This window comes from Eschrichtius robustus, chromosome 3, assembly GCF_028021215.1.
Source record: "Eschrichtius robustus isolate mEscRob2 chromosome 3, mEscRob2.pri, whole genome shotgun sequence".
Classification (NCBI taxonomy): Eukaryota; Metazoa; Chordata; class Mammalia; order Artiodactyla; family Eschrichtiidae; genus Eschrichtius; species Eschrichtius robustus.
In genome coordinates this window covers 104,513,637-104,801,994 of record NC_090826.1, presented here as the reverse complement: position 1 = coordinate 104,801,994, position 288,358 = coordinate 104,513,637, and the positions used below count along the sequence as shown (strand labels likewise).

Sequence of the window (288,358 nt, the reverse complement as noted above, 5' to 3'; positions counted from 1 at the left end):
GTGCTGGTTTCCCCCATACCCTGCCCTGCCAATGGCACTTTTAAATTCTCTGAGCCTGTTTCTTCATCCATAAAATGGGGGTATTGGATAATATTATTTTAATAATATCATCCAACTACAAGATGTTAAAATCCACAAGAACTGAGCAACTGTTAGATAAAGAAGCAGCATTTAGAATTTTTAACTGCATTTGCGAAGTGATGTTTCTGACTAACAGGCAAAGGCAGCCTTGGATCTGAGTGCCAGAACAGGCATTTGGCTGTGAGGTAATATAGGTAAAAGACATGGGAGAAAGTATTACACCCAGTGTTTTTTAAAAAAGATTAATAGAACATGCAGATGGTACCAGACTAGAAGAAGGAGACCCCAGTGTGGGCAGGCACTGAACACATGAATGATATTAAGATAGTATCGAAATATGGGTAGAAAAAAGTAAAATGGGATTCAACTTTGAAAAATGCAAAGTAATGCATTTGGGAGTAAGTAACCAGAAACACATGAGTCTGCAATGTTTTGTGGCAACCAAATTAACTCGAGACAGAATCATCATGCTGGTGAATAGAAGATGGGTGAGGGGGCTTCCGTGGTGGTGCAGTGGTTGAGAGTCTGCCTGCCAATGCAGGGGACACGGGTTCGAGCCCTGGTCTGGGAGGAACCCACATGCCACGGAGCAGCTGGGCCCGTGAGCCACAACTACTGAGCCTGTGCATCTGGAGCCTGTGCTCCGCAACGGGAGAGGCCGCGATGGTGAGGGGCCCGTGCATCGCGATGAAGAGTGGCCCCTGCTTGCCACAGCTGGAGAGGGCCCTCGCACAGAAACAAAGACCCAACACAGCCATAAATAAATAAATAAAAATTAAAAATTAAAAATTTAAAAAAAAAAAAAAAAAAGAAGATGGGTGATCTCTCTACCCCAAGAGGAGGCCACGCTTGGAATTCTGAGTTCAGGTCTCTCTCTTTGAAAGTAAAGGATGAGAAAGAAAAATGAAGAGGTCAGGAAAGTGCAAAACTAATAATTAGGTAATTAAAGGTGGTTGATTTAAGATGAAGATTTTAAAATTTCACAGAATGGGCTGGCTGGTATCAAGCTCTGATAGGAAAATAAAGCCTGGTGGATCCCAGTTTATAAACTTTCATGGAATCAGGGAATATTAGAGAAGGAGGGGGTCTTAGAAACCTACTGCATCCCTCCCACGTTTTACAAATGAAGCCAACTCAAATAGTTCAAAAAAGGGTGTAGTTGATTAAAGTGATTTCTCAAGCAATAGAAGTAAATTTGAAAACTCAGGAGCTCTTGGTTATTAAGCCCTTAACCTGGCCATTTCTGAATGTGGCGTCACTTTTGATATCTTCTTATCTTTGAGCATAAATTCATGCTTTGTTCTGGTGCCTTTCCCCCAGGTCCCTCTCCCTGGTCTTCCTTTCTCTAATGAGTACCCTCCCCTGGCCCATGTCTCTACCTATAGTATGTACCTCTTCTTCCCTCACAGAGGAGATCTGGAGTCACCCCCACCTCCAGAAACCTCTCTCCTTCAAACAGAGTTAGTTTTCCCTCCTGTCTGTTCTCTTGGGCCTTTTATTTCTAAATTTCCACTAAGGCAATGATCATACCGTATTGCAGGCCCCTGTGCTCAGCTCCTGTGGTCATATCCCTACATTGGACGGAAGGGATGGTGTCTTAGTCATCTTGGTGTCTCCGTTGCTTATCGCAAGGCCTGAGATAAGCAAACATCTTTTCCATGAATGTTAAATGAAAAAGTGGTTTGTTTCCTCTCCACCTCTCATTTCCTAAGTTTCTTTCTGTTTCAAGGCAGAGCGATTTGGGGAGGTGATGCATGTGGTCTTTCCACACTGTTAGTATTGATGTTAAAATGCCTCACTTGCTCCCCTCAGAAACCTGATGCTTTATCAGCAGACGTCCTTTCCAGAAATCAGATCTACCCAGCCCATCAAAACGTAACCACTCTCCCACAGGCACAATTGATTGGCCAATTCTGTCATTTAGTCTTCACTCAAATGTGTTTTGTGTAACACTGTATTTCACCATATCTCTCCACTAAAGGAGGGTTCCATGGTGAAATAAATGGGAAATACTTAGTTAAACAAAAGTAACTTGCATTCTCTTACTGTCCTTTGTCTCATGAATCTCAAGGCTGGGGATTGAGCAGTTTGATTTCAGAACTCTTTTCTCATGAGGCATCTTCAGGGAGTCATGTTTTGTGGAAAATTCTTTGAGATATGTTGAGCTTCTAGACCAGGCGATCATGCCACACCTTCTTGTAGTGATGTAAATAGCCAGTGCTTACTGTGTGTCAGACACTGTTGCAATGCTTTATATGTATTAACTCACTTAATTCTCACAACCCCATAAGGTACAATTATTATTCCCATTTTACAGATGAGAAAAAATTTGAGGCGTAGAGGTTAAGAAATTTGCCCACCATCAAACAGCTTATAAGTGGCAGAAGCAGAATTCAATCCCAGACCTGACTCCAGTGTCCTGTACATGCAGCTAAAACCCCACTGCCTGTAATTGTAGTCCCATGTTGACTTCTGGGTGCTACAGAATGAGTCCAAGTTCTTACAACATGCAAACCATTTAACTATTTGAAAACAACTAACATTCTTTCTGAGGCCTCTCTTCTCTGAATCTTCCAATTCTTCAACCATTCTTCAAATGATGAGGTCTAAAAGTCTTTTACCTTCTTGATGATTGGCCTCTGAGCCACCTCTGTGATTCTGTGTCATCATTCAGTTTATGCCTCAGAACAGCCAGCCGGATGTGGTTCCACCACCACCAAGAACAGCAAACTATCGTCTCTCTCAGGAAACACATTTGATTTGGGGAGTTTTATTTGTGTGTTTATTTGGGGTATCCATACTGTGCCAGTGGCCCATGTTTAGCTAAATAATAACTAAACCTCTGCAAAGCATGGGTTTGGGGAATATTTCATGAGATCCTTTTATAAGTGACAGAAACAATTAATAAGGAAAGACTACCCTCAACTAAAACTGTCTCCACTTAGGCAAATCTGCAAGTATCACATCGGCCTCACACAGGGCTTTTCCTAAACCTCACATTTTCACAGTTAGGACCCTTCATTGACCAACTGGAAGCTGCAGCCAGCTTTTCAGGAGGGAATCATGAGGAGGTTCCAGTGACAGCATAGGAAATGTGCCTTAGTAAGAGGAACTTCTTTTAATAATGTTTCCATTGACTTAATATTAAACGCAGTGTGGGAAAGAAGAGGAGAGAAGGGAAGAAGGGATTTTTTTTAAGTTATGAATTAAATTATACAGATACAGAGAGATTTGTGCACAGCCAAATGGACACTTGGAAATGTAGCTCTCTCATTCCCTTAGAATTGCTTAGTTCAGAAGAGCAGACCATGAGGGGTCCATCACCTGGATGGAGTGGTCAGGCCTCACTTGAATGGGAATTTCCTCACTTGACAGATGGGGATTGAGTGTCTGTTAGCTAACATTTTTCCTCTAATTACTAATTATACCAGAGAAAGGGGCTTTATGACCAGAGTCCTGGAAATGTGAAATTTGATCAGTAGAGATTTGCACTAAAGATGGAAGATTGACATGTGACGTCAGACAGCTGGCAAGGAGGCCCATCAGGCCAGGAGGTCAGCAGCTGCTCACAGCGGATTTGACAGGGTTGGGGGAGAACCCAGGAAGGGGGGATCAGAGAAAGAGCTGGGAGAGGAGAGATAAGGAGAACCATGTTAACAATTTTGCTTCCCTCTCCTCCTCTTTCTGTCATTTCAGATAAGAACATATTAATCCTCTGAGAGCAAGGCTGTAGCCAACAGGTGGCACGGCCCATTCCTGCACAGAAGGCAGCTGCTGGGAGTGAGGAAGGATGCCAGGAAAAGGGAGCTCCAGGTGGGAATCGCACAGAGCAATTAACCTTCACCCTGAAACACGCCCCACTCCACTCGCACCACTCACAAAGGAGACCACAACCCTGAAGGTCATGCACTCAGAACATTCCCTAGAGCAGTGATGCTAAAAGGGTCATCCAGGGACCAACTTCAGTGGAATCCCCTGACCTTCTGGTTAACAATGCAGATGCCTGGACCCCATTCAGATACAGAGAATCTGAATCTCCGTAGGTGGGATAGTCTACCTCCCCAGTCACTTTCTCTCACATCATCCCATGTATTGTCTTCTTTGCACATAAATGATGATCTGAAGTGGTATCATCCATTTGTTTGTTTCCTGTCTTCCCCATGATAGGAGATGTTCCAAAGGAGCAGGGGCTCCCTGCTCAGAACAGTAGCCTAGCACATAGCAGGGGCTTCATAAATATTTGTTGGGTGAGTGAATAGGTGAATTGAAGGGAGATGGGGAGAAAGAAAGGAGGTTTAGGATGCCTGCCCTGGTGAAGAAGCCAAACTGAGCCTAGTTCCTATGCTCTGAGATCCTCAGGCAGTATGAGTGAGGGTGGCAGCCAAGGGACAGGGAGGTTGCTCCCCACTGGGGTTAAAGCAACAATGGAATAATGACTGAGGCTCCTACATGAGCAATGAGCCCTACTGAGCTTTACACACGACAGCCTCATGCAGGGAAACATCTCCCCACAGCTAAACATATGTTCCCCACCAGCCCCAAGACAGAGTGTGGACCACCCCTTTGCACCTTTATTTCAGAAGAGCCCTTAATGCACACCTGTCATTATTCTTAAATTGTCCCTACAACATCCATAGGAGGACAGCATTGCCACCCTTAATTTGTGAGGCGTAGAAATAAATGCCCTAAAAGTAATGACAAGGTGCTGTAGGTCACAAAACAGTCAGAAAGGGGAAAAAGAAACTGAAAACCTGATTTCCCTGCCTCATAAACCAACGGTATCTCTCAATCCAGCTGCTTCCTACATTTTCTTTGATGCTTATTCTTGAAGCCATTGTGGTTTTTGCAGTAGGTAGGAAGGGGAGACATTAGCACTACACCATTTTGAGTAATGCACATTGTACTTAATCTACTTGTGACCCTTTTATTCCCACTTTTATACAATAAAGTTAATATTGATAATACTGTCTATGAAGATGACTAGAGTACTCACCAATATAGCATATTAAATGTAACACCCTTTTTATATATGCTTTCTTAGAACCATGTTCTATTACATCAGTCTTTAAAATCCCCACTCGCATACAATAACCATAGTCTTCTCCTGGTTTGAGAATCTTACATATATTGTGAAGTTAGAGAATCACAGCTCCGAAAAATCATGTAATCTAAGTCCTCTCCTCCTTATCACGTCTTAAATAAGGACGCAGAAGCCCAGGGATTTCACATGGCATGGGGTGCAATATGGGCAGCATTCCCATTTCTTGCTTGCTAGACTTTTCGTGGGAACCCCAGTGCTTAGCATAGCTTTGAGTACCATGGCAGGGCCCAGCTGGCATTACCTGATATTTGCTCTTTTCACTATTGACTGATTAGACACAAAATCCCTATGACACAGGCTTTGGATGGCCTTAATAATGTCTGCATGTTCTTTTGCCACTACACCGATGTGCCTTTGATCCTCAGGGAAACTATGCACACACAGAGGCAATGAGTGTCATGGCAGCTATAAGCTCATGAGGGCTATATGGGGACTCTTACTGGGTAGAGTGTTTCGAGCTAACTGAACAGCTAAGAGTGCTTCTAGAAAACTGTGTAAGAAAGGCCTCCCACTGTAATGGTGGGAGAAGGAGGTCCCAGCCTCGCCCCTGGGAGGGAGGTGCTCACCCCTTCGGCGCTACACTGGGTCTCCCACAGCAGCTCTGAGAGCCATCATTGCCGCAAGCTGTGTCAGTCCCAGCGTCGGCGTGAGCCAGGAGAGGATGAAGGAGCCGGCTGTGAGCAGGTCTTCACTCACTCGCCAAGGGAAAAAAGATTAACAAGCATTTCCTGACACGGGGCAGAGAAGCCTTCCGAAGTTCCAAAGACTCACGTGGCATCATTTTTCTGGTGGGGCTTGAGTGCTTTGGCATTCATGGAGGAGTTGGACTCCCAAGTCTTCTGTGTTTTATGTATATGTTGTCAATATATTTCTGAGAGGTAAGCAGAATCAAAGACTATCATCCCTTTTCAGGGATAGAGCAGGAGTGTCTTTCCCCCTTCTCCATGCAGGGAATTCCTCATCCCTCAAAATTCAGCTAACTGGTGATACCTCTTGGACATCCTGTCAGACTCCCCTGCTTAGTCTCCCGGAAGCAGTGAGTCTCCTTCCTTTGTGCTCCTGCAGTACCCTGCATACACCTCAGTGACAGTCCTGGACCGTGGGGCTCTAATTATTGACGTTGAAGTCAATTTCCACAGTAGACTGCACTCCTCTCCAGAGCAGGGGGCAGGTTTTCTTTATCTTTGTAGACCCTTCCCCTCCCCACCTACCTACACTCTAACCCACCCCAAGTCCAGTTTTAAAGATTGGCACGTCAAAGATACTAAAAGAACAGAAAAGAGAAAACACAAGGAGGAAAGTTAAGTGGCTTACCCAAAGTCACACAGCAATTCAGCATCAGAGTTACGACATTTAGCACAGTACTCAGTTCTAAACTAGGCTGTCATCATGCTTATTTGATTGTCCACAAAGAGTGATGCATATTTTTAAGAATAATTTTACTGCTAGAGAAATGAAGAACATGCAACCCAGGCCAGTTAATTCTTAAGTATGATTAGACAGTGGCTTACGGGCTCCATCTATGTCTTAAATCAGGATCATTTTCAGGTCTAATGGAAATTACATGGTGGCTTTAGCTTCACAGGGAAGGAACTCCAAGCTAATCAGCCTTGGGAATGCCACCATCTGAGATGCCAAGGCAAAAACAAAGGAATGCAATCGATTAAGAGTCTCCCTTCAAGAACGTTCCAAGGCTACAGGCTGCTGACATGAGATTGAACTGGAATGCTAGCCACAGGCTTAGTTGCTTTGCAAAAGGCCACAGCTGTTGCTGTGGGGAAAAGCTGGGTAAAATCCTGTTTTCTTACTTTCAACTTTCTGCTGACCTTGTTAGAGATTGTTTCTGAGCTGCCTGGTGCCCATGCCTGTCCCAAATGGTCCCTTCTCTAGTGTCCTGTCTCTTGTCTTTGCTTTTCATTATATTCCCAGCACTTAACAAAGTGCCTGGAATATGGTAATTGCTCAAGAAATATCTGTTTGACTAATTAATTAAAGCACCAAAAATAGAGCATTAATAGGCAATGGTAGTTCTCTGGGACACAAGAGAGATGCCCCTTCACTTTTTCAACCAAGCTTTCCTTTGGCCCTTTCACTAGAATATAGGAACATGAAGAAAAGAGAAATAGTATGAAAAACATTTTAATTTTGTCCAGCCTATGACTATGTCTACTCAAATTTTCCCATTCATATTCTATGACCAAATCAGCTGTTTGGGGCCTGTTTCCGTGTTGCTGTTTTTTCTTCTATGATGACAACCAATTTCTGAGTAATTAATGACTCGCCATACATCTGCAACCTCTTCTGGCCTTTGAAATGGCTAAAATGACCTAACGCCTAGCAGAAGAGTGGCACGAATAGGCTTTGCGAGAAGTTGGGCCCATGGGGTAAGATCTAGAGAGTTATTGGCTTAAGTGGTGTTAGGCAGTGCCTGTGATTGGAAAATGAAAGGAAATAGAATCCCCTCAGAATCAAGAATAGCTAGGCCTCGCCCTAAAATAAATAGACTAAGGAAGCATGGGAGGCAATGGCTTAATCCGCAAACCTGTTCTCCTCTTTTATTTCACTTATGTTTCCAAACATTTGTCTCTGCCTCCCCTCTGTAGCCTTAGACCCTAACATGTTTTTAAGACTTTAAGCAATGTAGATTTGTCCACTTTTTTATCTTTAGAGAAGAAATGTGCTTTTTGTATGTATTTCATAAATTTTGTCAATGGAAAAGCCCAGGGAGTTAACCCCCTGACTGACCACTGTCAGTCTTTCTTATTAGTGTCTACAAATTAAACCCTCTCCTAGTGACCACTTACTTTCCAAAGTCAAAGCCTTAGGGTTGCCCATGCTTTTTTGTGAACACTTTACTGACTACAGCCAAGGGGTTACTTTATTCCTAGGAATATGTTTAGGTTCTTTCCAGGTTCTATAGATTGTTTTCTCTTGGTTTGTGAACTTTGGATCATTTGAAACTTATATGCTTCAGACCATTTACACTCAACTCGTAGGTCACTCCATAAGGTCCAGTTGATGTCCACCAAGCATTTTAGGGAGAGTGATTTGCCTTTTTGCCAAGGGTATGCCAACCAGAATACCGGAAGGTTTGAAACACAAAGCACAAACAAAACTTTTGCAGGAGAGAGCAAAATTTCTCTCCTGCTTTGCCTACTCTCTTCCCCTCCTCCACACTTGCAGCAGTAACTTAGAGTCATGAGTTATTTTGTGCCATCTACTTCCAAGCTAAAATATGGGTGTGATATTTTAGCCTTGAAGCCACCGTTCAGAACCCAGAGCGGAAGACTCAGCTATAGGTGGTGTGTATCTACCAGGTGTTCTGAAACATGCATCTGATCCTTGCCTAGGGCCAGTGTCTTTCAGAGTGAGGAGAAAAACAGCCCAGGGAAGTGAAGTTGAAATTGATTGAAGTAAATTACTCCAAAAGCCTTGATTCTCCCCTCCTTTGAAGGCAGTGGTAAATTTGGTTTCCTTAATCCAGGTGGTCCTCATATGTCCTAAATTAAACAGAGTGAGAATGGGTTTTTCACAACAACTCTACCCTGACTAAGCTACCTGGGTTGCAGTTCCTGTGTTGTGCTTCACCCAGTGGAATCGACAGGGGCAAGCAAGCCTGCAATGTTGAAGTACAATTTCTTTCTCCTTGTTGGAAATAGGCCAAGATTGTGAATGTTAATCACCCAATTCTTGTAAAAGGTACCAGGGAGCCTTTATTAAGCACAAATGGCCAGAGCCTCAGTTTTACACTTCATCTGTGAGGCTTTGTCAGAGGGAGGTGGAAGTTGGAAACTAATATTTATACAGTACCCCAAGCTAGAAGTAGAAAGTCAGAGCCCTGAAATTGTTGATCTCAGAGACTTGAAACTTGATGAAAGACAGGATTTGAGTAATGGTTTTCCATTGCTTTTGAGCTCAAGTCTAAAAATCAAACATTTCAGAGAGCAAATGCCTGTCTTTAAATGTCTTCCCTGTCTAACTCCATCGTCTTTGCTCTCATGCTGCTGCTACCCCAGGATTTGGAGTTCCCATCTGGGCTTCTGTCTTGGGAGTACAGTCTTTCTTGTCCTTCCACTTCCTGCCTACTTTGAACACATTGATGGCAACATGAGCCTAGGACTTATAACTTCTTAGGTTACTTTATAGTAGGTGGGAAAATTATAGGGGTACAACCTCTACAGATAAACAGAATAAGTATAGATTGTGACTTTGTTCTGCTTAGTTGTGTTTCTCTAACAAGTAGCTTAAGCCTGCGAACTTATATTTCATTGTCTACAAAATGTATCTAAGCCATACATCATATAATTATTATGAGGATCCATTGACAAAAAATTAATGATGGACTTTGTAAATTATAAAGTATTGTATGAATGTAAGCTATGTATTATTATTGTAGCAATTTATTACTATTATTTATTATGCAGAGGGATTCTTGGAGGGTATATTTTTAAGGAGTATGTTCCTTTTCTCCAAGTTTCTATTGTTATTATGTCCAAGAAAGGATTAGGAACCATTGCAGTTCCTGCAGCATTCAGAAGAACCAGGTGAATGTAAAATATTCTTGTATTGTTGGTGAAGTTATGGTGAAAACATTATTTATGCATTATGATAAAAATATTAAATATACTTTATTTACAAGGAAAAGATGACCCCAAATTACAAATTTTTTAAGTGGCAGAAATCTTTTAACAACAAAGAATAATCAAAGTCATCAAATATATTCTTTATGCACCAGAGTGTTATCCTACTCTATAGAGTTTTAAATAGGAATTCAGAAGATTAGTTACTATTAATGTTTAAAAAAGAAGTGTATTACACCCTAAGGATTTTTTCCTTTTTAACTGAAGCTTTATTGAGGTATAATTGATGTACAAAAAAACCCTGTACATATTTAATATATACAATTTGATGAGTTTGGACATAAGCATACAGCTTTGGAAAGTAAATGGTCACTAGATGAGATTTAAATTTGTTTTTTCAATAAAAAGACAATAACAATCACTAGTGGTGATTAGTCATAAGGTTATTCCTGGGGTCCTTGTCGCTAATATTTATGACATACGTACAGAAGGTTCATTTCTTCTCTAAAGATAAAGTGGGCAAGTCCATAGTGATTTTTATCTCCGTCAACAGTAGTTTTTCAGAAATCCCTTAGAAAATATCTACTTTCCTCTGTAAGTATTTTGCTCCCTTACTTAGTAATTTCTTCATTTTTTTATGAACCCCCTAACTTGAAATGTTCTTGCAAGTCACTTTGCAGTGTGTTTTCACCAAGCCTACAAAAATGACATTCGCTAATTTTGTTTTGGCCTTGCCTACATTCACCTGTGCCACACCCTTCTGCTGCTGCTACTACTACTACTACTAGGAATTTCTACTTCTCTGTCCATTTTATTTTTAATTGCAAATCTAATAAAAGTGAGCATCTATTTACAAAACATTCCCTATAATTATAGATTCATAGTAAAGCAAATCCAGGAAGAGCTAGAAAGTAGTGTAGAAAGCTTTGAGCATTGAGATGAAGCATAGGAGACATTACTGTTACATTTCCTCTTCACTATAGACTGAATAAAGGTCTAAAGATTTCAGCTGTTCCCTGAATATCATTAGACTTGGTCTGATTTCTGCGTCAACATGAGCCTTTAGCTTTAGATTCCTTGTCATTTAAGTCAGTGTTAAATGTATAGGAGTTTGGCCATAAAGAAGGACCTGTGTCCCCTTTATATTTCAAAATAATTTTTCTACAAAGTTGGGGAGTGCATCAGGGCCTATTTTCTCAAGCACAAAATTCTCAGCAATCATTAACTAAGGGAAATGAGCATTCAGGAAATGTTTCTTCTTTTTATAAAACTATCTGAAATAAAGATACCAAAATTATTTTCAAAAATATCTCTATTCTTTTAATTCAGTCAACAAATACGTACATTAAAAGTTAGATGATGATGGGTCCTATGAAGACAGAGCAGAGTAGAGAGGGAGAGATAGAGAGAGAGAGAGAGGGAGAGAAGAGAGAGAGAGGAACAATTTTAGACACAGAGTACAGGCAAGGTCTCTCTTCTAAGGAGACAATTGAAAAATAAAGACCTGAAAGACATGAGAGAAAGAGTTATGAAGATAATCAGCAAAAGAGCATTAGAGGGAGAGGAAATGGCTCCTGCAAAGGCCCTGCAGCAAGAGGGTTTGTGGCATGTTGTAGGAACAGAGAGAGCCCATGCGAAGGGAACAGAACAGGCAAGGGGAGCCTGGGAGACAGGGCGTCAGAGAGGTGTCAAGGAGCCAGATCACATCACACCTTTAGGTTGCGGTAAAGATTTTGGATCCTCTCTGAGTGAGATGAGATGCTAGTTAAGGATTTGCCAGGCCATGGGGGGAGATGGACTGACAAGTTTTAAAAGTACCACTTTGGTTATAGAACTGATCATTAGGGACAAGGATGGAAGCAAGGTAAGCTGCAGAAGACAACCTCACTAGTCCAAGGGATAGAAGATGATGGCTTGGACCAGAGGAGATGCTGTGGAGGTGCTGAGGTGTTGTTGGATTCCAGGTATATTTGAAGGAAGAACCTTCAGGAAATTGCTTTGAATTGGATGTGATATGATTGAAAGAGAGGAGATAAGCATGACTCCATGGTTTTTCCCTGAGAAACAGGAACAACATTTATGAGATGAGGAAGAATATAGAAGGAGCAAGGTTGGAAGGCAGTTTAAGAGTTCTGTTTTGAGCCAGTCAAGTTCAAAACGTTATGGACATCCAAATAGAGAAGTCTATAGTTCAGGGAAGAGTCTGAGTTAAAGTGACAAGTTTGGGAGTCATCAGCATAGAAATGACTTTTGAGGCTAAGACACTTGAAGCTAAGACAGGATGATATTTTACTTGAGTTGAGTGTAGTCAGAAAAGACATCTAAGAGAATTCCCTGGCAGTCCAGTGGTTAGGACTTGGTGCTTTCACTTCCTTGGACCCGGGTTTGATCCCTGGATGGGGAACTAAGATCCCACAAGCCGTGTAGCACACCAAAAAAAAAAAAAAAAGATATTAGAAAAAGAAAAGACATCTAAGGACTGAGCCCTGGAAACCATAACATAAAAAGAGGTAGCAAAAATCAGGAGAAACAAGCACAAATACAGAAAAGAAGTACTAGACAGCGAACAGAATAACCAGACCAGAAAAAAATTGTACCAGAAGCCAAGAGAATTCTTTCAAAAGTAATCATGTCAGATATACTGATAAGTGAGAAAGATGAGGATTGAGAAGAGCCCACTTGTTTTGGCAAGGTGAGGTCATAGCTGAACTTGGAAGAGGCTGTTTTGGTAGAGTGATGGGGCTGAAAGCCCAACTAGAGTTGGTTGAGAGGAGTCCAAGAGGATAATATGTATTTATTTATTTTTTTTTTTAAAGAGCTCCTGACTTATTTATTTATTTATTTATTTATTTATTTTATTATTTTGGCTGTGTTGGGTCTTTGTTTCTATATGAGGGCTTTCTCTAGTTGTGGCAAGTGAGGGCCACTCTTCATTACGGTGCACGGGCTTTTCACTGTCGCGGCCTCTCTTGTTGCGGGGCACAGGCTCCAGACGTGCAGGCTCAGTAGTTGTGGCTCACGGGCCCAGTTGCTCCATGGCATGTGGGATCTTCCCAGACCAGGGCTCGAACCCGTGTCCCCTGCATTGGCAGGCAGATTCTCAACCACTGCGCCACCAGGGAAGCCCCCAAGAGGATAATAAATGGAGGCAGTGAATAAGGACAACTTTTTTGAGGAGTTTTCCTGTAAAGGAGCAGAGCTGGAAGGCAGTGTGAGGCCAAGGCAGGGTTTTGTTTTGTTTTCGACAATGGAGTACAGTATTTAGCTTGTTTGTGATGTGAATAGCTTAGTAGAAAGGAAAAAGTAGATGATATAGAAACATACAAAGGATTTCAGGAGAGGTGCTATATTAGTTTGCCAGGGCTGCCATAACAAAGTATCACAGACTGGGTGGTTGACAACAGAAATTTATTGTCTCAGTTCTGGAGGCTAGAAGTCTGCAACCAAGGTGTTGGTAAGATTGGTTTCTGCTGAAGACCTCTCTTCTTGGCTTGTAGATGGCTGTTTTCTATTGTCTTCACATGATCTTCCCTCTGTTCCTGTCTGTGTCCTAATCTTCTCTTATAAGGACACCAGCCTTATTGGATTAGGTTCCACCCATATGACATCACTTAACCTTAATTACCTCTTTAAAGACCTTATGTCCAAATACAGTCACATTCTGTGGTACTCGGGGTTAGGACTTCAACATCTGAACTTTGGAGGGACACAGTTCAGCCCATAACAGATGCCCTTGGGTAGGTGAGAGGGGATGGGCTGAAGTGCATATATAGAAGCTTTTAGCATATCCATAAAAAGAGGCTGGAAGGAAGAAAACATGGGAACAGATATACAGAGTTTCCTTGGTTTAGTGTTTTCTTCATGAAATAAGAAGCCAGGTAATGGCCAAGGGAGAAGTTGGAGGAGATGTTGCAGGTTTAAGAAGAATGGAAAAGAGGTAAAGCAGTCATCTAGGAGAGCGGTGGAGTGCCTGGTAAAGGGAAATAGAGTAGACTTGCGGGGCAGCACCAGGACCCACCTGAACTAAGTTGCTATGGCTTAAATGTGAGCTCCTTCCATGAGATTGAGAGCTTTTTTTCTCCTGTTATGTTCAGCTTCCTGGGAATGATATGGAGTAGAGATTTTAGTTTAACTAAAGTTGCGGTTTTGCTAGATGAGTATGGTGATGGGAGAGAGGAATGAAAGAGCTGAGTTTGTGTACAAGGTCGTGATTATGATGATGAACCATGGAATCAAAGGTGGGAGGAAACAGAGGAGATAAGGAAGGATGACTGATAGTGCAAGTGGAGGAGGATCCATAGGTTTGTAGCTTTCTGTGGAGTTGGGGAACTATTGGAGACAGGAGACTAGATAGAGTGAGTTTAAAAGATAGGAAATGCTAGTCATGGAGGGGAACGCTTGGAATGAGATCTAGAGTAGCTGCAGTTCTTGGTCATGACGAAACTGGGGTAGAACTCCAGAATGAGAGTAGAACTAAGAATGAGTGGTTTAGTAAGAGTAGGAGGAGCCAAAGAACAGATCCTTCAGGGCATTCATTGCCCCTAGGGATCTGAAAACATCATGAATATATTACAGGAATTGTTTTATAGAGTGGGGTATTAGCAAGGTGCTGAAATATTCAAGGGATAAAGGGGAGAGCCCTAGAGGTCTGTAGCTGACTGCAGCAAGAAAGAGTAGTAGACAGTAGAGCCTGAGAGCATGACAATAAGCTGGGCAGGGAAGAGGGTAGAGAGGGGGCAGGAGAATGGTCTGGAGGAGACGATGAAGGCCAATGAATGAAGGGTAAGGGGAACACCTCAAGCACTCCAGGTATAGGAAAGAAACAGGCACTGCCTGAGAGGGCTATAGAGAGAGTACCCTCAGGGAAGAGCCAGGTTTGGATTAAGATAAAAGCAGGAAAGAGTTGAGGATTGGAGGTTTTTGCTGAAGACAGACAGTGAGTTCCGGGTGAATGTGTCGGGGGTTGAAGACATCTGTGCCAATGGGTCAGTTTAGGGGAAGAGAGTCTGGTGACAAGGAATGACCTGGGAGTCTTGGACACGCCATCTGACTGAGATACAGGGGTATGGGGAGGGAAGAGAGAAATCCTGACAGTCTCTAGTACCAAGGTCGGGGATGCTGTGTTTGGGGTGGAATGTGGGTCCAGCTGTTCAGGGCCTAGAGAACCATGGTGGAGGAGGTGGGCGGGGACAGGGAATGTTTATCCGAATTCTTAGGGAATCACATAAACACACTAACAGTGAGCGTAGGTAACAGCTCCAAAGAGTGTCGGCTAAGTATGTGTATAGGTGTGACCATATGGTGGTGAGGATAATTTTTAATGCGCCTGTTTGATTAATCATATTTCATGGCCATTCTTTGTCTGAGGGTTCATGTACACATTATGATAACCTACGAAGAAATTATATCCAGAACAGGCCTATGGGCATTTAGGATGATGCAGGGGAAAGAACATTGGATTTATAGTGAAAGGTACCCGAGCTCAAGGTCAGGTTTTGCCTCTTTCCACCTGTGGGGCATAGGACAGGAAATGTAAACACTCTGAGCTCCAGCCTACTCTTCTGGAAAATGGAGTTAATAATACCGTAACAGGGTAGTTGTGAGGGTTAAATTACATAATGAGTTCAAAATGCTGAGCATTAAGTAGTATTACTAAATGATGTTATGAAACAAAATCATAGATGGATGAACTTTCAACTTAGAGATGGATAATACTAGTTGAGAGGTTAAATCTCACTTTGCCCAGCCTAGGGACCCATTGCTAAGCTGTCACTCTGTCCCTCAGCTGGGAGACCTCCAAGACTAGCTGGATCGGCTTCCATCCAGTAGAGGGCAGTCATGAGGGGCACATGTTAGGTACCATGGGATTTATGAAGAGGAGAATTTAAGCTGCTCTTCTGCAGCATCTTCCAAGAGAGGTCCCCTCTAAGAACTGACTTTTCTCTAGACTTCTTGTTATGTGCAGTAATGAACATTCGAATTGGTTTTTTTAAAGATAGCATCAATCAGGTGCTTCCCCGCAGTTGAATTCCTCAAGTGGGACCACCTTAGCATGCTGTTGTGCACATGCGTGCATGTGTGTGCTTGTGCGTGTCCGTGTGAAACACACAACTACTACTCAAGCAGCTCTGACAGTCCTTGGAACTCATAAATGAGCGCGTCCCTCTAGGAAATATTTCTCGGGGAAATGGGCGTGAGGAATGCTGAAAATTTAACCTTTGCCTCACCTTAAATGATCAGCAAAGCACAGAGTGTTACTTCTGTGTAGAATTGGTTTGGGAACAATTGTGATCCACCTTTTTGATACTCTGCTTGATGTTTTTCTCCTGCAGCTGAGAACCAGGGATTCCAAGCACCAGGGGGAGAGGGGAAACTTCGATTCACCTCCAACATTGTTCTCTAGAACAGGCCTCTCTTAGTGTAGCTACATCCTGCAAACCTCCCCAGAATCCAACACCTCTCCCCCAAAAAGGCAAAAAATGCAGTGATTTAGATGCTTATTTTGTGTTCTTGGATATCCTGCTGAAATAAATTCATTGAAAGCAGAAGAGACTCATTAGTGTTTTTGAAACCCCTCCATGAAACGCTTAACAAGTATTTCTACAGTGTGATCCACTGTAAAATGTTGGTCTATCAACAGAGAATCCATTCTGGTCTTATCTCCCTAAAGAAAGCAATGGAAATCTATTGAGCCAAAAATGAACCAAGCCAAGTGTTAATTCCTCACAAACCCCTGGCTCCTGTAGATTCCAGAACCTGCCATTGACCAACTTTGACAATTAAGCTTTCCCAGTAGAGGCTTCAAAAACACTAGTGAGTCTCTTTTGCTTTCAGTGAGTTTATATTTCAGCAGAAAATCCAAGAGCACAAAATAAGCATCTAAATCACTGCATTTTTTTCTTATTTTTTGGTGGGGAGGGCAACGTCAGATGCGGGGAAATTTTGGTGGATGTATAGCCTTGATTGGCCTTGAGCCATGGACAGTTAAGAGAACTTCAGGTATGTATTCAAACAGATATTTGATTAATGTTTATTAATTTCCCAAGTTTAATAACACACACTCACACATACAAATTTACAGTGAATACACATGCTTTTTATGTCCTCAAACCCTGGGAAACAGATTGCTGTAATGTGATCAGTCACCCGTAGTTGCTTTGTGAACACAAACTACCACACTTCACAAGAACTCACTGAACATATCTAAAAGTGTCAGAACTGAGACTCACAGCTAGGAGCCTTGACTGTTTAGCCACCAGTAAAGACAACTCACCTCTGCCCCACACTCACCCTACCCCATGCCATGTCACTGGAAGGTGCTGTGAATCTCAGGCAAATGTCCATGTCAGCAGCTCTCTGTGCAGCCTGCTGTCTGTCTGAACAAAGGGTAGACATTCTAACCTCTTCTTCCCGACAGTCCAACCCTATCCGTCATCACAACTGGTATGGGGCTGCCCCCTGGAGGTTTAAGAAAGCCTGTTCCCTTAAAGGCAGGCCAGAGAGGCATTTCAGATATTGAATCTGGAAGAGATCATCTGACCCCTCACATAGGATAGAGCAGCTTCAACATTGGGAATCAAGTAGCACAGATGCAATCATTTTCGGAGATCCCTCCCAGCAATGCAAGACAGTGGGATTCATAGTAAATTTCTCATCAGGGAACTTACTGCAGCTTTTGAAACTGGGAAAAAGGGCTTTAAGTTTATCTATTAGTATCCAGATTGTTCAGGAAGATAATTCATGTCTTGATGGCACTTACTGTATATCTACTGCAGACAAGACAATGAGTTTGGCATTATCCATTAGTCGCTTGCTGCCTGATCACTATAACTAACCTGTTAATCCCAATATACCTAAATTCAGGAAATAAATTATCCAAAGTAGCTGCTCAACTTTCTGGTGCTATGAAAATGATCATGTTTAAAAGCAGTAATCCTCTGACCTCTTTATTTTCTGGCAAATGCAAGTAAACAGGCCATGCTTTTTGTATCTCTGCATAATCAGTTTCAGCCAACTGGTTCCCCCAAACTCTACCCAGTGGAGTCAAACAGCTCATGCTGAATATGGGCACTTGCTGAATATGCAGGAATGAGTGTGTGAGGCTGAGAGAGTAAATAGTGATGAGCATGGACCACCCTGAGTTATCTCACTGCATGTGAAAATCTGTGCAATTTGGGGGGAGCATGTGGAAACTCTCCTCATTACAGCTCCCTGCTATTGATAGAGATAGGAGTCAATTAAATGTGACACAAAGAGATGATCACATTATATTATTAATTAGGAGAAAAGCAGGTCACAAAGCCATCTGATAATATTTGAGAAAGTAAAAATATGTGTCTAAGCCTAGAAAAGCTGTTTTGTTGGGATATTAGTGATTGTCTCTGGCTGGTAGGATAATGATAGATTTTTGTTTTCTCTGAGAAAACCAATTAAAGAAAAAGAAAAGGAAAAGAAAGTACAACACTACTGGAATCCTAGGAGGCAGATTCCAGTTCTTCTCAATTGGTGAGTTTGAAATCAAAACAAGCATTAAAGCAAGGGGTGAAAAAGGAAGTGCTGGCCTGTAACTGGTGCATGTAAGATTTTTTGCTCCCCTACAGAGAAAAAAAATGATTAAAGATTTGTTATCATTTCTTTTCTAAGCAACAAGCATACTCTTGAAGCAGTTTTGAAATAGCTGAAATGCTTTCTTAAGATGTAAGTTGCTGGACTCTATTTCATATTGACTAAGCTGAAAATTGTCCAAACTCCTTTGAATAAGAGATTTAAGGATGAGGGCCATACCACTTTCAGAGGGAGATTTCCCTTCTCAGTGGAGCTAAGCGGTGTTTCTAAAATATCTGGCTGGATCTTAAAAGTCATTCATGACAGGTGATAATTGATTACATATTGAGTTTTGCCAGAAACTCTAATGTCATTGGCATATAGAGACACAGCATTACCACAGTGTGTATGTGCAGAGAACTGGAACACAAATAGAGGGCTTCATAAATTAAATTTAATGTTTCGTAGCTCTTCTTTAACTAAACAAAGTAGGTGTGGAAATTATTTTAAGTTAAAATTTATTTCTGTGCAAAATAAAAACCAGCCTCTGGGTGTATATATGGGACAAGAAAGCAGAATTTAAGATCATATGTAGCCCTAATTGAACATTTAAAAAAAAAGATATTTTCATATCATAAGGACAAACTCAGATTTCGAAATTTCAAATATTTTCAAACATGAGCTGTAGACAAAATAATAATAATGATAATGACAACGACAGTTACATACACACAGCACTGAATGGGAAAGTTGTCAGTGAGTAGCTTTTAATTGGATAAGTTGATCTGGGCATCTCTTCAAAACTTAATAGTCATTTCTATTTTATTAAAAGGTCCTATTCCTTTGATCACTGCTAATGTGCCTGAAGAGAAAAGAAATTGAAGGTAGATGAGGAAACTCAATGACTAAGAGTGAAATTAAACCCTCACATTTAAGACATTTGTGATTTGTTTAAAATTTCTGAAATTGCATTCTACCCCCTAGAGCAAAAAGTGACAAACCAAGTGACCATGTGTCAAATTAGGCCCAGACTAGCTTTATTTGGCTTACACAGTACATTTTGTTTTATTTTGCACTTGTTTTGCTGTGATTATAGTTGTTCCTATTTTAAAGACATTTTAAATGTCCTTACAAGGGTCATACATTATATCAGTTTATCCACAGGCTAGCTTTTGTCATACCCAGGCAAACTAACAAATTTATAGTAACTGGTTTATATGTACATTTTTATTTGTTTTGTTTTATTTTGGTTTTGCTTTGATGTCTATTCCAGAGCAGTTTATTTTTTAAAATGCCAGTCTCCAGTCATTAGAGGCTGTGAAATCTGTTCAGTGGGTCTGGGATCAGCACAGTTTTCCACAAACTAGAATAGGTAGAAATCAGCAGTGCATCACAAGATAAAGGTAAGCGTATTTTATAAAACTTCCACCTTGTGTGCATACCTGTGTGTGCACATGTATATGAGTGTGCATGCATGCACATGCATAGACTATATGTACAAACTTAAAATGCATTTCTTGTGGTGGTAGTCCAAAAAGTGTGGAAAGCACTGCTCTACAGAGTATCTCAGAAGGCTTAAGGTCTTCCTTAAGTTTATATTGAAATTACACATTCCATAAACATATACATATAATTTATTTCACATACTATATCCGTTCCACAAATGCAGATTATATTTGTTTGACAAATATTTATTTTCTGCTACTGTATGTGTCAAGAATTTTTCAAATTCCTCTGCCTTCAAGGAGCTTACATGCGTAATGTTGAGTATACATGCTTAAAATATTTGATTACCTGAAGAATCCTTTAGGTCTTTTCTCTTTCCCAGTCCAAGCTCAACCCACTTCCTGTTCACCTTGCCCATCAATTCTTTCTTGATCACCCTGGATGAAAATGAAGAATTAAATCTCTTGCTGCCTGCCTAGGCCACCCATTTGGCACTTATTATATAGGATCTTGTGGCATTTCTTCTGTTGTTTCATTAAGTGACATTTTAATGTTGTAGATGAACACAAAAAACCCTCGGTATGGACACTATTTTCCTTCCCTTCCCTTCCCTTCCCTTCCCTTCCCGGGAAGATCCTTAACTGCATTGCTTGACTGTTGAGCCCTAACTGTGCTGAGCACAGTCGCAACGGAACTTGAAAAGCAGAGAGATGCTATAGGTCACACTACATAAATAAGAAAAACATTATTATACCCTGAGAACAGAAGGAAAGATCCAGAAAGTGGGAAAAAGAGGGTGAGAAAGAGGGGCTGGTGATGAATTAAATAGGAGAGCCAGCTGGTCTAGAGTTTGATAGAGAGAAGTAAAGGAGATTTTAGGAAGTTTTCTGAATTTAAAAAACTCTCCTTTGCTACCTGTTCAAGAAATCTTCAGTAGAAGCCTCCTGCTATATTTCAATGTTGTTTTTTTTTTTATAATAAGAGTAACCACCTCTTTTTTTTAAAAATAAATTTGTTTATTTTATTTATTTAGTTTTGCCTATGTTGGGTCTTCTTTGCTGCGCGCGGGCTTTCTCTAGTTGCGGTGAGCGGGGGCTACTCTTTGTTGCTGTGCACGGGCTTCTCATTGTAGTGGCTTCTCTTGTCGCTGAGCACAGGCTCTAGGCGCGTGGGCTTCAGTAGTTGCAGCACGCAGGCTCAGTAGTTGTGGCACACGGGCTTAATTGTTCCACGGCCTGTGGGATCTTCCCCGACCAGGGACTGAACCCATGTCCCCTGCATTGGCAGGCGGATTCTCAACCACTGGACCACAAGGGAAGCCCTATTTCAATGTTTTACGGAGTCTTTGTGGCACTTAGGGATATTGCACTGTGCCTCTGGATACCCAAGTTTATTTGGATTACAACTATTTTATCTAGTACTTCCTGGGACTGTGCTTAGCCTTCACAGTCAGATTGTGACATTTGAAGAAGGAGTTTTAGACTCTACTGCTAACTCCATGACACTGACCTTGCAAGATTCACGTTTGAAGGGCTGGCTTTTATCTTTCCTCTGCAGTGAAGACTCAGTGCATTTGAAGGTAATTTTCCACCTATCCAAAGTTCAGGGTTTGGACCTTTTGTCACCTTTAAAATCATCAGAAGAAAGACATCACACCTTGTACTTGGTGCATAACTTGCTTATGAGGATTTCAGAAAGAATCTATAAAAGTCAATACGATATTAGAGAAACTACTCACAACAGTGGGCACACTACCCTTTCCTCTCTGCAGTATGTCAAAGAAAACTAATATATTTGGATCTTCTATCAATAAATCTGAAGTCCTGTTATTATTCTGTCCAATTTTCTGACCTCAGACTTGAAGGTCTTTAACTCTGTCTTACATGACATCAGACAGAATCACTCTGGGAATAAGGCCATTCCACTGCTTCCTGAATTAAAAAGTGGCATGTTGCATGATCATTCTCACTCTGCCATCCCACGGATACATAGTTGTGTGTACAGAATAGCATTAAATGTGTCAGTTAATCACCACGTGTAACCTATCAATTCAGGAACAGTAATCTATCCAGCATGTGCAGTGCTGTGTGAGAAAATCTCAGAGAGATGCTCTTATCTCCACATTTAAGGAAACCATTTTCCTGTACACAGAACCAGACATTTGGTATTTCTTTGTCTTAAATGCATTTTCTATTGATGCCCTTTATCAATCTGAGCACTAACTACATACACTGTAATCATTTATTGTTTAAATAAGATTTCTTGCTTTGAGGATATATTTTATATGAGCTGACACCTCTGGACCATTAATTTCCATTTCTGTAAGTTGTTTATATTATGCAGGACTAGTCAGTCACTAAGATAATAACGAGCTTTTCTTTGATGTACCTCAATCTTCACATCTGCTTCAGTTCCTCTACCAGATGTTCTTATTTATTTATATTCTTTGCTTAAGTTTTTGAGATATTTCTGCTCTGGGGAAAGACATATTAGTACAATAAACTATATTACACAGAATGTCAAAATAGTGTGCTCACCAGAATTGAACATAACAAAAAAAGTGATATGTTCTATAATTTCTTAAAAACATACTTATAACGAGATCGTAAATCCTTTCTTATTTCATATTCTAAGTCTTAGTAGTCTTGAAGTATCCACTGGCACAATGCAAAGTAGCCTTTTTAAAATTGTTTCATTCCTGCAAATTGTCTAATATAGTCAAACCAGTTGTATCTCTCTGTGATCATTTAGTGCCTGTAACTACATTCCTCCCTCTGTATCCAGAGAGATTCGTTCCAAGACCCCCCACGGATACCAAAACTCTCAGATGCTGAAGTCCATGTTATAAAATGTTGTGTTTGTATATAACCTACCCACACCCTCCCGTATACTTTAAATCCTCCCTCGATTACTTACGATACCTAATACAGTGTAAATGTTAGGTAAATAGAGCTGATGTGGAGTAAATCCAAGTTTTGTTTTTTGGGAACTTTCTGGACTTTTCCAAATGTTTTTGATCCAAAGTTGGTTGAATCCGTGGATATGATACCTTAAGATATGGAGAGCAGACTGTGTATCTGAATTACCTCTAAAATTATTTCCATGGCAAAATTGTTTATATGTATTGAACTCGTACTCTGTGACAGGTGTCAACTGCAAATTGGCATTTTCCATTGGCACTTGCCATCTACCTCTACAAGGATTAAATCATCTGCTGCTGCAGCTGCTGACTTTCAACACCCCCTGAAAGGAGTTCAGGGTGGAGGACAGAAATGAGGCATCCTGTGCTCTGAGAAAAACTGGCAGAACAGGTCTTCAGATAGTTAGATATTTTCAGGAGCCCATTTTATGAACCAAATTCTTGTATCTTCTCATATCTAGAAAAGCACTAAAATCCTTCATGGTGATGCCCGCTCCTCGTGACTAGCAGTCACCTGCACGAGACTAGCAGAAAACTTCTGTAAAAAATAAGTGCTGATTGCATATATTCCCCCTTCACATATATACTGACCTTCCCCCCTGCCTCTTTGGAGCAGTTTCTCAGAGCTATCTGGGATGCTGTCTCCCGGGCTGCAGTCCTCATTTTGCACCGGATAAAACTTAACTCGCAACTCTCACAGTGTGCATTCTTTTTAAGTCAACACAGGCATATGCACAATACTTTACAGACCTCCCGTTGAATCCTCACAGCAACCTCGGGAGTTAATTTTCACTATGATGCCCATCTTACAGATGAGGAAACTGAGGCTCCATGAAGTTGTATACTTGGTAAATGACAGAGCAAGGGATCAAGGTTAGAACTGCTTAGCTCTCTCCTAACGTCTGTGCTACACCACATTAATATCAAGCAGAACGATTTCATCTATAAATCAGATATATGTTAATAGACACAATTGATCAGAAAATAAATACCTCGCCACACGTCCATTTAGGAACTTGCTTTAGGTTAATTTGTAGAATTTCAAGTAGAGGGAGGCCAGTTGAAGGAGCCCTGGATAGGAGCTGAGACTGGTTCCCCCAGGGCCGTGTTTCTTTAGGGACAAAGTGGTGTATCTTCCTGGGGAGCATTATTTTTTCCTCAATGATAAGTAGTTTAAAGCAATACTTTTTATTAAAACAAACATGAGTATATTATGGAATGAATCAAAAAAGTTCCATTGAAGTTTTAAAGTAAAAGTGAGATTTACCCTTTCTGGGAGAATTGCCCCAAGTCTCCTGAGAGTCAGGCATGTCCTCTCTTCTGCATTCAGGGTATATATACTCACAGTGGCAGGAGCAGGGGAGCCCTGGCAAAGTCTGCAGCAGGTTCTGGGGGGCATTTCATTCTGGCAACAGCTTGGAAGATGGATGTGAAAGAAGCAAGGCGAGAGGGAGGGGAAAATTTAGAAAGCCTGATAATAAGGGCAAAACACAGGTAAAGGATAAGAAGTAACACACTCAGGTGTTTCACACACACACAGCCTGCAAAATGAAGATGTATAAATGGTTTAAAGGGCACATGTCCAAATATCTCCCTCCACTTCCCCTCCCCAACCACTCTGTCTTCACATTAAATGTTGGCCGCATCTGCGTACGCTTGGCCTGGTTTGCTCATTCAACCTGCCTTACCCAGCAGAGCCCCTCCAGCCATGACCCTGACTAAACGTTTTCACACTCTGGGCAGTTTGCCATGGTCATTTGGTCACAGCCAATTATGTTTCTGGGCAAGTCCTGAAGAAGTCTGAGATGCCTGCATAATGGTGCTCTATATAGTCCGATGGACACATGTTTGGAGAAAGAGGGTTTCGTGGTGGGAAGGAATGTTTTATTTTTTTCTCCTTTTCAGCTGAAGAGTGTTGTTTCAGGATGTAGCGACTTCCATTGGTGAGAGAGATTTATTACTTACTTCCTGGAGAGAGCAATTTTCTCTCAAGTGTGAACATTTCGACGGGGACATCCAAAAAAGTCACTAATTTTGTGCTTTTGCAACTTAGAGGGAAAGAGAAATTTAAGTCTTCCCAATTTCCCCCCTCTCCTCAGGAGTGAGCAGCGCTGTGCTCTCCAGAACCACAAGGCAGAGGGGGACCCCGTGCTCCTTCTTTGCAGCGAGAGCACAGAATCACCAGCTGCAGCTAACAGTCTCTGTATCCACAAACTAACACAAATTTCTTAGTGGCTGTGGAAATCCATTGCAGCAAGGGCACAGCAATGCAGATGCTTACGTATCCTTTCCTCTCTCACATCCCAATGATGACTCTGAAGATGTGCTTTTATCGATATTTTGTAATTTTACTGAAGGGTGGCAAGGAGGTCTCAATACCCGCAAGGCCTTATTTTCTCACTGCCTTCCCTCCCTGGGCAATTTCATCCATTCCCATTGCTCTCCTTATCACTTATGAGCAAATGACTGACCAATCCATATTCACATCCATGTCTCTCTGCTGAGTGCCAACCCATGCAGCAACCACCTAACCTCCTAATCTCCCCTCAGACGTCAAACCCCACAAGTCAAAGCCTGAGTTCATCACCTTCCCTCTCAACCCAGTTTATTCTGGTTTGCTCCATATTTCAGTGGCCAGCACCATTTTCCACTCCCTTTCTCAAACCAGGAACTCTGAGCATCCTATTTCTCTCCCTCTCTCGACACACAACTTGTTCAATCAGTCATCAGTTCCAGGTGGTTCTTACTTGTAAGCACCTCTAGAAGCTGCTTGGTTTACTTCTCTCCATCCCCACCTCCACCACCGTCCAGTTGGTCTGTCTGCCCCCCAGTCTTTTTCCCTATCTAATTCTCCATCCTTGTTTCCACACTGCTGCCAAAGAGAATATTCTCAAAAGCATGTCTAGTCATATTAACCCTTTTCAAAAAATTCCCTGATGGATATCTATTAACCTAAGAAGAAAGTTCAAATACCTTAACATATTCTATCAATACAAGATACTTCATGGGCTGGCCCTGTTTACCTCTCATCTTTCACGGCTATAACTCTTACATCTATGACTCTACTCCCAAATCCAGACATACTAAGGCATTTGCGGTTTCCTCGATTTCTGTCTCTTGCCCCTAAGCCTTTGCACACGCTGTTCTCTTTGCCTGGAACAGCTTCTAATGGCTGAACTCAAGCATACTGTCACATTACATACTCAGGGCGTGGGACTAAGAGTACACGTGCATGACCCCAAGAGTGGGCACCTGCTTCAATTTTACACCATAGGTGACTTTCTTGCCTCACCCTGGTTCCAGCCCTACGTACACTTAATGTCACTTTCTTCCTGATCCATATTATCTTCTTTCCTCAAAATGGATTAGGTGCCTCTCCTGCTTTGTCCATTTGCATCCACTATTCCCCCGTACTGTAACATTTATTCTGCTGTACTGTAATTGCTTTTTGCTTGTTTTTCTTCCGCATTAAGCTGTGAGTGCTTTGAGAGCAGGGACCTTGTATAACTTTCCTTGTCATAGCGCTTGACAATAGTAGGCAATTAATGTGCTTTGCATAAATGAATATACTTTCAGCCCTGTGTGTCTTTGATATGACAGCATACCTATAGAATCAAAGAAAATTTGACTTGAGAGGGACCCCATAAATCATCAGCTTGAACCCCTCATTTTACAAATGAAGAAGTTGAGGTCAAGAAACTTAGGGCAAGACTGTTTCTCAGAATGACATAAGCTGGAAAAGTATTCTACTATTTTATTTTTAGCAGATATGAGTTGTCAGTAGAGTGAAGCATAAGCTATTCACCAATGACATTTAATATTCAAGCCAAATAATGTAATATGGCGCTCAAAATGATCTTATAACTCCTTATAAAATAAAATAAATCAAGTTTTCATGAGATATTTTTCTTAAGTCAGTAAGTTAGCCTCCCCCCTCCAAACCACCCACATTTCACAGTTGAACGACTGGGAAAATGCTAGAAAGAATAAGTAGAAATGCAACTAGAAAGAAGAGTGTTTACTAATTTGTGATACTATGTAACTTACGAAGCAAGACCTTTCCCTCAACTTCTGAAGAGGAGAGGACGGATGGCACTGCCAATCTCTTGAACATCTCCTCTATAAAGTTCTTAGAGCCATGAACTTGTAAGCAGTGGGGATTGTCATGATTGGGCAGTCAAGGCAAGGAGTTTCTTTAGGTGGTACTTATTTCTGTACATGAAATTTTAGATAATATATTAAGGAATTAAATTCTTCATACTTGGAGCGCTCAAGCAGTTATGCTAAATATCATTTAACAAAATGATAATTCATTAGGCTTTGAAATTTAATATCAAACTCCAAACAAATCAAACTTGAATCTGTTTGTTTTATATTCATGAAGAAGGATAGTGGTGAGAAAGGGGAAAGAAATATTCAATACATGGAAAGTATATTTTAAAAAAAAGAAAAACAGAATGCTGGAGAAATAATAATGCTAAATTGAGAACCTTCTCCAGTGTACATGCCAGCAATTAGCAAAGCCATAATAAAAGCTTCTTTATCAGCTGCCTCACTTGAAAATCTGAAAGGCACAGGATCCTGCTATTTGTTGTCAATTAACGGTAAAAGATGATTTTGGCGTTTCTACCCTGTGCCAAGATAACTGTTGAAATAAAATGAGCTTAGAATTTTGATGCTGACATAAACTTTATTTTACCACTTATTATATGATGTGGAGAAAACCATATCTAGCAGGCCATCTCTGTACCAAATTTTCCCTTTACAGAAAATGTGAAACAATTAAGTACCTGAGGGGGTTCTTATTTACTGAAGATCTCCCTGTCCCATTTCCTACTCCCCCCTTGAATCTCTCTGTAGAGACTTGAAACCACTGGTGTGCTGGTAAATGTTTAACAGCCAGCTTGTCAGGGGAAAACAATGCCATGATTTGTAGCATTTGCCAATTTCTGTGTTGTAAATACTCCCACCACGGCCCATTACAAGTCACCAAGGTCACAGATTGCAGAGTTGGGAAAAGATGTGTGCACAGTCAGCTTTTCAAAGCCAGTGCGAGGCAGCTCCAGTGCACCACTGCTTGAAACCCTGGGGCTGCCTGATCTGAAGAGAAGTCTTCTGTGTCGCTCCTGCCAGAGCAGATCTTCAGGCCCTCCTTGCTTCCAACCCAAATTCCTCTATATTAGCCATGATTAGCGAGGTTATGCTGCACAACAAATTAGCCCTGAACTCTCAGTGGCTCAAAACAGCAAAGGTTTATGTTTCATTCATGATGCCTGTCCAGCATGGGTCCACTGCAGGAGGGTACTCTGCTTATCAAAATTACTCAGGTTCCAGACTGATAGGGCTTCATCTGGACAATGCTGGTGTCAGTGAAGGAGTGTCTGGAGATTTGTACTTGGGCCTTCATCATCTCAGCTCACGTTTCATTAGTCAGAACTAGTCTCACAGCTCCACCTATCTGCAAGGGTTTTGGCAAGTGTGAGGAAGCGGATGGAGTGTTGGTGAGTACCCCAGTCTCATCGCAACCATGATGGTTTCGGTAGGCATCAGTGTTTCTTGATGTTTCAGGGCATACCAGAGTCAGGGGACCCAGCAGGGTTAAGGAGAAATAAAGGACCCGATCCTTTATTGCCTTGGGGAAATCAGAAGCTCAACAAGAATCTTCAAACAGCTTTTTTTTTTTTTTTACTGTTAATAAATACTAATGTGCCAAACCAATAGTTCTGTGACCAGGAAGGAGACTTATAACTCAACAAAATCCCCAGGTAGGTTTTGCTCGGTCCTCTTTGCCACACGTGAGAGATGCGGCAAGTTGTTATGACTTTGCTTGTCTAAACAATAAACTAGCAATTTGAGGTTTTTCTGCAGAGTCTAAAGCCCATATCCAGGAGCACAGAGCATTCCTGGGAGGAGGCGGGTCTTCAGAGTCCAAGTCCCCTGGAGACAGGGAACGTCTAAGACTGTGGGGACTCCCAGGGACTCTTGCCTAAGACCGCAGCATTTCATTTTGCTTCAACAGATGTGGATTTTGTGCCCAGGGAGAACCAGGTGTGGAGGCTTCCCCCAGGGCTTCTGCAGAGGGGAGGGCATCAGGTTCCTCGAATCTCCCACTCCTTCCTGGATCTGTACTAGCTGATTAGATGCAAGATCACTTTAACCACCTGTCTTCTGAAAGCAAATAGCTATGCATCTGGGGCTGGGAAAATGCACTGAAATGGGTACCAGAGGAATGTGATTTCAACCCTAACTCAGCCCCTAGTTAATTACCAACCTGAACAAGTTTCTTGATCTCCAGCGTCTCCATTTCCTCATCCACACACTGGAGGAGTAGGACGGGAACTACAGTGCTCACACTTTCTTTGTGAAGCCTTCCGGGCTGATCTGCACAGGGGAGGGAAGCTCGTGGGCAAGGCCCCAGGACCCCATTCTAACTTCCAACCAGAGCAGATATGTATATATTTTTAATGTATTAGATTTAAGAGCAGATGTTTGGTTTGTTTGGTTTTCTTCCAAAGGGGTGCAACCACTTCATAAGAGTTCTTAAACACATTTCTAATACTTTTTTTTTTTTTTTTTTAACGTTTCAAAGCCACTGGACTCATCTGACTACCTGAACGAGCTGGAGAAAGTGACATAGACAGATGACACTTCTGTCCCCAGAGGTAAGGCTGCCTGATGGCCCGCATGGCACTCTGCTAGGACCCTTCCCTCCCTCACACAGATTGTTGGCCAGACTTCTCTAACTGCCGCCTCTCCCTCTAACTTGCCAGCACGTTTCAAAAAGCTCAGACTAAGTAAGCAATATGCAGAGTAGTCGGGAGTAGGACTTCCCTGAAATGAGGTAAAAGACGCAACCTGCTCAGAGAGCATGTGGTTTGGTGTATTTCCAGAGAGTATTAAATTATACAAGAATTTTCACTCATCTTCATCTTGGAGGTCACAACATGACTCTCCTCTAATGAATTCTTTATATTGGCAGCTCTTCTGTTTTTCTCCCTTCCTCCCCTGGTTACTCACTCCCACCTCTACCCTCCTCCCCACCTTGCCATGAGCAGCCCTCTCTCCTTTAGTCTCCATGCGGGAACATGTGGTAATACTTTTCCTTGATGTAGGCCTTGACTTTGGTCTACACCCGTGTAGGCCTTCAAGGAATGGCTCAGTGGCCCGCTAGGTGAGATTGAGCTCTGTGCACACACTTGCTCACCTCCCTGGCAGGCCAGCCACTGCCTCTCCTCCTTCCCCTGGCTGCAGGAACCTCCAGATGGTGCTCCCAGTATGCTGGTTTACGAGTCAAGGTACCGGTGATGTGAGATCCCACCTGAGGGTGTCCTTCCTCATGAAGCAGAGGGTTAATTTACAAAAGCCTGCAGCCTCAAAAGAAAGAGAACAAAGAGAGACAGTGAGAGAGAGAGAAAAAAAAAAAAGAGAAAGGAGAGAAATCATTTGTACTGGGAACTTTTTAATGGCAAGAACTATCCTACTTTAATATGAGGGAGATTTTGTTTCCAGTTCATAAGTGAGAACACTGAGGCTCAGAGAAGTCAAGTGAGGTACTCAAGGTCACAGAACCAGGAAGTAGTAGAACCAAGATTTAAAGACAGATTCTTATTTCAAGTCCAGCATTCTCTCTGATTTATCAAGCCCTCATTTTTTGTTTTTGAAGCTATCCACCATATTGTAAGTATAAACCCAGGTACTATACTATGTGCCCTATGGACATTCTCTGATTTTTACAGTCGTCCAACAAGGTAGGTTTTAATATTGTTAGCTTGAATATTTACAAGCCTCATTACCGAAATGAGGCTCATAAAGGTTACATTACCCAAGATCACATAGCCAAACACAGAAATGATTCTGATGCTTTCTGCCCAAAATCTATCAGTTACTCTCCATGACTTCCCAGGATAAAGAGCTCCTCAGAACTTCCTGTGCTTTCAGAATAAAAGTGAATCCTCATCTTAACACACCAGGCCCATCATGGTCTGGCTCCTGCCCACCTTTCTTACTGCTCCTCCATTGACGCCAATCTCCCCTACCATATGGAGCTCTTTTCAGTTCCTCAAGCCAGTGTCTCAACCCTGTGTGCATCATATGTGCTGTTCACTCTTCCCATCTTCATCTACTTTTACCTTCCTACAGCTCAGTTTGTGGCCCCTTTTCTGGGAAGCACCCTGCCCCCACATGTCCCACCACCAACCCCCTCATCACAAAATCAGGTTTAATTACCAGTCCTCTTGCTCTTGCAATACCTGATGAATATCTAAACCAAAGCACTGAGCACACCATCATGTAATTGTCTGTTGAGGTAACCATCACCACCATCAGACCCTATCCCCCTTGAAGATACACAACGTATTTTACATAACTTTGTATTCCCAAAGTTTACCATAATACCTAAAACAAAGCAGAGCTCAGAAAGTTTGTTGAATAAGTGAAAGAATGAGAAAAGTAGAAGGGAAAGGGAGGGGAGGGGAGAGGAGAGAAGGACTGAAGGTAATAAAGGGAGAGGGTAATAAGGACTGAGCTCAGATCTTTCTGATTCCAAAGCAGACAAGACTTCTACCATCCCATACTCAACCCAAGATGCTCCCCAGTCTATCAAAGATGTGACTGTGCTCTCATTCTCCCTTTTTTAAAAAAAAAAAAATTGAAGTATAGTTGATTTACAATATTATGTGGGTCCTTTCTCTTTTTCACTCAGGCACTGAGAGCCTCATTCTTCAGAGTTCTCCATAAGACTTCTCTCCTCTGGGTATATTTGTCTATTTCAATAGCTAATATCTACTGCATAAATGCTGTGAGCAGGCAGTGGTCTAAGCACTTTATGTGGATTAATTTTAACCCTCAGAACAATCTCATGAGATTGGCATAATTATTACCTCTGCTTAACATATGGGGAAACTGAGGCAGGAGAGGCTGACTTGCCCAAGGCCATACATATATTAAGTGGTAGAGCTGGGATTTGAACCAAAGCAGCGTAACTCTTAAGAATGTGCTTTATTTTAAGATCTACTGCTTCACACACACATAAACTTGAGATCAGATTGTACAAACTATGTTAGTAACTTGCTTTTTTGTAGTTAATAATATACCTAGAAAAGTTTTCATGTAACTTAATACTCTTCTGAAACATCATTTTAATAGGTGCATAAAATTTCATCATATTTATGAGCCATTATTAATGAATTAATCAATTTCCTATTGGCAGAAATTTAGATTATTTTCCAACCTACTATAAGCACACTGTGATGAACATCATAACTGAATTTTTGTTTACAACTTAGAATTGAAATCACTTGGCCGAAAGGTAAGAAATTTACACATATCCACCATCCACACCCTCCAGTGTAGCTCAAACATAAATGGACTGTACAGTAGATTCCCCCTCATCCATGGTTTTGATTTCCATGCTTTCAGTTACCTGCAGTCAACCGAGGTCCGAAAATAGTAAATGGAAAGTTCCAGAAATAAATAATTGATAAATTTTAAATTGTGTGCTGTTCTGAGTAGCGCGATGAAATCTCACACGCTTCTTGCTGGGGTGTGAACCATCCTTCTGTCTCGTGTATCCCACCCGTTAGTCACTTAGTAACCATCTTGGTTATCAGATCGACTATCCTGTATCACAGTGTTTGTGTTCCAGTCACCCGTATTTTATTTAATGAAAACCCCAAAGCACTAGAGTTGTGATGCCAGCAACTTGGATTTGCCAAAGAGAAGCTGTAAAGTGCTTCCTTTAAGTGAAAAGGTAAAAAAGTTCTTGACTTTAAAAGGGAGAGAAACAAAAATCACATGCTGTGGTTGCTTAAGGTTAGTTAAGCTTGAGGTTAGTTAAGATGGAAAAGGCATTAAATTTGTACAAAAAGGTATTTTGAGAGAGAGACCATATTCACATAACTTTTATTTCAGTATATCGATATAATTGTTCTATTTTATTATTAGTTACTGTCGTTAATCTCTTACTGTGCCTAATTTATAAATTAAACATCATAGGTGTGGATGTCTAGGAAAAAACATAGTATATATAGGGTTTGGTACTATTCGTGGTTTCTCAGGCATCCACTTGGGGTCTTTGAACGTATCCCCCCATGGATAACAGAGGACTGCTGTATCTCAGTTGTTGATCATTAGAGATATTAAGTAGAACAGCTTGCCCTCTAGGGCTTTTCTGCCAAGTTCTTCCCTATTCTTAGACCTGATCATAATAAATGGAGGAAAAAAAAAAAAACCATCCTAAGCCAGGCATGTGCTGTTGTCAAAGATTGTCCAGATACTTCTCCTTGGACCAGTGCCACCGCCTACTGCTCAGGTGCATGCCTCCCTCAGCCTTTCTCCTCTATCAATGCCACATCAGAATGAGTTATCATTTGCAGTTCAGCAGTTGGTCTCATCAACATGGGGCCCCTTCCCATTTGGAATTCCTACCAAAGGAATGACAGCAGGAAGTGGGAGGTGCAGAAAGGTCCTGGAGGGAGAGGTATAAGGGGGATCCCTATAAGCTAACCTGCCCATTAACCTACATAGCATCTCCTTGGAGAATTCAGGGGAGGGGATAAGCAAAGCCACTCCTTAGAAGGTGGTGAACCTCACTTAGGATAAGGAGACCGTGTAAAATAATCCAAGTGAGAAAAACATAGAGATAAACAGAAAAGTATGTCTTAAGTATTTATTAAAATGGTGAAGATAGCTGGAGAATCCTCTGTATGCTAATTAAAGTGAAGAAGAAAGAAATTTAGAAAATAACGCATTAAGAAGGACCTTGAGAAATAACACAGCAAATACAGATGAGGTGGCTGGTATCCTGTGAGTTTTCTGTCAAACCGTTTTGTCATGAACCTCCCCATCTGGGCACCACACGAGGAATGATGAGTAACTCTCTGACACATTCATTCAAGGATGTTTTATTGAGCCCCTAAAACTAACTGATGTTTACCAACCACTTTATAGTTTATAAAACTCTGTTTGTACACATTTATCACATCTTATCCTCAAACAATCATGTGGAGCAATTATTACTATTACTTAATATTTGTGAGTAAACTGAAGCTAACAGACTGAAGTAGCTTATCCAGAAGCATACACTGTGATGGTTAATTTTATGTGTCAACCTGACTGGGTCATGGAATGCCCAGATATTTGGTTAAACGTTATTTCTAGATCTGTCTGTGCCTGCGTTTCTGGAAGAGACTAGCATTTAAATCAGTGGACGATATAAAGCAGATTGCAAAGCAGATTGCCCTCCCCAATGTGGGGTGGGGCGGCATTATCCAACCTGTTGAGGGCTTGAACAGAACAAGGAGACAGAGGAAGGGAGAATTTGTGCTCTTGGCTCCACTGTGTGAGTGGGGACATCAGTCCTCTCCTGCCCTCAGGCTCGGACTTACACCTTACGTTTGAACAAATGTAAAGGCCTCATTCTCAGGCCTTTGGGTTAGACTGGAGCTACACGTGGCAGACTGGGGGATTTCTCAGCCTCCAGAATTGTGAGAGCCAATTCCTTAGAATAAATCTCTTTAAAATATATATATAATATATGTATACATATATATTCATCAAATATATATATATTATATATATATATATATAAATCTGTATTTGTTGTGCGCTTTTTAAAGTCCTTAATGTGATATATATATATATATATATATATATATATATATATATATATATATATATATCTCCCATTGGTTCTGTTTCTCTGGAGAACCCTGACCAATACACATAGCTAGAGCTGGAATTTGAATACAGGCCTCTTGACTCCAAATCCTCTGGTACCTACTCAGTTCAAGACCCTGCCAGCAAGGCAGACATGAAAGTGCAAAGCTCGTAGAGAGAGTGCCTGACAGTCCAGTGGGGAGGAAACTATCTTTTCTGTGCTTGAGACAAAGGCCTCCAGTAGTCAATAACGGACAGTAAGTCCCGAATTCCATTGTGTGTCTAACACTGACCTAGGCACAGTGGAAACTAAAAGAGAAATAGAATATGTCTGGGGGATCCTTTGCCTAAGCATGAACCCTATTAAGAGACATAAAACAGTTATTGAAATGAAGTTGTTAGAGTTGGCTAGAAGAATAATGACACTTTCCTAAAGGAGGCAAGGCTTGATCTAAGAAAAACTTACAGAGGAGAAGGGATCATTTCAGTGGTGGGTCATAATGAGTTAAGACATGGAAATAATGACTAGCCGTGATTTTGTGGGTAGATGAGGAGGAGGGTGGGGAAAGCTAGTCAGAGATAAGTTTAATTAGAATATAGTGTTTGTATTAAAAAGAAGAAGAAAAAGTGGGTGAGTAGAATGAGACCAGGTTATAGAGGAAGACTTAGAAAGCAAACAAAATCCATCCCTTTAACAAAGGTTTACTGAGTGCCTTCTATGTGCTAAACAACAGGGATAAATAAAAATGAATAAATCATGGTGTCTTTTCATCAAAAGTTATCTGCTCCCAGTCTTGGGAACTTGGATTCCACACTGTAGGCAAGAGAGAGTTATTAAAGGTCCTTGAGTGGAGAGGAACCAAGATGGCGGAGTAGAAGGACGTGGTCTCACTCCCTCTTGTGAGAACACCAGAATCACAACTGGCTGCTGGACAATCATCGACAGGAAGACACTGCAACTCACCAAAAAAGATACCCCACATCAAAAGACAAAGGAGAAGCCACAATGAGATGGTAGGAGGGGCGCAATAACAGTAAAATCAAATCCCATAACTGGTGGGTGGGTGACTCACAGACTGGCGAACACTTATACCACAGAAGTCCACCCACTGGAGTGAAGGTTCTGAGCCCCACGTCAGGCTTCCGAACCTGGGGGTCCGGCAACAGGAGGAGGAATTCCTAGAGAATCAGACTTTGAAGCCTAGTGGGAATTGATTGCAGGACTTCGACAGGACTGGGGGAAACAGAGACTCCACTCTTGGAGGACACACACAAAGTAGTGTGCACATCAGGACCCAGGGAAAGGAGCAATGACCCTGGGGGAGACTGAACCAGACCTACCTGCTAGTGCTGGAGGGTCTCCTGCAGAGGTGGGGGTGGCTCTATTTCACCGTGAGGACAAGGACACTGGCAGCAGAAGTTGTGGGAAGTACTCCTTGGCGTGAGCCCTCCCAGAGTCTGTCATTAGCCCCACCAAAGAGCCCAGGTAGGCTCCAGTGTTGGGTTGCTTCAGGCCAAACAACCAACAGGGAGGGAACCCAGCCCCACCCATCAGCAGTCAAGTGCATTAAAGTTTTACTGAGCTCTGTCCACCAGAGCAACAGTCAGCTCTACCCACCACCAGTCCCTCCCATCAAGCCTCTTAGATAGCCTCATCCACCAGAGGGCAGAAAGCAGAAGCAAGAAGAACTACAGTCCTGCAGCCCGTGGAACAAAAACCACATTCACAGAAAGACAGACAAGATGAAAAGGCAGAGGGCTATATACCAGACGAAGGAACAAGATAAAACCCCAGAAAAACAACTAAATGAAGTGGAGATAGGCAACCTTCCAGAAAAAGAATTCAAAATAATGATAGTGAAGATGATCCAGGACCTCAGAATAAGAATGGAGGCAAAGATCGAGAAGATGCAAGAAATGATTAACAAAGACCTAGAAGAATTAAAGAACAAACAAACAGAGATGAACAATACAATAACTGAAATGAAAACTGCACTAGAAGGAATCAATAGCAGAATAACTGAGGCAGAAGAACGGATAAGTGACCTGGAAGACAGAATGGTGGAATTCACTGCTGCAGAACAGACTAAAGAAAAAAGAATGAAAAGAAATGAAGACAGCCTAAGAGACCTCTGGGACAACATTAAACGCAACAACATTCACATTATTAGGGGTCCCAGAAGGAGAAGAGAGAGAGAAAGGACCAGAGAAAATATTTGAAGAGATTATAGTCGAAAACTTCCCTAACATGGGAAAGGAAATAGACACCCAAGTCCAGGAAGAGCAGCGAGTCCCATACAGGAGAAAGCCAAGGAGAAACACACTGAGACACATAGTAATCAAAGTGGCAAAAATTAAAGACTAAGAAAAATTATTGAAAGCAGCAAGGGCAAAACGACAAATAACATACAAGGGAACTCCCATAAAGTTAACAGCTGATTTCTCAGCAGAAACTCTACAAGCCAGAAAGGAGTGGCATGATATACTTAAAGTGATGAAAGGGAAGAACCTACAACCAAGATTACTCTACCCGGCAAGAATCTCATTCAGATTTGATGGAGAAATCAAAAACTTTACAGACAACCAAAAGCTAAGAGAATTCAGCACCACCAAACCAGCTCTACAACAAATGCTAAAAGAACTTCTCTAAGTGGGAAACACAAGAGAAGAAAAGGATCTACAAAAACAAACCCAAAACAATTAAGAAAATGGTCATAGGAACACACATATCGATAATTACCTTAAACGTGAATGGATTAAATACTCCAACCAAAAGACACAGGCTTGCTGAATGGATACAAAAACAAGACCCATATATATGCTGTCTACAAGAGACCCACTTCAGACCTAGGGACACATACAGACTGAAAGTGAGGGGATGGAAAAAGATATTCCATGCAAATGGGAATCAAAAGAAAGCTAGAGTAGCTATACTCATATCAGATAAAATAGACTTTAAAATAAGAATGTTGCAAGAGACAAGGAAGGACACTACATAATGATCAAGGGATCAATCCAAGAAGAAGATATAACAGTTATAAATATATATGCACCCAACATAGGAGCACCTCAATACATAAGGCAACTGCTAACAGCTATAAAAGAGGAAATTGACAGTAACACAATAATAGTGGGGGACTTTTAACACCTCACTTACACCAATGGACAGATCATCCAAAATGAAAATAAATAAGGAAACAGAAGCTTTAAATGACACACCAGACCAGATAGATTTCATTGCTATTTATAGGACATCCCATCCAAAAACAGCAGATTACACTTTCTTCTCAACTGCGCACGGAACATTCTCCAGGATAGATCACATCTTGGGTCCCAAATCAAGCCTCAGTAAATTTCAGAAAATTGAAATCATATCAAGCATCTTTTCTGACCACAACGCTATGAGATTAGAAATGAATAACAGGGAAAAAAACGTAAAAAACACAAACACATGGAGGCTAAACAATACGTTACTAAATAACCAAGAGATCACTGAGGAAATCAAAGAGCAAATCAAAAAATACCTAGAGATAAGTGACAATGAAAACACAACGACCCAAAACCTATGGGATGCGGCAAAAGCAGTTCTAAGAGGGAAGCTTATAGCTATACAAGCCTACCTCTAGAAACAAGAAAAATCTCAAGTAAACAATCTAACCTTACACCTAAAGGAACTGGAGAAAGAAGAACAAACAAAACCCAAAGTTAGCAGAAGGAACGAAATCATAAAGATCAGAGCAGAAATAAATGAAATAGAAACAAAGAAAACAATAGCAAAGATCAATAAAACTAAAAGCTGGTTCTTTGAGAAGATAAACAAAATTGATAAACCATTAGCCAGACTCATCAAGAAAAAGAGGGAGAGGACTCAAAACAATAAAATTAGAAATGAAAACGGAGAAGTTACAACAGACACCACAGAAATACAAAGCATCCTAAGAGACTACTACAAGCAACTCTATGTCAATAAAATGGGCAACCTGGAAGAAATGGACAAATTCTTAGAAAGGTATAACCTTCCAAGACTGAACCAGGAGGAAACAGAAAATATGAACAGACTAATCACAAGTAATGAAATTGAAACTGTGATTAAAAATCTTCCAACAAACAAAAGTCCAGGACCAGATGGCTTCACAGGGGAATTCTGTCAAACATTTAGAGAAGAGCTCACACCCATCCTTCTCAAAGTCTTCCAAAAACTTGCAGAGGAAGGAACACTCCCAAACTCATTCTATAAGGCCACCATCACCCTGATACCAAAAGCAGACAAAGATACGACAAAAAAAGAAAATTACAGACCAATATCACTGATGAATATAGATGCAAAAATCCTCAACAAAATACTAGCAAACAGAATCCAACAACACATTAAAAGGATCATACACCACAATCAAGTGGGATTTATCCCAGGGATGCAAGGATTCTTCAATATACGCAAATGAATCAATGTGAAACACCATATTAACAAATTGAAGAATAACAACCATATGATCATCTCAATAGATGCAGAAAAAGCTTTTGACAAAATTCAACACCCATTTATGATAAAAACTCTCCAGAAAGTGGGCATAGAGGGAACCTACCTCAACATAATAAAGGCCACATACGACAAACCCACAGCAAACGTCATTCTCAATGGTGAAAAACTGAAAGCATTTCCTCTAAGATCAAGAACAAGACAAGGATGTCCACTCTCACTGCTATTATTCAACATAGTTTTGGAAGTCCTAGCCACGGCAATCAGAGAAGAAAAAGAAATAAAAGGAATACAAATTGGAAAAGAAGAAGTAAAACTGTCACTGTTTGCAGATGACATGATACTATACATAGAGAATCCTAAAGATGCCACCAGAAAACTACTAGAGCTAATCAATGAATTTGGTAAAGTTGCAGGATACAAAATTAATGCACAGAAATAGCTTGCATTCCTATAGACTAATGATGAAAAATCTGAAAGAGAAATTAAGGAAACACTCCCATTTACCATTGCAACAAAAAGAATAAAATACCTAGGAATAAACCTACCTAGGTAGACAAAAGACCTGTATGCAGAAAACTATAAGACACTGATGAAAGAAATTAAAGATGATACCAACAGATGGAGAGATATACCATGTTCTTGGATTGGAAGAGTCAATATTGTGAAAATGACTATAGTACCCAAAGCAATCTACAGATTCAATGCAATCCCTATCAAATTACCAATGGCATTTTTCACGGAACTAGAACAAATCATCTTAAAACTTGTATGGAGACACAAAAGACCCCGAGTAGCCAAAGCAGTCTTGAGGGAAAAAAACGGAGCTGGAGGAATCAGACTCCCTGACTTCAGACTATACTACAAAGCTACAGTAATCAAGACAATATGGTACTGGCACAAAAACAGAAACATAGATCAATGGAACAAGATAGAAAGCCCAGAGATAAACCCACGCACCTATGGTCAACTAATCTATGACAAAGGAGGCAAAGATATACAATGGAGAAAAGACAGTCTCTTCAATAAGTGGTGCTGGCAAAACTGGACAGCTACATGGAAAAGAATGAAATTAGAACACTCCCTAACACCATACACAAAAATAAACTCAAAATGGATTCGAGACCTAAATGTAAGACTGGACACTATAAAACTCTTAGAGGAAAACATAGGGAGAACACTCTTTGACATAAATTACAGCAAGATCTTTTTTGATCCACATCCTAGAGTAATGGAAATAAAAACAAAAATAAGCAAATGGGACCTAATGTAACTTCAAAGCTTTTGCACAGCAAAGGAAACCATAAACAAGATGAAAAGACAACCCTCAGAATGGGAGAAAATATTTTCAAATGAATCAACGGGCAAAGGATTAATCTCCAAAATATATAAACAGCTCATTCAGCTCAATATTAAAGAAACAAACAACCCAATCCAAAAATGGGCAGAAGACCTAAATAGACATTTCTCTGAAGAAGACATTCAGATGGCCAAGAAGCACATGAAAAGCTGCTCAACATCACTAATTATTAGAGAAATGCAAGTCAAAACTACAATGAGGTATCACCTCACACCAGGTAGAATGGGCATCATCAGAAAATCTACAAACAACAAATGCTGGAGAGGGTTTGGAGAAAAGGGAACCCTGTTGCACTGTTGGTGGGAATGTAAATTGATACAGCCACTATGGAGAACAGTATGGAGGTTTCTTAAAAAACTAAAAATTGAATTATCGTATGACCCAGCAATCCCACTACTGGGCATATACCCAGCGAAAACCATAATTCAAAAAGACATATGCACCCCAATGTTCATTGCAGCACTATTTACAATAGCCAGGTCATGGAAGCAACCTAAATGCCCATCGACAGACGAATGGATAAAGAAGTTGTGGTACATATATACAGTGGAATGTTACTCCGCCATAAAAAGGAATGAAATTGAATCATTTGTTGAGACGTGGATGGAGTTAGAGTCTGTCATACAGAGTGAAGTAAGTCAGAAAGAGAAAAACAAATATCGTATATTAACGCATGTATGAGGAACCTAGAAAAATGGTACAGATGAGCCGGTTTGCAGGGCAGAAGTTGAGACACAGATGTAGAGAACAAACGTATGGACACCAAGGGGGGAAAACCGCGGTGGGGTGGGGATTGTGGTGTGCTGAATTGGGTGATTGGGATTGACATGTATACACTGATGTGTATAAAATTGATGACTAATAATAACCTGCAATATAAACAAACAAACAAACAAAAAACAACTAATACTAATCTTTCTTTGGGTTATTTGTGTGGAAATATGTTAATATAATTGCTTCAGATATTACATGAAGTTTCTAAAAATCTTAAAAAAAAGGTTCTTGAGTGAAGTAGTGACAAAATAAAAAATTATGTCCACATAGCTATAATCTCTTAAGCAGCAGACCGAGAAGAAATGAGAGGACAAGAGAATTGTTACAGACCCACTTACGGTGGCAGTGTGGTTATTAGGATAGTACATAGGGCAGGTTACAGGTAGTATTTTCAAAGAAATCTATATAAAAGGGTTCTAGTGTGAGTGACAGGAACTAGCTTTCATGGAAAGAATCCAATGTGTTGGGAGATAAAGAGGGCCAGAATAAGGGGCAGAGATGCCAAAGGGGGAGGAAGGATGCCAACGTGAGAGAAAAGCATCATCACCTAGAATCTGGACAAGGTGAGAACCCAGGAATGGGAAACAGGGTAGAAACCCAAATAACAGGATCAGGGCACAGTGGCAGAGTTCAGAACTAGAAACAAGGCAAAAGCTTGATGATTGAATCAGAGTACAAAATCAGTTTGGCCCCGAAGCATGACTGCCTGTCCCTTGACATGGGTCAGGACTGAGCCTATGGATGGAGATGAGACTGATTTATTGGAAAACCTAATGAGGTTCAAGACCCAAGAGTCAAACCGATCATGATTCACATCTCTGAAATTTTCTAAGGAGAGCCTCTGTAATCTGGCTTAATACTGGCTACCAACCTTATATCCTGCACATCTTTATTTTAACACACTCTTGACTCCAATCTTGTTGGTCTTGTTGCTATAGCCCCCCAAACCACCCCAACTGACCAACATAACACATACACACACATGCACACAGACAGCACAGAGTTTTCCTTTTTGATGTTTTGCCTTTGCCCACTCTCTCACCTATAATGTTCTCTCTCTTCATCCAGGTGCTTTCCAACTCTTGTCTGAAATGGCCAGGTTTAAGGGTTCCTTGCTGTGAATCAGTGGACAGCTTCACCTGCTCCTTTCATTGACTAGCTTCTTTATTGTCATAGCATGGAAAACATTTCACAGGCCTGAAAGTCGCTGACTCATTTGGTTACTTCCACTTGGATTTTGTTTCTAAGGGAAGTTCATTCTGAATTTCAACTTGGGAGATTTGGAAAATATCCATTCCTTCTCCTTTCCTGGGCTGAAGAAAGGAGAGGACCCTTTCTGTTTCCTAACATTAAGACAACATCAGCAGCAGAAAAATAAGTTAAAAGATTCCAGTGGGTGAGAGGTCAAGAAAGGAGATATAATTAATATGCAAGGTTTCTAATATTACAGATGAACCAGAGGCATTAGTGGCCAGAATAAAATAATAGGGAAAACAGCCATGGGTGTTTTATATGAGTGAGTTGGTTTTTGTTTATCAGAGACCATCAGCACAAAGATGTTATAAGTTACTGGTAACATCTATTCTATAAGGCCAATAATCATAATAATGAAAATGAAATCCATAATGGCTACCATTTATTGATGTTTATATGTGCCAATCATTGTGCTAGCGTTGATTTTACAGGGACTTCTTATGCTCTGTTGTTGGAACCATCGAGTGCATGACATGAGTCTTTGTGGGAACAATTACAAGAGCAAGAATCAGTAATTTTGTCTCATTTTCGGTGATTGTATCTCTCTGCCAACACAAAAAAGTCTTCTCGTTGTAACTATCAACTATGATCAGAATTATGATTTTAATCAGAATCATGGTGACAATATGTAATGCATGGGGAGGGGATAATTAACTCTTGATTTCAGAGGCACAACATTCTAGATCGGATATTTGAGCTGAATGTTAAGTGTTTGGAATTTCTGCAAAGTTTCAGCACGTGTATTTATTTCAGCTTGAATTCCAATCAGCAAGGATTAAGTTGTGTAAAGTACATGTCATCTTTTCAGACAAATGCCTATCTTAATATTCCAATGAGAATGAAAAAGATAAGTAAAATAGAAACAAAATTCTACTTCATGTAAATCTGATAACATTCTGAATTTTAACTTAGGAGGTTTGGAAAATATCTACCCCTTCTCCTTTCCTGGGCTGCTGAATAGAATTTAATTAGTATAAAACTATTCTTATTATACTTGTGATTTTCAAGTTAATTATTTTCAGAACAGATCCTTTTGCATCAGCATTTCCGTGGGCATTGGAAATGTAACTCATTGAGAAAAGTCATATTTTTTCTTTAAAGCAGTTTGACAGGAAGTTACATATAAAGTTCTTCCATTATTCCATATTGTCCCTGGATAAAAATGTGAGGGGAGTTACAATTATAAAGAGGCTCTGAATCTCAGAGCCAAAATTGCTTTCCCTTTAAAGAACCAAAGAAAATCCAAACAAGCTCCCCAGACGTCTCTCCATCTGGCTGCCACAACTAGTCTTTCTGTTGAAAACCTAAGCCCCGTACCTTTTTCCTCTTGTTCTTTGTGCTTTCCTCTTCTGCCCCATCCCACTTCAAAATGCTCAAGAAATGCAATTCACAGAGCCGTTATACTGCCAGCAGCCCACTCCATCTGTTTCCATCCATAAAGCCCCTCCTTAATATTTCTTAGTGCATTGTTCATTTCCCAAGGGCAATATAGGGCCTTGTACACCAGGAAAAAGGAGTAAATGTAGGGTGTGGTTCCACTCAAATCTGCATTTTATATCTATGCTGTTCCCCCAGTAAGTGATTTTGTACAGTTTGTTGCCTATTAATGTGTGACCTTTGACTAGAGGATTTCCTATGCTCTGCATATGTGCTCAGTATTCCTCTCATGTGGTAGACAATGCCTTTGATTGCAATGACATTTATTCCATGCTTGGAAGATTTATTCCGTCTCACTCTCAGAAGATCCTTCTGTTGCATTTTTGGCTTACACTAGTTTTCAAAGTCTTTGTGGGGGGATTAGGGTAAAGGACATTACCTTTGGCTCTTCCTGAGAATATTTCAATGGTCCTATTTTTTAGAGATTTTACCACCTCACATAGGTTCTCTCCTTTATATTCAAGTGTTTCTATCACTGAATAGGTTATGTTCATTTTTGGTACATATAAGCAAAAAATAAATATCAATTTCAGGAAAATAAATTCTTAAAACTTGTTCACATAAAGAATGTTCTTCCTAAAAGATACAAATACTAATGAGGCTGCATGTGTTGAAGCAGAATTGCCAGACGTCCACCAACTGATCAGACAGGAGTTCTTGACTGTGGGGATAATTTAAGAGGAAAGAGGTTACCTGTTGCACTTTCATTTTGAAAGCTGCCTTGTCTAGAATAGACCTTATTTAAAAATGGATTATAATACTTCTGACAGTATGCTACACTAAGTACAGTGAACAACCTTCTCCTTACGAAAAACTTTAAAATTCTGACTAAAGTTGTATTTTAAAATATATTAAAGTATACTATTGAGCTGATAAGAATGTAAGAGAAATCCTCAGAGGCCAAAAACAAAGTATCTGTAAAAGCAGGGAACCGGGAAGGTAAGGAAGCACCAAAGTGACATGCGCTTCCATTCTGACAATCCCGTGAGGAGTGGAAGGACGAGGGAGAATGCCTTAGGGCTTACTCGAGGTGGGTCATTGAATAGTAGGCCCCCACATAAAGCTGAAACTGCAAGGGAGTACAGCTTTGCTGAAATAGTCCAAATGTGTGCGTATATAAAGTCCACTCCGGAGAGGGTGACAGCAAAGAAACTTGCTTGTCCTAGCCTTGGCAGAGGGTGAAAACTAAATCTCTCTGAGACTTTAAAACTGCAAGCCCACCCTCAAAGGTTTGTAATCCGCAAAATTTCAAAAAAGTTCCGCAAAATTTCGAAAGTTTTGTAATCCGCAAAATTTCAAATCTAGAAATAGCATACACATGCTTATGAGAGAAAGATACCTCCAATCCAGGCCTTAAATATTTCAGTAATATGTACTCAAAGAAAGTAATAATAATAAAATGCCCAAAGCAACAATGCTCCATGAGTGACAGAAGGTGTATTCAGAGACACTTACTACTTCAAATGGTAGAATTATCAGGTAAGAATACAAAATAAGCATGCTTACTATGTTAAAAGAAATAAAAGAGTATTGAATAGATCAAGGAATAAATAAGACACTCAAATAAATTACCAGGCACATTTTTAAAAAAATTCACATAGATTTTTTTTACGAAAGAAATTGCATAGTGTTTTTTATTTTCAGAAAAATGAAATATTAAGCAGCAAGTTAGACATGGATGAAGAGAAAATTAGTGTAATACAAGATAAATCTGAATGAATTACAGAAAATTTAGTACAGGCATACCTTGTTTTATTGCACTTTGCTTAATTATGCTTCTCAGATACTATGTATTTTACAAATTGAAGGTTTGTGTCAACCCTGTGTTGAGCAAGGCTATCGGCACCATTTTTCCAACAGCATTTTTTCACTTCCTGTCTCTGTGTCACATTTTGGCAATTCTCACAATATTTCAAAACTTTTTTATTGTCATAATTTTTTGGTGATCTGTGATCAATGATCTTTGATGCTACTACTGCAAAAAATTACAAATCGCTGAAGATTCAGATGATGGTTAGCATTTTTTAGCAATGAAGTATTTTTTTTTTAATTTTTATTGGAGTATAGTTGATTTACAATGTTGTGTTAGTTTCAGGTGTACAGCAAAGTGAACCAGTTATACATATACATATATATCCACTCTTCTTTAGATGCTTTTTCCACATAGGCCATTACAGAGTATTGAGTAGAGTTCCCTGTGCTATACAGTAGGTCCTTATCAGTCATCTATTTTATATATAGTAGTGTGTATATGTCAATCCCAGTCTCCCAATTTATCCTTTCCCCCCCTTTCCCCCCAGCAACCAGAAGTTTGTTTCCTACATCTGTGATTCTATTTCTGTTCCTTAAATAAGTTTATTTGTACCATTTTTTAAGATTCCACATATAAGTGATATCATATGATATTTGTTTTTCTCTGACTTACTTCACTCAGTATGACAATCTCTAGGTCCATCCATGTTGCTGCAAATGGCATTATTTCATTCTTTTTATGGCTGAGTAATATTCCATTGTATATGGAATATACACATCTTCTTTATCCATTCCTCTGTCAATGGACATTTAGGTAACTTCCATGTCCTGGCTATTGTGAATAGTGCTGCAATGAACACTGGGGTGCATGTATCTCTTCGAATTATGGTTTCCTCTGGATATATGCCCAGGAGTGGGATTGCTGGATCATATGGTAGCTCTATTTTTAATTAAGGTATGTACATTGTTTTTTAGACATAATGCTACTGCACACTTACTAGATTACAGTATAGTGTGAACACAACTTTTATATGCACTGGGAAGTTTTAAAATTCATATGACCTGCTTATTGCAATATTTGCTTTATTGCAGTAGTATGGAACTGAACCCCCAATACCTCTGAGGTATGCCTACAAAGAAAAACAAAGATATGGAAAATATAAGACAAGTAATAAATGTAAGGATAGAGTAAGAAGATCAAACATACATCTTGGAATTTCAAATGAAAACAATAGAAAAAATGGATGAGAGGAAATATGTGAAGACATACTTGCTGAGAAAATTTCCATAATTTATTAAAGATATTAATTGACAGATTCAGGAAGCAGAATGAATCCCAGGCAGGATAAATAGAAAGCAGTCGTTACTAGATATATCATAATGACCCTGTAGAAAATCAAATATGAGGAGAAGATTCTGATAAAACCAGAGAGGGCATAACAGCTACATACAAAGAAACAAAAAATAATCTTATTGCTGACTTGTCAGTAACCATGGAAATCAGAAAACTGAAGAATAATTACTTCAACATTCTGAAAGGAAGTTATCATCAGCTTAGAATCATATGCCAAATGAAATTATCTTCTAAGAATTTAGTAACATAAATACTTTTTCATACAAATAAAATCTATTTTATCTCCAACAGATTATCATTAAAATAAATTATAAGGGTTGAACTGCACAAAGAAGGGAAAATAGAAGAGGAAAGATCTTAATTAAAAGAAGAAATGATGGTCAAAGAATAACCCAAATAGTGCATAAATCTAAGTATCTAAGCAAACAAACATTGACCATCTTGTTGGGGGAGGACAAAATGGAATGAAATACTGCCCAACAGCAGTGTACAAATGACAAAGGGTTGATGAAATTTAAAGTGGTCTAAAGTCCTTGTTTTGTTTGGGAGGAGACATTGATAATTCAAGTATGCATGTTAAAATGTCTGAGGTGACCTTTAAAAGAATAAAAATGGAGTGTATAACTTGCATACTAGTAGAGGGTAAAAATGAAGCAATCAAGAAAAGCCTCAGCAAATAAACATAATAAAAATAAAATGCCAAGAAAGGAGGAAAAAAACTACAGATAGCTAGAAAAGCAGAACAAAGAGAAGTACAAAATAATATGGTAGAAATAAACCTGAATAAATTGTTGATAATAATCAGTGTATATGCTCTAAAATTAGACAAAGACTTCTGGACTGAATTTCTTAAATGACTATTTGCTATTAAACAAAAAGAATACAAAAAGCTTGAAAAGGATGAAAATAGGTGAAACAGGCAAAAACTATACAAATGAAAGTTTCATTAGCCTTACTAACATAAAAAGTAATAGACTTTAAGGCAAAAATCATTCTGCAAAAGCAACAGAATCACTACATAATGATAGAAAGTTTTATATCACTACTAACTAGTGATATGACAATATCACTAATATGAAAATAATAATAAGGCATAATAATTCTAAACTTGTATGAGTCAAATGATATAACATATATAAAGCAAAATATGATCAAACTTCAAGGATGAATTTAAGGAGAGAGATTTTACCTTTTAAGGAGAGATTTTACCTTTAAGGAGAGAGATTTTACCACCTTTCTAAATAATTGATAGATTAACCAGGCAAAAATATCAGCAGGAATTTTGAAAAAAATGAAAATACAAGCTCAGTCTTACCTTTACACAGGACATTGCTTCCACCAATTGAGGAATACTCAATTTTAAGTACACATAAAACATTGACAAAAATAAAACACAGATTTGGCCATTAAGTGTATGTCAATAATTTCAAAGAATAAATATCATTTAGAACAAATTAATCTTTATACAATTAAGTTAAAAATAAATATTAAAAAGTTCATACATTTGGAAACATAAAATCACATTTCTAATAACTTACAGGTCAAAAAGAAATTACAATGACAATTAGAAAATATAACAGTAGTAAAATACTAATCAAAACTTGTGATATAAAGCTAAAATAGCACTTGGATAGAAATATGAGGGCTTAAATTATTAGTAAATAGAAAAGGTTAAATTAATGTACAACACACTCAACTTTATAAATTTGATAACACAAATACAACATAGAAAATAGAGGAAATAACGAAGAGCAAAAAATAATAAAAAAGAAAATACAATAGAAAATAAAAAATCTCAGAGTTGTTCTTAGAAAAGACTAATAAAATTGGCAAACCTCTGGAAAGATTACTCAAGACAAAAGAGAGCAAGCATACATATACAACCTTCAGAATGAAGGAAGAGATATAATTACATTCTTCCAGTGATAAAAATAATGGAGAATATTATAACAACTTTATATCATTAATTTTATTTATATTCAGTTTTTTTTATGTTAGAGGGGAAAATGATTTTTTTCATTTTTTAAACATTTTTTAATGCAGACAACATAATCTTAACTGATAGATAACACTAGAATGTAAGTTCCTTTAAAGCAGAGGTCTTTTACATTTTGTTTAAAGCCTAAGATATAGGCAGGCCCATAATAGAGGCTAAAGATTATTTGTTAAATCTGAACCCCTAAATCTAACTCTTTTCTTTGTATATTGTTTGAATAACTCTCCTGTCTACCTCTTCTCTTTTCTTCTTTTCCTACATAATTTCCCAAATTATTTAGTGTATTGTCTCTTTGTTTACTCTTCCACCAATCTTTGTTCCTAAAATTGACCACTGTAGTTATCTTGTCCCTTCTTATTTAGATAATAGTCTTCCCCAATGAGAAATGAGCAAAATATAAATCCAAAGGACATGAAAATTCTTCTTTGTTATTTTCTTTCAGATTTGTTTTAGAGACCCGGCTGATGGGCCACTGTATCATTCTTTTTTTTAAATTTTAATTTTATTGGAGTATAGTTGATTTTGATTTTGTTAGCTTCAGGTGTACAGCAAAGTGCTTCAGTTATACATATACGTATATTCATTCTTTTTTTATATTCTTTTCTCATGTATAAGTTATCACAGAATAATGAATAGAGTTCCCCGTGCTATACAGTAGGCCCTTGTTTGTTATCTATCTTATATATAGTAGTGTGTATATGTTCATCCCAAACTCCTAATTTTTCTCTCTCCTCCACGTTTCCGCTTTGGTAACCATAAGTTTGTTTTTGATATATGTAAATCTGTTTCTGTTTTGTAAATAAGTTCATTTGTATCTTTTTAAATTAGATTCCACATATGAGTGATATCATATATTTGTCTTTGTCTGATTTATGTCACTTACTATAATAATCTCTAGGTCCATCCAAGTTGCTGCAAATGTCATTATTTCATTCTTTTTAATGGCTGAGTGATAGTCCATTGTATATATGTACCACATCTTCTTTATCCATTCCTCTGACGATGGACATTTAGGTTGCTTCTATGTCTTGGTTATCGTAAATAGTGCTGCAATGAACACTGGGGTGCATGTATACTTTCGGATTATGGCTTTCTCTGGATATATACCCAGGAGTGGGATTGCTGGATCACATGGTAGCTCTATATTCATTTTTTTTTAAACATCTTTATTGGAGTATAATTGCTTTACAATGCTGTGTTAGTTTCTGCTCTATAACAAAGTGAATCAGTCATACATATACATATGTTCCCACATCTCCTCCCTCCTGCATCTCCCTCCCTCCCACCCTCCCCATATATTCATTTTTTGAAGGAACCTCCATACTGTTCTCCATAGTGGTTGTACCAGTTTGCACTCCCACCAACAATGTAGGAGGGTTCCCTTTTCTCCACACCCTCTCCAGCATTTATTGTTTGTAGACTTTTGATGATGGCTATTCTGACCAGTGTGAGGTGACACCTCATTGTAGTTCTGACTTGCATTTCTCTCATAATCAGTGATGTTGAGCATCTTTTCATGTGCTTTTTGGCCGTCTGTATGTTTTCTTTAGAGAAATGTCTATTTAGATTTTCTGCCCATTTTTTGATTGGGTTGTTTATTTTTTTGACACAGAGCTGCATGAGTTGTTCATATATTTTGGAGATTAATCCCTTGTTGGTTGCTTCATTTGCAAATATTTTTTTCCCATTCTGTGGGTGGTCTTTTCATTTTGTTTATGGTTTCCTATGCTGTGCAGAAGCTTTTAAGTTTAAGTAGATCCCATTTGTTTATTTTTGTTTTTGTTTTCATTACTCTAGGAGGTGGATCAAAAAAGATCTTACTGCGATTTATGTCAAAGAGTGTTCTGCCTATGTTTTCCTCTAAGAGTTTTATGGTGTCTGGCCTTACATTTAGGTCTTTGATCCATTTCGAGTTAATTTTTGTGTATGGTGTTAGAGAATGTTATAATTTCTTTCTTTTACATTTAGCTATCCTGTTTTCCCAGCACCACTTATTGAAGAGACTGTCTTTACTCCATTGTATATTCTTGCCTCCTTTGTCATAGATTAATTGTCTGTAGGTGTGTGAGTTTATTTCTGGGCTTTCTATCCTGTTCCATTGATCTATATTTCTGTTTTTGCACCAGCACCATACTATTTTGATTACTGTAGTTTTATAGTATAGTCTGAAGTCAGGGACCCTGATTCCTCCAGCTCCTGTTTTTTTTTTTTTTTCCTCAGGATTCCTTTGGCTATTCAGGGTCTTTTGTGTTTCCATATAAATTGTGAAATTTTTTGTTCTAGTTCTGTGAAAACTGCCATTGGTAATTTGATAGGGATTGCATTGAATCTGTAGACCGCCTTGGGTATTATAGTCACTTTGACAATATTGATTCTTCCAATCCAAGAACATGGTATATCTTTCCATCTGATTTTGCCATCTTTGATTTCTTTCATCAGTGTTTTACAGTTTTCAGAGTAGAGGTCTTTTGTCTCCTTAGGTAAGTTTATTCCTAGGTATTTTATTCTTTTTGATGCAATGGTAAATGGAATTGTTTCATTAATTTCTCTTTCTTTTTTTTCATTTTTAAAAAGTTTTTATTGGGGTATAATTCATTTATAATGTTGTGTTAGTTTCAGGTGTACAGCAAAGTGAATCTGTTATACAAATACATATATCCACTCTTTTTAGATTCTTTTCCCATACAGGCCTTACAGAGTATTGAGTAGAGGTCCCTGTGCTATACAGTAGGTCCTTATTAGTTATCTATTTTATATATAATAGTGTGTATGTATCAATCCCAATCTTCCAATTTATCCTTTCCCCCGTCTTTACTCCCTGGTAAACATAAGTTTATTTTCTACATCTGTAACTCTATTTCAGTTCTGTAGATAAGTTCATTTGTAGCCTTTTCTTAGATTCCACATATAAGTGATATCACATGATATTTGTCTTTTTCTGACTTACTTCACTTGGTATGACAATCTCTAGGTCCATCCATGTTGCTGCAAATGGCATTACTTCATTCTTTTTTATGGCTGAGTGATAGTCCATTGTATATATATACCACATTTTCTTTATCCATTCCTCTGATGATGGACATTTAGGTTGCTTCCATGTCCTGTCTATTGTGAATAGTGCTGCAGTGAACATTGGGGTGCATGTATCTTTTTGAATTATGGTTTTCTCCAGATATATGCCCAGGAGTGGGATTGCTGGATCATATGGTAGCTCTATTTTCATTTTTTGAAGGAACTTGCATACTGTTCTCCATAGTGGTTGTACCAGTTTGCATTCCCACCAACAATGTAGGAGGGTTCCCTTTTCTCCACACCCTCTCCAGCATTTATTTTTTGTAGATTTTTTGATGATGGCCATTCTGACTGATATGAGGTGATATCTCAGTGTAGTTTTGATTTGCATTTCTCTAATAATTAGTGATGTTGAGTATCTTTTCATGTGCTTTTTAGCCATCTGTATATTTTCTTTGGAAAACTGTCTATTTAGATTTTCTGCCCATTTTTTGATTGGGTTGTTTGTTTTTTTGACATAGAGCTGCATGAGCTGTTTGTATATTTGGAGATTAATCCCTTGTCAGTTGATTCATTTGCAAATATTTTCTCCCATTCTGAGGGTTTCCTTTTCATTTGTTTATGGTTTCCTTTGCTGTGCAAAAGCTTTGAAGTTTAATTAGGTCCCATTTGTCTATTTTTGTTTTTATTTTCGTTACTCTAAGAGGTAGATCCAAAAAGATCTTGCTGCGATTTATGTCAGAGAGTGTCCTCACTATGTTTTCCTCTAAAAGTTTTCTAGTATCTGACCTTACGTTTAGGTCTTTAATCCATTTTTTTTTAAAGTTATGTCTTTATTTTTTTTTTCTTTTTGGCTGTGTTGGGTCTTCGTTGCTGCACACAGGCTTTCTCTAATTGTGGTGAGCAGGGGCTACTCTTTGTTGTGGTGCACAGGCTTCTCATTGTGGTGGCTTCTCTTGTTTTGAAGCCTAGGCGCTAGGCACACGGGCTTCAGTAGTTGTGGCTTGCGAGCTCTAGAGTGCAGGCTCAGTAGTTGTGGTGCACAGGCTTAGTTGCTCCGCAGCATATGGAATCTTCCCGGACCAGGGATCGAACCTGTGTCCCCTGCATTGGCAGGTAGATTCTTATCCACTATACCACCAGGGAAGCCCTTTAATCCATTTTGAGTTTATTTTTGTGTATGGTGTTAGAGAATGTTCTAATTTCATTCTTTTACATGTAGCTGTCCAGTTTTCCCAGCACCACTTATTGAAGAGGCTGTCTTTTCTCCATTGTAATTCTTGCCTCCTTTGCCATAGATTAGGTGACCATAAGTGTGTGGGTTTATCTCTGGACTTACTGTTCTATTCCATTGATCTATATTTCTGTTTTTGTGCCAGTACCATACTATTTTGATTGCTGTAGCTTTGTAGTATAGTCTGAAGTCAGGGAGCCTGATTCCTCCAGCTCCATTTTTCTTTCTCAAGGTTGCTTTGGCTATTCTTGGTCTTTTGTGTTTCCATACAAATTGTAAAATTTTTGTTCTAATTCTGTGAAAAATGCTATTGGTAATTTGATAGCGATTGCATTGAATCTGTAGATTGCTTTGGGTAGTATATTCATTTTCACAATATTGAGTCTTCCAATCCAAGAACATGGTATATCTTTCCAACTGTTTGTGTCATGTTTGATTTTTTTCATCAGTAATTTAGTTTTCTGAGTACAGGTCTTTTGCCTCCTTAGGCAGGTTTATTCCTAGGTATTTTATTCTTTCTGATGCAATGGGAAATGGGATTGTTTCTTTAATCTCTCTTTCTGATCTTTCATTGTCAGTGTATAGGAATGCAAGAGATTTCTATGTATTAATTTTGTATCCTGCAACTTTACCAGATTCACTGATGAGCTCTTGTAGTTTTCTGGTAGCATCTTCAGGATTTTCTATGTATATTATCATGTCATCTGCAAACAGTGACAGTTTTACTTCTTTTCCAATTTGTATTCCTTTTATTTCTTTTTCTTCTCTGATTGCTGTGGCTAGGACTTCCAAAACTATGTTGAATAAAAGTGGTGACAATGGACATCCTTATATCATTAATTTTAAAACAAAAGAAATGAAAACATTTTTAGAGAAGTGTAACTGGCTAAAACTATCTCAAGAATAACTAGAAAACCTAAATAATGTTAAAACCATTAAGGAAAGCAAATCAGTAGTTGAATAATTTTTAACAACAAAAAAATTTAAATCACTGGGCCCATACAGTTTTGTAGGTGATCTCTTCTAAATAATCTAGGAATTGTTCATTCCAGGCTTACATAAATTCCATCAGCAAATGGAAAAAAGAATATATGGCATGGTCCATTTTACAGGCTAGTATAAATTTGTTATCCAAATGAAACTAGGACAGTATGAGAAGGAAAATTACAAGTGAGTTTCCTTCATGGACAGAGATAATCTTAGTTTCCCTCAAGTGGTGAGAAGGATCGGGTTGAATTTAACATAAAAGAAAATATCTACTAAGTATAAGAATCTATAAAAATGTCATTGAACTTTTTTCAGTAAGCAGCAAAGAAAGGCACTAAAATCAGTGACCCTATAGTGTCTTGCATGAATAGAGATCATCTATCTGCCCAGTAGAATAGCTTGTGCCCTGCAGTTTCTCACAGAAATACATGACCATTTGGGGCCTCCTCTGTGCAGCACCCCATACAAGTTCATACATGTCAGTAGCAATCATAAGATACCACTATAGACAAAACAACTTAGCAATAAACTTATCTTCTTCAAGGAATTCTGTAGTCAAAAATGAGATGTGAAAGAGCTTTGGAATGGAAGTAGTAACATGCTTATCATATTATAGTCTCTTTTCTGCTGGAGTGTGTTTTATGAGAGATGAAAAATTGCAGAGGACAAGGAGTTGGAAGAGAAATGAGGGTAGAGAGGGAAATAGGTGAATAGAAAGTAGTACAGTCCTGGAAGTGGGGGAATGAAGTATGGTGGGAAAAACAGAGAGATGTGAAAATAGACTATTATGAGTGATGTCAATCCTTGGTAGTACCAAAGAACTAAAGTAAAAATTTAAGCTGTCACCTGAATTCTAAGCCACATGAGAGTAGGGATAGTATCTACCATACTTTCTATTCCTCAGTCCTGAGCATAAGGCCTGGCATCTAATAGGCCTCAACAAAATCTGTTGAATGAATGAATAGCTAATAAAATATTAGCAGGCTAGAAGGAACTGTGTGGTATTGGATTAGAGTGGTAAGCATCAGTATGAACTCATATTTACCTTAATAGAGACACAGATGTATATATAGAAATAATTGTGTGTATGTGTATATACATGTGCTATTTCTTAATTCTTTCTACTGAGAGAGCCTAGAAACAAAACACACTCCAGTAGCAAAGAGCATGACCAGTGCCCAGATCTGGGTTTTTAATGCAATTCTCCAATATAAGGAACTAGGGCTCTTTGGAGAAATGGCTGATTCTAGGGCTGGGGCAGGAATATGCAACATGAGCCTGGAGCATTTGTAATGCCAGGAAGTAAGGAAGTGCTCAAAGGAAAAAGGAAAACAATGAGGGGGTATATCAAGGAGACCCAGGAGCCAAATGAAAGTACTCCCAACAGCCAAAGCTGGAACAACTGAGTTAAGTGCCAAAATAAATAATGTAGTATTGGTTTGTAACCCAAAGGATAAAATAAATATTTATGATCCTTACTGATGTAAATAAATGATTGATTGATTGAATAAAATAAATGAGAGTAGAAATTTTCTGATACAGAAGAATTTCAAATATTTATGTAGATACTGCCCCCCTCAAGGAGGTAGAACATAACTCCCCAGATTTTAAATGTGGGCTGGGACTGCACATAGTGACTTCCTTGCAAAGAATATAGTGTGGAAAGTTGGGGGAGGCGACACTTTATAGTGGAGAAGCCTAAGCCAAGTGATCTAGATTAACATCCTCAATGATAAGGCATGTTGAGAGCAGGTACTCTTGATGTGATGTGATTCTCATGAATGGTACCTTATGTCTTCAGTCTTTCTCCCAAATCCCATGACTCCTGCCTAAGTATCAATATAAGAAAAACATCAGACAAACCAAAATCCAGGGACATTCTGCAAAATATTTTACAACCCCAAATTGTCAAATCATCAAAAACAAGGAAAGTTTGAGAAATTGTCACAGTTTAGAGGAGCCTAAGGAAACATGATATCTCAATGGACTGCAGCCTCCTGGATGGGATCCTGCAACAGAAAAAGGACATTAGGTTAAAAGTCATTAGTTAATAATAGCATATCAACATTGATTTATTAGTTGTGACAAATTTAACATGCTAATTTAAGATGTAGGGAAAACTGGGTGTGAGGTATATGGGTACAATGTGCACTAGCTTTGCAACTTTTCTGTGAATCTAAAACTACTGTAAAATAAAAAGTTTATTTGAAAAATATTAGCTAGCATATATTGAGGGCACAGTATATGCCATGAACTGTACTAAGCAGTTATATCTACTAACTATTTTAATCTTCACAACAAGCCTGTAGTGCAAACATGATTATCCCCATTTCAAAAAGAAACTGAAGCAAAGAAGGGTTAAGTGATTTGGTCAAGGTTGTCACACAGCCAGCAGAGAGTGAACCAGGAGAAAGAATTTTGTCCTGTCAGTACAAGATGATCTCTGGAAGTGCCTCTTGGCACACGATTTGATTCTCTGATTTTTAATAAGCCTCTGTTGTATTGAGGAAGGAGAGTATGGCAAGTCAGAAAGCTAATATGGAGGAGTTTGGGAAACTATGATAATAAATAGATTAATAGGGTTTCAGACTTCTACCAGAGTGAAGTGGGAGGGAGAAGAGATTCTGGGCGTACATGTGAGTAACTTAAGCTTTATATAGGGACTTCCCTGGTGGCACAGTGGTTAAGAATCCGCCTGCCAATGCAGCGGACACGGGTTCAAGCCCTGGTCCAGGAAGATCCCACATGCCATGGAGCAGCTAAGCCCGTGTGTCACAACTACTGGGCTTGCGCTCTAGAGCCCACGAGCCACAACTACTGAGCCCTCGTGCCTCAACGAAGAGTAGCCCCCACTCGCCGCAACTAGAGAAAGCCCATGCAGCAACAAAGACCCAATGCAGCCAAAAATAAATAAAATTTTTTTTAAAAAAGCTTTATATAAACAATTTCAATAAAATGAGGAATTTACTTAGCAGGATAAATTGGCAATGGTTATTACCCAAAAGTATAGTAGAGAAAAATGGCCACACTCTAAAGGATTAAGACAGCTGGCTCAGATGGCGTACATACTGTTAGGCAAAAATAATCATAAAAGTTTTAAAATGTGGATGATTGACAAACTGTATAACTTGATTGTGAACAAAAATAGAAGCTTAGAGATTAATAGCCAGCCTAAGGGGGGGGTGGGGTGGGGAAACTATGGGAGCATAAAGAAGGCACTGCTATGCACAAAAGAAAAAGTGTAACAATCAAAGCATAACAAAGAATGAGGTTTTGTTTAATATAGCAAAGAGTTGAAATATAAGAGTCAATGAAACCATTATTTTGGTAGGTGACGTTAGAAATGGTTGGCTCCCGTAAAGGAAATAGTGGAAGAACTGAATAGATTCATTCAGAAATGGAGTGAGGCAGAGAAAGCAACCCCTAATATGACCTTTAAAAGCAATATTTGTTCTGCTGATTGACTTGTGCATCGGCTGAAATTATTTTATTTTTGAATGAGTATTTTCTTATAGTCTTCCTTTTCTTCCTAATATCTGACTTCAAATGTTTTCTTTTTCCTCATATTCTTTCCTTATATCCACTTACATCAGCCATAAGATGGAGCTTTCATTGGAAGTTTTCTGAGAATATGTATTTGGAAGGGGACAGAAATTGAGTGTAGGACCTTTTCCTAACATCAGGGAATCCTTCTTCCTTTTTTAGACTGACATTTTCACAAAACACAGTTAAAGTAGATTTCAGTAAGATGGTGTTTTTTCTATTAAATTCTTACTAGAAAGAATCTTTAGGTTTCAATGAAATCCCCTCTTAAATTTCTTAAAAACATAAAAGATACCAGTGTTGTAAATATTTCTTTATATTTCACATAGAAGCCAATACTAATCGATATCAAAAAAGGTCAAAAAAATGCACACAATAAAAACTGCGTATTGATATGATTTTTAAAGAACTCTCTGCATATAAAACCATAGGAAATGTAACTTTTAAAAAATGCACTCTTAAAGATTAATGTATTAGGGTTCTTCAGAGAAACAACCAATAGGAGATCTATATCTATATCTATAGATAAAGAGATAGATAGATATTAAAAAATGAGAGTTTGGCTCATGAGATTTTAGAGGCTGAGTAGTCCCATGATCTGCTCTCTGAAATCTGGAAGCCCAGGAAAGCCAGTGGTGTGCAGTTTCATTCCAAAACCAAAGGACTGAGAACCAGGAGCACTGATGTTTGAGGGCAGAAGATGGATGTCCCAGCTCAGGCAGAGAGCAAATTTGTCTTTCATCTGCTTTTTGTTCTATTCAGGCCCTCAGTCAACTGGGTGATGCTCACAGAATTGGTGAGGGCAATCTTTACTCAGTCTACCGATTCAAATGCTAATCTCTTCCAGAAATAGTCTGACAGACACAGCCAGAAATAGTATTTTACCAGCTATCTGGGCATCCCTTAGCCCAGTCAAGTTGACATATGAACAACCACCACAATTAGTTTGATCCAAGAACAGTAAGAAAAATTACCTGTATAGGAATTACATTCAAATGAACACTGCTGCTATTTTCTTTTTTTTTATTGAAGTATAATTGACATACAATTTCAGGTGTACTACATAGTGATTTAGCATTTGCATACGTTATAAAACGATCACCATGATAAGTCTAGTAACCATCTGTCCCCAGACAAAATTATTACAATTTTATTGACCATATTCCTTATGCTGTATATTACATCCCTGTGGCTTATTTTATAACTGGAGGTTTCTACCTCTTAATCACTCCTTCACCTGTTTCACTCCCCTCTCCTTCCTCCTCTCTGGCAACCACCTGTTTGTTCTCTGTATCCATGAGTGTGTTTTTGTTTTGTTTTGTTTTTTTAGACTCCATACATAAGTGATATCATAAGGTATTTGTCTTTCTCTGACTTATTTCACTTAGCATAATACCCTCTAGATCCATCCATGTTGTTGCAAATAGCAAGATCTTACTTTTTATGTCTGAGTAATAGTCCACTGTATCTACCACATCTCCTTTATCCATTCATCTATCAGTGGACTTTTCCAAAGACTTCGAAGTACAGCAGCCAACCACCACTGACCTCTTTGTTCCTACATCCAGCAGGCATTTTTCAGACTCTCTTACCTGGCTTCTCAGTAGCAGTCAGGACTACTGGGCACTCCCTCATTCTGGAAATACCTGCAGCCTGGCTCCAGTGGCTCCAGTGACTCGAGCCCCACTGGGATTCCTTCCTTCCTCTCTGGCCACACCTCCACTGCCAGGCCCATCCTCTTCCTCACAGCCACTGACCACTGGACGCCTAAAGCTCAGCCTTAGGCCTTGCTCCCCTGCTCACTGGGTGGTCTCTCCAGGCAAACTCATCCACTCAGGCTCGATTGCTACATATAAGTAAATGACTCACCCATGTCTACCCCTGCTCTGAGTACCAGGCCCCCATATCCAGTTACCTACTTTACATGTTTGGATGTCTCAGGTGTATATAAACTGAACTTCTCTAAAAACCAAAGTCCTAATTTCCTCACCAGCCCACTCCCAGACCCGTCTTCTTCTGGTATTCCCTATCCCTATAAATAAAAACACCAATCAACCAGTGAAATAAAATGATATTTAATCAGAGAAATTCATATTATTCTTTCATAGAGATGGATATGTTATAAAATACCACATTTGGAGGGCAGAAGAAACCTAAGCAAGCACACTAGAAGTCATTGAATAAACAAATGATCTATGAGTTTGAAATATAAGAGGAAATGAAGCAGTTTCGTCCCACTGAACAGGACCCCTTTTCTCAGTAAGTGGAGCAGTATGGTGCCTACAGATCGTCTTAATTTGGGTGCATTTGACAGCAGAATGTTACACAAAAGTTGGAAGCCAGCAAAAGCAAGATTTTAATTCGTGGAAACAAGGAGTGGCATGTATAAGACAGAAGAAAGCAACTCTGCATAGTTGCATTTAAGATGTACAAGATCATAGTCAGAGACAAACTTCCTTGGAAATCATTCAGACATCTCCCTAGTGGTACCCTGCATTTTTTAGGAAGGTTGAAAGAGAGTGTCAAGCTGGAAAAGAGAAAGATAGAAGTTGAGGAAGGAGGGGCAGCAGATACCACTGTTTGTCTAAACCACCATATATAATTCTCCCAGCTCCTCAAAACCCCATGACAAATCATCTTTTCTCCCTAAAAGATTGCTCCATGGTCTGGCATAATACACTTTGGTATAGGTTCCCCTCAACCATAGATTTTGAACTTTGTCCACAATTTTCAAAAGTTATTATTTAATATAGTGCAAATATATAAGTAACAGACATCTGATAAAACATTAAGAAATCAAACATTTAGCTAAGCATTTAGAGAAATGACTTACCATGAGTTATGGATTTTGAAATAGTCCCCAAAGGATTTTTAGCAAATCCCTTCACTGAAGACATTTAAAATTAGATTCAAAGAAAAACTTGAATGAGAGAATACTCGAGTAAAAACTCCCACACTAACAAATATGAAACAGATGAATTGTAGCTTTTCCTATTTTTTCATATATACAACTGTTATTTATCTGATTCATTAAAACGTAGATTGATATTCTAAATGCTTGGCCACAAATTACATAAAATAACATAAAAATTAAATCAGCAGCACTTAATTATGGTTCCAGAGATGTATAGTTATATGACAAGACATTCAAGGCCAAAACGGTAAACTTTGAATATTGCTTTTATCACTGACAGAAACAGGGTTCCTAGGAAGTTCCTCTTTATAAAGTGATCTACTCCCAGGCTCCCCACAATTCACTGGGGATTATGAACTGCAAGCACTGCAACTGATTTTAATTGCCACAGTGATGCATAAGGAGAGACGTGATATCTGGAGTAACTGGCTTCTAAACAATGAGGAGCTTTAAAGATTAAAGTCAGCACTTTAAATTGCACTCAGGACGGAATAGGAAGCTAATGCTGACCATTGAAAGCAGGTGTAATATTCTCCATATGTTTTGGACCTTGTAGCTGAAAGAGATCAAGCCCTCTGCATCACACACAATAAAAACTCCAGGACAATGCATTATAACATTCTATTTGGAACGTTAGAAACACAGTAATCATGATGGTAAATAGCACAACCAGATAGTGAAAGGTGTTCTTAGATGTAGGATGCCAATCTGAGAAACCAGAGGACATCTGTGAAGCCTTCTGAGCTGAGGGCAAGCCGGTTGCTGCAGCTAAATGTCCTTTGAATGCCTTCAATCTTGGCCTAGAAGCAAATTGGTCCATAGCTCCTGATGTTACCTGGTAACAGTGGAAACACTGGACACATCAATAGCTGCCTAGAACCTTTCATGTATGAGAGTCATGCCTCAGACTTTACACCTGAATAAGAGTTCACTGAACTTACTATAAGATCAAAGTGTAAAACTTGAAAAAAATAATTCCGTAATCACTGTTTCCTAAAGAAACAGTGCATCCCTAAAAGTAGACGATCCTTGGTGAGCCAAATAATGTTAAATGCAAAATCTTACTGGAAAAACTGAAACAAACCAGGAGTGACTCTGCCAATGTGAAAGAAAATTCTCCAAATAGCTTTGTTTCAGCCACAGACATATGGGAAATTTTATGTAGTAAAGTATATGCTTATAAAGTTTCAACTTATATTTAGTGGGGGAAACAATTTATTATACCAAAAGAGCATAAATGTATGACAGATGGTGATGATTTTTTTTCTATTCTTGCCAGGGTCCCCTTTTAGCTGAATGGCTTTTGCTTCTTAAAACTATGAACATTGTCATTCACACCTATTTTCTGAAATTAAACAGACCAATTCTAAGATGAAACTCCCTATAAATTTGGTTACTGATAATGTCTTCCCCTTTTGTATCATAAATTATCTAGAGTACCACTTACCCTGGAATAATGAAACAGGCCAAAACTGGCAAAAAGCATTCTGTAATAAAACCTTTATTTTCAATTCTCTAAATCAATTTTGGAAAACCTATATTTAAATTTATCCTGGTGGGACTTTACAAAGGGATCCATAAAAGATTATACTGGAAGTGCATTCTTCCATCCTGAAATCTTCATTTTTTGAATTTTAAAATGTTTAATTCTTTAAAATCATTTGCTAAATTACAATTTAGACTCAGATAATCCTGGATTCTAAATCTGGTGCCATCAGTGATACACTATGGGACTTGGAACAAGGTTGTTTTAAGAATTAAATAATATAACTGTGTACAGCATATAACCAGTGCTCAAAAAACAAGAGTTGTTATTACCGTTATTATTATTACTATCATTACTTTGGGAACTCTGTCTGATCAGGGTATTTTAGATATTGGTGCTGCAGGTGGGGAAAGGGGAAAAAGACTCTAGTTAGCAGTGGAGGACAGTGTAAAATAACTGGGGCTACTCAGGCAGAGAAAAAGGTTTATAAAGACAGTAATCCCAACTCTAATTATATAAAGGGTCCTGTGGAAGAGTGATTGGACTTGTTTAGTAAGGCCCTGGGAGGCAGAACCGAGACCAAAGCAGAGGATGGAGGTCGGGAGACAAATTTGGCTCACATAGTGAAGCCTCTTGGGCAGATTAGAGTGGAAGAGAAAACTGGCATGGGCTGTCTTCTGAGGAGAGTCAGTTCTTCATTCTAGGTTACCCAGGGTGAAAGAAATCTTGGTGAAGAAGTCCTGGACGGGATTCCAGGGTTTGTTTGTTTATTTATTGGTTTGTTTATTTATTGGTTTGTTTATTTATTGGTTTATTTATTTATTTATGGATGGCTGTGTTGGGTCTTCGTTTCTGTGCGAGGGCTTTCTCTAGTTGTGGCAAGTGGGGGCCACTCTTCATCGCGGTGCGCGGGCCTCTCACTATCGCAGCCTCTCTTGTTGCGGAGCACAGGCTCGGCAATTGTGGCTCACGGGCCTAGTCGCTCCGCGGCATGTGGGATCTTCCCAGACCTGGGCTCGAACCCGCGTCTCCTGCATTGGCAGGCAGATTCTCAACCACTGCGCCGCCAGGGAAGCCCCTGCTCCACCAGGGAAGCCCTTGGATTTCAAGACAATGCCTCGGGCCAGAGAAGGCTCTAAGAAGAAGCAGAGTGTAGAAGTGAGTAAAAGAAAGCTTGACCAGCTCGAGGCCAGCCTCGTCCTTTCCCTCTCCACTTGCACATTCCTTCTGCTAGGAAATCCTAAGATTTCACCAAGGGGACTGGAGTCCCGCCCACAAGTTGCAGCGGGCTCCAGGAAACTCGGTTGCCATGGCGACAGAAGCGGTTGACCTGAGGATTCAGAACAGGTTTGGCAGAGGGGAGACAATTCCTTCAGGAACTGGGCGTGGCTTCGGTTACTATGGCAGCGGGGACGCTTAGTCCAGGCCTAAGGCCTGTTTAGAGGCCAATGCTCCTCCCGTTCTCGGCATGGCACCCAAAAAAGAGAAAGGCGGGACGGCGACCACAGGTTCTAAGATATGGGAACCCTCGCTCATCGCCTCACCCTTCAACCAGGTATGCCCAGAACCCCATAAATCCTCTCTGCGCCCCCGCAATGCTAAAGCCCGACCAGACCCTGCAGGCAACTCTGCCAGGCTAGCCTTCCCTTCCAGACGCCACCGCTGTCCCCTCCGAAAATTGTACTTGGTACTGCTCTCCCAGGCCTGATGGTTTCACACAAAACGACCCAGGGTCCCATCCGCAGGGAGTGCTTGACCAAATGAGCGTTAAGGGAAGAAGGAAGGGGAAGCGGATTTCAAAAGGTGGTGAAAGGTGCGTGGTGGTGAAGAGACGAGGTGTCCTTCTGACACCTCAGCATCCTTTTCAGTGAAGTCATCCAGATGGCACTCCACAATTGTACTGGAGTTGTCTTCATGAACTGCTCGCTTCCTCCTGACTTCTCCTGAAGAAAGAAATCCTGTTGGATCATCTGTAGCCTGGTGCATAGTACAGCTTTAATAAATGCTGTATGAAAACAGACATGCAGTACCTAAGGTATCAACATATTTAATACAAGTGAGCCTGCTACAGATAGGAAAGGATGACTTTCTTATGTAATGCCCTGATACCACAATATCAAAAGTTTTGATGTATTTTGAAGATACTGTAGGAGATCAGAGTAATGAGGGGTTGGCTGCTAGACTCATCTGTAGGATGACACAAAGGCAATCTATAACCCACCTGCCACATGACTTCAAATTGCCGTCCCAGAACTGACTAGCTCCCCCCCTCACTCACACCCACCCACCTCCAGTGAGCTGGTCAGCCCAATAGTTCCTGTCGTCCGCTGCCAGAAATTCACTTCAACACTAAGTTGTTTTTAAGATGACATTTGGAAGGAGGAAGCTAGATTCTGGGAATTCCAGCCTGCCATTGCAAAACACTTTAAAAACTAGAATTTTTTTTTTCATTTTCTATGTGTGTGTATGTTTCACTAGAGAGTTAGTACTTAAAGGAAAAATACATGTAAAGTCTTATGATGCCCTCACGAGAAATGTCTACCTATTTGTCCTATTTTCCACTAAAATTGTTTTTTCCCTATGAACAGTAATTCTGTCTGATATGAAATTCTACCAGATGAAGAACTTCATGAAAATAGTTAAGATACTGCCGACGCTGACATGATGTCATGGAATTTGGGGTTATTTCTATAACCTTAGGAATGAAGGATGTCAACTCAGTAATTCTCAGTTACGTTCTCAAATTCTTAGATGTTTTTTGAAATACTCTATAAAAGCACCCTCTCTTTTGCTTTTATAAGTTAGCACTAGCCAAAATAATTTTTTCTTCATTTTCTTTGAAATTGTGTAGGCCAAGTTTGGGCTTGGAGTGAACATTTCTGCTTGAATTATAAACTGCTGAACAACAGAGTTTGATGGAGCTGCTGACATTGCATTAGCTTTAGTGCTGCAAATATGAAGCTATAATTTTCCTAGTTGAGTGGAAAACCTAAAGGCACTATTTTTCCTTATGGCTTGAAAACCTGAAATAATTTTCAGCTTTCTTGTTCCTGTTTAAACAATATAATTTCAATAAATCTTATATATTAATAGAAAGAATTTGAACTCAAAGCAATATGTAGTTTTAACTACAACAAGTAAACTTCTTCAGTTTGTTGAAATATGGGTTCTTTATTGCAGGGGGAAGACAACTACCCTCCACCTCCTCTCATATTTTTTTCTCAGCTTGGTTTCATGTCTGATCCAAGAGGAAAATTCCCAGATTAAGCCAATGCCCAGAAGCATGCCCTAACCACCAATGTAATAGACTCTGAATTTTGGTTAAAGATGACTATAGATGTGTGAATTCCTTATTCAGAGGGCTCAGCAAAGTGCTTTGCACATATTGGGTGCTCAAAAAATGTTACTGCTTTAGTTTCCAGAGTTTCTTTCCATAAAGTTGCTACTTCTGTGCAAACTGTGCTCCAGTGTACGTGGTTGAGTATGTGTGTGCTACTGTGTGTGTGTGTTGCGTGTGTATTGGGGGTCGCAGAGAGGGAATTTTTCCTCCCAGTCTTCCATAAGCCAGTTTAGTAATCCTAATCAATAGTGATTTTGAACTCATATTCGTATTGAGCTGCACTAGAGTTGACAGAGAATAAGCAAGTTCACAATTTGCTTTTAGTGAATGTACCTTGTATCACTGTTTTGGGCTGTCCTTTCAGGCTAGAATAATCATCAATTTCTCAGTACATTTTAGTTGGTTCTAAAACATAAAATGATAGCAAATAATACAAGGCAGTCTATTACTAAGTACTAAATGATTATATAGAGTCTAGACGTTAGGAGGATGAAAGTGGGCTGGGATAGCCAGGAAATGCTTTATAAAACACTTTCCTTTGGCTGAGCTCTAAAAAATAGGTAGAATTTGAGTGGGTAGAAGGAAGGAGGACAATTATTTTAGGAAAGGAGACCAGCATGTGCCTTAAATAAATCTAGGACACTTAAATTGAGAGAGAGGAAAATGTAGGTTAGACGGCTCCTGGGGGTACATTGCTCATAAATTAATTGTGTCAATCAAATGGTCATTTACTAACTTTGCTATCCATGTGCCAAATATTTAGCTTATTATTGTATATGTGAATAAATAATATTATTTGTGAGTATATTGTATTATTAACATATGCCAAATATCACACCTCAAATTAGATATACAGGAAATATTTAGGTACAAGATTATAAAAATGCATCTTAGTGTGGGCTTTATATGACATAGACATATTTATGATATCTAGCAGCATTAAGAAGTTAAAGATACTGTGGTGTCATAGAAATTAAAATCTTTTCATGAAACTCTCAAGGCAGCCTCTGTTGGCCACAGTGAGAGGAGGATATGTTAACCCAGGTGCTCAGTGACAGAAAGTGCTATCTGGAAACATTTTGGTCTAAGATATTCTTATTTGTATTTTTTATTGTGGTAAAATATACAGAACATGAAATTTACCATTTTAAACATTTTAAAATATACCATTCAGTGGCATTAAGTATCTTCACATTGTTGTGCAACCACCACCACCTTTCATCTTCAAAACTCTTTCATCTTCCCCAGCTGAAAATACATCCATTAACTAGTTCCCCCACCTCCCTCCCCCCAGCACCTGGCAACCCCCATTCTACTTTCTGTGTCTACAAATTTGACTACTCTAGGTGCCTCATGTAAATGTAATCATACAGTGTTTGTCTTCTTATGACTGGCTTATTTCACTTAGCATAATGTCCTCAAGCTTCATTCAGGTTGTAGCATGTATTGGAATTTCCTTGTTTTTAAGGCTGAATAATATTTCATTGTATGTATAGACCACATTTTATTTATCCATTCATTCGTTGATGGCCATTTGGGTTGCTTCCAACTCTTGGCTATTGTGAATAATGCTGCTATTAATATGAGTGTGCAAAAATCTGTTTGAGTCCCTGCTTTCAATTTTTTGAGTGTACATCCACAAGTAGAATTGCCAAATCATATGGTAATTTTATGTTTAATTTTTTGAGAAACAGCCATACCATTTGCCATAGCAGCTATAACATTTTTATATTCCCACCAGTTTCTCCACATCCTCACCAAATGCTTTTAACAATCTGTGTTTTTTATTTATATACTTCTATATAACAGCCATCCTAATGGGTGTGAAGTAGTATTTCACTGTGGTTTTGATTTGCATTTCCCTGATTATTTTTGATGTTGAACATCTTCTTATGTACTTTTAGGCCATTTGTGTATCTTCTTTTGCCAATTTTTAGTCAAGTTGCTTGGTTTTTTATTGTTAAATTGTTGAGTTGTTTTTTTAATATATTCCGGATATTAATCCCTTATCAGATACATGGTTTGCAAATATTTTATCCTATTTCATGGGTTGCTGTTTTACTCTTTGTGCACTGTGATGTACAAAGTTTTTAATTTTGATGAAGTTCAGTTTAAGTTTTCTTTTGTTTACTATGCATTTGGTGTCATATCAAAGAAATCATTGCCAAACCCAGAGTCATGAAGATTTTACTCTATGTTTTCTACTAAGAGTTTTCTGCCTTCCATTTAGGTCTTTGGTCCATTTTTAGTTATTTTTTATTTGTGGTATGAGGTAAGAGTCCAACTTCATTCTTTTGCATGTAAATATCCAGTTTTCCCAGCACGAATTATTGAAAAGATTGTCCTTTCTCCAGAGAAAGGGTGGGGCAAGGGAGAGTAGAAGTGCCACAAAATTTCCTACCATATTGAATGTGGCTTTTTATTGATTGGGCATTCATTCGGTTGCTTTAGATCTTTGACTAGTTTCAGAGCTCCTATAAAGTTATTTTAGTCAATCTCTGGTTGTTTTTCGAATGTTTCTGTGAAGGACAGAGGGCCTAGAGCTTTCTAGTTGGCCATCTTGCTGATCTTACTGTGGTCTGAGAGATTTTGTAATCAACTCTGATTTTTTCCTTCTCTTACAAACCTACATAGCAGGTGATGCTGGGGAAGGGGAGATTAGTAGAAGCTTTGCTCACGAAAATTTAGGAACATTTACCAAAATTGTTCAAACAGCATAGCCATTCCTTTTAGAAGCCTACAGATCATCACGTGGCTTCAAAATGAGTGAGCTACATGTTTCAAATGGAATCTTGTGTTATGATCAAGACTTTTGTGTTAACACAGTGGGGAAAATCCTCACAATGTTATCTGTGTTAAGTGACAGCATGATACCAGTATAGTGAATATTCAGAAGCCAGATACAAATCCTTTTCTTTTTCTCTTTAAGGTATTATAGACTTTTGTCCCAAATATGCTCTTCAGAATTTGAGGGTTTTCCAAAGTTTGTTTGAGTTGATTTGGTTTGGGATTTTGTTAGTTTTAATTCTTAAGTACTTCCATATTTTCAGATTATCCAAGATGGTTATTTCTTTTCATTTGTTCCAAGTTTAAGTTCTCCTTTTTAGGTGTAGCAAGAAGGCAGCCATAACTTGTGAGACCAACTATTGGCACAGCAATTATTTCATTCACTTACTGCGACCCACCATAGAAAATGTTAAAAAAAAAAAAAAAACAGAAAAAAACTATGGCAATCTACACATTCCCTAACCCAGCCAGCCTCACTATTCCAATTCACTGATTTCATTTTGTAATGATGATTTTAGGTCCCTAATACCCAGCTTAAGGGAATGGCTACTCATTGTCATTTGCCTTATATTTATCATTAAGATTTTGCTTCTTGATTAAGCCTTCGACTCTTCTTTAATATAAATATCCACATATTTTTAAATAATGATTCTTTTTTTTTTTTTTTTTTTTGCCATGTTGGGTCTTTGTTGCTGCATGGGCTTTCTCTAGTTGCGGCAAGCGGGGGCTCCCCCTCATTGCGGTGTGCGGGCTTCTCACTGTGGTGGCTTCTCTTGTTGCGGAGCACGGGCTCTAGGTGTGTGGGCTTCAGTAGTTGTGGCGTGTGGGCTCAGTAGTTGTGGCTGTACTCAGTACTATATTACTGTATAGTAATAGTTTCCCCTCTCTCTCCTAAATTTGTTTCAGTCAGTCCTCCCAGTGAAGTCCCTCCTTTCCTATGACCAGTTTATTTGCCATTTTGTGACTCTTTCCAGCTATTCAATCTCTTTTTAGGTTTTATGCCTAAAACTCAACACAACTTTCCAAGTACTTAGACCCTCTGGTTTTGTACAGTTGTAGGGTAATGTTTTCTATTTTGTTCCCACTTTTTTTCTAGATCTGGTGAGCCAAGGCATTTCAATGGAACTGCAGCACATTAAGCTGATGGTTATGGGGAAGGATTACATATAGGCACCTTTCCTGTAACTGATCATCAAAGCTTCTAAACTTCTTTCTTTTTAATTGAAGCATAGTTGATTTACAATGTTGTGTTAGTTTCTGGTGTACAACAAAGTGGTTCAGGTATATATCTATATTCTTTTTCATATTCTTTTCCATTATGGTTCACTACAGGATATTGAATATAGTTCCCTATGCTGTGTAGTAGGACCTTGTTGTTTATTTTATATATAGTAGTGCGTGTCTGCTAACCCCAAACTCCTAATGTATCCCTCCTCCACCCCTTTTCCCCTTTGGTAACCACAAGTTTGTTTTCTATGTCTGTGAGTCTGTTTCTGTTTTGTAAATAAGTTCATTTGCATCATATTTTAGATTCTACATATAAGTAATATCATACGGTATTTGTCTTTCTCTGACTTACTTCACTTAATATGATAATCTCTAGGTCCATCCATGTTGCTGCAAATGGCATTATTTCATTCTTTTTATGGCTGAGTAGTATTCTACTAATATAGTCGTATTCTCTCTCTCTCTCTATATATGCCACATCTTCTTTATCCATTATTCTGTCGATGGACATTTAGATTGCTTCCATGTCTTGGCTATTGTAAATAGTGTTGCAATGAACATTGGGGTGCACGTGTCTTTTCAAATTAGAGTTTTCTCTGGATATATGCCTAGAAGTGGGATTGCTGGGTCATATAAAGCCTCTAAACTTCTGACTGGAGTTTAGATTATGTTTTCTTCAATACATTTACTTATATTTTCCACACTGAATCTCATCTGACACACATGCTTGCTCAACTCAGAAGGCTTTGTGAAATCTCCCTGCAGTGTTTAATTATCCCCTTGGCACAATGTCATTGTCACAACATCTGCCAGTGAAGCCAAGGCAGGGTGGCAGAGGAAGGCCCATTGTCTAGGAATCAGGACATGCTTCTTGCTAGCTGTGTCACCTTGACCAAGTCTCCATGTCATAGATTCTTTACCCTCATCTGCAAAATGAAGGAATTGGACTAAATGGCAATGAAAGAAATCGCCTAGCATTAAATTCTGAAAGTTTGTGTTTCACTGTAACTATTTATGTATTTTGTATAAAGGCAGTTAAATAAGACATATACAAGGAAGGTTCCCAGGGCTCCCTGCTGTTAACACTTCTCCATCCAGAGAGATGTCTGCTTAACTTCGCCTTTGTTTTTTAGCCAGTTCTCTGTGGCAAAACATTTCCTCTCCTTCCATGGTAACTCAATGTTTTTGGTATGTAAACTTGTGAAATGCTTTCTAAAATTAAATAAATTGTTTCCTGGCTTCCCCTTGTCCTCACCCCTCACAATCATGATTCTTTGTGTTGTTCTTATTGTGTTTTCTGCTAAATATGACTATAGTGTGTGGCCTTGGGTGGTACAGACAGCATAACAGTTACTCAGGCAGGATATATTGAATAGAAATGGAGAGGAAATCCACCAAATTATATAAGCACCAATGAAAAATCAAGTGATCTCTAAAACTGTCTATGACTCCATATATGTATTTAATAATTGAGTTTTGGTTAAACTAGTTTAAGGTTAGGAATATTGACTTCAACTGCCTGTCTTTTTTTTGAATTTTTTATTGAAGTATAGTTGATTTACAATGTTGTGTTAATTACTGCTATACAGCAAAGTGACTCAGTTTTATACACACACACACACACACACACACACACACACACATTCTTTCTCATATTCTTTTCCATTATGTCAGCTACCTCTGTCTTCACATCAAGTATTTAGATGGCTGAGCAAGGATAGAAAACGTTTCATTATTCACACTTGTTATTGTAATCGTAAAGGTGAAGCATTAGAGAATGTTTATAGTTTAACTTGTCATGCATATCTTATAGATTTAGCACCAACCTAGGAAAATGTTTGTGGAAAAATGATTTATTAGGACCATATTTTCAACCTTTGAGATGGAAATAACTGTGAATGTGTTATTTTATTCTTTGTGATGAAGATGTCACTTTTGCTCAGAAGGGTATACACTTTAAAACATATTTAAAGCAATGATGATCTGTTTTTCTGAAGAAAGTTTTTTGCTTAGTCCCTCTTGTGTTTAGTAATTAAGAGCAATCATGTCTAGAGACCAAAGATTTTGGTCGTGTGGAGCAGAATTTGGGGTCACGTGAAGTCCATATGGGAACTGGACCTCTGGCTATACCCTCATCAGTACTGTCTTCAAAGCAGCTGAAGAAATTCTCTCATTTTACACAGAGTATACCACACAGAGGGTCTATTGGTGGCTTCACTGGAAGTTTGTTCTCAGCCTCCTTGGCAGCATTTTTTCTTTAGCTTTATGTCCATGTTGACCTCATCAGCATCTCTAATTAGTCTTATTTTATAGAAGCCAGTGTTCCTCCAAAATCAAGGAGGTTGAAAGTTTCCTCTCTACTTTGAATTTTAGCTGCTAGAAAAAGTCTTTAAAATTATCCAACTTAATTTGGTCAATGAAAATTTTCAGTCAAACGAACAAGCATCTTGAAACAAAAGAACTGTATTTAAATGTTTTAAATGAATTCAGTAGGAAAGATTGTTCATCTTGAATTGTTCAGTTTGAGCTGGAAAAAGTGGGATTAAAATAAAATCAAGCTAGGAAAGATGGATGCCTTCCTAGATCTTCCTTATGTAAGTCTATAGTAGACGTACCCCACTGGTCAATTCCAAGCCCTAAACATTGTCAGCTGTGGAGCTGGAGCTTCTTTCTGTAATGTTTCTTTAGCCCAGTAGCAGTTGAGTCATGGGTGAGCCAGGGGGAGAATAGCAATTACTAAGTTGCCAACCATTATCTTCCCCAGATTTGGGGACAAAATTACCCTTTTAATGTCTTCTGAAAGTTCTCCCTCTTTTTCTTCCTCTGTCCTATTTTGGTGTGGACACCTTCCTTCTAATCCCCCTCACCGCCAGTCCAGCTCTAGGCTTCAGAGGAAGCAGAGAGTGGTCCTTGACACAGAAACATACTTTCAAAGGGGAATTATTTAAAGCATTATGAATTTCTAGAATGTAAGATGGGCCCATCCCAAAATATAACTTTAAAAATGCATTCCAAAGGAAAATAGAAATAATTTCCTTTATTAAATTCCTAGAGTCCATATACCTCTCTACTAACATGAAGAATCGAAGCTTGAGGCTCTATCTATATCTAATGTGGTTTTTATATACAAATAATATGTCGTTTACCTGCCATCACTAAGACATTCTCCTTTAGTAGATTTTTAAATATTGGAAATGGTTTAAGACTGAGTACAACCAGCTAGTGAATATGGAGTTTGACCATAGCTTCAGTAAGTGATTAAATTCAGTCGAAAAACATTTGTTCCTTTTGTATTAAACTACTGCCCTATGTACTACCTGGGATGTATAGAAAGGGGAGGATGGGTCAATGGAAAAAGGAACAATACAGCATTCCTGCCACCTAGAGCTAATCTGAGAAAACATAGACACCAGTGATTCTAAAAGTGTAATCCCTAGACCAGAAGCAACAGCATTGCCTGGGAACTTATAAGAAATGCAAATTCCCAGGCCCCACCGTAGACTTACTGAATCAGAAACTCGGGGTGGAGCCTAGTTTGTACTTAGATTTGTACTTTAACAAACATGATTCTGATGCACACTAAAGCTGAAGACCCACACTAATATCATGACCTCAGTGTAAGTACTATGTTACTAGTATTGTACTGATAATGAGTTTTCACAGGCAAGCAGAGGACACAGCGGTCACTGTTGGGCTGAGATGTTTAGGGAAAGAGCCACAGATGAAGCAGGAACTTCACCTGGAAGCAAGGAATTCTGTATAAAAGGACCATGCCATGCCGAGCAAACAGAGAGCTGAGAAAACACATGACATGTTTGTGATACATAATTAACCACTCACTAGGCACTGGATTAGGTGCTTTACACACACTATCATGGTTCATCCTCACAACAGCTCTAAAAATATTATTCCTATTTACGTGGGAAAATTAAGGCTCAAGAACTTACATAGAACAATTTGAGAGCTGTGAGAGTTTAGAAATAATGGGCGATACGGTGTTTAAAATATGTGGGGAAGAGAATGTAAAGGATTTTGAATTCTAGTAAGATAGAGTTTGGACTTATCCCATTAGAGTCTAAGAGTTAGACAATTAAAACACTTTCTGTGAGGGAAGCATGAAATGATTAAATTGATGTCCTAGAAAAAATTAATAGGTTAGAGATAGAAGAAGCTGGAGGCTCGAATAGACCCTGTGGAAGGTATTTTCAGTGGTCTAGGTTTGAGGTAGTTATAGGTTGAACTAGCAGAATCACCATGAGAATAAAAAGGAAGTGACAGATCCAAGAAATTCTAGAAGGAAAGTAACTGTGATTGCATATACAAAAGGAGAATGAGGGAGGATTTGAAATATGATGACTGGGAAAAATGGAAAGTCTCAGAAACTGACAAATTCAGTTAAATGAACTTGGATGCCTTTTATTGTTTGTGATGGGGGGATTTTGTTTGTTTTGCTTTTAGGGTATACAGAGAGGTAAAGGACTCAGCTTTCAGACATTCTGAGTTTGAGATGATGGTAGAACATCAAAGTAGAAATTCATCAGGAAGTCCACGGACCATAACGCACAGCCCATGGTTGGAGACATCGACTTAGGGATTGTCAGCAGAGAAGCGGAGTGGATGCTGTGGGAGGACCTAGAATATCCAATAGACAGAATGTGCCAGGAGGAGAACAGAAGGTTGAGCACAGAATTCTATGGAATATCTAAAGGTCCTCATTTATGAGGTAGAAAGAAAGGAAAGAGCCTGATGGTCAGAGAAGAAACAGCCAAAGGAATAAAGACAGAATGAGAACAGTGCTGTGTCATGGAAATCAGGCCAGGGAGAAGGGCACGAAGTGGCATTTGAAGTCCCCACCTATGGAGATCTAGGGAGAACAGGGCAAGGCAACCATATTTGGTGATGAGGACACAATTAGTGATCTTAAAGGATGCAGTTTCAATAGAGTGAATGGTGGTGGAGGTGAGGGAGGGAGGTGGGAGCAATACTGTGGCTTATCAGGATCCAGGGCCTCAAGTGCTAGGTCCCATGTTTGGGGAGTTTGACTATGAAGAAAAGAAGATCCTATGGAAAATGGTTAGCGGGGAGACTGGGATTAGGTGAAGATAGCTGCGCATTTGTGAAATGGGATAGAGAGGAGAGGGGAGGAAGGGATTGAAAACTGGAGGGGGAGAGATAGGATTGACGGAACAATCTGGAAAAGCAGGTCAAAAGAAAGTGGGTCATTTGCTCTAGTACAAAAGAGAAAGGATCAGAATCTTTCCCTCAGCCCGAGAAAAAGGAGCAAGTTCTTGAGACTGGTGAAGGACATACTGAGATGAAAATGTGAAAAGGGGAAGAAACCTAAGCAAGAGAGCCTTGCTCTTCTGAGGAGGTGGAGGTGTGGCCACTGTGTAGATAGAAGGTTGACAAGCAAGAGACATAGGCAAAGAATTCCTTCGACTCTTTCTTCAAGCGGCATCTGCCCATGAGGCAGGGACATAAGACGCAGGGAGAGATGCGGTCTACAGTAAAACCCGTATCATTTTACGTTATGACTGTGCACATATCTGCCTCCCTTACTAGAATGTAGGTCTTTTGAGAGCAGAGACTTCCTTCGTTTTTAATGCAGGAAAGCACAAAGGGTAATATAACAGGGACATTTGTACCATCATGACAATTGCTAGTTTCTCTTTCTTTTTTTTAAAATAAACACTGGGGAAAAAATGGAAGAACACTTTGTCCTTACCCCCAGCCCCTGTTCCATTCCTTTCTCTCCCTTCCTAGGAGCACACATTGTCATGAATGCATGTCCTCTGAGCCTATCTATGTATCTATTTATCTATATCCATGAATATTATGTAATATTGTTTATGATTTTTTTAATTTATACAAATGGTTCCATATTGTACTTACCAGTTCTGCAATTTATCTTTTTTTAAATTCATCATTATGTTTTCAAGTCTAACCATGCTGAGAAATACAGATTTATTTCATTTCCTTTAATTTCCCTTGTCTTATTAATCTTTGCATCCTTCATTTCCAGCGTAGCATAGGTACCCACATAGCAAAAGTTATTAGTGAATAAATTAGGATAAACAATATAATAAAAGAAATGGATACTTTATACAGCACTTTCTTATGAAATACTTTTAACTATAATCTCTTTTCTCTGTTATTTGTGGATTTTTCTTCCCCAGGCTGATGCTATTTAAGGGTAGTGATTATGCCTTATGCCTATGCATTCTATTCCTAATGCCCATTTCAATGTTTGACACATAGTAACTCCTCAGTAAATATTTATTGAATGAATGAATGACTCCCTACTGTAAGTATTATTTTGTTAAGGTCCAGGTTCTGAGTACATGAGTGTTTTTCCAAGACCACGTGGTTGGAATCAGGACTAATGATCAGGTTTTCTGATACTAAATCCAGTGGTCTTTTCATTATAACATTGAAAGAGCTATTGTAAGGACTATATTAGGGAATCAATAGGAAAGGGATAATTATAATGAATTACTGCCCTGATGTAACCAATAAATAGACTCCATGTACCTGTGTAGTTAGGGAACATTAATAACCATAACCAGGTCTAGGGCTTGAAATTTATCATAATCATTAACTTAGAATATATTGTCATGTGGTCCTTAAACCGTGTGAGGTTCATATTATAAAGGAGATATGTGAATTATGAGGGCGTATACGCAGAATTGCAGGAGTGAAGCAACGAGCAGGAAGCAGTTTCACTCAAGTACAACTGCTTTTGCTAAGGTCAATGGTAACCTTCTAATTGCCTTTGACGCCATACACCACTGTTCTTCTGGCTTCAGTGACACCTCCCCTCCCGGCTGTCCTTCACCTCACCTTGTCCACCTCCTAGAAACCCTCCCCTACAACAGGGACAGTTGAGTGGAGATCTGAAGGAAATTACAAACAGTCTAGGAAAAAGATCTCAGGAACTGCCTCAGATACCCACCCACACTCCAACCTGCCCTCCCACTAGGATTGATTGGTACCAATCAATACATTTAACCCTTCACTTGACGGTTTGGAGGTTTTACCCCAGTTTCCTCACTCAGAGGCAGATCTCCATCACCTCTTGCGTCCCTGGAACAAACAACTCTTGGGTCCTGGGCAGCTGGAAAAGTCAGGATTGCCGCACAGAACGAGCTCTGGGGAGCAACGCACCCTAAATCCTTTGACAGGCCAGTCAAAGCAACTGGGTGGCCAAGTAGCTTGCACAAGGAAAAGACCTTTTAAGGAACTTATTTTCATGTATAAGCACTGTTTGCTCACTTTCAAACTCCTATCTTAGTCATTTTTGGGTATCCTTTACAGTTTGTTACATCTCGGACATTTAACCAGAGTAATGTAATAAATGCTGGTTGAGTTGAACTCCGCCTCTTTTTTTGTTGAATTGAGGCAGAACACAGATTCTCTACCACACTTCTTGCTCAAGGTACACGCTCATAGTTTTTCTGACACCCTCAGGGAGTGTTTGGATAGTCTCATCGTTCCCTACTAACGTGACACAAACTCAGGTACCTAGAAGATCTGATACTGCCTGGGATCATCCTTGGATGTCCCTTCTTTCCCACATCATAATTTGAAGACCATAGCTTTAGACCTAAAAATCAGAGCAGGTTGTCAGACAAAGAATTTTTGTTCTGCTTCCAGGTATTAGAGACCGTATGGGGAATGAAATTTGGTTACCAAAATATTGGCATTTCTTAGACATTTTATTGAATGTGGGGCAAATAGGATAGAGTGCTTGTAATCAGGACAGTCTTATATCCTTGTGATAGTCAGAAGTATCCTTGGGTGTTCCGCACTCACCCAAGATGAATGTAGAAATTAAACTGTATCGGTGGCTTTGTAGTGAACAAATGACAAGTGAGATGTAACAAACCAAGCAGCAGCTATGGAGCATGGATGGCTCATTAGAAAGAGCATTGGTTGGTTATTTTGTTTCCTTTGTGTAGCTGTAGTGCCAAAGCCATACGAGTTCATGGACTATGTCACAATGCTTAGCGAAAAAATGACATTTAATTAGACAAAGGAAGGTGGGGGGAAAAAAAGAGGAAAGGGCTAAATTAGGATAACTAATGAGCTCATATTGAGTCTTGAAAATATATCTTAATTTTTAATGTGGAAGATAGTAATTCAACACTGAAGGGACTCGAGGAAGGCACAAAGAGGTCTCATGTCTGAGGAGGGAGTTGATGAAAGGTTGTAGCCTTTAATATCTGATGATGAAAAGAGATCTCCTTTCTTTGGGGTGAGTCCCTGATTCCAACTTTACATTCGTGGAGCAATTAGCAGGACTCCTCTTGGCTTTGCTTGGTCTCCTCCGTTAGAAGAATGCCTCTGATATGTAATATTTGTTTGAAAACCCAAAGAAGCTTGTTTCCTTTTGAGGTTTGCCTTACTTTTTTATGTTCTGAAGTTCATTTTGGACCTCAGATTTTGCTCCAAGCAATAAAATTGGTTGGATTGTACTAACATAATGGAGCTGTAATTTTAGCCAACTCTGGGGGTGGGGAGATAGTTAAGGTGTGTAGTGGTTTCTGTGGTTTCTCTGTGGAGTAGAATTCCCTGCAAAGCTTTTCCATGTGGTGTTTTAATAGCTGTCTTAAAACTCTCTGATGCATGGAGCAAAACCGAATTAGACTCATGTACTAGATTGCTGGGATGAGCCAAGAACCCTGAAAAACAAAAGACAAACAATCAAGCAGCCTAAGCTCAGAGGCTAAACTGTCCAAAGAAGATCCTCAGGACATATCCAGATTCAAAATTACAGAAATAATCACCTGTTTTAACCCATTTTTTGCAAAATTTTCTAAGGAGAATCGTAATCTTTTCTTTGCATGCATTAATATTTTACCTTTGCGTGTAGCTTTACAATTTACAAAATGCTTCAATATATATATTTTATCTTTAGAGACTTCCCACAACCTTTGGAAGTTTCTATTATTAGCCCCATTTTTATAAATGAGAAAACTGAGTCACAAAGATAGATCCAAGGTCATTTAGCAGAGAAACTACAGAGGCAGAATTCGATACCACTTCAGAGCTCTGCATCTTTACACTAGAACTTCGGTAATTTTAGTTAGTGATCACGTTTAAGATTCATGAAGACAAGGAACACCAGACAGGTAGTATGTGCATACACAGTAAAGATGCTTCTAGGCTTCTGAGTTCTCATCAGTGAACATAAGACATTACAGTGTTGTCTGAACGTCCAGAGAATATGCTCTTCCTTTCATTCAAATGCTCAGTGATTCAGAGACATGGTTCCTTCCAAAGTGCTGAGTGTAGCCGATAAAATGCCACATACTTAGTTGGCATTCTCATACTAAGCATGTGTAAAACTTCTCTTTAGTGTGTGGTTTTGGCTGCTAAGTTCCAGAAACATTTATTGAATGCTACTATATGCCAGGCACATGGGCAAAGTAGGAAGTTATCCAGGTGGTATGATTCTAGGGGAACCTTTTACACTGGCCCAGCCCACTGCCTAAAATACTCTCCTTAGCAGGGCATCCCTTTGAGTTAGTCCAGGAGTCACTGGGATTCCTTTTTGAAAATGAAGATAGTCTGGAAAGAAAAAGATACCTTTTAAAGTATTTTTTTAAATACTAAATTTCACTAAAGCCTTGAGGTATATTTATTCATCCAGTTGCCAAAATCAACTATTAAGGCCCTGAGCTGAATAGGAGGTGATGTGGATAAATTTTATTCCACCCAGGAGAAGGGGATGGTGAATTCTAGAAATTCACCTGTAAGGGCCCAGGGAAGCCAGGATATAGCAGCAGGTCAGGGAGCCCATCTTATCTGGAGAGAGGGATGCACTAAGTCTCTCTATCAAGAATAAACTTCAGTCACTTTGCTTTTGTTTTTAAGAACTAGCCCTACCTGATATATTTCAAAGCCAAGTTCTTATTTGTTTAAAACCAAGTAAGCAGGTCCCCATCTCTAATGAAAATCAGCCTGGTAGATGGTCCTCTGTGTGGCTACCTCAGAACTCATCGTCTCCATAGTCAGCCTCTGTACTCCTTACTTAACTCTAATCGATGTCTTTTCACAGTCGATGATGGGTTGACATTGCTGACAAACCTGCACCAGGTGCAAAAGGATTTAAAGTTCCCTCCTGCCTCGCCCTCACATCCTCTCCCACAGCTCTGAGAATTCTTTACCTGTAGCATTTTAAATATCCTGTGTTCATGATTTTTGGCCTCTCTTACAAAGACCTAAAATATTTTAAAACTATATTAGTTAACAAGTTTATTGTTATCAAAGAGAAAATTATTTTACAAGTTGACTGTCACTCATGAGGCAGCTGTTGATACTCTGTTTGAATTTTTTTTTTCTTCATTCACCCCTAAACTTTCCACACTTGAAACAGCATGTATGGAACAACCATGTTTGTTCTAATGACTAACCCAAGGAGAAGCCCCCAAAATAATATCCATCATGATGGCTATGATTGTTGCTAAGTGCTGTGCTCAGAAAGATTCTCTGTAGATTGTCTCATTCAATCTTCACAACAATCCCAAAAGGTAGGTACTGTAGTTACCCTCATTTATACATGAGGCACAGAGAAGTTAAGTAACTTGCCCAAGGACACACAGCTGGTTTGCTGAGATTCAAAAACAGGCATTCTGTCTCCTGAGTCCAGGCTCTTAATTACTATGCCACAATGACCTGTGCTTCTCCAAGGGGCCACCAAAATATGAGGGAGCCCCGTCACCTATGGGCAAGGGGTGCTGGGGCCCTCCCATGACAATGACCCCAGTGCTCAGATCCTGTGTGTGGAAGTAGACCCCTGAGATGGCCAAGAGGAAAGGAGAACCTTGGGGTAGGTTGGCCCTGCTCTTCCCACAGTGACCTCTCTGTCCTTACCTTGTCACCTGTTTTTATAGAGCCCATTTTGAAGGATAGTGCTTAAGGCTGGGCCACACCTGAAACAACATCAGCAGACACTTAATTATGAATTCACATAGCACACTGCTGCACAATGTGTATTGGGGTTGGGAGGGGCAATAGATGGAGCGAATCTGCTTTGCCCTCAGTATTTTCGCAGAGACAGCCTTGGCCTTTTAAATCAAATTCATCTCTAAGCCAGCCTTAGACCAACAGGCCTTCCTGGGATGGGGGCCCTCAGTGTGCTGGTAAATGTTTAATCACCTGCTCTCCAGGAGGAAAGCTCTTATTGGTAGCATTTGCCATTGCCTTAGTTTATATGCTCCCACCACAGCAAGTTTCAGGTTACCAACACAGCCCCACCGAACAGAGTCAGGAAGAGCTGTGGGCAATCAGATCCAGCACACTCTTGGGCGAGGTCAGATTAGGGTAGACAGACCCGGTGGTAGTGTTGCTGCAGGGGGCAAGGGTCAGGTTCAGATTCTGGACCTAGAGGGCTCATTTTATATGTGGCTCCTTCTCTCCCCACCCTACCCTGATACCTTCCACCGTAGAATCAAGCTCTAAGAATATCAAAGGGGTCTTGAAAGAGAAAGGAATCATAGAATTTGCAGCCGGTAGGCAGTAGGTAGAAGGGAAGAGGGAGCAGGACATCATCTCTTGATGGGAGATGGGAGAAAGAAGGAAGAAGGAAAGAGATGGGAGGAATGGTTTTATAATCAACACATGTGTGTATGTGAGTCCTTGGCTTTTCCCTACTGTCAGGAAGAGATGCCTCATTCCCCTGGTTGCCAGTCTGGTTGCTAGTCTGAGTCACTCCCAGGAAACATGTTTTAGCAGAGGAATGGCTTAGCAGGGTCCAACTCTTCACACCCTTGTTAATGACCCTGGTATGAACCATGTTAGATCAGATACAGTCTGTTTTCCTCCCAAAGGACTTCAAGGCTATGTATGCCCTGCTCAGTTACCTGACATTCTAGTGCTTTATGATTCCCAGGGTCAAAATTGTCATTCTAAGCATCTTCTCTGTTGAACAACAGATATTTACATAGAGAGCCTTGCTCTGTTTTCCGTTCACTATTGGACACTATGAGCTGCAAAAGCACATAAAACAATTTTTCCAACCTAAAGAGCTTACAATCTCGTTGAGAAAATGTGACAGCCACGTGAACTAATTCCTAAATAAGGAGCACTTCTAACAGCATGATGACGATACATCAAAGAATAGTCTTTATAATAAATTGTGAGGAACCTATAATTAAAGGAGAGTCTATAACGAGAACTTATTTAGTAAAGACAGTCAAACTGCATATCCTGGTCCTTTATATTGTTCTTGTTTGTTAACGTAATGTGTACCCATTTTTAAAACATATTTCCGACTCATTTTACAGTTAGAATCCCTTTTTAACAAATACGATTAGAGCAGCCAGTTCAATGTAATAAAAATATTTCTTCTGCTGGCCAACAGCCCATACTAACACTCCTTTGCTGATGGAGATCCAAGACTCCTTTTGAAGGAAAAACCCGGTATGAGAAAGACATTCACAAATCCCTGTCCATTTGGCAGTAAATCTACTTAACAAAAAGGTTATCCTTTCAGCAGAATATTGACAAAGTACAGCTTTGCATATCTGCACGGTATTAAATAACTCTTGACAGAACCTGACTTCTTCAATGTTGCATTGATTTTATTTGGGGCTTTTGTAGGGGCTTTTGCTTCATAGACCTCCGTAGGCTCTGATCAGTTCAGGGTAGATGACTGTGGGAATCTCACCTCTGATCATCCAGGGCAACAGACCCCCTGACACGCTAGCAAAGGCAGCAGAAGAGAGCAGACATACGTGTCTGCCCTTGTCTTCCCCTGTATCAGCTGATTATTTGTGCTAATAGAAGGAAGCAGTCTCACTCTCATCATCCAAAAGCTACTTTTCACTTGCTTTTTTGTCAATTTATTTTACTGAAGTATTTTTGATTTACAATGTTGTGTTATTATAATTTCTGCTGTACAGCAAAGTGATTCAGTTATACATATATATACGTTCTTTTTCATGTTCTTTTCCATTATGGTTTAATCACAGGATATTGAATAAAGTTCCCTGTGCAATGTTTCACTTATTTTTGAGAGGGTTTTGGTACTTCTATTAGAATATAGGAACGCCTAAGTAAAATTTGGAGAATTTGCAGTATATGAAAGAAAAATAGTTATGGGTCTACCCTGTGTCTCTGGGACAGTGGGCTCGCGTGAGCCAGCCAGATTCTCTGCATTTACGTGAGTACTTTCTTGCCATAGAAGTCTAGGGTGTAAGTGTTTAGGTTAGGACGCCCTCCTGCCAGGCTTCAAATTAGGTGAGGCTGATAAAGTAAATAAAAGGTAATGGATTGTGTCCATACACGACTTCATTCCATCCTTTGAGTGATTTTATCAATAACTGCTAGAGGGCAAGACTCAGCAATAACCATGTACAGTAGATGTCTCCAGGCAATAGAAAGCTGATTTTATTTCCTAAGGTGTTTGAGGTATGCCAGACTAAAACCCTCTTCCTTCACTGATACATCTAGTGTGTAGTTTTCCTGAAATGATTAATGTTTTCTTTCTCTAGGCTTATGCTACTAATTACACCCAAGCTTCTTGAACTGTCTTAAACAAATTCACACACAGGTAGGAGCCCTGCAGGACTCACGAGTGTGATGAATCAGGTTCTGTGCCATATGCTTTCATTTCTCCCCTCTGGTCAACATTTGTTTTCTCTGTACTCATTTCTCTTGCTGCCCTGTGAACTGAAATTTAAAGGCTGTGTTTAGCTGCATGTTGGGGTGCGATATGGGTGGAAGGGTGTATTTTAATAGTATTTTGCCAAATTTAAATTGGATTGAATGTTTTCCAAAATAATTTCCTATTTCTAAAACTGCTGCCGGTTAGGAGAGATTTGGCTTCTACCCTTACCCTGAAATACTAAGAAAAAAGCTCAAAAGTTGTATTTGCAGAGTGTCATTTACTTAACGAGTCTCCCTAGTTAGACACAGAGACGTGACTTTGCTCTCCGTTATGAGAATATTGTGCATTTCCTGGCATCTCGCTGCCCCCTAGTGCAACATGCCAGTGAGCGCATCCTTCCCTGCAAGCAATCTTTGCGTTATTACTGTCTGATCAGTCCATTTCATGCTTCCCTGGGTTCTGGCAATGTGATTAAACACTAATCCATGGCTCCAACAGAGTCCTCCGTGGGTCCTATTTTGTCAAATAGATCTAACTTTTGGAGCAGGAGCTTGGTGGGCTAGAGAGTACAGATGGGAAAGTGGGCTGGACTCTTGAGACCCCTTCCAATGGGGAGACGTGGCCCAGCTCCCAATGGGCCTTGTAGAGAGCTCTGAACATGAACAAATCTGGACCTGCTCTAATGCAGGCAGACTGTCTCAGGGTGATCTCAGGGAGCCCATAAGTTTCAGTACAGTGCCAAGAATCAGAGGAACTGATCTTATGTTAAGATACACTCCTAGAGTGCAAAGTAGCAAGAGCAACGGGCTTGAAGAGAGAGACAACCTTGGGATATTCCCTCAAACTCTTTTAGCCTTTGTAAAACGACTATTGATAAAAAGTAATCTTCGACGTTTTAAGGTTTTAATACATTCATCTGTTTTTGAAGGTTCTATACACTTTAACATGTGATCTAAATCTTCTTCTATTAGGTTTACTGTGGCCAAAGTAGCCATTAGGTGCAATTTAAGGATTATGGAAAGGCATTCTGACCCTAAAGGCTTGCTCTCAAAACTATTCTGAAATGATCACCAAATTGTGAGCCATGTATGTGGTCTCCATGAAGTTCTGCCAAAATGACCTTGAACAAGGTGTTTAACTTCATTGGGCCTCTGTTTTTCCATCTATAAAGTATTAGTGCCCCTATTTAAATGGATTACTTAGGGATTCAATGAGATACCATATGCCTGGCACATGGCAGATTTCAATAATTGTTAGTTCCTACCTCCTCCTCCCCCCACCCCTTTTTTCTGGACTGAAATAGTCAACACCCATTTTGGATACCAGATACTAATGGGTAGATGGTGGATTACGATGCCCTCTTTCTGAATTGTCCCCCAAAGAGCTGAGAGGCAGCCATTGCTTGTCACTATTAGCTTTTTTTTTTTAATATAAATTTATTTATTTATTTTTGGCTACGTTGGGTCTTTGTTGTTGTGCGGCTTTCTCTAGTTGCGTCGAGGCGGGGGCTACTCTTTGTCGCGGTGCGCAGGCTTCTCGATGCGGTAACTTCTCTTGTTGCGGAGCATGGGCTCTAGGCACACGGGCTTCAATAGTTGTGACACGTGGGCTCAGTAGTTGTGGCTCGCAGGCTCTAGAGCACAGGCTCAGTAGTTGTGGCACACGGGCTTAGTTGCTCCGCGGCATGTGGGATCTTCCCGGACCAGGGCTTGAACCCGTGTCCCCTGCGTTGGCAGGCGGATTCTTAACCACTGCGCCACCAGGGAAGTCCCACTATTAGCTTTTGAATATTGGCAAGGAAATTTGCAAGAGGGAGTGGGATAAGGGGGTAGAGGTGGTCATTAAAATCTTCAGTGCTGAAAACTGTAACTGACAGGAACGTCAAGGTATTGCCTGTTAAGGAACCACGTCTACTTTACTATGGAATGAAAGATTTTTGTTCTTTAATGATGATTGTAATTGCAGTTTTGACTGAGGGAGCAGACAAGAGAAAAGAAAGGCATCCAGTATGGGGAAAGGTCATTTTGTGATCATGGAATTTTTTTTCAGAAGACTGGGTTACAAATATCATACTTGCTTTTCAGAATCAGGCTATTTGAAAAACAGATGCTCAGTCTTCCTATGGTGAATTAGTAAACAAACAAAAAAAGATTTTAAACTCAGTGTAACAGAGGGAAACACAGAGCCACGCCTACATGCATGCGTGTACACGTGTGCAAACACAAATACATACTTTGTAGATTAAATAGACGTTTTTATGCTTTTATGTGTGTTTTTTGTTTTGGTGATAGCATTGAAAATTGTGTGGGTTTTGTTAGGTAGTTAGGGTTAGTGAGTTTCCTTCCATGGAGAGAAGTAAGAGAAGTTTAAGAACAAATTCTTAAGTTTAAGGACAAATTCCTCCTTACCTTTGATGGTAAGGAAGAATTTGTACTGAGGTCTTTCCTCCCATCTATACTCTAGTTCTGTCATTACCCTGACTATGAATTGGACAGAAACCAGAGAGAACCACGTAAAATTATGCATTTAATTAAATTTGTGTAAAGTCTTTCCAAATCTTCTTAGACATTGTTTTGGAATTGACCAAGGGGGAGTTTTACTCTATTTGTATCAGATCTCTGGAGTGGAACTAGAGGGAAGGTTACATACTGCCCTGTCCAACCCCTTTATTTTATAAATGGAGAAACTAAGGTCTAAAGAGGTCACAGGGCCAGAGTGCCCTCCCTTATTATTATCTCTGTTTCCTGTTGTCTGTATCATGTTTGCTTGGTCCATCTTCCCATAAGGTGGTGAGTGTTCAAAAGCACTAGACCTGATTTGCATGAGTTTGGCCTTCCTCAGCACCACACAATGGGAAAGTTGGTAAATTCCATTCTTAATCTCCTCCAGAGAATTGCCTCTTCCCAACAGAAATTATAATAGAGGGAAAGGGATTACTGAATAAGAATATTGTTTTTTAGTAACTTATTTCTTTACACTATTCGACAAAGAATTTCATGTCCAAGTTTAATATTGCGGCCTATTTCTTGACAGTGGAAAGAACCCATATGGGAATTAGCAATGAGAATTTTGTGTTACATTAGGAGGAAAAGATGTGTTCTAGTTCTGTGCTTTACGAAAACTCTGGGATTGAATTTTACCTCCTATAAAAAAGCCCATTTTGCAACTCGTTCAGTATCACCCAACAATCAACAAATATTTATCAAGCCTCTACTATGTTCCTAGCAGTATTTAGAGTCTTAAGATGTATCAGGAAACAAAACAAAGATTTCTGCCTTGGAGATTGTATCTTCATGTACATTTGTAACATATGAATGAACTATTACTTTCCAACACCCAATTATTCTTGCACAGCATTCTAATGAAAGCGTGTCTTTTTTTTTTTAATTGTCTTCCTTAAAATAAAAGGCCTCGTTTCTCAAGAAAATTGCTTTTTGGGCAAGTTGCATGAAATTTGTCACAATACTGCCGCCTTGCGGCTGCTTGAATCAGAAACCCACATACACTCTAAGGTCCACTCTGTCTTTAAAGGTAAGGTTTATAGGACAATTATCCTGCTCTTCAATGGAAGCCTTTGATACAAAATTACCTAGCCAGGAGTACTTAGAATCTAATTCCTTCTGATTTTGTCACAGAATGACTGGAAGAGCTCCATCGCTTTTGTCGTTGGAAACCGAGTTGAGGATGAACTTCTCATTCGAGCCCTCACCCTCGCTGTCCAAGTTCCTCAGCGCAGACCCTTCAGTCTGGTCTCCTGGCAAGACATTCTCCAGCAGGTACCTGTCTCTTCCCACCCCTAAGCCCCTTGGAGACTTTCTTCTTAAAATAATAGAATAAAATAATGAAATAAATAAAACTATCATATTCTTGGGCTGTTTGGCAAGTTTTGGTGCATTACTTTGCACAAGCACTTAGCTAGAATAAATTTGAATCATCTAACCTGGAAGGATTATTTTTTTGTCGGTGAATGTTGCCCTTTCAACATTCATTCATTCAACAAAAATGTCTGAGGTCATACTAGGCTCCATGCTAGGTTCTGTGAGGAATTATTTAATAAAAGACTCAATAACAATAAAAGAAAAAAACTATTTAATATTCCAAGGAAGCCCATAACTAACTGGAAAAATGAAGCCTCCAGAGAATCCTAGCTGTCAGAGTTTAGAGGGGAATGATAACACAGAAATTTTCTGTCAGATGGCACATCCTCATATAATTACTAACAGCTTGCCAAAGTGACTGTAAATATTTGAACTAATTGATGACTATCTCTTCCTTGCTAGGTTCCCCAACCCCTCAAGTCACCGAGGTATTTGAAAGTTACATATATCTAAGGATTCTTTAAGAAAGCCTTTCTTTTTCATTATAGATGAATTTTCTTACAGATCAATGGAACAAGTGCACTTTTTGGAAGTACATCTAAAAAGGCAAAGAAACCTGTAGGCGGTAGTGCACCCTTATATTATGAGGTAGGTGAACGTATTGATTGAAGAGATTTTTGTAATTTTTAGAAAACAAGACTTGAAGTAATAATTTTATAGTCACTTTTTAAAAAATTTAATTCATTCTTTGAATGCAAATCCCCACTCATTGTTGGAGCTGTTTGTTCCTGATGGTGAGTGTGTAAAAAATCTGCTTCCCTTTTAACAAAATCCCCCTTTAGGACCAAAATTGCCCCAGATTGTCTACACTGTCACTGTATCCAGTTGAAGAATATAAATCAGAAATGTGTGTATACGAAAGTGTTGGATCATACTTTTTCATGGTAATTACTGAGTATGTGATGGTATTAAAGGGGGTTGTGTTATTAGTGTATTACAAAGTGTTAGTTTTACCAAAGAAACAATGTAAAAATGCCCCAGAAGGTGCTTCCTGCACATGACAGAGAAACAACTGGAATAATTTTCCATCCGTTTGTGAACTTTGTGTCCATTTTACATTCTACTTTAATCAGTGTGAAAGTAAGGATAATCTTCAGATTAATGGTCCATTCCGTTTCTAGCAGATGCAAAAGTCTGGCCTGGCTGACCAGTGGGTTCGTGCAAAGGACTTAGAACTCAGGCTCAGTACAGGGGCTTTCCTCTTACCCTGTCTTGTTCATATCCAATTTACAGCTTACAAGAAACTATAAAAATCCAGTGATTAATTAGAATATCACTTAAAATTTGTCAGGCACTATTTTATGGCTCTGCAGACCGAAAGCATAAAGATTTTGGGATCTTTCAAGACGAACTTGTTTGTACTTTATTTCAGTGATAACTAATAAAGTTTTTATGTGTCTCGGTTCTTGGGTGATTTCATAATGGACTCTGTAGTGTTGCCTGAGTACTATCTGAACAAGTTCCATTGGACTTACTTACAATTGCCAATACTGTGGATTTTATAGCATTAACTCTTGCTACACTACCCTCGCTATCATGGCAAACTCATTCTGCACTGATGAAGTCAAATAATGAGCCTTCTAGCTTTTGTTATGATGTCCTGCATGTGCATGCCCCAGTTGAAACATTATGTGGTACCTGGATTTAAAATATTGGAAGTGTTCTTCTGAAGTAGCCATAGAAATCCATGTCCAATTCTCAGGCCTGGGATCAATTAGCCCCCGCCTCCAAAGGACTCTTTCTTCTTCAGAGTTGCTCAGTGAAAATCAGAGATGATAACGGGCCAGTTTTGACGTCTGATGTGGACAGGCATTTTGACTTGGATGTGGGATAGCCCGATGTTACAAATCCAGAGTTCGGTTAGAAAGCCATTCCTCTCCAATATGTGCTGTGACTCCTCGTAGCCTTCACTCAGGGGAGGTCCATTTCACATCTGGCTCCCCTGCATTCTTCCAGTGGAGCATTTGGGCAATAAGCCTCCCACACCCGCTCACATACCCTTTCCTGAATGGTTCCAGAAGAAAAGGGAAGGCAGCAGGAGCACCACAGAGATGGACCTGGGGTGCACCAGACGTGCATTAATGTCAATCACTGTAGCAAAAATGGATCAAAAACATAAAACAAATTTGGGTTCCTGGGCAGCATCAGCCAAGGCCAGAATGCACATCTGGAGAAGAAGGGCACGTATCCAACCTCAGTCCCTGCACACTTAGGACCCGTTTTGGTCCCTCTTCCCAAGAGAAGTGAAAAGCTACAAGCAGTGCCTACTGAGAGCCCCAAGGCAGTTAGGAGCGTGGCCATGAAAGAGACCCACAAGCCAAACTCTTTGGGGACCTCTGGACTTTCCAGGCATGCAGACAGCTGGCTCTTGACTCTATTTCTGCTTAAAATCTTGCATGGTCTGTAGCAACTAGGACAGTGGCCATAGGTGAATTCCTCAGGAGCCTGTTTAGGAAGTCTTATATTTTCCTTCTCAAAGGAAACTCTGCGATGGGGGAAGAAGAGAGAATCCAACAAAATTACTTATGTTACATGGGAAATTCATAGAGTTCTCTTTCCTTTTAGATCTCCATTTTGGAGGAAGGAGAACTCAAAATAGATATTATAAAGGCCGCGCACTTACATTGACTTCTATTTGTAGGATACTCTCATTGGCCTTAGATCAGAGCCTCGTCGTTCTTACTTTAAACACAGTTCTAACCAATTTGGCTTTCTGGTTTCCCAGCCTGCGGTCGATTAGGAGCAGAGAATTCGAGTGAAACTTCATTCTAGCGCAGTTGATCCATGAGTAGTAAAAGAGTGTCAGAACCGCATTACATATTTCCAATAACGACTTGAAATGTCTGGGCTAGCAAAGACCACATTCCACAATGATTTGCTCAAGCTTTCATTTGGATGGCTTGGTCCTGTGTACACACAGCCTCGTTTTGAAATTGTGTAATTTCCCCTGAAACTTTAGAATTTCATCTAGCCATGGTATTGTATATATGAGAGAATATTTATTTATAAACCACAGTTCTTTGAAAACCTGCTTAGATTTGTGCTAATGTGATTCCACAGAGACATAGCTACCCATGTGTTCCTTCACCTTCTTTTTTTGGAAACAAGTTTTGCTCTAGCAGGAACTACTCCAAGGACCTATGTGGGAATGGGAAGAGAAGTTTCCCCTTTGCCTATAGTCTCAGGAATATTAGCTATCACTTTATTTTTCTTGTAGTAGTAGTAGTAGTGTAGTAGTAGGTATAGTAGTAGCATTTAATGAGGATGAATATGATTATGATCCCATACACTGGCATTACTTATAAGCATAATTTTCACCATGCAATCCTATTTGAAGAAGTGTACACATATGAGAATGGATATACAGATGTTGCCTGAATTGTTAGTGACCAGTTTTACCAGATACCAAACAATTAACCAGTACATTCTTGTTCAAGCACTAGGTGTCAAACACTATCTAGACAATGGAGGGAGGGGAATATGAATATTATAAAGACTTTAACCTCAAGAAGCTTAAGGACTAGTTAGGAGAAAAAAGAAAAAGAGATATATATATATGCCTGACACATAGTAGGTGTTCAATAAATGTTTGTTAAATTGAGTAACAATGCAGAAAATAGTCAGGGAAGTCTATGAGGGAGAGATGGAGTGTTCTGGACATTTAAAGGAAGGTGAGGTTACTGTTAGCCTGGGTGGGTTGGGGAAGGGTGAGATCTAGAGGAGCTTTGCGGAGAAAGTGGCATTGGAAAATAAGGGAAGCTGACAAGTTTGATCTTTTAAACATGTTATCCCAATTGACCCATATCACAGTTCTAAAAGGAAATGTATATGTCCCCATCTTACATAGGGGAAGATGGAGGCATAGAGAAGGTAGGAAGCTTGCTAATTAGAAAACTGAAGAACTCAGATTTAACCATAGTTAAATACATAGCCTCAGATTTTTCCGCTTTACCACAAACCCAGTACTCTTTCACTGGGCTCAAAGCTGTCCCCCCTTTGGATGGATAGGTCTTGACTTTCAAATGTGGGAGAAGGCACATCCTCTGAGAAGGGAACAGCTCAAGCAAAGGCATAGGAGTGGGAGAGAAGACTGAACGCATATGTACGAAATTTGTAGTTACATGGTACAATATATACGAAATAGGAAAGGTAAACCCTGTACATATCTTAATTACGACTTTAAGATCCTAAAGGTGGAAATCTATGAGAAAACATTTCAAACAGTGGAAAAAAAATCCATGCTTTAAGAGTCATGGCTGCACTTTAATTAATTAACTAAATATGCACAAATATTTTTGTGTGTGCTTTATGGTCCACATAGAGAATCTGACCTGTTCATTTGCAGGTATACTCAGTCCTGACCAAAACCAAAAAGGAAAATATTAATGGTCATTCAAAGCCAACTGAACTGTTACCTACGAGAGAGGTCTAAGTATATCATACGTGCAAAGATTATCCCTCTTATGGTTAAATCTGATACATGGTATGTGAGCACTATGAGAGATGTAAAATTTTCAGACTTTGACATTGTAGTTTTGATAAATTAGAAAGAAAAAACTACCAACTGGGCAAGGGAGTTGTTTAGCCAACTTATCTGAAATCAGAGTCTACAATCTTAAAAGTTGTATATTCCACTGCGTAGTTCTCATTCCATAAGGGTGATCGTCATGCCTCCCTATCGGGAAATGGGCCTCTATCTGCACATAGGCTGTGGTTTATGTGCCTGTCTGTGACTTATTCAGAAAAGACAAATTGGGTCACTATACAAACAAAACCCAATAGTCTGCTGAAACAAAAATCATCTTTAAAGAAGAAAGTTTTTTATGTCCTCTTTTATGTCTCACTTACTTCAAAGAATAGTCAATTCTATCCAATAAAGAACTTGGACAATCCTAAAGATTATGTGATACATTGCAATTTTACAAATACAAATAATTATTAATTTTCCTCTTTGCTCCTCTCAGTAAAAAATAAAACTTTTTATTTAAATATTAAAATATTGTATTAAAATGGGCTTTTCCATTGGGAGATAATTCTGGGAGATTATTAAATGTGGAAAGACTTTTATGGTATTAGATATGAGAGTAATAAACCAAATGCAGTTAAAACAGATATAAGATGCAAATTTTATATCTTCTGATCAAATTAGTTTCACCACATTTTTAAAACACTTTGCTAGTACTTTGGGTTAGAATTCCCAGATATAATAGTTCCATTTTTGGTTCCTATTCCTGGGTGTGTAGACATATTTCTCAGCTCTTTCCCCAAAATGTGTTTATAATAACTCACAAGTAAGAACACAGACTTAATTATTATCTAGTTGCCTCCCATTTCCAGATTCCTAATATGAAACATTTCTTAAACAGTGCCTCAAATTAATAATCTATTCAGTAGAATTGTAAACCCTTATTTTTGGGGGTGGCCCTTGTCAAAATGAAGAATGGAAAGCTCATGCTTCAGAGATAGGAACGAATAATAAGTGAACACATTTAAGAGGTTTGAAGTTATTAAAATGGCAGATCTACTGGGAACAGAAAGAGCAGTATGTCATGGAAGGAACGAAGGGAAAGCGAGACAGGAAGCATTCTCTGGCCTTTTCAGTCCTGCGTTTTAAAACAAAACAAAAAAAGTCAGGAAGAATTGGAAGGTAGCCAACCTAATGCCGTTATTTCATAGAGCTTAGGGACACACCAGGAAATTACAGACCAGTTAGTTTAACTTCACTTGTAGGGAAAGTATTAAAAACTGCTGCAGGAGATCAAGTAAAAGGATGCTTAGAAAAGCACAGCTTGATTAAGACAAGCCTGGCCAACGTGGTTTTCGGAAAGGGAAGGTCATGTCTTAGGAACTTGTTGAAATTCTTTGAAGCTATTATGGCCAGTACAGTCTTCAAAGAACGCAGCGAGGCCCAGGGTCTGAGTATCTTTTCTGTTCCACATCAGTCCTTCAGGGATGCTTGCAGAACATGGCCCACATCAGGGCCTTGGCGCTCCAGGTTTAGAAACCACTATCAAAATAGAAGAAAATAACCTCTGATGGAACATTTTTAAAGCTGGAACCAATTAATACAACCTGATATTTATAAATGTAAAATAATGACTTGGAACAAAATTTAGGAATATTGAGCTGTAACAAAGAAGTACTACATTGGGACTATAAAAACAATCTGGGAGTTGTTGTGTCAAAAGCTGGGCTTTGGAGGCATTTCTCGCCCAAAGAAGGAAAAATGAGGAGAAATCACCGTGCTAGAAATGTTTATAAAGGGTTATGAAGAGTTGCAAGCGAATGAATTTTGTCGAAATGGGAAAAAGAGCAGTCAGATGGGTTATCAACCCTGAGCCTCCTCTTTCTGGAGGAGGCCTGAGCAGCCCAGCAGAGAAAGTAAGGCCAAGCTAGTCACTGAGAAGCAGAAGGTCAGGGCTCCTGGGCTGCAGTATGTTTGCTTCTCATGTCAGAAACCTGGAGTGCTGTTTTCAGAGAAAAGCACAACTCAAGCAAAGGCATTCAGAGACATCCAAATCGTGCCCCCAGCTCTTTTCCACCCTGAGGCACAGGCGGCTGGCCAAGCCCACGTGGCAAATAGTCAACAGTCCAGGGGGAGGCCAGTAGTCACTGGGGAAGAATGGCACCTGAAGCTGAGGACCCTGGGATTCATCAGCACGAAATGCACACCGTGCAAGGATTGGGGTGCTGGCTAGGACCTTTGACCAGTGGGAGAACTGCTGGGCAAGGCAGGAATCTAGTCAAGAATTCCAGGACACACAGATATCAGTGGAGGAGCAGCCACAAGAATAAAGCAAGGTTCAGCTAGTGAAGAGTGGCCAGCACTGTCTTAACTGGGTCGGGTTTGGAGCCTCTCCAACATGTTACACTACACTCCCACCATGATTGGAAGGATACTGGAGAAAGAATCATGAAGACGATCTCATCCTATTCCTGTATCTAAGACTGTGACTAACCCCCCTTTATATATGGTAATAATAGTTACCATTCATTGAACACTTAGTTTATTCCAAGTTTTGTGTGCTGGGTGCCTCGTATATATTAGCTAACCTAATCTTCTCAACAACTTGCCAGGAGATAATTAACAAATGATGAAAGTGAAGCTCAGGAAGTTTAAGTAACTGGTTGATTTGGAAGCCTTTGTTCCTTCTCCTTGTCTTTACACAAAAATTAAGAATAGTTTAGTGGTGGTTGTGGTTTCACATTTCTTGAATACAAGCTACTGTTAGTAATTAGAATTAAGCTGGGAATCTCTCAGTAGTTCTGTGATATGGTTATTACTTTTCCTACTACTCAGGCGAAAATAGTGAAGGTATATCAGCAGATAATGAAGGTGTCAAACAATTTTAGTTATTTTTGAGCCATGTTCATGAGTGGCTTCTGCTCAAATGTTTGGATCAACAGGAATTTTTAATTCTTAGAGTTAAGATTTATATGGTTAAGGTGACCGAGTCTGTCAGAGTGCCTTCTGCTAGTTTGATGAGACCTAGACCCAGGAGTTAGATGCACTGATCCAAACCAGACTGCCTGGGCTATATGCTGATTCTACTACTTACTAGCTATGTAATCTTGGACAAGTTACATAACTCTGCTGTACTTCAGTTCTTTGTAAACTCAGCGTTGATAATACTATCTACTTCATAAAGCTGTAATGATGATTAAATGAAACAGTAAATATAAAATACTTAGCATAGTTCTTGACCTAGAGTAAGTGTCCAATAAGGTTTAGCTATTATAATTAATGTTATTTTTAAAATTTCTGTTCTCAGTCTCAGTGATTGTTACAGTTTTGTATTTTAAAAAGCAGGAAAGAAAAGAAACATCTATGAGCAGGGTTTTTTATTTTTAATTTTTTATTGTGGTAAAAAAAATACATAAAATGTACAGTCTTAACTATTTCTAAGTGTACTGTTCCATAGTGTTAAATATATTCACATTGTTGTGCAGCAAACCTTCCCAACTTTTTTTATCTTACAAAACTAAAACTCTGTATTCGGTAAACAACTCCTCATTCCCTGCCCCCAGCCCTGACAATCATTCTACCTTCTGTTTCTAACAATTAAACAACTCTAGGTACCTCATATAGGTAGAATCGTACAGTATTTGTCCTCTAATGACTAGCTTATTTCACTAAGCATAATGTCTTCAAGGTTTATCCACATTGTAGCATATGTCAGAATTTCCTTCTTTTTCAAGGCTGAGTAATATTCCATTGTATGTGTCTATGACATTTTGTTTATCTATTCAGTCATCGATGCACAGATACACGGCTTTGGCCAAATGATCAAGTGACAATAACTAAAGTTTAAGAAATGCTTCACTTTCATGCATTGCACAAATATTTGAATGTCTATCATGTACCAAATCTATGGTTGAGTTTATCTTAGTGTATAAAACAGATATAATTTCCTGCCCTCACAGAGCTTATATTTGAATGGGGAAGGCAGACAGACATTAAGCAAAAATCAGAGACACAAACAAATATATACACAGTTAAAATTGTGATGATTGCTTTAAATCAGAAGGAATTACATGGGAAAATACTTTAAACTGAGTGTTTGGAGATAAACTGAAAGATGAAAAAAAGGCCAAGTGAGAAGAGTGGGGAAAATATTCAGGCAGAGGGAACAGCACGTGCAAAGAGTCTGAGGCGAGAGGGAAAGATGTCAGCCTCTCCGAGGAATGAAAAAGGCCAGTGTGCCTAGAATTTAATTAGAGAGAGAGTGTGAGACAGAGGACAGAGGCCAGATCTGCAGTAACTAGTATGTCCTTGTTAAGAAAGAGTTTGCATTTTTACTTCCTAGGAAATAGGAAGCCATCAAGGCTTTTAAAGGGGAAAGTGACACAATCCGAGTTCTTTTTCAGAATATTTTCCTACTTCAGAGTGAAATATAAATTGGGATGGGGTCATGAGATAAACATGGAAGTGAGGAGACCGGTTAGGAGGTCATTGGGGTACCCAGGTGGAGATGGAGAGAGCAGGCAGATTCAGAGTATATTAAGGAGGAAGAATCAGCATAATGATGCCACAGTGAGATGTGAGGGGTGAGGGAGTAGAAGTGAGTTTCAGGAATGATTCCAAAGTTCTGACTTGAGAAACTGAGTAAAAATATCTTCCAATAGAAAAAACTGAAGAAGATTAAATTTAGGGGAAATGTGGAAGTACAGTTTGGCCTGGGTTAAATTTGATATGTCTGAGAGATATTCTAAGAGGAGAGATGTCAAAAAAGGAAGTCAGATTTTTTTTTTTTTAATTTTATTTATTTATTTATTTAGTTATGGCTGTGCTGGGTCTTCGTTTCTGTGCGAGGGCTTTCTCTAGTTGTGGCGAGCGAGGGCCACTCTTCATCGCGGTGCGCGGGCCTCTCACTATCGCGGCCTCTCTTGTTGCGGAGCACAGGCTCCAGACGCACAGGCTCAGTAATTGTGGTTCACGGGCCTAGTTGCTCCGCGGCACGTGGGATCTTCCCAAACCAGGGCTCGAACCCGTGTCCCCTGCATTGGCAGGCAGATTGTCAACCACTGCGCCACCAGGGAAGCCCGGAAGTCAGATTTTTTAGTCTTTTTCATTTTTTGTATCTTTACGTGCCTGGTGTGGTGCTGGTACATAATAAGTATTGAAGAGGTGTTTGCTGTCTGAAAAAACTAATTTATTAATGAAGGACTAGTGAGAGTTACTGGTAAAGACCACAAGCAGGACACATTGGACCATTTCAACAATGATAGTTCAGTAATATTTCCTGGGTACTAGCAGTTTTGGTCCCTTCTTTTTTCTCTTTTTTTGGTTCCATATCCCATATGGTGGTTTTCTAATTGTGGGTTACAACCCAGTGGTTTACACAGATATTTAGTTGGTGGCAACTGTGTGTGTATGTGTGTGGTTTGTGATGTAAACAGTTTTTGCTGTAAATATAGGTCCGAAAAAGTTTGAAAAACCAATACCTTAGAGTCCTCTGAACCTATTTTGTGTTATCTTCCTTTTGCATCTCCCTGGAGTAAAGGGTATTGTAGACACTCATCCTAGTTCAGTCCTCACTCAGCAGACGTTTACAGAGTTTCTATTACAGGCTGGAGAGCGGGCACAAGATTCAGTTAGACCTGGTCTCTGCCCTCAAGAGCTGGTAGTCCATCATGTTGTAAATAATATGTTTGTTTCCTGCTATTTCATGACATTTTAATACTTTGTAGCAAGTCTGATGTAAAAGTTATAGATTTAATCCTTGGTTATAATTGAGTCTGTTCTTCATTGAGCCCTGTGGCTGACCTCACTTATTGTTCACAACTTTCAGCCAAAAGGGTAATGGTCCCCAGACAGGGTATGTTGGAAAGAGGAGAGAGGGCGGGGCAGAGCCGTCACCAAAACAGTCAGAGATGCAACAAAGATATAGATGGCCTTGCTTCCTGCGAGGGAGAGAATGTGTAGCTGGCATTGAAGTATGGTAACAATTTTCATGCTTCTACATATTTTTAGTGTGACCTCTATTTCTGAAATTCTAACTCATTCCTCCACCTTTGGTAGCAAGGAAAGGAAGAAGAAATACCAAACTAAAGGTGAGAGAATTGACTATTAGATAGAAATTCATTTATATTTATTGAAAAGCTACTGTGCATATTAATTCACAGAATATTAATTTGAATAAGTGAATTTCAGATAGATATTTATGTATTTAAGTCCATCCATTTTTCTATTTCACAAACTTGACTGGCTGAAAAACCCCTCAAACCCAATTAAGTAGCCTGATAATGTAAGTTAACTGAGATATGATCTCTATATTGCTTCCAAAATATATTAAAATATATCATTGCAAGTTTAGAGGTTTGAAAAATAGAAAACCGGTCCTACAAAAATTCTTACCCAGAAAAAGTGAAATTGTTCAATAAGCCCCTTTAAAATTGCATCTTTCGGCTTCATACTTATTTGGATTATAGTGCTCATAAGCATTTGAAATCTGTGGAGTGCTGATAGTGAGCAAGGCCAACAGGATGCCCTGCAGATTACCCTGTACTACGTCAAACATTCCCAAACAGACAAGTTTATGATTATCCATGTTAGCCTTGATCAAGAATTGATATGAAAAAGATAAACTCACCCGGGGCTCACTGACTCATGGGGAAGTATTTAATTAGATTATCCTCTTCATCGGAAACAACATGTAATTAGTTCAGTTATTCTCAAGTCTTATGATATTATCCTTTATCGCTGGAGCTGCAGAGAAGCAGAGGAGAAGCTAATAACATGTAACACAGTCACAGGCCACCACTGCTGAGGCCTACGAATTTATGAGGAGCTAGTCTTGTAGTACATTCTCCAAGATTCATTTTAGGAATATCATTGAGAGGGGGGAAAAAAAAAAGGTAGATCCTATCTGGATTTAATGCAAGGGGCTAATATATTACTTTTTGTAACTAATAAAATTTCAAGGACTGACAGCAAATTTCTGATTTGCTTTTCCCCTAGTAAAATGTCTGCTTTGAATTATGCAGAAAGAATTCTTCTTCCTGCCAACTTGTTTCAATTCCATGTGCAAAACCATCCACAGAACATTGTCAGGGGTTTCTTATAGAGGTTCATTTCAGGATTCCTCAGTCATTGGAGGAACACACACACACACACACACACACACACACACACATACATACTCTTTCTCCTCTTTTTGGAGCAAGCAAAGGAAAATGTATTGGATTGGTCAAGTCTACGTATGGTGCTTTCCCTTTCCGAAAGCAGAGACGAAGATTAGTCATCAGATGGGAGAAAGAGGTTTTAGTGTCCTGTTTTATGTATGCAGGCCCACCCTGTGTGTAGGTGGAGAGGGCAGTTGCCGTGAGATATGATTTAAGAGGTGCTGGAAGTTCTGCCTGTCCAAAAATAGCCCCCGCAAGGCCTGGGTTCAGGCGCAGGGTCAGTAAAACCCTGGTTCAGATGAAATGAAACAGCATTTTCAGAATGCTAACCCATTATACCGTTATCAGCATGCGTTTATTTATCAGAAATAAAAGCTGGACCTTGGAGGGAATGTTCATTTGGACAGGGAGAGTAGGGGAAGGAGTTAGCAAGATCCAAGGCGTGGGGTAACAATGCGAGTCCCCAGAAGCACTTTCTGCATCACCATTGAGTGAGTTTGTTAAAACTAAACCTCTTCCACATTCGTTCACTCAGTCAGTCTTTTTTGAATCAGTATTTTATGGAATGTGACATTTTCTCAAACAGGCAATGCTTTTTGCTGGGACTTTATTAACAAGAATAATAACAACAACTCACATTTGGAAGATGCCTTTTAGAGTATAAAATACTTTTCACACACAATGTAGATTTGATCCCAACAACCTTGTGAAGCTGACTTACATCTTATTATTCTCATGTAGCAAACGAGCAAAGAGTCTCAAAGAGGTTAAGTGACTTGCCTTGCGCCCGCAGCTGATAATGTCAGAGCCCCATGTTGGAACGTAGGCTCCAAATTCAGGCTTCACCCTGTTACTTCAGGCTCTTTGAGACACAGTCCCTACAGTCAAGGAGCTGACAGTTAAGTTTAACCTGCTTAGTAATTCACCTAAACAAAGGAGCAAACTCTCTGGGAGTTTTCTCTAGTGCTGTTACCGAGGAAGTGTTTCCCCTGGTCTTAAAGTTTCTAAAAGAACTGTGCCAAACACAGGCTTCTGCAGGCACACATTTGGCCTCAGACTTTGGATTAGACTTTATCAGTCATTCACATCATTCCCAGGGCTAAAGACATTCCCCACTTAGAACACCTGAGCCCTCTGCACAAAGTTGTAAAATAAATAAACCAAATTAGATAGGGAAAATACAAATACGAATTGGCAGATATTAACTTAGGCTTTTCTCTAGAGCCCTTGAGACCTGGGGGTTTTTTGAGGAGATAGAAGGTTGGGGTAGAACTTGGTCAAGAATGATGAAGTGACTGTAAATCTGGCATTTCTGTATCAAATCACGTCTACCTTGCACCGTAAGCAAACACCCACACATCTCCATCCCTTTAGGGGATGAAGCCACAGTTTTGTAGCGGCTCTAGCTCATCCCTTTTTAGCCATTTTGCACTTCATTCACTTTATACTCCTTCCTCAGTAAGTGCAAAGTGCACCGAGTTAAATAGAATTATGTAAAATTTAGACTTATATGCTCCCATTTAGCAGCCAAATAACCCTGTTCAAATGCCATCTCTTTTGTGAAATCTTCTTGGATTCCCGCAGGCAAAGTTCATCTTGCTGTGTTATATTGTGGTTATTTGTTTGTATCTGCCTCCCCCTACTTTGTAGTGAACGGCATGAGCATTAGAGGACATGTGTTATTCATCACTAAAACCCCAGCGCTCTAGGCTAGCAATCCCAAGTTATTTTGATCACATATCCCATCAGTTCAAAAAAAAAAAATTAAGCGTTTGTTCTGTGTACATTGTGCGTGTGTATATGAACATATTACAAATATCATGGAACATCCTCAAAATTAAGAGCTAAAAAGGACAAAATAAAGGCAAATGCAATCAGGGGTTCTAATATTTTCCCCCCTCTTGGTGGATAGTCTTGCTTATGCCCAGGGGTGCATTTGGAGACCGAATCCACTGATTTTTGCACTTTGGCTGGACGCAATAAATGTTTGTGCAATGGGTCTGTGGAATGAGTCTCTGGCACATCAGGCACTTCCCCTGACACCAGTCACTTTCTCAATTAGTGAGCTAGTGCCAAGTGTTTTCCCAGCCTCTGAGCACACTGGCTTCGCAAGAGGAGGGCTGGCTGGCCATCACAGGGTACCCTTTTACAAGGGACAACCTGCACGATGTTTGTGAAGGGCTTTGTGATTTGTGTGCTGATTCTTTCATTCAGCATGTATTGTATTGGTTGTTTACCATGTGCCCATCATAAAGTTAATTCCAGCCTTCAACCTAAAAGACAGATATGGAAATGAGCAGTTTATTACCATATGATAACAACAAAGTTGTTAAGGGTACATTGAACGCACGGAGCAATGCCTAAATCTCTCTAAAGTTTTGAGGGAAAGGTTTTAGGAAAATGGCTAGAAAGCTGAATGGGGAATTTATGAAGTAAGGAAGGAGGAGGGGGAATTCTAGGCAGAGGAATCAGCCCAGGCAAACTCAGGCAGACATAGACAGCACGGCATAACCAAGAAATTCCAAATAGTGGGCATCCCTGAAGGATAGGAGGGAAAGTGGAAGGAGCAGCTAGGAACGAGGCCAGACAAGTGTGTCAAGACTAGGTCATAAAGGGCTTGGTGTGCCCTGCTAAGGTGTGAACACTTTATCCTTTCGGTATGGGATCCATTGAGGAATTCTGAGCTGGAAAGTAATATGAGAGGTGAAGATATTAGAATCAACGTGCAGGAAAAATTCTGCAGGAGGATGGAAGGGTGGCACTATTAAAAACAGTCCATTGCTGTATAGCATTTACATTGTATATTTCATTTATTAGCTGTTTTATTAAAAAAGCAATACAGTACATGTTAATTGTAGAAAATTTGGGAAATGTAGAAAGAGCATAGCCCATATAGTAGTAGGCGCTTAAGTATCTGTAGACTATTCCACCATTCAGAGATGAATGCTTCTTTTTAAAAAATAGGAACTATATATACTTTCTATCATATCCTTTTCATATATTATGACATTAGCCTTTTTCTAAATCCATATACAGTGTCTATATAATAGAAAGCATGTCTCTATTCAATAATTCATTTAACCACTCCCCCTTTTGCTAAATTTAGACTGTTTACCAATAGTGAGGACCCTGATTGTTTCCTTATGAAAAATTTCAAGAAGTGTAATTACTGAGTCAAAGTATATACATCTTTGTAAAGCTCTTGACATACATTGTCAAAATGCATTCGAGATAATTTGTGCCAATTTACATTCCTTCTAACAGTTCCAATTTAACCACACCCTCTTCAACATTGTATTTTTTATCTTAGTCAATTTGATAAGCAAAAATTGTAGGGTTAAACATTTAATCGTATATATTTTTTTTAATTTTATTTATTTATTTATGGCTGTGTTGGGTCTTCGTTTCTGCGCGAGGGCCCTCTCCAGTTGCGGCAAGTGGGGGCCACTCTTCATCGCGGTGCGCGGGCCTCTCACCATCGCGGCCTCTCTTGTTGCGGAGCACAGGCTCCAGACGCGCAGGCTCAGTAGTTGTGGCTCACGGGCCCAGTTGCTCCGCGGCATGTGGGATCTTCCCAGACCAGGGCTCGAACCCGTGTCCCCTGCATTGGCAGGCAGATTCTCAACCACTGCGCCACCGGGGAAGCCCCATAATCATATTTTTATTGGCTGTGTTTTGTGATTACGGAATTCATGAAAGTGAAATGATTATGTAAGTTTGTTTTCGGATTTCTTGTGATAATGGGAGGGGACCCGCTGTTGTCTAAATTCGGAATGAGGAATATTTGCTTTGATTTCAAAGCAGATTTTAGATGCTGTGAGGGTTACAAAAAGGAAGAAGCCATCGGTGGGGGCCCTGCCAAGCTCAAGGTGCTCTGCAGGTAAAGGACACACGTGCAAGGCTGCTAATACAGGCGCACCTGCAGGAGGGGACTGGATGGAAATATGAACAAGGGCCGGGGAGCGGGACCAGGGAGAATTGTCTCAGACAGGGGAATCTGGGAAGGGTTGTTGCAGGAAGGCCTTTGGTGTGAGCCCTTCCGACTGCTAAACCTCTTCTTGCCTCTTTGTGTCAGTGGTCCTCAAAGTGGCAAGCCTCAAAATCACCTGCAGAGCTCACTTAAAAATGCCTATGCGAGATCCCAGCCACAGTGATGGGGATCGGGGGTGTCTTCAGGAAAGTCCAGGAACACACCTTCTCAACAAGCATCCCGGCACTCCCAAGCCTGCACTTGGAGAGACGCAGCCACACCTGTGTCCACGTGCTGCTCACGGGGCCGGGAGAGGGGCCATCCTCCCCAAAGGTGAACTCTCCATCTGTGCTCTGGCTCCCCCTCGCCACCACCCAGAACAGGACAATGGCCCCGCTTATTCTCCTCCTCCCATTCTCCATTGCCCAGTGTTCATGCATCCATCCATTCTTTCACTTTTGAGCACTTGTGCCAGGCACTGTTCCCAGAGCTGGAGAAACAGAAGTACCATTGAAGGCCCTTGCCTTTAGGATATTTACATTCTCCAATCTGTTGAGTTCTGCCAAAGTAACAGTGATCTGAGAAGGGCCAGAGAATGTTCATGCTTTGCTCATTCCCCTGCTCTTCAAGGCAGATGGTACTGCCTGCCTGCCCACTTCTTTGTCTATAGCCTCTGAGCAAATCAGAATACCTCTGATCAACATACATGCCTCTAGCGCTAGGAGCAAATGACAGTCAAACAAAGCTGGAGGCGGAGGGTACAGAGTGTAAGCCCTGAAATACACATTCAAGGGTTTTGAGGTTTGCCATGCGTTACCAAGACATCTAAGAAAGCCTAGGGTTTTTGCTGCATAAGAACAGTCACTGAAGATAAATGAAATGCCAGGACTCAGAAGGAGACCTCTGTACATCTGATCATGTCTCTTACCTGCTTAAAACTCTGTGTCTCCTTATCACTTTCAAGATAAAATCCAAATTCCTGTAGTATGTTATTTGAGCAGCTGGTGGTCTCACCCCTGCTTACCTCTTTAATGTCAAGTTTCCCCTAATTCTCTCCCCTCCCCGTCCCCTCACCTGCCACTCTTGGCCCCCCACACCCATCGAGTGCTTTCAATCACTCTCAGTTTCCGGAATACACAACTGTTCTATGGGCTAGAAAGACTGGGGAAAGCAAAGCAAGGGATAAAGTCAGACTAATGACACTATCACCTTAGCTCTGACAGTCTCAGAATGGTTCGCCTTGAGAACTTGCTATCTTAGGGTGACCAACTGTCCTGGGTGCCAGGGACTTTCAGTTTTAGCACTGAAAGTACCAAGCCCTGGGAAAACCCTCGGTTAGTCATCCTAGGGTCAATATGTAAATGACCTTTGCCCCAGTTCTTAAACTCAAGGGTATTTAAGAATCTCTAGAATGCTTATTGAAACTTTATGCTCCTAGAACCTCACCTCCAGAGATTGATTTGGTGGTTCTGGGGGTAGATCCCTGGTAATCTGTATCTTTAACTAGGGTCCCAGGGATTATGGGGCAGGTGGTCCACAGGGCACACAGAGGAACACTTATGGGAAACTAGGCAGCATTCGTCTGCGCACAAAGGGCTCTCCCAGTAGCCAGCCAGGAGACATCAGTACCCTGTATGCTTCCTCTATGAGTCCAAGAGATTGGGAGAGGACACGGGAAACTTAAAAAGCAAGCCTCTTTAGGGGACAGGTTTGGAATCGATTGAAAGTTAGGAGGCAGCAATAGCCTTGAAGAATACTGTCCACAACCAAGCTAGAGAAACACTACACCTTTTTTATAATTGCAAAGGAGTGGAGTTTTGAGGGGGAAAGAGGAGACAGTTGACACACTGAATACATTCTTTGCCCAGCAGGACATTAGCAGAAATCCCACTCCAGGCTGTCCTCTGAAATGAGCAGCTTGGTGACTCTATATTTTAGAAAGATAGATATACAAAATTAAGCAATATAGATGCACATTACTAAGAACAAGGGACGCAGCGGTGCTGATACTATGTGAGTTAAGTACGTTAGTATGAAAGGCCACCAAAGAAACCAGAAAGCAGTGGCTCTCAAACCTCGAGTCCATGAGGATCACCTGAGGGCTTGTTAAACCACAGACTGCTGGGCCCACCCCCAGAGCCTCAGATGCAGCAGGTCTGGGCCGAGCCCAAGAATTCGCGTAACTAACAAGTTCCCAGGTGATGCTGATGCTGCTGACCTGAAAGACACATAATCACTGGTTTTTGAAAAAAGTCCCTATTAGTTTGAAGGCATGAATCTCACCATATCGGTACCAGCTTGGTCACCTTACTTCTAAATTCACCGGAAAAAAATTAAAACTGGCTTAAACAGAAGGGAGTGTACTGGCTCGTGTAACTAGAAGTCTAGACAGGTTTTGGGGTCAGCTTAGCCCACAGGCTCCAGCCCCACTAGCTGCATCTGTGAGGAACGACCCTTCCTCCATCTGTGTGGCGGCTCCAGCTTCCTATGGAGGTGGGATGGCTGCAGCCTCTTCCGAAAGCATCAGGACTGAGGAAATGGGATCCGGCAACCCCAGGAGACCACTCCTCACATCCCACTGGCCTGAACTAGGTCACAAGCTCATCCGGAACCAATCCTGGACCAGGGAGGTAAGGATTATTTCTAGTGCAAAGGGGTCCACCCCTGGAGCTGCAAGTCCCCAGAGGCACACAAGCCAGTTGGGAGAGGGGTGAATGCCTAAAAAGAGTCAGATTCTCCCAGAAAGGAAGGAAGGTGTGGGTGGGGCACCCAGCAACGTCCAGTGTAGGAAGTGGAACGTAGAATCTAACTAAATGGCAAATGACTCACCTAGTGGTCTGGCGTTGGGGTGCAGGAAGTTCGGGGACCAGCCGTACTCAGGTATCTAGGCCAGTCAGTGACTAGCAGGGTATCAGTCACTGGACTCAGACTGAGGCAGGATTTTAGGGGAATGGTCTAGGATCGAAGGAGAAGACGACTAGGAAAGGAAGGTGGATGCCAGCCTGAGTTTCTAAGTTTCTAAGACATGAGCTCAGGCCAGGGGGCGAGAGACAGATGAAGTACAGGGGAGGTAACTTTTTACCTTTACCCTTCTAGGCTTCTTCTCGGCAGGGTCCAAGAATTAAATTGACGTTGGACAGATGGACAGGAGAAAAGCATGCACATTTGCATACATTTTACCTGACACAGGAGCCCTCGTAAGGAAATGAAGCCCCACTCCCAAAGAAATGGCAAGAACTATGGACCTTTATATTGGGTTGAACAGAGAGAGGCAGTGTGGAAAAGTAGGTAAACTATGTGGGGAGGCGAAAAGAAGTTAAGAATTATTTTAGCAAGGTCTTCGTGTACAGAATTCTCTGTGTCAACTTCGGGTCCTCAGTGACAATGATGTTAATTTCCTTCTGGTACAGGGAGGGCATCTTTCACATGGAAGCTTTTATCTCCTGTTTTCGTGAAGAAAAAGGGAGATTAGAATGCCCTTGCATCTGCCATTTTTCAAGTGCCTTTGGTTCAGAATAATCCTTATGCCGAAGTGGCACATTCTGCCACCTTTCAGAGCTATTTTAGGATCTGAGGGGTCTCAGATCCCCACTAGGTCTCAGGAAAAAAAAGAAGCACAGCTCTCTAGAGTGGAGGCACCAGGTAAAGACAAAACTAGTAAGAGAGTCAAGAGTACTTAAACATAAAAAAAAAAAGCTACAAAGCTAAAAAGCTCTACATCCCTCCAGCTAAGATGGGGACTGGGTATAGAAACTGGGGAGGGGCTGGGATACTAGATGGGAGCCCGGTAGCTCCATTTCAGGGGTGAAAAGGCTTCTGTGAGGCCACCGAATATGGTGATGATGAGTAGGACCTTGGAACTAGGTGGCCTGAGTTCAGATCCCACAGCTACTACTTACTTGTGATCACCAGGCCTCAGTTTCTTTATCTATAAAATGGGGTGATGAGTCCCCACCCCGGAGGGAAGTTGAGAGTTAAATGAGGTAGACTATCTAAAGTGCAATCCTTAGATTATTATAGTGCCACTGTTGGAACAGTCCTTATCTGGCACAGTGTGTGCTATGTAGCCGCTTATGTGTTACTTATTTAGCCTGAGAACCTACTGCTACTTGCAGTCTACTCCTAGACCTTTGTGATGGTAGCTATGAATATTGGAAAACACCCAACTTCAAGTCAAACAAGAAATAACTCCAAAAGCCATTTTAAATTTATTGAATGACATGTGCATCGATTCTATGCGGGGTTGGAGACAGATGAATCAGATCAGGATCAGCCCTTCCAAGCTCCTAGAGATTACAAACCCTGCACACAAATAATTCCAAAACAAGAGAGCCAACTCCCTTAGGGAAGTTTCAAAAAAGTCATAAGGTTGTTCAGTTGTAGCTTTCATGACAAGCTGAAAGAACCAAGAATGACTTCAGAGGGGTGGGGGCATCTTGGGACTGAGGAAAAGAGCTTGATCTAAAATAAAAAAAGGATTACCATGATAATAGAATCATATGCTACTAATATACACCTAAAGCTAATATATATCTAAACTTTCTATATCATCCTTCCCCATATTATCACATTCAGCTTCATGTGCCTTTATTTTGTGGGTATACAAAAACCCAAACGCTACTTAAAAAAGGAAAGGTTTAGGGACTTCCCTGTTGGCGCAGTGGTTAAGAATCCGCCTGCCAGTGCAGGGGACATGGGTTCGATCCCTGGTCCGGGAAGATCCCGCATTCCATGGAGCAACTAAGCCTGTGTGCCACAACTACTGAGCCTGCGCTCTAGAGCCCACGAGCCACAACTACTGAGCCTGCCCGCCACAAGTACTGAAGCCCGTGCATCTAGAGCCCATGCTCTGCAACAAGAGAAGCCACGGCAATGAGAAGCCCGTGCACCGCAACGAAGAGTAGCCCCCGCTCGCCGCAACTAGAGAAAGCCCGCGCGCAGCAACAAAGGCCCAATGCAGCCAAAAATAAATAAATAAAAAATAAATAAATTTAAATTAAAAAAGAAGGAAAGCTTTTGCTTTTTCCTTCTTTGGAAGAGTAAGTCCAACAAACGTTTCTAAGATAAGTCCTGTGCTTTTTGACGTGAGCATACTAGATGTTCAAAATGCACCTCTCCCTTGGGAAATTCATCACATTTCAAATCATACATGTCTGTTAAAGCATAGATCTGTTCTACCTTCTACGTATTTGTTATTGCTGCTTCTGAAACTTCCTTATGGCCCCAAAGAGGTCTTAATCCCTGTCAAATGTTATTATGTTACCGACTTTTATATAGTCTTGAAAGGGGTTGTTTATTTAGTTTCAGTGACTCCTTGTTACTGCCAAATATTATTTCATTTCAGCCCAGATGTAAGGGGTCCAATGACTGGAATTATTTCACAGCCCTGACATTGTCGAGAGATGGATACCAGTTTAATTATGGACAGCTGAAAATGATCCAGGAGTCACCTGCTATGGATATTTATCATCATTATGAACTTCTCACCAAGCTGTTGTCTGAGCCCTTTCATAACGTTCCATTTGCGTTCGACAGACAGGATGACCTACATGGAACCCAGATCTTCTGTCACCTTGAAATTGATGTAGGGACAGCTTCATATTGCTTGATTATTTTCTTTTCCTCTGCTCAAAGTGAGAAAATATGTTTCAGTCATTCCTATCCTTTTTCTTTCCTCTTGTCTCTCTCCATTGCCTTCTCTCACTGCTACCCTGCTCCTTCCAGCTGTTTTTCCAATTATGCCTCATTGGAAATTATTCATTACTTAAAGAATGTGAACTGGATAGACTAGATACATAAAGGATCAAGCAATGCAATGACTGCAATGTAGTTGGCACCCAGTAAATGCAGGAGGAATGAAGGAGGGAAGAGAGTGGAGGGAACAGGAAGGGACGCTGAGGAGTTGCAGAACACTCAGATCATTACTCTGTCTCATTTTAGAAGAAATTAAGAATAACAGGGCTTCCCTGGTGGCACAGTGGTTGAGAATCTGCCTGCCAATGCGGGGGACATGGGTTCGAGCCCTGGTCTGGGAAGATCCCACGTGCCGCGGAGCAACTGGGCCCGTGAGCCACAACTACTGAGCCTGCGCGTCTGGAGCCTGTGCTCTGCAACAAGAGAGGCCGCGATAGTGAGAGGCCCACGCACCGCGATGAAGAGGTGGCCCCGCTTGCCGCAACTAGAGAAAGCCCTTGCACAGAAACGAAGACCCAACACAGCTAAAAATAAATAAATAATAAAAATAAAGGAATTCCTTTAAAAAAAAAAAGAATAACAGACTTCCTCCTCTCCCCCTCCCAGAATACGCTGCACCATGACGGAATCTGTTTTACACCTTTTCTTTTTATCTCTGCTTTCCCTAAATGCATCTTGATCTGTCCTTGTCAGAGCAGAGAAAGGGTTAAATGAAAGCAACCAGGTTACCACCAGCTGATAATAAATTAAGGTTCCCCTTCTGCCTGCCCAAATGCACATCTCTCCACCATTACTTTTGTCTTTCCCCCAGCCTGAGCTGAAAGGTCTTCAAGAATTCCAATCCTGCCCTGGATGTAAGCATAACAACAGTAAGAGCTCACTTTAGTGAGGGTTTACTGTGCATAGACCATTCCATGCTAAGTCTTTTTATGTGTTTCTTCATGCGGTGCTCGATACAGTCTTGTGAGATCAGCACTCTTCATATTCTCTTTCTGTACATCAGTGGTTCTCAACCAGGGACAGTTTTGTCCCCCAGGGAAATTTGACAATGTCTGGAGACACCCTTGGTTGTCACAGTGGGGTAGCCAGGGATGTGCTAAAAGCATCCTCTAGTGCATGCAAAAACCTCCTGCAATAAAGAATTAGCTGGCTCAAAATGTCAATAGTGCCACTGTTGAGAAACCCTGCTGTAGCTTAAAAAGCTGAAGTTTAAAGGAGTTGAGTAACTTTCCCAAGGCCACCCAGTGGTATTTGAGAAGACTGGAATACAGGCGCAGCCTGTGGTTCTGTTTTACGCTGCCCGTGAGTAGTTATGGCTTCAGCAGCTGGTTCATCATCCCTTGTACCAGAGGACCTAAAATTCCCAACAGGAATCTTTTCCTATGAGGGCATCTCCATATGTCACCTTTCAGTCACTTGAAATCACCTGCTCATCCATCCTTTTCATCAAATATGCAGAATCAGTCCCATCTAAAGCAGCCCTTCACTCTAGACATTGAAAATTTTGTGAAAAACACACTCGTACATACACACACACACACACACACACACACACACACACACACTAGGGCAATACTTCCTCTGACTTTGTCATTTTATAAGCAGATATAGCGTATATAAGACAAAAGCAGAATGCATAAGCAACAAACTTTGAAGATGGCATATATAGTTACAGTTTGATGAATAGATTATACATATTTAATCTGACATGTGTTTAATGATAAACATAAGCACTTGTGTTCTGCAGAATAATTAGCTAAAAATGGTAAACAGCAGTATTACTTTTAAGGTGTCAATCAAAGATGTTAGTATTATTCTCTTTTTATTAATTCTTCAGTATCTACAATCTCAGTTTTGCCCATGTTTTGAGAAACTGAGTATCTTTTAATAATCTTAATCATCCCCAAAGGCAGCCACCAAAACACACATACTCTTGTGCAGACATGCACACACAGGCACATGCATGCACACAGACCCATGAGTCTGTGCACAGTCTCGTGGTCACACACAGTCACACACCACATAGCCACACACACTTGGACACAATCACACACAGACAAGTCCCAGGTCTTACCCCCCAGAGCAGTTTCCTTTGCCTTTACTCCTGCCTCACAATACAGAGCTGCTGTCTCACCAGTTTTCTGCCCCACCTACCCACTCACCCTCTCTGATGCTTCTCCTCTGACAGTAATCTGAAGGGTATTTCCATTTTCCCTTCAGAGCCCTTCCTCTGAATGACCTAGCCCTGGTGTGTAAGAGCAACTTCAGGCAGTGAAACTTGGAGTTGGATGCATGGGAAACTAGTCATGGCTGCAAGACTGCTGTCACACTGCAGCCTCCCAGTGCCACAAAGGTGAAACCATATTTATCTTCAGAGCCAGCCTTAGGCATTGCAAGATTTCAGGTTAGAGAGAATAGCTACCTCCCGTCCTAAGTTCTCAAATGCCACATCTGTGACTTATTGCTTGAAATTCTATCATCAGTTGCTAGTCCCTTTCATTCTATAAATAAGGGATAAAATTTTATAATACAGCTTACTCACTGGTATGAGTAAAATTCATTCAAAGTGAGTTACCAAGTTAAATCTTTTCTATTTTAGCAGCAGGAGGGATTTAGAAAGCAAAAAGGTGCTCTGTATCTTCCTGAATTTTGCCTTGGACCAGCCCTGCTTATCCTCACCTATACAAGGGCACATTTCTTAAATGACCAGGAAAAAATGTCTTAGCCTGGAAGTCACAGATTTCCATTACCTTTCACTGTGTAATATCTGAGTGCACCATTACTATTTTATAAGGCATGTAAGCATTTCCTACATTAATAAACTTTGCCAAGGATGGTGCCAAATAGGATATCTTTCCTTTCAGTTTTGGCATAAAATCTAAGGGACAAAGTGATGGGATGATTAAACAAACATTATTTTATTTTATATATTGAAGTATAGTTGATTTACAGTATTGTGTTAGTTTCAGGTGTACAGCAGAGTGATTCAGTTTTATATATATATATAACTGAATATATATATATATATATATATATATATATATAACTGAATCACTTTTCACTATCACACAGACATGTTCTGACCAAAACAGGAGCCACTAGTTACATGTGGCTATTTACGTTTTAATTTAATCCATTAAAAAATAAAATTAAAACTTCAGTTCCTCAGTCACACTAGCAATATTCAAGTGCTCAATAACCACGAGTGGCTGGTGGCTACTCTTTTGTATGGTACAGGTAAAGAACACTTCCATGATCACAGGAAGATCTGTCAGCAGTGATATAGACAAAGAAAAGTTGGAGAATATCCAGCGTTAATGCGGGCAGTGGGGAAACAGACCCTTTCGTATAGTGGTGGTGGAAATAAAAGTGCTGCTAACTTTTCAAATGTCAATTTGGAAGTATCAATAAATATTTAAAATACGCATGCACTTAGTAGGAAAAAACCCTGAAATTACCTAAATGTCCATCAATAGGAAACTGGTTATAAATAAATGACCAAACACCCATACAATAGGAGGTTATGCCAATAATTTAAAAATACATGTGTAAACAATACGTGTCAGCACAGAAAGCTGTCCTAGATAACTTTTTTTAAAAAACATATTTATTTGGGCATACTTTAATGCTTAGTTTTAGAATATAATTTCAAGAAACCCAAATATAATGTTTTACGCTGATTTTTACCTTAAGATTGGCCTGAATTCTATTAACATTCATAATTACATTTATGCAAAGACTATTGATACATGAAGACACATAAACACATACACAGCTACCTTTGGGCTATGAGTAATAAATGGGCTCTTCTCTCATACAGAGGTGTCCTAGATAACTTTGGATGTAAAAACACAAACCACTTGACAATATGAAAGTGTGATACTATTTGTATTAAAATATAAAAAGATATAAGTATATGTCTATATATGCATAGGAAATTACATAAGGATACACAAGAATTGGTTAATGGAATGCAGGAGATTGGGGAAGCATTTTCTTTTCATTGTACGTCCTTCTGGTACTGCTTGCACTTTTTACCATGATGAGGAACTATTGCACTTGGTCATATATTAAGGAAATGAGAGAAACAAAAGAATGTGGTACCAAATGAATGAATGAACGAACGAACGAAGAAAGAAACAAAGCGAATTAGATCTGCATGTCAAAAACCTGTTTGCTCAGCCCTAGGCTAGTTTGGACTGAGCCAAGTTTATGGATTCTGTTCCTATTTGCTGAGGTCTTTACATATCCAAACCGATCCTAAGTCGTTGACCCAAGAATAATGGGTTAAATGTGAAATCATATCTTATGCATTGTTACAGCTACTGTAACAAATACCATGGACCCTCAAGGAGGGCCCTGAAACCAAAAGACTTTTAGGAAAAATGGTGACTATATTTGGAGTTCCTGGAGGAAAAGCCTTTCCTCATCCCATCCCTCTCCCATCATCCTTCCCTTCTCTGCCCCACATAACCACACCTTTCCCTCTCCTCCACCACCTCTTTTCCCTGGTTTGTTCCAGGCAAGAGAAATGCAGATCCAAAATCTTTACCCTTCCTCAGAACTCACCTGGATTGAACATGCAGCAGGTTAAGCAACGGTTCAAGCTGTTCCTTGTGCCTCGTTGTAAGCACACCAGGGAAGCCAGGCAGCAGACCTGCAGACCTCATGGAAGTCCTATCTATCTATCTATCTAACTATCTAACTATCTATCTATCTATCATCTATCTATTTATGTATCATGTATACACATACATATATGTATGCATATGTGTTTATATGTCTGTATGTATACATGCACTTGTGCACACACATACATTTGGTTTTCATGGGAATCTGTGGAACAGTTCTAAGTGTTTGTCCCAACCGATGCCGTGCTTACTACTAATGTGGGGAGGATCCACAGAGAGGAGGATGGAAGAGGGGAAGGGAGGGCATTAGTGTCTGTGGGTGGGCCTGATCCCCAGGCAAGGAAAGAATTTGGTTCATTTGGTGTATTTGTGTTGGATCAGATCATTAGATAGTAAATATGACATAAGTCTTTGAATCAGGTCAGTGATAAAGAGAGAAATGTTTTTATTTCTTAGTGTGCTCAGAATCACAAACTTCCTAACAGACAAAGGGCATCCACCCTCAAAATAAGATCTTTACAGTCATGTCTTCCTGCCTCAGCTGCACTCTTGGATGCTAAATTTCCTCCTACACCAGTCTTTCCCAGAACTAAGCACCTCGGGTAGCTTGGCCTGGATGTCCCCCCAGCCCTGGCAGGCCCCGAGGCCTGGCCTGAGTAGGTCCAGGAGACATGTACAGGCCTCGTCTGGGAACAGTTTTTCTCCATTTAATAAGTCTCATTTGCCCATAAGATGTATTTTTTAAGTTTCTGACTCATGCCAGGCTCATTTATATGGTATTTTGGCTTGTTGAGTACCCAGGTTTTAACCCACTTAGGGCTGTTTTTCTGCCTAGTTCTGGAAACTTTGGGGTTTGTCTAATTACTCCTCAACCCTGATCAGCTCACAGCTCCCTTTTTCTCTTGTATCCCTCATCCTCCCAAGACCTACTGCCCTTGTCGGCTTGCCTCCCCAGCACACAGGCACACGGACACACACAGAGACACACAGATGCACAGACAGACACACAGAGACATACAGATACACAGACACACAGATACACAGACACACAGACACACAGATACACAGACACATAGATACACACAGACACACAGAGATGTACAGATACACAGACACACACAGAGATGTACAGATACACAGACACACACAGAGACACACACACATGGACTAGATACTGGACAAGTAACCCTTACAATGCTGGAAGGTTGAAGATTTGATTATTATCTCAGTTAATACGAGTAAGGCAAGGGAAGGGAAGCCTTTCTGGAATGTCACGTGAGAAGCTGCACTGCCTCTTAAAATCTGTGTCTTCTGCAGATGATTTTTCTTCCCTCAAAGACGTATCCTTCAAACAAAGGCCCTCTAAGGATTTGTTTTTCATCTGAGCCCAAACTACTGGCTGTTGACTGGCTGGAAGTGTGAACTAGGGGGTGTGAGAAGAAAGACTTTTCAGTAGAAATTCACTTATAAACATTTTTCTTTTTCTGCCTCTCCTGGAGATGACCCACATTCCATTAAAAAATTTCAGTCTAAGATGTTTTTCAGCGGAGACTTTCATTTACATTAATTATCCCAAGGATTCACATTACCATTCCCTTCGGGAGAAGCACAGAGAGAAAATGGCATGCGTGGCAGTCAAACCTCCTCCGAGCAACCTCCTCTGAGAAGGACCAGCGTGCCGGTTTCTGCCATTGCCACAGTGCCACGTGCAGCGCTGTGCCCTTCTCCGGGACTGTGGGCATTGGCACTGAGTCTGCCTCCGACTGGGCCGCCCTGGGCTGCTCAGGGAGGAGGGAGCGTCCTCCGGGCTCGCCCCGCCACTGCTCTTACTGGCTCTGTGTCCATGAGATCACGGGTGCCCAGCTATTCCTAATCTCCCCTTTTCACAGTAGGGTATCATTCTTATTTTGAGGCTGTGCCAGATTTTTGTTTTAAACCCAGCTCTCTACAGACGGTTTTCGATTGACCAGAAATAACATTTATGGCCCGCAAAACACCTTTCTCTTGGGACATTTTGTTGTGCTTTGAGTACATTTTAACACAGTGAGGTAACATTCGTAGCCTAATAGGTACACGGGGATAGAAAACAACTCCAGAGACATCCCATCCATCACCGTGACGGCAGGCAGGCTTCACCCACACCACCCGAGACATAGGTAAATATCCTGTTTTCACAGGTCATCAGGAAAAGAGACCCAGTCCAGTGTTGACTTCCCTTCAACGCTGTCATTATATTTGTATCACAGGGAGACGCCCCATGCTAGACTGCTATGAGCTTCGAAACTCAAAGCTGTGTATTTTGAACCAGATGTCACAGAGAAGTCTGATAGTCGACACACTGTTTAGCTGGTATTGAAAAAAAAACATTTCAAACGAAATACACCTACCCTTTGAGGCTGGACCCAATCGGACAGCTTTCATTTTATGTGTGACTGTCCGTCCCCTTAGGATTCCCTTCTCTCTTGAGTCTGGTCATCATTAAGTGGTGAGATTCTACAGGTGTACCCTTATGTTTTCCAGCTCCCAGAAATCACAGCCACCATGTCCCTTTCCCTAAATCGTGTTAGCAGGAGCAGAACTGCCATAAAAAGCAAAGAGCTCTGTTTCATGGAGGGTGTTTGCTTAGACACATGCAAAGCTTTCTGACATTTGGTTTGTTCCTTTGGTTTTTGGGAACGGCAGCTTTAAAGGAGTCCTTTCCCTGGCTTCTCCCTCCTGCGTTGCAATGCAGGAAACCCCGATGTGGTCTCGAGGCGGTCCGATTACATTTTGGCATATGATAATCCACAGGGCCATCTGCAGTTAGAAGCAAAATAGCCATCTCCCTTTCTTTCAGCTATTTCCCTTGGCAAAGTGAAAAGTCATAAGGAACCGGATTGGTCAGGAAAGCCCTAGACCAAGGGCTGGTATGAACCTCAGACAAGACGCAGCCCGATGAGATGCAGTGTGAGCCGTCATTATCTGAGACTGAGGCTGTGAAATTGACACCATATGCGCCCGGAGGAGTAATTGCACCAAGGGGGGAGAAAAGCAACATGTCAGGACATTTTAGTAACACCTAATTCATCCCGAGGCTATAAATAAATCTGATGCTTGCCTGAAAACAAAAGTCGAAAAACAGTTTGACTAGATTACCTTTGTGACAGTGCTTCTGGCCGAGGTGAACTTTATTAGGGAGACAACATGAAGAGAGAGAAATACATAACAACTTCTTATGGTATATTTTACGTGATTTTATTTTTTATTTTTTTGCAGTAAATAAAGTGGTTATAGGGCTCCAAGGAAAAGGGCCCAGATGTTAGAGAAGTTGTGTGAAATTCAGAGGAAACAAGCTGTAAAAAGTGCAGTTATAAAACAGGCTGTCAGTGCCACACATCTGGACAATACAGCTGTATGTTCCTAGTGGCTGTCGTCACCCAAAGAAAACTCAGTAACCTTATTTCACCCCAATTAGGCTGCATACCAACAGGATCAATCTTAAATTGCAAGGGGGTGGGGGAGCAGCGTTCGAACGGCGCCTCTGTGTCAAACAGCTTTTATCTTTCATTTGAATTTGGTCACCAAGAACTAACATAGCCATTTCCATTTTTATAAAACCCTATTTAATTTATAGCGTCCTAAGAAGTCAGGGTTTGACAGTTTGGACTATTGGCTGTGCCAAACAACAGACTTTCTGTAGCATGAAACTGACCTACCGGTCATCCTAACACAGAGCTCCACCTGTCTTTCCTCCACCCATGTTTGGGAGTCTGAGTCTAGCACCATCATGGGAAGCACTTATTGGAAAAAGTTCATTTTCAGACAACCCAATCTACTTAGAGTAGAGGGTAAATGCCTCTCTTTATGGCGTTGGGGCATTTTCCCCTAATTTTTTTGGCCCGCAATGAGGCACCTTTGCGGCAAGACAAATATTACAAAACTCAAAATACCATTTCATCTTTTCATCACTGGCAGACATGCCAAAGGTTATAAAATGCCACTTTCCTAATAATTGTGTTTCTTCATAGGTTTTAACGGCAGCAAAAGCAATTATGGACAGCGGAGAGAAATTCACCTTACCACTGATAGGGAAACTCTTGAAATTTCAGCTTCTCCAGGTTAAATTGAAGGACCAACAGCGACGGGAAAACGAGAAGAAGGTACTGGGAGGGCGATGGTGGGTTTTCTAAAGACGGCAAGGAGTGAGTGAACTGCAGCCAGGTTCTCTGGGGCACTTCCTCTCTCCGTAAGCCTGCCACGATGTGTTACCTAGCACATTTAACTGTTGCCTCAACTTTTTAGGGAAAAGCCTATCCAAAGAGCTGTTGGAGGAATTACATTTTCTCAAAGACAAACCCATTAAAAATAAGTGCTCCTATGCAGAAATGTGACAGTATCCCAGGGCATGTGGCTGAGGTGGTTTTTATGGTAGTCTATTTATATGTTAGGAACAAATTAGGGGACCAAAGGAGAGACACAGAGTCAGGAGAAGTAAATATAAAAAGGTGAGAAAACCCCACAAAGTTAGGGTCTAACTATTTTAAATATTTTACATGATATTCAATAGGAGTACCTATTAAAATAATGGGCTACATCTGCACCTTCCTAATAATCTAAATATTTCAGCAGCGCTCCATTACTTCTACTCCTATATTATATACCTGCTTATTTCTTCATGTGTAGATTTTTCGTTTAATTTGCCTATGGAAGTCAATCTGTGTGTTTTCCAAAGATTTGTATTTTTCATCTGAAAAAGTATTTTAAAATAGTTTTAGCAAAGTGATGCCAGTTTCAAGTCCATTTACTATTTAACCTTAGTCAAAATGAGAGATGTTTTTCTTATTTTCCAAATCATGCTGAAATATTTTTGGAAAGCCAAATGCTTCTGTATGTACATGTGTAATGTGTATGTGTGCGTGTGTATGTATGAAATGGATTTATAAGTAAATTGTTTCTTTATGCCTCTAAGTGGGAGAGGCAAAACCAAGTCATGGAAGAAGAAAGAGAAAAGTGAACATGTTCCAATAATACCTACTTCCCCTTTGTAAGAACCCCCCAAATCTGGCTTTCCTATTTGAATTGAACTCTTGACAGGGTAACTGTAGAAAAAAATAATAATGCCACCTTAAATTTGTAATATAGGGCTTTATGTTTTTCAAAGAGATTCCGCATTTAGCATCTTACTAGGGTGGTGTATATTGTCCCCAGAAAAATTCTACTTATTTGAAAATAGTTGATGGTATAGTTTTCCATCTATATGAAGCTCTTTCCAACGTATACAGGAGATTCATACCTTAAAAAATACTCAGGGACGTTAAGACTTGGCAGAAGAAAAATTGGAAAATTTGAAACTAGTATAGAAAGATCTTTTCTTGTCTTTTTAAAATTCAAATGTCACATGGGAATCTGAATTACAAAAAGTAGACTGTGAGTCCTGCAAAAATTCTTGCACCTTGTGTTTGCTTTGTGCTTTCCCACAGCACCTACAAATATACATAACACATTAAGAGTGTCAATTTCTTTGTTTGCCACCTGCTTTAAGTCGGTAATTGTAATAGGAGTAGGTTTCAGATTTCAGTTAACAAATTTTAAGTAACAATAAATGGAATATCCTGGCAACCGAGGAAACGTTTTTAAAACTAACAGTATAAAGATATTTCTGCACTGTTATTTTGCTCAGCATTTTTTTTTGAAATGTGAACAATATAATACAGTTATGAGATTCTGAAGATACGGAAATAATCTTTATTTGTTGAAAATTCAAGAGTCTTAAGGAATTGGGAGTTGAATTTTAGATTTATAAAAATAAAAAAGTACTAGATGCATAAGAGGACTCTTTGAGCAATTAAGAGCCAGCAATTACATAATCTAATTTGATGTCTTTATTAGATTGGGTTCCCAAAACACCAGCCCCAAATCTCTGAGTTGCAACCACACGAGTCAGTACTAAATAAATTGATGAAAACTGATTGGAAGGGAGAACTCTCCAGAAAAATATTCTCGGTAAAGGCAAGACTAAGGGAGTTGTTGGAGGGATGATATAATCTGTGTTCATTTCAACAACACTGCCCAGCAGGTCATTTGGAACAACGGAGGTTAATGCTTCTCAGCCAGGGAGTTTAGCAGAAAGCAAAATAAGTATAAAGTATGTAAAACTGACACCACGCTGTGGTTTAGAAAATGGAAAAAAAGGAAAGAGGACTTTACCCAATTTCTTCCTCTTTCTGAACCCCGGGTGAGATTCTGAGATTCCTGCAAAGGGAGTGACTATCTCTTCGGCTTTTTAACATCAACATGAGATATATGTGGTTGCTTTCTCTCAAATACTAGTTATATGTCTACATCTGTACAACCCAGAGTGTTTTGTATCTTCTCTGTTGAAATTTTGGAATTGAATTTTTAAAAATGAATGCTTGAAAAATATCCATAGCAGTAATTACAGAAAATACTAGGGAGACGGTGAGGACAAAAGCTACTAATATGAGTACGTCCTTGTCCTTTTAACCCAATGGAAAAAAATGTAATGTATACTACATATTTGATTCTGTTTTAACCATCAAAACTTTTCTTAAGAATATAGTTACAATAGCCAGATACAGTGAAAATATCATTATTTTAGATTCCACTAATTTTAATAATTTATAACACTTTAGTCCGGGCTATGCTTAACATTGCATTTGCTTGGTCCATGAAGAAAGTTTGCTGGATAATTAATATTATAAAAAATAACACAAGGAAGATATTTCTTAGAAGGACAGCTTAGAAGCCTTTAGCATATAAATTTCTGAGAGGCAAATCCCTGCCTCTAATTGTAATAAGTTGAATATATTTCAAAACTTTTATATATTCAGAAGCATCTTGTTGATTACTTCCAAATATACATATAATGAAGAAAATACACTTTATTTCTCGAAATGTATTTCAGCATTTCAGAACTTCTGAATATGATTCTTTCATATAATTAATCCCGAATTAGATTTTATTATATCTTAAAATCTGAATAAGAGAGTGTTTTGTTTAGAAATAAGTTTTCCTTGTGCACATCATTATCTCAACATTTATTCTGCATTTTTAGTTATATCATTATCAATTTGTTGTTAATTCATTAACTTAACAAACATTTAGAGAAACAATGTATTGGGCACATATATTTTTGTAAGGTTCATTATAACTTTAAAATAAATTGCTTGGTTTCTATTCTGACCATGTTTTAATTTAGTCATTATCTGAATATTACAGTATTTTTCACATTTTTACCTCTTTTTAACTCCAACTTTTACGTCATATATTAATTACAAACATTTTTTAAAACCAAAACACTTCATTGTGAATCAAAATATTTAAAATATATTGAGAATTCAGCTAAAAGAAAACATTTAATCATCAAAAAATTAAAAATGGCTATAATACAAGCAAAGTTAACCCATTTAAATAATCAGCCAAACTAAATCTAGTCTGTGCCTCTGAGTTGAGTTCAGAACATTTGGATAGGTTTTAGGAAAAGATCCAAATATATTCTAACTGTGCTTTTAATTTGTGAATTCAAATAACCAGTCCATATTTTCTTGGATTATTTTTAGCATATCTTTTATGTAAAAGCAGAACAGTTCTTTCTCTTTCTGGCTTATCTACTTAGTACAAGTTGCCTTATTTTTCAATGTCCTAGAATTGAATAGGTGGAAGACAGGCAGTAAAGAATATGGACAGATGGTATTGGTAAACTTTTCTTAAAACATCTCAAAATTAAAAGCACCTAAATTTGATCAGATATCATGATGAAGCCCAAACAACCCAGAGGCTGCTCCAAAGGACCGACAAAGAGAAATTAGGGTAAATTTCACAGACGTTTTCCAGCTTACTCCAGTTAAAACCCCGAAACACTGGAAACCAGCCAATGTAATGCCATTTTGTGTGTGTGTTTTGTTTTAAAAGAAAGGCCATAGGGACATACCAGGAAATTACAGGCTGGTTAGTTTTGATTCAGTTGTGGTTAAAATCTTCAGAAACTATTCTAAGAAATCAAATAGAGGAAGAGCAGAAACTCAGTTTAGAGGGACCCGTGTGGTTTCAGGAAAGGAATAACTTGCCTCACTAACTGGATGGAATTCTTTGAGGCTGGATTATCGAAATGAGGATACTACCAACAAAACTGTTGGATCTGAAGAGCTACAAAATTCAACAATTCAGGGTAAATTATAACTGATTCCCTGGCTGGCTTATCTGTAAACTAGAGCAGTGCTTTCCTAATTGGGGTGCTATTAATTAATGAAACCTTTTTACAGACTTCAGGAAAAATGTAAAGAAACACACACATTTAAAATAGAGCAGTATTTTTTTTTAAAGGAATTCCTTTATTTTTATTTATTTATTTATTTATTTATTTTTGGCTGTGTTGGGTCTTCGTTTCTGTGCAAGGGCTTTCTCTAGTTGCGGCAAGCAGGGGCCACTCTTCATCGCGGTGCGCGGGTCTCTCACTATCGCGGCCTCTCTTGTTGCGGAGCACAGGCTCCAGACGCGCAGGCTCAGTAGTTGTGGCTCACGGGCCTAGTTGCTCCGCGGCATGTGGGATCTTCCCAGACCAGGGCTCGAACCCGTGTCCCCTGCATTGGCAGGCAGATTCTCAACCACTGCGCCACCGGGGAAGCCCTAGAGCAGTATTTTGAAATACAAATAGCTACAGTTAACAGCAGCTAATAATAGTAATTAGCTACCATTATTGACTGCTTGCCACTATACTAAGCTCTTTACATATGCTTTAACATTTAATGTTTTAAATGACTTTATGAGTTACAGAGTATTATTCTCAATTTGCAGATGGGGAAACTGAGGGTGTGAAAAGCTAAGTAACTTTCCCAAGGCTAAATAGCTACTCAGGATTTAAATCCAGAACTGTCAGACTCTAAGATTATGTTCTTAACCACTGTACATACCCCTTCTGAGTGTGTCTCAATAATTACGCAAAACAGCACTCTTGGCTCACAATCAGTAGAGAACTTCCCAGGGACGCCTCTTTAAAGGAGCAAATGGCTTTGCTCAGTGGGATCTACCAACTCGCTAATTATATCATGTAATTCCATGTTGCATAAAACATCCTGAGGTTAAGTGGGGGGGACTGGTCAAAGAAAGGAACAAAGCCCACCAAAGACAAAGGCCACTGAGCTAACCAACCACCAATTCCCAAGGGAATCCTGACTTCTTAGCCAGTCCCAACCCCCTGCCCAGAAATGAGCTGGTCTCTGGGGGAATCTCTTAGAAGGAGACTTCCTGGGATTCTTTCAAACATCCTTAGCCCTTCTCTCTGCCCTTCTGGATGTTGAAGTTGGATAGCATTGGCTGATCCGCTGCTAAAACCTCTAAATCACGTAGGATCGTGCTTGAGACAGACATCAGGTAGCCATCAGACCCACCCCCTCACCACCACCACACACAGACAGGGCCATGTTCAGAGTCTGTGGATGAAGAATTGCACCCTGAAGATGGCAATGTGGCACCCCAGGACTTTGTGCAATCTTTAGATTGCATCATTTGGTCAAGTGAACCCAGTATATTCGTAGGCTTACGTTTTCTACACCTCAGCCACTCTCTAGAAAAGCAAGCTCCTAACTCAATCCCATATATTATATTTTCTATGTGGCAGGTAAGCAGGGAGGGGAAAGAAATAGAAAATATAGAAAAGGGAAAACAAAATGTTCATGATGCCATAACCCTGTTATAACTAATGTTAACATTTTGGTATATTTCCTTTGTTTCTGTGGATTTCTTTACATAGCTGTAATCATTGTAAAAAGAAATTTTAATCCAGTTTTTTCAATTAAAATACACCATGATTTTTTCTCATTATCACAGCATCCACATCTATCATTGTTATTGGCTAGGTGACATTCTATTGACTACCATACTTTTCTTAAAGTTCCTTTACTGTTGAACATTTCCATTATTTCTGTGTTGTTTCATAATAAACAATGTTGTGATGAACAACCTTACCATATACAATTCTTCATATTTTGGATAATTTCCTTAGCATACATTTATAGAAATGGATTAATTGGGCCCCCAAATGTTCCACAACCTTTTCTTTCCAAAATAGGTTCTGGAACCATTTAGACCCAGTTCTCCATTAAAAAAGATAACAAATGACCCCCTGTTCAAATTAACTTTATATTAGCTTATTAAAGATGGAGGAGTTTCATGAAAACAAATCTCTTTAATATTGTTTAATCTATTGTCTCTCAAACTTACTTGACACCATACATTTCTTTTAGTCCATCTATTGTCCTCTCATCATCTGTGACGAATAGATTGTTTATGAGATAGAGTGATATCTTGAAAGAGAACTGAGTAGCACTCAGAAGATAGACCCTGTTTCTCATAAGTCACATAATAGTGGAGTGACTTAGTCATTTAACTGCCGTGACATCTTTTCTTATCTATATCCTTAATAATATTATTGTGGGAATCTTATGATAGAACATATATGAAACACAAAGTTATACACAAATATGTAGATGTGCTGTTATCTATAAAAGTAAGAGGAAGTATAGGTATTTACCACCAGTTCCACTGACTTTTACCATTTACTTCCCTTTCACTGTGAAGAACAACAGAATGAATACCCATCGAGGTATTTGAATTTTGGTATTAAGAAGTAATTTAGAAATAAAATACAGTCTAAAATATTTTTGAAGCATCAAATAACTAGGTTGCCCAATTCCAGAGAGGGAGAATTTTGTATTTTTCCCTTTAAGAGGTGGGAATAACAAGATTAAGGATTCTAGGTAGGTGTCACGTTAATACTCAAGCGAGTGTGTGAAACCCTAATACATTTTTGTTTGTTGCTAAGACAAGAGCCCCACATCTGCTATGTAGCTTAACTGGTAAGAAATCTCCATGCCTACCCAAAGCCTTCCCACAGGACGAGGAGGCATCCAGATGCTTTTGGTACACAGTGCATTTTAAAGAAAATGTACTCTGTAAGGAACTTGACTCTCCCTTCATATGCTGGGGAGCATGTGTTCCCCAAACATGGTAGAAAGAGGGGCCTGTTAGATACACACCTCCTAAATTTTTATCTTGAATTGGCAAGAGTTTCCTCTGAGTTCTTTCAGTTGTAAGTAGATGACCCTAAATGGGAACACGCATGTTATGCTACCCAAAAGCAAGAAAGGCAAAAGAGGTCGGTGTTGAACAAATTTTAGCTTATGATTTAGGAGGGGGCTCAGCAAACCTGGTTCACTTCTCCCCACTCCCGCCCTCAAATCCCAAGACGTAAACCCATAGAGGGGAGGGGCTTATTCAGAATGTGAGAGAAGAGAGGGAAAGGGAAGGAGATAGGAGGTGATTTTCCTGCAGTTGGGACTTAGTAGAAAAGGATGGACCTTTTGACCAGAGTAGAATTCTAAGGGGCCAAGTAGTCAATCATTGTTCAGAAGCAGAGGAACAAAGGGACTGTCCTGGTTCAGCTCAGGTGTGGAGGTTGGGAGATACAGACTGGATACAGGAGAGGAGTAGGGAGACCACCACTAGAGTCAGGCACAGGGGAGTAGTGGGGACAGGGTAGGGCAAAGAACATGTTCAGAAATTTACCAAGGACTTCTCTGCCTGCCCCTGGCACCCAGGAGGACCCAGGTGCTTCCATTTGCTTCTGTTCTCCACCATTTAGTGTCTCTGCACACCAGGAAATCGCATATATAGTCGCTATGAGAAATACTTTACATAGCAGTACTTCTTGATATGCTACCAATTAAACATACATCCACTGTTAAATGGAAAATGCAGAACACTAGGTTATGTAGAGACAACAATAACGATTACATTAAAATGATGCCTAAACATAATTTGAAAGAATGCATTTATAATAGCCTCTTCACTCATCTTCTCTGGATGGTGGAATTGTGATTTTTGTAAGTTCTCTATGTTTTTTTTCAATTTTTCATAATGATTATTTTTAGAATTTAAAAACATACTTAAAGAAGTAAATCAGAATTTAGAAGTACTTTTTATTTTATTTTATTTTATTAAAAAAAATTTTTTTAACATCTTTATTGGAGTATAATTACTTTAAAATGGTGTGTTAGTTTCTGCTTTATAACAAAGTGAATCAGTAATACATATACATATGTTCCCATATCTCCTCCCTCTTGCGTCTCCCTCCCACCCTCCCTATCCCACCCCTCTAGGTGGTCACAAAGCACCGAACTAATCTCCCTGTGCTATGCGGTTGCTTCCCACTAGCTATCTATTTTATGTTTGGTACTGTATACATGTCCATGCCACTCTCTCACCTCGTCCCAGCTTACCCTTCCCCCTCCCCGTGTCCTCAAGTCCATTCTCTAGAAGGTCTAGAAGTACTTTTTAAAGGCTTTTGTGAAAGGAGGGAGATTGATATTGCTAATTTCAGTGTTACTGGAAATTAGTTTAAAAGATGCTTGTCTCCAGGGTACCAAGTGTGGCCTTGCTAAGGGAATACAAAGGCAAAAAGAAAGAGAGGGAAAGAGGGCACGGAGCAGAAAAAGGAGCTGAGGGAGGTGAAGTACACGGAGAAACAGAAGAGCATTCAGCTAGTATTATTCAGCCCTTGGAAAGATGGAGTAGAGAGAGGGCAGACAAGCATGGTAAAGAAGGTTGCGAGGACGTCGAAGGCTGAGGCTACAGGAGAACCATGGAAATAAAATGAGTTTGAGGTTTGGAGTCACACCAACTTGTGTCTCTACCACAGCTGTGTGTTTGTGAGGGAAACTGTGGGTCTTAATTTATACAATGGGAATAAAATTACCGATTTGGCATGTTGCTTTGTGAGAACAAATTAAAGACGATGACGTCTGGAAAGCATGTATCACACTGTATAGCTGTGTCTCTGCTAAGTTACCACTTACTTTGAAATTTTGGTTGTGATCAGCCTTGCTTTCTCTAGGATCCTAAGAAACCTTACAGGAGAAAGGGCTCAGGAAGTTGCTTACCTTATAGAACCCCAATCTTTGCTAGAGAGACTCCAAAGCAATGAGAGCTATGTGTCTGCACAGGTCCTACACCCCACCTAGGAGAGCCTGCAGGGCCAGAGGGCCCTTTTACTGCCTTACTGTGACACAAATGTCCCCTGCAGTCAGGAAATGTTTTTTGGAATGATGGAATATGAATGCATGTATAAAGTTGAATGAAATGAATGAAGGTGAACTTCACAATAATTTAATCTAAAACAGTTTCTTCTCTTCAGTTCTAAAGATCACCCTGCGATTTTATTTCAAATGATAGCTGTAGAAGTTTCTGGCAGATTTTTTTTGGCCAAGTTGGGACTTCTCTGTGGTGAGGCTAGCTGTCCACCTCACAGCTGCACAGGTGTTCTTCCCTCTAGTGGAATCACCATGATCCAAGGTGTGGCTGGGAGAGCGCCTGCTTGCACGAGTCTCACCAGTACCTCCTAGCTGATTGGAGTCAGGGGCACTGATTTGGGCTCTGGTTTCATTTTCAATGAACAATCTCAAAATTTCCAATAAGCTCTCCACGTTGGCAGAGAGTTCTACCATATTTCTTCAGTAAGCTTGCTCTCCCACTTTCTGAGATGACTCACATTCTCTTCTCTAGTCAAACCTCCTACCTCATACCTGCCCATCTTGAGTTGATAACCTTGCCTCATCCTTCACTTGAAAACATTGAAACATTCCCCAAACACCATCAAGACCTCTCTCTTTCTTGCACCTACACCCAGCCACTCATCCCGTCTTTGCTCCTTTCATTAAACTGAGAAATTGCCTTTCTTCCTATCAAAGTCCAGTTATTGACACATTCTCTTCATCTTATCCCATCTTTTCTCCTCAAGGACTTTAGTCTCCCCCGTGTTTTCAATGTCCCCCTCTCTGCTGGCTCATTCCATCAGCCTGCAAACACAGTATCTCCTGACTTTACTTACATACGTACATAGCTTGACGTTTTACTCCCCTTCTGCCCACTCATCCACTGAACAATCTCAGATCCCCAGTTCCCCTTTACAAACAAACGTCTTTTTTTTTTTTCTTTTAAGGCTGTTCTCTTTTTCTTTTTTTTTTAATGCATTTACATTAGTTTTGTTTTTTATTTTTTTACTGAAGTATAGTTAATTTACAATGTTGTGTTAATCTCTGCTATACAGCAAAGTGATTCAGTTATACATATATACATGCATTTTTTAATATTCTTTTCCAATATGGTTTATCAAAAGATATTGAATCTAGTTCCCTGTGCTATACAGTAGGACCTTGTTGTTTATCCATTCTCTATATAATAGCTCACCTCTGCTAACCGCAAACTCCCACTCCCTCCCTCCCCCACCCCCTTCCCCTTGGCAACAACAAGTCTGTTCTCTATGTCCATGAGTCTGTTTCTGTTTCATAGATAGGTTCATTTGTGCCATATTTTAGAGTCCACATATAAGTAATATCATATGGTATTTGTCTTTCTCTTTCTGACTTACATTACTTAGCATGATAATCTCTAGGTCCATCCATACTGCAAATGGCATTATTTCGTTCTTTCTTATGGTTGAGTAGTATTCCACTGTATATATGCACCACATCTTCTTTATCCATTCATCTGTTGATGGACATTTAGGTTGTTTCCATGTCTTGGCTATTGTGCATAGTGCTCACAAGGAAACTTCTTGAAACCGTTGTCCACACAAGTGGTCGCCCAACTGTTCCTGCCTCTGTGTTCACTACCTCCACACTCCACCATAACTGCTCCCATAATGTCGCCTATAACTCCCCATACTTTTCAGTCCCTTGGTTCTCTAGCTGCATACTCTGTAATTTTTCCAACCTTCTAAGTCACTTCTCTCTTTTACCCACATCCCCTCCTATACCCAGTTGGTAAGTATTGGAGTTTCCAGCATGATCCCAGGTTCAATTCTCATATTTCTTGAGACCTCTTTCCCCAGGGGGTCTAATCTCTTCCTGTGCAGTTAACTACTATCTCTCTGTTACCCACACCTGAATTTGTAACTCCAGCCACATCTCTCTTCTGAGAGGAGAACATGTGTATTCAATTGTCTCCTTGTCATCTCAGGAGCATCTTGGATTTAACAAGATCTTTCTGAATAGTCCTCCCACCTTAAGTAAAAATTATTTCTCACCCCAATGCTTCTGTCTCTGTGAGTGGTGCCATCAACCAACTTGTTATTCAAACTAAATCCAGAGCATTATCTTTGTTGCCTCCTCCTTCATTCCTTGTCTCTAATCTTTCAACCCCTGTAATTTCAGCATCCACAATAGATCTTAAATCCATCTACATTTCTCCACTCTACCAATACTTTAAACTGAGTTACTGTTAGGTCTTATCTGGACTACTGCTAGAGTTTCCTTACTGGTCTTCTGGTTTCCTGTCTTGCAAAATCACAGTAGTCCTCCATTTAATCCCTTTATGGCCTTTCCAATGCATTTTTAATAAAATATAAACTTGTGAACCAGCCCCCACCAAAGCCCTGGATGACCTGGCCCATACCCTGCCTTCCCCGCCTCATCCTGGCCACTCTCTCCCTTGCCCACTATTCTCCTGCTATACTCACCTCCTTTCAGTTCCTTGCACATACCCATCTCCTTTATAACTCAGGGCCTCTGGCACACACTTCACCTTTCCCCTGCTTCTCACATGGATGCTCCTCATCCTTGAGGTCTTCACTCAAATGTCACTCCCTCAGAGGCCTTCCATCACCAGCTTACTAGTGAGTGGTGAATTGTGTGTCTATTACTACATTGGGTTTTATCCTTCATAAAATTCATGAAATTTTTCAGTCATACTTTTGTTTCTCTGTTCATATGCTTTTTTCTCTTTCTTCCCCAGTAGAGTAGGAACTCAAGGGGATAGAGCTCAACCCTATTTTTTTTTCATGCCTTTATTGGAGTATAATTACATTACAATGTTGTGTTAGTTTCTGCTCTGCAACAAAGTGAATCAGCTATATGTATACATATATCCCCATATTCCCTCCCTCTTGAGCCTCCTTCCCACCCTCCCTACTCCACCCCTCTAGGTCGTCACAAGACATCGAGTTGATCTCCCTGCACTATGCAGCTGCTTCCCACTAGCTATCCATTTTACATTTGGTAGTGTATATATGTCAATGCTACTGTCTCACTTCATCCCAGCTTCCCCTTTCCCCACTGTGTCCTCAAGTCCGTTCTCTACGTCTGCATCTTTATTCCTGCCCTGCCACTAGGTTCATCAGTACCGTTTTTTGAGATTCCATATATATGCATTAGCATATGCCAACCCTATTTTTATGGGCCAATTTGTGTCTGGTGCAGAGAGAAACACTGGGGCTTTTCATACCTCTGTACTTTCCCTTGTGCTTTCCTTGCTGCCTCTATCCAAGGCTATTAGTGACATCTGCAGCCTCCACTGATATTTCCCTCTGTTGAGGAGCAGGTGGTGGGGAGGTCGACTTTCCCCACCACTGGAGCCACAGGTGCCAGGCATGCACGGAGGGTCCATGGGCACCTCTGATGCTTCCTCCAGGTGCTACAGCTAAACTGGGTTTGGGACTTCCCTGGCAGTCCAGTGGTTAAGACCCCACGCTTCTACTGCAGGGGGCATGGGTTCGATCCCTGGTCAAGGAACAAAGATCCCACATGCCATGCGGAGTGGTGAAAAAGATTAAAAAAAACAACAACAACTGGGTTCTCTGGAACCGTCAACATCCAGAAGCCACGTACAGGAGGCAGATGCTTCTCTCCCCTCCTGTGCTACCTTCTGTTAGCTGGGTGCCAAAGCAATATATCTTCTACTTTCCTTGTCTCTAACGTCTTAGGACTGAGTTCTTCAAATTTGGTTTCACGACCTCAGGAAAATACAGAACCCCCAATGTTGCTACAGTAATTTAGTTTAGTTATTTTTGTGCCCAACTTTGTTGAACATGGGAAAAATAAATAACATAAGCATATTCTGGATCTTCTGTATGGTCCAATACTACCACATCATTTCAATGAACTCAACCTATATGTATTTATAACACATGAATGGAAAGTGTAATTACATTATGACATAATGTACAAAGGTTTTGGCAATTGTTTGAAAGGAAAACCTTTGTTAGACCCAGATAGAGACCCCAGGGTTAGGCTACTTGATAAACTTAAGTCCCTGCCATCACAATGTACTCAGAATCCACCACTCTCCCTGCCAGCCACTAACTGAGGTTGTTTATTAGGCCAAGGGAGGCTCCTTTAAGATGAATTCCCTTCCAGAAAGATGTGTGTGTGTGACAGTCTCCTAGCATCCACCCCTCTAGTCTTTGTGCTTGATGTGCCTTCTCACAGCTTAGGCTCAACCTGGAATCTCCACTATCCTGGCTTGAAGAGTGAATCAGTGAGTAAAGGAGTGATTGAATGAAATAAAGATTTAATTTACCTGACAGTAGAAAAGCCATTGCCTGCTCACTGTATGGTTTAATCAAAAGTATTCTGTCTTTCCAGGTGATAGAAGACAGATTTAAGGTAGAAAAGGATAAAGGGAAAGCAAAATCTCCCAAGGAGAAAAAGTCCCCAATGGCCAAGGTTGCCAAAGGAAAGGGAAAGGACCAGCCTGAGGCAAACACAGCAGTAAAAAAGACCACCCAGTTAGTAAGAAGGGGAGAAGAGGATGACACCAAACATTACATTGGTCAGTAAGATGCTCCTTTCACTTCTTGCCTGATGACCTACAAACTTGAAAATTCATCATTCCAACCACTATACTTAATCTTCCCCAGCCTTTTCACCTTTTTAAAAGCATAAATCCTATACTCCCCATGACACCCTAATAGAAAAATATTTCTATTTGCAATACATTTTTGTTTTCAGCCAATATTTCTTTAGCATGTGTCTTTCTATAGGCACATTTTCATAGTGCAGATAAAAGATGAATTAACTAGCTGACTGTGCCACCGAGGAGCTTACTATCTTGTTGGGAACATTTGAGAAAGTCAGAAACACTTATAAGGCAAAGTAAAAAGTGATTATTGTCACGAGTGTAATACAGTGGTAATAAAATCAGACCTGTTAATTTGTGACTCAGAGCACGTGTCTTCCTGACCTCAGCTTCTCCCACTATCTGTCCTAGATAGAACAACCAGAATTTTCTTTCATTTAGACTATTGATATAAAAAAATGATTTGACTTGGGCAGCTATGAGTAATTCATTGCCGCCTTCCCATGAACCCAAGTGGAGCTGCTGTTTTTTATTTGCGTCGTATTTAAATGAGATGGCACCTCTTCACATCCTTTGACAGTCTGACTCCCCTAATATATCTCTGCTCTAAACCCACTAGACATAGAAGCAATTATATTATGGATTCCGTGAGCAGTATCAATACTGATTTGTTTCAGTAGCTGAAGAAAAATCACTACTTGAAGATAAAAAGTTTGTGCATCTGTTGCTCTATTTTTAAATTGATCTTGATGAACCATTGTGAGACATAATGTTTTTGTGTACCATCTAGTATTGATATTAAAGTACAACAATTATTGTCACCCCCCAGAATCTCACATTCTAATATAAACTCATGTTTTGACACTTATAGAACAGTATAGCCAGGACAAAATTGAGGAGAAAAATTTTAGGAAAGTGAGCAATATATATTTTTAAATTTGAATACAATAAATATATAGTTGCTACATAACCCATACTCAGCATGCACACCTATTGGCATAAACACACAGAATGCTTTGGTAGGGAGTTTGTTCATATTCAATATTTCCCTCTTCTGTAAACACCTCTGCATATAAAATACCACAAAGCTGCAGCTACTTGTAATTCAGGAGTAAAGCCAGATGTTGCTCAAAAGAGATTAGAACCAAGAAAAATTACAGCCTAGACTTTTTTTTTTTTTTAGAAAAACCCAAGCACACATTTTCCATGACGACAGGCCCTCTGTATATTTGTCCCCCTATTACGCCTATGTCTCATTTGCAAAAGTGATTTAATATTTTGTAAAATGGCCACAGCCTTCTTACTGGAAGGGCAATAATGAAAACCAGTCAACATGACTGCATTCCAGCCAACCGGACTGCTTTTGGCAAGCCCGAGGGATGACAAACGCATGCATAATGTATAGAGCCATTGAACTGGCTGAGTGCAACCTGTTCTCTTTTAAAATGACGGCTGCTCTTCTCTACGGTATTTTGAACAGACGATGAGCCAGATGACGGTGCCCAGCATTACATTATAGTTGTGGGCTTCAACAATCCTCAGTTATTAGCGATCATGACTGAGCTGGGCATTCCCATAAGCAGCGTGATTAAAATATCATCAGAGAATTATGAACCTCTGCAGACACACCTGGCAGCAGTTAGCCAGCAGCAGGAAAGTTTTCTTCAGCCAGAAGGTATGCAGTCTGCTACACAACTTACTGAATCCTTCAATATTACCCACTGTCCTTAAGGTACAAATACAATTTTCTGCCCAAACCATAGTCATACAATACATACATTATTAAATCCTTTCGAGACTTTGAGTTGCTATTTATGCCACTTGCACTAGCCAGGTGTTGTAAATTTTGCAAATTCAAATCATACCCTGTGTTTCTATCCCTGTGTAGCCACAGGGAACATAGACTTGGTTATCCAACTATATTTCTCAGGAACTTTGCTCTATAACTTTTACCTAAAGCGTGAATGGGATGGATCATCTGTAGATAATCTATTCTGCCAGAAGCCACAGTCACCAAATGGCCCAAGGGAGGTCATAGCCTTGGATTCTTGCTCAGCTTTGCTACTGGCTTATTCTGATAAATCAGAGGGGACGCTTATCTTCCAGGCCTTAGACCAGGAAGCTGTGGGATGAAGTCCCAACTACACTACTATTCAGCCACTACACTACTATTCAGACCTCAGGGTCTTCATCTAAGGGAATCGTACTAGACTCCCTCTGTGGGATGGGAACAAAGTCTACTGTCTACTTCAGATAGTAAAATTAGGATGCAGTATAAGCCTGCGTGACCTGGAAGTCCAAGCTCTTTTTGCCATATGCTATTGTGCTTTTTTGTCATTTATTAGTAATATCCTTCCACAGGGCTTTGTAACTTATACAGCCGCATCCGGATTTCTATAACACAACGTTTTTTAAATTGCTGTTCCAGGTTAGAAATGGCTACCCCTGATAATAATAATAGCTACCATTTATTGGGCACAGGCCTTGGGACTAGCCTCAATGCTAAGGGCTTTAAGTGTGTTGATTCATGTAGTTTCCATGACAACCCTCGGAAGTATGTTTTATTATTTCCATTTTACCGAAAACGACCCTGTCTAGAGGCAGCTATTATGTAAAAGAGTTGAGATTCAAACCTAGCTATTTCTATCTCAAAGGCTAGTTGTAACATTCAATAACTTATTATTGAAGCCAGTGAGAAAATGCTGCATAAACTCCATAGTCTTTGTGTTAAAAATATTTAATATATAAAAATAAAATCATAGAAAAAGAGACTTTACAGTAGAATAGTGAGATCTTAGTAGTAGAACCTATTTAGTTATAGATGGAAAAACCAAACCATGTCAGACAAATTGTCAAGTGTAACTTTATGGAAAACCGTCATTATTTTATACAGTCAGAGCACAAATGCCCAGAGAAGCCAGTAACTATTTCAATGTGACCAAAAGTTAACTGAAGCAGAAATCATGGATCCAGTCTGTTTTTACCCACGTGGGAAGGAGAACTGGATCAACTGCATTTCTAACCAGTTATGCAGCAAACAAATGCTAAAATAGTCAAAAAGTGATCTGGCAGAAAAACTGCTCCTATATAGATACAATCTCAGAGTGATGGAAGTATTGACTATATTTAGCTCCCCAAATGTGTGACCTTATAATCTTTCTGGGCCTCAACTATAAAATAAAGGGGTGGAAAAAGCTCATAGTTAATAACAATTTCAGGAGTAAAATCCTCTGATATTTAACTATATAGTCTAGGTCCAAACACTTCCCAAAATTACATTTCTTTATTTGCATTTTCTGGTACTGTACAGACATCGTGCAATGCATGTGACTCACCACAAACACTTAAAGTGGGAAGAAATTCGACACTCTCATTTTGTAGTATAAACATGTTGCTCTTATTAGATATAGAAGCTGAAAAATTGAAGAAAGAGAACGACATAAAAGAACTTGAAATCTTCTGGAAGTACTTGGAACCAATCCTGAATAATGAGAAACCGGAAACAAATCTCTTTGATGTCGCTCGGCTTGAATACATGGTCAAGGCTGACAAGTTTCCTTCCGACTGGTTGGACAGCGAGATGTTGGTTAGTACACGCATTAATGAGAGTGACTAGTTTGAACATGTGACACTGTGGTTCCATTTACTGCATTCATTCATTCCACAGATATTTATTAATCACTGTCTACAGAGAAGGCTTTGTGCTAGGTTCCTTTGTCTCCAAGACAGTGATCACATTGAATGCCCAATAATGGCTATAGCCTGATTCTTCAGCTTTTAGTGTATGAATTAATGACAAAGGAATAAGATGAGATGAAGATAAAGGATGGTAGTTATTTTATTTGGTGATGTGGCTTTGCTTCATACCTTAACAATGTTCTAGGCAGTAGAGTCTTAATATACGTTAATTGTGAAGATAGTAAATTTTACAGTTTGTCAAACTACATTGTCTTTTTTTTTATGTATCAGTTCAAAACATTGTTCTTCTAGGCCCTTGCTTTTATTGCCAAAATTGTATTTTTCATGTATTTTCCCAGCAAGGTCTATCTTAATAGAATGACTTGACCCCAGCCCAACAGTTAGTAGACATTTCCTGAGAGTATTTATTGGCCCCTGCTATTGAGGTGCTCGCAGAGAGGCCAGACCAAAACCGTGAAACAGAGAGACAGTGTTCAAGGTGCCACACACCTATGTGTTATGTGAAACACACTCTAAGTTTCCTGTTAATTCAGAAAAAGAAGACATGGGATGCTTTGAAAAGTAACAAATGCTAAATACATGAGGGTGTTTTTAAAAAGAACGTTGAGTAACTATTTATCGTTGTTGGGGAAGTTATCCAGGCATTCCTGTTGTAAAAAAAAAAAAAGAGACCTCTCAGGTCTCTTTCTGGTTGACCCCCTGTCCCAACAAACAGGGGCCCAGGAGTGTTGAATCCCTTGCAGGGTGATATATATCAGCATTAAAGGGAATTGAACCGAAAGCAGAGTCTTGGAGATGGACCACATCAAGTGTGCCGTGAAGGGAGCCGGGAAAAGCAGGGTGGAGGAGGGGGATAGGTGTCTGTGGGCAATGACTGTGGGTAGCTGCCAAACAAACAACCAAACCTTGTGTAAGAGGAGGAGAATGACACCAAAACCGGGAGCAGTTTCCGAGCCAAAGGGTAGGCTGCCCAGGGCCATGGATTGGAGCGTGGACAGTTCTCACTATGAGAGTCTCTGATTCTGTTACCTTGAAATGGATGTGCACCGGGTGAAGTAAGTGAAAACACTGAGGAGGGAAGCCTAGATCTGGACCTTGAAGGATGGGCAGGATTTGAATTAGTAGCAATGGAGAGATCAGTTTGAGTTACAGAGACTGTCAACATAAGGCGTTAGAGGTCACCACGTAGAAACAGAACACTTAAGTCTGATACCTTGGCAATAGTAAGAATAAATGTAAGCCTTGACCTATATGTGGAAGCAACGCTGAACATAGAAAAGCTGTGGCTGAAGGCAGAGCTTGTTGTAGGCAAAACTGGTTACTGTGGACTCCCTTTGCTTTGTGTCGTCCCACTCCTTCATCTAGATACCTTCCTCTTTCCTGCTTTGTCTTTCACTCCCCTGCCTCTAAACCTGAGCTCAGAAAAGAGTCCATCTGTCCTCTACTACTTCGTGTTAAGTTGGGCCGTGTTTCTCTATCCCAGAGAGACTGGTATACCAGGTACCGTCATACTATGACTATTCCATCCTATTTTATTGGAATTCCAGATTATGCCCAGCCAACATGAGATATGTTTGAGAAAGAGGTCATATCCCTGGGATCCTGAAACACCATCTGAAAGACAGCTTTCTACTCTTGCTCTATAATAGACCAGCTCTTCTCCTGAGAACATAAAAATCGATGCCTAACTTTAAAACCCACATCCACAAATTTAAGTTTTGTGGAAACAGTCCTCCTCTCATTTGGGCCAAGTTCTGGCCACATACCTTGTAAAGAACTTATATGCAATTTTGGTTCAATAAGGCCTAGGAGGTCCCAGCCATACAGATCTTGAATCCTAATTCAGAGGAGGCAATACCAAGAGTCTTCTAAGGCAGCCTCAAACCAAGAACCTTTTGCTCCTGCTCTAACTAGGGCTGCCTTCCATGTGTCTTATTTACTCCCCAGGCATAGACTGAGAAGAGCTGATGTGCATTGAGCCCAAGGTAGAAGACATTCTGTTGCATCATCAGTACATAGATGTGAACAGCAAGGCACACAATTGCAGCTCCAAAAGACTCAGCACCGTTCCCAGCATCCTGTTTCTTATTCCAGTGTTAACAACTTAGTGTTCATCAGATTTTAATCCCTCCATTTTTAAAGACAGTAAATGTGACTATATTTTCCTTTTTAAAAATAGAGAGTGGAAGAGTTTAAATGGCAATTAAAGTTCATAAATTTCATGTTGAAAAAACTAGTAACAGCTTCGTTGAAATACTGACTTCAGAACTAGAGGATTAGTGTCTAGGGTCTCTAGTTGGGCCATGAAGGTAACTGAGGAAAGAGACCATTTAGCTATGCTGCCCAACTGGACACACCGATCTTCTGTCGGTCACTTTGCAAATATTTATTGAACATCTCCTTCACGCCAGGGCTGCAGTCTGGGTCCAACTGCAGTAGACTTTTCGGCCAAGGCATGCCTCTGTAAGGTATGGTTTGTGAGTGAACAGCCCAGCACGGAGGATGACGGGGAAAGAAAGCCTTGAAAGTGATTCAGTAATAGACTTGGGTTACAGAAGAAAAGGCCATTGGATTTAATATTGAAGGTCAAAATTCATTTTCAACTTGGGATTACTTACGAAATATAAAAGTAATAAACCTATTTCTAATGCCAGTAGCCCAAATACATGGTGTAGATACATGGTGTCGCACTCTCCGCTATATCTGTAAGTCGATAATGGCCTCATATCCGAGCCAGGAGCCAGCCAAGTATTCGTAGTCCTTCTTCCTCTCTGGAAGAAGGAAAGCATCAGTACCCTTGGCTGCAAGCAGGCAAGCTGTATTTCTGCTGAACCCAGGTAACGAAAGCTTTATATCAAATAAATGCCCATCAAGAAGTGCTAACCACCTATGAACGACATCTGCGACATCTCAGGTTAAGCCCTTGGTTGCTGAAATAATTATCTGGCTTTTAACATGCGAGTTGCTATTTGATTTAAAAAGACATTAGCTAGTTACCCTAAGGGATAATAGGGCAGAAGCTTTTACTATATTTCTTATAAATACAAACAAACCAAAATGTGTTTATATGCCAGAATGTGGGCAAAGAATATCAGCTTGAAGCTTAACTGAAGAATCCTGTCTTAGAGGGGACACGTGAAGTCCAGACTGACAGCTGTGCTGTGAGGATGGGCGAGGTTTGGCACTTGCCTGGTCTCACGCCAGACTGTGATTCACTGGCTCCCACCAGGTGCTTTCTCGCCCTACCTTACCGCTGTGGCTCGGACATAGGAGGAGCCTATTTAGTCCTTCTTTGCTTTCAAGCAGACACACCTAGTGATAACAGTGCTTTTCCGCTTCTGGAAATGAAAGCCTAGGTAATAGAGGTATCTGATCCATAACCCGCTTGCCAGATCATAAAACTTGTGGGTATTATAGTAGTACTAGTCTATCAGGACTTCTTAGGGTTTTTTTTCCCTAAAGGTAGCACAGGTGAGGAAAGGAAGAAATCCTGATTGCACACATACTGCAGTGGACTTGTGGGGATGGTGCGCAAAGCCGAGAGGGTGATTTCCATTGCGATTCTTGTGTCTGTCGCCAAGCAAGAGCTCATCCCCAGCTTGTCTTGGGCTGAGGATATGGAAATTACCTATCTAATGAGTTGCTTTAGGAATGGAGATACCTAGAAAATAGGCCACATTGCTGAAATGAATGAATAGGGCACTTTTCACCTCGTTGAAGCATTAATTAGGGTCTTAACAATACTAGGCAGCCATAGGCCCTCCAAAGGGAACAGTCTGCATTGTGGTGAACAAGAAGGGCCCGAAGTGTTCAGCAAATGAAGACTTGGTCACCATGACTGGGATTCAGTGGTTTGGGGACCAGCTGGGGAAGGGCTTCCCTGTAAAAAGTGATAGGTTTGGCTATAAGGGAGATACAAATCATGCATCTGATTCCAACAATATGAAACTAAGGACTAATTGTCATGAATTCTCTCACCTGTAGCTGGAATTGGGCACCAACATTTTTGAAAATATTGCCTGTTTGATGTACGACAGCCTGGATTGGAAAAGGCAGCACCAACACTATTTGGAAAACATGCAGCTTATTAACGTCCCACAGGTGGTTAGTGAGAAACCTGTCTTAGAAGCTACGTTGACTTCTGAGGTAAGCATATGCTAGAATGTCTTTAGTTGGCCAAATGATTTGCTGAACAACTTAATTTTCACGTTTATAAAACATGAAGAAAAAAAATCACATAAATACTGGTAGCAAGGGAACACTGCCTGCTGGGATTTAATGGGTGAGGGTGGGATCCAGGCCCCCAGGCACAGCATTAAAGGGCATCCATGTGATGGGGGCTTTATGAAACCCCCAACTACCTGCCACACACAGAGGGGATGATAGAACCCACTTTTCAGCCATGGAGCAATAAATAACATCTGGAACAAGGAGGGCTACTGATAACTTAATCACCATGTTATTTTAGCACCTACCGTGTGCTGGCACTGTACCAGGTGCTGGCGATACTGTAACGAACAAGACCCGTCCTCTCTCCTCCTCATTGTGGTTAACCTTTAAAGGGGAAATGGCAGTCAAGTCAAAGGTGGTTTCAATTTAGCATGATGAGCGCTGTGAGGACAGTCAGCTGAGCTTGCAGGAGAAGCTATAAATACGGCACCTAACCTGCTCCTGAGCAGAGTAGGATGGAGAGACGGGAGTCGGGAAGATGTTACCAGGCAGGGTAAGTAATGTGCTGAAGGCTGAGGATGAATTGCCTGGGCAAAACCTGACTGGGGAGAGGGACAGAGTGGTATTCTCAAGAAGGGGGCAAAGACGTACGAAGACATGGAGGTCAAAGAAAAGAAGTATTGCGTCCAGGACCACACCACGGGGTAGGGCAGTGCTCTCAGGTCATACATGCAAAGTGGAGAGCAGCAACACGAGCTGGAAAGGCAGGAGCCAGAATGTTCTTTGGTGCTGAGCTCAAGAGTTTCGGTTTTATCCTGAAGGTTGTGGGAGAACCATTGACGGATTCTTAGAGGGAGAATGGCATGATTCTGTGTCACCCCGGGGTGACACAGAAGAGAAGAGAAAATGCCCCATCTTCCCATCTCTTTCCTGGCAATTTCTCAGTGGGCTCTGTTAGGAAAAACTGAAAAGTGTCCATACCCATTAACTTCTTTCCTTCCTCAGACAAAACCCATTTATTTGATCCTAATATTAGCAAATTATTTTGTGGTGTGAACATAATCATACAATTTCAGAATCCCGGCATCCCGTCAGAGTCCCATTATACCAGCATTGAATGAAAGCATCTCTCAGCTGGATGTTTCAATTGTTTTTTTAATTATTCTTATTTTAGCCCCCACAAACTGTTGCTGTAACCCCTGGAAAGAAGAAAACACAACAATGTGAAGAGCTGCAAGCTCCAGCTCCACCACCACCACCACCACCACCAGGCATGTATGAAACCTGTTGCTGGAGGATCAGTGCCAGGAGCTGGTGCTTTGAGGAATGACTGTCCTTGGTGTTGCTTTCACATCTCTCTCCACCTCAAGATCCTACATTTATCAGTGCATGATCAGAGTTTGAATCTGTGGATGAAATTTTGATGGGAGAAACAGAGAACACATCTTAATTGAACAGCGGTATTTTGTATCTTTTACAGTGGCTTCCGTCATCACAAATGAAGTAGACATGCGATATTACAATGATTTGCTGAATCCAATTCCAGAAGAATTCATTTCTGTGCCCTTGATACTGCATTGTATGCTGGAACAGGTAAGTGGTTACACGCTGAAGCTTTCTTGCCAGGTGGGCAACCTTGAGTCAATCACTTCATCTCTCTTTGCTTCTGGGGGTTTTTTTGTTTTTTTTTTTAACTGTTTTAAAATTACGCTCATAATACCTGAATGCATTCTCCTTTGCAAAGATTACAACATTTTAGATAAAGCTAAAATCTGCTTTATCAGCTTCAATCCTCTTTTTCTTGCTACATTTTGGAATGATTTTATATAACTTTCACTGAAGTTTTGGTAGGCATATCTTTAAAACTATCAGGTGTTGTTTTAATGAAAGAGAAAGGAGTTGGGCAGGTGGGTGGGGTGGTTAATGGTCCTCAACTGCATTTAAAATTTCTTTTACACTTGTAGATTTAATCAGATTTTTCTATTTCTGAGGGCAATTTTAGTCATTCATATTTTTAAATGAACATGTCCATTTTATTTGTTTTCAATATCATAAAAGTTCTTTATTCACTAATATACATTGAAAAGTTTTCCTCTGTATCTAGTTATGTTCTTTTCCTATGACTGATGTTATTTATTGGTGCCCTTTTTTTTTTGATCATGGATGTCAATTGTATATCGATTATTGGTCTTTTCAAAGAACCGGCATTTTGTTTCACCCATCCACTCCTTTTTACTTTTTATTTTATGAATTTCTTCATTTATCTTTATTATTTCCTTCTTCCTACTTTGTTTGGGTTTATTTCGTATTTCACTTTTACTGAAAGCTCACTTTGTTTATTTTTAGTCTATTTTACTTTACCTAAGGCTATGCATTTCCTTTTGAGTATTTCTTTGGCTGCATCATGATGCTTTCAATGTATTCAGTTCTAAATCTTTTAATTTCCACTGTTTATTGTCCATTTCTAATTTTATTGCATTATGGTCAATAAGCATGATCTGGATGTTAAAAATATTTTTTAATTTCCTGGGCTTCCTGTGTGACCTGGTGTACATGGTCAATTCTTGTGAGTACTGTATATGCATTTGAAAAGAATTTGCTGTTAATTAACTCATTTAATCCTTAGAACAGCCCTATGGAGCAGGAACTATTTTTATTCCTCATTTCTCAGATAAGGAAACTGAGGCCTAAAAAGTTAAGTAAATTATCCAAGTAGTAAGTGACAGAAACCGCTTTTGAAGCTCGTCAGTCTAAGTGGAAAAGTATTTTGATAGCATTGCTCCGTTGTGGTCTTCACTTCTAACGCTGCTCATGAGAAGTCTGATGTCAACCTGATACTTTTTCCTTTGTAGGTAATCTATTTTTTCTTTCTGGCAGTTATTAGAGTTTTTTCTTTTTCTTTTTTTTTTTTTAACATCTTTACTGGAGTATAATTGTTTTACAATGGTGTGTTAGTTTCTGCTTTATAACAAAGTGAATCAGCTACACATATACATATATGCCCATATCTCCTCCCTCCAAGGCTACGTATAGTTATGGTATTGTTTTTTCATTGCCTCTGTGATCTAAAGGATTATAATCTGGTTTCTGATCACATTCTGAGTTAAATCAAAATTCCTTGTGCTGGTCCATAAAGACCCTAAAAATATGGTTCTGGGATGTTTGTCATCTCATCTCCTACCCCCCATCTCTCTCCCTCTCTCCCACACTCTCTCTCTCTCTCTCGCTACTGGTCATCTACATAGACCTTCTGGTTTTTCCTCACATTCACTAATTACACCTTAGTTTTTTTACACTAACTTCTCTTCCTAGAAAGTTTTGTTCCCACATGTCTGTCTGCCTGGTGGATACTCCTTGTCATTCAGTCCCCAGTGAAAGTGGCATTTCTGAGATAGGCTTTCTCTGACCACCTGATCTAAAGAAGGCCCACAACAACACAGAGTGCTCTCTACCACTTCACCTTGTTTTATTTTCTTATCAACAACTGCTCTTTAAAAAAAAAGAATGTTTATTTGCTTTATGTATTACCTTCTTCTCACTAGAAGGTAAGCTCCATGCAAGCAGGGACCTAATCTAGTCTTGTTCATTGCTCTCTGCTCAGCACACAGTAACCACACCTAGCCCATAGTAGACCCTGAATATATATTTGTTCAATTAAATTATATCTTCAAATATTATTTCTTTTGATTTATCCTAATTATTATTAGACAGATGTTGGAATTTCTAGTTTTTCCCTCCATGTATTTTAAATTTTCTTTCAATTTTACCCCTTTGGGAATTTCAGCTTAACTTCCAACTAATTTATTCTTAGGTGGAGTCTAGTCTGCTACTGAAGTTTTGTTTCAACAATAACATTTTTAATTTATAAATTCTCTAATTTCTTTTAATAACTGTCCTTCTTATTTCATGTATGTAACATATTCCTTTATCTCACTGAATATTAAAATAGTTTTAGACTCTAATCATCTGTTACCTCCAGCATACATTTTTATGCTTGTTGACTTCTTTAGTTTTCTAACCAATTAGGTAAGCACACTCATATTTGCCTTTAATTATTACCCTGTAAGGCTTTTGGAAGATCAATAGTTTTATTATAGCAATAAATTTGTAAAAGTTTAATAGCCCTATATGGCTTACAGTATCATCATTTTATTTATCTTAATCTTACTTATTTTATTCAACTCAACTCAAAGCAACAAATATTTATTAACCATCTACTATTTTCTGTGTACCAAAGGGGACAGTTGATGAGCTCAGTGCCTGACACATAGAAGGCTCCAATAAGAGATACATGTTGACTGAATAAGTGCTTAATAATAAAGGGATGAAAAATTGAAATATAAGAGGAATCGGGTGGGATTTTATAGGAGGGGGATATTAGAGTTTAACATTTCAGAGATGGAACAGTTCTGCATGGTCCCTTGTGATTGGAGAGGGTCCAAGAGATGGTAGGAAGAGAGAAAGTGGAGACAGGAGTGACTCTTTTAAAAGTAATGTGTTGATAAACAGTGAAGAGTATATGACTATTTTGTCATTGTTCTCAACAGGGGGGTTTGCCTCCCAGGGGACATTTGGCAACGTCTGGAGATACTTTTGGCTGCCACAATTGGAGGGGTACTACTGGCATCAAATGGGTAGAGGCCAGGGATGCTGCTAAACATTCTGTAGTGCCCAAGATAGCCCCCATGACAAAAATCTAGTCCAAATGTCTTTAAATTTCAAGGTTGAAAAATCCTGTAGAGTGGTGTGAAATCATAGAGGATGATTTTGGTATTTAAGGTGAAGAGAACAATTATAAATTAGGTGCCTATCTTGATTATATTTCAACTTCTTGTTTACCACGTGAAATTGAACAAGGCATTTAATCTTTCTAGGCCTCGTTTTCTCCGTATTAAGGGGACTATTACCCTTCACTGATCTCACCATGTATAACTTTTCTATCTTAAGGACTTGACCTGAACCCCAGTTCCTCCCAGTAAGCAGCCTTGGGCTTGGGGCAGTCACATAATTTCCCTCACCCTAATTCCATTTCTGTAAAATGGAAAATAATAGCTCCTCAGCAATATTGCTGTGAGGCTTATGAGATAATGTATGTGAGGGTGGCCCACACAGTGCTTGGCATGTGGTAGGCACTCAATAAATACTTATTGAATCCAAAGATGTGAGAGCACAGTTTTGAGTGCTTTAAAAGAAAGAGTAAATCATTAAGGAAAATTATATTAATATTGTTAGTTTGATTTCTACCATGGTAAATTTTCCTGTTTACCATTTGCATTTTGTATTATCTATTCTAGTACATGTATGAAAATTATATATACTTTAATAATTTAATATATATATAATTATATATAAATTAATGTTTTAATGGATTATAAACGTTTTCCCTTTTATTTTGGTAGTCACTGGTAATTATACTGCCACTTTGTATAATCACCAAACTTTTTGGTAGAAACTGCCTTGTTTTTACTAAAAGCAATGGAAATACATGACTATCAGTAAGGAACTGACCATTAAACCGATTCCTCCCAACTCTTTATATCAACAGGTTGTGGCAAGTGAAGAAGACCTTGTCCCACCGAGTCTGGTGGAGCCGCCTCCCAGAGCAGATGGGCTGGACCACAGAATCGCAGCTCATATCATGTCCATCCTGCCCTCTCTCTGTCTGACAGAGAGGGAGAAAAAGGTCAGATGGTGTGAGAAAACCAAAAAGTGTGCGTGCTTTGAAAAGTATGAACTGTCTCTTTACATCAATACTGTTTTAATTTGAATAGAATCTCCATGAAATATTCTTATCTGAAGAGGAAAATGAAAGCAAACCAGTGCCCAGAGGCCCTCTCCTACTGAACTATCACGATGCCCTCGCCCACAAGAAATACGTGCTAAAGGTAATAAGTAACCAGGTTACCCTGAGGATAACGGATGCAAAAAAGCTCATTAGTAATTATTCAGTTGAAGAAATCTTAATGAGATAGCTTTACCAATGCTAATAACCAGTAATGTACGAAGTAGATACCTGCTTGCAAAGTAAGATCTCAGAAAATGGAAATGAATAAAGGAGAAATTACATCAGCCAAGAAAACTGGCCTAAGTACAGAGGTCCAACGGACCATTAAATTGATTGCGACTACACCAAATTTGCATTAAAGCCTTGTAGTTATTTGCTTTATACATCTGCTAATATGAAAAAACCAGTGGAGGCCAGAAAAGGATCTCAGAAGGGAGGGAGGAATACATTTGAGACTTTGGCAGTTTGTCACTGTGAATGAGGAATCCATCATTTGTGTGCACCAAGAACCTCTGGCAAAGTGAGAACTAGCTTTTTTGACCGTCAGCAAAATACCAACAGTTTGTCTTCCCCAATTACCATTGATTTCCCCTGTTCCCAAATAATGAGAGCAAGGGTATCATGTTTTGCCTTCTCCATATGCATAAGGCACTTGACAGCTTATTTTAATGTCTTCTGTCATGTTGCTCTTTTTCATCAGGACCTAAAGAATTTTGACCTGGTTCAAATTGAGCAGAAGATGCAGTCTAAGTTGCCACTGTGGGAATTCCTTGAATTCCCTCTGCCCCCGCCATGGAACAGCACGAAACGTCTAGCTACAATTCATGAGCTCATGCACTTTTGTACAAGTGGTGAGTGCATTGCTTTATCGTAGCTTAAATTCATTCATTTATGGTCACGTGTGCCTCTAACGATTACACCCCCATCTGCAAGAAGTATTTTGATTATTGACCTTTCAGAGGCTGGGGTGGGTATTTTGATTGACTGCACTTTTCTTATCTTGAATAATGTCATTAACAATAGGATGATAGCTATGATGCATAACATTCTTCAATTTGATGCCCTGGCTTTTCTTTCCACTGTGTTTCTACAACAAGCATAATCCCCTTCTTTATTCCTCCCCCCCGCCTCCCAATCCCACATCCCCTCATTGACATCATTGGAGATGACATGGTGGTCCCCATCCTGGTTAAGAGGAGAACTTAGAGTGCCCCCTGTGGTGTGGTGCTGAGAGTGTTAATACCAGTTCACCTCCTCTCAAAGCAGGAAGGGCCATTGTCTGCTCTTTGAGGACAGTGGAAAGAGGGGTCATTAAAAATATCAAAAATCAGCTTCTCATTGCAGAGTTCATGGGAATTCTATGATATAGACAGTCATTTCCTAAAACATATCCTATTTCCACTTGAGGCGATATGCAAATACCTTCCTGCTTATAAGAAGAAATATGAAATTACATAGACATCTTGATTTGACCTAGAAAAGAAAAAAGCATGTGCAGATTCTTCCTTCTCCTTTCATTTCTAACTCTAAGCAAATTATGAAATATTTTAATCTTGATTTCTTTTCTCATTTTTTTAGTAGGCTTAGTAATAGAAAAAGCTAAAATTTTTAATACTGCCATGCCTTCACCTCATGGAAATGTGGGGTGTAGCCTAGTGGGCCTGGGTATGTCATGTCTATTGTTTACATGATCACCCTCTTCCTGGTGTCCTGAGAACATCCGGCCTTTACCTCTATCCTGCCACACTCCTATTCTCCTTCTGCCCTGTGATATGATTTCATTCTCTCTCCACCTCAGTTCTACCCTCCACAGCACAGGATTCTTGGGGGTTTTTTATATGAACAAGCACATTTATTGAATCATTTTTTTTTACAGTAGCAAAATACTGGAAACAAATTGAATGTCCATCAAAAGCTCTCATTAAAATATCAGACACCTATGTGGTACAAAATCATGCGACTTAACAACAATGAGGCATATCTATATCATGATGTGGAACAGTCTCCCAGATAATTAAGTTATAAAAGGAAAGGAAACAAAAGATAAGAAGAGTATGATTCGTATGCTCACATTTGCTTTTGTCTTTTATGGGAGAATATGTACACATTCTTTTTTATACAATTTTTAAAGGTCACACTCCAGTTACTACAAAATATGAGCTATATTCCCTGTGTTATACAATACACAAGATTCTTGTTTGTGTTGCCACCACTGAAACTGCCCACATATCCTGCTCCCATATCCCATCCCAAACCCTTGTCCCTCTGCCTCTTCTCCTTTTCTCTTTCCTCATGCTTAACACGTCCAAAACCAAACTCTTGATTTCCTCAAAACGTGTCCCTTCATGGTCCTCCTTATTTCAGTAAATGGCGTCTATTTTCTACCAAAACCTTGGAGTCATCCCTGGTTCCTCTTTTTTCTCACGCCCCACAACCAATCCCACCACATCCCTCACTACCAGGCCAGTCCAGCACCACCTCTCACTTGGACTATTTCAATAGCTTTGCAGTTGGTCTCCAGGCTTTCCCCATTTTACCTACAGTCTTTTCTTCACACAATAATGGGAATGACCCTTCTAAAATGTCAGTCAGATCATGTGTCTTCTTAGCCCAAAACCCCCTAGTGATCACCCATTTCCCTCAAAGTATTAATAAAATCTAAACTGTTCTGCCGCCCACTTTTGGAGCTCATCATCTGTCAAGCTCTCGTTGTTCTACTCCACTCTATCTAGTTGGCCTTACTGTGATTCCTTGGACAAGTCACTTGCACCCCTGCCTCCATCTCTGCATTTGCTCTTTTCCAGGTATCGATATGGCTCCCCCACTTCTTTCACATTTTTGCTTTACTTGTTCAGAGGGCTTTTTTCTGGCTACCTTATATAAAATAGAAGCCTCTCCCGAACCATTATCACTTCTTATCCCCTCACCTGGCTTTATTCTTCTTATCATCTCTGATACACTATACACTTACCTGTTTATTCTGTTTCTAACTGCTACAATGGGTACTCCATAAAATCAGGAGTTCGTTGATTTGTTTATTGCTGTGGTCCCTTTACTAAAGTCACTGGCAACTAGTAGGTGCTCAAAAAATATTTTTGAAATGAATGAATGAACAAACTTAATTCTGTCACTTTTACCTCCTTCCTGTCTCTCTTCTGAATTTCCTTGTATTTTTTCCAAAAGGAACCTTCCCGCTGCCCTCACCTCTGTTGGAGAGGAAGTGTAGGTGACCTCTGATTCATTGATCTGTCACTATCATTTCACCTTCCCTCACTGAATTCAATGGTTATTTGTTAACACCTACCTCCCACCTCTCTATCTTGAACTTCTAAAGCACAAGAACCAAATCTTTTCTTTGAATCTCAGGCAAAGAAAAATACATAGAGTACAAAGCCTAATACATAGAAAACAAAAACAGGTGAGTAATTGAACGCATGAATAAATGCTATAGAAGAATAAATACACAAGTTAATATAGCCCCTGGAAGGCTCATAACCTTTAAAGTAAAATTACGAAAGGTACTGTACCAGTTCATTGGGTGGAAAGAGGCCTTTTCTTAGCCTGAGTGAACAGAAAAGCCTACTGAACATAACAGCCTATGTTAGACACAAGTGAGTGATTTCTCTGTTTTAAATTACAACAGCAGCAAAAGGTGCTTTTGCTTAAAAATGACGTTTTCTTAATTTATTTATTGAAGTATAGTTGATTTACAATGTTATGTTAATTTCTGCTGTACAGCAAAGTGGCTCAGTTATACACACACATTCTTTTTTACATTCTTTTCTGTTATGGTTTATCCACGGATATTGAATGTAGTTCCCTGTGCTATACAGTAGGACCTTGTTGTTTATCCATTCTGTATGTAATAGTTGGCATCTACTAACCCCAAACTCCCAGTCCATCCCTCTCCTACCCCCTCCGCCTTGGCAACCACAAGTCTGCTCTCTATGAAAAATGACAAGTTTTAAATATATTCAACCAATATGATACCCCGGAAAGTCCATGTGAATTAATCTGGACACCTAATATTCATTCAGCTATGAAGCAGTTTGTGAGCATTATCTTGATAAATTATATCTTGATTGTGCAGCTTTCTTATTATTAGTTACCTTTGGTATTTGTTGCAGAATTGTGGAGCCCGTGTGTAAAGTCAGGTCAACACCCATCATGGCGTGACTCCTTTGTCATTTTGGTGGACTGACTCTCTGGTTGTCCCTCTTTTAGCCCTGTACCATGTGGTAATAAAGAGCATTCCTAGCAGCACTTGTCCTACTTTCTTACAGAAGTCTTGAGCTGGAATGAAGTAGAACGAGCCTTCAAAGTGTTTACTTTTGAAAGCCTGAAACTCTCTGAGGTTGATGAAGAAGGGAAACTGAAGCATTCTAGAATGATGTATGGGACAGATTCTGAGATGTTCAACATACCATGGGACAACCCTGCCAGATTTGCTGAACAGATAAGGCAAAAATACATCATGAAAATGAATACCCAAGAGACCAGACAGCAAACAGGTACACTGCCTGGAAGGAACAAAAAGCATTCTCGCATTGTATGATTGTCCATTTGTCTAGCATTGTATCTTATGGATCCTCTTTACACTGCCTAGATAGTGGAATCAAAGACAGAATTTTATTTCTGGATCAGAATTGGTCAACATCTATGCAAGATGATGAGATCAACAAAGAACCTTCCGATCCTAGTCAGCCTCATACTAACAATATGAAGTATTCTGACCTGGATAATAGGAAATCCTTAGACTCCGATTACAGAGGACCGTCAGAGCAGGAGAACAGCTTGAAGTCGCAGCTCCAACCTCAGCCTTTGAGTAAGTAAACTTGTGTCTCTGTGTGTGTATGTGTGTCTGTACGTGTGTGCGTGCGTGTGTATAGACGCTACTAGAGAATGTATAAACCGAAAAAAAAAAAAAGATTCAAGATGCATTATTTAAATGCCTCCCTATTTCAGTTGAAAAACTGTTTAATATCTAAATTATTTGCTTAATTAAACTTTGTTACTGAGTGTTGTTAGTAAGTCCTCATTATTTAAAAAAAATTTTTTTTATTGAAGTAGTGTTGATTTACAATGTTTCTGATATATAACAAAGTGATTCAGTTATATATATATATATATATATATATATATATTCTCTTTCAGATTCTTTTCCATTATAGGTTATTACAAGATATTGAATATAGTTCCCTGTGCTATCAGTTGGTCCCTGTTGATTATCTATTTTATATATAATTGTGTGTATCTGTTGATCCCAAACACCTAATTTATTCCTCCCCTCCCCAAGTTTGTTTTCTATGTGAGCCTCTTTCTGTTTTGTAAATAAGTTCATTTGTATCATTTTTTAGACTCCACATATAAATGATATAATATGATATTTGTCTTTCTCTGTCTGACTTACTTCATTTAATATGATCTAGGTCCATCCATGTTGTTGCAAATGGCATTATTTTATTCTTTTTTATGACTGAGTAATATTCCCGTGTGTGTGTGTGTGTGTGCGTGTGTGTGTGTGTGTGTGTATACCATATCTTCTTTATCCTTTCATCTTTCAATAGACATTTAGGTTGCTTCCACGTCTTGGCTATTGAAAATAGTGCTGCTATGAACATAGGAGTGCGGGTATCTCTTTGAATTATAGTTGTGTCTGGATACAGTATATGCCCAGGAGTGGGATTGCTGTATCCTATGGTAGCTCTATTTTTCGTTTTTTAAGGAACCTCCATACTGTTCTCCATAGTGGGTGTACCAATTTCCATTCCCACCAACAGTGTAGGAGGGTTCCCTTTTCTCCACACCCTCTCCAGCATTTATTATTTGTAGAGTAAGTCCTCATTATTTCAACCCTTTATTTTCCAAAATATCATAAAGCCTCTTAGTCCACTCTTACCTTCATAAATGTAGTACAGTGTACATAATTAAAACTTTCATCATTAGTATTTCACAAGGCTATTGTGATTATTTGAAAAAATTATTAAAAATTACCTGCAGTAACATAATGAACGGCCCAGTGCAGAGCTTGGTACAAAATCAGTGCTCAATGAACATCAGTTCCCTTCCCTCCTGCTCATGGCTTAGGCAGTTACTCTCATTCTAGAATAAAGCATAATAAATATTGTTATATTAGGAGGTATAGAAGCATCGAAGAATATTAGGCTAAATTTTTATTGAGCTATCTTACACACAACTGTCAGATTAATTACTTAAAATACACTTCTGTTATGCCCCTGCTTATAACCTTCAGTGGCTCCCTGCTACCTGCAATATAGAACCCAACTTCTTGGCCTGCTTTACGTGCTTCTTCAGCAGTACCAAATTACTTTTCCCAAACCCTTTCTACTTTTTCCCTTTTGCTCACTTATCCTATGCTCTAGCCAAACAGAATTAGGCCCTATTTCCTCTAGGCAGCCTGCTCTTTTCAATCTCTGCGACTTTTCCCCACAATACCCTCCAACTAGAGTTCTCTTTTTGATTATTATTAGGCTTGAATGGCACCTCCATGAAGCTTTGTTACATGTGTTCACCAGGAAATGCCTCCCTTACCATTCCCATGGTCGTAATTAATCTATGCTTCCTTTATGGCATCAGTTATCATTTCCTACTATTTACTACCATTATTCATATATTCCTATATTAAGGCCTCCTTAATACTATAGCTTCTTAGACGTCATAAGTATGTTTATCTTAAAAATATTAATCATATACTACATCAGAAAACAAGTCCTAAAACAAATTTTCCCAGATCAAAACTACAGAGTATGCTCTCAAACCACAAAGAAATTATGGAAAATATAGATGCAATAGGTAGAGCAAATAAAATGAAAAAGTTCAGTTCTTTGAAAAGATTTTTTAAATTGAGAATTTTTTTTACAAAAGGCTGATCACAAAAAGAAGCATGAATAGCCATATTAGAAATAAAGCTGTATCAGGAATAAAAATCATTAGGAATAAAGAAATGGGCTTCCTTTTACTACTATAGAAATTTAAAAGACAGTAAAAGGATATAAACAACTTTATTCCACTAAGTCTAAAAATGAATGAGCAAATTACTAGAAGAGTATAACTTACTAACATTCACTCAAGAAGAAATAGAGAACCTGAATAGTCTTGTAACTATCTAAATAAATTAAATCAATAATTTAAAATCTTCCCAAATAGGGCATGCTAAACCCAAATAATGTCATTGGCTAGTGATATTCAACACTCAAAAAAAGAAATAGTTCTAATCTTAACAAAAATTAATTCCAGGAACTATAGAAGGGATATTCTCTCCCACTCATTTTATGAAACTAACATCAGCCTTGTAATAAAACTGTCAAGGATAGTACGATAAAAGAAAATTATAAATCAAAGTTATTCATGAACATATAGGCCAAAATCCTGAATAAAACATAAGCAAATTGATCTAGCAATATACAAAATGATAATAATCAAGTATAAGTTTTTATACAAGATTGAAGGAAAAAACATACATTGTAAAATCAACACCATTTATCAATTAACACAGTAAGAAAAATATAATCTCAATAGATGTAGAAAAAGCACTTAAAATTCTACAGCAATTTATGAAGTCAATTTAACAAACTAGCAATAGAAAGAAAATTTCTCTACCTTACAAATGTTATTTTTTAAATTACTATAATAAACATTATATATCAAGATGAAAAGTTGAAAGATTTCCCTGGATCAGGAGGCTATCCACTATAAACACTCATATTTAAGATTACACTGGAGATGCTAGCCAACTCAGTAAGGCAAGAAAAAGATAATATTGTAAAGGTTGAAAAGGAAGAAACAAAACTGTTATTATTTGTAAATAGTGTGTATGTAGAAAACCCAAAATATTCCACAAAAAAAAAAATCAGGAATAATATGAAAGTTTAATAAAGAAGTGTGATTGTGAAAGAACATGCATAAGATGTCTGGAGTGCTGGGACTTTTCTTTATCATTATTCATTATACCAAGCATTTATGTTGTTTTTACTTTTCTGTATTGTTATGTTTCATAATTTTAAAAAGCATTAAAAAATGGTCAGTGCCACAGAAGAATAGGTGTTAAGTCAGTATTGACTAAATGGTCATCTTACCATTTTCATTTACTTAAATGAGGGTAGAAGAGGAAGTCATCAGTGGAGTGGAATTAGGGAAAATCTCCTTGCCTGTTAGCAGAGCAGATAAGTGAGGATGAGGGGGACAGAGGAGGGAGGGAGATAACATTTATTTAATATTGCCTGCTATATTCCAAGCACTGTGCTATTTTACATATATTAACTAATACTTTTTATAAACATCAAGCCTATGAGGAAGTTACTATTAGCCTAATTCTGAAGACAAGGAAACAAAGACTCAGAGTGGTTAAGTAACTTTCTCAACCACATACAAGCAGGAAGTCAGGATTCCAAAGAGGACTATCTAACTCCAAATCAATGCTTCCTCCACTGTGTCTTGTGGCTTCCTCAGTTCCAGAAATTCCTTGTGATGCATCTGATAGTTTAGCCATATTCATAGTCTCTTCTTCGTGGTAATACTTAACCTGATTTTGTTGCCTAAAGGTCTTCCTAGGGCTGGTTCCTTACCATTAGGGCTGGTTCCCTATTTCTCTGTTCTAAATACCCTTACCTATTAGCCTAGCTCACAAAAATTAAGCCAAATAAGTTAGCCTGAGATGTTATGGTATTAGTGAATCCTATGGGAATGTACATGTATGACAAAGAAGTCATTTTTTCTTTTAAATACTTTATTTATTTATTTATTTGGCTGCACCTGGTCTTAGTTGTGGCATGCAGGATCTTCCTTGCAGCATGCAGGATCTTTAGTTGGGGCATGCGAACTCGTAGTTGCAGCATGTGGGATCTACTTTCCTGACCAGGGATCGAACCTGGGCCCCCTGCACTGGGAGTGCAGAGCCTTAGCCACCGGACCACCAAGGAAGTTCCAAAGAAGTCATTTTGAGTTAATGTAGAGCCAGAATAAGCCAGGAGAGATATAAGGCCTGAGGGTTGTTTTTTGTTTTATTTTGCTTTTTTAATTTTTTTAATTTTTTTTTTTTTTTTAGATCAGTTGGTATATAGTTTTTTCTCAGGCAACTTTTGCCACCTGGTGGTCAAACCACATAAGTTGGTGTTCTGGACCCTGGTGCAAAGTGAATGTTTATAGCAACTCCCTAAATCATCAAGACTGAAAATGCTGTGATGGACAATGTATCCTAGAGGCCGAGCAATCTTGAGAGCTGAACCCTGTAAGGGTTGGCCTGTAAGGGATTCTACAGGGTGTAGGCTGGCCTACATCAAGAAACTGTTACATTTGGGTGGGGGAGGGCAGCTGAGCCTTGGTGCCTCACTGCGGCTGTTATATGTAAGGGAATTTTTTGTTGTTGTTGCTAATTTTTTTTTTTTTTTTTTTTTTGCTTTTTCCCCTAACCCTGAGTCACATTTCTAAAGCATCGACTTTAGATCTCTTTAAACAAAGCAGAAATTGTTCATGTATTTCCTGCACAACCACCTTAACATCAGATATATATAAAAGCCTGTTCCTGGACATGAAGGGCTGAGTATTTGTGCTTTTCTCAACCAAACATCCATCTGAGACCGTTTTTGAACTTGACAGGGCCTATTGGATATTTATGAAAAACCTGAGAGTTGATAACTGTGAGGCTATAGGTTTAGATGTGCCCTTTATGCTTGTTGGGTGTTTTTTTAATAAAGTAACTGCTTTGCAGAGGGATCTTGTTATCTCTAAAGTAAAACAGATTAGGAAAGTTGTTTTTCAAAGGGATGAGAATGCATCCCTTTCCAGATGTGTCAAAAACTACTGAATCACACTGTCAAGGGATTATGCAGTTGAAGGAAGAAATCAGGAAGAAAGAAAAAATGACTCTTGCTTTACTATTAAATAGAGAGTTTAGATTAGTCTTAGAATGTTCTTTCCTTTGACGAAATAACTGGTGCACAAATTTTTAGAACATATTTTTTAAACTGGAGACTTTTTTCTGCTGGATCCTTAGACACAAGAGGGAATATCAAATCTCCCGGAAATCTGGCAGCCCACAGAATAGAATAATTTTTATTCCACAGATTTCATATCAATTGCTTCAAGGACACATGGGACATCATGGTCTATTTAGAGTTATAGTTGGCCTGAGTTTCCTCTTGAGTGGCTGTATTTATATAAATACTGAATTGTCTTTATAGTTTTCTTCTAAATCAAAATGGAACATTCATGCTGTCACCCTCACCAGCCCAAGGTGAGGTGGAACTAGTAGCAAAAATATATGTAGCTATGCTCCTAAAAGCAAGGGAAACATTGGCCTATCCTGCTTAGACGTAATTAACTACTCCCTCTAGAAGCCCAGATATGGTTCTCTTTGTCGCAGAATGAAAACTTAAATCTTATGCTTACCCCCAAATAAGCTTTTGTTGTAGGATTTCTTCCACATTTCTGCTCTCTCTATATGGCTCTATATTTATTTCCAGTTTCAGGATATGGTATAGATTTCTCTCATTCGATCAAAAAATATATATATTTACTGAGTTCCTACCATGTGTTGGTTGCTCAGAATACAGTTAGGGAAAATAAGATAAAGTTCTTATTCTCCAGGAATTCACATTTGATATGGAGAGACAGACATAAACAAATATTATTAGGCACTGATAAATACCATGATCAAAACTAAAGCAGGGTAAGAAGCAGAAGTCTCTTGAGGAGGTGACATTTGAGCAGCAATATGAATGAAGTAAGGGTTTGAAACAGATGACTGTCTAAGGCAAAGCATGCCAGACAGAGAAAAGCAAGTTCAAAAACTTCAAGACACAACAAGCAAGCCAGTGAGTCTGGTGTGGAATGAGCAAGGGAGAGTGGAAGGAGATGTGATTGGAGAGTTAAGCTGGAGCCATTTCATATATGACTTTGTAGGGATTAATTTGCTATTATTCTAAGGGTGCTAAAAAGTCTGGCTGGCTGTTATTCAGCAGAATGACAGGTATGTTACAAGATTCCTCCTCTTACTCTACTACTTGGGTCAAATTTGGAATATGCTATGTACTTTATCCATTTCTTTGTTAGAGATTCACAGTCACAAGAGCATATTACAAACTCTGAGACATTCACAGTAAAGATGTCTATCCGTGTGAAACATATATCCTGGAACTCTTCTACGTAACATTTGTTAACTTTAGTAATTACTGAAGCATGGTGATTCAGAAATCAACAGCATGATTCTGTTTCCTCTCTGTCCATTTATATGGCTGTTTGCTCGGTACTCAAGAAGGATATCACAATCCCAATTATCGTATAAGTCTACTGTTTGGTCACAGGGAGAACTAATGTGCATGACTCACATTGGTCCATGGTATGGGGCCGTGGAGTCCAGCTCCCGATTCATTTTATTCATTTAACTTTTAAAAACTCTATAAATCTGCAGATGCCCATTAAATGGGTTTAAAATTAATAAATGATTAATGAATGGAAAAAAAGCTTTACAGGATGGTGTATAGTATTATTTTTTCTGGTAGGAGTTGCCTTTATCTGGTAGTTATCCTTTCCATACATCCCCTGCCCCTGTCCTAGTCTGTCACCCATAAGATATGACCAAGAAGTTTGAAAAGCCTTTGTGATAGTTGCCAGCATGACAAGACACAACAGTGTGTAGTGAGCAGGTGACATAGTTTAATCAGTAAATATTTGCAGCTTGTAAGGTAAAGGTACATTGTTAGAAGTGAGCCATACAGTCTGAAGGCAGACTATCTAACATGATTTAGGAATGTATTGTATAGGAAGCTGGGTTCTTTTCAACGGACTTAGCATAAATTTTCTAGGTAGACACTGGTTTAGAATTATTGACACAGACACCTTTTTGGAGGCATGAAACATGCCTTTTAGGAATTACCTTTTCAGCACGGAAACCTAGATCATATGGCAACAAAAATGCACAACGTTGACTAAAATGAGAACAAAGCCCAAACACAACTGGATGTTGGTGTCTTTGATTTACAGAGCAGACCATGAACAATGAGATCAAAGATAAAGCGGTCACAAATGCTGATCCTCTTGAAAAGGTAGGAAATTATTATTCTAAACGTGTAGATGCAAGTAAGATGATCTGAGAAAACCATGAACTAAAAAAAGGAGAGAGAGAGAAGCTTAGCAGGAGAATGCTGATGCTAGAGGAGAAGGGACTATTCAGACATCCCCTGACCAGCTCCAACTGGAGAGAAAGGAGTTAATTTCACCAGCCGCTCAAGCAAAACTTCCAGGCTCCATGCTCCTCTCTAGACAGTGTGGCTTGGCAACGTCACGAACACCTGCTGACCATACAGCCATGTAGAATTAATGCTGTCTTGAAGTGAGTTCAGAAAACCTGCCTATAATTGTTAACAGGACTCAGAAGAGTATAACCTAACAATAAAAATATTTAGATTATGTTGCCCATGAAAAAAAAGTCAAAGGCATACTCTTTCTGGCAGCAGTTCTCTTAAAGTGTTGCCATATGGATTTATACATATGCAGATTTCCCCAATTAGATGGAGTGCATGCTGGTTAGTTGATGGAGTCCAAGAGGGCTCCATTTGGACTTAAACAAATTAAGGCTGAAATTGGATTCCTATGATTTTTTAGAAACCCAAGAAGATGACTGTGGAAGCAGAGTTACAGGACATAAAGAAAATGCAGCAACGCAATCTAATGGACTGGAGTTTTACTGAACATTTCAAGCCAAAAGTTCTGCTTCAGGTATTAATGGTCTGTGAGTCTCTGGAAGACGGTCAGATGGGTCTGGAGAGGCATGGTGTGATTTAGAACAGTTCACTTCTAGGTCACTCTCAGATCTAGTTCAGATCAATATTCCCATTTACTTCACCTATAAAGTAAGTTTAATCCCAGATTGAGCTTTGCATGCCCAAAATAGTTTAAAATATACTTTCTGAAAGGATGTTTTTTATAAAGTCTTTTAAGGGAAAAAAATACATATATGCATGACTGTTGCACATTTTAAAAAAAAAAACAAAACATAGTAATAAAGGTAAGACATTGGGAAGCAACCTTATTTTTCCCCATATTGCCTGCCAGTTCTCTTCAGTTTTCACAACGTTTCAAGGTATTTTCTGATACAATTAACAGGTCAGTGGAAGCTGTGATAGCTAACATTTACTGAGCACTTACCATATGCTAGTCAATGATTAATATGTATTATTAGCTTATTTAATCTCTTCAGTAATCCTGTGAAGTAGAAACTATTTAAATAGTAGGAAACTGAGGCACCTTGACCAACAGTAACTTTTGTCCAAGGTCACATGGCTGATGAGTGAGAGAAGCAAGATACGAACCCAAGAAATCCGGCCCCAGAACTTGTGCCCTTAACCACTAAGCCAAAAAATGAGTAACGCTAAAATGAACTCTTTTTGTTGCTTTTACGTTTTATGCAAAAACCTGTACTCTTTTGTTTTATCTTTTTAATTTCAATTTTACTTTTATCAAAGTTTTACATCCACATATTTTTTTAACATCTTTATTGGAGTATAATTGCTTTACAGTGGTGTGTTACTTTCTGCTTTATAACAAAGTGAATTAGCTATACATATATCCCCATATCTCCTCCCTCTTGTGTCTGCCTCCCACCCTCCCTATCCCACCCCTCTATGTGGTCACAAAGCACCGAGCTGATCTCCCTGTGCTATGCAGCTGCTTCCCACTAGCTATCTGTTTTACATTTGGTAGTGTATATATGTCCATGCCACTCTCTCACTTCGTCTCAGCTTACCCTTCCCCCTCCCCGTGTCCTCAAATCCATTCTCTACGTCTGCATCTTTATTCCTGTCCTGCCCCTAGGTTCTTCAGAACCTTTTTTTTTTTTTTTTTTTTAGATTCCATATATATGTGTTAGCATACGGTATTTGTTTTCTCTTTCTGACTTCACTCTGTATGACAGACTCTAGGTCCATCCACCTCACTACAAATAACTCAATTTCATTTCTTTTTATGGCTGAGTAATATTCCATTGTATATACGTGCCACATCTTCTTTATCCATTCATCTGTGGATGGACACTAAGGTTGCTTCCATGTCCTGGCTATTGGAAATAGAGCTGCAATGAACATTGTGGTACATGACTCTTTTCGAATTCTGGTTTTCTCAGGGTATATGCCCAGGAGTGGGATTGCTGGATCATATGGTAGTTCTATTTTTAGTTTTTTAAGGAACCTCCGTACTGTTCTCCATAGTCATCCACATATTTTTATAGCTACTTTATTTATTTATTTGTTTATTTATTATTTTTGGCTGTGTTGGGTCTTCGGTTCGTGCGAGGGCTTTCTCTAGTTGCGGCAAGCGGGGGCCACCCTTCATCGCGGTGCGGGGACTGCTCCTCATCGCGGTGCACGGGCCTTTCACTATCGCGGCCCCTCCCGTTGCGGGGCACAGGCTCCAGACGCGCAGGCTCAGTAATTGTGGCCCACGGGCCCAGCCGCTCCGCGGCATGTGGGATCCTCCCAGACCAGGGCTCGAACCCGTGTCCCCCGCACCAGCAGGCAGACTCTCAACCACTGCGCCACCAGGGAAGCCCCACATATTTTTAAAGCCAAAAAATTGTATAAAGAGTCTTACGAAAAATAGAAGCTCCCTCCCACTCCCATGCCAAAATTCCCAGAGGTAAAAATCTTCAAGGTATTTACCTGTTTCTTTTGTTAGTTAATTGTCTCTAAATAACAAGTATATTTAGTCTTAGTTTTAGTTTGGGGCATCATCATCAATTAACTGCTTCTTGAGAAAACAGCTTGCCCACCCCGCATATAACACACACTCAGACACATACACACACACATGCAAATGCACATACACTCACTCATACACTCCTACACTCACAGCAGCATTTCTCCTTGCCATTCTCCAACACTGTTAACTATATGATAATTTTTGGTTAGATTTCAAGATTTACCTTATTTCAGTTACATAAAAACTATTCACAACTGAACTGTATAGTATCCTATGATTACATTTCCTTTTCATTTGTTTAGTTTGTTATGCATTTATCATTCCTACCCCCCAAATTCTCTACCAAAGAGTAAATCTCCTCTCAATACATTCAAACCTAACAGGTATTCTATCAGTTTTGTTGTCTAAGCAATGCCTTTCCTGTGTGCTCTCAACCTCTGCTTGCTCTCTACTTGTCTTCTGGGTTCACAGGGTCACACATGAATAGGAATTTTGCCCAAGGAGGGACCAGGAACTGAGTCTCACCCATAACTGATTTAGAAGATATTTAGATAAAATTTGGGCCTTAGAGTTGATGCTGGAAAGGGTTAAAACTTTGAGGGATATTGGGATTGGGTGAATATATTTTACATATGGGGAGGATATGAATTTGAGAGGCCACAGTGTGGATTGTTATGTGTTGAGCAGTGTCCCTGAAAGGATTTTTTAGAATCCTTACACCCAGGACCTAAAAGTGTTACCTTATTTGGAATTAGGGTGTCTAAAAGATGTAATCAAGTTAGGATGAGGGCATTATGGTGAGCTCTAATCAAATATGACTGACGTCCTTGTAAGAAGAAGAAAATACCAAGTAAAGACAAAGACACACAGGGAGAATATTTTGTGACCAGAGAGGCGGAGATTAGAATGATGCAGATGTAAGCCAAAATACACCAAGGATTGATGGCCACTGCCAGAAGCTACAAAGCAGCAAAGAAAATTCTACCAATTTTCAGAGAAAGCCTGCTGCACAGCTGTGGTCCTGCGATCTCCCTTCACTATCATGGCCACATCCTTTGCCTCTATTTCCAGTTAGATACTCTGTCCTCTGAATCCCATGTTGTCCTCGGTCTTGGGTTACTCTCTTTTTGTAGGGGACCGTCTCTTCAAGTTGCTTCCATAAATTTTTGAGGCATTGGATGTTTGAAAGTATCTTAATTCTATCCTTACATTTGACTGCCAGTTTGGCTTTATATAAAATGCTAAGTTAAAAAATATTTTCCTTTGACATTTTGAAGGCATTCCTCAATAGTCTTTTAGCTTTCCAGATTGTCCTTGAGAAAAAACAATGAAATTCTGATTCCTGATCACTTGAGTCTGGTTTTTGTTTTTTTTTTTTTTCTTTTCTCTGTGAGGTTTTTAAGATTTTCCCTTTGTTCCAGTGTTCTGGATTTCCTGTTGATGTGCCTTGGTGTGTGGTTCTATTCCTCATATTGTACTGGGGAGCCCAGTATAATCCAGAGGCTCCTGTCTTTATATTCTGGGAAATGTTATACAATCATCACTCTAATAATCATCTCCCCTCTGTTTTCTTTGGTCTTTCTTCCTGAAACTCCTATTATCCTGGTGTTGGACTTCCTGGACTGAACTTCCAGTTTCTTTGCCTTTTACCTCCTAGTTTACAACACCTTTTCTTCTTATTCTGGAAATATGGCTCTGCTCTCATTCAATTTTTCTATTGCGTCTTCTGTGTCTGTTGTTATAATGTTAATTTCCTAAAGTTCTATTTATAATTAAAAATTACCTTTATAGAGCATACTGTTCACATTCCCTGGTACCATATCTTCTCTTATCTCTATGAGGATATTAAAGTCCTTTGAAGTCATAGTGTCTTCTCCCTGCATTGTCTCTTTTCCTCAAATTTTTTTTAAAATTTTTTGTTCTTTTGGGGAGAGGAGAGGAGATCTTCATTTTTCATGTTGGAGAATAATATCTAGTGATATTTGCCTCTTTGTTCATATTAATAATGAGATACTAAAAATATGATAGGAAGTGCTACCTGAGGTCAGGGTGGGGGGAAGTTGTCAATAACCGGACTTTGTTGTTGGGTGATTTGGCTGGGGGGTTTTCTTGGGAGACCCATCAGTGTTGATGTATTGAGTTCTGTACTCTTGGGCCATTTAGAGTCTCCAGGAAAAAAAGAAAAATCTAATCTCCTGTCTTCAAGATATAACTTACCAGTAGGGTTTTAGGAGCTGAGTGATAGAGGGAAAGAGTTTAAGGTGTCTTCCCACTCAGCCTCCAGATCTGCGTTGTCCAATGTGGTAACCACTAGTCACATGTAGCTTCTGAGTACTTGAAATGTTGCGAGTTAAAGTGAGATGGGCTCTAAGTAGGCTATACACTACATAAGTATAGCTATATAAACGCTATGCACACCAGATTTCAAGGATTTAGTTGAAAAAGAAAGTGATACATTTCATTAGCAATTTTTATATTGATTACATATTGAAATGATAATATATTTTTGACTTATTAGGTTAAATAAAATATACAGTTATAATTTTACCTTTTTTTAACTTTTAAAATATGGCTACTATAAAATTTTATATTACACACATGGCTCACATTTGTGGCTTACCTTATATTTCTCTTGGACCATGCCAATTTAGACTTTTACAGAATTCTCTTTTTTCTGTGGTATAGGTCTCCTTCAGTGGTGGCTAGGGTCCCTCTTCTTAGAATCCACAGGGTCACCTTCTGTTGGTAATAATCCTCCCTTCTGCTGAGGTGGGAGATGGACAGTGCCCCGGCTGCTCAGAACTGTTGAGGCTTCTTAAAAGACTTTAATCTTCCTATTTTCAATGCCACTTTCACTCCACTTTCAGAGGTACCTCACTCTGCCATTTCTTGAGCCTTTCTGTATTTCTGCACACAAATAAAATTCCGTCTGGTCTCTCTTAAAACTGCTCTTAGGATTTGGCTTTCCATGTTCTGCTAAATCAGTTACCACTTATCCTTCTGCTTTCTAGCTTCTAAAATGCTGTTGCTTTTGTCTCCTCTTCTGTGGCCTTCAACTTTGTGGTATTAAAACTCAAAATTTTTACAGTTCCTTTACTGAGGGGTTAGGGAGTACATGTGTTTAATCTTCCATTTTTAACTGGAAGTTCACTTCAGACTTTATTTCAATTTAGCTCTGTCCTTCCCACTCCATGAAGCTTCACTTTTCAAGGTCACACGTAATTGTCCTGCCAAACCTAAATGAACACTTATCTCTGTCCATCTTCCTTGACCTTTTCATCACAAAGCTGATCAATTCCCTGTGAAACACTCTTCACTCTTGGTTTCCAAGACACCATACTGGATTCCTCCTCAGTGCTCCATTTGGAATTTTGTCAAATACTTCTCCTCCACCTAATATCTAAATATTGAGGTGCCTCAAGTCTCAGTCCTGAATTGTCTTCTTTCCTCTGTAAACATTCTTTTAATGATTTCATCTATTATATATGTCTAATCCTAATGACTCATAAAATTTTATCTTCCAAATTATCTCTATCTTGAGCTCCACATTAGTATACCTACCTCTAAATTCCACTTGAATTTCTGATAGGCCTGTTAAATATTTAGTGTCCCACATGAAGCAGATAATTTTCCCACCTAAGCATGTTTCTCCCCTCATCCATCTCAGAAAATGTCACCATCAAGCCAAAAGGCTAAGAGTCATGCCTTACTTCAGCTTTTCCTTTGTCCTGCATGTCTGATCCATCAAGTTTTGAGGGTATAACCTCAAAATATATCTTCAAGCTCTTCACCATCTCCACTGCTGCTACTTTAATTCAAGTACCATCCTCTCCATCTACTGTAATATCCTCCTAGTCATCAGCCTGCTCCACTCTTGGTCCATGCCAATCCATTCTGTCCATATCAGATGTTCCATCAGTTTCATCTTCTTAGACACACATCTCTGAACTCCAGAATTCTCTAGAAAAATCTTAATCAGATTTTGGAGAAGAATCTTACCTATCTTGTTCATTTTGTTTTTCTAGAAACTACACGGTTCCTGGCACATAGTAGGTCTTCATTTTTAATGAAAAAAGTAGTTAATGAGAACAACAATATTAATGCAGAATAATAGGTAAAAGCCAAGTTTTTAAAATTTATTTTATTGGAGTATAGTTGATTTACAGTGTTGTGGCCAAGTTTCAAAAAAGGACAGGAAATACATTGTATGAAAGCTTATCAAATATTAAGAACAACTACAGCTCTGAGAAACTTAGTGCTATTAGCAAACCAAATGCAGTAATTTATAAAAAAGAAAAAAGATAACAATGTACAATTTGGATTTTCACAGGAATGTAAGGTTGAACACTAGAATATCTATTAATAAAATTTAGCACTTTAACAGATTAAAGAATAAAAAAGAACACCTAAATTGATGCAGAAAAATCATTTGATATGATTTAATAGTCACTAATGATTAAGAACTCAGAACAAACTAGTAACAGGAGGAACTTTTCTAACCTAATAAGGAGCATTAGGTTACATAAACCCTACAGCAAAAAAACAAAAACAAAAACATACTTAATAGATGTCTACCCCAGCAGTCAAAGTAAATGGGAAAACACAAAGATTGTGGAGCTCTCTAATACAAGGAAGAATACGCATTCATCAGAAATAAAAATATTTGTTTTTTGGACTTAAAATATGAAAGGAATTTGCCAAAAAAGTAAAGTAATGGATAGCACCCCATACAGCAAAATATTTTTAACGCAAAAATATTTACCGCATGTGTGTTTCTTGTATTGGCTCTCAGGGAACAGATGTAAAAATTTAAATTCCACTTCATAAAGACACTCATAGAGGGGACTAGATTGGGGAAGTACATGTATTATTTTAGTTATGCTACCAGTGTAAAATTGAAAGCAAAAGTGAAACAGTCCTTTCCTGACATAATATGCAATTCCATGCCTTCAGATCATCCGAAAGGTAGAGAACAGAAAGCTGCCGCCACCGAATTGATATGGACAAGGAAAACAAAAACAAAAACCCACAGCTGTCTAATTGCTTTCCCTATGCACATATTTCTTTATGTTGATTGGCATAAGGAAAAGGCAACAGGACAGCGAGCTGCCTACTCTGCCCCTCTGTGGCTGCAATTGCAATGCTGAAGATAGAATGTTTTGGAAAGGGCCAGGGATAGAAGTTGTGTAGAAACAATATGTATCAAGAGGACCACTCACAGCATGTCTCTGTACTACAGCGTGGTGTAGTGGAGAGCACTGTGTGGAGTGTGAAATGTGACATGTAGAGCCGAAAGACTGGTATGAGCCCTGGCACCAGAACTTAGGGACTCCATATTCTTGGACAAGTATCTTATCCCCTCTTGGCCACAACTGATGCTGAAAAATGCAGCTTTTAATATTTTGAAATGGAAAAAATAATCATACCTATTTATCTGGGGCTTTTATGATGACAAAATGAGATGATCTATATGAAGGCATGGAAAACATTAAATAAATAACTCCTAGACTTAATTATTATCTCCCAGCGTTAATGAAGAACACTTGAGCAAATGCCTCTATGCCTGGAGCCTAGGATTTGTTTTTCTTTAAAAGTTGCTAAAATGCTCCTGAAAACGTCTGCCATCTATGCTCTCACCTTGACTAACATCATGGAGATAAGTGGAGAAAAAGAAGGGGGCAGAGAAATGCCCTAGCAGGAGACCTTTCTCTTGGGAAAAAAAGACACAACAATGGATTTGTTTTGATTTTCAGGTTCTTCAAGAAGCCAATGAGCAATACAGGTGTATTGATTCTTATTACCACACCCAAGATAACTCTTTACTGTTGGTCTTTCATAATCCAATGAATTTGCAACGTCTGCGCTGTGAACATTGGAACATTGCTCTTCACTCTAATGTTGGATTCAGGTAACCAACTTAGATAGTTTGGTTAGTTAGTTGTCTTAGCTTAGTTTGTTAGTTACCTAGTTTTTAGTTCTTATAGCCTAAGCTGGGTGGTTCAACTTGATAAAAACATTTGTGTGATATTATAGATTCAATCCAGCTCACCAAGTTGAATGTGTGTGCCAGGCACTGTGATAGGCATTGAAACTATCTCCCTGAGGAAGACAGACGTCATTCCCTATCCCGTTGAATCTAGTGGGGATATTATTAAATTACATTTGATTCATTTAGACTCCAATAAAACAGCCTCTGAAAGATTTAAAGGAGGAACTACAAAACATGACATTCCGCATGCTGGTTTGTGGTAACTCCACTTGATCTAGGGAAGACTCAAAAGTAGGGCAGCTGAGTGACACATGCAGTCAGGTTCCCAGCAAACTGAGGCCTCTAGGAATCAGTGATTTTTTTTTCTTCCCAGATCCTTATTCCATTGCTAACTTAAAATTTTGCTTTCTCTTCTTATTAATAATGAGGACTTTTAATTATTTTTCAATACTGGTTAATGTATATTCAGTATTTATTATTTGTATACAATTGTTTTAGTCTAAGGGATACAGAAAAATAGAGAGGACGAACATGGTCTTATAGAATAATTGGGGAAATAGGTTGTGTGCACACATATATGCATACACAGGAACACACATTTTAAAGTCATGAGATGATTTTTCAAAATTAAGGCACACAACAGATGTACCAAGCTAATATCTTAAACTGTGCTTTTCTTTGTTTTGTTTCTCATTCCAGTAATTATACTTTTCATTTCTTTGCCGACTAGGACTTCCAATACAATTTTGAGAACATCATTGTCTTGCTCTAGGTTTTGAATATTCATCTATTAAGTATGTTTTTGCTTTTGTTTTTCTGCTGTAGGGTTTATGTAAATACTCCTTATTAGGTTAGAAAAGTTCCTCCTGTTACTAGTTTGCTCTGAGTTCTTAATCATAAGTGACTATTAAATCATATCAAATGATTTTTCTGCATCAATTTAGGTGTTCTTTTTTATTCGTTAAAGTGCTGAATTTTATTAATAGATATTCTAGTGTTCAACCTTATTCCTGTGAAAATCCAATTTGTCCATTATGTTATCTTTTTTTTTATAAATTACTGCATTAGGTTTGCTAATAGATTATTTACAATATTTGAATCTGTATTCGTGGGTAAGACTCAGCTATAATTTTCCCTTCTTTAAACGTTCTTGTCTGGCTTTCATATTGGGATTTTATTAGCCTCGTAAATTAATGGGCAGATGTCCTCCTTTTTCATTTCTATATTTTGATTTTCTGAATGAGTTTGTGCAAGACTAAGGTATATGTTCCTTTGGCATTTGGTAAAACTTCCAAATAAGAACATCTGGACCTGGGACAATGTTTAATTACTGATACAACGTCTGTCATGGTTATTAGACTCTTTGGGTTTTCTATTTATTTATTTACTTATTTACTTATTCATTTATTTATTTTAACATCTTTATTGGAGTATAATTGCTTTACAATTGTGTGTTAGTTTCTGCTTTATAACAAAGTGAATCAGCTATACATATACATATATCCCCATATCTCCTCCCTCTTGCGTCTCCCTTCCACCCTCCCTACCCCACCCCTCTAGGTGGTCACAAAGCACCGAGTTGATCTCCCTGTGCTATGCAACTGCTTCCCACTAGCTATCTATTTTACATTTGGTAGTGTGTATATGTCAATGCCACTCTCTCACTTCGTCTCAGCTTACCCTTCCCCCTCTCCGTGTCCTCAAGTCCATTCTCTACATCTGAGTTTTTGTTCCTGTCCTGCCTCTAGGTTCTTCAGAACCTCTTTAGTTTTTTAGATTCCATATATATGTAGTAGCATACGGTATTTGTTTTTCTCTTTCTGACTTACTTCACTCTGTATGACAGACTCTAGGTCCATCCACCTCACTACAAATAACTCAGTTTCGTTTCTTTCTATGGCTGAGTAATATTCCATTCTATATATATGTGCCACATCTTCTTTATCCATTCATCTGTCGATGGACACTTAGCTTGCTTCCATGTCCTGGCTATTGTAAATAGTGCTGCAATGAACTTATGGTACATGTCTCTTTTTATTTTATTTTATTTACTTTTTTTAAATAAATTTATTTATTTTATTTATTTATTTTTGGCTGTGTTGGGTCTTCGTTGCTGGGTGCGGGCTTTCTCTAGTTGCAGCGAGCGGGGGCTAATCTTCGTTGCGGTGCGCAGGCTTCTTATTGCGGTGGCTTCTCTTGTTGCGGAGCACGGACTCTAGGCACACGGGCTTCAGTAGTTGTGGCACGTTGGCTCAGTAATTGTTGCTCACGGGCTCTAGAGAACAGGCTCAGTAGTTGTGGCGCACGGGCTTAGTTGCTCTGCGGCATGTGGCATCTTCCCGGACCAGGGCTCGAACCCGTATCCCCTGCATTGGCAGGCAGATTCTTAACCACTGCGCCACCAAGGAAGCCCTACATATCTCTTTTTGAATTATGGTTTTCTCAGGGTATATACCCAGTAGTGGGATTCCTGGGTAATATGGTAGTTCTATTTTTAGTTTTTTAAGGAACCTCCATACTGTTCTCCATAGTGGCTGTATCAATTTACATTCCCACCAACAATGCAAGAGGGTTCCCTTTTCTCCACACCCTCTCCAGCGTTTATTGTTTGTAGATTTTTTGATGATGGCCATTCTGACTGGTATAAGGTGATACCTCACTGTAGTTTTGATTTGCATTTCTTTAATGATTAGTGATGTTGAGCATCCTTTCATGTGTTTGTTGGCAATCTATATATCTTCTATGGAGAAATGTCTATTTAGGTCTTCTGCCCATTTTTGGATTGGGTTGTTTGTTTTTTTCATATTGAGCTGCATGAGCTGCTTGTATATTTTGGAGATTAATCCTTTGTCAGTTGCTTCATTTGTAAATATTTTCTCCCATTTTGAGGGTTGTCTTTTCATCTTGTTTCTGGTTTCCTTTGCTGTGCAAAAGCTTTTAAGTTTCATTAGGTCCCATTTGTTTATTTTTGTTTTTAGTTCCATTTCTCTAGGAGGTGGGTCAAAAAGGACCTTGCTGTGGTTTATGTCATAGTGTTCTGCCTATGTTTTCCTCTAAGAGTTTTATAGTGTCTGGCCTTACATTTAGGTCTTTAATCCATTTTGAGTTGGCTTTTGTGTATGGTGTTAGGGAGTGTTCTAATTTCATTCTTTTACATATAGCTGTCCAGTTTTCCCAGCACCACTTATTGAAGAGGCTGTCTTTTCTTCATTGTATATTCTTGCCTCCTTTATCAAACATAAGGTGACTATATGTGCATGGGTTTCTCTCTGGGCTTTCTAGCCTGTTCCATTGATCTATATTTGTTTTTGTGCCAGTACCATACTGTCTTGATTACTGTAGCTTTGTAGTACAGCCTGAAGTCTGGCGGCCTGATTCCTCCAGCTCCATTTTACTTTCTCAAGATTGCTTTGGCTATTCGGGGTCTTTTGTGTCTCCAAACAAATTGTGATATTTTTTCTTCTAGTTCTGTGAAAAATGCCATTTGTAATTTGATAGGGGTTGCATTGACTCTGTAGATTGCTTTGGGTAGTATAGTCATTTTCACAATGTTGATTCTTCCAATCCAAGAGTATGGTATATCTCTCCATCTGTTTGTATCATCTTTAATTTCTTTCATCAGTGTCTTATAGTTTTCTGCTATAGGTCTTATTTCTCCTTAGGTAGGTTTATTCCTAGGTATTGTGTTCTTTTTGTTGCAGTGGTAAATGGGAGCGTTTCCTTAATTTCTCTTTCAGATTTTTCATCATTAGTGTATAGGAATGCAAGAGATTTCTGTGCATTAATTTTGTACCCTGCTACTTTACCATATTCATTCATTTACCATATTTTGATTAGCTCTAGTAGTTTTTGGTAACATCTTTAGGATGCTCTATATATAGTATCATGTCCTCTGCAAACAGCGACAGCTTTACTTCTTCTTTTCCAATTTGGATTCCTTTTATTTCATTTTCTTCTCTGATTGCTGTGGCTAAAACTTCCAAACTATGTTGAATAATAGTGATGAGAGTGGGCAACCTTGTTCCTAATCTTAGTGGAAATGGTTTCAGTTTTTTACCATTGAGAATGATGTTGGCTGTGGGTTTGTCATATATGGCCTTTATTATGTTGATGTAAGTTCCCTCTATGACTACTTTCTGGAGAGTTTTTATCATAAATGGGTGTTGAATTTTGTCGAAAGCTTTTTCTGCATCTATTGAGATTATCATATGGTTTTCATCTTTCAGTTTGTTAATATGGTGTATCACATTGATTGATTTGTGCATATTAAAGAATCCTTGCATTCCTGGGATAAACCCCACTTGATCATGGTGTATGATCTTTTTCATGTGCTGCTGGATTCTGTTTGCTAGTATTTTGTTGAGGATTTTTGCATCTATGTTCAACAGTGATATTGGCCTGTAGTTTTCTTTTTTTGTAACATCTTTGTCTGGTTTTGGTATCAGGGTGATTGTGGTCTTGTAGAATGAGTTAGGGAGTCTTCCTCCCTCTGCTATTTTTTGGAAGAATTGGAGAAGGATGGGTGTTAGCTCTTCTCTAAATATTTGATAGAATTCGCCTGTGAAGCCATCTGGTCCTGGGCTTTTGTTTGTTGGAAGATTGTTAATCACAGTTTCAATTTCAGTGCTTGTGATCGGTCTGTTTATATTTTCTATTTCTTCCTCGTTTAGTCTCGGAAGGTTGTGCTTTTCTAAGAATTGGTCCATTTCTTCCAGGTTGTCCATTTTATTGGCATATAGATGCTTGTAGTAATCTCTCATGATCCTTTGTATTTCTGCAGTGTCAGTTGTTACTTCTCCTTTTTCATTTCTAATTATGTTGATTTGAATCTTCTTCCTCTTTTTCTTGATGAGTCTGGCTAATGGTTTATCAATTTTGTTTATCTGCTCAAAGAACCAGCTTTTAGTTTTATTGATCTTTGTAATTGTTTTCTTCATCTCTTTTTCATTTATTTCTGATCTGATAGTTATGATTTCTTTCCTTCTGCTAAGTTTAGGGTTTTTGTTCTTCTTTCTCTAATTACTTTAGATGTAAGTTTAGGTTGTTTATTTGAGATGTTTCTTGTTTCTTGAGGTAAGATTGTATTGCTATAAACTTCCCTCTTAGAACTGCTTTTGCTGCATCCCATAGGTTTTGGGTCATCATGTTTTCATTGTCCTTTGTTTCTAGGTATTTTTTGATTTCGTCTTTGATTTCTTCAGTGATCTCCTGGTTATTTTGTTTAGCCTCCATGTGTTTGTATTTTTTGCAGTTTCTTTTCCTGTAATTGATATCTAGTCTCATAGCGTTGTGGTCAGAAAAGATACATGAAACGATTTCAGTTTTCGTAAATTTACCAAGGCTTGATTTGTGACCCAAAATATGATCTATCCTGGAGAATGCTCCATGAGCTCTTGAGAAGAAAGTGTATTCTGTTTTTTTTGGATACAATGTCCTATAAATATCAATTAAGTCCATCTTGTTTAAGGTGTCATTTAAAGCTTGTTTTTCCTTATTTATTTTCATTTTGCTTGATCTGTCCATTGGTGAAAGTGGGGTGTTAAAGTCCCCTACTATGATTGTGCTCCTGTCAAATTCCCCTTTTATGGCTGTTAGCATTTGCCTTATGTATTGAGGTACTGCTATGTTGGGTGCATAAATATTTACAATTGTTATTATATCTTCTTCTTGGATTGGTCCCTTGATCATTATGTAGTGTCCTTCTTTTTCTCTTCTAATAGTCTTTATGTTAAAGTGTACTTTTTCTTATATGAGAATTGCTACTCCACCTTTCTTTTGATTTCCATTTGCATGGAATATCTGTTTCCATCCCCTCCCTTTCAGTCTATATGTTTCCTTAGGTCTGAAATGGTCTCTTGTAGACAACATATATACAGGTCTTGTTTTTGTATCCATTCAGCCAGTGTGTGTCTTTTGGTTAGAGCATTTAATCCGTTTACATTTAAGGTAATTATCGATATGTATGTTCCTATTACCATTTTCATACTTGTTTTGTTTTGTTTATGTAGGACTTTTCCTTCTCTTGTGTTTCCTGCCTAGAGAAGTTCCTTCAGCATTTGTTGTAAAGCTGGTTTGGTGGTGCTGAATTCTCTTAGGTTTTGCTTGTCTGAAAAGGTTTTAATTTCTCCGTGCAATCTGAATGAGATCCTTGCTGGGTAGAGTCATCTTGGCTGTTGGTTTTTCCCTTTCATCACTTTAAATATGTCCTGCCACTACCTTCTGGCTTGCAGAGTTTCTGCTGTAAGATCAGCTCTTAACCTTATGGGGATTCCTTTGTATGTTATTTGTTGTTTTTCCCTTGCTGCTTTTAATATTTTTTCTTTGTATTTAATTCTTGATAGTTTGATTAATATGTGTCTTGGTGTGTTTCTCCTTGGATTTATCTTGTATGGGACTCTCTGTACTTCCTGGACTTGATTGACTATTTCCTTTCCCATATTAGGGAAGTTTTCAACTATGGTCTCTTCAAATGTTTTCTCAGTCCCTTTCTTTTCCTCTTCTTCTTCTGGGACCCCTATAATTCGAATGTTGGTGCATTTAATGTTGTCCAGAGGTCTCTAAGACTGTCCTCAATTCTTTTCATTCTTTTTTCTTTATTCTGCTCTGCAGTAGTTTTTTCCACTATTTTATCTTCCGGGTCACTTATCCGTTCTTCTGCCTCAGTTATTCTGCTATTGAGTCCTTCTAGAGAATTTTTCATTTCATCTATTGTGGTGTTCATCATTATTTGTTTGCTCTTTAGTTCTTCTAGGTCCTTGTTAAATGGTTCTTGTATTTTTCTCCATTCTATTTCCAAGATTTTTTATCATCTTTACTATCATTACTCTGAATTCTTTTTCAGGTAGACTGCCTATTTCCTCTTCATTTGTTTGGTCTGGTGGGTTTTTACCTTGCTCCTTCATCTGCTGTGTGTTTCTCTGTCTTCTCATTTTTCTTAACTTACTGTGTTTGAGGTCTCCTTTTCGCAGGCTGCAGGTTCATAGTTCCTGTTGTTTTTGGTGTCTGCCCCCAGTGGCTAAGGTTGGTTCAGTGGGTTGTGTGGGCTTCCTGGTGGAGTAGACTAGTACATGTGTTCTGGTGGATTAAGTTGGATCTTGTCTTTCTGGTGGGCAGGACCACATCTGGTGGTGTGTTTTGGGGTGTCTGTGAACTCAATATGATTTTAGGCAGCCTCTCTGCTAATGGGTGGGGTTGTGTTCCCATCTTGCTAGCTGTTTGGCGTGGGATGTCCAACACTGGAGTTTGCTGGTCATTGATTGGAGCTGGGTCTTAGCATTGAGATGGAGATCTCTGGGAGAGCTCTCACCGATTGGTATTATGTGGGGCCAGGAGGCTTGTGGTGGTCCAGTGTCCTGAACTTGGCTCTCACACCTCAGAGGGTCAGGCCTGACACCCAGCCGGAGCACCAAGACCCTGTCAGCCACACGGCTGGAGTGCCTTCAGAGTTGGAGAAGCTGGCTTGCAGTGTCTCTCCTTCTGCACTGCACATTAGAATCAGCTGCTGCTTCTTTGTTTTGCCCCAAAGGCAGTGTTCCACAGAGAAAAACAATAGCCTTGAAAATAGTCACAGCTCTGAGATGGCTTTTTTTCCCTTTGTGCTTAGTCGGGTTTCCCTTGCTCACAGAGGGCCACGTGCAGAGGCCTTGCACCCAGCTCTTCCGACCAGAGTTCCTAGTGCCGAATGGCTGCCACCAACACTTCAGCTCAGGCGGGCCATCTGTAGAAGTGAGACAAAAGACACTGCATCCAAGATGGCAGCCGGGGGCCGTGTCTTACCATTAAATTTATAAACACACATTTTTACTTCAGGATTAATCCCTTTCCTTCCTTTTGTTAGATTCAATTTTCTTAGTTCATTCTTAGCATGTGATTTTTAGAAGTCATACATTGTATTTATATTCTTCTAGAAGTTACACTTATCCTTTTAAATCACATATTTAAACATTTTTATATAATAGCTAGGGTTAAAGAATATTAATATCATTTCACAGAAAATGTTAAAATCTTTAACATATTTTCACTTACTCCCAACAAATCTCCTACCTCCCATTTAGAAATTGCCGAAAAATTTTATTTCCAATTGTAAAGTAATATTTTTTAATCATAAATAAGTGGCATACATAGTTACCTACATTTAATTGTAAGTATTATTATTTCTCAACTCTTACTTATATCCCGTGTTGTCTTGGATGTTTTTTCTTAACGCAGCTGGAATACATTTGTGAGTAGTTCTTTCAGAAAGTATCTGTGGGTGGCAAATTTCCTGAATCATTGAATGCTAAAATATTCCTTATTTTGTTATCTCATTTGAAATATACATATCTGTGTTCTCTCATCACAGATTAGTACTCATGATTCTGGGTTTTGTTTGAAATGCAGACTTATTGAAGGGTCCTGAGCATAAGAGAGACATGATATGACTTAAGGATGAAAGGGATCTTCCTACTCGCTCTCTCTAGAATAGACTACAGGGGGTCGAGGGTAGGAACAAGGAGACTTGTTGGGAGTCTATGGCAGCAATCCTAGCAAAAGGTGGTAGTGACAGACCAGGACAATAGTGGTAAAGGGAGTGAGAAGTGATCAGATTCTGAATGTATTTCAAATATGTTTTAAAAAATCATTTGGATTTCCTGACATATTGGAAGAAGAACATGAGAAACAAGAGTAGTCAAAGATAACTTCAGGGTATTTGACCTATTCAACACAACCTGATGACAAGTGCAGACTTGCCATCAGCTAAGAGGCCAAAGGGCTTGATGAGCAGTTTGGAGTGGAAGATCAGGGGTTTGATTTGGGGCATGTTGAGTTTGAGATATGTTTTACCTTCCAAATGAAGATGTTGTGTAACCATAATTCATAGTCTACAATTTTTAGTTGATTTCTTTCTCTTTTTTTTTAGGCAAATAAGGTATTGTATTATTAAATTTTTTTATTATTTTTAAGTTAATTTTTATTGGAGTATAGTTGCTTTACCATGTTGTGTTACTTTCTGCTGTAGAGCAAAATGAATCAACTATACATATACATACATCCCCTCTTTTTTTGGATTTCCTTCCCATTTAGGTCACCACAGTGCAGTAAGTAGAGTTCCCTGTGCTATACAGTATGTTCTCATTAGTTGTCTATTTTATATCTAGTATCAATAGTGTATATGTGTCAATCCCAATCTCCCAGTTCCTCCCACCCCACCCCTTTCTCCCTTGGTATCCATATATTTGTTCTCTATGTCTGTGTCTCTATTTCTGCTTTGCAAATAAGATCATCTATACCATTTTTCTAGATTCCATATATATGCATTAATATATGATATTTGTTTCTCTCTTTCGGACTTCAGTCTGTATGATACTCTCTATGTCTATCAACATCTCTATAAATGACCAGTTTTGTTCCTTTTTATGGCTGAGTAATATTCCATTGTATATATGTACCACATCTTCTTCATCCATTTCTCTGTTGATGGACATTTAGGTTGCTTCCATGTCCTGGCTATTTTAAATAGTGCTGCAGTGAACACTGGGGCACATGTGTCTTTTCAAAGTATGGTTTCTCTGGATATATGCCCAGGAGTGGGATTGCTGGATCTTATGGTTACTCTATTTTTAGTTTTTTAAGGAAACTCCATACTGTTCCCCATAGTGGCTGTACCAATTTACATTCCCACAAACAGTGCAGGAGAGTTCCCTTTTCTCCACACCCTCTCCAGCATTTATTATTTGTAGACTTTTTGATGATGGTCATTCTGACTGGTATGAGGTGATACCTCATTGTAGTTTTGATTTGCATTTCTCTAGTAATTAACAACATTGAGCATTTTTTCATGTGCCTATTGACCATCTGTATGTCTTCATTGGAGAAATAACTATTTACATCTTCTGCCCATTTTTTTGATTGGGTTGTTTGTTTTTTTTTATATTGAGCTGTATGTGTTGTTTGTATATTTTGGAAATCAATCCCTTCTCCATCACATAGTTTGCAAATATTTTCTCCCATTCCATAGGTTATCTTTTCATTTTGTTTATGGTTTCCTTTGCTGTGCAAAAGCTTTTAAGTTTAATTAGGAGCCATTTGTTTATTTTTGTTTTTATTTCCATTATTCTAGGAGACAGATCCAAAAATTATTGCTGCAATTTATATCAAAGAGTGTTCTTCCTATGTTTTCCTCTAAGAGTTTTATAGTGTCTGACCTTACATTTAGGTCTTTAATCCATTTTGAGTTTATTTTTGTGTATGGTGTTAGGGAGTGTTCTAATTTCATCTTTTTACATGTAGCTGTCCAGTTTTCCCAGCACCACTTATTGAAGAGACTATCTTTTCTCCATTGTTTTGTATATTCTTGCCTCCTTTGCCATAGATTAATTGCCCATAAGTGTGTGGGTTTATTTCTGGGCTTTCTATCCTGTTCCATTGGTCTATATTCTGCCAGTGCCATACTGTTTTGATGACTGTAGTTTTGTAGTATAGTCTGAAGTCAGGGAGCCTGATTCCTCCAGCTCCATTCTTCTTTTTCAAGATTGCTTTGGCTATTCAGGGTCTTTTATATTTCCATTCAAATTTTAAAAATTTTGTTCTAGTTCTGTGAAAAATGCCATTGGGCATTTGATAGGGGTTGCATTGGATCTATAGATAGCCTTGGTTAGTATGGTCATTTTAACCATATTGGTTCTTCCAATCCAAGAACACAGTACATCTTTCCATCTGTTTGTGTCCTCTTCAATTTCTTTCATCAGTGTCTTATAGTTTTTGGAGTATAGGTTTTTTGCCTCCTTAGGTAGGTTTATTCCTAGGTATTTTATTCTTTTTGATGCAATGGTAAGTGGGATTGTTTACTTAATTTCTCTTTCTGCTATTTTGTTTTTAGTGTATAGAAATGCAACAGATTTCTGTTTATTAATTTTGTATCCTGCAACTTTACCAAATTAACTGATGAGGTCTAGTAGTTTTCTGGTAGTATCTTTAGGATTTTCTATGTATAGTACCACGTCATGTGCAAACAGTGACAGTTTTACTACTTCTTTTCCAATTTGCATTTCTTTTCTTTAAAAGAGATCAAGAATTAAAGAAAATAATGAAGCAACTTGAGTATAGAATTCACCTAGTTTTATTTTTTCAAAACTTTTTTCCTCACTTTCATACAATTTGACATTAACTAATCTTTATTGTCAAGCCCAAATATTTCAACATTTTTCCCTAGCAACAACTTTCTTTGGATATTCATATATTGTAAGTGTACATAACATTTAGTTAAAATAATTACAATAATCAGTATAAATAGAATAAATGGATTTGGGAGCAAATATTACTGAATCCCGGTAAGCAATAAGATGCTGATGTATACATAAATGCACAAGCAGCTTAGGGTGTAGTATTTAGGATGTGGGTATTCAAGGGCCAGTAAGTTTTATAGCAAGAGTGCAGTGTTTCAGCTAATCCAGTGAGTCACTTAGCTGTCAGTCAATTAAGATAGTACCTATTGTGCTATAAAACTGCCCTAAAAAGAGATTTTGCCATATTACTCTCCAATTAATAGCATTGAGAATGACTGTTTCTCCAAACCATCATCAACTCTTGGTATTATCATGCATTTTAATCTTTGGTTTGGATGGAAATATCTAATTTTTAATTTTATACATCTTTAATCATGAAGGAAGCTGAAAAATTTTCAAATGTTTATTGGATATTTATATATGACTACTTTGTACAAAATATATTCTAGGATATATTGCTATTACATTTGTTACATGGGCAATTTAGAATCAGTTCATTTTTTAAAAGTTATTTGCACAATCAGTATCTTAAGCACTTGTTTACTTTAACTAATATTAACTCAATTGTCACCTGCTGTTCTTTGCTTTCTTTTAGGAATTATTTGGAACTTGTTGCAAAATCCATTCAAGATTGGATCATAAAAGAAGAAGCTGTATATCAGGAAGCTAAAATGGCTGAGGAAATCAGTAGGACCAAGAATGAGCTGGAAATAAAATCTTCTGCTGGTACCAAAATTTCTTCTACTAGAAAAATTTATTCTATTAAAAAATCTAAAAATAAGTAACCAGTTGAACTTATACATAAGTCCAAAGACATTCTATTTATTAATTTAATCAAGACAGTGAACATTTCAGGATTAAAAAGAGTTGTCCACAAAATTTCTGTGACTCTTCACTTTCCCTAAAAAATAGAATAGCTGCATTCTAAATATGTTGAGAATATTTGTTGTATATTGATTGATACTTGTCTTATATTGACCACACTTCCTGCCAGATCTGAAAGATTCAATCTGTTCAGATCCAGTGTGATGCTGAGAAATGCCAAGTGTCTTCATTTTGCTGGGGTTGATAGGTTTGCCTATCTAAGTTTTGTTGGCAATACATGAGTTCAATTCAGAGTCAGTATGTCTCCGTAAGAATCATTATGGCTTCCAAAGTGAGATTAAAACAAGACCTTCCTTAGAAGAGTAAACAGAAGAGTCCCGAGACTAACTGGGAGTTAGAATTTAAAAATGAAGGAAAAACGGATTGTTGGGGGCCTGTGACATGGACTCGACAGGATGTTGGATCAATAGATATTTTCATTTTTGTTGTTGTCAATTTTCATGGCTTTGATGCTGTCAGTCAGAGAGAAGAGGGTGAGAAAAAGAGGAAGGATACTTGATAAATAAGTGAAATGTCGAGGTAATTCATCTGGAAAATAAAGATATTTCACTGGGTTCATACAAAGGAAATTAACTCTGTGTGAATAATACTCATTGTTTCTGATAACCAAGTTGAGAGTGATTTCCTATAAAGAAGCAAAACTATATAATTCCCAAAGTTTTTGCAACCTCTGTAAACTACCAAAGGAATTTGTGCTTGGTTGATTCTAAAATAAAACTTGGAAAACCAAGTCAAAGATGAAGCATTCACCTTTCACCAAAATGGTTACATAATCCATCCATCAACTCAGCCTTCCTCCTGATGGGGGTGCAGCAGGACAGTACTAGGTAATTGGAATACTCGATGGGACTATCTAAAAAGACAGGTAGGGCTGCCCTCTCACAATCGTGTCCAGGCCATACTTTACTGTTAGTAACAAAAATTGTGGGTTGACTGCCTTTTCTTTATTCTGCTTCTGAGCAGAACCAAAAGCTTAATAATTATCTGGGTGTCTATGGACCAAATTCAGAAAATGGTTTATTTGGAATTGGGATTGGAATACACCTGGTATGTATTGCATTCAGTTTGAGGCCTCTCAAGTCAGGACAGATGTAAATCTTCACAACAGAATAACTATAATGGCAAGAGGAGGGCTTCAGTATAGAAAGAAAAGTTAAATTTGTTCTGTGTGGTCTTAAGGGGTTAAATTAGGATTAATTAGGTTAAAACTCTAGTGAGAGAGAGTCCAGTTCACTAAAAGCTTGAAAATCTCAACACTTTGAGAATGGAATGTACTGCCTCCACAGATGGTGAGTTGTTCATCCCTAAAAGAGCTCAGTTCCACTTCAGATGTCCGCTCTAGAGATGACAAAAAAAGAATTCAGAGATGAGTGAATGGGGATCCCCTACAAGCCAGACGCTTGGTCCTTCTATGAAACCTTATTTTAGAGAGTTTTACTAAGAAGTTTAATTTTCTCTGGTTATAGGTAACAAAGGAATGAGCAAAACAGAGATATCAGATCAAGAAAAAGAAAAAGAAAAAGAAAAAGAGAAGGAAAAGATTCCTTTTATTTTAGAAGGCTCTCTGAAGGTAATCCAAGGAAAGACAAATGACACTGACAAATCACAAGTTCAAAGTTATTTTGTGCTAGTTTGTGTGGTATAATGGGAAATAATCTTTTTGCTAAACTTGAAATGACAGTCTCTCCACCAAGCTATCTCCTCCACCAGATGATAAGCCTCTAGGAAATTGTGCCAAAATCCAGGGCAGTGCCTTGTTCGTAGTTGGTAAACTGTCTGCATCTGCTGCAGGGAGTTGTTTTTGTTTGCATTTTTATTGGAATTTTTAATAACAAAAGTAATACATGCTTTTATAAGAACTCAAACTTAACCTGGCTGTCCTAAGACCCTGAAGTCAGAAATATTAATGATTTCGCATGTTCTATGCACATACAAGCGTGCATGCACAAATATAAAGAGAGTATTCATGTTTGGTTTTGGTTTAGGTTTGGTATGTTTCTTTTTAACTCTGCTACATGCCTTTTTCTCTTGGCAACACATCATGAATATCACTTCCGAACAATATCTAGAGATCTAACTTATTTTCACAGCATTATATTAGTCTATGATTTGGTTGTACCTTAATTTATTAAACAATTTCCTCAGTAATAAATACCATTTTTTAAATTTATACAGAAATATTTAACTTTTATATAGTCAAATCAATCATCTTTGGCCAAAATTTAAAAGACACAATGCCAGATTTTGTCAAGGATGTGAAGTAAAGCAAATTCTCATGCACTGCTGATTGAAGTGTAAGTTGGTACTTCTACTTCGGAAAATTGGACATAGCTACTAAAGTTAAGCATATGATTTCTCTTTAACCAAATAGTTTCACTCCTAAGTATATACCTAATATACTTATGCATGCATGTGTTCACCAAGACACATGGACACAGTTTTTCTTGCAGCATTATTTTTAATTCTCCCAAACTGGAAACAATTCAAAGATTCATCAGTAGAATGCCTAGAATGGTTCATGTGATGAAATACTATGCAGCTCTGGAAATAAATGACATATAGCTACACACAGAAATATGGATGAATCTCACACACAACATGTTAAGCAAAAGAAGAGAAAGTTAAAAGACTATATACCTTATGTAGGATTTCGTTTACGTAAGTTTTTAAATAGGCAAAGCTAAACTAATGTATTAAAAATTAGGATGATGTTTGCCTTTGGGGCAGTACAAGTGGGTGGTAATTGAGGAGAAGCGTGAGGAGGGCTTCTGGGGACCTGGAGATCGTCTATTTCTTAACCTGGTGGTAGTTTTACAGGAGCACTTACTTGGTGCTAATTCATTCAGCTGTTCACTTAGGATTTGTGCTCTTTTTGTATGTTACAGCTTGTCAAAAAAAGGGTTTTTAAAATCGGTCATTTTTTTTTTTATGGTTTTAGGGCTTCTGTGTTTTTGGTTCCATCAGGTTGATTCCACCTTGAGTTTGTATGTTAATTTTCCTGCACTCTCTTAGAATATTTTCATAGACATCCTTTTTATATTCAGAGATCTAATCTATCTGAACTACATGTTATGTAGCATAATGTAAGGGTCTTTTTCTCTGCCCAGATGGACTGTCGTTTTACTAGTACCATTTAATTAAATGTAATATTAATCCCCATCCCTTAAATTGGAATGTTGATATGTCACATATTAGGTACCCATTTATTTTTTTAATCCATTTTTAAAGATCCCTATAAAATGATAAGAGATATTCTGAACTGTTCTGAACACTATAGTGTCTACTGAGTGTTCGTGTCCTTCAAAATTCATATGTTGAAAACCTAATCCCAATGTGATGGTATTTTAAACCATTTTTGAATGCTGTATTCTGTTTCAGTCACCCACTTAATTATTCTTATACAAGTACCATACTATTTTAATTACAGTAGCTTTGTTGTAAGCTTATAGATTGGGTAGGCAGGAGCTGATTTCCCCACCTCCATCAGTATGCAATAACCCTCAAAACAGCGTTGGTTAAGATTGGTGAGCCTCCCTGGCTTCTTGGTATTAATGGTAAAGATAATTACATGGCAAATCTTTAAGTTTATTATTATTTGCTGCTTAATCTTATTAAATTTTTAAAGTGTCTGTTGGTATTGAAACTAGTTTCTATTGGGGGGTTTTTCCCTTTATTTAGGAGATATATTGAATTATGGAGATTGATTTAACAATATGAATAACTTTTGTATTTCTAAAACAAACTTCTCTTCAGCATTTCCTAAAGTTTAGTCCTTATCCCACAAAACCACATATGCCATAATTGCCTAGGTATCTCTGGGGGGAGGAGAGACTTAAAATACACATGTTTTCACTCCATCCTAACTGATCTTTGGGAATTTTAATTTTTAGTAAGCCCCTGAGTCCATCTTTATGTACATTATTGATTAAAAATTATAGCACCATTTTTTTCATAGAATGTTATTATTTTAATAATATTTTAATTAATAATATAATATTTAATTAATAATTATTTTAATAAACAACTGGCTTTGTTCTGATAGTATTTTATCTAGAATTTTTGTGTCTATGATGAGTGAAATGATAGGCTTTTGTGTTGTTCTTAACAAGCATTACTATTAAGGTTATGTTGGCTTCCTTTTTTGGCGGGGGGGACGCGGCACCTCACAGTATGTGGAACTTTCCCTGAACAGGGATCGAACCCACGCCTCCTGTAGTGGAAGCATGGAATCTTAACCACCAGACCACCAGGGAGACACCATGTATTTGCTCTTTTTTTAAATTTAAGTGTAGTTGATGTACAGTATTGTATAAGCTACAGGTGTTCAATATAGTGATTCACTATTTTATAAAGACAGCAATGGCTACTACAAAGGCAGCACCTAATCAAAAGATTGTGAAGCCTGTGAAGGTTTCTCACCCTGAGTTGGTGGAAAGCACTAAGTTGGCAGATGAGATTTTCAAATAAAGATCTGACTGTAACTAAAAAAAAAAATCACTACATTTATAGTTGTTACAAAATATTGGCTATATTCCCTGTGTTGTATAATAGATCCGTGTAGTTTATCTTATACCTAATACTTTGTACCTCTTAATCTCCTTCCCCTATATTGCCCCTCCCCCTCCCTCTCCCCACTGGTAACTACTAATCTGTTCTCTATATCTGTGAGTCTGTTTCTTTTTTGTTATATTCACTAGTTTTTTTGTATTTCTTAGATTCTACATGTAAGTGATATCATACAGTATTTGTCTTTCTCTGACTTATTTCATGTAGCATAATACCCTCCAAGTCTATCCATGTTGTTGCAAATGGCAAAATTTCATTCTTTTTATGGCTGAGTAGTATTCCATTGTATATATATATATATATCACATCTACTTTAGCTGTTCATCTGTTGATGGACACTTAGGTTGCTTCCATATCTTGGCTATTTTAAATAATGCTGCTATGAAATTGGGGTGCATGTTGGCTTTTAAAATGAATTAAGGAAGCGCAGCAAGGTTACAGTATGCAAGATTAACATAGAAAAAAATCACTGGAGTTCCTATTCACCAGCAATAACCGATTAGAAAATGTAACATAAAATCAATATCATTCACAAGAGCAACAAAAACTATAAGGTGCCAAGAAAAATAAATTAATAAAAGATTTTTCTTTATGGAGAAAATTACAACATATTATTGAAGGACAATAAACACCTGAATAAGTGGGAAAATATACCATGGTCATGGATGAAAAGACTCAGTTTAGGAAGTGAAATATACTCATATACCTTTGAAAGTATATACTCATACTTTCTTTTGTTTTTTTTAAGATTTATTTATTTATTTATTTATTTATTTATTTATTTATTTATTTTTGGTTGCGTTGGGTCTTCGTTGCGGCCTGTGGGCTTTCTCTAGTCGCGGCGAGCAGGGGCTACTCTTCTTTGCGGTGTGCGGGCTTGTCGTTGCAGAGCAGGGCTCTAGGCACGCGGGCTTTAGCAGTTGAGGCACACGGGCTCAGTAGTTGTGGCTCACTGGCTCTAGAGCACAGGCTCAGTAGTTGTGGCACACGGGCTTATTTGCTCCACTGCATGTGGGATCTTCCCAGACTAGGGATCGAACCCGTGTCCCCTGCATTGGTAGGTGGATTCTTAACCACTGCACCACCAGGGAAGTCCCGTGGGGTTGTTTTTAAATTGGTACGTTTTTCATATCTGTGCCAGGCTGACCTCTTCTAGATCCTGAGTCAGGTCAGTGGGTTTGGGTTTTGTTAGTTACATTGGTTGATTTTGTTTTCTGCTGTGTTTGGTGCACACACTTAACAGCCATCCACTTCTGCTCAGAGCTAAAAGGGTATTCAGCTTTTCTGATATAATCCTGTTGAAGTCCATCAAGACCCATCTTCATTGCAAGAGCAATTAAGGCTCCTTCCATTGGTTTCCCCATTAGAGTGTTGTTTCTAATTACAGCATCATTGCACACACAGCCCGCCTCAAAAATTCTGCTAACAGATGGGTTATAGAATCCATGAACAACATCACCATCAGCAATCACTTCCCCAAATGGACTGTAGCCAACTCCAGTAACCTCAGCATGCAGGCCATCTGAAGTAAATATGTGGGTAACAGTCATTTCATTCTTTGTCAGGGTTCTAGTTTTATCTGAACAAATCATGTTACAGCAGCCCAGAGTTTCAACAATAGGTAGTTTTTTCACAATGGCCCTTTTGTTCACCATTCTCATAACACCAAGGGCTAGAGTCACTGTGACCACAATGGGAAATAGAAATATATTCCTATCAAAATTTCAGCAGTTTTTTTATGAACCTTGGAAAGCTGATTCTAAAATTAATAAAGAAAAACAAAGAGATAGGAGCTGTCTTTCAGATAGTATTTTACTGGCAAATTCTATCTCTTTATTTTTACCTTTCTGTGGCTTTATAATTTAAGTGTGTCTCTTGTAAACAGGGATTATAAACTAGATTTTTTAAAAAAATTATACTGATGATTTTTCTTTTAGCAGAAGACTTGAATCCATTTATATCTATTCTAATAAACTATATATTAAGATATATAGTTTATTTTCGATTTTCAATCTGTTTTCTATTTTCCTACCTTTTCTGTGATCCTTTTTTCTTTTTTCTTGTTTTCTTTTGCATGTTTTTTTTTTCTTTTTTACTTGCAATCAACTTGATGATAGGGAACACTAATTTTAACTCTAAGTAAAATGCTATCCTCCCTCACCCGAAGAATTCTATTTTTCATATTAGTAGACTGTATTATGGGGAAAAATTGTACTCAGTGAGTTGTCAATAAAATATTTTCAGAAATTACTTTTCTTGCTTCTTACATAAATACCTACACAATATCCTTGATATTGTCTTTTGACCCAAAAAGCCTAAAATATTTACTATCTGGCCCTTAATAGGAAAAGTTTATAATGTATACACTTTATTTGTATTCTACTAGTGGTTGCTCTAGATTTTCAACTTATATATATAATTTAATGAAGTCTCAATAAAATATCTTTTTTCCAGAACAATACAAGGAATTATTAAAATTCCTTCCTCTCTCCCAACCTGTGTTTAAGTTTTATCTTGATTTTTTTTGTTCTCACAAATTAGACATTATTATTGTCATTGCTTTATACAGTCAATGCTATTGAGATTTAGCCCCATGCTTACCATTTGTTTTGTTGAGCATTTCTTCTCACATCTTCTATTTTGGGAGTATTTCCTTTAGAACTTCCTTTAGTGGGAGTTGGTTGCTATTGGACCTCAGTTTTACATGTCTGAAAAATGGTTTTACTTTACCCTTATTCATTAAACATAGTTTTAATTTATAAAATTCTTGGTTGACTTTTTTGTATCTTGTTATACTCTCAAGATTTTGTTCCACATTTTTCTACCTGATGTTGTAGTTGTTAATATTGGGTTGGCCAAAATTTTGTTCAGGTTTTTCCATAAGATGCTATGGAACAGACTTTTTGGCCAACCCAATAAATTGATTGTCGATCTAACTTGTCATTCTTTTATAGACAGTTCTTCTTTTCTCTCTAGATGCTTTGAAAACGTGCAGTGGTGTGCTGGTAAATGTTTAGCATTAGCTCTCTAAGAAAAAAAATTCTGTATAGATAGATAGTTTATTCTAAATTTTACTGATATATGGTATGTATAGCACACAATTTACAAATAATAAAATATGTAATACTCTTTATTGTAAATTCCATTTAGCCAGTTGATTCTCACAGAATTGCTTTCATTGATTTTTACTAAGCTCTTACATCTTTAGCCAGCCTATAGTTGCAATTGACAAACAAGTGTAGTTCCACAATGAATGCTGATTGATATTTTCATTTACATGAACAAGTAAGACAAAAATGAACAACAGGGGGATATGTCTCGCTTATTCACCAATGACATTAGCAACTGCTTTGCTGTATCAGGTAATAGTTTTTAAATACTGGAAGAATATTTCCTCAATTTTTTTTTGTGCTAGTTACAGTGTAACATCTCAAAACACAACACACTGCATTATTAACATCTTCTCCATCATTTTTTAAAGTCTATATAATCAACGAGTAGTCAATAAATCCCTGATTTGTAGCATTTGCTGATCTCTGTAGTGTAAATACTCCCATCATGGCTGACTTCAAGCTACTGATAAGATGTCACTGTATGCGGAGTTGGAAACAATATGCAGTAGCACACTGTTATAGTTCTACCATACAGATACAATTTACATAGATAACCCCAAGGGCATAGATCAGGGGTCCCCAAGCCCCAGGCTGCGGACCACTTCTGGTCCGCGGCCTGTTAGGAACTGGGCCGCACAGCAGGAGGTGAGCTGTGGGCGGGCGAGCGAGGGAAGCTTCATTTGCTGCTCCCTTTCACTCCCCATCACTCACATTACCGCCTGAACTGTCACTCGCGTTACCGCCTGAACCACCCCCGACCCAGCCCTGTCCATGGAAAAATTGTCTTCCACGAAACCGGACCCTGGTGCCAAAAAGGTTGGGGACCGCTGGCATAAATCATAGTTCAATGTAACAAAATAGTTAGGAAAGTGGTAAGTTTTGAGTATTTATTGCCTTTGTTTTTAATGGTATTTTATTGTGCATTTGTATCATTTGATTTTAATAATGGATGTGGTTAAAACTGGCTCGCAAAATTCCTGAAAATTTAACAGTAAACTCTTCCAAGTCAATATGACCCAGGTCCAGCACACCACTATCATTTCCTGGGTTTGATTCACTGGCCTTCCTAAATCTTAGGATTAGTGTCTTTCATCAGCTCTGGAAATGTCTCATCCATTATCTATTCAAATACTGCCTTTTCAAAAATCCTATTCCATTTCCAATAGGGCCTTCAAACTCACTGATTTTTGATACTCTCTTGTTTTTACTAATACTTTTGATGCCTCCTTTTCTTTCTTTAAGCATATTAAAATACTGATTTTATATTCTCTGTTTGATAATTCCAATATCTGCAGTCTTTGCAAGTATAATTTCAGAGCTTGTTTCTTCTTCAGGTTTTTGATTTTGACTTAGTTCCTCACATTTTGCGATTTTCCTTTGTGAACTCACATTTTGCCCACAATCTTTTCAGAATATTTTTAAGGTGATGTACATTTTGGCCACAAATCTATGTGAGGACAGGCTTGTGGTTAAGAGTTCTCAGGGCCAATTTCCTCCTGCCCTCTCTGCTCCTACTTTAACTCAGGGCCAGGGAAGCTGGCTAGGTTTCATGATTTTATTCTATGGGGCAAGATTTTTTTCTACTTCACTCAGTGAAGGTGTCATTTTTAAAAAAATACCCATGCTATTCACAGGTCTCTGATCTCCTGGGTTCTGGCTCTAGTCCCTATAACTCCCAAAACCCAAGTTCTTGGCTTCCAGAGATGGGCAGATAGCCCTGGGAAACTGCTATTTTCAGTGCTTCCTTCCCTCATTGAATTAGTGCTTTCTCATATTTTTTACTTTGCTGCCAGCACTGCTATGCATTACAATGATGATTTGATATTTTATCCATCATTTCTGAAATATTTTATGCCAGGAATGTATCTTTGGACATCTAGTCTACCATACTGCTGATTAACCATGTTTAGAACCTAAACTGGGGATTGGATTCTTGTGGAAAATTATAAGAGCCAGGGAGACCAGCTAAGAGGCTGATGCAATAGTTCAGGTTAAAGATAAAAAGACCTGAAGTAAAGAAAATTTCAACAGAGGGTGAGAGAAAAAGCTGCAGTGAAGAGAGATCTCTGAACAGCATTGGCAGTGTTTAGCATACAGAAGTTGGGTGAGAGAAAGAGTCAAGGATGACACCACAATTTCTAGCTCAGTATTTTGATCCATCAGAGATACAGCGTATAAAAATCATGTTAAATATTCTCCAAAGTGAACCTGAATAGGATCAGATTTGTTTCAAAATCCTATTAATTTTTTTTAAATGTGTTTACAGGCATGGAAAGACGAACAAGATAGGTTAGCTGAAGAAGAACGCTTAAAGGAAGAAAAAAAAGCAGAAAAGAAGAGTAAGGAATCTGGTAAAAAGAAAGGCAAGGAAAAACTAGAGAAAGAAGATAGTAGGAATTTCAAGAGAAAAGATTTTTTAAAGGAGAAATTGAAAGAAGAGCAAATAAAGATCCCGGAAATAACAGAGGATCCCCTCCAGGAACCAGAACCTGAGATAGTTTACTCGGTAAAATCAATTTTCTAAAAAGCTCCTTTGGGTCATTCCTAATTGTTTGGGGAAGAACACAGCTTCTGTGGAAACATAAGGTTTTCAGTCTTCACTGCCACCACAGAGGACTTGGGGTTTCTTCTAGTATAGAAGATCTCAGACCTGCAGTCCACCCTGTGATACCTAGGACCTTCTTTGCAGCCGATCACCAAGACAGGAACACCCTTAGGCCAGTTTTTCTTGAGTGCCATGAAACCAGGTTTCTAGGGGTGGTAAAGATGGAAATTTGACACAAAAGCATTCACTTAGGTGTATGTAAATAAGCAACTGTGATAGGTCAACACGTTATCAAACCAAACTTGGGTCCACTTGCCTGCACACAGTAACGCCAATCTACTGACACCGGGTTGTGGAGAAGGAGAGTGCAGCGTTTATCACAGGGCACCAAGCAAGGAGTCCTGGGTAGCTAGTGCTCAAAACAACCAACTTCCCGATGGGTTTCAGGAAAGCATTTTTAAAGGCCAGGTGAGGGAGGGAAGTCGCAGGGTATGTGACTATCTCCTGAAGAATTCTCTGATTGGTTGATGGTGAGGTAACAGGGCAGTGTCACAGGGGTTAACATTATCAATCCTTAGGCACCAGTAGGTCTGGGGGCTATGGTGCTCATGGTCATCAAGTACAATAGTTCATTTCTTCCATTTGGTGCTGGTTTTAGTATCTGTAAGGCAACTCAGGAAATGTGCCTCAAATACTATTATCTAGGTACTTCAGAGGAGCTAAAGCAGAGGATATGGGGGAGGGGTCTGTCCCAGGAAGGCCCCATAGGGTCCTGCTCAGTTACAATAGTGGACAAAGAGGTTGGCTTTTTCTGTCTCAGGTGATGGGACTTGCTGAGTACATTGGGTTATCTCTCTGTTTGCACCCACGTTTCTTGCCTGTATGCTTTTGTGAAACCTTCCCTTTGCCAATCTCTCCCTCAAGCCGTTTTATGAGAAAAACCTAATCAGGAAAAGATGGGAAAAAAAGTAACAGCCCTTGTCATTTCTAGTTACTACTCTGAGCCAGTTGTTCTCAAGCTTTAGCATGCATCAGTATCACTTGGAGCTCTATAAGCGACACTTAGTAAAAAAAAAAAAAAAAGAAGAAGTCTTTAACATATGACCTTCTAAAATGTTAAGTATCAATACTCCTCAGTATATTAGCTCTCTTTAAACAGAAAATTAACAGCCAATGAAAGAGAAATTGATAACTTTTCTCACCGCCTTGGCAATAGTCCAATGATTTGATTTGCGCTGGGTTATAAGGATGCTCCAATGAACAGAGTTTAAAATCATGGACCCCCTTTAATTCTACGTGTCATTATAACACTACAGGAGGTGCCAAAGATAAGATGGACACTGGCCTCTGAGTCTACAAAGTGACAGACAAATCATTTAGCAGAAATTAGGCTTATGGCAGCTTTAACTGGCTCACATGGATGACCTAATTTTTGTCAATTGCCATTCCACACTCAAAGCATGATGTTTTCTTTTCTAGTTTCATGGATACAACATGGGAGAAACACCAGTCCAAATCTCAGGAACAAATTATTATCTGTATCCTTCCGATGGAGGGCAGATTGAAGTAGAAAAGACAACATTTGAAAAAGGTACATTTTGAAAGCAGCTGGTTAATTGTTTGGAGGATATTAACCCATTTCAGATAATCCTGGGGCCTTGTACTCCTGAGTATGATAGGTAAGAGTAGTAATGCGCCCCCAGTGATTCATGTATGCACAATGTTCCCCACATTCAGACTTCACACTCTTCTGTTATAATAGCCTCTGCAAGGCACAGGCCAGCCGTGAGGTTACCTGGGCACACTAAGACAAACATTCCAGTTGTTAAAATATGAAAATATTTCCATAGGATTGGAAAATAGTATAATAGTAACTGCAATAAGCAAATCATTACTTAATAATGTTAATTACAACACATAGTGTTACCTCAGAAACTAAGCACATACTGTGAATTTAGAGCAAATTCCTGATTTGGTTTCTGGAGCACGGAGTTTGGGGGCCTGCTGCCGACATCCAGTTATTTTTGCTATAAAGAAATTGCCTCTGGATTCAGAAGTCATTAAGTGGGAAGGAGGTCTTGGACATGAGCTGAGGAGGACCTAGTCTGGAAAAAGGAAATGCTTCATTCTCCCCAAGGGAAGAGCAGATCTGGGCTCTGGGGAACTTACTGGGGACATCTTGTAGAGCTTCTCTTTTCACTGTGCTTTAAAGATTTCTTAGGATGGGTTTGAGAACCTGGGTTTTATTTGACAGCTTATTGTCTAGTAGGGAGCTGTGGTCTCTGAGAGCTGGGAAGAGTCAGTAGGGAGGGGGTGTGAGCAGGATCCTGTTTAATGTCCACAAGATTATGCAACCCAACAAGGGACGCCAGGGCTCCTCCCACCCACACTCTGCCTGTGACACCAGCCCACCCCTTCTCACTCCCTACCCTTCCTCCAGCCCTCTCTTAATTTTCCTTCCTTCCTCCCTTTCTCCCTTCCTCCCTTCTTCCCTTCTTCCCTCCCTTCCTTCCTTCCTATCATCAAATGACCATCAATTTAATGAGGAAATCATTACAAGAGTGAGAATGCTATTCCCTATGTGGAATCATGGCTCAAGCATCATCAGATAGTAAATGCCACATCAAACAAAAGATCCTACCAATGATTTTTAAAATAAAAAGGCCTACAAATTATTCAAATTATTTAAAGAATGGTTTGTGGTACAACTCATATCAAATGCCAGACTGTTTTATTATATAAGGTTTGTTTATTTAAAACATGAAAGGGGGGACTTCCCTGGCGCTTCCACTGCAGGGGGCGGGGCTTCGATCTCTGGTCGGGGAACTGAGATCCCGCAGGCCACTTGGTGCAGCCAAAAAAAATAAATAAAAATAAAGACATTTAAAACATGAAAGGGATTTTTATTAATAGATAGGTGTGCATATTTATTTATATTACCATATTTTTAAATATTTAATATTTTGAATATCAACCCTGGGTGTAGGGTACAAATAGTAGTAATTAAAAATGGAACTCAGAATCACAGAACTGAGAAAAGCACTGGGACTCAAGTTTTAAAATGCTATGTTCTATTTTCAGTAACCATTCTTTACTCTTATCAGCATTTGCATATGCATATAATATATATGTTTCAGATGGTTCATAGTAAGTATATTTTTATCTTAATTCTAATTATCAACTTTGAGATATGATCATTCAACGAAAGTTGAAAAGAAAAGGCCGTGTTAAAAAAAAAAGAAAAAAGCTGGAAGAGGAGACAAAGAAAGAGTCAGAACACTAGCAGAAAATGTGTTGTTTGGGAAATTCTTATATGTTCCTACTAACAATAATAACTACTGTAACTAACATTTATGCAATTCTTTATCAATTACAAAATCCTTTCACATTAACCATCACATGTGATTGATCATAAAGTTGAGTATAGGTATACCTTAGCCAATTTACTCTCCCTTCTGTAATTTGATTTTAGGTATGAGCAGAAAGTCTGCAAACATCTCCCTGATCCACCTGCTGTTTCTTCCTGGAATTCCACCATCACTTTATTCTTTTAGGTATCTTTTTATAAAAGTGGTGACATCCCTAGGTATTTCTAGTCCCTGACTTAAATGCTATGCTGCATTATTTAACGGTCTTATCACAGAGCTTAATTGGGGCATCAAAATCAGCCCATTTTCTATCCTATGATTCTTCTGCAGGCCCAACTTTTATCAAAGTGAAAGTGAAAAAGGACAAGCACAATTTTTTAATTCATTTAAGAGACCCTAAGAAAATTGTGAAAAAGGAGAAAAAAGCGGATTATCCTTTAGAAGATGAGAAAGAAGAAAGAGAAGGAGAGCAACATTTTGAAAAAGGTAAGCAGCTGCATCTTTGTGGCAGTGGGTATCAGTACTTCCGCCATAGGTCAAACCTATCCACCTAACAGAAACACATGCACCCCTGGCAGGTAGCATGTGTAATTTTTACAGATGATAACTGAAGTGTTTTGCCATCTTGTTTATATACACTTTCCCTAATGTAAAGGGGATATACATCGTATACATAGCCCATCTATAGTGGGCTGCTTACTTGGTTTTGCCTCCTCTGGGAACCCAGCTCTTGATTCCAGCTGACATGCAGAGTCTACCTCGCCTAGCTACCTTTTTGTAGCAACATTGAGTTTGCAATGTCCATTCTGGCCTGAATTTTGTTTTATGCACTGTACCAAGTGCAATCTCTAGGACTCAGGTCCTCATTAATTGATTCCTACTGAAGGTTTGGCTTCTCTGCAATATTGACTGTGAATGATAGGGTTTCTATCTATGCTCTATCACTTAGATCTCCAGGTAGTATCAATTTTCTTAAACTGCAAGAACAAGAAAAAAATCCTAAATTTGGCCATGAGCATCTCTACCTGCTTGTAGATGAGAGTTCCAAGTGGATGTCCATTGATCATACACCATGAAACTTCCTGATAACACCATTTAACGTGTCCCGGTAACACCAGCTGGAAAAATTAATTGCTTCTTGCCCAGTGTAGGTTATACCTGCAAATGGAGATGAGATAATTAATAAAATGCTTTTGGACTCAAGTTAGTAATAAGTAATAAGATCAGAAACTAAATCTTGCTAATAAATTTAGTTATAGGCACAGTGTTTTCTAAATTCAAGGTAAGAATACAATGTTTGACAAGTTTGAATGTACCCAAGAACTTAAAAACAGAAATTTAAAAATTACTTTTCCTTGTTTTATCTGTTATAAAAATATATGGTTTAGTATAAAAATTAGGAAATCTAGGAATACTTTAAAAAGATGACAGTTGCTCATAATTCTACCACCCCAGCAGTAACCACTATTCACAGTGTATTTCTTTCACTTTATCATGATGAGCAGTTTCCTATTCATTACATATTTTTTAAAATTATATTATAATAACTGTATCATGCATAATCTATAAAAATATCAAACCACTATGCTGTGTACCTGAAACTAATGTAATATTGTAAGTCAATTATACTTTGATTAAAAAAAAAGATATCTAAAGATTAAAAAAAAAACAAAAAAAACAAGACTTTTTAATGATTTCATAATAATTCATTGGTATATGTACATATCATAATTTACTTAATCATATCCATGCTTTTACATATTTGGGTGATTTCCACTTCACACTGAGTTTTGCTTACATTTCTTTTTGATAAAACAAAAATGTCCTTGATTTGATTTTATCTTTTAGAAGAATCAAATGCAGAGAATAAAGCTGTCAGCAAATTTGGATCTTTTTCTGCCACCTTGGAAAATGGAATCTGCCTCTCAATAAGTTACTATGGATCGAGTGGAATGGCGCCAGGTGAATTAAACACAACAGAAAGGATAAGTGTCCCGTGACCAAGGGCAGCTGCCCACCCTCCATCAGCTTACTTGTTGATAAACATGTTCTGATTTAATGCCCCTCATTTCCTGAGCAGTGGAAATATATGTGTGTGTACATACATATGTGTGTGTACATATATAATCTTTCATACGTAGAAAATAACAATAGTTTGACATTTTAAACAGCACTTTTCATACATATAATCTCACATATAACCACATGTACATACATATAAGTTATCTTTGTTAACTAACCCATGAAAATAAGTCTGTTAGTTGGTACCAAAAAAAAACATGATTTGCCAAAGAATCCTCTTGATTTTCTACAGAATAATATTTCTATGAATCCTGTGTTTATGGAACTCCTCAATGTGCTTCAGAACATTAATCTTAAAGGAGCCATTCATTGGACATCTTGAAGGATTTATTTACCCTACTCTTAATAAACAAATTCTCCAACTGGAAGCTATTTCCTTACAAACCACAAAATGACCTGTCACTTTACCAAGAACCAGTTAGGAAATCTTGTGGGTTCTCATGCATTTTACAGGGATCTAACCATAAGAGATTAAAAAAAACAAAAGCTTTATAAAATCAAAAGGTAATCCCTATGTTGTGTGACCTTAAACTACATGTGAATTGTGGTGATCCAATTATCTGCCATACTATGTAGTTTCATTTCTCTAGAGACAATATTCCCATGGATCATTAATCCATGTTTCTTACCTTGTGCCAAGTATTGTAGTACTTTAGTGAGTTAGAGAGCCCATTAAATTTGTTAGTATTTTTGCTTTATTTGGGGTTTTGACTTTTAATTTTGTAGTTGATTCATTTTTAATCCAGCACTTGGAAAAGTCATTTGTTGCCTAACAAATTATGTATTAAAATCCACAATCACACACAATCACTAACAAACCATACCCCTACTGAACAAGGTTATCATTATTTTGCATTAAGATATTTACATTCTACTCTCTATCAACTATGTTGCTGCTATTTCCTAAGTAATTTACTTATTCTTGATCTAATCCTTAAATTAATATGTAATCTTTCCATTTAATACAGATGTTCCTAATTTCAGTTTATAGGTACTGCATTTGAAAATGTTTATCGTGTAGATAATAAGTAATGTTTTACTTCCTGTATATTAAAAAAGTTGAAGGCATGAGTCTTTGTAAAAAATATATTATAAATTTATATTATAAATTTATTATATTATATTATAAATTCCTTAAGGATGCATATAATACTAATATTTAAGAACGTTTATCTGCTAGCGGCTAAACAAATTTCCAATTCAATTCCCCCCTCTTAATTCAATATATACAGCTTATAGAGCTTATATAGAGCTTATTGATCTTGCTTAACTGAAACTTATGCCCGTTGATTATGATATTACTTTATGCTTCCAATTGCCTTCTCTCCCCAGCCCCTGGCAACCACCATTCTGCTCTTTGATTCTATGAATTCAACTATTTTAGATACCTCACATAAGTGGAATCATGCAGTGTTTGTCTTTCTATGACTGGCTTATTTCACTTAGCATAATGTGCTCAAGGATCATCCACATTGTTACACATTACAGAATTTCTTTCTTAAGACTGAACAGCATTCCACTGCATGTATACAGCACATTTTATTTATCCAGTCATCTGTCAGTGGACATTTAGGTTATCTACAGCTCTTGGCTACCCTAGTCTTTTTTGTGCCTTTCAGTTCCGATGAACTGTGCTCTCTCTTATCTCTGACCATGTGCCCCTTGCTCAGAATTCTTTCTCTTGCTACGTACATCACCACTTTCAACAATGAACTTCCTCCTATACTTCAGGACTCAGCTTACAGGTTACTTGCTCTGAGAAATGCTTCACCCATGTGAACTGGGTCTTTGGAGGTGAGTGGAAATTGCTTAGGCAAAGAATCAAAGGAAGGGAATTCTATACCAGGAATAGCATGTGCAAAATCTCAGTAGTATAAAAGCATGACACGTTTGTGGAAAAGCAAACTGTGCAGTACAGTCAGTCCTCTGTATCCCATGTCCATGGGTTCTGAATTTCCAGATTCGACCAACCTTGAATTGAAAATATTATTTTAAAAAAAATTCCAGAAAGTTGCAAAAAGCAAAATTTTGCTCCCAATTTGCCCCATGCCGATCACTATGCTGAAGCCACGTGAATGAAGTGATGTGTAGGCACACCCTACTGTGGCTGCCTACCACGTCACAGATCTGCACTCTCTCCAGTGCTCATTGTCTGAGCATTGCTGGTTTGGTGTCCCGTTCGTTTGCTACTTGTATTGTGTGTTCATGCTTGGTTTCTGTGAAAAATGGCTCTCAAAAAGCAGTTAAGTGGTCAAAACAATCCCTCAAATGCCAAGAGGGAGCAGAAAGTGCTGTCTCTCGACAAGAAAATACAAATCTTTGATCTTCTGAAAAGTGGCGTGTGGCTTGCCGAAGTGGGATGTAAGGTCACTAAGAACGAATGGAACATTCTCACAGTAAAGCAGAAAGAAGCCGAAATTCATGGAAGGGTTAGAGCTGCCCCTACAATGGCAAAAATGGTCTCGCAGGTTCATGACAAAGTGCTTACAAAGTGCTTGTATTTTGTATGTGGCTAAGGGACATGTTACAGAAGCGTGTCCCTTTGGATGGCAAAATTACGCATGAAAGAGCACTTAGCCTCTGTGAGCACTGTTGTGAGGGGTGAGGAGAGTGAGAGGAAGGAGTTTAAGGGTACTAATAGATGGATGGTTAGCTGGTAAAATGCTACACCCTCAAGAACTTAAAGATCACAGGAGAATCAACATCGGCCAGTGCCAAAGCAATATCAGTGTTCCCAGAAGAGCTCAAGAAGAGAAGGCTACCTTCTAGAGCAAGTCTTCAATTGTGATAAAACAGGCTGATGCCCAGCCGTACCTACATCCATCAGAATGCCAAGCAGGCCCTGGGGTTCAAGGACTGGAAAGCTTACCTCACTCTCGGGCTATGTGGCAATGCAGCAGGTCACATGATCAAGCCTAGTCTATGAGCAAACAACTCCCGGGCCCAAAAGAACAAAAACAAAAATTGCCTATGCTGTTCTGGCAGCACAACAGGAAAACTTGGGTGACAGCCATCTTGTTCTTGGAATGGTTCCACCAGTACTTCATTCCCGAAATGAAGAAATACCTCAAAGAGAAGGGGCTACCATTCAAGGTGCTCCTCATAATTGACAATGCTCCCAACTAACTCAATTTCTCTGCCTTATTGACAAGGAAGTGGAAGTGATGTTCCTGCCTCCTAACACTGTATCACTGCTGCAGCCACTCAATCAAGGCATCATCAAGGACATTAAGGCAACTTATACCTGCCTCACCTTCAGGAAGATTCGTGCTACCCTTGGTGCTAACCCTGATTGCAACATTGTGGATTTAGGGACTTCCCTGGTGGTGCAGTGGTTAAGAATCCGCCTGCCAATGCAGGGGACACGGGTTCCATCCCTGGTCCAGGAAGATCCCACATGCTGCAGAGCAACTAAGCCCATGCACCACAACTACTGAGGCCGCGTGCTGCAACTACTGAAGCCCAAGTGCCTAGAGCCCACACTTGGCAACAAGAGAAGCCACCACAATGAGAAGCCTGTGCACCACAACGAAGAGTAGCCCCCACTCGCCACAACTAGAGAAAGCCCACACACAGCAACAAAGACCCAATGCAGCCAAAAATAAGTAAATAAATAAATTTATTTAAAAAATAGTGGATTTATGGAAGAGCTTCACAATTGTGGTTGGAACTCTGCTTACTGCACAGAGGCTGTAGGTGCCCTAAAGCCTAAGACAGTCAATGCATGTTGGAAGCCATTATGGAGTGAGGTAGTCAATGATCTCAGGGGCTTCCCCACTACTGATGTAGAAATCAGGAATATCTTGAATGTTGCAAGGGAAGTTGGGGGGGAAGAGGCTTCTTTGACATGATCTAGGGTGACATCGAGGAACACATAGAAGAGTATAGAAGAATCCTTACCAACAAGGAACTCAAAGATCTGCCGAAGTCATCTACAGATGATTATGATAATACAGAAAATTTAGAGGAAGCAGAGCCATCAATTTGGACACGTGAAAATATTGCAGTGGTTTTTCAATAGGTGCAAGTGTTAAAGGATATGATCCTCAAGTAGAATCCTTTGATGGACTGAAGCCTCTGTGGTATCCAAGGTATAGCAGTGTGCCAACAATCATTGCAAGACTTGTTTGATGATGCAAAGAAAAGGAAGAAACAGCTTCCTATAACAGTGTTTCTAACTAAAGCATCTGCAGTTGTGAAGCCTAGAACTTCAATGCTTGAAGATCCTCAGCCCTCAACCTCCAGATATCCTGACATTAGTATTATTGAGCCTCCTCCAAAGTGACAGTGTCTGCAATTGGAACCCAGTTCTCCTGACTAGATAATCCTTCTGACATCCTGTCAGAAGACTTAACTCAGCCTGATGTCTCACCACTTACCTAGAGTGCCACACATCTCACCGCCTTGCCACATCGGTACCATAGACACCATATAGCAATCATCATCATCATCATACAAGGGTAATCAAGACAGGAGAACCAGGGTTTTGGTGATTGTTAACACTGTGTGTGTGTGTGTGTGTGTGTGTGTGTGTGTGTGTGTGTGTGTGTGAGATAGAGAGAGAGAGAGAATTAATTAATTAATATTTTCTCTATGATTATATTTTCTGTATGTATTTTAAATATTCTGTGTTTTATTCCATGTATTTCTCTTTTGGGTCATTAAACAAAAGCCATCCGTAAGTGTTGAAAGAAAGATAATGTTATGTTGTTGCTGACATGTACCATGTAGTTAAGCCCATGATGGTTGCATGATTCTGTCTGTGCTGAACATGTAATTTTTTGTCATCATTTTCTGTCATTATTTCCTAAATGATGCAGTATAATAACTATTTTATAGCATTTATATTGTATTAGGTATTATAAGTAATCTAGAAATGATTTAAAGTATATGGGAGAATGTCCATAGGTTATATGCAAATAAATACTCCACTATTTTATATAAGGGACTTGAGCATCCACAGATACTGGTATCCATGGGGTGTCCTGGGACCAACCCCCTGTGTATACTGAAGGACAACTGTATAAAGTACAGCTTGTATGGAAGTGTTTTGTGGCAAATGCCTTTCTTTTGGGTTCCCCTGTCGCTCTGTACTTTTCCTATCACAGACTTAACGCACGACACTGAATACCTGAGGTTCCCTTCATCTGAACTTCTCATTACATTACAAGTTCCTGATGTCTCATTCATCACTGGTTACCCAATGCATGGTACATAGTAGTAGGTACTCAGTAAATATTTACTGATTGAGTAAATGGATGGGGATGAGAGGGAGGAGTTTCCAGCTGCCTCTATCTAGATGCCATTCACTATTTATATTCTGTACTTGCTATGAGTCAGGCATCTTGCTGGCACTGAGTCACTAAGATGAATAAAACCATGTTACATCTACTCAAAGAATTCACTGTCTAATGGGAACAGAAACCATAAATAGTGAAATAACTGCATAAGTGCTAGAAATTATATACAAACCAAGTACTGGGGACAGCCAGAAAATACTTGAGAGAGAAAGCATAGCATCTGAGATGAGACTTTGTAGATGAGTAGGAACTATCCTGACAAAGCAGCAAGGAAAGGGAATTCTAGACAGTAAGAACCATTTGTATAAATACACAACTGGGTAAAAGCATGACATCTTTACAGAAAAATGAGAAGTTGAGTGTGACTGGAGTGGAGGAGGGTGAGCGTTGTGTGTCTTATAAGATTTGTGAGCGCCAGAGTTTTTTAAGTATGAAAAGGGAAGTGGCATGAAAAGATTTCATTTTAGGAACATAATCATAGTGGTAGTTTGGAAAGTACGCTGAGGTGGTGGTATTAGGAAACTGCTACAAAAAATCAAGCAAGAGAATAAGAATATGAACTAAGGTGGTAGGAATAGATAGGAGAGGCATGATTTGAGAGAAATTTCTGAGGGCTCTGTGACTGGTTGGATGTATAGGGTGAGTCAGAAAGAGAAAATGCATACAATCTCAATGTCTCACTTGAGAAACAAAGTGCATGATTGGTCATGGCATTGACTGAGGTTGAGAACATAGGAGGGAGGGTTATCTGCTTGGAAGAGGAGAGACTTACTGATTTTGAAATGTCTCCAGTACCACAAGCAGGGGGAGATGTCTAAGAGCAGCTGGAAATACAGATCTGGAGCTGAGAAGAAAGCTTGTGCCCGGAGATGTGAATTTTTCAGTCATTCAAATGTAGATGACAGCTGGAGCCCCAGTAGTCAACAAGATACTCAGATCTAATAGAGATAATAAAGGCTCTCAGCCCTGAATGTGTATAACAATCACATGTGATTGTGTTTCACAACTATAAATGCCTGGGCCTCATCCCCAGAGAGTCAAGGTGGGGGCCTGAGCATTTCGTTTAATTCCATGAAAAATGATTATGGGCAGCCAGAGTTGAGAACATCTGTTGTGTAATGAGAAGGGGGAAAAAAACTGGGACCTACCAACATTTAACAAAGAGGAAGAGTTAGTAAAGGAGACTGAGAAAAAAATGACCAAAGAGGTAAGAGGAGATCCAGGTGGGAGTGTTACCCTGGAACCCAGAAGAGAATATAACCTAAGACGTAAGGGGATGCTTGGAAGTTTCCAACATAGTTCCTCCATGGATTGGCTCTCCTTTTAGAATTCTGGCAATCCATTAAACCCAGAATAAAATCAGTCTTCAATAAGAAAACTTCTTTTATCATCTCAGCCAGAAATAATCTATTTCTTTTCTAAATTTCCTTGTTTGTATCCCTTATGTTTCTATTTAATATGTCCTTGTATTGAAGCTATTTGTGTACAGATCTTATTTAAACTATTTTGACTTCATAAGGTCCTTTATTTTTCTTTTTCATTATTATCCACTGCTCCACATGTTTTACATATGAGCCTCAAAAAATATTTCTCAAAAAAATGAAGAGATGGTTACTGCCCTATCATTAGGAGTTTACAGTCTAGATGGGGAGGCAAGAGTGTGTGAAATCATGACTCAATCAAATACATCAAAGTATTAAGTGCCTCAAATTTCTAAGCTACAATTTTGATTTCCAAATCAACTACATTACCCCTGAAACCTATCCAACCGATCAGTCCTACTCAGCAAGGTAAAAATTGCCAAGTGGTATAAATGTTTGAGATGTAAATTTTATTTAACAAACATATCAAATATAAATGTCTAATTTACTTGATTTCTCCTCTTTCTCTTTATAGAGGATAAGGATCCTAACTTGGAAGCAATGTTGAATATCCCATCAGCACATACTCCAACAGTAATTCCTGTTATAGTGAGTATTCCTGAAGGCAAAGGAAAAGGGAAAACAATAAGCAAAGAAAAACCCAAAGAATCTCTTAAAGAAGAGGAGCACCCAAAGGAAGAAGAGAAAAAGGTAAGTGGACCTTGCCATGTATTCCCGAACTCTGCTTCTGCCTCAGTGTTAACTTTTTTTAAATCATGAGTTATGTCAATAGTATTATTACAGTGTGTATATTTTACTGTGCAGATTCAGTAACACTCCTTGTACTTCTGGTTTTGAATGGACAAGAAGAGGTCTGCACACAGGAGTTGAATTCCCACACCAGGAGACATACTGTCTTAAACAAACTGTCTCAGGTCATTCATTTCAAACTCAGGATAACTAGTTCAACCATTTTCCCACATTGGATCTTGGATGTTCTTTGCTTGGATGGTCAGGTTCCTACCATTCCTCATTTTCAATACTGCATTTAATTCCATTGAGATAAACAACAATTGGAAGGGGAGGATCTCTAACTAAATAGTGGAAACACTTCTGTTAGGTAAATCTGGACTTAGATATTGATGTACTAAGAATTCAGCAAGACTAAAGGACAACCCACTTCCAGTTAAAGAGCAGTCCACCCTCTACCTCTCACCCTTCACATATGCAAACAAGCACACACATACACACACACTCACACACACACACTCACACACTTGAGAGCTCTTTGACTCTAAACATTTTCCTAATAGAAGTATATAGATCAAAAGAGGTTCTAAAAGAATGACAAGAAGGAAACTACTGATCAAATCTTGACTCTTTCAGTTTTACTAGTACAGTTGTACAGTTTGTACAATGTACAGATTCTCAACTTACTAGAAAAAAAAGTGTTAAAAAGTGATCAGGGACCTGGATTTCAGAGCCTGACCCTTTGAAAGTTATGGGGTTTGAATGTTACTTAGCCTCTGCACCATATTTACACAGCTTTACTAGATGAGTTTTCTCAAGCTAGGCCACTTGACCCTTAAGTAGAAATGTTCAAGTACTGAGTAGAATATCCCCAGGTAACTCGTTAATTTAGCTGAAAGCAATTTGGTGGCAAACCAATTGGTCCACCCAACATTTTTCTAAATTGATGACAATGAAAAGGTGGGGGATAATTACTGGTTTTGAGTGTAATGATAGATTTGTCATAGCGTGTTTGTGTCTTTGAGCAGTATTGTTCATTTTACAGAATTTCATAAGCTTTTACCTCTTAATTTTGCTTTGTGTTTTTAATCGATTTTCAGCCAATGATCCAGATTTTATTCTCTATTAATAACAAAGGCAGAACAACCTAAATGATCAACAATAGAGGACTAGAGAGAATAAATTAAAGATCCAACACCGGGGGATCAGTTGGAATGATTTTAGTGGCGAGCCACTAAGCAAGTCAACTGGAAAAACTGAAAGGATTATCGTTAGGGGTGGGTTGGAAGTAACCGAATAATTTTCATCCTGGAGTACATATAACCAAACAAGGGATTCAGGCATAGTGAGCATAAAATTATTTAGAATTTGTTAAGTAGACACACCCAAACCCTCATTAAAACTTATAATCTTTTTTATTGTCTTTTATTATTTTTACTTACTACAAAAGCAATGTATGCTCATTATAGAAAAATAAAGACACATATCCTAATAGCATAATGTCTCTAGCATCCAAACTGTAAGACTCACACAAGGAAGGTGGTGGGGATCTTGGTCAACCCTTACACCTACATATCCAAACTGAGGCATCTTTCAAGGCCTAGTTCAAGCTTCAGCTCCTCCATGATCCTTTCCTAATTAGTCTCATTAACTTTGATATCTCCCTTTTCTGAGGAAAGATGTGCCAACCATTTGGTACTGTTATTTAGCTGTTTCATATGTCTGTGTGCCATTCTACAGGCAAAAGATCAATTGCACAAAGGTAGAGACTCATGCATCCTTATGGGCTCCACTGCAGGGCTCACTAGTCCTGGGCAAGTCATAGTCTAAGCATTCAGCAAGTCTTTGTTTAGTCATAATAAATCAGTATCTCATTTAGAAAATGACAGGAAATTATTCACATGTTGAACTATTTACAGGAAGAAGTAGAACCAGAACCTGTTTTACAAGAGACTCTTTATGTTCCCACCTTCCAAAACCTGAACGTGTCTTGCCCCAATGGGCTCCAAGTGACCTTCATTGGGCAAGAGTCCCCAGGTGAGTGCTGGCCAGGAGGATGAGGAGGCAGGGGGAAAAAAGTCATATAGAAAACACTTCAATCACCATTGAAATTGTGTATTTTCCTACCAGTTAAATAAACTTGTTGATAATGAATAATAGGCTAATAATAATAATGACCACCATTTTTGAGCACTTACTATGGGCCAGGCACTATCTAAATACTTAACATACATGACAAAATACAACTACTATAAGCTAAGTCCTAATAATTTCCTTTCACAAAATAAAGAAATCGAGGCATCAGAAGGTTCAGTAACTTACCCCAGGTCACTCAGTTCCTAAGTGGCAGAGATAAAATGCCATTCTTAGTCCAGTGGTGGCAAAGCCAATGCTCTTAATAACTACTGTGTGGTCCTGTGTCCTTCCTCTACAAAGGGCCACAGGAACAGAACTTTGCTGGTCTGATCAAAACAAAGGACAGTGAGCACAGAGTAGGTAAAGATAAGTGCAGGTTAAATGGATGAAGAAAACCAGTCTCGTTCCCAGGTATCAGTATATACTTTTTTTTTTTAATTTATTTATTATTTATTTTTGGCTGTGTTGGGGCTTCGTTTCTGTGCGAGGGCTTTCTCCAGTTGCGGCAAGCGGGGGCCACTCTTCATCGCGGTGCACGGGCCTCTCACTATCGCGGCCTCTCTTGTTGCGGAGCACAGGCTCCAGACGCGCAGGCTCAGTAGTTGTGGCTCACGGGCCTAGTTGCTCCGCGGCATGTGGTATCTTCCCAGACCAGGGCTCGAACCCGTGTCCCCTGCATTGGCAGGCGGACTCTCAACCACTGTGCCACCGGGGAAGCCCCAGTATATACTTTTATAGGGTCTCTTACTTCTGTTGATTCTGTACGTGGCTCCTAACCTATTAAGATGAATAAATAAGTACAACAGGACTCCTTTAATTAACCTGATGCAGGGGGGCATCCACATTGGTGATTGATTTGAACATCATTTAAATGAAGACCCCCTCTTTCAGTAGAAGTAGGAGAGGCAACAAAGCAAGCACGGAGCCAGGACTTGAGTTCTAATTGACTGTATGGCCCTTTCAGTAACTTACTGTCTTTGGACCATGTTTCTTTATCTGATAAATGTTACATTATATCAGTGAATCCTATTTTCACAACCAAATATACTCTTTATTATAATTTCCTTATGTACCCCATATTTAAAAAGTGTATCAAAGAAAAAGAGTATGCTTATTGAAAAATAATTCAATGTTGTATTCACTTGCCAGCCAAATGAGAAGAAACTTAATGTTGTAGTCGATCTATTTCATCTCAATTTTTCTTTTCACTGGGCTTTCTGAATTATTAAAAATAGACCATGAACCCTTGTTTCTATTTCCATGGATTCCTAGTGATCCAGGTTTTCCATGATGGGACCAACTGTATGTGCTAAGACTGAAGGCCACTGACTGTCTTCCAAAGTCAGATTCTATGAGGGAACTGAGAGGGATATTCTTTTTAAGTTTAAGTACATATTTGTTTCTGTGCTTGTTTTCTTGATTCTGTTAGCAAACCACAGCTTAATACTTGTTTCACCGGACTTTTCCATTAGTTTCATTTCCTAGTCTGATGTTTTCACCTTTATGTCAGGGTAGACAATGTGGTTAATAATAACTCTGCCTGGGGACTTCCCTGGTGGTGCAGTGGTTAAGAATCCGCCTGACAATGCAGGGGACACGGGTTCAATCCCTCGTCCAGGAAGATCCCACATGCCGCGTACCAACTAAGCCCGTGAGCCACAGCTACTGAGCCTGAGCTCTAGAGTCCGTGCTCCGCAACAAGAGAAGCCACCGCAATGAGAAGCCCACGCACCGCAACGGAGTAGCCCCTGCTCGCCACAACCAGAGAAAACCCACGTGCAGCAACAAAGACACAATGCAGCCAAAAATAAATAAATTTTAAAAAATGCTGTTGGAGCCTTTAAAAAATAATAATAATAATAACTCTGTAACAAATAATCTTTTTAAAACCCTCCATATATTATGATTATCCTAATTCAAGTCTGAATATAATTACAGCATAAATATCAAAGTAGCACTATCTTCATAGGGTCAGCCTTGGGCAAGGGAGAGACGGTCACAGGGTGTAAGAAGAAAGAGCCTAGACTTGAGTTCTTGCCAGGGTGACCTTGGACAAGTCATAACCCCTCCCCACCTGAATTTCTTCATTTATAAAATAACGTCATCTACTAAACAGAGTTGCTATAAATATTAAATGAGAAAATACTTTCTAATTTGGAAAGTATTATTCCAATGTTAGGTTTTTGCTTTTGTTTTTTGGTCATGGTAGCAGTGGTTGTTTTTACAGCATAAGAAAATAGTTAAGCACAGAGACTTGGTTCAAATCTCAGCTCTGCTCTTACCAGCTGTGTGACCTTGGAGAAGATAGCCTCCATTTATTCATCGGGAAACTCTGGAAAATGAAAGTGTCTACCTTAAAGGGTTGTTGAGGTGGGCTGAATAAAATAAATACACAAAGCATTTAACATATAGAAATATCTCAACAAATGTTTATTATTTTATTATTACTTCTGTGACTTGAAGGGTAGGTACCATGAAGGGTGCTTATTCCAAAATATTTTCCCACCAGCCTGATATAGTCCTTGAAATACCGTCATTTCATGTTAATAAACCACTTCTTTTTCCTCCTGAACCAATGCCATTTTATTTTAACTTTTAATACAGAAAAATATAATACATAATATAACAAGTACTGATGTGCTGACCAGACAAAATAAAGATTTCTTTTTGTCATACTTTAATCAAAATATATTTTTAAAATTACAGACATGGCTGTAACCCCAAATTTCCCTCTACAGTCTATTCCTTCTCTTTCTCCTATAGTGAACACTAACAAGACTTAGATTTTTGTGCAAATAGGTTTATACAAATGTGCTATATGTATGCCTTCATAATAACAAGTAATGTTAAGTTGTAGATAATGCAAAATTTACATAAATTATATTTTATTGTAAATATTTTTCTGCAAATAGCCTTTTTATTCAATCTCTATTTTGGATATTCAAGGTGATACACATTTATCGAATGTATTTCTTTTAAAATCTAGATAACATCTCATAAATGAATAGACTGTGATTTTTTAATAGACTCCATCACTGACAGACATTGGATTTTATGTTATTAAACCACTTTTTAATGGAGAAGAGGAAATTATTCAGTTAGCGAAATCTGAGTAGCTGCTGTGTACCAGAAATTCTCAATAATAATACTTTCTTTTGGAGGAATTTATTAGGTGTTTTCTCCTTGATTGCCAGCTAAGAGTAGAACTCTGAGAAAAATCTGGACTTGGTTAGAGATGAGAGGGTCGTGTTAACTTTGAAAGATGATAAATGATTTAAGAAGGGCAAGCCTGAGTGAGGGACTTCCCCTGGGGCTCCAGGGAACTGGGGGACCCCAGGGGAACATTGTGCATCCAGGGTGAGAGAAAAATACCAATGAGGAGAAAAGGCAACATCTAAGACAGAATAACTCTCTCCCTTCCTAATTTTGCCCTGAAATGTTCTGGACATCATTAGAAACACTGGCTTATATATGGAGAAAGTATGTATTAAGTACTTGTAAATGACCTTATTTACTACATGCGACTATAAGAAAGGCAGCAAAGAACCAGTACTCTGGGCCATCTGTCATGACATGAAAACTGCCCTAGTAACCAGATGTAGACAAAAGAATGAAAACAATGAAGCAGGAAGATAAGATCCCAGCCATACAGCATTGCACAGTTCTCAGTAAGCTCTTTTTTCTTTTTAAGATCAATATGTTATAGACGAGGAACCCACTTGGGACATCATGGTCCGACAGAGCTACCCCCAGAAGGTGAAGCACTATGAATTCTGTAAAACAGTGATGCCACCTCTGGAGCAGGAGGCATCAAGAGTTATCACCAGTCAAGGCACTGTTGTCAAATACCTGTTGGATGGATCCACACAGGTAAAAGAATATGTTAGATAAGTTACTCTTTCCTGCTGCAAAATAAATTGCAAACAAGCTAAAGGTGAGGAACAGTACTATGACAGAGAAGAGAAACAACTCATTTGAAAATGAATGATGCCTTAAAATGGCAAAGAATAATATAGTTGGAAGAAAAAACACTGCCTTAGATGCTATACATACTATACATACTAGATAGATATTGATAGAAACTAAACGTTTAAATATGTGATAAAGTTTTAAATGTAGTCATTAGAAAAATTGAAATCGGGTAAATAATTTCCCAATTACATAGGGGAAGGGTGAAGAATGGGAAAACGTAAAACAAGTCAATCTGATAAAAGATAGGAAATGAAACAAAATAGAAAGTAAATGGAAAACAAAGTAATATTATTGTGCTGGTTATTAATCTGTTGTCTCTGAGCTCCAAATCTACCCTTCTATAACATGCTTTATGCTGCTGAGTCTGGATGTCGGCAAATAGCATTTCTTTGAGCTATTTTTAACCTATTTCAGTTTGACACACAGTATTGTTAACCAGTTTCTTCCTCGTTTCTGAGAATGCTGAAATTTTTTGCTTTTTCTTCAGATTCTCTTCGCAGATGGTACTGTGAGCAGTAGTCCCAATTCAGGGCCTGTTGGTCTTCCTGCTGATGCGCCAGCAAGCCCTCACAGCGGGGACTTGATGGACACGGTTTCTCAGCAAAAATCAGAAACAGCACCATCAGAGACTGTCATCACAAAGAAAGGTAATACCCGAGGCCTCTCAATTTATCATGGATTTAATAAATCCAAGGGCTTAATAAATGCTCAATATTATTATTATTACACTTATCTTTTCATTGAATACATGCAAATTTCAGTGGGAATCACAGCATTACACATTGTTTCATGAATTGCTTTTATCTCTATGTAATAAATAGCAAACATTTTCCTACGTCATCATGTACTCTGACACGACATTAGCTCTAATGCCTACACTACTCTTTTAGGGTTAGGTGAGTGATCAGTGATATCAAGTCTCTGTGTAGGCTTCTCTGTCCTACTCTTTTCCCCGAAATCGCAAGAGGGCCACATCAGCTCCAGGCACGAGGGCCTCATGTCGTAACTTCCAAAGCAGAAAGGAAAGAGGGTGAACACAAGAGCTTTCAAGTGTCTCTTTTTATCAGGGAGGAAAATAGCCCCAGATTACACCAGTCTCCCCCACCCCCAGTGGGTCTCCTCTTATATGTCATTGACTAGACCTGGTTGGGGACCTAGGCTGGGAAAACAGCATCTGAAACTTTTGGCTTTTTTCTCAGGAGATGAGTACTACTAGTAAGGAAAAAGGAAGGTGGAGAAGAGTTGTGTAAGCAATCAACCATGTCTGCCATAATCTAAATTACAGACTTGCTCCCCTCCACGACACTTGCAATTTATACCCCTACCTCCAGCACAGTATGAAAATGTCTGCTTCCTCATACCCTTGCCAATGCCGGGTATTGTCATTCTTTTCATGTTACTCAGTCTGATAGACAATTAATGCATCTTATTATTATATTAATTTGCATTTCATTGATTACTGATGAGATTAAACATTTAAAGATGTTTGTTGCTTTTTTTTTTCTTTTTGTTAATTTTCTATTCACATCTTTCCTTGGTTTACTGTGGGATGTTCATCATTTTCATTTTAAGAGATCTTTATGTATAGGAGACGTGTGCTTGTGTACCAGGCACAATTCTGGATACTTCAAAATATTAAATCAGTGAATACTCACAACAACTCTGTGAGGTGTGTATCTTAATAATCTCAATTTACAGATGAGAAAATTGAGACGCAAAGAGGTTAACTAACCTCCTTGAAGTCTCTCAGCTAGTAAGTGGTAAAGCTCGGATTTGAGTCTGGGCAACTAACCCCTAAATTACACTGTCTCTCAGGCATTACAAATTTTTCTCAATTTCTCATATGGCTTTAATGATCTGTGAGACTAAGATTTAGTCTTTTTCTCTCAGATTCACACATCTCACCACGGTACCCAGTAACATTGTATAGAGGCAAAGTGAATTCTTTTTTTGATAACTCAAAATTTAGTGAAATGATATACTAGGTCATATGGTAGTTCTATTTTTAGTTTTTTGAGAAACCTCCATAACATTTTCCACAGTGACTGCACCAATTTACATTCCCACCAACAGTGTACAAGTGTTCCTTTTTCTCCACATCCTCTCCAACATTTGTTATTTGTGTTCTGTTTGATGATAGCCATTCTGAGAGGTGTGAGGTAGTACATCATTGTGGTTGATTTGCATTTCTCTGATGATTAGGAATGTTGAGCATCTTTTCATATGTGATATCATATGATATTTGTCTTTGACTCACTTCACTTAGTATGATAATCTCTAGGTCCATCCATGTTGCTGAAAATGGCATTATTTCATTCTTTTTTATGGCTAAGTAATATTCCATGGTATACATGTATGACATCTTCACACCGGTCAGAATGGCCGTCATCAAAAAGTCTACAAACAATACATGCTGGAGAAGGTGTGGAGAAAAGGGAACTCTCCTACATTGTCAGTGGGAATGTAAATTGGTAAAACCACTATGGAGAACAGTATGGAGGTTCCTTAAAAAACCAAAAATAGAACTATCATATGAAGTAGCAATCCCACTCCTGGTCATATATCTGGAGAAAACCATAATTCAAAAAGATACATGTACCCAGTGTTCATTGCAGCACTGTTTACAATAGCCAGGACATGGAAGCAACCTAAATGTCCATTGACAGAGTAATGGATATGGTCAAGTTTTTAAAAAAATTCTGTCTGTGTTTGAAAAGTTGAAAACTGCATATATCCTGCAGCTATTGAGTACAGAGTTCTCTTTTTTTAATTTAATTTTATTTATTTATTTATATATATATATATTTATACAGCAGGTTACAGAGTTCTCTTTATATCTGTTAGATCAAATTTGTTAGTTGTGTTGTCCAATTTATATCCAGGTTCAGCAAACTTCTCTGTAAAGGGCAAGATAGTAAATATTTTAGACACTGGGAGCCATATGGTCTCCATCACAACTACTAACTCTGCTATTGTAAAAGTAGCCTTAGAAAATACATAATCAAATGAGCATGAAAAAAAAAAAAAAAAAATGAGCATCCTGTGTTGTGTTCCAATAAAACTTTTATATGGTCACTAAAATTTGAATTTAATATAATTTTCATACATAAAATATTATTCTTTTGATTTTTTAATTATGTAGAAATGTACAAAGAATTATTACTTCACAGACTGTATGAAAACAGACAGTAGGCCATATTTGCCTCACATTCAAACTTTGACATTTCTTATTCTATATCCTTATGGACTTTTTAATGTACAATGTCAACTTATTCAGCAGAAGTATGTTTAAATTTCCTGAAAGGGTAGAATAGCCTCTTCACTCCTTATAGTTTAATCCATATTTCTTTTTTCTGAAATAATTGTGTCTTTTTTATAGTTCTCAGATTTGCCTTTATATATTTTGAGGATATGAGTTTAGATACTTACAAATTTAGAATTGTTTTATCTTCATGGGGAATTTAACTTTTTATCAGTACACAATGACTTTTTATTCTAGGATTCTTTTTTACTCTAATGTTGATTTTGCTTATATTATTATAGCTACATCAGCTATTGTTTAATACTTTTCCAGTATAACTTTTTCCACACTTTATTTTACTTTCTATGATTTGTGTTTAAAAGTGTGTCTTGTGAGCAGCATATAGGTGTATGTTTTAAAAATTAGACATTTTTGTGTTTTAACTGGAAGTTTTAAGCTATTTATTGCATAACAGATATTTTCTGAAAATGTCTTTATGTTGTCCTCATTCTTGAAAAATAATTTCACTGGGTGTAGAATTCTAGATTGACAGGTATTTTCTCTCAGTATGTGGACAATAATTCTTCATATTTTTCTTGCTTCCACTGTTGCTGTTGAAAAGTTGGCTGTAAGTCTAATTGTTGTTAGACAATCTAACTGCCTTTAAAATATTTTCTTTTTTATTATAATATCAATATGATTTAACTAGGTGTGGATTTCTTTTTATTTATCCAAGTGAGAATACATTGGGCTTCTTGAATCTGTAAATTAGTATCTTTCATTCCTTGTGGAACTTTCTCAATATTATCTTTTCAAATATTGTTTATGATCCATTTCTTTCTCTTCTTCTTCTAGAATTCCAATTAAATGTGTATTAGAGAGCTTTTACCTCTCTTTCATTACTTCTATCACATTGGCTCTCTGAGCTTCATTCTAAATAATTTCTACAGGTCTATCTTTCAGTTCTCTTTTAATGCTCTGGAAATACAAATAGGTCCAAATTAAATCTTAGGACAATGGAAAGGCTTAGCTAAATATATCTGTCTTCTTTGGTTCCCCCAATTAGTTGAGTCTGCATCTTACACCAAGATCCATGCCCCGATGCACATTTCATGGTCTGAATCTAAAGGATCTTCCTGGAGGCAACAATCCTTTACTATATTTTTTGCAATTTTTTTCTCAGTCTGAGTTTACTCCGTCATCGAGGCTTGGCAACACTGGCAAATTTTGCTTACAGATTACTCGTTATTATTCATACAAATGGAGTAAATCTACCTTGATAGAGGGATTGAGATAATATTTACAGGGTTCCATGAAGGTTTCTTCAGTTCTATCTTCCTGTTCTAATTGAATGGGGGTGGGGAGGGGTTGACAGGGGGATGTGTATCAGATGATTATCAATGTAGTAATTAAACTGTACAAATCCTCTCCATATGAGAGGCCAAGGATATGCTTGATTGGTAATGTTCTCCAGATCCAGGGCTGAAGAAAGATGTTTCCTGTGACTGAAAAAAATGACAAAATCAGAGGAATGAAGAGTTAAAATCATACTCTATTATACTAGAATATAATAAGTCAAAAAGAGGAATCTGAAAATTTCAGAGATACACAGGAGAAAATGGAGGCTTTGAAAACCAGGGTACAGGACCCCAAATCTGGAATCTAGGGCGATGTAAGCAAGACCTAAAAGTGTACAGAAATTGACAAGAATGGGTATTGTGCCATGGAGAGTGAGCTGTGTATGCACGTGTATGTTTGTGGGAGGTGATGGGAATCCAGCCAAGGTTCAAGTGCCAAGATTAAGATATTTATAACCTGAAATTTTTGCTTCTTGAGAAATAATATAATTGATGAATACCACTTAGAATTTCTATGTGTCTGAGGTAACCTACACTGTATTGAAACTTAATGAATAATTCTATATAAGCGATATTATAGTTATATTGTTGCATTTGATTTTTTTAAATTTTTTTAAAAATTTTAAAATTTTTGTTGGAGTATAATTGATTTGTTGTATTTGATTTTACTTGAACTTCCACAGGAAAAAGTCAGAAAAATCAGTCATCAATGGCACATAAAAATGAAAGCCATGAACCTCCCCCAGAAACAATTCAAACAGTAACTCCTATGGAGGTTCACTTAGGCACCTGGTTTACAACTACACCTCAAGGAAATCGGATTGGCACCAAAGGATTAGAAAGAATAGCAGACTTGGCCCCATTTTTATCCTTTAAAACCACAGATCCTGTCAATGGAACGGTATGGCAAACTATTATATATTACAAATTTTTCTAAATCGTTAGGGTTCTGAAACAACACATGGAGGAATACCTGTCAAATAATAAATTTTCAATAACTATTTGTTAAGTAGTGGATGTATGGATGAATGGATGGATCCATCTTTCCAAATCTAAAAATATTGTGTGGTTCATTTGACCAGCATAGTGTATCATGAAATACTAATTCTTGAAGTGAGAGACAAATCATGAATTTTCTATTCCACTTTTAAGACATATGATTAATGATATCCTATATTTCTTTATGTTGAATGCATTTGTTTATATGTCTTATCTTCTAGAAGTGAGGGGCTATGATTTATTCCTACTTTTTGTGTGTACCTGACATGAATTATAGAAATTTGTTCATGATCCTTGACTTCAAATAATTTATGGTCTATTTAATGAGATGCCCACATTAAATAACTCAAAAATTCAACACCACCACAAAGCAACTATAAAAAAGATTTTATTTATAACTTAAGAAAAAGTGACAAATGAGTGGTATAGTAAATAACGGTTTTGTTTATCTGTCAAGTGGATGTGAAATGGAAACCCCTGGGATGCACAATAGCATTTTCTATAGGCTTTCTGTTAGGGGGTTTGCATACATTCTCTCATTCAGGCCTCACACCAGTGTATATTATACAGATGAGGAAGCTGGGCCTCAGCAAGTTAAGTAATGTGACCAGGAAGTGCTGGAGCCAGGTTTAGAACCAGTCGTTGGGACTAAAAACTGGGCTCTTTCCATTCCTCAGCTATTCCTCTAGTATCTTATGTGGAGCTTTGCAGCACCCTCTAAATCTAACAAGACAAAGAATTTCCTGCATGCCTTATTTCTGGTTTCTGGACTTCCAGCACTTGTTTACAACCACATGCTGATAGTCGAAAGCAAAATGTCTGCTTGCTATTGAGATAAATTCCATTATCTAACCAAATGCGTTTTCCTTTCTTCTTCAGCCTACTTCTGAAATAATTTCATAATCTCTTACATTGTTTGCTAGTTCTTTGTTGTGAGACTCAAGATACATATCATCTCAGGATGGTTTTTTTTTGGTCACTTCAAATGACTCACTTTAATTCAGCCCTGATACAGATTATTTGGCTTAATATGCAAATTTGATTAATATTTCTTAGTTAATGACACTCAATTTCCTTTACTGATACCTAGCACCATTATGGAAGCACAAACCAAGATCCAGGAGCCTGGATTCAAGCATAGACACCCAACAGTGAAATTGCAATCACAACAATAGTAATAATATTTATTGAGCGCTCACTGTGTGCCAGGCCCTGTTCTTGGTGTTTTCCACATCCTAACTTGTTTAATTCTCACAACAAACTATTGTTGTTTCCATTTTACATATGAGACAACTAAGCTACAGACAGGCTAAATAATTTTTCCAAGATCACACAGCAGGTGGTAGATTCAGAATGTGGACCCCCAGGTTGTATTCTAGGTCTCATATGCTTAACCATTATGCAAATAAGGGGCAATAATCATATGAAACAAAATTGAGAATGGATGTGTGTTTTCATGATATCTGACATGAAGTATCACATTTTAGAGGAGTGGCACTGACCTTGCTGTGAGGCAATCATGGGTTTGAACCCCAAGTCACACTTCTTACTAGATATATGACTTTCAATGTTTCTAATCTAGGTTTCTTTACTCCTAAAATGGAAATAATAGTCATTACCTAAAATAGTTGAAAAGATTAATACCAGATTTAGCACCATCAGGTGTTCAGTAAATATTCTTTCTATTGTGTTCTTGCCACCACTAAAAATAATGATTATCTTACCCTATGGTGATCAGAAAATGTCAATGTTATGTGGTGTTATAAAATGTTGGAATAATTCTGAATAATAATTTGTGAATATCTAAACTAGATAGGGAATTCCCTGGCTGTCCAGTGGTTAGGACTCTGCACTTTCACTGCCAAGGACCCAAGTTCGATCCCTGGTTGAGAAACTAAGATCCCACAAGCTATGCGGCACAGCCAAAATAAATAAACGAGTTAAAGAGCTAGTATTTATCATTGCTAACTTGATGACCAATTAAGTGTGAATTACTTTACCAGCATTATCTCATTTAATCCATATAACATCTCTGAGGAATACTAGTGTTGGCTCCATTTTGCAGATAAGGAAACTAGGGCCCAGAGAAGGTAAGCAACTTGCCTAAATCACCCAGCCAGCTGTGGAACCAGAATTTGAACTCAGACAGCTTAACTGTAGAGTCCATGCTCAGTCACTGCATTCTACAGCAGTATTTCTCGTTATACACATTCGATAGATAGATAGATAGATAGATAGATAGATAGATAGATAGATAGATAGATAGATAGATGATAGATAGATAGATAGATAGACAGACAGATATACATATCTATATCTACCACTGGCTGAGAGTGCCAAAGATAAGAACTTAAAATAATGATCAGTGTGAACTTCTCTCTTATAGTTATTTCTGCCTACTATAAAAAGATAAAAATGTAATTATGACCTACTCCCAAAAGCCCTAGACACTTGAGTCAAAATATAGCTAGCAAACTTACTCTCATATCCATCTGGACACTTCAGTGCAAATTGTGTCCCTTACAGTTAGGACAGTATAAGTTAGAAAACAATGATTTTAAAATATGCATTATATAATTTTAATACATTGTTGACAGCTGGGGTCTCCAGAAGCAAACACTGAAATGAAGTTTGTGGTACAAGATATTTATAAGGGACACCATTTGTGAAAGGAATGGGGAGAAAGCAGGATTGGACAGAGGGAGAAGCTGAGCTGTGATGCAGACCCCACAAAGCCTTGGTTAGCTGGCAGGAGCTCAGAAGCCAGTGTCATCTGTCCCAATGTCCCAAGTCTGGGAGCAGGAACCATATCAGTGTACCCCTGCCTCACTCAGTCACTGGACCCAGTTCACCTGGAACAATGTGAGTCAGGCAAAGCATCTCTCTGCAGCTGAGGCAGATGCTGGAAGAGCTGACATCTGGAGGCTGTTTGCCAACTTCACTCCACACAGCTGGGGAGCAAATCCTGTCTTGAAGGAAGATCTGGGCTATGCATCTCCATGCCTGCCACATCTTCACACACACATACATAGCTGGGGGTTTAGAGCTTCTCTGGTGAACCATTTAGCTACAGGATACAAAGGTCTGAGTGTTCTTTCAGACTAAAGTACTTGCTAGGACTAAATGAATTTCTTCTGTGTTTCTTACTCTAGTCCACATACTTAAAACCCTTCACTACTGATTTGCCTGCCTTGGGATAAAGACTGTGTCGTTAATAATCTTCCCAGTTTGGTCCCTCACTCCTAACCTTGCTCTCACCACTCTGCCCATTGCTCCCTGGGGTCCTTTGTGTCTAGCACCCCTTTCACCCATGCTGCCCCCCTGCACTGACACACAAAATCCAAGCTCTGGCATTGCTTCCTCAGGGGAGACCAGACCACATCAGAACCCTCACTACAGACACCAGTGGTCCCTTGCTTATCTTAAACCTGTAGTTTCCAAGGGAGCAGGACCTGGGACCATTTTCCTGGACATACGTGGGTCAGATCAGTCCTGACGTTCACTTTTTACTCACAAATGTGCGACCATGGAAGAAGCACCAGTTTTGAAGTCAGACAGTCTTAGTCCAGCATCAGCTCTGGCACGTACTGAGTGACCTTCAGCAAGTTTCATAACTTCTCTAAGCCTGAATTTCCTCATCCGTAAAATAGGGATATCATTGCCTGCCTCCCAGGATTGTTATAAAGATTAGATCAAGTAGATGAGATAAAACTTTTACTTCTAAATAACCAGGATTTTGATGGTAATCAATGGGGTGTAAAAATAAGCACACTTGGGATTAACCACCTGACCAAATGATGGTGCTCTGCCTTTGTATGTTCAGGTTATGACAACTCGAGAAGACAAAGTGATCATCGTTGAAAAGAAAGATGGTACTCGGATAGTGGATCATGCTGATGGTACCAGAATCACAACCTTTTATCAAGTTTATGAAGATCAGATTATTTCTCCGGATGATCAAGAGACAGGTGAGTTTTTTTTTTTCTTTTTTTAAAATTTTTCTTTTATATTGGAGTAGAGTTGATTAACAATGTTGTGTTAGTTTCAGGCGTAGAGCAGAGTGATTCAGTTATACATATACATGTATCTCTTCTTTTTCAAATTCTTTTTCAAGTAGATGACAATATTCTATGTCTTTACAATAAGATAGGTAGAAACCTCACTGATTTTTGAAAATACACATAAGAAAAATAATTTTTTTGAAGAATTCATTTCAACCAAAGAATACTCATGCAATCCAAATGAGGCCCTTTATTATGATCTTTAGCCTCAGCTGACGTGGAAGTGATAACGGCTCTAGTTGGCTGATGGATAGTAATAGTGCCTTTTCCATTTTTACCACTAAAAACTTACAGCCTGGATTGGTAGCAACTAAAAGTTAATAATCATGACTCAACTGTCCTGCACATTAGATCCCAGACCTGTTTCCTTTGATCCTTAAGGAATCTAATTTGCATACATAGGTGACCTCAGGTAGGTCCTCCTTCAATTCTGTCTGACAATTCTCATTATCAGAAAGGTGATATAAGAGAAAAGCCAGTGGCAGCTACTAATGAACCAGAGTCTTTCATATTATCTAAAAGCCTACCACCCTTCCTAAGCTAAATTTAAAAAAGATTTTTAAATAAAAATTATTCCGACTCACTTTTCTTTAATTCCAGAGTTTGTTTAAATGCTTCATTGCCAAATTAAGTGCAACAAATGGGCAAGTGACTGGAAAAAGAGGAACCTTTCCACCCTGCTAGTTAGAGTGAAAATTAAAAGAGCCACTTGGGTGGGCAATTTTTAAATATCTGGTAAATTGAAAATGTGCATATCATATGATACACTAACTCTACTTCTGGGTATATATAGAAAGACACTCTTATACATTTGAACAAGGAAACAGGTATAGCGGTGCTACTTGCAACACCAAGTTTAATATTAAAATATTGGGAAAACAAATGTCCATCAACAGCGGAATAGAAAAGTAAAATGTGGTATATGCTTACAAAGGAGTACTGTATAGCAATTAAAAGGAATGAAGTACACACATACATGCACCTATTTACACACACACACATATATATATCAAGATGACTAAAGGTCTCAAAACATTGTTAAGTTAAAAATTCAGGTGTAGAATGATACATAGAGTAATATATAACTTATGCAAATTTAAAGTACACAAAATACTATATGTTGTTTTTGATACATACATTTTTATAAAAGTATAAAAATGGATTGTGAGAAAAAGGAATAAACCCAGAGATAAGGAGAGCAGTAAACTTCAACTTTATCTGTATTTTTCCTCTTATGTACATATTAAAAATGAAGCAAATATGGCAAAATATTAACAAATGTTAATTTTGATTAGTGAGCATGAATAGTTAAATTATATTTTGTGATTTTCCGGATGTTTTCAATTTCTCAAAATAAAAAGAATGGTGAGAACAAAAGAGCACACTAAATTAAGAGATATTCTGGAAGAATGACTGCGTTGACATAGAGAGTAGCCCGCACTCCAGCCCCATGGAGTGAGTTCTCAGCGCTGAATCTTGACTTCGAGTCCAGGTAGCCAGGAGGCAGGAGCGCAGTCAGAGTCAGATGGCAGGCATGTTCCCCATGTGTGCGTCCTATCAGACCCGCTTCCCTTGCATTTACCCACAGACGAAGGTCCTCAGAGGATCACCAGGCAGGTGAAGTGCATGCGGATTGAAAGTTCACACTACGCCACTGTCATCACCAACTGCGAGGACAGTAGCTGCTGCACCACCTTTGGGGATGGGACGTCTATCATCGCAAAGCCACAGGGAACGTACCAGGTGGGTCTGGGGGAGGATGAGGGGTGCCAAAGGTAAGTGTCAATTTGACTAAGAAAACCCACTCCTCGGGGGGCAGTGACCAGTCCTGCCACGTGCACGACTGTTGATCTCTTGTCTCAGCGGATCTGAGAACACACTTCTCAATCTCTTTTCATTTATTCACCGTCTTTTTACAATCCATTCCAGAAAAACATAGTCCTGCTTGTCTTTAAATTCTTGGGTATTTGGGGATCAAGCTTATAAACCAGAGTGTATTTGCTGGGGATCCTTTATGTGGTAGGTGATGGGCACCGTGGGTGTTAGAAGCATTCAGTGCTGGCCTGTCCCTACCAGACCAGCTTCACCTCCTGCCACCTCTTATTCATTCTTTCTCTCCCATCCTTCCCACCTCCAGTCTGTCCCCACTCTACCTCATGGCCCCACAGGATGGAAGGACAGCTAGCCCAGCTGAAGCACAGCTTTGACTTTGGAGGGCTGGGGAGGAACACTGTTAGAAACTCCTCTGCCTCCTTGCATTTCCCCATTAAACACAATCACCCGGGTTCAGCCTGCAGTCCCTTCAGTCTTAGAAGGATTTGCCTTTGCCTTTCCACTTGCTGGAGAAGGAACACAAGTGCCAGGGTGTCACATCTAAGGTCATAGGATACTGAGAGCTCGAAGCCAGAAGATGATGGACAAAGACCTCAGTGACAAATGTTTGTTGCTGTGAAAGCTGTTGAAGCCAGTTTATCCCTCCCATCTCTCCCGATAATGTTATCCTACACCCTCTTTACCCTGTGCAGATCCTTGTGTGGCAAAGAAGGTGCTGAAAGTGAGAGATGACTGTGAACTGTTGCAGTTGGAGAAGGGGGTGCTTTTTTTCCTATATAGCATTCAGAATGTCCAATTTTTTAGGCAGCATCCATGTGCCAGTATCATATGTCCTACCAGATATGATGAGACTCTCTTAAGATGCTGTGATGAGACCTTATTTTTATCACGGCCCCAGACTCTAATCGTTACAACTATGGGGGCAAAGGAATTTTAACACCAATGACAGTTACCACTGAACGAAGAGACGTAACAGAAAAGAGATCCAACTTGGAGACCTTCAGTGCCTGACACTATTGTATAGCCGCTTGTTTGCCCAATCTCCTGAAACACAGACTAAGGAAGGATCAACCTTGATCGCTCCTTATTGAGAAACACACATATCTTTGTTCCCAACTGGAAAAAAAACCTCTAAGTAAGTTTAGCTGCACCTATTTTGTAATTCTGTGGTTTTATAGAATTGAAAGCTGGCATTCAAAAATACCTTCTGCCTGTCTTCTGTTGGACTTGGCACATTTGTCATTTATTTCCTCACTCACCAGCATGAGAACATTGGGCAGTGTGATGAGGGAGGCCGGATTTTAGGCAATGTATGAAAGAGAGAGTAGAGCTTGATATTGGCCACTATTGTACCTTGGCAGCACTAGAAAGATTATTCAAAACATCAAAAAGGAGGTGGGTGTAACAATTGTTATCTTCTATGATTATAATGTGCCACAAGTGGGGGTGGGAACATCCACCCAGCTGGAGGGTTTCAAGAAGACAAGATGACAAATAATGGGTCTGTTATCTCCCATGGGAAATCTTTCTCTGTCCCTGGGTTTAGGAACTAAAACCTGTTTCCCTAGACCAGAAGACCTATTGTCTTTCTGGGGAAAGGTGTGTCTGTGTATGTGTGTGTGTGTTAGACTAAGCTTTTGACTACTCTTCTATACCAGTCTGATCCTGACTCCTTTGCGGGAAGATAGAGAAATGTAAGAAGCATTCTTAGGAATACTACTGAAAAGAACTTTAAAAGTCCTTGTCTTTGTCAGTACTACCACAAAGAAACATCATAATGGAGGGTGCCTTGTCCTCTACTCAGTGTGTGAAATCAGTTGAAAGAGGCAAATCTTATAGTAAATTCTGAACAGTATAGGTATGTAAAACCATGAGAATTTTATTTGCTAACATACATACATACATACATATATGAGTCATTGCTGTACTTTTTATGTTGAGTCTCTATGCTTCAGCACAGCTGTTTGTCCAGATTAACTTCCTAGAAGGCAGGGCATCTCCTTTTTATAGGTTTTCCTTTTGGCTCTTCTATATGGTTCCTTCACCTATGGCATGTCTTAATTGTGGAAGTTATAGGCCATCTTTTTCTGTCCAGAGCAGCTTTCAGTAAATTACAGAGTCAATCTGACAGTTTGGATCCATTTTGATGAGGACCTGTGGAGGCTGGGAAAATTGAAAACTTAACCAGCCACCAGTGCCTACTCTAAAATGTGCCTGAAACCACAGAGAAGCCTCAGAACTCATCAAGGTCCAGTGGAGTTCTCTGGGCCTGGGGAATGGTGAAGAGTCAATATGAGAAACTTCCACAAGGGTGGAGTAAGGACTTCTGAAAATCTACTCTCCCTAAAAACAACTAGAAACCTGGAAGTATTGTCAAAATCAACTTTTTCAGAAGTCTAGAAATTAACCAAAGGATTACAATAGTCTGAGGATTGTTTATTTAAAGACAAAAAAAAAAAAAAGGACTGAATCTTGGGAAGAACAGCAAGAATTGCGGTGATTTCACTTGCCATATTCCCCTCCCCTCCCCCAGCTCCATGGTAGCCTTGAAAATCAACGCTCTTACATGCAAAATAGCAGTGAAAGCCAGCAAGCCAGCAGCCACTCAAAGAAGAAGAAAAGATTTAGAGCTCCACAAAATATTGTCAGTGTTTGAACTGTCTGGCCGTTCCCTGGGAACACCCACTCACAGGGATAGTCTTTATTTGATCCGACTCTGAGCTCACTCCCTAAAAACAGCCTTTTCCCCAAACAGAGATAATTATTTAACATTATAGCTGTTGAAGTGGCAATAACAAACAAGAGGCTGAACAAAAGAGTTAAAAGGAAGAGAAGGGGAACAAGAAGTCCACAGAGGGCTTTGAAAACTCTGAGGTATTCCCTGGAATCTGGAAAGCCATACTCAAGTGCAGGGCTGTGTGCATGCCCATAAAAGAACTCAGAAAGCCCTGATCTTTCACTCTTGCTGATCAAGAGGCTCTGCACAAGCAGGGGGTGAAGCTAAGGTGGAATTACAAACTTCCTGCTAGAGCATTAAAAAAATACGTCAATATGCAAATGGAGCCCTCAGCAGAAGCTGAAAGACCTATTAGTGTAAAGTACTTAAGAAAATATCTGCCCAGTTATGAGCAGACCTCTAAGCAACCAAACAAACATGTTAGGCCCACTCATGACAGTAAACATAAACTTTAAAAAAATAGTTCAGGGAAATCACTGAATAAACAGCAACAACAACAAAGCAACAATAACAAGCCCTGGGGAAAGGATCTAATTTCCAGAGTTGTACATTATAATACTTGAAATGTCCAGTTTTCAACAAAAAATTATGAGACATGGGGGGAAAAAGGAAAATTATGACCCATAAACAGGGATGGGGAAGGAGGAAGCAATCAATAGAAACTACCCCTGAGGAAACCCAGACTTTGCACTTAAATAGACAAAGAAATTTAAGTCAGCTGTTATGTTTAAAAAACTGAGAGAAACCTTGTGTAAAGAACTAAAGCAAAGTATGAGAATGGTTTTTCGCCAAGTATAGAATATCAATACATAGAAATTATTTTTTTTTTAAGAAAGAACCACATAGAAATTCTGGAGTTGGAAAGCATAATAACTGTAATGAAAAATTTACTAATGAGGCTCAACATCAAATTTTAGCTGCCAGAGGAAATAATCAGCAAACTTGAAAATAGGTCAGTTGAGATTAACCAATCTGAGGAAGAGAGAGAAAAAAAAAGAAGAAAAATGAACAGAGCCTCAGAGACCTGTGGGACACCATAAGGCATACTAACACATGCATATTGAGAGTCTGAGAAGGAAAAGAGAGAAGGGCAGAAATATTATTTGAAGAAATAATGGCTTAAAACTTCCCAAATTTGATAAAAACTGTCTATACATGCAAGAATCTCGACAAACTTCAAGTAGGATAAACTCAGAGAGTTCCACACCTAAACACATCATAATCAAACTGTCAAAGACAAAGAGAGAATCTTGAAAGCAATGAGAAAAGACTCATCAAATATGAGGGATCTCCAATAAGATTAATAGCTGATTTCTCATCAGAAACTATGGAGTCTAGAAGGCAGTGAGATGACATATTCAAAATGCTTAAAGAAAAAATCATCAACAAAAACTCATTCAGTAAAATTATCCTTCTAAAATGAAAAAATCAAGATAGTTCCAGAAAAACAAAAACTGAGAAAATTCATTGCTCTTAGACGTCCCCTACAAGAAAATCTAAAGGGAATCCTTCAGGCTGAAATGAAAGAACATTACACAGTAACTCAAATACACACAAATAAATAAAGAGCAATGGTAAAGGTAACTACATAGGTAAATATAAAAGACAGTATACATGTATTTTTGTGACTTTTTTTTCATTTGGATTTAAAAGTCAACTGCATAAGGCAATAATTATAAAAGTACATTTATGTGCTTATAATGTATAAAGATGAAATTTTCGATAATAATAACATGAAGGGAAGAGGAATAGAGCTATATGGAGCAAAGATTTTGTATAATATTGAAATTCTTAGTATCAATTTAATCTAGATAGTTATAAATTGAGATGTTGTTTGTAATACCCAAGAAAAACTAAGAAAACAACTCAAAAATATATATAAAAGAAACAAGGGAATTGAAATGGCACACTTCAAGATATCTATTTAAAACAAAAGAAAGCAGTAATGGATGAATAGAGGGGAAACCAGAGACATAAGACATATAGAAAACAAATAGAGACTTACATTCATGCCATCATCGTGTTGCAGCCTTCTTCATCAAGCTGTGTGGCTGACAGGGTCTTGGTGCTCTGACCGGGTGTCAGGCCTGAGCCTCTGAGGTGGGAGAGCTCAGGCCTGACACCGGACAGGCCTGAGCTCTCTGGACAGGATATTGGACCACCAGAGACCTCCCGGCCCCTTGTAATATCAATCGGTGAGAACTCTCCCAGAGATCTCCATCTCAATGCTAAGACACAGCTCCAACGACCAGCAAGCTCCAGTGCTGGACACCCCATGCCAAAAAACTAGCAAGACAGGAACACAACACCACCCATTATCAGAGAGGCTGCTTAAAGTCATAATAAGTTCACAGACACCACAAAACACACCACTGGACGCGGTCCTGCCCACCAGAAAGACAAGATCCAGTCTCAACCACCAGAACACAGGCACCAGTCCTTTCCAACGGGAAGCCAAAACAACCCACTGAACTAACCTTACACACTGGGGGCAGACACCAATAACAACAGGAACTACGAACCTGCAGCCTGCAAAAAGGAGACCCCCAAACTCAGTAAGTTAAGCAAAATGAGAAGACAGAGAAATATGCAGCACATGAAGGAGCAAGGTAAAAACCCACCAGGCCAAACAAATGAAGAGGAAATAGGCATTCTACCTGAAAAAGAATTCAGAGTAATGATAGTAAAGATGATCCAAAATCTTGGAAATAGAATGGAGAAAATACAGGAAACGTTTAACAAGGACTTAGAAGAACTAAAGAGCAAACAAACAATGATTAACAACAGAGTAAATGAAATTAAAAATTCTCTAGAAGGAATCAATAGCAGAATAACTGAGGGAGAAGAATGGATAAGTGACCTAGAAGTTAAAGTAGTGGAAATAACTACCACAGAGCAGAATAAAAAAAAAAAGAATGGAGGACAATCTCAGACACCTCTGAGACAACATTAAATGCACCAACATTCGAATTATAGGGGTCTCAGAAGAAGAAGAGAAAAAGAAAGGGACTGAGAAAATATCTGAAGAGATTAGTTGAAAACTTCCCTATATGGGAAAGGAAATAGTCAATCAAGTCCAGGAAGTGCAGAGAGTCCCATACAGGATAAATCCAAGGAGAAACACGCCAAGACACATGTTAATCAAACTCTCAAAAATTAAATATAAAGAAAAAATGTTAAAAGCAACAAGGGAAAAGCAACAAATAACATACAGGGGAATCCCCATAAGGTTAACAGCTGATCTATCAGCAGAAACTCTGCAAGCCAGAAGGGAGTGGCAGGACATATTTAAAGTGATAAAAGGGAAAGACCTACAACCAAGGTTACTCTACCCAGCAAGGATCTCATTCAGATTCGATGGAGAAATTAAAACGTTTACAGACAAGCAAAAGCTAAGAGAATTCAGCACCAGCAAACCAGCTTTACAACAAACGCTAAAGGAACTTCTCTAGGCAGAAAACACAAGAGAAGAGACGACCTACAAAAACAAACCCAAAACAATTAAGAAAATGGTAATAGGAACATACATATCGATAATTACCTTAAATGTAAATGGATTAAATGTTCCAACCAAAAGACACAGACTGGCTGAATGGATACAAAAACAAGACCCATATATATGCTGCCTACAAGAGACCTCTTCAGACCTGAGGAAACATACAGATTGAAAGGGAGGGGATGGAAAAAATATTCCATGCAAATGGAAATCAAAAGAAAGGTGGAGTAGCAATTCTCATATCAGACAAAATAGACTTTAAAATAAAGACTATTACAAGAGACAAAGAAGGACACTACATAATGATCAAGGGATCGATCCAAAAGGAGATATAACAATTGTAAATATTTATGCACTCAACATAGCAGGACCTCAATACATATGGCAAATGCTAACAGCCATAAAAGGGAATTCGACAGTAGCACAATCATAGTAGGGGACTTTAACACCCACTTTCACCAATGGACAGATGAACCAAAATGAAAATAAATAAGGAAACACAAGCTTTAAATGACACTTTAAACAAGATAGACTTAATTGATATTTATAGGACATTGTATCCAAAAACAATAGAATACACTTTCTTCTCAAGAGCTCATGGACCATTCTCCAGGATAGATCATATCTTGGGTCACAAATCAGGCCTCAGTAAATTTAGAAAAATTGAATTCGTATCAAGTATCTTTTCCAACAACAATGCTATGAGACTAGATAGCAATTACAGGAAAAAAAAACTGTAAAAAATACAAACACATGGAGGCTAAACAAAATAACCAGCAGATCACTGAAGAAATCAAAGACAAAATCAAAATTACCTAGAAACAAAGGACAATGAAAACATGATGACCCAAAACCTATGGGATGCAGCAAAAGCTGTTCTAAGAGGGAAGTTTATGACAATACAATCCTACTGCAAGAAACACAAAAAATCTCAAATGAACAACAATCTTACACCTAAAGCAATTAGAGAAAGAAGAACAGAAAAACCCCAAAGTTAGCCAAAGAAAAGAAATCATAAAGATCAGATCAGAAATAAATGAAAAAGAAATGAAGGAAACGATAGCAAAGATCAATAAAACTAAAAGCTGGTTCTTTGAGTAGATAAACAAATTGATAAACCATTAGTCAGACTCGTCAAGAAAAAAAGGGAGAAGACTCAAATCAACATAATTAGAAATGAAAAAGGAGAAGTAACAACTGACACTGCAGAAATACAAAGGATCATGAGAGATTACTACAAGCAACTATATGCCAAGAAAATGGACAACCTGGAAAAAATGGACAAATTTTTAGAAAAGCACAGCCTTCCGAGACTGAACCAGGAAGAAATAGAAAATGTATACAGAACAAACACAAGTGCTGAAAATGAAACTGTGATTTGTGGCAAATATATACAATGGAATATTACTCAGCCATAAAAAGAAACGAAATTGAGTTATTTGTAGTGAGGTGGATGGACCTAGAGTCTGTCATACAGAGTGAAGTAAGTCAGAATGAGAAAAACAAATACCATATGCTAACACATATATATGGAATCTAAAAAAAATAATAATAAAAATAGTGGTCATGAAGAACCTAGGGGCCAGACGGGAATAAAGACACAGACCTACTAGAGAATGGACTTGAGGATACGGGGAGGGGGAAGGGTAAGTTGGGACAAAGTGAGAGAGAGGCATGGACATATATACACTACCAAACGTAAAATAGATAGCTAGTGGGAAGCAGCCGCATAGCACAGGGAGATCAGCTCGGTGCTTTGTGACCACTTAGAGGGGTGGGATAGGGAGGATGGGAGGGAGGGAGATGCAAGAGGGAAGAGATATGGGGACATATGTATATGTATAACTGATTCACTTTGTTATAAAGAAGAAACTAACACACTATTGTAAAGCAATTATACTCCAACAAAGATGTTTTTAAAAAAAAGAAAATATTCCAGCAAACAAAAGCCCAGGACCAGATGGCTTCACAGGCGAATGCTATCAAACATTTTGAGAAGAGCTAACACCTCTCCTTCTCAAACACTTCCAAAATGTAGCAGAGGGAGGAACACTCCCAAACTCATTATACGAGGCCACCATCACCCTGATACCAAAACCAGACAGAGATGTCACAATTAAAGAAAACTACAGCCAATATCACTGGTGAACATAGATGCAAAAATCCTCAACAGAATACCAGCAAACAGAATCCAACAGCACATTAAAAGGATCACACACCATGATCAAGTGGGGTTTATCCCAGGAATGCAAGGATTCTTCAGTATATGCACAATCAATGTGATAAACCATATTAACAAATTGAAGGAGAAAACCCATATGAGTATCTCAATAGATGCAGAAAAAGCTTTTGACAAAATTCAACATCCATTTATGATAAAAACTCTCCAGAAAGTAGGCATTGAGGGAACTTACCTCAACATAATAAAGGCCACACATGACAAACCCACAACCAACATTGTTCTCAATGTTGAAAAATTGAAACGATTTCTATTAAGATCAGGAACAAGACAGGTTGCCCACTCTCACCACTATTATTCAACATAGTTCTGGAAGTTTTAGCCACAGCAATCAGAGAAGAAAAAGAAATAAAAAGAATCCAAATTTGAAATGAAGAAGTAAAATTGTCACTGTTTGGAGATGACATGATACTATACATAGAGAATTCTAAAGATGCTAACAGAAAACTACTAGAGCTAATCAATGAATTTGGTAAAGTAGCAGGATACAAAATTAATGCACAGAAATCTCTTGCGTTCCTATATACTAATGATGAAAAATCTGAAAGAGAAATTAAGGAAACACTTCCATTTACCATTGCAACAAAAAGAATAAAATACCTAGGAATAAACTTACTTAAGGAGACAAAACACCTGTATGCAGAAAACTATAAGACACTGATGAAAGAAATTAAAGATGATACAAACAGATGGAGAGATATACCATGTTCTTGGATTGGAAGAATCAATGTTGTTAAACTGACTATACTACCCAAAGCAATCTACAGATTCAGTGCAATCCCCATCAAACTACCAATAGCATTTTTCACAGAACTAGAACAAAAAATTTCACAATCTGTATGGAAACACAAAAGACCTCGAATAGCCAAAGCAATCTTGAGAAAGAAAAACGGAGCTGGAGGAATCAGGCTCCTGCACTTCAGACTATACTACAAAGCTACAGTAGTCAAGACAGTATGGTACTGGCACAAAAACCGAAATATAGATCAATGGACAGGAAAGAAAGCCCAGAGAAAAACCCATTCACATATGGTCACCTTATCTTTGATAAAAGGGGCATGAATATACAATGGAGAAAAGACATCCTCTTCAATAAGTGGTGCTTGGAAAACTGGACAGCTACATGTAAAAGAATGAAATTGGAACACTCCCTAACACCATACACAAAAATAAACTCAAAATGGATTAAAAACCTAAATGTAAGGCCAGACACTATAAAACTCTTAGAGGAAAACATAGGCAGAAGACTCTATGACATAAATCACAGAAAGATCCTTTTTGACCCACCTCCTTGTGTAATGGAAATAAAATAAAAAATAAACAAATGGGACCTAATGAAACTTAAAAGCTTTTGTACAGCAAAGGAAACCATAAACAAGACGAAAAGACAACCCTCAGAATCGGAGAAAATATTTGCAAACGAAGCAACTGACAAAGGATTAATCTCCAAAATATACAAGCAGCTCATGCAGCTCAATATCAAAAAAACTAATAACCCTGTCCAAAAGTGGGCGGAAGACCTAAATAGACATTTCTCCAAAGAAGATATACAGATTGCCAACAAACATATGAAAGGATGCTTAACATCACTAATCATTAGAGAAATGCAAATCAAAACCAGAATGAGGTATCACCTCACACCGGTCAGAATGACCATTATCAAAATATCTACAAAGAATAAATGCTGGAGAGGGTGTGGAGAAAAGCGAACCCTCTTGCACTGTTGGTGGGAATGTAAATTGATGCAGCTACTATGGAGAACAGCATGTAGGTTCCTTTGAAAACTAAAAATAGAACTCCCATACGACCCAGCAATCCCACTACAGGGCATATTCCCTGAGAAAACCATAATTCAAAAAGAGTCATGTACCACAATGTTCATTGCAGCTCTATTTATAATAGCCAGGACTTGCAAGCAGCCTAAGTGTCCATTGACAGATGAATGGATAAAGAAGATGTGGCATATATATACAATGGACTATTATTCACTCATAAAAAGAAATGAAATTGAATTATTTGTAGCAAGATGGATGGACCTAGAGTCTGTCATACAGAGTGAAGTAAGTCAGAAAGAGAAAAGAAACACCATATGCTAACACATATACATGGAATCTAAAAAAAAAAAGAATGGTTCTGATGAACCTAGTGGCATGACAGGAATAAAGATGCAGACGTAGAGAATGGACTTGAGGATACGGGGTGGGAGAAGGGTAAGCTGGGACAAAGTGATAGAGTGGTATTTACATATATACACTACCAAATGTAAAATAGCTAGTGGAAAGCAGCCACATAGCACAGGGAGATCAGTTCAGTGTTTTGTGGCCACCTAGAGGGGTGGGATAGGGAGGGTGGGAGGGAGATGCAAGAGGGAGAGGATATGGGGATATATGTATACATATAGCTGATTCACTTTGTGATACAGCAGCAACTAACACAACAATGTAAAGCCATCATACCCCAATCAAGATGTTAAAAAAAAAAGAAATAGAAATTTGGAAGATTCAAATCTGACCTAATCAGTAATTACATTAAATATAAATGGATTAAACAACCCAATCAAAATATAGATATTGGAAGAATGGATTACAAAGCATGATGCAGCTGTATGCTGTCAACAAGAGATACACTTTATGGTCAAAGACACAAATAGGTTGAAAGTAAAAGGATAAAAAAGATATACCTGCAATAAGTAATTGAAAGGGAACTTGAGTGGCTATACAAATATCAGACAAAATAGACTTTACAACAAAATATTACCAGAAACAAAGAGGGTATGTTATAATAATAAACAGATTACTCCATCAAGAAGACGGCAACTACAAACATATTATACACTAACAACAGAGCCCAAAACACATGCGTATTTCCAGAGTTGTGCACTATACAAATTAAAATGTCCAGTTAAATAGTAAAAACTGGCATATTTAAAAGGAGAAAGAGACAATTCAACAATAATATTTGGAGACATTAGTACCTCACTTTCAGTAATGGATAAAAGAATAGATAAGATCAAGAGAATAAAAGACTTAATCAGCAGAATAAACCATGCAGACCTCCTAGACAAGTATAGAACACTCCACTCAGTAATCGAATACATTATGCTCAAGTGTAAATGGAACATTCTCCAGGAAAGACCATGTGTTACACCACAAAACAAGTCTCAATAGATTAAAAAGGATTGAAATCATACAAAATATGTTCTCCCACCACAGCGGAATGAAATAACACACAATGGAATCAATAACAAAAGGAAGTTTGGGAAATGCACAAATATGTGAAAAATAACACAAAGAATAAATCACAAGGAAATTTAAAAATACTTTGAGATGACTAAAAATGACTAAAAATAAAATTAACATACCAAAACTTAATTGAAGTAGCAAAAGCTATATATATATATATATATATATATAGCTTTAAATGTCTATATATATACACATATATATATATATCTTTAAATGTCTCTCTCTCTCTCTCTATATATATATATATATGTATATATATATATGTAACTTTAAATGTCAAAATGCCCATATTAAAAATGAAGATCTTGAATCAATAACCTAACTTTCCACCCTAAGAAACTAGAAAAAAGAAGGCAAACTAAACCCAAAGGAAGCATATGGAAGTAAATAGTAAAGATTAGAGTAGAAATAAATGAAAAAATAGAAAACAATAGAGAAAAATCAGCAAAACCAGAAGTTGGTTCTCTGATAAATCTTTAGCTGGACTTACAGGGAGAGATAGACAGACAAACAGAAAGAGAAAGAAGGGGTGGGAAGAGAGAAGACTCAAATTACTAAAATCAGAAATGAAAGAGAAGACATTACTACCAACCTTACAGAAATAAAAAAGATTATAAAGAAATACTGTGAACAATTATACATCAACAAATTAGATAACCTTGATAAAATGGATAGATTTCTGGAAAGGCACAAACTACCTAACCTAACTCGAGAAAAAATAAAATATCAGAATAGACCTAAAACAAGTAAAGAGATTGAATTAATAATTTTAAAACTTGGCAGACAGCAAAGCCCAGGCCCAGATGGTTTCATTGGTAAATTATACCAAACATCTATGGAAGAATTAACACTGAACAATCTTTCACAAACTCTTCCAAAATATAGAAGAGACAGACAGTAATAAGTGTTAGTGGGGATGTGAAGAAATGTAAAACCCTCATTAATTGCTAATGAGAATGTATAATGGTGCAGTCACTTTGGAAAACAGTTTGGCAGTTCTGCCAAAAATTAAAAATAGAGTTCTCATACGACCCAGCAGTTCTACTCCTGGGTAGATATCCAAGGGAAATTAAACATATGTCCACACAAAACTTATACACAGATGTTGATTACAGCATTTTTAATAATAACAAGACTGTGAAAACAACTCAAATGTCCATCAACTCATGAATAAACAAAATTTGATATATCCATACAATGGAATATTATTCATCCATAAAGCAGAATGAAGTTCTTTTTAGATTTTATTGATTTTAATTCAATTTTTATTTTATATTTTAATTTTTATTTTCTATTAGAGTATAGTTGATTTAAAATATTGTGTTAGTTTCAGGTGTACAGCAAAGTGAATACATATACATATATTCTTTCTTTCTCAGATTCTTTTCCCATATAGGTTATTACAGAATATTGAGTAGAGTTCCCTGTGCTATACAGTAGGTCCTTGTTTATTATCTGTTTTATATAGATTAGTGTGTATATATTAATCCCAAACTCCTAATTTATCCCTCCTCCAATCTTTCCCCTTTGATAACCATAAGTTTGTTTTCAAAGTCTGTGAATCTGTTTCTGTTTTGTTAATAAGTTCATTTGTATCTTCTTTTTAGATTCCACATATAAATGATATTTGTCTTTCTCTGTCTGACTTACTTTACTTAGTATAACAATCTCCAAGTCCATGCATGTTGCTGCAAATGGCATTATTTCATTCTTTTTTATGGCTGAGTAATATTCCATTGTATATATGTACCACATCTTCTTTATCCATTCCTCTGTTGGTAGACATTTAGGTTGTTTCTATGTCCTGGCTATTGTAAATAGTGCTGCAGTGAATATTGGGGTGCATGTATCTTTTTGAAGTATAGTTTTCTCCAGATATATGCCCAGGAATGGGATTGCTGGATCATATGGTAGTTCTATTTTTAGCTTTTGAAGGAACCTCCATACTGTTCTCCATAGTGGTTGTACCAATTTACATTCCCACCAACAGTGTAGGAGGGTCCCCTTTTCTCCACACCATCTCTAGCATTTATTGTTTGTAGACTTTTGGCGATGGCCATGCTGACCTGTGTGAAGTGATACCTCATTGTAGTTTTGATCTGTCTGCCACAAGCCAACCCCTTCCGACGGCCCTCGCTGCACAGGCTGGGACGCCTCTCCCCGCTCTGCCCCCACCGTGGAAAGTTAAGTTTGAAGAGGGGGGAAGAGAGAAACACGGACATGAAGAGGAAGATCCTTCTGGAGCTGAGGAACTGAACCCCGGCAGCTGTTTGAGAACTTGTCCGGGACAATTTCAAATCAAATGATGGGAAAATTGAGGGCTTAATGGCTGAATTTGTGAACTTAGAGTTCCTCAGTTTAATAAATGTAGGCTTGATTTCAGTTTCAAATCTCCGCAAACTACCTAAATTGAAAAAGCTTGAGCTCAGTGACAATAGAATCTATGGAGATCTGGATATGTTAGCAGAAAAACTTCCAAATCTCACACATCTAAACTCAGGTGAAAATAAACAGAATGAAGTATTGATACATGCTACAACATAGATGTATCTTGAAAACATCATGCTAAGTAAAAGAAGCCAGACAAAAGAGGCCACATATCACGTGCTTCCATTTATATGAAATGTCTGAAATAGTCAAATCCATAGAGACAGCAGATCAGTGGTTGTCAGGGGCAGGAGTGATGCAGAGTGACTGCTAATGGAATCAGGGTTTCTTTGGGGGGTGATGAAAATGTTCTGGAATTAGTGATAATGTTTGCACAAGTTTTTGAATATACAAAATCCACTGAATATACACTTTAAAATAGTGAATTTATGCCATGTGAATTATATCTCAAAAAAAGAGTCTATCTGAACCAGAAGTCATTATACAAAAGCTATTCCTTAAGGACTGTGTCAGCCACCATAGGAATAACAATAAATAAAAGCTTCTATAAGCATTTGTCCCATAGCTTTTACCCTCTTGGAGATGCTTCTTGCCGAAGAACATAAAAGGATTCCAATTGTTTTGAATAGTGCCAAGTGTGTTTACTTAAGTTAAAATATGTTTTTAATATTTTATGTTAAACATCTGAAATAAGGCACGAAGCAATTACTTGGAAGAAATATTAAAGTGAGTAGATAAAATATGAGACACAGTAGCAATTATATCCTAATCAGTTTGACTCCTTATTAAGTAGTCCTTCCCAAAACTTAAGTCTTCTCTTGTTTTCTTTCTGGAAACACAGTTTGTGTCTGGGTTCTATGGATAATTTTTTTCCTTAAATGATTTTATAAATCCCTCAAATCAAACAAGAAATTTTTAATAATATCTCTCTTCCTGTTACCCTTCCAGGTGTTACCTCCAAACACAGGCTGTCTTCATATTGATAGGGACTGTTCAGCTATATATTGCCATGAATCAAGCAGTGATATATACCATCCTTTTCAAAAACGTGAGCAGCTGAGAGCTAGCAGTTACATCATGAAGCACACATCAGAGGTTATCTGTGAGGTCATGGATCCCGAAGGAAACACCTTTCAGGTAAAGTGCATCATTATTACGGAGAGAGAGGCTATGGCTTTGCTTTTGAGATATTTCACACAAGAGAGCTCCCTATAGCATTTTTTTTAATTAATTAATTAATTTATTTATGGCTGTGTTGGGTCTTCGTTTCCGTGCGAGGGCTCTCTCCAGCTGCGGCGAGCGGGGGCCACTCCTCATCACAGCGCGCGGGCCTCTCACTATCGCGGCCTCTCTTATTGCGGAGCACAGGCTCCAGACGTGCAGGTTCAGTAATTGTGGCTCACGGGCCCAGTTGCTCCGCGGCATGTGGGATCCTCCCAGACCAGGGCTCGAACCCATGTCCCCTGCATTGGCAGGCAGATTCTCAACCACTGCGCCACCAAGGAAGCCCTCCCTATAGCATTTTATCTTCGCTGCCTTGGGATTAGTTATCCACTGACTGCCAATACTTTGAACAGCAGCAATGAATGTCAGTATCTTCAATTCTCAAGTGTACTTCATTAGGAGATAGCAAGTCCAACAATGAGGATGGTTGAAATGCTAAAGCCAAATAAGTAATTAGAACAAAAGGGAAAAAAGTTACTAACCATCTAAAAAGAATGCCAACAAAGAGGAGTGATATAAATGCTCTGTATCTGGGTTCAAGTGAGAGAAATTACATGGGGCAGCAAGCAAGTCTGCTTCACTAGGCAGAGAATCCAAACTGAGAACTATCAGTTAGTGTGAGGGTTCCAGTAGGGCTGAGGATGGGTGTTGAGAAGCCTGGAGAGGTGCTTAGCTATTCAGTGGTAGAGCTCCATCTTCTGTTTCTCTGTCCTTCCTCTTATCTCTAAGCCAGGCATTGGCAAACCATGGCCACTTGTTTATATGGGCCCATGAGGTAAAAATGCAGAGTGACTGCATTTTACATTTTTAAATGGTTGGAGGAAATCAAAAGGAGAAGGATATTTCATGACACATAAAAATTATAAGAAATTCAAATTTCAGTGCCACTATAAAGTTTTACTGCAACATAGCCACGCTCATTTGTTTACATATTGTCTCTGGCTGCTTTTGCATATAATGGCAGAGTTGAGTAGTTGCAACAGAAACTCTACAGCCAACAAACCCTAAAATATTTACTATCTGGCCCTTGACAAAAAGATGTTTGCCAGCCCCTTCTCTAGGCACTTTTTTTTTCACTCCTCACCCAGCGGTGGAATTTCATGTGTTGGCTGGCGGGTGGTGAAGTTACTTTTTAGATTTGGAACCGTACCACAGAGTCCCCAACTTTGTTTGGGATTCAGACAAGCCCTGATCCAACTTAGTTTTTCTGTGCTAAGTCAGTGAGACTTCACAGCATGAGTTCAGGCTGCTAAGAGATTTCAATGTGCAATAAATTGAAATTGAAACCTAAAGCCCAAACCCTCTAAGTTGAAACATGCAAGCCAAACATTATTCTAGACATTGATGCTCTTCTTGGGCATTCCCTTCAGTGGCCTTTCAGCCTGACCACACCATATCTAGACAGTAGTAATGGCTAGAACAGTTCTTATAGTGAGACTCAATCTGTCTCCCTATATATCCATGAGTCCTAATTCTGTGCTTAGAATCCATACTGTCACTCTTAATGTTTCAAGACAACCGTCACATAAATAGCCTTCCCTCCATGTTTAAATTCCCAGTTCCCTGAACTTATCCTCAGAAGATAAGTGAGTCCCCTGCCATCCTAGTCACCTTCCTCTGAATGTATTCAGGTTTGTCTTCCTGTTTGTTTTCACAGTCTAGGTGTGGTTTGTAAGTGGAGATGTGCTACTAGGTTTTCACTTTTATTAATGCAATCTATACTTAGTGCACAATTCCTTACAAAGAAATATCCCTGATTTTCTGAGTATCCAAAAGATCACCTGCTTTCTCAAATGGGATCAAAAGAAATGTAAGTTTATGGCATTTTTCTTTTCTTTTAGTTGCTTATATACTATGTCCCTTAGGTCATGGCTGATGGTAGTGCATCAACTATCCTACCTGAAAACAATTTGGAAGATGATTTAAATGCAAAAACTGAAGGCTATGACACGTTATCATCCACTCACCTTCATAAGAGTCATCTGCAAATCTATGGTGAACATGTCCCCAGGTAATTCGATAAAAATAACATCATTACTTTTATTTTCAGTTCCAAGTTCAAGGAGCATTTTAGCTGAACACGTCAAGGGATTAGATTTTTATTTCTTCAAATAGGTTTTTTGTTATCTATGCTGATGGATCAGGAGTGGAACTTCTTCGGGACAGTGACATAGAAGAATACCTCTCCTTGGCATACGGAGAATCAACTACCGTCATTCTTCAAGAGCCAGTACAGGAACAGCCAGGTAGAGAATCCAGACTGGAACTCGCTGTGTCCCTTTCCCAGCTCTCATCCTCCTTATCCAATCTACCCCGGTGTCATCTCTACTTTTTTCCCTTTGCTCGCTTTTCAACTCTACTTTTCACCTGGCCATGTCAACCTATTTATACAGTGATTTATGTTTGTACCACGCTTTATCTAAGCATCAACCTATATAAATTGTGTATGGTCCTCCTCCTACCTATAAGCAGATTTGTATCTGCATTTATATCTGTTAGGTATGTTTAGTTATGTACCTAGGTTCCTATTTATGTATTTGTTTCATCCTGGTAGGGAAAAACAAAAGTGAGTTATCTTTCATAAGTTCACTTTTTATCATTTTGAATGTGTTGCCTTGGTGAATTTAGTACAACGAGAGGAGAAAGTACATTTCATGTGTCAGTTAGAAAATCAACCTGAAATATAGGATAAGTTACATATTATATTCATTGGGCATTTACATGTTTTCATCAATTTGAAAGAAATTAGTGTGTGATTAAAGGTTAGAGACATATATTGCACTAAGTAAGAGCCACTGTATATGTAACGTGTATTTAAACACAGGAAAACAAAAACTTTCATGTTATCTGTATACCAAAGCAATGTGCTATATCTAGGTTTATGTGTGTGTTTCCTTTTTATCTTTTCTCTGGTTGGTGGGATGTATTTTGTGCTCATTTATGAATATGCCTGCATCTATGTACAATTGTATCTTTGAATGTATCAATGTACATTGCATGATGTTATAAATTTGCTCTTTCTGTGTGAATATGGGGAGTGGGGAGCTCTGACTGGTTATGCAGTCTGTGTGTGGAACTGTAAGAGAATAGGAATTCATCTCAAATTGCTTTGTTAGTTGTTTAACTAGCATCTACGTGAAAAACCACCATGTGCCAAACACTGGCTGGGTGTTAGGAATACAGTGGTGAGCTAAGACAGCAATGGACCCTGCTTTCACAGAGCTTAGACTTTAATGAGAGAGATAGGCATTAAATGTATAGTCACACAAATAACTGTATCATTATAAATTGGGATAAGATCTATGAAGTAAAGGAATATGATTCTGTGAGAACATCTAACAGAGGAGCCTGACATAGTCTAGAAGGCTTCCCTGAAAACACTGGAGCCAAGAGCTACTGGATAAGTAAGCATTAATTAAAATAGGAGGAGGAGCTTTCTTGGAAGAGAGAATACAAAGCAGGAAGCTTAAAGCTTTGGAGAGTAGGGGAAAAAAGGCTAAAGTAGCCAAAGTACAGAAGGGAAAATAGCGCAAGTTGAGTCAGGGGTGAGAAAACGTTAAGGCCTCTGTTTTATCCCATAAGCAATGGGAACTCAAAGAAGATTTTATATCATGGGCTAGCATAATCAGTCACCCTGACTGCAGAGGGAGGTTTATTCAGAGTAGATGTGGGCAGAAAAGTTAGTTGTCATTGTAGTCCAAAACAGGATGGCTCTGAGGGGAATAGTCTAAGGTAGGGTCACTGGAGGGGGAAGAGATAGATGAACTCAAGAAATGTTTAGTGGTAGAACTGACAGGACTTGGATGTGGTTTCCGAAGGACAGTGAAGTGTCCATTAATACTTTCAGGCGATCTAAATCCAGCTTTTTTAGGTGTTACCATGACTGAGACTCTCCTTTCTTGTTAGACTGTAAGGTCCTTAAGCATGGTCATTGTGTCTGGCTTCTCAAAAGTTTTCGATTTGGTGAATACCTATTGAATTTCTCAGAATATTTCTGAAAGAGAAATGATCCTCTGATAACTCTTTGTGAACCAGGTGCCCTGAGCATCACTGTGCTTCGCCCTTTCCATGAAGCTTCACCATGGCTAATGAAGAAAGAATTAGATACAATTGTTCCTCCTAATCTCCAGTCAAGGACATGGGAGACATTTCCCTCAGTTGAGGTATAAATTTTTCTGCTATAAAGTAACTATATTTGCATATCCATCTACCTATGGACCAGAGTTCAGCTCTTCTCCTGTATATTCACATATTTTCCTTCTTTTGTAAATTGTTAATTGGCTCAAGGAGTTTTATATTTGTAGATTTTAGAGAAATATACCTGACTGGTTTATCTCAGTTTTATTTCTTTTAGCCTACATTGCAGACTTGAACGTCTTCCTATAGTATGAAAATATTCAGTTTGAGTAACCCATTACTGATATTTTGCAATACAGAAACCTTCCCTCTCCCAATATTTATTTGTTAGTTTTAACACACAATCTTAGGTCTTTCACTTTCCCTTTAGTCTTAATTTATTAATGCACAAACTGAGTATGTAAGAATAATATGAAATATTAAATACAGGGACTTGCAACTGCAGTGTTAAAAAGTAAGCATTGTAATTGTGGCAGCTTAGAGAAAGGCCCACCTAAGGTTTTTAAAGAGTGAAAGAAAATATCTTCAGCAAGAATCATGAAGTCCTGCATCTTGCCAGATTTGCCATTTCATTTTTTTTACAAATTTATTGGAGTATAATTGCTTTACAATGTTGTGTTAGTTTCTGCTGTATAACAAAGTGAATCAGCTATACGTATACATATATCCCCATATCCCGTCCCTCTTGAGCCTCCCTCCCACCCTCCCTATCCCACCCCTCTAGGTGGTCACAAAGCACCAAGCTGATCTCCCTATGGTATGCAACTGCTTCCCACTAGCTATCTATTTTACATTTGGTAGTGTATATATGTCAATGCTACTCTCTCACTTCGTCCCAGCTTCCCCTCCCCCAACCCCGACCCGTGTCTTCAAGTCCATTCTCTACGTCTGTGTCTTTATTCCTGTCCTGCCCCCAGGTTCATCAGAACCATTTTTCTTTTTTTAGATTCCATATATATGTGTTAGCATACGGTATTTGTTTTTCTCTTTCTGACTTACTTCACTCTGTATGACAGACTCTAGGTCCATCCATCTCGCTACAAATAACTCAATTTTGTTTCTTTTTATAGCTGAGTAATATTCCATTGTATATATATGCCACATCTTCTTTATCCATTCATCTGTCGATGGACACTGAGGTTGCTTCCACGTCCTGGCTATTGTAAATAGAGCTGCAATGAACATTGTGGTACATGACTCTTCGAATTATGGTTTTCTTAGCGTGTATGCCCTGTAGTGGGATTGCTGGGTCGTATGGGAGTTCTATTTTTAGTTTTTAAAGGAACCTACATGCTGTTCTCCATAGTAGCTGCATCAATTTACATTCCCACCAACAGTGCAAGAGGGTTCCCTTTTCTCCACACCCTCTCCAGCATTTATTCTATGTAGATATTTTGATAATGGCCGTTCTGACCGGTGTGAGGTGATACCTCATTCTGGTTTTGATTTGCATTTCTCTAATGATTAGTGATGTTGAGCATCCTTTCATATGTTTGTTGGCAATCTGTATATCTTCTTTGGAGAAATGTCTATTTAGGTCTTCCGCCCACTTTTGGACAGGGTTATTAGTTTATTTGGTATTGAGCTGCATGAGCTGCTTGTATATTTTGGAGATTAATCCTTTGTCAGTTGCTTCATTTGCAAATATTTCCTCCCATTCTGAGAGTTGTCTTTTCATCTTTTTTAAGGTTTCCTTTGCTGTGCAAAAGTTTTTAACTTTCATTAGGCCCCATTTGTTTATTTTTGTTTTTATTTCCATTACTCTAGGAGGTGGGTCAAAAAGGATCTTGCTGTGATTTATGTCATAAAGCGTTCTGCCTATGTTTTCCTCTAAGAGTTTTATAGAGTCTGGCCTTACATTTAGGTTTTTAATCCGTTTTGAGTTTATTTTTATGTATGGTGTTAAGGAGTTTTCTAATTTCATTCTTTTACATGTAGCTGTCCAGTTTTCCCAACACCACTTATTGAAGAGGATATCTTTTCTCCGTAGTATATTCTTGCCTCCTTTTTCATAGATTAGTTGACCATATGTGCATGGGTTTATCTCTAGGCTTTCTATCCTGTTCCATTGATCTATATTTCTGTTTTTGTGCCAGTACTATACTGTCTTGGTTACTGTAGTTTGTAGTATAGTCTGAAATCAGGAAGCCTGATTTCTCCAGCTCTGTTTTTCTTTCTCAAGATTGCTTTGGCTATTCAGGATCTTTTGTGTTTCCATACAAATTGTAAAATTTTTTGCTCTAGTTCTGTGAAAAATGCCATTGGTAGTTTGATAGGGATTGCATTGAATCTGTAGATTGCTTTGGGTAGTATAGTCATTTTCACAATGTTGATTCTTCCAATCCAAGAACATAGTATATCTCCCCATCTGTTTGTATCGTCTTTGATTTCTTTCTTCAGTGTCTTATGGTTTTCTGCATACAGGTCTTTTGTCTCCTTAGGTAGGTTTATTCCTGGGTATTTTATCCATTTTGTTACAGTGGTAAATGGGAGTGTTTCCATAATTTCTCTTTCAGATTTTTTGTTGCTAGTGTATAGGAATGCAAGAGATTTCTGTGCATTAATTTGTATCCTGCTACTTTAGCAAATTCATTGATTAGCTCTAGTAGTTTTCTGTTAGCATCTTTAGAATTCTCTATGTATAGTATCATGTCATCTGCAAATAGTGAAAATTTAATTCTTTTCTGATTTGGATTCCTTTAATTTCTTTTTCTTCTCTGATTGCTGTGGCTAAAACTTCCAAAACTATGTTGAATAATAGTGATAAAACTGGACACCAATGTCTTGTTCCTGATATTAGAGGAAATGGTTTCAGTTTTTCACCATTGAGAATGATGTTGGCTGTGGGTTTGTCGTATATGGCCTTTATTATGTTTAGGTAAGTTCCCACTATGCCTACTTTCTGGAGGGTTTTTATCATAAATGAGTGTTGAATTTTGTCAAAAGCCTTTTCTGCATCTATTGAGACTATCAGGTGGTTTTTATCCCTCAATTTGTTAATATGCTTGCTGTATCACATTGATTGATTTGCATATATTGAGGAATCCTTGCATTCCTGGGATAAACCCCACTTGATCATCGTGTATGATCCTTTTAATGTGCTGCTGGATTCTGTTGCCTAGTATTTTGTTGAGGATTTTTGCATCTATGTTCATCAGTGATATTGGCCTGTAGTTTTCTTTTTTTGTGACATCTTTGTCTGGTTTTGGTATCAGGGTGATGGTGGCCTTGTAGAATGAGTTTGGGAGTGTTCCTCCTTCTGCTATATTTTGGAAGAGTTTGAGAAGGATAGGTGTTAGCTCTTCTCTAAATGTTTGAAAAAATTCACCTGTGAAGCCATCTGGTCTTGGGCTTTTGTTTGTTGGAAGATTTTTAATCACAGTTTCAATTTCATTACTTGTGATTGGTCTGTTCATATTTTCTATTTCTTCCTGGATCAGTCTTGGAAGAGTGTACTTTTCTCTCAGCATTTGTCCATTTCTTAAAGATTGTCCATTTTATTGGCATATAGTTGCATGTAGTAGTCTCTCATGATACTTTGTATTTCTGCAGTGTCAGTTGTTACTTCTTTTACATTTCTAATTCTGTTGATTTGAGTCTTCTCCCTGTTTTGCTTGATGAGTCTGGCTAATGGTTTATTAATTTTGTTTGTCTTCTCAAAGAACCAGCTTTTAGTTTTATTGATCTTTGCTATTGTTTCCTTCATTTCTTTTTCATTTATTTCTGATCTGATCTTTATGATTTCTTTCCTTCTGCTTTGGGGTTTTCTGTTCTTCTTTCTCTAATTGATTTAAGTGTAAGGTTAGGTTGTTTATTTGAGATTTTTCTTGTTTCTTGAGGTAGGATTGTATTGCTGTAAACTTCCCTCTTAGAACTGCTTTTGCTGCATCCTGTAGGTTTTCGGTCATCGTGTTTTCATTGTCATTTGTTTCTAGGCATTTTTTAATATCCTCTTTGATTTTTTCAGTGATCTCTTGGTTGTTTAGTAGCGTATTGTTTAGCCTCCATGTGTTTGTACTTTTACAGTTTTTTTTCCTGTAATTGATATCTTGTCTCATAGCATTGTGGTCAGAAAAGATACTTGATAAGATTTCAGTTTTCTTAAATTTTCTGAGGCTTGATTTGTGACCCAAGATATGATCTATCCTGGAGAATGGTCCATGTGCACTTGAGAAGAAAGTGTATTCTGTTGGTTTTGGATGGAATGTCCTATAAATATCAATTAAGTCCATCTGGTCTAATGTGTCATTTAGAGCTTGTGTTTCCTTACTTATTTTCATTTTGAATGATCTGTCCATTGGTGAAAGTGGGGTGTTAACGTCCCCTACTGTGATTGTGTCACTGTCGATTTCCCTTTTTATGGCTGTTAGCATTTGCCTTATGTATTGAGGTGCTCCTATGTTGGGTGCATAAATTTTTACAATTGTCATATCTTCTTGGATTGATCCCTTGATCATTAGGTAGTGTCCTTTGTCTCTTGTAACAGTCTTTATTTTAAAGTCTATTTTGTCTGATATGAGAATTGCTACTCCACCTTTCTTTTGATTTCCATTTGCATGGAATATTTTTTTCCATCCCCTCCCTTTCAGTCTGTATGTTTCCTCAGGTCTGAAGGGGTCTCTTGTAGGCAGCATATATACGGGTCTTGTTTTTGTATCCATTCAGCCAGTCTGTGTCTTTTGGTTGGAGCATTTAATCCATTTGCATTTAAGGTAATTATGGATATGTATGTTCCTGTTACCATTTTCTTAAATGTTTGGGGTTTGTTTTTTAGGTCTTTTCCTTCTCTTGTTTTTCCTGCCTAGAGAAGTTCCTTTAGCATTTGTTGTAAAGCTGGTTTGGTGATGCTGAATTCTCTTAGCCTTTGCTTGTCTGTAAAGGTTTTAATTTTTCTGTCGAATCTGAATGACACCCTTGCTGGGGAGAGTAATCTTGGTTGTAGGTTTTTCCCTTTCATCACTTTAATATGTCCTGCCACTCCCTTCTGGCTTGCAGAGTTTTTGCTGAAAGATCAGCTGTTAACCTTATGGGGATTCCCTTGTATGTTATATGTTGCTTTTCCCTTGCTGCTTTTAATATTTTTTCTTTATATTTAATTTTTGATAGTTTGATTATATGTGTCTTGGCATGTTTCTCCTTGGATTTATCCAGTATGGGAGTCTCTGTGCTTCCTGCACTTGACTGACTGTTTCCTTTCCCATATTAGGGAAGTTTTCAACTATAATCTCTTCAAATATTTTCTCAGTCTTTTTCTTTTTCTCTTCTTCTGGGACCCCTATAATTCGAATGTTGGTGCATTTAATGTTGTCCCAGAGGTCTCTGAGACTGTCCTCAATTCCTTTCTTTCTTTTTTCTTTATTCTGCTAGGTGGCAGTTATTTCCACTATTCTATCTTCCAGGTCACTTATCCGTTCTTCTGCCTCACTTATTCTGCTATTGATTCCTTCTAGTGTATTTTTAATTTCATTTATTGTGTTGTTCATCATTGTTTGTTTGCTCTTTAGTTCTCCTAAGTCATTGTTAAACATTTCTTGTATTTTCTCCATTGTATTTCTGAGATTTTGGATCATTTTTACTATCATTACTCTGAATTCTTTTTCAGGTAGGCTGCCTATTTCCTCTTCATTTGTTTGGTCTGGTGGGTTTTTACCTAGCTCCTTGTCTGCTGCATACTTCTCTGTCTTCTCATTTTGTTTAACTTACTGTGTTTGGGGTCTCCTTTTCTCAGGCTGCAGTTTCCTAGTTCCTTTATTTCTGATGTCTTCCCCCAGTGGGTGAGGTTGGTTCAGTGGGTTGTGTAGGCTTCCTGGTGCAGGGGACCATTGCCTGTGTTCTGGTGGTTGGGGCTGGAGCTTGTCCCTCTGGTGGGCAGCGCTGCATCCAGTGGTGTGTTTTGGAGTATCTGTGAACTTAGTATGACTTTATGTAGCCTCTCTGCTAATGGATGGGGTTGTGTTTCTGTCTTGCTAGTTGTTTGGCATGCAGCGTCCAGCACTGGAGCTTGCTGGCTGTTGGGTGCAGCTGGGTCTTGGTGTTGAGATGGAGATCTCTGGGACACCTCTCACCAATTAATATTACGTGGGGCTGGGAGGTCTCTGGTGGTCCAACATCCTGGACTCGGCTCTCTCACCTCAGAGGCTTAGGCCTGACACCCAGCTGGAGCACCAAGACCTTGACAGCCACATGGCATGGAAGAAAATTAAGAGAAAAAGAAAAAAACAACAAGAACAAACAGAATGCCAAAAGAAATGGTAACAGCAAAACTAAACAGACAAAATCACACAAAGAAACACACACACACACTTGCAAAAAGAAAAATAAATACGAACAGACAGAACCCCAAGACAAATGGTAAAAGCAAAACTAAGCAGACAAAATCACACAAAGAAACACACACACACACACTCACAGAAAGAGAAACAAAAAAGTAAGAGATCAACTAAACCAATAAACAAACCCACAAATGAAAACAAACTCTAAAAACTAAACTAAGATAAACATAAAACCAAAAACAAATCAGACGCAGAAAGCAAACCCAAGTCCACAGTTTCCCCCAAAGTCCACTGCCTCAATTTCGGGAGCACTCGTTGTCTATTCAGGTATTCCACAGTTGCAGGGTTTACCAAGTCGATTGCAGGGATTTAGTCTGCTGCTCTTGAGGCTGCACAGAGAGCTTTCCCTTTCTCTTCTTTGTTCGCACAGCTCCTGGGGTTCAGCTTTGGTTTTGGCCCCATCTCTGCATGTAGGCTGCCCTCAGGCATCTGTTCCCTGGCCAGAGAGTAGGCGGTTAAAGCAGTGGCTAATTAGGGCTCTCTTGCTCACTCAGGCCGGGGAGAGCGAGGGGTACAGTAGTCACAATTGAGATGCTGGGAGTGCTTGCAGCAGCAGAGGCTGGCATGACGTTGCAACAGCCTGAGACATGCCGTGTGTTCTCCTGGGGAAGCTGGCCCTGGCATGCTGCACAGGCTCCCGGCAGGGTGTGGGTAGTGACCTGTGCTTGCACACAGGACCCTATATTTCAGTTTGTTGCCTATAATCAACATGGTGAATGAAGATGATCTGAATTCTAGTCTTGGCTCTATCAATTATTAATGTGGGATTTGGGAAAAGTCACACTGCATGTCTAACTCCTTATCTGAAAAATGAAAAGACCACACCAAATGGTTTACTAAAACTATCTCCAAGTTGAAAATACTGCACTGTGAGAAATAATACACCACACCTGAGATTAATGAAGGAAGTTCATTCTCTTTCTTCACAGCTCCTATAGCTATGACCTTCTATGCCCAGTGGAGTGGCCACCCAGGCAAGCCTCTGAGTAGTTATCACTGACCAGGCATTTGGCACTGAAGAACAATTTATTTTATTTTTTTCATAAATGCTGGAGAGTGAGTGGAGAAAAGGGAACCCAACCCTCCTGCCCTGTTGGTGGGAATGTAAATTGATACAGCCACTATGGAGAGCAGTACGGAGGTTCCTTAAAAAACTAAAAAAAGAACTACCATACGACCCAGCAATCCCACTCCTGGGCATATACCCTCAGAAAACCATAATTCAAGAAGATACATGTACCACAATGTTCACTGAAGCACTATTTTCAATAGCCAGGACATGGAAGCAACCTAAATGTCCATCAACAGGTGAATGGATAAAGAGATGTGGCACATGTATACAATGGAATATTACTCAGCTATAAAAAGGAATGAAATTGAAGAGCAATTTAAAATGAAACACATCAAAGCACACCACTCCTGAAAATCAATTCAAGGAGAACATAGAGATGTGAGTCTGCTCAAGGCACATGTTTCTGCCCAAGAGATCCTGGGAAGATTCTAGGGGCATGCTTAATCTAGAAAGAGCTCAAAGACCTCCCAGATCTATGGGATGATTTCTCTCTCAAAGGATCTCTCCAGGTCAAAATGAACATGGAACCAAAAAGTTAAAGATTGTTAATTCCAAGTGTCTTAGGCTCCCTGTGGATTTTAAGGAATAGTTGCATGCATTTGGCATAAACAGTGCTGCTGCTGCATCACCATGGCAACAGCATGGCTTAGCATTCCCCTAAACGCTATCCAGTGGGACATCAGGCAACAGGATTTTTAAATATCCTTATTCTTGGTAACATATTTAAAGAGGAAAACTTGCCCAGTTCTGTTCCCAATTTCCCTTATATTTGCAAACCTTTTTGAGAACAGGGATCCATTTTTTCACGGTGGTATTCCCTAACGAGTGGTTCCTAGCATGCAGTGTCTACATAATAAGTACTCGGTGGAAAAAAAAAATTCTAATGGTAAAATAGTCTCATTTGTTTGGTGGTTGTTTTGCTTTATTTCGTTAATAGAAAAAAACTCCAGGACCTCCATTTGGCACTCAGATTTGGAAGGGCCTCGACGTTGGGTCCAAACAGTTAGTGAGCACCCCAGCCCCTATACGGAAGAGCCCCAGCGTGCTACAGATACGCCAGTTCATCCAGCACGAGGTCATTAGGAATGAGGTGAAATTGAAACTGCAGATTTCCCTGAAGGTAATGGAATTCAGGTAACCTGACCCAAAAGAATCAGGAACAGAGCAATCATTCTTCTTGGTTTCCTGAGGAACATGAAATTATGTAATTCTGCCAATATTTATCTAATGAAACACGTAAATGTCAATCTTCTAGAGGGTAAGAGGTTGAAAGGCAGAAAATGCTTAATGGTTCCCATAAGGTATGGGAAGTATTGAGGCCCCAAAGACATTGAGAAGATAAGTAACTTTTATATGTGATTGCAATATCATCCTCCTCCTCTCTCACTATATGGAAAACTGATCTAGTAACCGCTGGAAAAAGGTAGAACTGCATATTAACCTGATACTTGTCCGAGGAAGAAAAGGATTGTTGGTTTTTGGAAATAGTCTAAGAATTTGTACATATATAGTTAACTGTATAAGCATATCTATAACTTCTCACTGTCAAGTGTGTCAGCTCTCTCAGAACAGGTATCATATGTGTTTTGTTTATGGTTATATACCCAATACCTGGCATTACAGCAGGGGACCGTTATTTGTGAAAACAGATCAAATATTTATGCAAAAGGTAAAGTATATTTCTCTTGGAAGCAAAGGCATGAACTGAGTAACTTACTTTCATAGATCTCATCATAAAGGCTATACCTGGAAAGGACTCTAGAAATCATCTAAGCCAACTCTGTCTATTTTATTGATGAGGACACTGGAGCACTGAATGAGAAGTTGGGCCTCTCTGAGGTCGTCAGACAATTATAATGTCCTGTGGCTCTTAAAGCTTTGCTTTTGGACTTTTCAGGTCTTTGTTTATTAATGTATTAATGAAAAGCCTTTCCAGATTGCTTGACCAGTAACTGGTTGTTGAGCCTTGTGAACTTACATATTCTTAACCTTTTTGTAATATTTCAAGCTGATGTTGACTATTCTGTGTCTCTCTCTACCATATTTCTGCATTTTATTGATTTCTTTTATTCTACTGATTTAGGATTATATAAACCATATTCTAAAGAAAGAAGATGAGCTACAGGAAATGACAGTTAAAGATTCCAGAACTGAGGAGGAGAGAGCCAATGCTGCAGATCTCCTCAAGCTAGTTATGGTGAGAAAGAAATGTTTTTACTCTAGTGGTTTTACTATTGTTTCAATATTAAATGCTTCGAGACAAAATATTGTAAATAATAGCTGTTTCTGCCACTTCTATGAAGCATTTTCTCCCTCCTTATAATTTCTTATTTCTGTGGAACTCTGATCCCTTATATATATCGAATTTTCCAAAAGCTTTTTAGGCTCTTCCTTAAATCATAACTAATTCTGAAGGCTCTTAAGTAAAAGTTTTTATTGTCTTCAGAGAAACTGACATTCATTGAAATGTCATATGAATTAATGAATGAAATAGGAAGAAGGAAGAAAAATCAATTTCTACACTTAAAATGATTTCCATTTTTAGAAATTTGCTAAGTGAAAGAAATTACTAAAAAAAATCAAGTCACTTTTTGTATTGGCATTAAAAAACTAATTCATTTTATAGTAAGTTCCATAAAAGATCAATTTGATCACATAAGGAATCCTTCTAAACAAAGTAAATTTTGTATGTAATATAATCATCATCATTAAGGAATTCTGTCTTCATTTCAGTCTTTCCCTAAAATGGAGGAAACTACAAAAAGTTGTGTTACTGAAGGTAATTATATTTAATATTTTTCTGCAAAATAGTTACAGATTGCAAAGGAACAATCTTGAATACACTCCTCAGTTATTCTCTCATCTGATAACAAAGTACCGTGTACATATTTCTGTTGTCATATTGGCCATGTTGTATTGTAATGATTTATTTATATATTTTTTTCCTGCCTAAATTGTGAGATCCTTCAAACCATGATTGCCTCTAATTTATCTTTAACTATCACATTTTGAATGAAAAAGGTTGACATTTGGCTTTTAAGTTAGCCTCAACTTGCATTTAGAACATAGCAAACATACAGGAAGGAAACAGTCAACCAACCAACACTCTACTCCCAATACACACACACACACACACACACACACACACACACACCACACACACACACAGAACTTTGGAGCAGCTACACAGGTATCACCAAAACCTTGCACTGTTTTGCACTATATGTGGCCCAAGCAGTCTACTCTTGGAAAGCTTATTTATTTGGGGATATATACAGCCCCAGCAAACTTGGTTATATGGTTCCATAGTTCACAGAAGACAAGCAGTGGAGAATTTCTGTGGTTTGGGGTTTTCTTTTCTATTTTGGTCATATGACAAAAGTCAGAAACTGGCAGCCACGGGCTCCATTCAGCCCACATATGTGTTTGTGTGTCCCCCACAGTGTTGTCTTGCACAGTTGCTTTAGTTGTTTCTGTATCTGAATTTTCCTTATCTTGAAATGTCCCATTACCACACAGTGACATGTAGCTGAAGATGATTAGCAGCTGCCCCTTTAGAACTGCCATGAACAAAAGAATCCATCACAGCCACCGGTGTCTCCTGTCCTTACACTCTGTTGTCACTCTTTTTCCTGGGTGGCCTCTTATGTTAGGGTTGCCAGCTTTAGCAAATAAAAATACAGAAGGCCAAGTTAAATTTGAATTTCAGACAAACAACAATTTTTTTTTTGTTATAAGTATGTCCCAAAATAACATGGAGCATACTTATACTAAAGATTTTTTGTTGTTTATCTGAAATTCAAATTTAACTAGATGCCCTATACTTTATCTGGTGACCCTACATTGTAGCATTTGAATTTTTAACCTCTGGTGTGAGGGAACAATCACTGTAAGGTAAATGCACAGGCTGCCTAATAGTGAAGGACAAATCAAACGTATTTTTCAAACAGACAAACAGATGCAGGAATCAAACAGAGTCTTGCATGTTTACAGCTGCCCCTGACACATTAATAGTGGTGATCCTAAGTCACTGCTCCCCAAATTACTTCCTAAAACACTAGTCTATGAGACAGCTCCAGAAAAAAAAAGTGAGTTCTATGCTAACATAAGTTTGCATAATGCTGCATATTGCCTTATTTTCTTAGACAGCCACAAGGTACAAGAACTAATTAAGGGTCCAGAAAAGCTCTACAGTAATGAAACATATTTAACCTTGTAAAAAGCAGTGTTTCCCAAACTCATATAACCATGGAACATGGAACCTTCTTTCTTTTTTAATCTCCTGTTAAACATCCCGCCAATACCATGTTCTCTGGAATAACCTCTGAGAACCACTGCCCGAATTAGCAAATAACTGTTTTATTATATTCATATTCTTAGATTTAGATCTTTAGATATTTTTTTAGAAAAACAATTTCAATAAAGTGTTTAATTTTTTTGAGCTTTGGTGCTTCAGATGTGAAGAAATTCAGTTAGGTAGAACACTGACGCCCCCAGTGATGTGGAACAAATGAGGTGTCACTTACATTTTACATTTTGACTATAAGATGTGTATTCTCTAAGAGGGTATTTCATAGAGATACCTGGTTTCCTGTTATATTATAGCTTGGTCATGGAAATTCTAGTAATCACTTGATAGACTCAATATAGGCTCTTAGAAAACATCTCAAATGAGTAATTGGGTACTGATTGTGTGTTGGGCTGTCAAGAAGTGAGGATAAAAGTTAAATGCATCTGTTTTTAAAGTTGCAGCCCACCTAACCGATTTATTCAAGCAGTCTTTGGCTAATACTACAGAATGTCCACCAGAAACCTTTGAGACAGATTTCTCTGAAAAGAAATGGAGGTAAGCCGATCCAATAATGTGTTCCAATCAGTATTAAGGAAATGATGAGGAAATGGAGAGGTGCGGGTGTCATACAGTGGGTGACTACATCAAGGAATTAGCCTTTCATCTTCCATGCTGTTAACAATTTATCATACAGGGGTGGGTTTTCTTTTATTATCTGTAAGCTGAGAACATTGCCCTTTTTCATCATATTTTTTTTCCTTTCCTTTTACACAGGCACAAAGAAACAACAAAGCACTGGAAAGAAAAGTTAGCTCAAAAGAGGTAATTCTACCCTGAACTATACATAAAATAAGCATGTGAAAGACCCAGTTTGGTGGAGTCATGGAATTTTAGAATGGGGTGGGTTGCAAAGTCCTACCATCCAGGCTACCCGATGTTCTTTAAATTCTACTACATTTCTGCCCAGCAGTCATTCATCTTTTGGGCAGTGACGTTATTATCTTTTGAGGAAGCCCATTTGACCATTAGGTAGATCCTCTCTCTCTCATAAGCAAGGAAGCTCTCAGGTATTCTCTGTGCTTTGGTAATTCTAATATACTAATAAATATTCTAGAACTTAATGCAGAGCATAGTTGTAAACATGCAAGGATTCTTATAATGCACACGAGGAATGTTCTCTAAGCATTATGTGCTCTGGTTTCCTTTCAATCCTAGCTGAGGATTCCAACCCCAGCCCTCTTGCCCTAAAGAAAGGAAGCCAGATATATTTATTGAGTGTATAGTAGTACATATGGTACCACTGTACACATTTGCATGGCTCCTCTCCAGAATGACTCCCAGGATGAATATGCTTCTTAATAAAAACGTCTGGGCTACCTTGTGGAATGTGTTGGAGAAGTGGTGAGATAAGACCTTAGGTCTCATGGGCCACCCCTCTATACAAGGTCAAACTAGAAGTATATACTGTCCTATAGAATATCCCTGAAAGGATATCCAAGAGCCTGGTGACAGTGAGTGCCTGTGGAGAAGGAGACTGAGAGGTTAGGGGATAGGGCAAGATGGACTTCCTTTTCATTATGTACTCTTTTCTACTTTTTGAATTATGTACATTTGCATGTGTTATCCATTCACATTTAAAAATTTTTTTGAAACATTAACAATTTCGAATTTTAACCCATAGGTAGGAATGGCAAGCCAACAAAAGTTTTTGAAGAAGAAAGTGAAACACATAATTAGATATGTGTCCTAGAAAGAGAAGGTCTGGCAACATGGAAAATGCACAGGGGAGGAGGGTTAAGGAAGGAGAAAGTTTCAAGGAAATAGAAGGTAGTCAACAAATGTCAGATGCCATGGAAGAATCAGAAAGGAGAATGAAAAGAGGAATTTGTGCTTATCAGTTGGAAGGTTTATTGATTTCTTTTGTGAGAACAATTTTAAGAGAGTGATAGGCAGTAGCCAGACTGCCATAGATTGATGAATGAATCCAGTGATGCAGTAGAGATATTTTAATGAGAAATTCAAGTTGTTTAAATAAGAGGATTTTCATTCAGCCAGTATTTCCAGAGAGACCATCTAGTATAAGAGAAAGAGCACTGGTCTTAGAGCCAGCAGACCTAGAATCAGCTCCAATTTGATTATTTGCAGACTGTATGATTCCAGCTGGTTGTTTTACTTCAGTAAAATTTACTTCAGGAATTCGGTTTGCTTATCTATAAAATGAGGATGATTAGACCACTGAGTATCTAAGATCTCTGTCAGTTCACTAACAGCTGACTTGCATAAGGACTTCTCAAGATCATGGCCTTTGGTGCAGGCAACCTGGATTTTAATTCAGACTTTACCTCTTACTAGTTACTTCTCTATGCCTTGAATTTTTGACGAATAAAATGGGGATAATAATAGTAACTCATAGAGTTACTGTAAGATTAAATGTAAAGTACTTTGCAAAGTTTCCCTGGCATGCAATAAGCACTTAAAAATGAAAGTTATTTCAGATAGGGTTAGGTTTGGCTGCATTTAACGGACAACCCCCAAATCAGTGCTTTACAAGAAAGAAGTTTATTTTTCCTAATGTAAAAGAAGTCAGAAGTGGGTAGTCCATGGCAGGCAGTGCCACATCATCATCAGGAACTAAGATTCCTTCCTTTTTTCTGTTCCATCATTCTTAGCACATGATTTCCATCCTCAAGTTTGCTTCATAGTTGCAAAATGACTGCTGCAGCTACAGCCATTTCATTCATATTTTAGGAAGTAGGAAAAGAGATGAAGCAAGGACAAAGGGAAAGCCCTCCAGCTGAGTTAGCCCTCTTTAAAAGCTTTCTGAAGTCTTACCCAGTGACTTCAGTTTACATCTTACTGGCTATCCGTATATAGAGGGAAGGCTGGGAAGTGTAGTTTTTAGCTGGACTATTGCCTCCCCAGTACATTTTCTAATATGAAAAGTCAGCTAGCAAGATTATGATTGTTTTTATTTTACTTTGTGATCATTAATTGCATTATTCATAAGCCATTCAAACCTCAGAGAAATGGAAAGACATGCAAAAAGGTCATCCATGTGGTTTGTAGCCTTTTGAGATCAACTGTAAAACCAGACTACTAGCTGGTATCATTATTTCCTATCTTACATGAAAGTCTAATTTCTGAGGTCAGAAATGTGACTGATTCTAGAAGAAGCAGAAAATGAACTGAAACAAGTTGACAAAAAAATGCCTGAGTTAATTCTTATCAGTTTTGTTAGTGATCCCCATTTTCTGTGGGATTTAGAGCTGAAACAAAAGAAAATAACAGTTTTTGTTAATGTTCTGTGTCTTGTTTTACATTGTTATGGAAATATCCACCAGGAAGGAAATTGAAAAGACACAAAACTATCTAAAGGAAATTAGGAACAAAACAATATCGCCCTACTGCAAATCTGAACTAAGCAAGTTATATCAGTCTCAGGTAATTGAATGTAATTAACAAAAATTGAATGAGTCTTCATAAAAGTTGATACAATGCCTATGCTTTTAATGTAACCTATCTATCTTGATGTTGTTTCTTTCCTGCTTCAAGCATCAACCCAATTGACTAACCCATACTCTCCAAATCATGTCCTCACTAGCATGTGAGAGGGAAATTCTTTGCCAGTGTATTCCTACAGCTCTACCTCCCTGCCTTGCATTATCACTATTAATTACGTTCTCCCATCTATTTTAAGCTCTTTTTTGGGTTGAATCATCCCTACTGATGATTATCCACTGATAAATCCCATTTTGAAGTTTTTATTCTATTAAAATGTCCTCACCCATCAGCTGGTGAGGCAACACTGAGAGATTGTGAGTTCTTGGAAGCCCATGGAAGGAGAGCATGGCTCTCCTCTCCTATGAAACCTTGAAACTCTCAAGCAAAGGGAGGATTTTCATGTGTTGAGAACTCCTTGTGCTTCTATGAAAATTCCAGATGTTTTTATTAACCAGAGGCTGCCTGACAAGAAATTATGGGAAATTATGACTAATTAACAAAATCCAGAATTGAGTTAATCAGTTTCTTGAACAACTTGTAGTTTGCAAACTTTCTTTTCAGGACCTTAAAAAATATGCTTTTATCACTGCTTACCAACTTAGCATGCTTGTAGCACTTGCCTTTCAGACACGTGTAAGTCTAAAATAAATCTTTGATTTTTCCTTTAAGTTTAATTATCTGGACACCCTTTCCAAAAACTTGCCTTCTTTTACCAAGAAAGACGAGGATGCAAGCAAAACAGCTGTTCAAAATACATCCAGTCTTCCTCCAGGTAATATGTTCATGTAGCTTTTATTCCTGTTAATGTAGAACATAACTAGTTCCTACCACTTTTTGTCTCAGTAACAGCTAATGACATAACACAGTGTGACCTATATATTACAGATTTGGCTGAGTTATATGAGGAAACTAAAATGTAAATAAAATTTAGTTTTCATCCTGTGTGCTTAAAATTTACCTAAAAGCATTAAGAAGACCTGACTAATTTAAAAATCAAGGGAGTAATGAAAGGTTGTTGGAGAACAAGACATTTACGTGGTCTCCAAGTATCACCTCATGTATTTCATGCTAATTATGAGGAGTAGAATATGCCTTTACAATGGAGGGAGATGGCATTTTCCACCTTAACCAAGTGATCAAACTTCTACCATGTGTGAGACAACCTAGCATTAGATGTTTTCTCATATAATGCACTATGAATATTGTTCCTAGAACCTGTGTAGAATTCTCACCAAAAATACTTAACCTGAATTTAATCAAAAGGAAACAATCAGATAAACCAGAATGTAGACATTTAATAAGACAACTGACCCAGACTCTTCAAAAAAGTCAATGTCATTGGCCCCATGACTCCACTCCCGTTTTTCACGCTTCAGCGAGGCCCGCACTTTTCACGCATCACCTCAGGGAGTGCTTACCTCATGAAGAACCTCAGGGTAAAGGCACGGCCGCCAAAGCAGGAATGAGAGCAACGTGACGCCAGGAAGGAGATGCTAAAGAGGCCGCAGCTGCAGGAGGCCGGAGTCCTGGCCGCCGTCGGCCTTCCCCGAGGGCTTCAACAGGGCCCCTCAGGCCTCGCATCTGCTGAGCGCCGCCCACCTCACAGACACCATCCTGCCTCACTGACCCAGTCGCCCTGTTGCCAGAATGAGCTGATGTCTGAAAATTGCTCAGCAGAACCAGGCACAGCATGGGCCTATTCTCTTGTGGTTTCACTTGCCAGTGACCACTATCTTGATAATTCCGTATGGCTGACAGGGTCTTGGTGCTCTGGCCGGGTGTCAGGCCTGAGCCTCAGAGGTGAGAGAGCTGAGTTCAGGACACTGGACCACCAGAGACCTCCTGGTCCCACATAATATCAATTGGCGAGACCTCTCCCAGAGATCTCCGTCTCAATGCTAAGACAGCTCCACTCAAAGACCAGCAAGCTCCAGTGCTGGACACCCCATGCCGAACAACTAGCAAGACAGGAACACAACCCCACCCATTAGCAGAGAGGCTGCCTAAAATCATACTAAGTTCACAGACACCCCAAAACACACCACAGGACTCGGTCCTGCCCACCAGAAAGACAAGATCCAGCCTCATCCACCAGAACACAGGGACCAGTCCCCTCCACCAGGAAGCCTAAACAACCCACTGAACCAACCTTACCGACTGGGGGCAGACACCAAAAACAACAGGAACTATGAACCTGCAGCCTGCTAAAAGGAGACCCCAAACCCAGTAAGTTAAGCAAAATGAGAAGACACAGAAATATGCAGCATATGAAGGAGAAAGGTAAAAACCCACCAGACCAAACAAATGAAGAGGAAGTAGGCAGTCTACCTGAAAAAGAATTCAGAATAATGATAGTAAAGATGATCCAAAATCTTGGAAATAGAATGGAGAAAATACAAGAAATGTTTAACAAGGAACTTGAAGAACTAAAGAGCAAACAAACAATGATGAACAACACAATAAATGAAATTAAAAATTCTCTAGAAGGAATCAATAGCAGAATAAGTGAGGCAGAAGAACGGGTAAGTGACCTGGAAGATAGAATAGTGGAAATAACTGCCGCAGAGCAGAATAAAGAAAAAAGAATGGAGGACAGTCTCAGAGACCTCTGGGACAACATTAAACGCACCAACATTCGAATTATAGGGCTCCCAGAAGAAGAAGAGAAGAAAAAGAAAGGGACTGAGAAAATATCTGAAGAGATTGTAGTTGAAAACTTCCCTAATATGGGAAAGGAAATAGTCAATCAAGTCCAGGAAGCACAGAGAGTCCCATACAGGATAAGTCCAAGGAGAAACACGCCAAGACACATGTTAATCAAACTATCAAAAATTAAATATAAAGAAAAAATATTAAAAGCAGCAAGGGAAAAGCAACAAATAACATACAGGGGAATCCCCATAAGGATAACAGCTGATCTTTCAGCAAAAACTCTGCAAACCAGAAGGGAGTGGCAGGACTTATTTAAAGTGATGAAAAGGAAAAACCTACAACCAAGATTACTCTATGCAGCAAGGATCTCATTCAGATTCGACGGAGAAATTAAAACCTTTACAGACAAGCAAAAGCTAAGAGAATTCAGCACCACCAAACCAGCTTTACAACAGATGCTAAAGGAACTTCTCTAGGCAGGAAACACAAAAGAAGGAAAAGACTTACAATAACAAACAATTAAGAAAATGGTAATAGGAACATACATATCGATAATTACCTCAAATGCAAATGGATTAAATGCTCCAACCAAAAGACACAGACTGGCTGAATGGATACAAAAACAAGACCCGTATATATGTGCTGTCTACAAGAGACCCGCTTCAGACCTAGGGACACATACAGACTGAAAGTGAGGGGATGGAAAAAGATATTCCATGCAAACGGAAGTCAAAAGAAAGCTGGAGTAGCAATTCTCATATCAGACAAAACAGACTTTAAAATAAAAACCATTACAAGAGACAAAGAAGGAAACTACATAATGATCAAGGGATCAATCCAAGGAGAAGATATACCAACTGTAAATATTTATGCATCCAACATAGGAGTACCTTAATTCATAAGACAAATGCTAACAGCCATAAAAGAGGAAATCGAGAGTAACACAATAATAGTAGGGGACTTTAACACCCCACTTTCACCAATGCACAGATCATCCAAAATGAAAATAAATAAGGAAACACAAGCTTTAAATGAGACATTAGGCCAGATAGATTTAATTGATATTTATAGGACATTCCATCCAAAACCAACAGAACACACTTTCTTCTAAGATCAGGAACAAGACAAGGTTACCCACTCTCACCACCATTATTCAACATAGTTTTGGAAGTTTTAGCCACAGCAATCAGAGATAAAAAAGAAATAAAAGGAATCCAAATCAGAAAAGAAAAAGTAAAACTGTCACTGTTTGCAGATGACATGATACTATACACAGAGAATCCTAAAGATGCTACCAGAGAACTACTAGAGCTAATCAATGAATTTGGTAAAGTAGCAGGATACAAAATTAATGCATAGAAATCTCTGGCATTCCTATACACTAAAGATGGAAAATCTGAAAGAGAAATTAAGAAAACACTCCCATTTACCATTGCAACAAAAAGAATAAAATACCTAGGAATAAAGCTACCTAAGGAGACAAAAGACATGTGTGCAGAAAACTATAAGACACTGATGAAAGAAATTAAAGATGATACAAACAGATGGAGAGATATACCATATTCTTGGATTGGAAGAATCAACATTGTGAAAATGACTATACTACCCAAAGCAATCTACAGATTCAATGCAATCTCTATCAAACTACCAATGGCATTTTTCACAGAACTAGAACAAAAAATTTCACAATTTGTATGGAAACACAAAAGACCCCGAATAGCCAAAGCAATCTTGAGAAAGAAAAACAGCTGGAGGAATAAGGCTTCCTGACTTCAGACTATACTACAGAGCTACAGTAATCAAGACAGTATGGTACTGGCACAAAAACAAAAATATAGATCAATGGAACAGGATAGAAAGCCCAGAGATGTACCCACGGGGAGGGGGAAGTATAAGCTGGGACAAAGTAAGAGAGTACCATTGGCATATGTACACTACCAAATGTAAAATAGATAGCTAGTGGGAAGCAGCTGCATAGCACAGGGAGATTAGCTCAGTGCTTTGTGACCATCTAGAGGGGTGGGATAGGGAGGGTGGGAGGGAGACACAAGAGAGAGGGTTTATGGGGATATATGTATACGTATAGCTGATTCACTTTGTTATATAGCAGAAACTAACACAACAATGTAAAGCAATTATACTCCAATCAAGATGTTAAAAAAAAAAGTAAATGCCATTAAAAAATTTTTTTGAAGATGAGGTGATTGTTCTCTAATAAAAAAGACAAAAGAGGCATAGAAACTACTTGTGATACATACATTTTGAATGCTGGATTGAGAAAAAAACAGCTATCGAAAATTTTTGGATGAATTACATGAGTTTGATTTAGAGACTCTATATGAGAGGGCATTGTTGGATTACTGTAAGTTTTTTCGGGTTTGGTGATGGTGTTGTGAATGTGTAGGGGAATGTCTTCATTTCAGGAGATGCACGTTGAAGAATTTAGGGATGAAATGAAATTTAGTGCTTCTCTTTAACAAACTGGGTGGTTAAAATGCCCAGATAGAGGGATTTTCTACTGTACAATACCACAAATTCAGCTGCCTGGAATGAGCACAGCCAATTACCACAGAGTTTGCAAAGCAAAGATTAAGGCTGGAACAATGACTTGTAGATGTGATGGGGCTAAATCAGGGATGAAGTCTGATGGTGCTTGTGCTGCCATCTGCACCCTGGGCAGATGACACTAACCAATGAAACCCACTCTCCCCTTGAAAGGGGGCGAGGCCACAATTTTTTCAACACAGTCCTCCAGGCAGCCACCACCATTTAACCAGGGTTGGCGTACACACAAGTTGAAATGTGTTTGCATCCCCAGTCCTTGATATATTTATTTAAAACTTGTTTCATATTGCACTGATTTCTTAGAGTGCATTTTAATAAAGAGCTACATGTTCATAGTAATAAATGGATTTAAGAGTGGAAACTTTTTAAAAAATATCACATTTTAGTTACTCTTGCCAAGTAAAAGTAGGCCAAATTACCTGGTCCCTGTTTCATAAGCCAACAAGGTAACAACTATTATGTGGTCATAAGGCCCGGAAAGAACCAGCTAGCTCCTTGGGAGTTTGAGTCTTACAGATACTGTCCTGTTTGTTAATGGCAAACATTTGTCATATAATGATAATCCCAGCCTCTTCATGGCTTTCTTCCATTTAGTCTTTCTAAAGAGGGTGGGGGGAAAGGCCCCTTGTTCATTGTAATACAAACATTAGTAGTCATTGTATCATTGTCCAGAATATCACTTTAAAATATTTGTTCTGGGTTTTTTTTTTTTTAAGATTCCCAGAAAAATAAAGTTTCAGAACAGGAATCCTCAGATACACTTAGTCTTCCAAAATCGGAGAACTTTGCGAATACCAAGGAATCTGCTAGCCAGAAACAAACTGAAAACTTAACAGTATCTATCAAAGGTATGGCAGTCATTTGCTTCATCTCATTGTTTCTCAACACTGAACATCATGTCTTTTTGGAGTATGGGAGATGGCCCTGGGGACTGAGGGCATGGTTGGCGGTTACAGAAAAAAGTCTAGAGTGTCATGTATCCTGAACCTATGGGACTTTTTAAGGCTTCTTAGCACATCAAAGTATCTCAAAAACTATTTTGAGAATGACTACAAGTCCCACATTGAAGGAAAGAGATGACAAAATTTTTTTTAATATTTGTTATTTTATTTCTTCATTTTATTTTATTTTGATTCATTTATTATTTTATTTTATCCCTCATGGTTCTAAGAGCTTGTGTGATTTACTGAAACTCAGGAACCCGGTAGCTTTGTTTGAGCAGCCAGTGATTTGGTAGTTGGACTTAGATTTACCTATTACTTCCTTGGTCTGCAGGTGCTAGAAGAGAAACGTAAGATGTAGTCTCTGTCTTGCACAGCACGTCGTCTTATTGGGGTAGCAGAAACTGAAGTGTGGAATACTACAGAATAATATCTAGTTCCCATGGAGTCATATTACACTGATTTCACAGCAGTTAATTCAACTAAATATGGGTGGTAAAAAAAGAAAGAAAGAAAGAAAAACAGAGTAATTTAAATTGTGTAGATACTTTGCACCCCTTGATTCCTGTGGGCATGTTCCATATTGAAAGTGAGCTGGGAATCTGCTGATGGGTCTTAGTTACCTCTTATGGAGGGAGTATCTTGCCACATTTATGGGTGAATTAGGGATTTACCTTGTACAAGCCTTTTGCCTTCGTGACTTTAATCTTATCTCTCTTATAAGGTTTATTCATTTAGGGGGTGATTTACTCAATGACAGGCGTTGTTCTAGGCATGGAAATACAGCAATTAAAAAGCCAAAGACATATGCAGCTGAACATGCTATGGGCAAACCTAGACAATAAATAAGTAAGTAAACACATCAAATTCAGATTATAATAAATGGTGTCACATCATGTAACAGTATAATGTATGGAGGGTGTCTCAGGCAGAGAGACAGCACTCCATTAGGGGGTTTGAAGGCCCCTCTGTGAAGGGACATTTGAGCTGAGACAAGAGGGACAAGAAGGAGGCAGCCATTCAAAGACTGGGGGGGAAGGAATATTCCAGGTAGTGGGAACAGCAAATATGAAGGCCCTGAGGAGAGAAGAAACAGAAAATAAGGCATGGAGCTGGAAGAAAATGGGCATCAGAACAAGTAGAAGATGAGGTCAGAGAGAGGGACAGCAGTGAGATCCCGTGATGCTGCATAGGGAACTTTGAGTTTTATTCTAAGTGGAGTTGTAGTCAAACACCACTGGAAGGTTTTGAGCAGCAGGGTCGTTACCTGACTAATTTATATTTGAAAAAGATCCCTCTGGTAGTTGTGTGGCCAATAGCTCGTGGCAAGGGAAAGGAGAAGTGGGGAAGGTGGAAGCAGGGAGGAAACAACAGAAGATACGTGTGAGTGTGGACAGAGACCTGGACTAAGGAGCTCGAGGTGGAGATGGTGAGAAGCAAATTAATTGGAAATATATCCTGGAGGTAGAGACCACAGGGCTTGCTGGTCGATTGGACATGAGGGTGAGAAATAAGAGGAATCAAGGGTGATTCCTAAGTTAACTAATGTGACCAGTTGTGAGGCTGAGAATTGGTAGTTGTACCAGGTTTCCAGATGGTGCAGATGTTGCTGAAACAGGGTCATGCTTTGAGAACCAACCTAAGACAAACTCTAGAATGTAAAAATCAGGCAGAGGAGGAACCAGTTAAGGCAGCTAAGAAGAAAAAGCCAGCAAGGTAGATGAAAAATAGGAGTGTGAAAATGACTGAGTGTTTCGAGTATATTAAATGCTCCTCAAAAGTCGAGTAAGATAAAGAATAACCATGGAATTGGGCAATAGTGATCACTGGTGATCTAGACAACAGCAGTTCCAGGGCACGGGGGAGACCAAAGCCAGCTGAAGCCGCTTATGTATAGAATGGCTAAAGAGGAAGCAGCGGCAGCAGGAATACATAGATGTAACCAAGAGTTTTGCGGAAAAGAATAAAGTAGTGGGACTGCAGCTGGAGGGAGATGTGTGGCCAAGTGAGAGGTTTTTTTAAAATTAGACATACTAGAGCATGTTGATTTGCAAATGATGATAATTCTGTAGGAAGAGAGAACTTATGATGCAGGAGAAGGGAGCCTGATTGCAGGATAGCAAAGTGTTAAAGAAGGTGAGAGAACATGACATTTGGGGCAGACCCTGAGTGGCAGATTTGACCTCAATGTGAGTAGGGTCACCTCATCCACAGTGACAGGAGAGAGGAGAAAGAATACAGATACATGGTATTGGGGAGATGAGTGAGTGTGATGGCAAAGGAGTGGATATAACGATAAGAGTATAAAATCCATTCCAGAGAAACAGGAAAGCAAAACAAGAAAGGGTGACTGATTGTTTAAAGTGACAGTGTCCATTGATTAGAGGTCTCAAGAAGGTCAAATAATTGCTTGACAGATATGATAGAGTAATAAGCTAGAAGAATAGGAAGTAGTGATCTAGAGAGGGTAGCTTGAAACAGAGATTTGGAAAGTGGTAAAATTATTGGTGTTGCCAAGGGCAAAGATATGACCATGGGAGTTTCTGAGATGGAGAAGAGGAAGAGATGAAGAAACAGGGTGATGGAAAAATCAGAGCAGACAGGGTGTTGGATGGGTCATCCAGGGGGTGTCACCAAGAGCCATGAAGTGGAAGACCATCCAAGATGTCAAGATCTGCAATGAATCAAGGGAATGATTGAGAAGGTCAGTAAATGACAACTACTTGGAGATGTCGTAGGTAAAACAGTACGATGGCATGAGATTCAAAGGAATGGGAGTGTTTGAAGGAGGAAAAAAATTGTTTTGAAACAAGAGGGACACCTACAGCACCCCTACACGCTGAAATACTTGAGCTAATAAGAGACAATAATGTGATTCCACTATAAGTGGTAAATTAAATTTTGATATAAACAATGAAGTTTAAAGAAGTTCAGGGTAGGAAGAGATTAACACAGGCAGTGGGGAAAACTTTATGGGAGAGGTGGTCTTAAAGAATAAATACAATTGCACAGATTTTAAAGTTTAAGATTGGATCACCTGAGACAACCCTCATTTCACTTGAGGAAACTGAAACCTAGAGAAAGTCAAGCAACATCTAAAATCATACAGCAAATCTGGGACTGCGCCAGGGCCAGAAAATGAGTTTTTGACTCTGAATTCTCTATAGTTTACTACACTATCCTCCAGATGTAGGGAAGAGAAAAGAGTATTTTATAAAAAAAAATAAATAAAATAAAGAATGTGTTCAAAAGCCTGAGTAGAAATGAACTGGAAGCCATTGTAAGTAGATCAGAGTATTCTTATTTGGTAATAGTACAAGAAATGTTTGGGAAATAAAAGAGAGTCAGAGGAGGTTTGAATTTGGTGAAATAAAAATGAACTTGTCAGCATTCGCTATGATAACACTGCATAAATCCTATAGTGGCTAAACAACCAGTTTTGGGGGCTGTGAGCTGATTGTGCAGCCTGCTCCAGACTGCAGGCAGCACGTGCTGGAGTCGGCACCAGGCCCCTGAGATCTGTCTCTTCCCAGCCCCACATTCAATGACACCACGTTGAGAGCGTGAGTCAGCCACCGTGAGAAATCAGCAAATGCCACACACTTGCAAAGTGTACCAACCAGGGCGGTTTTTCTCCAGGGAGGCAGTGGTTAAGCTTTTCTTTAGCACACCCGCGGCCGCAGGCAGAGCTCAGGTGTATTCCGCTCCCATGCTGAAGGAGACTCACCCTCTGTGGCTGGCGGTCCTCAGGACACAGGGTCGGAGCTCAGGAGAGGTGAATCAGGAGGATCGAGAGAGATGGATTGCGGACTGCCGCTCTCAGCCTCTGCTCAGAACTGGCGCAGCCGCTTTCACCTACATTTATGGGTCAGAGCAAGTCCTAAGGCTGAGCTCAGAGTCAACGGGGCAGAGAAATACACTCCATCTACAGGGAAGCTGTGCTCAGAGAAGAAGTAAATAAAGCTATGCTCTGAGAGGAAGCAAAAAACCAAAACCAAAACATTATCGTGCATAAATACCACAGTCGACCTCAGCATAGAAACAGGGAACCATTACTTGTTCTTCAGTTGTGTCGGATTCAGCCGTAATTTCAGATGATTCCACTAGTTGGACCATCCCAGTTGTTTAAAGATTATTTATTTATTTATTTGTTTATTTATTTATTTAATTGATTGATTTTTGGCTGCATTGGGTCTTAGTTGCAGCACACGCGATCTTTCCTTGTAGCACATGAGCTCTTCGTTGTGGTGCCCGGGCTTCTCTCTAGTTGTGGCGTGTGGGTTTTCTCTCTCTGGTTGTGGTGTGGAGGCTCCAGGGCACGTGGGCTCTGTAGTTGTGGCACGCAGGTTCCAGAGCGTGTGGGCTCTGTAGTTGAGGCTCACGAGCTCAGTAGTTGAGGCTCGCGAGCTCAGTAGTTGAGGCGGGCAGGCTTAGTTGCCCCATGGCATGTGGGATCTTAGTTCCCTGACCAGGTATCGAACCCACTTCCCCTGCATTGTAAGGTGGATTCTTTACCACTGAACCACCAGGGAAGTCACCCAGTTGTTTAAGTATTAAAATACTTCTGTATCAGCTGGTGACCAGCTGCTGTTCCAAGCCCCTCAAGTACTCCCTCCTCCACCCCCCACCCCTAGGGAAGCCCTGGGTAGGATTCAGTGGATAATAATCCATCTATTATGGGAGACAGTATGGTATACAGCAGAGCTAAGGCTCTACCTGGCTCCTTATATAATAGCTTATGACTTATATAATATATAATTACATAATGACATATATATAATATGACTTATATAATAACTTATGTCAGGCTCTACTTGACTCCTCATATAATAACTATGTTACAGTGGGCATGCTCTTTAACCCCTCTATATATTCCTGTTTCCTCTTCTGTAAAGAGGGTATAATGGTATATACATTATAGGGTTGTGAGGATTAAATTAGTTAGTATATGTAAAATGCTTACAGCAGTGCCTGGCACATGAGAAACTCCATATCAGTATTTACTATTAATAATAATAGTATGAGAGATTATTTGGTACCCATTAGACTGGTAAAATGCATTCATATAAGACAGTAATATGCATATGCTAAGAATACAAACAAAAAGACACATCAGGTCGTTAGAATGGTTGCCTATGTAGGCAGTAGTGACCAAAGAGAATAAATACATTAGAACACTGATCACTGAGCTCCATTCCCAGAGATTCTGATTCTGTTCTGGTCTGAAATACAGCTTATCTGGTATATGGCTAGGGAATCTCTATTTTATCGGAGTCAGCCCAGGGGATTCTGAAGCACAGGTGAATTTGGGACACACTGGGTAGTTGTCTAGAAAAAACTCACTACTCATATGGAACACTTCTGTGACCAGATATGCATGTTTTTTTCTCACACCAAGCAATTCTGCAACACCAGCTGAGTGTCCTACAATTCAATTCTGACACTAACCAGAGTTAGCACAGACTCTACAGGTTAAGGGCTCAGTCTCACAAGGCTGCCCACCACCCACTTCAGATGCCAGCCACAGGTACAGGTTGTCACTTGTGCTTCTGACCAATCAGCTATAAATTGGGGTTCCCATGACCTCCTATTATGGTTCCATAATTTACTAGAACAGTGCACAGAACTCATATATTATTATATAATAGGCGGCATGATAAATGGCAGAGGTGAATAGCCAGAGGAAGAGGTACACAGGGCAAGGTCTGGAAGGGTTTAGCACGGTAGCTTCTGTCCCTGTGGTGTTGTGGTACACCACCCTCCCAGCCTGTGGATGTGCTCACCAACTCGGAAGCTCTCCGAACTCTGTGCTGTAGGGACTTTTGTGGAGACTTCATCATGTAGGCATGATTAACTCCATCTCCATGTCCCCTCTCCTTCCCAGAAGATGGGGGCGGGGTGGGGCTGAAAGTTCCAAGCTTCTAATCATGGCTTGGTTTTCCTGATGACCAGCCCCCATCCTGAAGCTATCCAGGAGCCCACCAAGAGTCACTTCATTCAGGTCAAAAGACACACCTATCACCCAGGAATTTCCAAGGGACTTAGGAGCTCTGTGTCAGGTATTAGGGTCAAAGACCAAATATTTAAAGATACTCCTAACACTCTTATCACTTAGGAAATCACAAGGGATTTAGGAGTGCCATGCCAGGAACTAGGGGCAGAGACGAATACTCATTTTCTATTATCTTACACTATCAGGAGTGTGATCCTTGTGGAATCTGACACACCTGGGTATATGTCCCACCTTGCCACTTTTCAGTTTCCAGGACAAGTTTTTTTAACTTCAGTTTCCTCATCTGTAGAAAAGAGATACTACTGTTATATTAGTCAGGACTCTTCCAATTTGAGAACTGAAACTGAAACCCATTGAACAACAACAAAAAAGCCAGTGGGTGGGGTGGTGTTTATTGATGCGCAAAAGCAAACCACAGAAGAGTGGCTATGGCGCTAGCCCAGGGATGACTGGATGCGGGCACTCAGGCTTTTCAGGGGAGTGTTTGCATCTCATTGTCTGTCTCTCTGGGCATCCTCCCCGCCTCTGTGTTGTCACATCCTTACTTGTCCCTGTTTCAGGGGTCCCCAGCCCCCTGTTAGGAACCGGGCCGCACAGCAGGAGGTGAGTGGCGGGCAAGCGAGTGAAGCTTCATCTGCCGCTCCCCATCGCTCGCATTACCGCCTGACCATCCCCCAACCCCCGCCACCGCCGTCCATGGAAAAATTGTCTTTCACAAAACCGGTCCCTGGTGCCAAAACATTAGGGACTGCTGCCCTGTTTGGCTTTATCCTCTCCTACAAAGGACAGGCTATGCCCATGTGGCAGGGACATGATCAGAGAGGTCCAAGGTTCTGATTCTTCCAGACCCATAACCCAATGGACAAGATGGGATCATCCCGGTCAGCTTCAGGAAATATCCAGGTGAAGGGCCTGTGTTGGCTTTGCGTGGGTCGTGTACCATCCTGATGGCTGGGGCCAGGGATGTTGTGGCACTAGAAGTGTGTGTGCTAGGGGTGGGTGTGGAGGTGGGCAATGGGGAGAACGCTCAGCACACAAAGATTACAGTTACCATTACCTTCAGCTCAGAGGACTTTATGAGAACTAAGTCAGATGCTAAATGTAAAAACATGCATGTGGTGCTTGCCTGCAGACAGTGGACACTCAGATATTGGTTCCCTTCCCTTTCCTCTCTTGATGATTTAAATTCAAGAAAGGATGTTTAAATATGCTGATCTAAAACACAATTCTTATTAAACTTCCTGGATATTTGGAGAAATACATAAAATTGCAGCTGTGTAGATTATCTACTTTTACTCCCTCCTTCACCAAATTTAGTGATCTGGGGATTTAATTCCTTGGCTTAATTTATCTATGATTACTACACCACTTTTTCAAACTATAAATTTACTAGTTGAAACAAAGAGATTCTTAAGATTTTTTTCCTCATTAGTTTTAAGAAATCTTTGAGAGTCAACATTTTATTGAACTGTACCTTGTTGATTTACAGGCAAGTCACTCGATTTCTTAGAATCTGATTTTTCTCATTTATTGAAAAAAAGGTGGTGCTAATAGCATCTGCCCTGCCCATCTCATAGGATTGTTGTGAAGACTAATTTTAGGTAAAATCTCTTTGTAAAATGCAAAACTAGAACACTAGAATTAATAAAAGCCTTTATTCCTGTAAATAATCTCTTTAAGAAGGAAAGAAGAAAATTTCCCAAGTTGGTTCTATGTTCTTCTATGCTCTGGTATGATCTTGAATGTCTTTGGAAGCAACATCCACGTGGTGTAATTTCAATGTTCTCTCTTAACAGAACCAGAATCATGTGTGCCTCTGAAAATTCCAACCCAGTCACTGCTGCAGGATGTGGCAGGACAAGCAAGAAAAGAGAAAGTGAGGTTACCTCACTATTTGCTGAGTTCCAAGCCCAAGTCTCAACCTCTCAAAAAGGTAAAACAGACAAGGGAAGAAATTTCCCAGAGCCAGTTAGCATTTTATGTATTCCTGGTTGATTGAGGCTATTGATTTCCAGCCACTGTGTACTACTATTTAATATAAGAACCATCTCAACATGAATCCCTTCAGGTCACACAGAGATAAACCAGGGCAGTGCTTTGCTGGAGCCAGCTTATATACACTCATGAGAGAAACTTTATGAGCCAGCTGTTAAACCATCACTAGCTTGCAGTCAGCCATGCTGGGAGTTCTTATGCCATAGAAATCGGCAAATGCTACTGATAAAGGCTCTTTTCTGAGAGCCAGTTTACCAGCACACTGTTGGCTGAGGGGATCATTGGGCACCCTTTCATGACTCTTAGGATAAAATCCAGATGACCTAGCATGACTCCAAGGCATGGCTCCATTTGCTTCTCTACCCTCACCTTGTCTCAAACTCACTACACTTCACCCGTTGTGGACTTCTCTTAGTTCTTTAAAAGCACCAAGCTCCTTCCTCAGAGCCTCTAAGATTAAGATTCCATCTCAGTTCTGTTGTAAAGATTTCCTTGAGCCCACCAATCAAGTTTTGGTAGTTATCCTTTAGAAATTTCATGGCACACTGTGTTCATTACATCAGAGAAGGTATTGCAATGTATATAAGTGACATGTGATAGAAGTGCTTCTCAAACTTTAATGTGCGTGTGAGTTATTTGGGGACTTAGTTAAAATATAGATTCCGACTTATTGGCTCTGGTGTGGGGCCCGAGATTCTGCAGTTTTAACAGGCTCCCAGGTGAGGTCAGGAAATAACAGCATAGGCAATGGTTCTCAAAGCATGATTACCTGACTGGCAGCATTGGCAACACCTGAGAACTTGTTATAAATGCAAATTCATGGGCCCCATCCCAGATGTACTGATGGAGACACTCTGGGGTTGGAGTCAGCAATTTATGTCTTAAGGAGTCCTCAGTAGACTGTGCTCCTCTCCAGAGCAGGTTTTCTTTATCTTTGTAGACACTTCCCCTCCCCACCTACCTACTCTCTACTCCACCCCATCCCAGACTTACTAATGGAGAAACTCTGGGAGTGGAGTCAGCAGTTGGTGTCTTAACCAGTCCTCCAGGTGATTCTGATGGGAGCTAAAGTTTGATCATCACTGGCACAGAAGAAAGAGTACAAACTTTAGAATCAGGCAAACTTGAGTTTGAAACTTTGCCACTTAACACAAGTTATCTGTCTTTCAATTCTCTGAACTTGACCTTCTTTATCCTTAAAACAAAGCCTAAAATACTTCCTTACAGTGCTGTGGTAAGGATTACATAGACCATAAATGTTCATTTCCTCTCCCAACCAAGAAGTTATTTTTTTCTGGTGACAGAGCCTTTTCTTAAAATTGAAATATAGTTGACATACAATATTATGTTAGTTGCAGGTGTACATAGAGATTTGACATTTGCATACATTATGAAATGATCACCACCATAAGTCTAGTAACCATCTGTCCCATACAAAGTTAGTACAGTATTATTGACTATATTCCTTATATTACATCCCTGTGCCTTATTTATTCTATAACTGGATGTTTGTACCTCTTAATCCCCTTCACCTATTTCATCCCCCCCTAATCCCCTCCCTTCTGGCAACCACCCATTTGTCCTCTGTATCTATGAGTCTGTTTTCGTTTTGTTTTGATTGTTTTGTTTTTTAGACTCCACATATAAGTGAGATCATACAGTATTGCCTTTTTATAAAATTATTTCACTTAGTATAATTCCCTCTAGATCCATCCATGTTGTTGCAAATGACAAGATTTCTTTTTTTATGGCTGAATAATATTCTGTATACACACACACACACACACACACACACACATATATATATCACATCCTCTTTATCCGTTCATCTATCGATGGACATTTAGACATATAGGTTGCTTCCATACATCAGCTATTGTAAACAATTCTGCAATGAATATTGGTGTGGATATATTCTTTCTAATTAGTATTTTTGTTTTCTTCAGGTAAATACCCAGAAGTGAAATTGCTGGATCATATGGTAGTTTCTGTTAATTTTTTGACGACCTTTCATACTGTTTTCCATAATGGCTACAACAATTTACAATCCCATCAACAGTGCCTGAGGGTTCCCTTTTCTCCACATCCTCGCCAACACTTGTTATTTGTTGTCTTTTCAATGATAGCCATTCTGACAGGTGTGAGGCAGTATCTCACTGTGGTTTTGATTGGCATTTACCTGCTGATTAGTTACTGCTGAGCATCTTTTCATGTGTCTGTTGGCCATCTGTATGTCTTCTTTGAAAAAAGTCTATTGAGGTCCTGTGGCCAGTTTTTAATTGGGTTGTTTGGCTTTTTGATGTTGAGTTGTTTGCGTTTTTTGTATGTTTTGGTTATTAACCCCTTATCAGATATATTGTTTGCAAATATCTTTTCCCATTCAGTAGTCTGCCTTTTCATTTTATTGATAGTTTCCTTCATGGTGCAAAAAGTTTTTTAGTTTGATGTAGTCTCATTTGTTTATTTTTGCTTTTGTTTCCCTTGTGTGAGGAAACAGATCCAAAAAAAGTTCCTAAGATTGATGGCAAAGAGCGTATTGCTTATGTTTTATTCTAGTTTTATGGTTTCGGGTCTTACATTTAAGTATTGAATACATTTTGAGTATTTTTGTATATGGTGTGAGAAAGTAGTCCAGTTTGATTATTTTGCGTGGAGCTGTCCTGTTTACCCAACACCATTTATTGAAAAGGCTATCTTTTTCCCATTGTAATTCTTGCCTCCTTAGTCATAGATTGACTAACCATAAAAGCATGGGTTTATTTCTGAGCTCTCTATTCTGTTCCATTGATCTATGTGTCTCTTTTTATGCCAGTACCATACTGTTTTGATTACCATAGCTCTGTAGTGTAGTTTGAAATCAGAGAGCATGATACCTCCAGCTCTGTTCTTTCTCAAGATTGCTTTTGTGTTTCCATACAAATTTTAGAATTAAATCATCTAGTTATATTTGATCTGGTTCTGTGAAAATTGCCTTTGGTATTTTGATTGGGATTGCATCAAATCTGTAGATTGCCTTGGATAGTATGGTCATTTTAACAATATTCTTTCAATCCATGAGTACAGTATATCTTTCCATTTATTTGTGTCATCTTCAATTTCTTTTGTCAGTGCCTTATAGTTTTCAGAGTACAAGTCTTTTATCTCTTTGTTTACATTTATTCCTAGGTATTTTATTCTTTTTGATGCAATTGTAAATGCGATTGTTTACTTAATTTCTCTTTCTGATAGTTAATTATTAGTGTATAAAAAATGCAACAGATACAGATATCTGTATATTAATTTTGTAACATTCAACTTCACTGAATTAAGTTATCAGTCCTAATAGTGAGTGATTTTTTCTAGATTCTACCAGTAACATTTTATTATACTTGCTTTATCACATATCTATCCTTATATCTATCCATTAATCCATCTTGTTTTGGGTGCACTTCAAAGTAAGTTGCAGAGATTACTACATTTATCTCTAAATATTCTAACATACATATCACTAAGTAGAGTTCAATATTTGTTTATATTTTTCCTTTGATATATAATATACATACATACAATAAAGTGCACAAATTTTAAGCATGTATTTGCTAAGTTTTGATAAATGCATATACTCATGTAACTCAAATTCTTATTAAGATATGGATCATTACCAAGTTCTAATAGTTTTTTGGTAACATCTTTAGGATTCTTTATATATAGTATCATGTCATCTGCAAATAGTGACAGTTTAACTGCTTCCATTCCAATTTGGAGTCCTTTTATTTTGTTTTCTTGTCTGATTGCTGTGGCTAAAACTTCCAGTACTATGTTGAATCAAAGTGGCAGGAGTGGGCATCCTTTTCTTGTTCCTGATCTTAGAGTAAGTGCTTTCAGCTTTTTATCATTGAGTATGATGTTAACTGTGGGCTTGTTATATATGGCCTTTATTATGTTGAGGCATGTTGCCTCTATACTCACTCTGTTAAGAGTTTTTATCATAAACGTAGATGTTGAATTTTGCCAAAAGCTTTTTTGCATCTTTTGAGATGATCATATAATTTGATATACCACTTGATCATGATGTTTGAGTGTTTTAATGTATTTCCGAATATGGTTTCCTAATACTTTGTTGAAGATTTTTATATCTATGTTTATCAGTGATATTGATATATAATTTTCTTTTTGTGGTATCTTTGTCTGGTTCTGGCATCAGATTTATGCCAGCCTCATACAATGAGTTCAGAAGCATTCCTTCCTCTTCAACTTTTTGGAATAGTTTGAGAATGATAGGTGCTACCTCTTCTTTAAATGTGTGGTAGAATTCACCTGTGAAGCCATCTGATCCTGCACTTTTGTTGGGATTTTTAAAATTACTGATTAAGTTTCATTACTGGTAATCAATCTGTTCATATTTTTTATTTCTTCTTAATTCAGTTTTAGGAGATTATGTTTCTAGAAATTTATCCATTTCTTCTAGGTTGTCCATTTTATTGGCATATAATTGTTTGTAGTAATCTCTCATGGTCCTTTTTATTTCTGTGGTGTTGGTTGTAACTTCTCTTTCATTTCTGAATTTATTTATTTGGGCTCTCTCTCTCTCTTTTCTTGATGAGTCTGGCTAAAGGCTTGTTTTGTTTATCTTTTCAAAGAACTAGCTCTTAGTTTCATTGGTCTTTGTATTGGTTTTTTGGTCTATATTTCACTTATTTCCATTCTCATCTTTATTATTTCTTTCCTTCTCCTAACTTTGGGTTTTGTTTATTCTTCTCTTTCTAATTCCTTTAGATGTAAGGTTAGGTTGTGTATTTGAGATTTTTCTTATTTCCTGAGTTAAGCTTGTATCACTATAAACTTCCCTCTTAGAACAGCTTTTGCTGTGTCCCATAGGTTTGGATCGTTGTGTGGTTGTTATCTGTCTTTAGGTATTTTTTCCTGTTTGATTTCTGCAGTGATCCATTGGTTGTTTAGTAGCATGTTGTTTAGCCTCTACATGTTTGTGCTTTCTGCAGTTTTTTCCTGATAGTTGATTTCTAATCTCATAGTGTTGTGGTTGGAAAAGATGCTTGATATGATTTCAGTATTCTCAATTTCATTAAGACTTGTTTTGTGGCCTATTATGTGATCTATCCTGGAGAATGTTCCATGTACACTTTAAAAGAATGTGTATTCTGCTGTTCAGGGATGAAATGTTCTGTATGTATCTGTTAAGTCCATCCACTATAACTTGTCATATAGGCCAGTGTTTCCTTATTGATTTTCTGTCTGGATGATCTGTCCATTGATGTAAGTGGGGTATTAAAGTTGCCTACTATTATTATATATTATTATGTAACTGTGAATTTCTCCCTTTATGTCTGTTAATATTTGTTTATGTATTTAGGTGCTCCTATGTTGTGTTCATATGTATTTACAATTGTTATATCTTCTTGTTGGATTGATCCCTTCATCATTATATAATGTCCTTCTGTGTCTCTTGTTACAGTCTTTGTTTTAATATCTACTTTTTCTGATATAAGTATTGCTACCTGGGCTTTCTTTTTGTTTTCAGTTACATGGAATGCCTTTTCCCATCCCTTCACTTTCAGTCTGTGTGTGTCTTTAGATATGAAGTGAGTCTCTTTTAAGCAACATATATATGGGTCTTGATTTTTATCCATTAAGCCACTCTCTGTCTTTTGATTGGAGCATTTAGACCATTTACATTAAAGTAATTATTGATAGGTATGTACTTATAGACCTTTTGTTAATTGTTTTCATGTTGTTTTTGTAGTTCTTTTTTGTTCCTTCTTCTTTTAGACTCCTCCCTTGTGATTTGATTACTATCTTTAGTGTTATGTTTGGATTCCTTTCTCTTTTTTGTGTGTGTATCTATTACAGGTTTTTGGTTTGTGGCTATCATGAGGTTCATATATAACAACATATAATCATGTATATGATTATTTTAAGTTGATAATCTCCTAAGTTTGAATAAATTCTAACAACTCTTCATCTTCCCCCCACACACATTTATTGTTTTTGATGTCATATTTTACATCTTTTTGTTTTGAGTATCCCTTAACTACTCATTGTGGAGATATATAATTTTATGCATTTGTCCTTTGACCTTCTGTCCTGCTGGCTTTATAAGTGGTTGATCTACTACCTTTACTGTAGTAGTTTGCCTTTACCAGTGAAATTTTTCCTTGCATAATTTTTGTATGTCTAGTTGTGGCCTTTTCTTTTCTGCTTAGAGAAGTCCCTTTAGCATTTCTTGTAAAGCCAGTTTAGTGGCGCTGAACTCTCTTAGCTTTTGTTTGTCTGTAAAACTGTTTATCTCTCTTTCAAACATGAATGGTAACCTTAACAGGTAGAATATTCTTGGTTGTATGTTTTTCCCTTTCATCACTTTGAATATATCATGCCACTCCCTTCTAGTCTGCACAATTTCTGCTGAAAAGTCAGCTGATGGTCTTATGGTATTCCCTTGTACATAACTAGTTGCTATTCTCTTGCTTCTTTAAGATTCTCTCTTTATCTTTAATTTTTGCCATTTTAATTGCCATTTTAATTTCATTTAATGTGTCATGGTGTGGACCTTTTTGAGTTAATTCTGTTTGGGACTCTCTGTGCTCCCTGGACCTGAATGTCTGTTTTCTTTCCCAGGTTAGGGAAGTTTTCAGCTATTATTTCTTCAAGTAAGTTCTCTGCCCCTTTCTCTCTCCATCTGGGTCCCCTATTTGCAAATGTTAGTATGCTTGATATTGTCCCAGAGGTCTCTTAAACTGTCTTCATTTTTTTAAATTGTTTTTTCTTTTTTCTGTTCAGTTTAGGTGATTTTTTACTACTGTCTGATCCATTCCTCTGATCCATTGCTGATCGATTCCTCTGTACATCTAATCTACTGTTGATTCCTTCTAGTGCAGTTTTTATTTCACTTATTGTATTCTTCAGCTCTGGTTTTTCATTTTTCTAACTTTTTATTGAAATTTTCACCATATTCATTCATTCTTCTCCTGAGTTTAGTGAGCATCTTTATGATCATTATCTTGACTCTTTATTGGCCGGATTGCTTACCTCCACTTTGTTTAGTTCTTTTTCTGAGGTTATGTGTTGTTCCTTTGTTTGGAACATATTCTTCTGTCTCCTCATTTTTCCCAATTCTCTGTGTTTATTTCTAATGATGGTTACATTGCCTAATCTTGGAGAAGTAGCCTCATGTAGGAGATGTCCCATGGGCCCAGCAGCATGCTCCCCTCTGGTCACCAGAGCTGTGTAGTCAAGGGGTGCCCTTATGTGGGCTCCAGGTGCCTTTCTTTTGTGGTAGGGCCTACTACTGTGGGCATGCTGGGGGCAAAGCTGGCTTTGGCTTGGTTGGCTGCAAGGCCTTGCCTTGTGCAGTGGCTGTAGGCTGGCTGGAGGGCGGGGTAAGCTTCTTGCATGCTTTGCTGCGTGGTCTAGTCGGGGGATGTGTGGGGTTAGAGTCTTTTTATTATCTTGGGAATGCAAAATAGAACCATTTTATTATGCTTTATTGCTTTTTTTCTCAATGCAAGGTGCAAGATTCTGTTGGAGGAAGAGTGAAAACATCCTCTGTTGCATCTGCTGCCATTAACAATGTAAATTCATCCCCCTTTGGATTCCATCTTCTCCCGCCCTCAGTGACGTTTGGAGTGCTCGAAGAAGGACACACCTATGCAACCACTGTAAAGCTCAAGAATGTTGGAGTGGACTTCTGCAGGTGAGGCCAAGGCTCCAAGTGTATGCTCAGATCACCTTCCCCTACTCTGTGACTTTTCTTTGGTTGCCTACATCAGTGAATGTTTATTGAACTGAATTGTAATTACACCTGAACTCTTGAATCTTAACATCATTCATTCAGTCATTTACTCACTAATTCATCCATTCATTCATTATTCAACAAATTAGTACTTACCAAGCCTCAACTATAGAGTAGGTATTTCTTTGCCTTTCCATTAATTTTTATCCATACTTTGGTTAGAAGCACCTCAAGACCTGATCTGTACTAGCAAAAAATGAAAGGGAAGTTGTACAAGTGTTACAATAACTAATACACAAAACAATAACTAATGCACAAAACTTGAAAGTCTATTTCTCAAATCTACCACCAACTATAATACCAGCTAACATTGGTTGGCAGTTTGTGATCTAAACATGATTTTAATTACATTAATTCTGCATAATTGAGGGAAAAAGGAAAAAAAATTAACCCTTAATCATCAGGGTCGTTTTGACTCTGATGATGTGACTTGGAATTATAAACAAGTACCTTAACTCACAGCCTGTACTCCAAATAGAAAATATACTGTATCTGGCATTAAGTGACAAGAAAGTCACCTTAGCCCTTCATTTTCAGATCAAAACCAGTAGAATTTTAGAGTGTGTAGAACCTTAGAGACTATTATATAAAGGAACAAACTGAGTAACTTGTTTTAAGGTCTTGTAGGCTACAGCAAGGGTAGATCTCAGATCTCCTGAGTACCAGCTCATTGGAGCACCGTGCTTTATCAACACAGCTGTGGTCACTGCTTCTTGTGGGAGATCAGTCCTTCCCACTGGGTCAATATACCATGTATCTATGCCAAGACAACTCCCAATCATAAAATCTCCTCTATACTATTTTGAATTAAGCTTCGGGATTATGTCGAATTTTTTCCCCCATAAAAATGGGATACATGTTTATTTCAAGTGTGGAGTTATTCTCAGGGTCAGTAGCAAGTTTGAGAATGTTTGTGATTCTAAATTCAGGATTGGAAGTCAGATGGAGCAAAGCTACAGGAGCATCTGATTGATTGAAAAGATCACCGTCCCATTTTAATTGAGGTGAATTCTCAACTTCAGGAATCACATTTACTTCCTCACAAACAACCTGATGAGGGACCCAAGCCACCAGATCAGACATTATTATTTTTTTAGGTTGTTGCCACAAAGTGGGTGGGGAGAAATGGAGAGTCAACCTCAAATGAATTAAAACCACCCATGCAGACCCTGTGTGTCCAGTACAGAAGTTTAGTTTTATAGATTTCAATCCTCAGCTTGTTCAACTCAGCCACCACAGGGCAGACAGCAAAGTGGCTGGTAGAGGGAGTGGGGTAGATGGAGGTAGGCTTCCCTTGGCATTTTAATTTACTCCAGGTCTTTAACCTTCAGGCAGAACCCACAAACCACAGGAAGGGGAAGAGATCAATAGGCACCACGTGTGAGCACCGGGCTTTTCAAGTTCACCAACATTTTCTGAGCCTTTTCTGTTTCTCTTCTCCCCAAACTTGCAAACCCCATACCACGGCAGAGAAAGACTGTCTCCCATGCTCCGCTGCTTTCCAAAGGAGCCTTTATTCTTCAGCTTAATGACCTGGCAGTCACTATGTGTGTTCACGCTGGCGGCTACACTGCAGTGCACGCGCCAGCCAAACCTTCGCCACCTTCTGCCCAGACCCGAGCTGCTCGTCAGCATCCGATAACAAAGGGTTGAAACTCAGGTTGGAGTCAGTTTGACGCCGATGAAAACTGTTGGAAAGGCAGTTGTGAAACAGGCCCCAGATTCTTTTTCCAACTGGATATTAGGTTGTTTTTCTACTAGTCTGGACCCCTTGCTCCTGTGTAGGGAGTATTAACACCTTCCTGATTTTATTACTTCCCAGTTCCTTCGTGCTCATGTTTTTCATTGTGGCATCAATTTATTCCCATCTTTTTTCCTGGTAGGTTTAGGGTGAAGCAGCCCCCACCCAGCACAGGACTGAAAGTGACTTATAAACCTGGGCCTGTAAGTCCTATGTGCTATCTTTTGTGTGTGTCCATGTGTGTGCATACAGATATGTATATGTTTCCAGTCAAGTGATTTTTAAGTCGTTCTACCTGTTTCAGTTTAAACCATGTTTAAGTCTACTTTTTCTAGTATCATAAACAAAAGATTCCTGGTATTGGTTCGACATCTGGCTTGGTGTCACTTACTTCATGTAACAACCATGAGCAGATCTGTGTGTAAACAGAGTTAAACTTCCAGCTATGGAACCATTTCTGAAGTTCACTTCACTTGTCCCAATACTGCAGTTCTATACAGTTGTCTGAAAATACCTTTTAAAACATTAAATATGATTTAACATGCACTTGGTAAACTGATTACCTAAAGATATCCTGTGACAAATCCTTCTGCAAAGTGAAAACTCACTTGAAAAACAAATATTTCATTGTTTACATTTTATGTAAATCTGGTTTGTTCTCTTGGTATTTGTCAGAGAATATTATTTAATAACATATTAAGAAATAGTAGTATATTTAAAGTCACCATCTGTCTCATTTCTCCAAAAATCTCTGAAAATACAAATTTTAAAATGTCAACCTGTTCTGATTTTATCTGATACATTCCCCCAAATAGGGTGTTTAGTATAAAATGTGTATACTGCCACTTACTTCAAATTAGAATTTCAGAAGTGTAGTATGTTATAAACAAAAGGTTGTCTCAAAAGATAATAAAATCACACTTTCAATCTTAACTTTTATTTCTTGGTCAGTATATCGTCTTGCTGCTTTAACACGCCTTTCATTTCAGTCAACAAGCTTTGAGTTCCTCCCATATGCCAGTGATAGTGCCAGGGTACAGGGGATGTTAAAGATGAGTGAGACACATAAGGAGCTTACAGAGCAGGACACATGGTGGGCACTCGAGAGATGTGTGATTGAGTGACAGATGATGTGAGGAAGTCTGGTAGGTACATGAACCATTCGTCACAGATGGGGACTGGGAACTCATGGGAGTTCCCAGAGGTTCCCAAAGGCTCATGGGAACTCTGAGCAAGGGCGTCCAGTCCCATAAGCAGCACACAGTGCTCACTGAATCCCAAGATCTTAAAGAAGCCACAGTTGTTATACGTTGACACAGAAGCATCAGTTGGCTATAGTGCAAAGAAAGTTGGCTTCTTGTCCTGACTATGCTACCAAGCAGCTCAGTGATGTTTTTGGTTAATTAATCCTCTGCACCTTGCTTTCCTCATCTATAAAAGGAGGAGCTTAGACTGATCATTTCTTAGCCCTCTTCCAGCTCCAGTATCTTATGATCTATATAAAATTGTAGTACTCAGGCTGCAATTTCCAAACAGAAATACATTTTGGGATTAGATCCACTAATTCATGAGTACCCCTCCGAAACAATTCATCATTGTACTGTGTCAAAATTTCAGAATCTTCACAACATAAAGCAAAAACACAGTTAAAGCAAGCTTTTCTCCCACTGTTCTGGGAAGTTAGCAAATCTTTTTCATTTAAAGTAGGGATTAGCCAAAAGCCAGACGACTGCTGGATGAACCTTTATACGTACTAAAAACCCAGCTTGTATTCTTTGAAGCTCACTCTATACTGTTTGTTATTTATTTATTTATTTTTCTTTTTGATAGTAGGTTTTGGCTCTGGCAAAGAATGTAACCTCTAGACTTCTCCATATCTAAATCTCACCACTGTTCAGCTTGGTTCGTTGCCAACACTGAATGAATGTACTCCAAGCCTGGGTAAACCTGTGTGATAACAGTCCTCCAGCTGCCCTTGTGCAGAATGTCGTCATTCCCCAGCCCTGCTCTGGTTGTTGGGCTTGGAGGGCTAAGGGCCTGGGTCTCAAAACAGAGCTGTTGGATACTCTCCAGTGTGCAGATAGATGCTCACAAGCACACTGTTGAAAAAACTGAAACATTCTTCAATTCTATCATTTATAAAACTCTATTGAAGAAAAAGAATTCCATTCGTACCTAACTGCTTTCCATGTGGTAGTTTCTTCTGATTTATTTTTTCCAGATAACTGTTCTCAAGTCTGCTTTTTAACCCACCTCCTAGAGAGGCAGCTTAGAAACATAAACAACTCTTTCTTTCCTGGCTAGTGTTCTTTTCAAGGAGCAAGGCAAGAAGCCTATTCCTTGCTGTGTTTCTTCTTCTTTATATATCAGGTTTCTTTTTTGTTGGTACAAACCTTTTCCATGTAGCTTTTAGATCTAAGCAGTTTGGCATTTAAACTAATTCTGTCTCCCTCTACTGGCTTTGCCACGTTGCAGGTCCTACATTAGGAATACTATAAACCAAGGGGCAGGGCAGGGGAATTGTGGGATTCACCCAGTCTCTTAGATTAAATTTAAAATGAAACTTATATTTATCTTAGATTAAATTTATCTTTATCTACAAGGATGACAATAAATAGAAACTTGCTACTGATATTCAAGAAATAGCACAGTTACAGACATCATGAAAGTTTGCCCTCCAGCATCCTGGCATTTAGTTTCCTTATGCTTTTTCCTAAATAGCACCTGATGTTCTCCTTCAGCAATTTTTCCTGGGTCCCGCTTACTCAATGGAATTCAACCTAACTAATCCATGAAGTAATTCTTCTAAATGCTAGAACAGCAATCATTCATTTGTGCCAAATTTACAGATGAGGAAACAAGATTAGAGAGTTTGAGTAACTTGCCCAAAGTCATGTTAAAAATCAAGATTTGAACTCATACATGTCTGATTCTAAAGCTACATTGTGTCTTATAGGTGGCGGCTGGTTTGCAGGCAGAACTGAAAGTGGAGTTCTTTGCCATGGCTGTTGGAGAGGATGGTGCCAAGGGATCAGCACACATCTTTCACAATATAGAGATTATGACTGAGCATGATGTCCTGTTCTTACCTGTGGAAGCAAATATCCTTTAAAGTTCAATTTGAGTAGTCATATATAGTGCAAAAATTACATTTGAGCAAGGAGAATACAAAAGTCAAAATGCTATTTTCTAATCCCCTCACATCTGCACTCTGTAGCTTCATTTATTCTATTTTTAAAACCATAGAGTTAAATTTCTTAGGACAAAGACTTGTATCTTCATTCATCTTTGAAAGCATCTAGCAAAGTGCTAACATAGTACATGTGACTGTAAGTTGGATAAATCTCAATATTATTGGCCGTCTATGGGGTATCAGACAATCAGAATTTTTTAAAAAAGCAAGTCTTTGTCATAAAAATAAAAAACAACTTGTAATCTTGTTGGGGGATAGGAGATACCTTATTACAGAAGTTGAATGGATATACACTGAATTACAATACATTCCTTCATACTGGTGTCTCTTGCAGATAGAATATACAGATATCGAGAACCTATTATATGCAAGGTACTGTATGAAATATTTTATCAAATATAAAAATGAAAATTGGACTCTATCCTGAAAGACTTACATAGTCTGGTAGCAGAAATAAAGTTTTCACACTTGATTCCTATATTGTACTCCAACAGCATGAATCATATACTACTTTGTGTTACAGTTATATCTATTTGATATTTGAGCTGGGTCTTATAGAGTGCAAAAACTTTTGATGAAAGGAGACTTAAAATAGGAAGAATGAACAAAAGTGTAGCAATAGGAAATCTCCAGGTGTTCAGGAGGGGAAGCAGGGAGTTCAATTTGTTGAGAGATTAGAGTATTAGTAATATAGTGGGAAAGTTGGTTGGAATCAAGTTATGGGAGATTTTGAATCCTTGGCTTGACTTTATTACATAAGCAACAGTGAATCATTGAAATTCTGATCCAACGGGTGATATAATCAGCATATCTTTATAAAAATGAATCCAGTGTTATTGTACAGGATATGCTGAAGGAGAAGAACTACTGGATATGCAAAGAACCATTGGAAGGCTACATCAACAGGCCAAGTGTAAGGATAAGAACTATAGTGTGGCAACTATAGTTGGGAAAGAGGGACGTGGATGAAAGACATTTGCCAGGGGGTACTGTAAAATCTAAGGTGGGACCCATTGAGAAAAGGACGTAAGAGGACATAAGAGTTCACCTGAAAGGTTTGGGGCTCAGGTAATGAAACATGGAGATTCAGGAGTGGATCTCAATTGAGGAGTCAGAGCTGGAGATATAATAATTTTAAGTGTCAGCTACAGAGGTGATGATAGAAGGTATGGGGAAGGAGAAGAAATTTGGAGTCTGTTTAGGGAGCAGGAGAAAAAAAGAGGCGCCAGTGGAGACAGAAGAAGCAATTAGCAAAACATGAAATATCTCAAAGAATTTCAAGGAAACTATGGACACAGTTGAAAGATGCTATAGACATATCAAGGAGACTTCGGATTTAAATAGAATCACTAGATTTGGTTGGGACAAAAACCAAACTGCAGAACGTGAAGAATGGCTGGGTGTTAAGAAAGCAGAAATATTGAGTATGGATACATTTTCAATTTATGATTAAAGGAAAAAGCAAGAGTATATGGTACCTGAGAGAGTACCTCAGGGAGGCAACAGAGAAAAGGAGAGATTTTCAGTTTAGTGTGTTCGTGGGCTGGAAAGGGTAGAGCAGAAGAGAAACATAAGAAATATGAATGAGAGGACTGAACCAGCAGTATCCAAAAGAGGGCAAGAGAATAATCAAGAACAGAGCTGAAGTGTTAGTCTTGGCAAGGGAGAGAACAAAGGTGGCTAAGGATCCAGACATTCTGAGGTGAAAGAAATTTAGGGGAACTTGTGTCAGATGACCTTGATTTCGATAGAAATGGAGTTGGATTCATTTGTTCATTCTTTCAAAGATCATAAGTTTTTCTAATGTGCTAGGCATTGGGGATACAGCATTGAACAAGAGACACAAATTTCTGCCTTTATGTAAACTTAACATTCCAGTGGGAGGACAGACAGTAGACAAAAGAAGTGAAACATGGACTACAATGGTGATAAGTACAAGGGAGAAAATGTAAAGTAGGAAAGGAAGTATAGGGAGTATTAAGGATTGCAGTTTATAGCAGGGTGGTCACGAAAGACCTCACTGGGAACAATTTTCCCCACTCTGGGAATTAAATCAAGTCCTCTTAAATCCTCTTCACACAAGTTATTAGATGCTGATCCAGACTAACTGAATCCCTGTGGCTGATCACAGCAATTAAATAATTTTGCATTTATGTTAATAAAATTTCTATTTCCTTGCTTATAGAGACCATCTGTCAGGCACAGAGAGAGGGGAAAAGAGTTTTATTAAATCCTTACTCTACTTCCAATGACAACAATGATAGTTCATAGTCCATTTCCCAAGGCCTGTCCCCCTGCCCCTCCCCACCAAAAAACCATGAAATCTGGATGTTGATGTGGTCTGGGACCTGGTTATGGTGGTTGATGGCACCTATAGAAAGGCCAGTCACCCTTAGCAGAAAACATACTCTAGGGGGAACAGAAGAAATTACAGGAGATCAATAGCCAGCCTTCATCCCCTAAACCTGGTGTGTAGAATTTGCATTAGACAGAGAATACCTAAAATTGAGCTAAATGTGCTAGAGATTCTAATTCTAAAATGTTATCTGAGTTTGCATATACAAATCATTTGTTCATGAAAATAATAGTCCTTAATGGGTATTTTACCAGTTTTAACAAGCAGCAATTATGATAAGAGACCAAAAGATTTTCCCCAGGGAAAAGAAAATCCTATGGTCCAGAAGATTTCTACAGTTTCTTCCTCTGCACTTGGAGTCTTCATGTCTCGTAAAGTTTCTCCACATTAGGTGTTAGGTAAGTAACAAATTTGTAATTTGATTGTCATCCATTCAAACTTGAGGCCTTAGACCTTGCATTTGTTCCCATCTTCATACAGCCAGCAACCAATGAGCCACTTAGTCTGGTGGAATGAAAATATTTGTTTTTAATAATTATAACAACTACCCCTTCATAGTCATAAACTATCTAATCCTCATATTATCTACAAGATAGATATTTTTCCCACTTTATAAATAAGGAAACTGAGGCTGAGAGAATCTTGAAGAAGTAAAAATCTAACCTACTTCAATGTGATTCTAAAGTTCACTCTTTCAAGTGCTATTTTTGATGTTGATCGGACTCTCCAAAAAGCAAGGGTACAAACACAAACAGCAGGATGCCCTTTTGGACTTGAGAATTTAGTTAGGCCAGTGGTTCTTAAATTTTTTGGACTCAAGACTCCTCATGTATTCTTAAAAATTATTGAGGATCCCAAAAACCTTTCGTTTATGTGGGTCATATTTATCAATATTTACCAAATTAGAATTAAAACTGGAAAAAACTTATAATTTATTAAAAAAATAAACCCAGTATATTACCATAAATAAATTGTTAGTGAAAAATAACTTTTCCAAACAAAAATTAATAAGAAGGGGAGTATTACATTTTTGCAAATCTTTTCAATGTCTGGCTTAATAGGACATAGCTGGATTCTCACATCTGCTCTGTATTCAATCTGTCACCATATCACACATCACATAGTCTCTGGAAAACTCCACTGTACGCTCATGAGAGAAAAAGGCAAATAGCATCTTGCATTAGTTTCCTAGGGCTGCTGTAATAAATCTGTGTTTGTGTCTCGAGGCTGCCATAACAAAGTACCGCAGACCAGGTGGCTTAAAACAATAGATATTTATTCTCTTGCAGTTTGGGGGGCCAGACATTTGAAATCGAGGTGCCAGCAGGGTTGGTTCCTTCTGGAGGCTCTGAGGGAGAATTTGTTCTATGCCTCTTTCCTAACTTCTGGTGGTTGCCAGCAGTCCTTGGTGTTCCTTAGCTTATAACTCACTCTGATCTCTGCCTCTGTCCCCAGTGGCATTCTTCCCTGTGTATTTCTGTATGTCTCTCCTTATAAGAACAATAGTCATTGGTTTTAGGGGCTACTCTAATCTTGAATGACCTCATCTTAACTTGATTGCATCTGTAAAGACCCTATTTACAAATAAGATCACATTCATAAGTCCTGGTAGACATGAGTTTTGTGGGGATAAACTCAGTACAGTCCACCCTCTGGTTCCCCAAAATTCATACCCATCTCACATGCAAAATGCACTCACTCTATCCCAATATTCCCCAAAGTCTTCACCTATCATGGTGTCCTCTCCATCTATGGACTTGTGAAACTAGAAACAAGTTGGTCAGCTTGCAAAATAGCATAAGAAGACATTCCCATTCTAAAAGGAGAAAATGGAAAGAATAAAGGAGTCACCGATTTAAGTGTTTGCAGTGCAGAGGGGCGGATTTCCTAAGGTTTCAAAACCTGAGCATAATTGTGTCTTGATCTGCCCTCTGGGCCAGAGGCTTCATCAGCACCCCCCTCTAGACCCACAGATGCCTTGTGGGCCCCACCCTCTCAGTTGTTAGCCTGGGATACAGTCTTATCCTCTGGGCAGCCCATTTCCTGCTTACAGAAGCCCAGAAGTCTGGCAGCCTTCCTTCATTTCTTGTCTCTGTCCCCCAGGCCAAGCAGGCAGTTTTTGCTGATAGAACATTCTCAAAAGCCATCAGTCTTCGTGGATGTCAAGGAGATCCACGCCATTAGACGTGAGGGTTCTCCACAGGTCCTTCCTGGATAGTCTCACCTCTGTTCCTAGTTTCTGCTGAGATGGTTGATTATACTCATGGTCACAAACCTAATTTCTCCACTAGGTTTTCCAGCTGCACCCTTGATGAACTCTCCAGAGCATGCCTTAGCATTCCCTGCAATATGGACAGGCTGTGAATTTTCCAAATCATCATGTTCAGGTTCCTTTTTGCTGACCATTTCCTTCCTCAGTTTATCTCTTTCCTCTTGTATTTTACTATAAGCAACAAGAAACCAGGACACATCTTCCATGTTTTGCTTGGAAACGGCAGCTGGAAATCTAATTTCATTGTTTATAAGTTCTACTTTTTACCCAACAGCAGAACACAATTCAGCCAAGTTTTCTGCCACTTCGTAACAAGGATCACTTCCTCCACTGTCCAATAACATGTTCTTCATTTCCATCTGAGGTCTTAGCAAAAGCACCTTTAATGTTCATATTTATACCAACATTCTGTTCATGATGTAGGAATTCTCTAAGACGCTTGAAGTGTTCTTTACTTTCCCCATCACTTCCTTCTGAACCCTCACCAAAAGTGCTTTTACTGTTCATTATCTCTACCAACAGTCTCCTCAAGGTAATCTAGACTTTCTTCTATCATGTAGCTCAAAATTCTTCCCGCTTTCACCCATTACTTGATTCCAAAGCCACTTCCATATTTTTAGGTATTTGCTATAGCAGTACCTCACTTCCTGATACCAAAATTTGTTATCAGTTTCCTGAGGCTGCTGTAACAAATGACCACACTGGGTGGCTTAAAACAATGGATATTTATTCTCTTGCAGTTTAGGTCTGAAACCAAGACCTATTAGAGAGTTAGTTCCCTCTGGAAGCACTGAGGGAATTTGTTCCATGCCTCTCTCCTAGTTTCTGGTGGTAGAATCCTTGGTGTTCCTAGGGTTGTAGCTGCTGTCATTCCAATCCCAATCTCTGCCTCTGCTGTCCCGTGGCCTCCCTCCCTGTGTGTCCTCACATGGCATTCTTTTTTTTTTTTTAATTTTAATTTTACTGGAGTATAGTTGATGTACAATGTTGTGTTAGTTTCAGGTGTACAGAAAAGTGATTAAGTTATACATATACACGTATTATTCTTTTTTAGATTCTTTTCTCATACAGGTCACCACACAACATTGAGTTCCCTATGCTATACAGCAGGTCCTTGTTGGCCATCTACCTTATATATAGTAGTGTATGTATGTTTATCCCAAGCTCCTGATTTATCCCTCCCCGCCACATTTCCCCTTTGGAAACCATAAGTTTGTTTTGATATCTGTAAGTCTGTTTGTTTTGTAAATAAGTTCATTTGTATCATTTTTAAATTAATTCCACATATGAGTGATATCGTATGATATTTGTCTTTCTCTGTCTGACTTACTTCATTTAGGATGATAATCTCTCGGTTCATCCATGTTGCTGCAAATGGCATTATTTCATTCTTTTTTACGGCTGAGTAATATTCCATTGTATGTATGTACCACATCTTCTTTATCCATTCATCTGTCAATGGACTTTTAGGTTGCTTCCATGTCTTGGCTATTGTAAATAGTGCTGCAATGAACATTGGGGTGCATGTATCTTTTTGAATTATGGTTTTCTCCAGATATATGCCTGGGAGTGGGATTACTGGATCATATGGTAGTTCTATTTTTAGTCTTTTAAGGAACCTCCATACTGTTCTCCATAGTGGTGGTACCAACAGTGTAGGAGGGTTCCCTTTTCTCCACATCCTCTCCAGCATTTATTGTGTGTAGACTTTTTGATGATGGACATTCTGATTGATGTGAGGTAGTACCTCATTGTAGTTTTGATTTGCATTGCTCTGATAATTAGTGATGTTGAGCATCTTTTCATGTGCCTCTGTGTTTGTTTTTTTTTAACGTAGAGCTGCATGAGCTGTTGTATAGTTTACAGATTAATCCCTTGTTGGTTGCTTCGTTTGAAGATATTTTCTCCCATTCTGGGGGCTGTCTCTTCATTTTGTTTATGGTTTCCTTTGTTGTGCAAAAGCTTTAAGTTTAATTAGGTCCCATTTGTTTATTTTTGTTTTTATTTTCCTTACTCTATTAGGTGGATCCAAAAAGATATTGCTGAGATTTATGTCAAAGGGTGTTCTCTATCTTCCCCTAAGAGTTTTATAGTGTCCGGCCTTACATTTAGGTCTTTGATCCATTTTGAGTTTATTTTTGGGTATGGTGTTGTGTTGTTAGAGAATGTTCTAATTTCATTCTTTTACATGTAGCTGTCCATCACATGGCATTCTTATAAAAGCAAATCATTGGATTTAATCTTATCTAGAATGACCTAATCTTAACTAATTATATTTGTAAAGATCCAAATTCCAAATAAGGTCACATTCATAGGCTCTGGGTGGACATGAATTCCTGGAGGACATTATTAAATTTATTGTTTTGAAATATTTTTGACCTTGTGGACTCCTCGGAAGAGTCTTCAGACCCCTAGGGGTCTTGGAATATACTTTGGGAACCACTGATTAAGGTGTGATTTATCTCGGTTCTAGTCCATGCCTTTCAGAAGTTATCTTAAACTAAGTAGTGGTGAAGTTTGAAACTCTAGCTGGACAATTCTGAAAACTACAGAAGAGCTTTCAAATATTCGTAATGTCTGTTGGCACCAATCTATCAAAAGTAATGACATGCTTCAAAATTGTGACTCATTGCTAAAGAAGCTCAGAACTCAATCAAGAACTGAGAGAAGTTAACTGAAACCTGAGTGCAAATATAGGATTCCTGTTACCCAAATCACATGAAAGAATTGGAAGAGGTATGATCTTTGAGTCCCCTATTGATATAGGAAATAGTTTTGAAAAAGGACTAAACATATCCTTATATGCTTCAGAAAGAATGACATGGGTTAATTTAGTCCCTATATCTCCTCTGTAGTCTCAAAATCTTGACCAGTAAGGAGGACTATTTCCTTAGCCTGTCTACGATGGTGACTGTAACATGAGTATGAATTACTGTTCCAAACTGTCCCATAGCTGAATAAATATCTTTTCAACCCTGGGAAGGTTTGGAAATAAAAGTAAAGAATGAATAAGCACTCAAAAAAGAAAAAAAAAAAAGTAACGACATGAATGTACCTAATAGAAGAAATGTCTTAAGTGATGTTGTCTTTATGCCTCTTTGTTCATATTATCAGAGTTAATGAGATTAAAAGATGCCCAATGTACTTACTCATATTAGACATCTATTGTAAAGATTCTCTGTCATATCTGACAGATAACATTTTAGTCCATTTCTTTCCAATCTTATCTATGTATATATTGGAATCATTCTATAGGTTTATACCTTGTATGTCTCACACAGTAAAAGTAACATATTCTGTGTTTACTCTGAGCCAGTGGTAAGTACTTTACAATAACTTCAGTGTAGGTAGCATCATGCCATTTTGTAGATGAGTAATCTGAAACATAACCAGGTTAGGTAATTTGCTCTACAGAAGCTGTATTAGTTATCTATTGCTACGTAACGAATTACCCCAAAACTCAGTAAGCTTAAAGCAACAGACATTATGATCTCATAGCTTGTGTGGGTCAGGAATCCAGGCATAGAGCTGTTGGGTACTCTGGCTTAACTAGGGGTGAACCTGCTTTCAGCTCACTCAAGCAGTCATTGGCAGGATGCAGCTTCTTACAGGCTGTTAGACTGAGGACCTCAGTCCCTCACTGGCTGTTGTCTGGAGATTGCCCTCAGGGCATCTCACAACATGGCAGCTTGTGTTTACCAGAGCGATCAAGAAGACCTGAGAGAGCACGAGCAAGGCAGAATTCAGGGTTTTATAACCTAACCTTGGAAGAGATATCCTATTACATTTGTTGTATTCTATTCTTTAGAAGCAGGTCACTAGGTCCAGCCTACGCTTGGGTGGGTAGGGATTATACAAGGGCAGCTAGCACTCGGCCCTACCAAGGATCGGGCCAGTGACTGCGGTACACGTCAGAGCTGCTCGCATCTCACAACCTCAGAAATAAAGAGATAGGACTTAGAATATAAGGTGATGTTATCCTTAAGAGCCTTAGTCCTATCTCAAAACTAAGGCTCTTAGATTATGAGGAAAGGGGATGGATTGTAGATACTGTTTGTAGGCCAGGTGGCTTCCTCCTAAGCTCCTGCCTGGTCTGGCCTGGAAAGGCTGCACTGACGGATAGGTGAGTAGAACCCTACATGCCAGTGACAGACACCACTGTCTCCTTGGTCACTGTCCTAGATGCTCTGCTAGACTTCTTTGGGATGAGATATGACTTATGATACTTGTCACAGAGAAACACTTTAATTAATACAATTACTACACTAAGCACCTAACTTCTAGCCAGGGAATCTCAAATTGTTAAGCATATACTTCGTATTAGGAGTATACCATCTAAGCTTATTTGAAATAAATATATATAGACATATGGAGATTTATTTATTTCTATTTTAAGTTAAGCTTAGATGGTATACTCCTAATAAACCATTCATGAGCCTCCTCTTTATGGCATTACAGGCTTCCATAGGTAACAATGCATCATTTGCAAGAGATTATTCATTAAATGGTTTCAGTACAAAGGATTGTATGTAGCCAATGGCTGGCTAAACCAATAAATTCTGACTTAATGACTAGAAATTAGCTTGGCTTAGAATTTTTTTTTAAACTCACCTGTTAACCTCAAACCTTTAGGTAAGGAGTTTCAGATACTTTGACCAAAAGCTATATAGCTCAGTTACTTACTGTACATTTCA

The 288,358-nt window shown here is 38.8% G+C and overlaps 1 protein-coding gene across 1 annotated transcript; it reads left to right on the top strand.

Moving 5' to 3' along the window:
* The first annotated feature begins 63,375 nt into the window (after window positions 1–63,375).
* SPAG17 (sperm associated antigen 17) lies at window positions 63,376–281,783 on the top strand. Its single transcript, XM_068538157.1, has 48 exons — window positions 63,376–63,462; window positions 86,509–86,649; window positions 87,256–87,339; window positions 116,679–116,810; window positions 130,086–130,272; window positions 131,780–131,974; window positions 133,704–133,885; window positions 137,983–138,144; window positions 139,343–139,439; window positions 139,649–139,761; window positions 143,714–143,851; window positions 143,940–144,053; window positions 144,654–144,804; window positions 148,237–148,464; window positions 148,560–148,778; window positions 155,954–156,015; window positions 156,575–156,688; window positions 164,419–164,573; window positions 176,514–176,695; window positions 178,270–178,373; window positions 186,749–186,988; window positions 188,507–188,618; window positions 190,726–190,881; window positions 192,244–192,357; window positions 199,674–199,849; window positions 201,808–201,925; window positions 205,716–205,894; window positions 206,484–206,643; window positions 211,279–211,496; window positions 215,418–215,562; window positions 217,244–217,398; window positions 232,542–232,730; window positions 234,683–234,828; window positions 234,933–235,063; window positions 236,853–236,980; window positions 245,296–245,478; window positions 246,442–246,555; window positions 247,092–247,137; window positions 249,105–249,204; window positions 249,424–249,471; window positions 251,991–252,090; window positions 252,820–252,922; window positions 258,084–258,215; window positions 266,118–266,254; window positions 273,819–274,003; window positions 275,986–276,046; window positions 278,800–278,944; window positions 281,644–281,783. Exons 1-48 carry the CDS (start codon window positions 63,376–63,378, stop codon window positions 281,781–281,783), a joined length of 6,708 nt encoding a protein of 2,235 aa, XP_068394258.1.
* The last annotated feature ends 6,575 nt before the right edge of the window (window positions 281,784–288,358 follow it).

What these genes read in the sequence shown, in the direction of transcription:
- SPAG17 (XM_068538157.1), top strand. Translation starts at nt 63,376, where the DNA reads ATGGCACCCAAAAAAGAGAAAGGCGGGACGGCGACCACAGGTTCTAAG. An exon ending in TGACACCAAACATTACATTG is followed by an intron (nt 130,273 to 131,779) that starts GTCAGTAAGATG and finishes TATTTTGAACAG; the next exon opens with ACGATGAGCCAGATGACGGT. An exon ending in CAAAGGAAGAAGAGAAAAAG is followed by an intron (nt 199,850 to 201,807) that starts GTAAGTGGACCT and finishes AACTATTTACAG; the next exon opens with GAAGAAGTAGAACCAGAACC.